At 37.2% G+C, this 234178-nt stretch overlaps 1 protein-coding gene across 6 annotated transcripts; it reads right to left on the bottom strand.

The window, feature by feature from the left end:
• Positions 1–8562: 8562 nt before the first annotated feature.
• TLL1 (tolloid like 1) lies at positions 8563–172737 on the bottom strand. Of its 6 annotated transcripts, none has more exons than XM_079771107.1 (22): positions 172099–172737; positions 99075–99185; positions 94698–94778; positions 93054–93206; positions 92402–92519; positions 86769–86947; positions 82630–82735; positions 77781–77905; positions 71576–71691; positions 63507–63609; positions 61101–61217; positions 59756–59901; positions 47029–47224; positions 45891–46016; positions 43463–43623; positions 40348–40528; positions 35701–35784; positions 32148–32273; positions 29043–29170; positions 17853–18066; positions 12936–13186; positions 8563–11771 (listed from the first exon to the last, which is right to left on the bottom strand). In XM_079771107.1, exons 1-22 carry the CDS (start codon positions 172265–172267, stop codon positions 11640–11642), a joined length of 3123 nt encoding a protein of 1040 aa, XP_079627233.1. In that variant the 5' UTR covers positions 172268–172737; the 3' UTR covers positions 8563–11639. The 6 variants fall into 6 exon arrangements, with proteins under 6 accessions (XP_079627233.1, XP_079627229.1, XP_079627230.1 ...); XM_079771103.1 differs by lacking the exon at positions 35701–35784 and adding an exon at positions 142582–142685 and having other exon boundaries at positions 172099–172239; XM_079771104.1 differs by lacking the exons at positions 35701–35784; positions 172099–172737 and adding exons at positions 142582–142685; positions 171249–172067.
• Between the last annotated feature and the right edge of the window lie 61441 nt (positions 172738–234178).

Genomic DNA, 234178 nt, shown 5'->3' with positions numbered 1-234178 from the left:
GGTGTTATGCTGCTGCCGCCAGGCCAATCAGGGGACATTGCTGACCCCATCACCCCTCCGCTGCCACCCGGCCTCCCTCTGCAGGAGGCAACTGAACAGGGGATCAGGAGATGGTGCTGGCCCTCCCATCACCCCTCTGCCGCCGCTGGTCACCACCGCCCCCCCCCATCACTCTTCCCTCCCTCTGCCTCATGGCATGTGCCTTGGTCAGCTTGGCGCCACCTGCACGCCAGCCCTGCCCCCCACCGACTGGTTGTTCTGTTGTTTGGTCGATTCGCATATTACAATTTTATTATATAGGATATGCATAACCCATGGACACAGACAGTGAGGAAGGCCTGAGGAGGGGGAGAGAAAGGGGAGAAGAGGTCAGTGGGGAAAAACAAGGACATCTGTAATACTTTCAACAATAAAGATAAATTTTAAAAAGAGAAAGACAAAAATAAAGTAGACTTGATAGATTTTGATCAGTTGAATCAAACCTATGAATACACAAATACATTAATGAAAACTAAAAATTATGATACCAATCATATCAGAGATAAACTTGTTTTCACTGACTAAGGGCATATTGAGGTGTATTAAAAGAGCATTGGCCTGACATCTTTAGGATTTGGTCTCTAGGCTTGGTTTTGTTCATTAACTTACATGAGTTATTAGGTACATGGGTCTCAATTTCTGCTACTATACTTTGAGGAAGGTGGAGTGGTGACCACCAAGGCTGCTTGAACCTCTAACTTTCTCCGTTGTTAAGCACTCTTAAATTCTTAAGTGTATTTACTCTTTTTTTCTTTAGAGAAGTTCTCCAACATTTTGCTAAAACAATAAACTGTCAATTAAAAAAAGTCCTCTCTCTCTCTCTCTCTCTCTCTCTCTCTCTCTCTCTCTCACACACACACACACACACACACACACACACACACACACACACACACAGGCTCTAAACATCATCCAGGAATGGACATCAGGAGAGAGCGTACAAATTATTGATTTTTGCAAAATACCCCTTGCTCTGGAGAGAAAATGTTTTTCCCCAAGAAATTTAATGGATTTCAAACTTTACAACTCTGGGTATGGTGTCAACCCAAGTACAGAGATTTTGATTTTGAACTCATCCATCATATCTAAACATGAACTAGGAAAATAAAACTTTAAAATAAAGAGTGTAATTAAATTATCCTGCAGGCTGTCCTGGAGTCTATCTCGGTGAAAATTAGAGTTGGACTTTGGAAGGTATTACATATCAGTCTCCTTAGTTTTTAAAACAGGATGTCAACCCTGCCTCCTGTACATCTGGAATTTAAATTACATGGATACTACCATCATCAAGAGGATAGAAGGGATGCCCTTCAGGCATTGGTCCCAGGACTCACTGTAAATAGGCTGTGATGCAGCACTTGCCCAAGGCTGACTTGGGGTGCTGACATAGCACAGGCATCCTCTAAGAACATGTGAAATCTTGACTCCTCAAGTTCCTCCGAACTCTATCCCTCTGTTAAGGCAAATGTCCGGTTTTTGAAGGAAAAAGATCTGGATCACATTATCTTAATTCCCCAAAGGAAGAATTTAATGAGCTAAGATTTCAATGTTATATTCTCCATTTTTCTCAGTCATAATTTAAGAAACTCCAATATGAAAAATGTGACCTTCCATTTTATAAGGCTGTATTAAGGACTCAAGATAACTTCAGTTAAAACATTCACAATCCATTTTCCTAGAAGTTGAGGAAAATAAAATATTTGTTTCTTTACATCAGGTCCTGTAATGTTGTGTAAGGACATAGGCAGGCACCTGGTAGGCCTGGTTCAAATTCCAGCCATTTCACTTACTGTTTGTGTGATAGTAAACAGATTGCCCCATAGGCGGAATCAGGATAATCATAGTATTGGCCTCATAGGATTAAGGTTAAGTAAATTACTATATGTAGAGAGATTAAATGACTGGTAGATAGTGAGTTATTACAAAAGGGCAGGGAAGACATGACAATAATGCCCCCTTGGTAAGGAGCAATAGAGACAGAGAGAAGCAAATTGAGGGAGAATTAGGAGGTAATATTGACAAGTCTTGGTACAGAAGAAGGATTTCTAACATTACACCTAGATTTAGCGGTTATACAACTGGAGGAGAAATTATGTCATTCCTGAAAACTGAGTACATGGAATCCTGACTTCAGTTTGGATATATTGAGTTTGAGGTGTTTTTGAAATACCTGGTTGGTTGGTTGATATTCAGATCAGGAACATAACAAAGCAGTCTGCACTGGCTATGTAGATGTGGAAATTATCAGTTCCATATGAGGATTGGAGGATAGGGAAATAGTTTAAAATGAAACTATTGAGACCTGAGCAAAGGGCATTATAACATTATTACACTAATACACTAATATTAATTCATATATTAATACAAACCAATACATCGACCTCATACTTAAGTATGAGGTAGATGTACTAGTTAAAATCCACACTAAGAAGAAGTAGGGATAATGAACATAGGTAAGCCCAACTGATAGAAGTAAGACAAAATGTTCAAAATATGATATAAAATAGGTTAATATTAGTGTATTTTAATCATTATATCCAATATTGGGAAATTAAGTACACTTAATTAACTGTGACAATATTAAGGATTACATTATTGACATTCTTCCTTATGCAAAGTGACCTCACAATTTGGTTAGTTTGTAATAAAAGAAGAATTATCTGGCTACTCACAATGGCTTTACTTGATTTATTATTCCCAAATATAAAATTTTAAAAGGCATTCTGACATCCTTAACACTTTCTTCAAGCTTATTTGCACACATATCTTAAATAAACTTTAATATGTTAACAACCATAACATTAATACAGCTATGGGTCTTTAATGCATGTAAGTCCTCAGGGGAAAAAGGTACTACATTGAATAAATATCCTAGGCAAAATAGCTATATTATCTATATATATAAAGAGGTAATATGCTAATTGGTCCTACCAGTGTCCTAGTCACGACAGGTCAACAGGCAGGAGCTGGTGGGCAGGGATGGGGGCGGGGACTTTTGCCCCCAGCACAGGCACGCACAGGCCTGCCCAGCACTAACTAATGTCATGCTGACTCAGAAGCGGAGGCCACTCCCGACAGAGGCATATGCAGGCTGGAGCTGCTGGGCGGGAACAGGGGCGGGGACTTGTGCCACCAGGACATGAGGCTGCCGCTGGGGGTGGCCCCCCTGGCGGAGGTGTGTGCAGGCCCGCGGTGTCACCCAGCCCAGAGGGTGCATCAGGATGGGCCACAGCGCCCCCCCTGGCGGAGGTGTGCGCAGGCCCGCGGTGTCATCCAGCCCAGAGGGGGCATCAGTACGGGGGTGGGGCCTCGGAAGAGAGCTCTCAGCACTCCTGCGCTGGGCTCTGAAGGCCTGGAGAGGAAGGGAGAGCACATAGGCAGTTAGGGGGTTTAGGCCAGGAGGGGAGAGCAGTTAGGGGCATCAGGCAGGCAGGGAGGTGAGCGCTTAGGAGCCAGTGGAAATCATCAGTTCCATATGAGGATTGGAGGATAGGGAAATAGTTGGATTGCGAGAAGGATCACAGATTGGAGAGCATGCAGGCCAGGCTGAGGGAACTCCCACCCCCATGCACAAATTTCATGCACCGGGCCACTAGTAGTCTATAAAATATTGTGAAAGTTAAAAATGAATGAGATGGATAGTACTCTTTACTATGTGATACAGTTTTGCCATTTGTAAAAATGAATTTATCTTGTAGGATTATTATGAGGATTAAATAAATTAATGTAATTAAAGATCTTAAAATAGTGCCTGGTACATGAAAAGAGATTAATATACGTTAGTATAAAAAGTATATAATGGAGGATTGTGGTGCTTTCTGCAGTAAATGATTGCATATTTTAAGGAAATAATATATTTAAAATAGTTATTCAAGTAGAAATTACTTTTAGAAAGAAAAATAATAAAGAAAAAGATTGGTTTCAATTCATCAGTAGTTGAAGGTAACACTAAACTTTACTGAAAATAAAAATATTAAGTGAAAAGCAAATTTCCATGAGGAATTTACATAAAATTTAAAATATGTTGGACAAGTGAATGCAATGATGATGATTAATGCAATAACCGGGGAAGAAAACTAACTATAATAGACCAGCTGTCATAATAGGTGTAGCTCATACCTAACATATGTATATGTAGATAGATAGGTAGGTATATAGGAAGATAGATAGATAGAGAGATAGATCGATAGATAGATGATAGATAGATAAATAGATAAAAGATAGTGGTATAGATATAGTTATTTCCCCAAGAATAATAAACTATTTTAATAGGGATAATTGGAAAAATTATAACATTAACTATATAAAAAAGATCAATGAAACTAAGAGCTGGTTTTTTGAAAAAACAAACACAATTGACAAATCTTTAGTTAGACTTACCAAGCAAAAAAGAGGACTCAAATAAATAAAATTATAAGTGAAAGAGGAGACACTACAACCAATACTGTGCACATACAAAGGATCATAAAAGATTTCTATGAACAAATATACACCAACAAGTTGGATAACCTAGAATAAATGGATACATTTTTATTATTATACAAACTACAAAATCATGAAGATGAATTATAAAGAAATAGAAAAATCTGAACTGACCAATTACTAGTAAGGAGATTGATTGAGTAGTCAAACAAACAAAATTCCTGGCCCAACTTCTCTGATACTCAGTTCTGAAAGTTCAAATGGCTTCTCTAAAACCAGGCAAGAGGACAAGAATATTTCTATATCATTGAATGGAATTCTTGGTTGATGGGTAAGACACCTTCCAAGTGTTAGATATGGTCAAGTAGCTATTGGACTATCATTCCTTCCGGGAGTGTGTAAGAGTTCCTGTGCTATATACAACTTTGCAAACTCCGGAAGTGTTTAAGACTTTAAGTTTTACAAATGCAATGGATATATAACAGTACCGCACTTTTTAAATTTGAATTTTTTAAATAATAGCAATGTCAAACATGTTTTCATCTGTTTATTGTCCATTCTGATCTCCTCTTCTGTCAATCACCCATACATATCCTTTGCACATTTATCTCTTACATGGGTTAGCTATCTTTTTCCATAAAGGGCCAAAATAGTATTTTAGGACATGTGGGCCAACATGCAATTGTCCTCAACTTTTTCACTGTTCTTGCCAAAAGGCTAGTCTTAGCTCATGGGCTGTGCACAAGGAGGAAGCGAGCTGGATTTGGGTCAGAGCATGTAGTTTGCCAACCCTTCATCTATTGGGTGGTTTATATCTTATTGAGTTTTAGGATTTCTTTATATAATCTGGGTTCAAATCCTTCATCAGGTATATAGATTGCAAATATTTTATATCTTAATATCTCTCTCACTGAGATCTTAGTATTCTAATTTATCATGATGGATTACATTTTTAAATGATTTTGACAATTTTATATATTTTGAGAGTCTGTTCTTACATTTATCTAACTTCAAGTTTTTAAATTTTAAGTTTTAAAATGTTTAAATGTATCATTTATTGTTATCATTATGGAGTCACCCACCACCAGATGAACTTTTATGCCTCAAGATTTATTTTATTTAATATTTCTATAGAAACACCAGCTATTTTTTAGCTTAGAAGTATCTGATGTGATTTCCAAATTTCTGGTACTATGTTCTACAAGCAACCTTTCTAAAAGCTTATAAATATATTTGTGATCCAATGTGAGTATATCATTCCTTAAATTAAAAATTGTAGTCTGATTTTTATTGTGATTTATATTTATTTTGATTACCAGTATATTTGATTTTCTTCCTCATAAAATAGAGACAATAAAATACAACTCATAGTTGTGAGGAATAAGTGAGTTAATGTCAGGCATTAAAAACAACAACAACACTGACAGATGTCAAATTTTAAATATTTGTGAGCCCTCCCTTTAAATATCATAAAGGAATCATGATTTAAAATGATTGTTTTTAACTAAATTTCTATAGTTACTCATAAAATTTCCTAGGAGAGCTTTTGATGGATAGAAAATTAGTCTTTAAATGTGTTGTAGAGTTAAATATTATGACTAATAGTCATATAATATTAGTGAATAGAAGCATCATTGGATCTGCTTTTTAAAATGTAATTTGCAAAATACACTGATGCATTGAGCTCATGTGTAAACTACTATGTATCAGTTTGAATAACCTTGGTTGCTATTTTTATTTCAGACACAAGTATGCTCTAAAAGTTTGATAGGCCACAAATGAAATGCTATATAACTTATTTTTCAGCTATACAAAAAATATGGGTAGACAGAGCAGAGTAAGGGCAGTGGGATTGGTGAAGCTATTAGTTTGTATTCGTATAGAAATTACACATAACAACACAAATAATTTCATTACTTACTCAATGCCTTCACCCTGGCAACAAAGGCAAGACAAGATCCAGCTGCCGGGACCTTCTATCTACACATCTTAAGCTGCATATTGGCTCCTTAGGTCTTCTCTTTCATAAGCTTTAACCCGAATATATTTCCACCTCCAAGTCTTCTAAAATTAGAAACTGATATTTATTGTATTAAAAATTGTTATTTGAGCCATAACTGGTTTGGTTCAGTGGATAGAGCGTCGGCCTGCAAACTGAAGGGTCCCAGGTTCGATTCTGGTCAAGGGCATGTACCTTGGTTGCGGGCACATCCCCAGGAGGTGTGCAGGAAGCAGCTGATTGATGTTTCTCTTTCATCGATGATTCTAACTCTCTATCTCTCTCCCTTCCTCTCTGTAAAAAATAAATAAAATACATATTTTAAAAAAAATCGTTATTTGAGATATTGTATGAGAGGGACGATATCCTACATAATAAAAGGGTAATATGTAAATTACCATCACTCCGCTATGCCCACGATTTGGCCAGCAGGGGGCGCAGGGGGCGGGACATGGGGTGGCCGGGTGGCCGATTGGGCCGGAAGAACGCTGAGCTCGCGTTGCCAGCGGCGGCGTGAGCTCAGCGTCTGCACCATGGCTGTGCTGTGGCACAGAAGGGGCCTCTGGGGCAGTGAGCCCATGTCCTGCTGCGGACCATCAAAAGCGGGGAGCGAAAGCGGGGGGAGCTGGCTGTCTGTCCGCTCCAGCACCAGTGGACAGACAGCCAGCTCCCCCATGATCGAAAGTGGGGAGCTGTGTGTCTGCTCCAGCACCAGCGGACCCCCTGCCATCAAAAGCGGGGAGCAGGCTACTAGCAGTGTCCGCGGAGTGTGCTAGGCTTTGCGGGGCAGTGGATATGGCCTGGATGGCAGGTTAGGCCTAGGGGATCCTACATGTGCATGATTTAATCATGCACTGGGCCTCTAGTATATGTATAAAGGGCCCAAGGCCTATATCCATCCTGCATCAGTCTCTGCAGAAATGAGGTGTCAAAGTGTAGATTTGAATCACACATGAGCCTGGATTCAGGATGAATACAATAGTGGATAGTGAAAGATGGGTGCGTTGAAGGCTGGACAAAGAGAAAGAGTAGATGTCAAAAGAAAGTTCAGAGACTAATAATATCCCATCATGTATCAGAGCCAGCTTTGCCAACAATTTTTTTTTCTAAGCTAATGACAAAATTTTTCAGTTTTATAATAACAACACTAAAAGGCTAAAAGCTAAGTATTCACTATGTATTGAGGCATAAAATGCTTCCATTCATTCACAGACCAGCTTTTTTTTTCTTTTTGATAGGCTCATGTTACACTTTTTTTTTTTCTTAAAAGCCAAACAAAGCTGGTTTGGCTTAGTGGCTAGTGCATCAGCCCATGGACTGAAGGGTCTGGAGTTTGATTCTGGCCAAGGGAACATACCTCCATTGTAGGCTTGATCCTCGGCCCTGTTGGGATGGGAGGTAATGTGTCTCTCAATCAATGTGTCTCTCATATCGATGTTTCTTTCTCTCCTCCCTCTCCCTTCCACTCTCTCTAAAAAAACCAATGGGAAAATATTCTCAGTTGAGGATTTAAAAAAAAAAAAAAAAAGAGAGAGAGAGAGAGAGAGAGAGAGAGAAAGAAGGCATTACTATAGTTCAAGTTATAAAACTTTAGGAGGTAATTATTTTTCCTGTTTCTCCTCCCATGCCAGATTTAACAAATGGTATTAAAGGTTTTCCAAAAAGTAAGTCTTATTCCCATTATCACTGAACAAAATTTCCAAACATTTTAATAATTGCTAAGTAAAAGTCATTTTGCATGTCACACGACTGTAGTTTACTAAATCTAAGCAATCTATAATTTAATGTTTTTTAAAAATAACTTTTATTCTTCTTTAAAGAATAATAATTAATCATTAGAAGCTTTTAGAGATTTTCTGTATGGAAGAATAAAATTTTCTATTTGAGGCTTCCCATAAAATACAGTAGTAATATAAGTCAAATAAAGGAGACTAAGATATTTAAAAACAAAATTGAGTAGAATTTGAGTATGACACTATAATATATTAAAATTAGTCTGATAGCAAAAATCCAGCCAATATAAACAGAAAACATTTAAGAACTTCAAAAATATAATTGTTGTTTCTCATTCATTTGTTTAAAAATGTTGTTTTATTCAGGTACATTAAGGCATGGTAATAAACTAGATTAATGACTTTTAAAAAATAACTTAATAAAATCATATGAAGTGGGAGCAGTTTTTTTCTGTGTACAGAATGCATAGATGTAAGAATTGTGGCAAATAGAGAGAACAACCAATATACTAATGTAGGGGTTGAAAATAATTTACAAAATTAATTTAATAAAATGTCTAGAACAGTAACTAACAATTATTAACAAAACATTGAAGCTGTCTGTATTTGCATTTAACAACACATTTAAGCCAAAGTGGAATTAATATAAATTAGTATGCAGTGAACTGATATGACATAGAATACAATAAAAATTAATGACCACACTCAAGACCTAAGTTATGACAACATCTCCATATGCTTTCTAAATACCTTTTAACTTTAACTTCTCAGTTGTGTTGAGCAGCACATCATAGCCTAATTGTCAACTGGAATATCCAGAATATTTCATAAAGTAGAACACTACATTCCCCTACCACAGCAGATAAAATAATTTAATATTTATTTTAACAAAAGGCCCATGGTTACTAACTTCTAACTATAGTTGTTATTTTTTAAAAATTTCTAGTACTAACTGTAGTCCTTGAAGCTATCTACAGTTGATGTTCAAATTGCCATGCTGTTTCTGAAAGGAACACTAGTTTTATCCGGAAGGTTTTACTGTAATTCACCCCTATAATTTACTCAATGTGGAAAAGTTTCATCATAAAAAAATCTACTATTTATATATGTTAAGACTGATTCTACTACATTTTGTAGGACAAGCACAGATTTTTAGAAGGGACAAGCTGGCTTTCAACATCTGACTACACTGTGACCCTGGGAATATTATGTGCATTCTTTGAGCCTCAGGTCCTGAACTAGAAAATATCATCATCACAGCTGTCAAAGGGAGCATCAAGGTTAAAAAGAGCTAGAGCGTGTGCTCAGTCCCAGGCTGGGCATAGTGTCATATACTAGGTGTTCATGTGTTTTTTCATTCCTTTTTCCCAATCCTGATAAATTTTGGCAAATTGGAGATTAGTAAAAAATATAGAAGTTACTGGAATAAGTCAGCTCCATTAAAATCTCATTATGTTGCAGGCAATAGTTACATATTTCCTAAGTAACATTCAATAAGATGAAATGATTGGTTTTAAAATGTATTTACATATTATAATTCATATGCAGGAAAAGATTCTTTAGAGCAACAATAACAGAACAAATAAACTACATCTGTATGTATAGTTTAATTTTGTAAAAATGAAGAAAAAAAACCCAATTTTATTAAATGTTTAATATTCATGGACAGCTAACAGAAACAAAGCTAAAGAGCAATCAACATCAAAAAATATCAAAATAGAGTTTCTCTGAGGGAAAGAGCCGTTTTTTTAATGGGTCTATAATAATTAGAAGTTCCCATTATTTGTCCATGAAACTGCCTAAGAAAGGTGCTACTTCATACAGGATTCTAGTAGAACTTGGCACATAAATTTTAACTTTTCAAACCACCCACTACTTTTCACCTTCTTACAGCTTCACTCAGACAAGCTCACATATACATACATTAATATTAAAAACACACATGGCTTTAAAGCAGAAAATCATTTTCTACAACAAAAGCAGGTCAACATATTTATACCCAATGTTCCGTCAGAGAAATGGATTTTCCTCATAGAGCTGCTAATTAACATACACTATTATGTTCAATATTTCAAAAGATGTGTTTCTAGAAGGATCTGTTGGATCATGTGCAAGAATTCTAAGGCATTTTAAGTAGTTGTTCCACAGGACAAGTGCTGCCCTTGCGATGATATACTCTTGATACATTTTACAAGTCTTCAGTCTTCAAATGCCACCAGCCCGACAGAGGGAGACATTCAGAGTCTACAGGTGGTTGGCTCAAAGTAAAAAACTTTGTTTAATAAAATGTTCATGGAATAGCACCAGAAAAAGTCTTTCAGAGACAAAACCTTTTTCCAACATTGCATTTTTTCTTAAAGTGAATCCCAGGAAGAAAAAAGAAAAAGAGAGAGAGATATCTTTCAATTCTTACAAGGCCTACTTCCGCTTCATTTCATTTTTTTTAAATACAACATTAACCATGACAACATCAACAATAACAACTACAACTACGACAGATCAACAACAAAAGTAAGACAATAGCAGCAGTGGTAACTTGAGTATGAACCATCCAAACAGTCATTTCATTTAGAAGAATCCTGTTCACACCGGTTGGGAGTTTTTTGTGTTTCTTTTTTTCTTCGTAGAGTTCATAAGACAGCACATGGCTTCTTGGATTTGGTGTGAAAAGGCAGTACTTTCGCTGAAAGAACTGAGTTTACCAATCAACTGGGCACTTTTCAGCACTTCAACAAATGATGTCTAGATTTTAATTGCTATAATAGAAACTACTAACATCTCAAAGTTGTCAAAATATCAGTAAAATAACGTGGTCTCAAGATGATCAATGTTTCAGAGGTTAATCTGGCCTGCAAATGAAAATAATGAAGCTGAAATATTCCAGTTTCCAAACATTGGACACACCTCCATTTAAATTACAAACCACCCTCTTAAGACTCCTATTTCACAACATTTTACAAGGATCTGGTTTGCACTGTGTCCAAGATACAAAGCCAAAGCAATTATCCTAAGAAACCAGGAGAGGGTTTCCCAGTTTATGACCTGCAAGATCCTTTTATTCCTCCCAAATCTTGCAAAATTGTCAAAAAGAACACTCTGCAGGGCCACAGACCCTGAACCTAATTGTCTGACTCGTGAGGCCACTGCGTCAAGCTGCGCACAAAAGCTCGTGGAGTCTTCCTTGCAGCACATCAGGCCCTTCCTTCCACCAGCTTTATCTATCCCGTCAGCGTGGAGTTCAAATATCCTGGCAATGCTGACCAAGGTTCGCTGCAAACTCCTCGTTCAGTACAGAGATAATTCTGGTCATACAGTTTTCTTCTGTTCGGTTTTATTATATAAAACATTTGTGCTAATATCTTCATTTAAAAAAAAACAACAAACAAACTATGTCTTCTCTCCGTTATGCACATTCCTTTCTTTTCTGAAGGAGGTTTTGGTGTTGGTTATTTGGTATGCGTGGTATCTTGATATCGAATGCTTTTGTATCTTATATGAAATCCTTTCTTGTTGATTGTGTCATCAGTGTGAAAATGAATCAAAACTGCATCCCCATTTGAATAGATCTCTTCTGGTGGCTGAAGAAAATAAACAAACAAACAAACAACAGAATGAGTCACTTTTTCTTTAATGGAATTCGTGTTTTTTGGGGGTATATAATTGAATCCTCCTAACACCTTGAAAAGTGGATATGAGCAATTTCTTCATTTTACAGATGAGAAAACTTGAGTTTCAGAGAAGCAAATGACACGCTCAAGTTCACACAGCTAGTCAGAAATGTAGCTGGGCTTTGAGCATACTTAAGTCTGTTTCCAAATTCTGGAACTTGGTGTTTTGTACCCAAATTTTTAAGCCAAGTTCCTTTGATTTACAAATAAATAAAGTGAGGCTCAGAGAGGATGAAGAGACATTAGTAAACTTGTTTCAGGAGCTGCTCTGAGGCAGAGTCACTTCCAGAATCCAAACTTTGCATTCCTTCTTGTTTTAATAATTAAGTCCAAGAAGGTTTTTGTTTTCATTTCAGTTGCTATTTGGACAGGAGTTTAATATTATCAATTAAGCAATAGCTACTGATAGACAATAAAAAAATTGGGGATAATGTCATCAAAACAATATATATACTCAGATATTGAGTATGTGGATTTGATATTGATGCAGAGGATTCTGGGAAAGAAAGCACTGAGGCTTTCCTTTTTTTTTTTTTTAATTTCTCATTGTGACATGCTCTGGCCTGCACCTGCCAATGTGTCCTGTGCAGAGAGACACCCTGCAGTTGCATAACATCTGACTGATCCGCACACCTGTGGCGGGCCATCCACTCCCACCTAACACATTTGTTGAAAAGAGAATGTCAATCTAAATGGTGTGCATATTCGTTTTTCTTGTATACTTTAATTTAGGAAGGTGACAACATTGTCAAATGTGCGTGTTTAAGTATATTCTATTTGTATTATTAAAAAGTTAAATATTTATTGCACTACAAAGCCAAGAATATAAAATTTAGAATGTGGACAGTAACGAGAAATTATAACTACTGAATTTATCTGTCTCTTTTGATATTATCAAGCAAATTCACTAGAAGTGGTAAGAAGTGGTAAGGCGTGTTATAATGTATTAAGACACTGATAATAAATAACTTTTTTTTGGTAAAAACACTGCTGTTCTGTATGTTACATATGTTAATCATGAATCAATAGGCATTTTTAATCATGGCTATGGTTTTCTGTTGGTACTGTATTTACCCCTGATCCACAAAATCGACCAAGCCCCATCGCTGTTGAATCGAGGCCGCCAAAGAGCTCAACATAGTCATAGCCACAGTCAGCTTCTTCTTCCACTTCGAAAATCGGGAAAGATAACTCCAGTCGCGAGCCCCGTTCTGACACTAACAGCCATTCACAGTCGACTTGCGCTGGGTAGTTGTTATCACCAAACTGCGCATGTGAGTAAAGGTCTCTGGGCTTGGATTCCGCTTTCAGCCGGCCACCACACTCTGTCCAGAGGGGGGAAATGAAACAAGTAAGCTCAATGAGCGTTAACAGGTCCAAGTTCCATTTCAATGGAGTCTAACCATTCTCTAACTTCTAAATTTAGAAGTTATTTCTATCTGCAGATGGCAGAAGGCATTATAATTCAATTTTATTGAAAACCAAAAAAATGGCATGGTTTGAAAAAATGACTTAAAATATTTCAAAAAGTTCCTGTTTTTGTTTATCTGTTTCAATACACAACTGAATTCCTATGAATCACTCAAATAACCCTATGGATCCTATGAGTCCCATGAGTTCCTATGGATGGCTCAACATAATAAATCTGGAATTAATTTCCCATGGAAAAAAAAAAGGAGAGAGAATTTAGTCTGCAGGATAACTTTTTAAAGGATGAACATTTGGCTATTGTATGCAAGACATATGATTGGCCTGGGAGACATTTCCATCAGCAGGAAATAATAGCCAGCATGGGGCAATTGCTTATGAGTGGCTTTTGAAGTACGTTCGATCGTTCATTTTACATGGTCCCTTTAAAAGAAGATATTTAAATAGAGTAAACACATTTCCTGCAAATATCCCTATTCATTTACCAAGTCAGCAAAATATGAACAGAGTAGGTTAGCATGTCAGCAATACCATCTTCAAATCCACTGAAAACACTTTGCAAGCTCCCAGAGCGTCTTCTACAGAATTCTGGGAAATGGAAAATGAAGCTCAATAAGAAAGGTAAAGAAGGGAAGAGAAGCCCAGGGGTGGACTTCATTTTAATTTGGAAAGACAAGTTTGTTCATTTCCTGAAAAAGTATTAAATTCCGGGAGAGGTCCTGTAATTTGACCTATAAGTGCTTTTAGTGGTGGGCATTCTAATTTAATTGAGTTAGATAAAAATAATTTCCTTTCAAAGGAGCATAATAATGTATCATTTGATTTTTAAATGACATTGAAAGTGTGATGATTTGTGCTACAGAAAAGTCCTACCAGACCATGCCATGTTTTAAAACATTACTTTCTCTCCACATTTCTCCTTTTTTTTTTTCTGTATGATAGCTGCATCCTCTGAGCGAAACACCAGATTTTTCTTTTTATTGGGAAGATTTGTTTCTTACAATTCATTTATTTAAAACTGTAACAATAACATTGCTACCTGATTAAAATAAAATTGGACCTACAAGAAACCAGATCTACTGTGAGGGGGAAACACAATTCCCTAATAAAGTCCATTGCCGGTGGATTTGGACAGTATTGCTTGAGGAAAAGTAGCCATAAAGCTATATTAAAGTGTATTTCCAATCACCCGGTTTCAAAATTCATAATGTTAGAAGCTTTTCTTGTTGATAAAATTAAAATTGTATAGAGAAATATGAATTTAGGGAAGCAAATTAAAATGCATACTTCAGGGCCCACTGATAATAGCTATATGTATTCTAGAAGGCAGTAAATCATGCATAAGCACTTTATAAATGTAGCAAAACGGTGGGCAGATGTAGTACTGGACTTGGCTGTCTTGTTAGTTGAAACTGACCTACACTCAGAAGTTCAGAAACGTCTGAAAATCAGTTTAATTTATCAGACTGTAAGCTGTCCACAGGTGAGAATTCCTATTTTCCTATAAATTCCCTTGAGTTCCTAATTTTCCCTCATAAATTACTAATACCTTACATATCTATCTAAAGCTTGTGCTAAATAAATATTTGATGAAAAACTACAGAATAAAAAAACTTGTTAAAAAGAAAGCGCTGGGGAAAAATACATAGTAGGCAGTACATTACTGGTAAGAATATTTCAAAAGATGTGGCTGCTAGAAAATAGCAGTATAAAATAAACCTGTCCAGAAAATCCCAAGAAAGCTGGTTAAATGAGGACAAAAAAATTATACATAAAAAAAACCTACAATTTTTGATAAGAGCAAATGATAAGAAGTTGGAAGGCCAGGACTCTAATTCCAATTGTTATTTTTTGTGTTATGTGGTTGTCATCTAAGTTTAGTCATCTCAGAATCCTCATTTCTGAGATGACAGTGCTGGATAGGACAATATCCAAGGCACATTTTGCTTAACAAAATGAGATCGAGGTTGTTCTCGGGGGTTATGAATGGATATAAACTGCACAGGGGAAAAAATGAGACTAATCAGTTAGGTTTTTTTGGACTGAGGATTTGTTTAAAACTTAGATAAGGAAGCGTTCAATCTTTACCTATTGCTTAAAATAATAGTGATCCATTTTTTATCAGTTTCCTTTCTAATCCAAAATTTGTACATTAAGAGAAAATATACTACAGTAAAAGTACATAAACTTTGGAGACAGAATTAGGATAAAATCCATGCTTTAATGTAATTTTAGAATTCTTTGAAAATTAGCTTCTCTAGATTTTCAATGTCTTCCTCTGAAAAAAATAAAAATAATATCTATATCATATGGCTTTTTTGAGCATTCAATGGTTTGTAAAGCATAAGTATGTTCCTAAAGTGCTGGGTACCAGATTTATTGGGAGTATCATTTTGTAAGTTATATAAATGTGTAATCACTATGCAATACACCTGAAATTAATATAATATTGAATATCAACTTTAATTAGAAGCATGAACAGATTGTTGAACCTCAGAGGGAAGGCAGGGGAGGGTGGGTGGGAAGAGATCAACCAATGAAGTTGTATGCATATATCCATAACCTCTGGACAGGGACAATGGGGTGGAGAGGACCTGAGGGGAGGGGAGGTGGGAGCGGGCTGGAAGAGCTTAAAAGGAGGACCTATTAATACTTTTAACAACAAATATTTTTTTAAAATTTCAAAAAAAATATAGAGAATTAGATCCTACCAATAGATTCTTAATGGGAATATAAACGCTGCAAATAGACTCCATGAGCAGATGCCAGGCACATTAAGGTATCATGGAGTTTGTAGTTGTAAGAAACTTTGAAATTATTATTTTACAGATGAAGAAACTGAGATCCAAAGACAGTATCTTTTCCCAAGTTCCCAGGTAAGTGATGGCATAGTTGGACCAAGAGCCCAGATGTATCGACATAATCTTTACTTTCCATTTACAACAAGTACAAAGAGAAATTTCCCTATTAAAGAAAAATTTTACAAAGCTAAAAAAGAAAAAGGAATTTATACTCAGATAATTTAAAATACTATATAATCAGCTATTTTGAAAGTTTTGAAAGCATGTTTTCACACTGCATTCTTGGAATATGTGATAGCCAGAATATCATCTACCATGACTTCTCTACTGTTAGAAAAATACTAATGGAGTAATGGGATTCCAAATTCCTTCAACACATGACAAGTTATCAGAAAAATATTTAAAAGTAAATGTCAAATGTATGAAAAATCCTTCATTAATATGAAATTCATGGTCCATGAAAGACTTTCCTCAAACAAAAATACTTATATTAATCAGGAAAAATTATTACTTTATGTTACATATGAATCTAATTATTACTACTATGAATCAGATAAATATCCTGACAATTAATATCCACATTATCACAGGCTTCAATGTAAATCTAATGCTTATAATAAAATACACTAGAGTGAAAAAATAATACTGGACAATAAAATAATTAAAATTCAAATTTCTAAAACAAAATGAAACAAAAAGATAAAAGCAATCAGCATGAAACTGTGACAAAAATTACTGCACTAAAATTGTTTCAAAAATATGTAGACCAGTGATTTTAAACTGGTGGGCTGCAAGAATATTTAAAACATGCAATACTTGACTATTTAGTCAAGGGCACTGACTTTTTTTGCCTTAGATTATCAAATAAAAATATGACAACAGCCAACACAATAGCTGTTCAGTGCGAAGGAATCAAAATTATACCTATTTTTTTGTCAGGTTGGCAAAAAGAATATATATTTGGCGTGCTGCAGAATTTTAGTAATTAGTTTATGTGTGCCATGAGATGAGAAAGGTTGAAAATCGCTGATGTAGACATTTTATACTGTTCTACACCAAGATAGATTTCTCCCGTGTCTCAATAGCTTAGACATAGTTAATGCCACTAGATGTCACTATAAGCTAAATGACTCTAGTAAACATCTGCAATTAACTGATTTCTCTTTTAAAAAGACTAAAAAAATGACATTTCCTAGACATTCATGGAAAATATTATTAAATTGGATCCAGGATATAAAAATACTATTTTATGTTTGCCTAAAATTATCCATATTTTTCTAAATTATAGTTTATTTCTTAAAGACTTGTAGAACAGCTGTAATCTGTAAATCGTATTAGTGATTAGGTTTACAGAACTTCTGTGTTTCATGCCAAATAAAGGGGGAAACAAATAAGGTTCTATAAAACAGAGAGATGATTGCCAAATTTGATTTTAAAAAATGTATTAATATGAAAAATAAATTTCTGTTAAATATGGCATATAAGTCAAACTGTTACACTTAATAATACATTATAGAAATATTTAGAAATATGTAGTTCCACTTGATCATACTGCATTTGAATACAAATCAGACCAAACTATTGGGTTTCTTCCTAAATGTTCATCAATGACAAAGCTAGTTAGGTCAGATGCGACAGGGTTCTAGACAGTGCTTCAGTGAGATTTACTCTGTGTGGGATCTTGTTATGGGACCCACTGCATTCACAGGAAGAAAAGCTGGCCTTTAGTCAGAAAAGAGAAGCAGGGCCCTGATTCGCTGACCTGTAGAATGTGTAGCTTGAAAGCCTCTTCTTTGAACAGATGCATCAGAAACAAACCGAACAAACATTTTATTTCCAGTAGCCACTAGGGGCTCTGGGATCTTGTTGCCACATAGTCGTCCAAGAATTGGTGATTTTTCTGTTTGTCCATCAAATACTTCCAAGTGATCGTAAGCACATTCTTGATGCTGCTCTATCTCAAACTCACTAAAGGCCTGTTTAAAGAGAGAAAGAAAGGAACGAATGATGGGAGTTAGGAAGAAAAGAAGGAAGGGAGTCACTAATTATTAAAAGCGGCTTCTGGGTTTTGAAGCAGAACTACAGATTAAATATGTTCAGGCCATGCAAATTATTTAATACATATAGCACATTATTGAAAGGGCTATAAAATCAATAAAATATAAAAGCTCTGGAAAACAAAATGAGAAAAAATGTAATAATTCCATTTGAAAGTCTACTATTCAACCACTATAACTAATTCTACTATTGCAATTGAATTTACAACAGTATTTAGACAAACTAGAATACCACAGTAATATTTTATTCCAAATTTAATTCCAAATATTTTATGAATGTATCAGAAAGTTTTAAACTATTATATTAAAAAATTGATTCTTTCTGGTTTTGATGATCATCAACTATTGGACATCATCCTACTTTCAGGGACCTAAACCAAGAAGAAAAATCCATAAAGTAATGATCATATCTTGACAAAAATTGAATGCAGTAAATCTTAATAGAATAACTAAAACAAAGAAAGTTTTCACTATATATTTCTTTATTTAGATTTTATAACTCAAATTATTAGAAACTAATATAAATTTAGGCTAAACTTTTAAAATTTACTATTCAAACAAATGGTACACTTATTTTATATTTGGAGTCTTACAAAGTTTAGTATGCTTTGCCATTTAAAAATCATTCTAGTTTACTTGTGTGGTAATTTTTATGTGCATGTCTTTGCAAATTCTTAAAATAAAAAATTCATTAAATATGTATATAATACATTAACTGTCGCAAAGAAAAGTTTAATTGAAATAGACTGATAATAACATTGAAATTAATGATTCTAGGTACTCCAGGTTATTCACCAAATAAGGCTTTTTTCTCCCCCCCCCAAACCATCACACATTCAAAAAAATAAGCTATCATTACTATTTAAGTCTATAGAGAAAAGCTAAAAAATAAAAGAAACCTGAGGAAATATAAAATATACTTGAAAATTAATTAATTTTGCTATAATCCCTGATGCATAAAATATTTACATAAACTTTTTTTAAAATTTAATAAATCTTTATTGTTCAGATTATTACAATTGTTTCTTCTTTTTAAACTTTTTTATATACATGTTTTCTTTAATGCAATTTTGTGAAGTAATCATAATGTTCAGTTTAATTGACATACATTTTATAATTCTCAAAGAAAAAGTGACTAAGAAGAGTTCTCCCTCAGTGTTGGCCACAGTTCCATACCACACCACCGTCTACTATCACTTCTGACTTTGGGGGGAGTAAGAGAAAAAAATGAAAGAAACAATTTATATTAATTAGGGTGTAGGAGAAAGGAATGAAAGGTACTTAAAAGAGAAAAGAAAAGAAAGAGGGCTGATCTTTCATGTCTCATTCCATTGAATTCTAATTTCTAAAAAGAGTAAATTAAAATGCATTAGAGAATGAGGGTCGTGGGCTAAATCCCCAGTAGGAGGCGTGCTGGAGGCAGCCAATCAATGATTCTCATCATTGATGTTTCTATCTCTGTCTCTCTCTCCCTTCCTCTCTGAAATCAATAAAAACATATTAAAAAATAATTGCACTGGAAACAAAAAAGTGATGCAGAAAAATATAGTGAACAGTTTACCCTGAAACACAATATTCAAAGTAGGCAGCCACTGAAGGAGTTTGTCATTGGTTATTACCTATTATCTATTGGCATAGAGTAGACATGAGACATAGAAGAACCTAAATGGATGGTTGGCTGAATGTCTGCCATTCATTTGCCTACACACCTATCCCATGTTTATGGCTAGACCCATGAGTGGAAATGCTCTGGGAGTAGCAGACCAAAGCGGCTGCTTTTCTGTCTCTCAGGAGATTGCACTCAGTTAGCTTCTCTCATCCTGTGCACACATCTACAGTCTTAATTTCAGTTTGTAACCTTAAAAAAACCAATGAGAGAAAGTTGGCTTAACTGCACCAGATAAATTTATTACATATTATATGAAGCTTCTGAATTATAAGATCAACAGTATTTCAAGAAGAAAAATATTGATATCTGAAAACAATGACAAGTAGTTGTCCCTTCGGAATGTGATTCAGAATAATCCACCTATAAATATAAAGAACAGAGAAACATACTGTGAAGGAGAGAAATTTGTAAGAGTGATGGGGGTAATGGCATTCTAAAGCATATACTCTAAGTAAAAGCTAAACCTGGGATCAGATTTTACAGACCACACATGTTCAGTACATTGATTGGTCCATTGAAAACTAAGTGAATGAGATAACTGACTACTTCACTCCTTAATGAAATGCAGGATGTCTGGAGTAAATCATAACATCTGTTTTACAGAGCAGAGCAACATTACACAAAGTGGCATTGAGTTGGTGGGCTGGGGGGCATACTGACACCTGGTCCGGAGCCAACTGGCTCCGGCTTTTTATCAAATTACTAATGGAATCAGACTGACTCTATAAGAATCAAATTAGGCAAAGATTCTGTCGCTGACATATTTTCAAGCAATGCAGACAACTCTCATTCATTAAGGTATTAATGAATTTTCCTCTTGGAATTGGTGGCAGCTTGTTAGGTCCACTGCAAAGATTGGGTGGTCCTTTTCCAGCAGTCAGCCTAACCTAAATGCTCTACCACACACAAGCAAAGCATGACTAACTCACATACTGAGATCTCATTAATCTGGCCCTAAATATCATCGAGGCATCCACATAGAGGGACCTCCATGCATAGTGACTTTGCCTCAATACAAAATATTTCTAGGCCATAGAAAAGTATTATGGGAGCCCATGGGAAATCAGAAATCTTTAAAAATACTCTTTAGAGTTTCCAAAGATAAAGTGAGATGCACAATTTATTGCTTTACGCTATGACACACTCTGAGTCACGAATCTCTATATCTAAGTAATGCAGAATGTGAACATTTCCAGCCACCAGGAACCAATGTTACAGCAATGCCCCACAAAGACACTTAGATACCCCACAGGTCCTTCACCTTCACAATGAAGACAGGGCAGCTAGCAAAGCTGATGTATGCAGCTGTAAGGAACTCTGATTTTTGCTGCAACACTATTCTCTTTTGTGGGATTTTAAAATATTTTTATTAAGCATTTACACTACTATTTTACAGACATTTTGGTACTCAAATTTAAACCTTACTCATTCCATGATTATAGTTCTACTAGAGGCCCGGTGCATGAAATTCGTGCACAAGGGTATGTGTCCCTCAGTCCAGCCTGCACCCTCTCCAATCTGGAACCCCTCATAATCCAGGTCTGCTGGCTCCCAACTGCTCACCTGCCTGCCTTCCTGATTGCCCCTAACTGCTTCTGCCTGCCAGCCTGATCACCCCCTAACCATTCCCCTGCCAGCCTGATTGATGCCTAACTGCTCCCCTGCCAGCCTGATTGCCCCTAACTGACCTCCCCTGCTGGCCTTGTCACCCCTAACTTCCCTCCCCTGAAGGCCGGGTCACCCCTAACTGCCCTCCTCTGCAGGCTTGGTCCCTCCCAACTGCCCTTCCTGGCCCCCCCAACTGCCCTTCCCTGCAGGCCTGGTAGCCCTCAACTGCCCTCCCCTGTAGGCCTTGTCACCCCTAACTGCCCTCCCCTGCAGGCCTGGTCCCCCATTACTGCCCTTCCCTGCAGGCCTGGTCCCCCCCTGTCCCCAACTGCTCTCCCCTGCAGGCCTGGGTCCCACCCAACTGCCCTTCCCTGCAGGCCTGGTCACCCCCAACTTCCCTCCTCTGCCGGTCTGGTCACCTCTAACTGCCCTCCCCTGCAGGCTTGATTGCCCCCAACTGCCCTCCCTTGCAGGCCTGGTCCCTCTCAATTGCCCTCCCCTGCTGGCCTGATCGCCCACAACTGCCCTCCCTTGCAGGCCTGTTCCCTCCCAACTGTCCTACCCTGCTGGCCATCTTGTGTCCACATGCGGTCAGGATCTTTGACCACATAGGGGCAGCCATCTTGTGTGTTGGGTTGATGGTCAATTTGCATATTACTCTTTTATTAGATAGGATGATTTTAAGCTTCCTAATCTAGGTTTTAGAAAGAGTGAATAACTGTGAGCTCTAGTCAGAAATCTTGATGTATTTCCCATAAGATAAACTAGGAGATCAAGGAGTCCCATTCAAAGGAAATGAAATTGAACTCTCATTTTAGGCTGTGGAAAGAATAACTGTGTGTTTCTGGAACACACAAGAAAGCCTAATCTACCTAGCTGGCCACCAGCCAGGCTTGCATATGCAGGCCCCTCATATGAACATCTGTGGAGGTGATTTTATTGAAAATACAGGCACTGGCTAAAGGATAAGGCCATTCATTGTCACTACATATATCCACAAAGGACAAGATAATAAAATGATAGTGCTGAATGCGGATATAAAATTTAGCCAGGGTGACCATTTAAGAGAATTAAAGAGACTGATGCAATTTGAGCAGCTGTGAAATAAGATTCAGAGCTCCCTAGTCCCAAGCCATCTTTTGCCTTTTCCTGTTTTGGGTAAGAACTGTCATTTGGATTCCCACAAGATATTGGAAGAATTAGAGGCCACTGGAAAAAATGGTACAGTGGAATACAAACCCCAGTCTCTAATATAAAAGCTCTTTTTTTTTTCCCTGTGAGCCCTCTATAACTTTGATTAAATACACTCTTTATGGATTTATGGTAGAGAACTCTATGACATTTGAGGGTGTTTTGTTTTCTAAAAATATCCCATATATGAAGTTATAAATAACAACTATGGAACTTAGCAGAACTCTAGGCTATGAAACATCAAATAAAACTAATTACTGTATGCTCCCTTGCCTGGAATTTTGCTTCAGTTTTGTTTGTTTTGTTTTTGTTAATCCTTACCTGAGGATATTTCCCGCCCCTTTATTTTTAGAGAGAATGGAAGGGAGGGAGAGAGACAGAGAGAGAAACATCAATGTGAGAGAGACATATCAATTGGTTGCCTCCCACTCATGCTTGGACCAGGTCTGGGGATCAGGCCTGCAACCTAGGTACTGTATCCTTGACTGGAATCAAACTTGGGACCCTTCACTCCATGAGCCGCCTCTCTATCCTCTGAGCCAAACTGGCCAGGGCTGTTTTTAATGAAGAGTAATTCAACATAATGAAAGGTCCCCCAAAATTTGATGAGCAGTTTAGTCTCATAAACCTAAAACAGGATGAAGGCAGAAATAATAGATCCTTGTTCTTATTCATTCAGAACTTTATCCCTTTCAACCAAGGTTCCTTTTACTTTGTAGCTATTACAACACAGTATTTCATGATTAAACACATGCCTGCACACACACTAAAAACAAGGAAAACGCTGTAATTTCCTACTGTTGCTGTAGCAAAGGGCCACAAACTTAGTGGCTTAAAATAACACAAATTTATTGTCCTAGGGCTGTGGAGGTCAATAGTCTACAAAAATGGGTGGGCAGCACGTAGTACTTCTAGAGGTCCTAGTGAGAACCTGTTTCCTCAAATTTTTCCAACTTCTAAAGGCTGCCCTCACTCCTTGGCTCATGTCCACTGCCTCCATCTTCAAAACCAACAGAATAACATCATTTCTCCTCTCTGACCCCCTGCCTCCCTCTCAGAAGGAGCCTTATGACTCCAGAGAGTCCACTCCGATGTTCCAGGATAATCGCTCCATTTCAAGATCCTTCGTTTAACCACAGTTCCCTTTGCCATGTAAGGTAACATATGTATAGGTCTGGGGATTAGGACAGGGACATCTTTGGGAGTTTGGGGAGAATTATTCTACCTATCATAGAAGTAAGTCCAAATGTTTTCACTCTGCTTTTCAGGAAAATGAGCATAAACACTTATGATGACATGATTTCAAACTGCTTTACCCCTGACCTTCTTAGCTTGAGTCAATGAACTAAATCCCACAGAACAAATACAGCCTGTGACCTGTTTTTGTAATTAAACTTTTATTAGAACACAATCATGTCCATTCATTTGTGGATTTACTATGGCTGCTTTTACAACAAGAACACAGAATTAAATTGTTGCAACATAGGCGACACAATCTACAGTATATAATATTTACTATCTGGCTCTTTAAAGAAAGAGTTTTCTGGCAAGTAATCATTAGCTACATTTTTAATTGTTAAAATTTAATTTGAAATTCATAAGGCTACACAAAAACTTGATTATGGTTGAATTACATAATAAAATGGTGTAACTTTTTAATTATTAATCATTATCCTAATTATGATTAGTATTTGGATATCATACATCAATATTTATTGTCATTCAACAAAGCATTATGCCAAATATTTTATATGCAAATTCATTTAATACACATGAAATTCATGAGTAGTAGGTCCAACTTGTAGATGAAGATATCAAGGCTTTAAAGGATAAGTATCTTCCCAAGATGACATGGCTAGTAAGTAGAAGTGCTATGATCTAGACCCAAGTTTCTTTGAGTTCCAAATATATGTTTCCAATCCCTCCATGTTTCTCTTGTATATTTATTTAAGTCAATCACTATAAGTTTGTTTTACTAACATGATTGTTTTCTATTTAAATTATTACATATGTGCACATACACAGCAATTATGGATTTCTTTCTTCTCTGACGCAGGATGCTATAATTAAAAATATATTAAGTGAAGAGACAGAATGCCTAGGCTTGAAGGTGTTGATAGGCCTGATAGTTTTATAAATTTTGCTAAGTGACCTCAACTGCCTGGGACTACTTTCTTATTTACTGATCCTGATTCTGAGAGTGATAATGAGAGTCGTGTTTTATAGGAATGTGATTAATGGGGGGGGGGGGGGAGAGAAGGGTAGAATCAATATTATGCTATTATTCAGAAACTTGAGGTGGCAAAAGTGTTTTAACAAGTCCTCTAGATAATTCTGATGCATGCCAATATTTGAGAAAACCTGGTTTAGACTGTAACTACTTCTACTAAGATCACAAAGTCAAACAGTTAAAACAAAGATCCATATTTGCATTAAAGCTCTTCTTTTCCTTCTGAAAATTACCTCCTTAGGATAATAGTAAGTATGACCATTGTTGAACAGACATGCTTTATGTCCTGATCCTCAAGAAAATATTTGCATGAAAACTAAAGCCTGTGAGGTATGAAAGAACAGACTTAGAGTTGAAAGAGATGTTCAATAAGCTGGAAAGCATACACTTGAGAATGAATAAAGTATTGCCAAATTGAGGTACATCAAGAATTCTATTTCCCCATAGATATAGAAAGCTGGAAATAGCTGCCTTTACTATAATAGAAAAAATTATGTAAACTAAAAAAATCACAACTGTGTTGAACATATCCAAGAACTGAAGTCACCAGTCAACCAAGTAGTATCAAATCCACTGAATCTCAGGCCCATCCAAGGAGAGATGAGACATAAACATCTGCTCACAGTGACAGACTACAGAAGGAAGAAATGCTGCATGCCATATAACTAGGTAAGAAGCATTCAGCTACAATTTTTAATGAATTGGTAAAGATCAGGTGTGAACAAGGGTAAGAATATAAAACTCCTGGGAGCTGTAGACATGGGGAGTTTGCAACCAGTGAGAGACTCTTCTTCATGACCTCAATTTCTTGTTCATGAGAAAGACTGTAGGCAGAGCAGGAGATGGCCGAGTGCATTCCTTGGTATTACAGGCTTGGAAGAGGGAATAGGTCATTGCTGTGAGCATGAAGCCCTGTTGCAACTCTTTCTGAGAAACAAAGCCCTAAGCCTCAGGGGGTGGAGCAGAAAACCCTATCACCACCAGGGCAAAGGTATAGACCTAGTGTAGCCAAAGGAAAGGTGTTAAAACAACAAATCACTTCTGCCCCTGGGGAAGTTCTGGGCACAGGTTCCTATCCCAATAATATTAGAGGTCTACTCCAACCGTGAGAGGGCAAAGAAACTCTCCTATGGAAGACCAACTAGAGCCATAAGGTGGAGTTTGGTTGCCACGGAGACAAAAAATAGGACCACTGAGAAGGGCAAGCCCTCAGACCTAAAAACACAGAAACTGTCTAAAGAAGAGGTTGTGCTAAGACAATAAAGAACCCCCAGCCCTCACTACCACACTAGCAAGCATCAAGTAATGAGCAAGTTCAGACTACCACTAAAAAAGGAAAAAAGTGTGGAGAGGGACACAGTTCATGGTGAATATAAAGGGAAAGCTAAAGATGAAAACAAACATTGATAAAATACCTCTTAAATCTCAGCTTCCCATCTAAAAAATGAATTTGAAGCCAATGTTACATTGAAGATAATCATAGGAACAAGCAGAACCAAACTCAGCTTAATTACTGACTAGATTCACTCAACAACACCCCCTCCCAAACATGCACATACATTAATAGCCTAACAGAAGAGATGTGTCTACTTCCAGACATGAAGTCTCTACTATTATATACATACTGTCTGGTGTTTAATAAAAATTACATGACACACAGAAAGGCAAGAAGAAAATATCAGTGTTAAGACATAAAATAACAGAACAGACTCAAACATGACCCCTTTGTTTAAAGTATCCAACAGAATTTAAAGTAACTATGATTAATTTGTTAAAGATTCCAATGAAAATGCAGACAACATGCAAAAATAGATGGGAAATTTCAGCAGAGAGATTTTTTTGGGAATGAATTGTCCTCCCCTCAATGCATATGTCAAAGCTCTAAACCCCAATGTGACTGCACTTGGAGGGAGGTCCATTAGGAAGGTAATTAAGGTTAAATGAGGTCATAAGAGTGAGACTGTAATCCCATTAGTGACCTTATAAGAAGATGAAGAGGCACCAGAGCTCTCTCTCTCTCCATGCACACACTGAGGAAAGGCCATGTGAGGATAGAGCAATGAAACACCATCTACAAGCCAGTAAAAGAGGCCTTCCTAGATGCCAACACTGACAGCACCTGATCTTGAACTTCTAGTTTCCAGAACTATGAGAAAATAAATTTTTGCTGTTTTAGACACTCTATGTTATTTAGTCATGGTAGCCTGAGCAGACTAATACATGTGAGAAGTATAATAATGGGTCAAATGGAAATTCTAGAGATAGAAAACGTAATAAGAAAGATAAAGAATGCCTTTTAAAAGCTTATCAGTAGACTCAAGACAGCCAAAGAAACAATCCCAGAACTTAAAGATAGGTTCATAGAAATTACTGAAACTTAGACTAAGAAATAATGACAAAAAGTAACAAACAGCACATCCAAGAGTTATGGGGTAAAATGAAACAACCTAATATATGTGTAATTAAAGTCCAAATATCAAGGTGAAGAGAGACAATAGTGCAGAAGAATTTTGTGAATAAATAATGGTTGAAATTTTTAAAAAATTCATGACAGACACCACAATACAGATGCAAGAAATTCATAGAATTCTGAGGATAAATTACTACACACACACACACACACACACACACACACACACACACACACACCTAGATACACTGAATTCAAACTGCTGATAAAAAGAAAATGTTGAATGCAGCCATAGGAAAAGGAATCATTACTTTCATGGAAATAACATTAATATTTACAACAGACTTATTAGAAACCATGAAAGTCAGAAAATAATGGATCAATTATTTAAAGTGCAGACAGTAAAACAAAATTGTCATCCTAGAATTCTATACCCAATGAAAATGTATTTAAATAGTGATACTACACAGACATACTGTACACAAAACATAAAAGGAAATTCTTCAGAGAGGACTTTGATACCAGACAAAATCTGAATCTCATACAGAAAAAAAAGTCTTTAGGAAAATCCATGTTCTTAACTCCTTTAGCTAACTGCACTGTTGAAAGGAATGCAGCCTCTATATTTTAGCCCATAGCTTCAGAGAGTGATCCTCTTAATCAGGACCTTGGACAGGACTGGAAAGCAATCAAGTTCCTACAGTGCTGTCATCTTAGCATCTAGCATCCTTCCAAAGACCTGCTGAAATGAATTAATGTCTTTGTTTGGAAAGTCACTTACTAATATTTTTCAAATATGTTGACTGCAAGGAGTTCCATAACAGGAATATGAATGCATTGGTGACTGTCTCTAATTTTGTTATTATAATATTGCAGAGAAATTCAGTCTCTTTATTGGCCAAAAAAATAATCACTAAAGGAAAGAGTTCAATTTTAAAATTAACATTATGGCTGGACTGGTCCAATAAGCTATCATGGACTGATAGCCGTACTCTCTACACAATTTCTTGTCTTCTATTACGGCGACTGCTAGATTATTTTGAGTCTTGCTAGCTGGCATTCCCTCATGCTTTTGACAACAACATATTGTAGGAAATTTTTAAAATTTCTATATTCCTACGATTTTATTTCTTAAAATTATACTCTTCAAGTATTCTATAGCCTGTAATGAAATTTAATATATAATATATTCTGACCAGGATAGAATGTGAGGCTCAAAGACTACAGGAGAAAGGACAAACACTACATTCATATTTGAATTTGTGAGAAGTCTAAGGATATCACTATATGTCTAAAGAGGCAACTATATAAAGCAAAAAATAATATTTCACAAATCACAAAACAAAATTACCTTTATTATAAAAAATACATATGCTCTGTAAATAAGGCATATAGAATGGACACAGCTAATAGAATTTACTATGCTGTGTTTAAGTGAATACTTATTGCTGTCTTGCTGATTTTTTTTTATTTTCTCCATTTGAAAAGATCACTTTCAATAATACATTAGGAAATAGAGCTGGCTGCTTTGCAGTTACTTTGGTAATACCTTCTAAAGCAACCAGGATAAGATCACTATACGAGAAGTTCAAGAGTACCAGTACTATCACCTTGATTTAGAAAATCAGGGATTTGTTTCGTGTTAGTAGGAAAGCAAAAGAAAGACAATCTTTTCCATCTGTCTTACTAACTCAATTCAATCAAATAAACTTATTTTACTTCCATGTGCTAGCCATGAAAGACACGGGCCGTCGGCTTAATAAAAGAAGGATGACATGCTCACTTACTAATTTGACTCGATGGCCTGGAGTGGCACTGATTTCCCATGTGCATTCCTTCCTGCTTGGGTACTTGTCTGGCCAGTTGGGACTGGTGATGAGGCCACTTGGACTGTGGATCTTCTGTTCACATTCAGCTGTGCCAGTAACAATAAGATCAATCAGTGTGGAAATCTAGCCTAGTATTGGACCAACAATAAAGCAGCTTATTTACCCACTATCCTACTGAAAGATTTGTCTGAATACTAACTAATCATCACTCCAGTGTCTGTGATCATATTCATCTGCTTTGGCACACATGTTGCTGAGCATAATCAGGCAATGTTTGTTTTCTTGCTTTCATGAAATTAAGTGTTTACAATGAATTTTATAAATGCCTGGAAGAAAATAAGCTATTTAAAACAGCTGGATCCCTGAGTTCAGACTTTAACAGAGCAGCATATATTGACAATTAAGGATATCAACACTTGGTATGTGCAAAATATTTAATGCAATGCCACAAACAAAAATCAATGGATTTTGACATTTCAATTATTTTTTTCTATAAACAGAAAGATTATTTATAGCTAATTAAGATCGTTAAGCCACTTTATGAATTATGTATTTATATTTTCTCTCTCCTTTAGTTGAAATATACACTTGAATACTGACACTAAAATCTTAGCTGCTCAAGTAAATTAACCCAAATGCCAGCAAAGTACAATGAAGCAATAAGGGGGAAAAATAAGGGACCAGGTACTAGCCATCGTGATAAGCTTCTAAACTAATTTCCCAGAATATCCGATTAACATGACATTTCTTTTAGGTTTTTCACAATTAAAATAACTTCATCTGAAAGGGGACCATTTGTTAATATTAAACTTCAAAACCACTTAATATCCTCAGGCTCTGTTCATTCTGTGTGATTTATGAAGCAGCACCTTATGCATCCTGACTTAAACTTGGATTATTTGCTATGGATTGTGTATCCTATTCTAAAATACAATAAATTCTCTGAAATTTTCCAAGAAACCTCTTTGGGGAAATTCTTAACTAAATGGACAAAACACCTGTTCCACACGGCAGGGCTGCGCAATATGGCAGGATGTCCACATGAATATGCTGTTGTCACAGTCCTTACTATGAGACCTTGACCTTAACTCTGCCGGTGTCCACAGGGAGGTTTGGATTTGTGAGGAATACAGAAAGGAGGGGAAATTCAGCTCCTTTCCAACAATATAGGATCTACTCGGGTGTAGCAAGAAAATAGCCTTAAAGTCTGGATCCTGTCTTGACTTGGGTTTTCTAACTTACATGCTCCCTGTCTTTGCTTTGCCAGATGCAATGTGGAATCTCCAGAGCCTATGAGACAAAGCCAAGAGGCTTGCTGATGAACTGTGGACAGTGCCCACCCTACAGCAGAGGTCCAAGAAAATCTGACCCCTTCCCTGGCTGTAAAAATGAACTCTAATGAACTCTATTAGTTCTATCTATAAAGAAGTAGCCTATAAAATCTTTTCTTGAATATATTTACTGTAATGAACATTTATTTGCTCTGTGAGCCCTGGGCTACATGCATACCCTACAAAAGCTATCGTTTTTTTTTTTCGTTTTTTTTTTTTTTTTTGCTCTGAATTGTCTTCCATATCTGCAAAATGACTGGGCCTGTTCCCCAGCCTGTCAATTTCATAGAATACTTTACCAAGTTACAAATATCAAAATCTCTAGGGGTCTATATTCATACATGAATGTGAAAAGAGACCAAAATCTTGCTTGCCTATGATTCTGGGTCATGTCAGTAGCTCAATGAAAACATGGGGTTGGGGGGGGGGGGCGATAAACTCTTGACCCATGACCATTTTAGAATAGAACTGAATGGAATAAGGGTCATTTCAGGATACTATTCGAATGTGCATACAAACAGTTGCTATCTAACTGTGGTTCTAGGCAGGTAGCTACCAATCCACATGTGCTAATGACACAAGCTATAAAATCTGCCTTAGTAATTCTTTCAAAATAGGCATAAATCCAAGTTAAGTAGAAAATTTAGAAGCAGACCCTCAGCAACAATGATAGCCAATATGAGCTAGATGGGCACACGAAATATTTATTCAGAATAAGTAAAAAACTGAATAAATATTTATTGTGCCCATCTAGCTCATATTGGGTATCATTGTTTTTATAAAATATTGAAATATTGTAAGGTCTGGGGCCCAAAACTGGTAGGCTACTGTTTTGCTACTAGTATGTTTCCCTTCCTCCCTCCCTCCCTCCCTCCCTGCCTCCCTCCCTTCCTTCCTTCCTCCCTTCCTTCCTTTTGCTAAAACCAAGACTAAAACTTCAAATGGCACAGTATCTCCATTTTCAAATGCTTTTTCTCTGGTAGGCATCTGAGTTTGACTCTCCTGGTATTTAAAGTGGCATCACTCATATAGCACATATATGAGATATTCTGGGGAGGGAAACTAAACCAAATGCAAAGCCTATAGCAGAAATTCAGCTTAAATATGAAGACTGTCAAAAGGTCTGTCCAATGAAAACCTGGGGATAAAGTGGTAATAAGGGGCTGCCAGTTGGCATCATAGCAGCAACTATGTCTGTTATACAAAGTTATTCTAATTCTACCCATGTGTGAAGTGCAGGCTCTTTAGGTAATATGAGGTTTCCAATAGTTTGCCTTGGATCTTGGACCACTGCATGTGTATGTATATGTATATGTATATGTATATGTATATGTATATGTATATGTATATGTGTATATATTTGACATTTGAACACTCGAAAGTGATATCACTAACTGATACAAAAGAACTCTACCTGGAAGCAGTGTTTTACCCAAACGGCCTGAATTTCTAGCTGCTGTCAAGAAAAGAACACTCCTGAAATCCAGAAACATGGAAGCATGGAATAGAGTGTGGAATCTTGGAGGGAAGGCAGGGGAAGGTGGGTGGGTGGGAGTTAATCATCCAAAGGCCATGTTAGATATATGCATAACCCATGGACATAGATAATAGGGTGGTGAAGGCCTGGGGCAGGGACAGGGGCAGGCTGGAGGGGGTTCAGTGGGGGAAGAAAAGGGGACATATAATACTTCCAACAATAAAGATTTTTTTAAAAAGAACACTCTCTTCATACCTTCCTTGCAGTCGTGTTTATTTTCATGCAGCACAAATCCATTCCTGCACTGACACACATAGCTTCCCATTGTGTTGACACATTCATGTTGACACCCACCATTATCCTTCGAGCATTCGTCCTTGTCTAGCAAAGAGATAACCCCATAGTTTAGTAAGTAGCTTTAAAAACAAAGAATATCAAAGAAGAATCATTTAGTTTCAGTTAACACTGGAAAAGGATAAACTAAGCCACAGCTTACCCTGTTCCCAACAGAAAAAAAAAAAGACAAAAAAAAAACAACAAAAAACAAAAACAAAGCAAAACTGATAGTGTCTTAGTTCTACCCAGTTCTTGTTTAGCTTGGCGCCTGTACCATGAATTGAGTGTCCAAGACCATTTGTGCCAGGATGAGAACTTGCAATCCTCTTTCACTCCTGGAGTAGAAGTTTTGAGTAGGACATAGAGAAAGAGCAGATCTTTTTACAACTAATCCTGAACATTTATTGTCAATATTTAAAAATAAATGTAAAACTGTGAGTAGTTTGAATAAATGCAAGAAATGGCATTAAACTAGAGAGAAATTCTTCAATATATTTACCACGGTGTTTAGATAGAGGCTAAACAAGGCTCCAAGATTTTGTGTATAATCACTTAAAAAATTAGTTAGTGTAACTACTCTAGTTGATTTTTTTTCATTAACATTGTAGTTAGGCTAAATATTGATGAATCTGGACATTTCATAATATTCTAAGACAGAAAAAGGCATCAACAGACTATCCCAAAGAAGAAAGCTAATTTGTATCTATTTTAAAAATCGACTCCAGAAGCCCAGTTTATTAATAAGTAATTCCTTAAAAGGGCTTTTATTATGCTAGAAGCAAAGGTTAGAATGGGAAATACGAGCTTTGAGAAACAGCCAACAAATGCACTACAGGAACAACAGCCAAACTAGAGTGGCAGGCAGTCCATCCAGGGAGAGGCACCGTCAGCACCACATCACGGCCCTCAGCTCTTAGTCCACGGCTGGCTTGTCTGTCAAAGTCGACAGATTGCTCATGACACACATATATGATGACATGTCACTCAAACTGTCATCACTCCCACACCACAGAGAACAAAAGGGACACATGAAGTTGTATCAGGAGTTAGGCCGAATTCATAATTTACACTGTCAACTTATTTTTCTAAAGGGAATTTGTGAGCTCATGGTAGGTCACAAATAGCAAATACTATATTTACATTTTTATCCAATCACTATTCACTCTATGAAGATGGGTTTAAGAAAGATGTTTTTATTCAAGTATCTGAGAATGATTTTTAAAGATACATCTATTTTCCCCCTTTTGGAGACTGATTGCATGGCAGAGTCCACACAGCTCCTGGCATATATTCAAGCATTGGTAATATCAAAATATTCCAAATAGGAGCAGGCAGTCCCAAAGTTTTAAAGAACGTATCAGAATCAATATCTCTATGATTTATGGGTATTCTACCTATTTTTAACAGTTTCTTACTTTTAATATTTACTATGGAGACTAAAGAAACACACACAAATGTAGAGTAAGGAAAATTACCTAGCATCAAATACCAAAATGTGTAGAAATTAGAATTTAATAGAAAATGAGTCTGGTTAAATTAATTTTAGAGAAATTTATAATAATGTGGAATCCCTGCTCCCTTATTTTCATCAAGAGTGAAAATTATAGTTTGAGTTATTAATGAGTAATGCAAAACAGGTGGATGGTAAATCATACTTCCTGCCACCATAGTGGCAGCTACCTGCATTTTCTGTTTTAGACAGCCAAGCAGTAAATGTTCTAAATTTATTGTTTTTATGTTTCTTTCCAGAGGTTCTTAAGATGCTTCATTCTCTCGTGAGTGGATATAGAATACACTTCATGTTTGTTAAGTGGAAAGAGCAATATAAAATTTTCTGGTGCCAGAATTTCTTACTCTCCAATGAAAATGTTTATGTAATGATAGCTTGTTGTACTTAAAGTAAATCTGACAGAGTGAACTATAGTTGTACTATAGGTCAACCGGACTTGAGAGTTGGTTGAAAATCTAACAACTGTAAGCAGAATAGTTGCTAAGTGACAAGCCCTATGGTAGCAGGGATTGCCTGAATCCTCCTTTTATCTGGATCTGTTTGGATTGCCACTGTTATATGTAAAAAATGAGTGAACACAAGTTATTATTGCCGAGTTTTTAAATCCATAGTCATTTCATCATGAAAATAATTCTAACACAAAATAAATATTTCTAACATTGAAGCTTCATTCTGGTGGAAATCTCAAGTTACTAGGTTATATTTCTAAGGAGGATTTTTTTTTCTTCAGAGTTGATAGAATATAATCTGACCTGTGGTAATGACAACTAAAGCGAAATAATGTTGAAAGTAAAACCAATCAAACTAGAATAGTGGTATTTCATAGCTAATTATTCATATGTCTGTTATGATTGAAAAATAAAAATTTTAAAATAAGTTTTAGAGGAATGAGGAAAAGAAGGAAGAGCAGAAGGAGGAGAAAGAAAAAGATTTTATATATTCATTATTGTCTAAGTATCTATTACATTTTAGTTTCCCCATGGGTTGGTGTGTCCTGCCTTTGTTCCAACATCTAATGTCAACCAATATTATCAATGTTACATAAAATTAAGGACATATGCTAGAATAAATGTATGGATTAATCTAAAGTTTAGCTTAAATTCAAAAGTGGACTAATCAAAACAGTAACTAACAGCAGCAGAGGAGTCATGCCCAGCAAAGTAGCGTATAAAACTGTGCCCCCACGAGTCAAATGGCCATATGAAAAGAGAAAATTTCATTAAACACTGGAACACTTAAAATTATACAGATGTCTTACATCATTCAGATAAAGAAAGGTACTTAACTTGATATTTTAAGTTGCCTATGAAGTAGTGAACATGGTGCGGTTATTAAAACACATTTGTTCGAATAGAAGTAAATACACTATTCTAATTAAACTGGATGTAATTTCAGAATATCTATGTTGATAAGAAATAGCAACATTATAAAATACCTAATTCCACAAGTATATTCTGGATTTCTTATGTATGAAAGGTCATCAAACCAAGGGGAAAAGCTATTAGCAAACATAATTATGCTTTTACTTTTTCCCCCATTTCTTCTCTTAGGACACAAATTACAAATATTTTGAACAATGAAAATCCAAAGGAGAGAACCAAGAAGGGTGCAGCATTTTAAATATTCCTCAGAATGTCTGTATAATAAACTTAATCATTGAGAATTTGATCAATAATTCATTTGAAATTTTCTAGCATTTTCATACTGTAGGCACAAAATTTCTACAATAGCTTTTTTTATTAGTAAGAGAAATAAATGTTTTATTGAGTATAAATAAAAACATTTATTTTTGCAGATGGAAATGAGCCTCCTTCATTGGAATGGACATATCTGCTTCCCATTCTTTCATGTTAGATGAAGGACAGGTCCATAAAAGGAGCAGAGCAGGTAGCATTTCCCCACAGAGGCCTGCCGAGCATCTCTGGGACTGTCAGAGGCCATCAGTCTAAGAATAATACCTACTGGATGGAACTGAAGTGGCAACCTGTATCAAGTTCTTGCAAGATTCAAAAATAAAAATTTTCTCTTTGCAGAAAGCTTCCTTGTCTGTAGGAAAAAGAAGGGTCCATGCACCAGAACAGAAACATATATGAGCAGTAAACTCCCAGTAAATGCTCAAATATAAAATAAACAGACCCATGCACGCTGGTGCACACACACTCCCATACATGTGTACACACAGACATCGCATACATAGATTTCAGCACAAAACTATTGAATGAATAATCACCTTCAGAAAAGCACTAGTAAACTATGAGCTACAACAGAGACAATTTATGCTTTCTAAGATATGCAAATATTTAAATATCATTAATAACAAAAACTTGGAACAGAATTCAAAATCATAGGAAAGTTTTATGTTCCCATTTGAAATTAATCACACCAATATTTAAAGTTTTGTTAGAATAAAATTGGGTTGAATTTCTTCTAAAATATCGATGACCATTCCATGACAGAAATAACATATAGGAGGAACAATGTAAAGAAATATCTGTATATGGTGAAAGATGAATAAGGTTAGGAGCATATCAGTTTAAACCACTTCAATTTAGAGATAGAACAACTGCACAAATCATTTTATCTGACTCCTTTATTTACTACAGACACAAACCTGGGAGTCAGGAAATCTGGGTTTTATTCTATTTCTTCCACAAAGCAAGTTACTAGGTCCATCAGTAACAAATTACATTGCCATTAAAGTTATCTGTGAGGAAGACTGCTTTTAAATGAGGTTTATTCTTCAAATACTAAATACTTTAAGATATTAAATCAGAATTCATATGTGATGGTTTCTTACTTTTATGAACATAAACATGGCAGGAAATTGATATTAATAACTGCTAATAAGTTCTTAGAGTTATTCTTCCATTTCCTATAAAGTGCTTTTAAAATGAAAAGCTATGTGCAAAAATAACTAACATCTCTGTATGATTATAAATATTTTCATTGTATACTGTACATTAAAAACCTAAAAACATTTCCTTGTCTTTTTCCTTGATGCATCACAGCAGAAAGAAAGCTAGAATGGACTCTAAATAGCTTTCCTCTTCAAATAATACGGAATCACCTATTGTCAAATATTGTTTCTTCTTTTTATTGGCTCCTTTAATAATTGTTCTTAGAAAAAGAATGTGGAAAATAGTTGAACATGGTATATTACTCATTATGTTTTCATAAATTCATAACCACCTCTGAAATTTTTAAAACACTGGTTACAAAGAGAACCATTTAAGACTAAGTCTTCAGCCCTAGCTGGTTTGGCTCAGTGGATAGAGTGTCGGCCTGTGGACTAAAGGGTCCCAAGTTTGATTCCAGCCAAGGACACATGCCTGGGTTGTGGACTTGATCCCCCCTCCCCAGTAGGGAGCGGGCAGGAGGCAGCCAATCAATGATTCTCTCTCATAATTGATGTATCTATCTCTCTATCCCTCTCCTTTCCTCTCTGAAATCAATAAAAATATTAAAAAAAGGACTAAGTCTTCAAAAATATCTCTTGATTAACAGATACACTAGAGTAACATTTATTCAATTGTCTATAGTAACATAAATATTACAAATTAACTATCAAATTAAAATTTTAAAATTTAACTAAAAGTACATATTAATATTAACTTGTATTACTATTTATTAACTAATCAATAAATAGATGAATTTTTAATTTTCTTCACTCTCAATGATCAAAGTGTAGTAGGTAATGTTTGCAAGCCTAGAAATGTTTTGGGTAGCAGGTAGGTAGAGATATGATATGTGTTTTTCTTCTAAAGTTATTTTTATATTTCAATCTAATAAAAACTGAGAAAAATTGAGGAAGAACTATAATGCACCAACTCTCCATCTTAATATAAATGTTCCTGGTATTTTTGCATACCAGCTTTCAGGGTTGCTCCCACTCACATGCTTGGCTGTGTGCATAATGCACAGATACTGGTAGTTTTCTACTGCGATTTCCATTCATATTTTATCATAGATAACTATTTACACATGGAATCATTAGTTTATCTTTATTATTAAATTAATACCTGGCAATCTATTATTATACTTGAAGCATTATTAAAACTCAAATAATAATTTCAATGTGAGTAGCACCTACCTATCAAAATGGGTGATCTTTTGTAAATTCTGATTTTGTGAGATGATCATAATTAAGACATTAAGTAACAAGTCCTTATTAGTTGCCATTTCTTGATAGCACCACACCAGCTCTTTACTACAACTATAATGTTTTTATCTTCCCTTTTCCTGAGCAGACATATTCCCCAGGAACTTAAATGTGAAATAGATCTACTTACGCATCCAGAACCACAGTATTTTAAATATGAATCTGACAAACTGCCAAGGCTTTTCAATACATCAAAAAGAAAACAAAACAAAACACTGAAAGTTTATACTCAATGATAATTATCTTGGACTTTACAAAATAATAATCTAATTAAAAGGGTGAAAAGTGTATCTGGTGATTTTTCGGGTCACAAATATGTTCAGTGTAACATGTAAATAACGCCATTTGCAAAGGGCATGGTCAGCTCTTATAGTTGAGACAAACCAGGAAAAAGGGTGGGTTTCCATGCTCTGTGACACTAAGCAGTTTATCCTCAGCTGCTTTATCTGTCAAATGAATATAACAACGAGAATGTCACAGCCTTACTGTGATTGTTAGAGGTAATGTGTGTCTGCATAGAAAGTTCTCAAAATGGCAGCTATCTGATGGCTTGGGGTTCAACTTCCCCTTGAACTTCATTGTTCAGCGTACTTTACTACCAACACACCATCAAACAACTTAGGCTAAACTCTATCAAAATGAAGTTCTGTCACCTTGTTGACATAATTTTTAAATACATCACTGATAAATACTAAAAACAGAGACAATTTCTTAAAATCATCTGCATCAGTAAATGTGATTTACAGCAAATGAACTATTGTGAGCTTTAGTACTACCAAGGTACTCAGATAATTTTACAATTATACGACTACATAGAAATTGGAATAAAGACTATGTTCACCATGTGCTGAGAACAGCATCTTTTGTATGTGCCCTCATATCTCTATTATAAGAATTAAAGTAGCATGCCTTATATTTCAATAGCACTGTTCTAAAGACATAAACAAATGACCTGTCTTTATGATTAGGAAAGTTTTTCCTGACCAAAAATATCAGAGTGTGAATTTTAAATATTCTGATAACTTTAAATTTAATTGTGCTTTGTTACCAGTATACATAACATGTACCTTTTAAAAAAGTATTATTAAATAAAATGAATAACTAATTTAATGTGAGAGGGATCCTGAATAATATTAATATGATTATAAAATGCATTTATTTTATAATTTCAGTTTTTAAAATGAATAATTTGGTGGCTCTAAGTAAGATAAGAAGCCTTATCTCTAATGAATGGAAACCTAAAATTTGCAGCATCCATGATATTTTTAAAATAGTGAAGACTAAGGAAGTCTTTCTTCATTGAAATAGGATATTAAAAGTCTACTTTGAATAATATAAATCTTAAATGAATGCCTCAGAACAATTTTTAAAAGGCAATTAAATCTGGGGGAAGGAAGGGAATGAGAACAAGGGAATCAAATCCATTGTATTTTGAATGTACTTTTGTGTATGACTTGAAGCTCAATGGAGCTTATGAACCATTAACTTCAATTATACTGAAAACTCCAAACAAACCATTGCTATTGTAAATCTCATTAATTTTAAACACATGGGGACTGGAATAAATGGACTTTGAATTAACTCAATCCAAATTACCTAATATTAAAATATAATTGGAATTCAGTTGTTGTAAATTGCTTCCCCAGTCTGAAAGGCAGAACAGATTGCTATACTAAGGTTTATTACAATTTTATCTAGTTTTAAAATTTCACAATATTTCTATTAGGTATGAAATTGGGAAGCTAAGGTAATTTTACTGATTTTCTATATATTTTCTTAAAACTTGGGGACCTTTTATCAAATTTCAGCTCTTTAAGAGATAAATTTTACTGTGAGTTCATTAAACTATTAAATTCCAAACACAGAAGTGTCAAATGCTAAATATATCTACTAATACATTGTTTTTAGTTAAATGATAATTTCCTTAGTACTAAGTCTCTTCCTGCAATAAGTCACTTCTATGGCGATGAGGCAAAATGTGATTTTAATATCAGCTAATAATAAGAATACATATATAATAATAAGAGAAGTATATTGCTAAAGAGTATGAATTAAAAAATAGGTTTCTAAAATGAGACCACACATTCTAAAAACAAAGATAAATTATTTTGAAAAGGTCTGACAGTTTTTGGAAGTTTGGTATTATTATCCCCATCCACTTGTAAAGAGTGAAGTCACTGTATGAAAATATTATTATAATAATTTCATATTACTTATACCATTTACCATATTTGATTCATTTATATAATATCTAAGTGTTTGAGAGCTACATTTCAATAGGGCACCTATTATTAACATCCTGATTTTACGTAAAAAATTGTTCATCCTAGGATAAATGTTCATGCATTCTATGTACCTCCAAGTTGCTTTTATAGAAGAGGTAACATTGCTATTTAAGCCAATTGTCCTGGAAAATGTGCAATATGCACATGCAGCTTGAATACTGATACCTGAGAAGAAATGTGCTTTGAAGCCCTTCTTGGATACGGTGTTGTCAGATTTGAATTCAATCCTCATGTTGTTGAACTGGGATGTGATCACTTCAGGTACTTCAGCACCACAAAATCTGCCGTGCAATTTAGACTCAGAGGAAAGGCCACTCCAAATCTCCACATAATCGTATTTGCAAACCTAGTAAAAAACACACATGGTTATTATAGTCACCAGGTTTGGAAGTATCAGATAACTGACATTTATTTTTTTATCTTATTTTTCAATTACAGCTGATATTCAGTATTATTTTATATTAGTTTCAGCTGCACAGCATAGTGGTTAGATAATCATATAATTTACAAAGTGGTCCTCCCAATATTTCAAGTTTCCTCTGGCACCACATTTGATTATTGCAATATTATTGGCTATATTTCCTATGCTGTATTTTCTATTAAATTGGAATTGATATGTAACAAAAAAAAAAACAAATACTCAAGGAAAGGGCCCAACTAAGAGACATAAATGTGTGCTTGTTTATATATATTTATAGCATATGTCTTATATCTCTTTTTAAATTTTCAAATATTTAAGTTCTCACTAGGAACTGTGAAAAAATGTTGTCATATACCATCTTATTTAATCCTGACAACAGCTATATGAAATTTAGTCCATGAAGTAACCATTAGCAATAGACATGATCCTTTCTACTGTAAAGATGAGAAAACTGAGGCTCAGAAATTTTATATAACTTGCCCAAAATTATACATCTTCTACATTGCAGTGTGGTGATTACTAACATAGAATTTGGCTTGGTCTAGAACTGCCTCCCAGAAACTTCATTCTAATCAGAACAGCACAATTAGGAAATTTCGAAGTAAGGCACTTGGTATATAATAAAAAGAATCCTTTGTCTTTCAAACTTATCAAACAAACTGATATTTCTTTAAAAAAATATTTTTATTGATTTCAGAGAGGAAGGGAAAGGGAGAGAGAGAAACATCAATGAGAGAGAATCATTGATCGGCTGCCTCCTGCACACCCCGGACTAGGGATCAAGCCCGCAACCCGGGCATGTACCCTTGACCAGAATCGAACCAGGGACCCTTCAGTCTGCAGGCCGACACTCTATCCACTAAGCCAAACCAGCCAGGGCCAAACTGATGTTTCTTAATTTCTTTTGAGTTGCTCTGCAGCATTGCTGCAGGACTACAAACAACAATAATTCTATACAGTGGGATGGAGGCAGACATTTATACTAAAAGGAGATAGAATGTATATGCAATATACAAACACCACCAAAATGGAAGAAGCTAAGTGAATGCCAGGTATTCTTAAGCAATCTTATGGCCACTAACAGATGTTTCCATAATACAATTCTAAAATTTCAACAGGGCACATTAAAGAACACATCTTTCATGAATGACCTTATTACAAAAATGTGTAACTAGCAAGTGTAACAATGCATATGATTGAACCCTGGGGTATGATCTGTACTTTGCAATATGTCAACTCAAATTACTGGTTCTTGTGGTTTTAATTAGGTGATAAATTAGCAAAATATTGCTAGAAAAAATGAAATAACTTTTCTATCTACTTTGTTACAGCTGCAACTTCTGTTTAGAGAGGGCTCTGACATTGGATAGGAGAATGTAACCAAGTCTAAAGTTGACATTGACTTTCCTTTTGGATATCCATTGAGTGAATAAGTAACTAAGTTTTAGCTAAACTCTGTATTCTATAGGTCAGGTTTTTGCTCATGCCTTTATTTTAAATAGCTAAGACATCCAACTATGAAAATACACAGAATTTTGTAATAGCCTTCCACACAGGGACATCGTTATAAGTTTAAGATTCTGAGATATGTTACTGAGTCTGTATGGGGTTTCCATGAATAAAGACCATTACCATGAGAAAAATGCTTTTGGAACACAATGCTCCATTTACTTAAAGCCACCCCCACTTCCTCCTGAATATAAACTTCTAGCCTTCTTAGGAACATTTATCAATGAATGAATCAGAATGTCCTATCTGCCACAACCAATAGCTTTAGGGAAAACTGAGAGAACAGAAGTCACTCAACACAAAGTTCATATCAAACCACAGTACTGGTAAGGAGATTCCCATTTTCAAAAAGTGTCACTCATATGAAAGCTCTTCTAAAAATACTATAGACATTATTTTCGTCATTCAAAGTTCCTCTAGATTTCAGATAATACTAAAGGAAAAGAATGTTCCATATGGATAAAGTATGTGGTGAATATAAACTGTGGTCTTTCCCATCATAAAATGTATACATGATGTAAAGAAGATCTCAAAATGTCCAGTGAGCTCTAAAATTCTACAATTCTCTGAAATACATATGTTAATCACATTTCAGACTTTAATTTCCTTTAAGGAAACACAAAAATCAGCAACTTCTTTTTACCTTGAAGCCATTAGTAAGAGGTTTAAAATCACACAGAAGTGCCTTTCAAATAAATCATTTCACTTGTTTAAATGTGATCACCTGACCGAAAACTGTACCTTCACTACAGTAAGTTTTTGTAAAGGAAAGATAGCATCAATTAAGTGCATTTTTATTGAGTTAAAATATTAATTTTGTAAATCAAAGACAATATCAACTAAATGTACCTTTTATTAAGGGTAAAGTATTAATCTTCCCTTATTTGTGAAAAGGGAACACATTCAAAATAAAATACTAGTATGTAATAAAAATATATCCATTGCCACAAGTCAAATATACCGGGTTCTCCCCAAAAAATATTTTTGTTATGACTCAACCAGTGGATTTTGGTTTATTTTCATTTTAGAAAAGTCCATGTGACATGAAGCTGACCCTAATTTTCTCAAAATTCTTTAATAAATCACAAAATGCTGCATATTAATACACTAAATAAAAACTCCCTCAAAGTAATTTTCAGTCTCTCAGAAACAGTCTAAAATATTATCCAATGCCAACAGGAATTATAAGCAGTTGCAGAAATGAGCAGTAGAGCAAAGAAAGATTACAATATCTATATTATTGTACCACCAAAATACATTCTTTCTTTCCTTATATTTTTAGTTTATCAGTTTTCCTTCAGGAAATCCAAAAACACAATAGAAAAAAAATTATATTTGTTATTCACTTACTTCATTGCCCTCCAATTCAAAAAACTCAAACTTCACAGAAATTCTGTACTGGGTTGGCGCAACCACTTGCCACACACAATTTTTATTAGGAGGGTACTCCTTGGGCCAACCTGGAGTGGTTATGGTGCCATTAAGTTTGGTAAGAAGTCCACCACAAGCCGCTAGAAGAAAAGAAAAGGAAATAATTTTTCCTTAACAAAGTCATCTTAGCACCTTCCCACTGATAACCCAACATCTCACCATTAAATTTCAACCATCTTTCAAATTTTTCAAGATCTAGAGCATTGTAGTCTCTGTTCCTTAGACTTTAGTACAACTATTTTAATCATCTAGTCCCACTTATAAACTGCTATTTTGTAGCATTGGAACCAAGCAAAGTATGGCTGTACTACAGTATTTTAGATAATTTTAAAGTTGGGTGATCAATATAAAGAAAATTGGGTTCCTGCATCCTTATCTTTTTTTAAATATATTTTTATTGATATAAGAGAGGAAGGGAGAGGGAGAGAGAGAAACATCAATGATGAGAGAGAATCATTGATTGGCTGCTTCCTGCATGCCCCACACTGGGTGTTGGGCCAGCAACCCGGACATGTGCCCTTGGCTGAAATCGAACCCGGGACCCTTCAGTCTGCAGGCCGACATTCTATCTATTGAGCCAAATCAGCTAGGGCTCATTGTCTCTTAAATGGCTATAATAATATCTACACCATATGGTAATTGTGAGAATCAATGAAAAGTGCAGGTAAAGCACAATGGAGTCTGATGCTGTAAGACCACAATCAATTGGTTATTTCTTTATACTCTTTTTCCCAACACAAGCAATTCTTGGAAACAGTTGTCTATGTAGCAAGCAAGATAAACTATACTAAATAGTTTATCGCTATTCAAAAAATCCAATTAAAATATTTTTTCCCTTTTGGAGGAGCTATTTAAAAGAGGTACTATTTATGTTACCCTTCTTCCTCATTGAGAGGGAGTTCAGCAAAATCAGGAAATCCAAGAGGAAGCTGAGTGAAAAGAGTATGTATTGTACTTGGTTTACTAATTGCTAGGGAGTCAAGACTTACCTAAAGTAACTGTTATCTGCTTTCATTGTGTGTGTGTGTGTGTGTGTGTATGTATGATGAGGCAAAAGTAGGTTTACAGTTCTAAATATATGAGTTTATTATTTTATTATTTATTAATTATTGTATTATTTTTCATATGAACAACTATAAACCTACTTTTGTCCCTCTCTCTCTCCTCCCCTCCCCTCTATATATACACATATATACACACACACACACACACACATATATCTTAAGCTTAAACTTGTAAGAAAAAACAGAGTCCCTGATTTTATAAATAGGTCACTGGGGTGTGGCATTTATTCATTAAACAAATAATTCTGCCCCCTTTGCCACTTATTATGTCCTCTGTTACAGATACAAAAGAGAACAAGGTGTTCATGTATAGAAAGCTTAGACTTTTGTTGGGAACAAAAATAGCCTCAATACATACATAAACATGAATTATATTAAAATGTCCCAAGTTCTATGAAAATGATTTTGGTAGAAATATTCAGAGAGGAAAAAATGAGGAACAGACTGGAGGAAGCAGATCAATTTATGTATTTTGTCTGTTACTCGAACATGAGGCCTTCAGTGTGAAACAGGGGACATGGAAGAGTCAGCTTTAAATTCTGAAGGAGAGATCACAGGAGATCACAACAAAACACCGTACAAGAAATCTCGTCTTAGAATGACAGAGGAAATGTAGAAAAATGACAAAATGTCTTTGTTTATGAATTTTTTATTAACAAAGTGTATTTAGTTCCTGCTTTATGTCTGACTGTGCTAGATGCTGGAAATACAAAGATGACTCAGAGTCAGGACTCTGCAGTTCAATAAGGGAGACACATCATAAATTATGTTTAAGAAAAGGTAATAGTAAGTGATAGATGAAAGGACAGGAGGATAAAAATATAGGTTCAGAGAGAAATAAAAACGGAAATAAATAGTTAGATAGATGATAGATAGATAGATAGATAGATAGATAGATAGATAGATAGATAGACAGACAGACAATTGGCCTGGTTAGTAACCAAAGGTGGAAACGACTGATTTTATAATGAGAAGCCAGGCAGTTTCACATTAGCTATGACTACCATTGAGTCTTTTTTTAAAATTTATTTATTGATTAAGATATTACATATTTGTCCTCATCCCCTCATTCCCATCCCACACCCCTCTCCACGCATGCCCCCACCCCCCTTTTGTCTGTGACCACTGGTTAGGCTTTGAGTTTTACTGGTTGAGGAGAGAAGTTATTATAAAGGAAAGGAAAGGAAGAGGGAGGCAGAAAGAAAGGAAATGAGACTTTAATGAGAGAAAGAAATCGGGCAGAGGGTCTCAGCAGGGAATGCCAAGTGCAAACCCAGTCACACCTTCACAGCTCCTTTTGTCAGGGCCCAGCTCATAGCCAGGCTCACACGCACACTGGTAACTGCCCAGGGTGTTCAGACATCGCTGCTCACAGCCTCCACGGTCAGGCTTGGCGCACTCGTCTTCCTCTATAAAGACGGCAAGAGTTAGAGAATGACTGGAGTATTTTGTTTTTATATACTAAGGTATAAGATTTTTTTGAAAATATGATATGCTTAATAGCTCTGAATGAAAATGAGCCAATTAATTGCTTCAACAAAGGAGCAGGAACAATTTGCAAGTCCTTAATAGATGAAAAACAAGAATTCATGTCACTGCATCCTGAGAACATGTAAGAACCAAGAGAAGTACTAGAAACCTAGAGCAGGGCCATCTGCAGATCACCTTATCTCAGACACAGTATTATTATTTTTCAGAATGAAACAGAAAAACTTACTGAAAAAACACAGCTTCACCTGTTGATGTCATAGTATAGTTTCCTAGATACCCTAAAAAAATGCTTTTAAAGAAATATGTCATGGTGAATATAAATTAAAAAGGAAAAATTCAGAAACTTCCTGGACCTCTTTAAATATAAAGCACTCAGTGTTTTTATATAGACGTATTAATCCAGAAAATGTAATAATTTCATATTTTTACACCAATATACTCTTTTAATTATATATGGAAACAAAAATGTACTATATGAAAATATATACTCTTTGTAAAAAAAAAAAAAAAAAGACGTTCTAGGTATTCACTAAGAGGCCATAAATGTTTTCCAATGTAGTAAAAGCCATTCTATAATGGGTGATTTAGAAATTCTGTCACCTAAAAATAAACTGATGAACTACAAGTCAGTATGAATTCTTTGTTGACTATATTGCAAACATTTTCTCCCAATCTATAGATCCCTTTCTGAATTTTACTTTATCTATTTCATTTTAAAATGATAGAATATCCTAGTGGAACTAATAACCTGTGTTACAAAGTCCAAAATTCTAGTATTTTACTAATAACCTTTGTCCTCAAAACCCACCAAAATTCCCTTATGAACAGTGCATACTTCAACTTTCAATAAAACTTTACTCCAGTTGTCCCTACCTCAAAGCTAAATATCACATTTATCCTGGACAAGGAAAAGCTCACATTTCAAATTACCTTTAAAAAAGTTGGCAGCAAACCCTGCCTTGTTCACAGTCCCATCAGAAACAAACTTCATCCACAAGGTGTTGGAGGTAGACCTAATATCTTCAGGTTTATCATAACCACAGAAACGCCCTATCAAAGCGCTATTTTCTTTGGTCCCATCTCGAACTTCTAGGTAGTCATAGGCACAGTTGTCATGTCTTTCAATCTTAGAGAGTAAAAATATGTGAACATATGTCTCATTAATAGATAAAACAATTTCTATAGTAAGATTATTATGTATTCTCAGTACCATAATACTGATTGGTCATATAGCAGATTACTTATATTAAATGAGAACATATCTTGCAAGTGTGCACGGTGATATCTATACCGCCCATGGATAAAAGACCCATATTATTCTGGTAGATATGGAGAGATAGAAAACAAACCTACAGAACAATACATCTGTATGCATCTGGATCAACAAACGTTAAACTGCCTTTTCAAAGAAAATTAAAATACAAGTGGTAATTCTTTAGAAAATAGAACTGAAAACATATCTGTACTTATAATGGTCATTAAAAGTCTGGGCCAGATTATGCTAAAAGCAGTGTAAAATTTTCTCAGAAATATAGCTATAGCAACTGCCCATTGTTAATCAAGGAAATAGCTATTTTATTCAAAGAAAGCTGCCTTCAAATTCTATTGGCAAATATTACATTGTTTTAGGTTATAGATATCTTTTTTAGGGAAAGTCCGATAATATGGATTACATTACTTCCCAGTCTATGGAATTCTTTACTGATAATTAGCATAGTTATATGTAGAAAGACTATCATACTGTAGAGTCTTTCTCCAAGTACCTCGGCTGATGTAGATGAGCCCTTTTACCTCAACACATTCCCCTCAACCCATATTAAGTGGCAGAACTCAATTTATCTTCTTCAACAACTAAATGTAAATGGTAGATCAGACTATCGGTCTATGAAACTTTTGGAGAACCTTAAGTTCCTGGACTCATGTTTTTGCCTAGAACTACTTCTAAAAGCAACAGAGCCAAAAATTACAAATTAATTTAAAAGCTATGAGACAATTTCTAAATAAAATTCTTGCTTTTTATTTATTTCTTTTTTTACAGGAAGGAGGCACTTGTCCTGAAATCTTAATAGAGTCAACTGCTTATTAGATATCTGAAGTTAGAGAACCATGAAAAGTGTCGCACCTTGTGAGCCACTGTCTGACACATATTTTGCTGATATATAGAATTCGGTTGCAAAATATAGTCATTCATGGAACTACAACCAGAATGCACAAAAATACTGTATAGTTGTTTGAAGAGTCTGTTTCCTGAATTGTCAAACATTAATAGCAATAGTCTTAAAATTAAGTAGCATAAGGACAAAAGACAAAAAATAGACTTTTGAAGCACAGATTTGGTTAGAACTAAGAACTACATTTGCTGCTTCCTTTTCCCAATCACAGTAGGATTCCTTCATTCCTTCAACAGTCAGTGCCTATTCTCTGCCAGGCACTCTTCCCACTGCTTGGAATGCACCATTCAGCAGAATGACAGAGCCTCACCCTCGTGGGGCTTAGCTGCTTCTGGTGGGTAGAGAGCAAAGGAACAATCAACAGGGAAATAATTAAATCATACACTATTAGAAAGTAATTCATTTCATGGAAAAATATAAAGGTGAACAAGAGGTTAAGAGAAGTGGGGGTAGGAGGTGTGAAGGATGCTCCATCAGGCTCATTAAATTTGATTAATAAATCCAGACTTTTTCCTATAAATGTATTTTCTTTCTGTGTGAGATTATGGGGATGAATAGAAAATATTTAATATAAATAATATCTCATTTTTAAAACACACTTTTAAACTGTAGCTGTTTAAATGGAGAGGTGGGACGGGAGAGCTAGCAATAACTAATTAAGGCACTAGTAACTTAATTAGTCACTGGAGATGACCAGGCCAATCTGATCAGCTATATATAGGCTTTCTTCTCTTAGCCTTTAATATACTCCTTTCAAAATCAAAGTTCTCTATAAATATGAGACCATTTTCAGATGGCCAAAGGCTATTCTTCAGTCAAGGGGACAAATAAAATGACATCTAAAACTCTCAAGGTGTAGGGCTTGATAAAAGAATAAGCAACATCCAACTAGAGACAAAACTGCCGGGAAAATAACCCATGTCCTCAGCAAGCCATCATAGACACACTTGCTTAAAGCAGCACAGAATGAACTGCCCCTGACTCATGAATCAAATTGGAAGGGGGGGGGGGGTGGTGAGTTAGAAGAGGAAAAGAAGAGAGACCACAACAGAATTACAGCGCAGTATAAAAATTAAGAAGATTAATTTAAAAAGCTTTTTAATTACTATTTGAGGAGAGTACTGCTTTTAAAAATTACAGTATTACAAGGGGAAAAACAAAATAGACACTATTGAAAATGAAACAAAAATTTATATTTCTTCATATAAATATGAAAAGAAATAAGTGATTGAAAAGAAATAAGATAATGGATACTTCCCTGTAAATAAAACTCAATCTATTTTTTAACAGATATGTAATAGGTTATTTTAAATTTTAATTTAAAGTATAGTCACTGGCTACTTAATAAGTTTAAATAATTTATATGAAACACAAGGATAAATATTTCATGGATAAATGCATAACAATGATCAATTGTAGGATTGATTCCACTAGTAGCTACTTATGAATTATGTATTACTTACATATTAAATATTATGCACCTGGTGTTATGGATAACACAATAGAAATATGCACTGTATTCTCACATAGTAAAGGCCACAGTTGTTGAATTACTTAGAAAATAAAATGTGCCTCATACATATGAATTTATAATATTCGGAAATGCATAACCCCTCCACCAACCATCCTGGATATCTTATCAATGACCTCAGTGATCTTTGTTTATGTATTTTTCCAGCTTAACTGAATTAACCCTAAGTGGAATGCCACCACAATGAATCTGTTATATTGGTGTTAATTATAATTATACCTTTTCAACTACATCTCCACAGAAGTAATGATGAGCACAAATGAAAGTTTCAGTTATTTTATTTATGTCACTTGTGTACCATTTGCTCTAACTATATCAATTATTTAATCAAGTAATATACTGATTGGTTAGAAATAAATATGGTTGAAGCTAAAAAGTGAATAAGTGTATTGATATTATGCCGGTAACCTTAAGTTCCATGAGAAAAAGAATATCAAATTCAGTGATTTATAAAAACAATAAAAAAAAGAAAGAGCAGTTTCTTGTTGAGTTATAGCCTGGACACAGTTCACAGATATGTGACCTGAATGCAATGCCATGCACAGCTGCAGATATAATAAATTTGTTTGGATAATGATGATGTTAATTTATTACAGACTTTAAGGTAACCAAACCATATATGAATGTGGCCAAGTTTATCTCAATGTAAACAGACTTAGCATGCATATAAGAAATACAATGAAAATGATAGTAAGCTTCTAATATTTTTAGAAAACTGATATTTAAGTGATATTGGAAGTAGATGCAAATACACAAAGAGGGGAAAACAAGTACACAGATTAGTGAGAAGGGATTAAGGTTACATTTTGTTACTCAGTGGGGGCTCATGCCTTTACTAGCAGGTTAGAGAGGGAGCATGAAAAAGCTGAGTGATTTCCAATTAGCAAAAACTAAAATCAATTACAGGTTATCTAATGTGGTCAGCCTCACATTCTAAAACTGCCAGGCGGTGCAAAGCTTTGTGGTCAGTGCACGTGGGTGAGCGCCGACACGGAAGGAGAGCCAGCTTAGAGGAAGGCCTACGCCCCTGCACAGGACCCAGTCACGCACTTTGCTTCCATTTTATAACAAATTTCTAAATAAACACAACACTGCAAAAATACCTACTGCAGTGCCTAATTTGTAAAAAGCTTGAAAAATTCCAAAGTTTCCAGATAATATTTCCAATCTCCCATGCTCCCTGAAAAATTAAAAATAGAATTCCCATATGATTCAGCAACCCCACTTCTAGGTATATAACCCCAAAATTGAATGCAGTGTCTCGAGGCTATATTTGTAAATCCGTGTTTATAGCAGTATCATTCACAACAGTCAAAAGGTGGAAGCAATCCAAATGTCTGTCAACAGATGAATGCATAAACAAAGGTGGTACATAAATACAATGGACTATTATTCAGCCTTAGAAAGGGAGATGCCCAGCAAGCATGGCTCAATGGCTGAGTGTTGACCTATGAACCAGGACGTAACGGTTGGATTTCAGGTCAGGGCACATGCCCGGGTTGTGGGCTCGATCCCCAGTGGGAGGCGTGCAGGAGGCAGCCAGTCAATGATTCTCTCTCATCATTAATGTTCCTATCTCTCTCTCTCCCTCTCTGAAATCAATATAAATATAAATATAAATATAAATATATATATATATATATATATATATATATATATATATGCTACAACATGGGTGACCCATGAGGACATTACACTAGTAAAATAAGCAGTCAAAAAAGGCAAATATTATATGATTCCAATTACATGAAGTATTAGAATAGATAAAGTCATAGAGACAGAAATAAGAAGGGTAGCTGCCAAGAGCTGGGGGTAGGGGAGAAAGGGAGGTTGTTGTTTATTGTGTGCAGAGTTTCAGTTTTGCAAGGGTTCTGGAGAGGGATGGTGGTGATGGTTGCACAACAATGTGAATGTACTTGACACTACTGAACTATACACTTAAAAAATGGTGAAAATTGTAAATTTGATATTATGTCTATTTTACCATAACAAAAAAAAACATAACCCTCTCCAGTGACTGTTAGTGTGTAGTTTCAAAACATAAGTAATGCAATCAGCTCCTAAATGATTCAACTTTTATAGAAAATACCCTGTGAAATTATATACATTTGGAACAATGCTCAAGTAATTATTCTTTTTAAAACGTATTTTATTGATATTTGAGAGAGAGAGGAAGGGAGAGGGATAAAGAGATGGAAACATCGATGAGAGAGTAACACTGTCAATCGGCTGCCTCCTATGCCCCCCACTGAGGATTGAGCCCGCAACCCGGGCCTGTGCCCTGACCGTCAATTGAACTGGTGGTCTCATGGTTCTTGGCTGGATGACCAACCACAGAGCCATGCCAATGAGGCTAAAGTAATTATTCTTTGCTTTGGAAGAGCATGTTAGTATATATAACTAACAAAATCAATGTTAGTCACTAAGCATTAGTCACTAAAAAAAATTAATTTCCACAATGGGAATAATCCAGTAGAGCCTAATAAATAATTCTAGCAATAAGAGGAATTTTTAATAAAAGAAGAAAAGCTTAATAATAGGTCATTATTTTTAAATTTACTATCATACTTAACGTTTTATTATTTAATGATATTATTACTATTTAATTTTAATGAAAACTAATACACAAATAATTATAGCTCAAAAAAGGAGAAGAAAAAACAAATATTCTCAACATGTGAAAATCAAAAGTCTAGCTTATGTTAATTCTTATGTGACTCAAGTTTTTAAATGCTGGCTACTTGATTTTTTTGCTTCATGACACCATTATTTTTAACTACTCATAAATTTAGCAAATATTCATTGAAAATCTGTTATGGCCAGAAAATATACACTTGATAGTGTGTAAAGAGTGGTGAATACAACAGACACATCCTTGACTGACAGACATATATGTTGATTAAACAGTACAAATGTATAAATGAAGAATGTTATAAAGGGAAAGAATTTAATGCTATGAGAAAATATTGATGCCTCTCTTTGTGACCAGGTCCTGGGTGCAAGAGTGCACAGGCCATGGAATTGGTGTCAATCACAGTGCTACCAGTTATAAATTGTGTGACCTTGGCCAAGTTTATTTAAACAAAAACATGCTAATCTTTCAGAGCAGAATTATAGCCTTAGCCATAATTCTGTTGACTTACTTAATTCTCTTCAATAGTCATTAACCAACATGTATTCTTTTAAAAAAATTTTATTTATTGATTTGAGTGAAAGAGGGGGGCGGTGCAGAGGGATCGATTTGTTGTTCCAATTCATTTTGCATTCATTGGTTGATTCTTGTATGTGCCCTGGCCACGACTGAACACGCAACCTTGGCATATTGGGATGATGCTTTAACAAACTGAACTACTCGGCCGTGGCCACTAATATATATTCTTAGCTAAACATCCCCAAAATAGTATATCACAAGCATAAAAATTTTAAGTAATTTAAGACCTCCCTGTCTAGGCTTCTTAGTTAATTAACAAAGACTAGTCTAATTAAATTAAACTAATATAAAATACTTAAAATAATCAAACGATTACATTTAGTTAGGCAGTCCACAAAGTGCCAAGATAAAAATTTCTGTAAATAGTTCGGAATGTTGCAGCTTGCAGTAATGATGGGTCAGACTATTAAACATCTATGGCTTCTGTAAGGGAAGTACAACCAAATCAGTGTGTAGAAATGTGGACAAGTGCCTCAAAGTTAATCCCACTTAAATTAATGTATGTGGAGATTTCCTTGTAAACATAAGTCAGCTCTGAGTTTATTTCACTTCTTTTCTGCTTTATTAACAGTTCTTGAAAGTCGTTACTATAAACATGTCCAGTCTTCCAAACTTTTTCTCTTCTGTATGTCTGCATACTAAAAGTGCTCAAGTAAGATAGTAGTTTAGAGGCTTCTTTGTGAAGAACACTGCTGCCGAATAGAAGCAGCAGTGTTATTCCTAAGTGACTGCAGACATCATTATCTCCATGCAAGCACAAGCTCACTTCAGTACTGGTCTTCAGACGCATTGCACCCGTAACTACTAGAGAAGAAAAAGCGTCACAAAGGGTATGATTATAGAAGTATCAGGACTCTACACCCCCAAACAGTGTCCTTTCCTGCTGAAAAGCACCCAAGATTCATTAACCAAAGCACTTGTTCAGATTTTCTTTCTATGCTTACATTAAAGTCTAAATAGCATTAGGAGAGGTAAAGTCGTGACATAAATTCACAAAAAAGTATAAATAATGGACAGCTAGTAAATCCTTTATAGTAGATTTCAACAGGATGGTGCATAAGTTTATCTTACGGGCCCTTTTATCTAAAAGGGGAGAGAGTAACATAGACAATTTAAAAGTTACAAAAATAGAAACAGTTTTTGAAAAATGGCAAAAAGTTTTTGAAAAATGGCAAAGACGGGAATAATAACTGAAAAACACACACACACAAATCACTGCAGATTGGTGAGGACTTTCTAAAAATTATACATTTTCAACATAAAATGTATAAGCCGTATATTGAAAATATATTATGCAAACAGAAATAAATTGATATAGAAAGGTAACTGACTAAATGAAATAAACCACCTAATGACCACTAGAACAAAGTAAAACTATATATACAGTCAATTTTCGGTATTCGTGGTAGTTCAGTTCCACAGTCACTGAAAACACTGAATTGGCGGATACATTGCTCCTGCAGAAATACAAGTACTCGTTAGGTTCCTGCAAACTTCTGGTAACATTGTCAAGCCATCAATACCTAACCTTGTTTTTTGTGTGTTCTTGCTTAAATTAAAGGCACCATAATATATATCGTCAACTCATTAACACTTGAACTCATGGCCAAAAGCACTATAACTTATACCCGAAGGATGCTTGTCTAACACATTTTCTCCATAAGGCACATCAGAGCCGGGAATGTGCATGTGAGATGACTCAAGATATTTTGCTGCTCTGTGTCTGTCTATGAATAGCCCAGAAGCACAGTGAATATTATTTGAGGGCTACAAATAAGTTTTAATGAGTAGGCAAATGTGTAAATACAGAATCTGTGAGTAATGAAGATATACTGTACCTGAAAATTAATGCTGATTTATGGCTCAGTTGTGTGATACTAGGTTAATAGCATAAGTTCATTTACCTAATCTAAAAATATGTAGATGGTATATTAGGACATCTCTAAATCCATTTTCACTTCTGAATTTCATAGAACCCAGGATCTCTAGTTAAATTCAGCCAAACCGCACACTAGGTCCTATATAAACCAAACCTATCCAGGCATATTTCCTTTTGTATGGAAACTTATGTACCTCTGATAAAGGAAGGCTATGTTAATTTCCACCTACCAATCATCATGTGCTCCCACACCCACATATACTTCATCTATCCATCCTTCCCATTATCAAATGTTAATCACGCATCCAGTGATGCTAGAGATACAGTGATCAATTAGACATGTAAGATTCCTACCCTCTGATGATCATATCTCGTGAGAGACAAACAATAACCATGTAAGCAAATCCATAACAAATTCCAAAAGATGTAAGTGCAGTGAAATAAACTAAACCAGAAAAATGGTTTGTATGCAATTGTAGGTAAGAAAATGTTTTAAATTGAGTTACCAGGCAAGGACTTTTTAAGAAGTTGATGATTAAGAAGTAATACTTTTAACAATAAAGATAAATTAAAAATAAATAAATAGATTAAACTTCATTCTAAAAAAAAAAGAGAAAAAATCTGAATTAGGTAAGAGATGAGGGAAAAATGCAAAGATCTAGAAATTGAAGAACATCCATGGCAAATGCTGTGACGTGGGAGTAAACTGGGCATTTCTGAGGAAAGGAAGGAAGGCCCAGAGGGGCTGGCACCAAGAGAGGGAGGAGCTTAGGACCAAATTGTGGCACACCTTGGTCCATGGTAATTAAATCTGTGTTCTATTTAGGTATAATACAAAAACCCTGAAAGAATTTAAGCAGAGTAGTGTTATGATCTATCTTATATTATAAAAGTATCATTTTGACTGTGTGGAGAACAGGATATGTAGGGCCAGGATAGAGCTGTGAGAAGGGGAAGTGTTGGTACCAGACTAGTGGCCAGAAAGTAGGTATCAAGTGGTCATATATGGAACATGTTTTGAAGAAAAAATAAATGAAATATGCTGATAGACAGGCCTCAGGGTTAAAGAGAAAAAGTAGAATTAAGGATATTCTTTGAGTAAATAGAGACACACTGAAATAGTAAATCTATCCTCTCTAATAAAATGGTAATATGCAAATTAACCATCACTCCGCTACATAAGCCACACCCACCAGCCAAGCCACGCCCACCAGCCAATCAGGGTGAGTATGCAAATTAACCCCAATCCAAGATGGCTACAGCCACAGAGAGCAAGGTTTCCTAGGTAACAGAGCAAGCCAAGCTTTCCATAGCCGTTGCAGGCCTAAGCCTTCACTCAAGCTACAAAGTTTCAATTATAGAAGGTAAACAAATTCAAACAAATGGTGGCAGAACGGAGCTTGAGAGAGCAGGCCAGGGTTGCCGGCGGCAACAGGGGAAGCAAAGCTTTCCGCACACCCTGGCCGGGCTCACCCGCTTAAGGCTACAAAGTTTCAATTGTAGAAGGTGAATTAACTGCCACAGAAATGGCTGCCGCCCCAGAAATGGCTGCCGCCCCAGGCTACAAAGTTTCAATTGTAGAAGGAAAATGAATTCCAGATACCAGGGCCTCCCCTTGGGTTGCCAGGAGGTGTGGCTGGCCTGCAAACCACCACAGGCCCCTCGCTCAGGCCGCCCCACACCCCAAGGGAACCCCCACCCTTATCTGTGACACCCTTCAGGGCAAACCAGCTGGCCCCCACCCGTGCACCAGGCCTCTATCCTATCTAATAAAAGAGTTATTACAGATTGATCATCACTGCAACACACAATATAGCTGCCCCCATGTGGTCAAAGATCCTGCCCCCATGTGGACACAAGATGGCCACTACAAGATGGCCAGCAGGAGAGGGCAGTTGGGAGGCACCCGGCCTGCAAGGGAGGGCAGTTGTGAGGGACCCGGCCTGCAAGGGAGGGCAGTTGAGAGGGACCAGGCTTGCAAGGGAGGGCAGTTGGAGGTGATCAACCCTGCAGGAGAGGGCAGTTAGGGGTGACCAGGCTGGCAGAGGAGGGAAGTTGGGGGCAAACAGGCTGGCAGGGGAGCAGTTAAGCATCAACCAGGCTGGCAGCGGAGTGGTTAGGGGGTGATCAGGCTGGCAGGCAGAAGCGGTTAGGGGCAATCAGGAAGGCAGGCAGGCAAGCAGTTGGGAGATAGCAGTCCTGGATTGTGAGAGGGATGTCCGACTGCCCGTTTAGGCCCGATCCCACCAGGATCGGGCCTAAACGGGCAGTCGGACATCCCTCCAGGAGTCCCAGATTGGAGAGGGTACAGGCTTGGCTGAGGGACAACCCCCCGCCGTGCACGAATTTCGTGCACCGGGCTTCTAGTATATATATAAAAGGCAAAGCGACTGTCCGACCGTCCGACTGGTAGCTATGACATGCAATGACCACCAGGGGGCAGACACTCAATGCAGGAGCTGCCGAGCTGTGGTGACTTGGCAGCGGTGGTTCTCGGGTGACGCACCCCGGAACCAGAGAGGAGAGAGCCCGATTCCAGGGTGCATCACCTGAGAACTGCCCTCTCACAATCCGGGACCCCTCGGGGGATGTCGGAGAGCTGGTTTGGGGCCTGATCCCCGCAGGCCAGGCCGAGGGACCCCACCTGCCAGAGGGACCCCGCTCACTCCACAGACGCCCTTCAAGCCGCAGGGCCGCCCCAGTGCAGTTGCCAGGGAGGGACCACATGTGGTTGGCTCTAGGGCATGTCTGGCCCATCTCACCCAGTCCTGCCCCGCCGGCCACCTTCTAATTAATTTCCTTTCAATGTGCATGAATCTGTGCACCGGGGCACTAGTACTGAAATAAGGAAAACCAAAGAAGAGTGGCTTAGTGAGTAAGACAACACAATCAAAGGTTTGGTTCTAGTCATTTAAAGATGAGAGGCTTATTTGACATTCAAATATGCCTAGTATATAAATGAAGGAGAGAAAAAAAGACATAAGAAAATAAGTCATCCCAGCTGGCATTGCGCAGTGGTTGAGCATCAACCTATGAACCAGGAGGTCACAGTTTGATTCCTGGTCAGGGCACATGCCCAGGTTGCGGGTTCCATGCCCAGTGTGGGACAGGCAAGAGGCAGCCGATCAATGATTCTCTCTCATCATTGAGGTTTCTATCTCTCTTTCCCTCTCCCTTCCTCTCTGAAATCAATAAAAATATATTAAAAATTAAGAAAATAAATCAAAATTAAGAAAGAATAAGAACTAGAGATAATAAATAAAATGTACTATGAGCCAAACTATGACATAACTTTTTTTCAATCCTAAAGCTTAGTAATAATATATTCATTCACTCAATCAACAAGTATTTATTGTAACTACTCTAGGCATGGTTCTAAGAGCTTGAGATGTAAATCTTTCCTACTTGTCCTTTGTACTATCCTAGTTTTTAGACACATGGAATAAATGCATTTTCTGACATCATTTCTGTAATAAAATTCCATAAATCATTGGATTATATATTGAAAGACAATCCACTGTTTAATTTTCGCAATATCACAACATATAAGTAAGGAGGTTATTATGTAGATAATTTTTCAGTGAACCAGTTGTTTTGTTTTCTAAATAGCAGGCGAATCCTACCCAATTTTAGATTTCTGTTAACAATAAAATGTTCTAATTTGAATAATAATATTTATAATCTTATTGTTCCATTGAAATAATAAAATGCAAATGTGAATCAAATGATCTCAGAGCCAAGGTTTCCAAACATGCAAAATGGATGAAAGCATAAACATCATGACCACAGCAGAAAAGATAACTTTTTCATGATAAAAAAAAAAATGTATGCCTTGGGAAATTAAATGGTACACGCAAAGTGGTAGAGATGAGTCTCAAAAAATATATTACACAGCTTGCAGGTGGGGGTGCAATATTCTCTGGGTTTCTGTATAAATAATGCCTGGATTCCCCTGGTTCCCCTGCGGTGGGGACAAAGACACCACCACGGTCACTGCACTCAGAACCCCCTGGCAGCCGACGGGGTTCCTTACTGCCTTCTACTTGCTTGGACAGTGAATCAGCATTCTAATCCGTGAAGTAATAATCTCCAGTTGTGGCATCTGGTACCCCCTGCCTGGACCTACCACCATATCTCATCATTCCTTCCCATTTCACTTGGGCTCTCAATTTCTAGACTGATTTTTGCCTTAAACATCCTCTGAAGTTCCTGATAGCTTGGCTTCTAATCCCTCAATTCCTCTGACCTCACAAAAAATAACTCATTAGCCAGTTTGGCAATCTGGGGCCCAGACTTTGCTCCAGAATTCTGACTGGCCTTTCGTTTATCTGCATCATCTAATAACGTGATGCTGGTGCTGACCTCCTCCTCGATAAATATTTTTCATGAAGGCAGAAGCTCCTAAGGACACTTAAATCCCTCTTTCTGATATAAACACTTGTCTGTATAATGGCAAAAATGGATTTCCCCCCAAACAACAACAACAAAGAAAGTCTACCTTCTAACCTCTTAGTTTAGAAGAGAAATAAAAGTTCTATTATTTAATGGACCTTTAAAACAGTTTTGTGAAACAAGCCTGTGCATTTGTCAGGAGAAACTATTGTCAGTACTTCAAACATTCTGATTCAAATAGCACAGATAATGTAAACGAACTTTAATCTTCTTGCAAATGTCTGCAGCAAGAGAAAGGATGGGAGGAAAAAAACACATGGGCTCTTGATGTTACATTTTATAGGCAATCCTTTGCTTCTTGGCTGATTAAAACTCTGATTCTCTGGTTCTTTGCTTATTTAATGAGGATCCCCTTAAATGCCACTGTCATTTATAGAGCATACACTCCAAGAAGGTTGCCTAAAAGACTTTACCTCAAAGGCCTGAAAGGTCAGCCCGACATAGTAGCCTTCTGACACCGTTATTTTCCACACACATTCTTTCATCGGTCTGTAATCATCGGGATAATTAGGAGACTGAATCTGTCCTTCATTTTTACGTATCTCACCTCCACAGATTGCTGGGGAAAGCAAAAAATAAATAAGTAAATCTAGACATGACATTTCATTTTCTTCTAAAAATAACATTTTAGTTCAGTGCCTGTAGCTGAGTAATTCCATAAAAACCAGGTTATAAAAATCCAAGTTGGCCGGTTATACTGTTGTAAAAATTTAGATGGTTAAAAAAAAAAAGCCCCCCAAATTCTAGCCACTTAACTATAAATATTAGATAGTAGTCAGCACAGGCATATGTGCTTTTTAAATCACCACATCTTTACTCAAAATAAAAAGCATATTTTTAACACTTAAAACCTTGAGAGATTTTACAAGTTTCGTGTGAGTCTGCTCTGTGATTCCCCGAGCTGCATCTTTCGGTGTTTTGACCTCAGGTAAAAGAGCTGATCAGGAGAGAAGCTGCATAGAACTCTGGTCCCTGGCAGTGGGCTAGTGTCATGTGCTCAACATCTGTGGCTCCTTCCAAATAATCCTTTTCACTGCCATGCAGTTAATCTTTGAAACAAAATGCCTCCGTTTACTTAAATGTTTAAGGGAAGCAGAAGTTTGCCGTCTTCTAAATTTCCTAAACCCCTGTCCGAGCAGAGGCAGGAGCAAGAAGGGCCTCCTCCACCCACAACCAGGCAGGAGCAGAGCAGCCAGGGGCACAATGCCCGTGTATTGTCTTTGAGAAGGATAGAACAAAGCGCCCAGCAGATTCTTCCTTGAATGCTGACCCTCTCCTTTAGACAAAGCGTGCTCCAGAAATGTGCACAATTACTTTCTGTGCAGTTTCCTCTAACAGAGCATTTCAGCGGTGCAGGCACCAAACAGACACTAATTCAATGCGAAGGAAAATGATAAGTTCTTCACAATATTCTAATATTATCACGAAAAAAAAAACAACAACAACACCATTTGCAGTTTAAGAACTCTTGTGCCCTTTTTTCCCCAGTACACATCCCTGAGTACATTTATATGTTACTACATCAATGGTACTAAAAATGCAATTTACATTCACTAGGTATTTTTATTAAAAATCATCCTTGTGAATATTATAACACAAAGTTTCAAAAACTTATAATTAAAATACAGCTACAATATCACTGTACTGAGTTTGTACTTTTTTTTTTTTGGTTTTTATTCTCCTATGTTTTTGAGAGAAAGCATATTTCTATTAAGAGCTCCTTAGAGTAAGTAACCTGTAAAACTCAATGTGACTTGCCTTCATAGAGAGCTGCAAAGCCTTTTCCTACCCAATTACTGCTGCTCCGAAACTCAATCCACATTCTGCTGTCTGTAGAAGTAAGAACTTCAGGCAATTTGTCCCCACAGAATCTGCCTAAAAGAAATAAAACAATAAAGAGAGACTCCTAAATATGACTCTGTATTCTAATTGCTTTCCACAGTAAATATATATATATATATATATATATATATATATATATATATATATATATATATATGACCTGATTTGGTTCCTATCGCTATCCTTAGTAACTAGAACCATAACTTCACCTTACTATTTACTTACTAGTGGTAGATAAATAAACCAATCCCTTTGTGTCTATTTATAAAATATTAGAACCTATCCTCAGATTAACCACCTTTCAGTATCTGTATTCTGTAGAATGAAGACATAGCTAGTTCAAAAGACATACTTGTAAAAAGTCATGTGGGGACATCAAGGTGGGGAATATTATTCTATGAAGAACAGAAAAAAAGTACAAATGATGCTGAGAAGCCCGTTTAAATTGTCAGTCTGGTCATTCATAGGGGAGTAACTTGGTTAAGGCTATGCCTCAGCTCAAAGTGGAGTTCCTTATCTAGCCAGGTTCAGTGATGACTCATCAGAGGAGCTGACACGCTGCTCCGAGGATCTCATGCTACTGCATACACTCCATCTCATCTAAAACGCTACAATCTGCAGTGATAGTAGGCAGAATGGCAAGTAGTATCAGAAACATGGAATATAAGTTCTAACATTTTTATAACTGTGTATCCATAGGCAAGAACAATACCAAAGAATATAATAAATCCTGTCATGTCTGCTTTCTTCCCTCAACCCTCCACAAATACTCATTACTGTATGTCTGCCACTGTGCGGTAAAATTCCATGAGATAACAAAATGGTTAAATATGACAACACACATGAAATTATTCTACAAACAATAATACATTGTCATCCAATTTTTGCGTGTCCTTGGCAAAGATGTCGTACATGGCTTTAGTATATTTAAAACGGCAGTCAACGTGAAACAAATTCATAGTAACAGCGAACAGGTGAGGGACTGTGTTCCTAACTGGCAAAGCACAACTCGGGCATGTAAAAGAGTGAAATGTTTCTTCAACTGTAATGTGCTTATGAATTGCCAGGGAGTCTGTGAAATACAGTCTCTAATTCTGGAGGGACGGCGTGGACATAAATTTCTACATTTTTAACAACCTTCCAAGTGATTCTGATGTTGCCAGTCCGGTGACTACTAGGAGGGACAAGGTTTTGGAGGAAATAGTGGGGAGAGCTTTCCACATGAAACCTCGGATCCGACCAGGGCAGTGTGGACCCTCAGACACCACTGCTGAGGGTGCGCTTGAAGGAAGTGTTCTCCAATGTTTTAATTTACATTTGATTCTCCAATATGAGTTCAATGAAATGTTTTCTTTGGGACGTACATACATGTATCACAAATTGCTTCATCTAGGCTAAGAATCCAAATGTTCCTGACAATGTTTTCCTCAACCTCAATTCATTCGAATTTTTATGTCTCCTCACTTTTTAAACATTTTTACAGTCTTCTCTCTTGGACTTCCTAAGGCTGCTGTCACTTTTAATATGACAGTGTCCATGCAATAGGTTTTAGATGGTAAGAAAAAAGATCTGTATGGTACATAAATGCAAGTGAGCAAAGCTACTTCTAAGAATAAAGGTAAAGTCACAATCTAAAAAAAAAAAATCAATAGATGCTGATATGCCAACAGCTCTCACCTTTATGTAAAGCAGGGCAACAGGAAAATGCCTCATGCAAGTTAATGGTGTGGTCTGTGGTTTCACGTTGGCAGCAGACTTCCCTGAGCATCAAATCTGAGCTATGATTTATGACGCAAACTACAGATGTCTCTTCCCAGCCACGATAAACTCTCTGAGAAGCAAAACTGTGTCCTTTACAGCACCAGCTAATGTGCTTGGCATAGGAAACCAGCTACCAACTGCTGTACCTAACAGCTCACATTCTGCTGCCTGAGCAAGCAAACACACACACACACACACACACACACACACACACACACACACACACACACACTTTACCTGATTTTCTCATTAAAACTATGATTTTTAAAATTAAAACTACAGAAACACTGTGATGAGTAGTCACTATAAGCATAATAGATGTGAACGCTACTCTAAGTCATTATTCTAAATCAGATCTGAGTACTACCTCATATTTGAAGCTAGTTTAAATCAATCTACTTATTTATTTGTCGTATTTTTGCTGTGGTTTAAAAAAGAATAATAAAATTAATATGTTGATCACATACAATTTTAACACTAAGATGACTCTTGAAAGAATCAATAGTCTTTAGGCAGGACAGACTATATGCATAGCCACAGAGAAGGTAATTGATCTCTTACCAAGGAGAGCTGATTTCCTCCAGTACCCATCTCTTACTTCAATGTAGTCATACCAGCATAAACTACTTTTGTATAAGTCCATCGTGGTAAAATTTAAAACGATCTGCAAAACAAAGCGAAACAGGACCAAATAAAAATGATTGTAACTGCACATGGTGATTTGATTCTTGGAGGTTAGGAAGCCAGGGCTACTGTGAAAACAGATGCTAATTTATTTTCTACGTTAGTATTCTCTTAATTATTTTTCTTTACAAATACCACACACACACACACACACACACCACCCTGATTTTCTCATTCTCACTATGTTTAATAATATAAAAGCAGAAACATTTTAGCAACTAAAGCACAGTTTCTGTAAATTTGACCAACTGTGAAACAAACAGAAACCTTTATTCATATAGTTTATTTTGAATTTTCTAAGATAAACATGACTTAAACCATGAAACATTCTGATTTTGCCATAAATGTCCTTTTTAATAATTTATTTAAAAGATGATCAGACATATATAATCATGTTAAAAATAACCACCATGTGCCATATTCCAAGAACATAATATTATTGTGTGTGTTGAAATGTTCAAGAACAGCTCTAGAATTTGAATTTGTCCATGTAACTATAATCAAAGGCAGATGTCACTATACTTCTCTAGATCCAAGAATATATATTCAAAGACCTTTCAAGTTAGATCTTACACACGACTCTTTATTCTGTACTTTGTTTTGAGATGCTGCTGCTTTTTGTGATGATAATTCAAGAACAGCTCTTGGCAAGACAATTTTCTTACGCTTTATAAAAAGACTTTACTTTTCAAATATGTACCTCTTTTTATTACTTCATTACATCCAAAGAAGAGTCAAACTAATGAGAAACTCACCTACCTGATGAAAAATAGTACTTTTGGAAAATATTTTTTTATATTCTAAAACTCATTCTGGCCTAGCCAGCGTGGCCCAGTAGTTGAGCATCGACCTATGGAACAGGAGGTCACGGTTTGATTCCTGGTCAGGGCACATGCCTGGGTTGCAGGCTCAATCCCCAGTGGGGCACATAGGAGGAAGCCATTCAATGATTCTCTTTCATCATTAATATTTCTATTTCTCTCTCTCCCTCTCCCTTCCTAAAATCAATAAAAATACATTTTTTAAAAAACCACAACTCATTCTAACTCTTTTCTGCTTAAAACAGCTAAGATGATTAACCTGTTATTTATTCCAGAAAATGAAAAAGGCTTTGGCTATAAGCAACAAATTATAAGTATTTGAAATGCTTCTAATATAAAACTATAGTTTGTAACAATACACAAATAATCTTTTGTGATGATATAAAAATCTAGATGTAAGAGAACTCTCAAGGAATGACTAAAAAAAGGAAGAAAAAAATATATCAATCAATCCTGAATCCATATTCAAGAAATTACTACCATTTTTGTGTTAGAAAACATGTACTTCTCTCCTTTCTTGATTTTTAACAGAAAGTTAAGTACTAATTAAGGCAAACCAATCCTAATTAGCTCACGTTTTACAAGAATGAAGATATAGCATACTAATAAATATTTTTCATGGCACCTTATATCTCAGCATCACAATGATCACCCATAATATTGTACAGCAAAGTTGGCTATACTTGCATATATAAATAATCAATTTACGGAAATAGAAACTAAGAATTTATCAAACTACAATGAAAGTCAAGTGTACCTAATAATGGCATTAACATTTCACCATTAAATTGAATGCATTTCAATTTCTTTAAATGTACTTTCTAGATTACGAAGAGATGAAGTCTACTTAGGATGTAAAAATAGAGACACACTTTAAAAATGTAATACAGTAGATGTGGCATAATTTGGTTTTAAGAAAATGATTCATTTATTTTTATCTACCTTATTCATAGTTTTTCTTTGCTTTTCTTCTCTTGCACCTAATTTTATCATTCCAAATATCTTCAAAAATGTTTACAAAAATGTCCAAAAGAGCTAAGGATAAAGGGCTTATCTTTTCCTTTCTTTGTAAATAATCCTCAACAGTTGACTATCAAAATGCATTATTTCTGAACTGTTTTTCTGAAGATCCCAAAATGTTTCTCCTCTATTTCTGAATACCAATACAACATTAAGTCATTCTTAGGACATAGTTGGGAAATAATTTCTGGTTTTTCTCAGGGAATACTACCAGTGTTAAGTTTCATTCGCATTTGTATTTCCCATATGGCAATCACCAGGGATTCAAGTCTGTATGGCCATAACAAGAATTCCTTTATTACAGCAGAGTTGGCACAGCTAGAATACAGACATGAACAGTAGACCCCAAGGCTTATTTTTTGCCTTCCTTCTTGGGTTTAAAGGGGAGTTTTATACTAGTGTAAAAATAATTCAACCTCCTCCTCAATGGAGTAAAAAAGATAAGCTAAATTGGAAGTATGTATATCATCAAATTTTATTCAGAATTGAAACAATGTGTTTGGATTGCTAACAAATAGTTAATATTTGAAGTCTGGAACACACACACACACACACACACACACACACGTTTGGAAGGAGAATAACTCTAAACAGAAAAGTTTCCTATCTTGTTTTTAATCTTCTATTTTAAATGCCAAGCACCATAGAGAAACAAAACTGGCTTACTTTAATATAAAACACAAAGCCCGTTCGAAGCAGAAAATGTAATAAAGATAGATTTTCTAAAAATCAAATCGGAGGGCTCTGATGTAGAAGTAAAATGCTGGCCCTTTCCTAAGGTTGCTAGCAGAATCCATACGTGAATTACAAACCATAAGCACTGAAAAATAAGTGATTGTTTTATATTATACTATTTTATGCAAATATGTTGCATCTTTTTTCAAAGAATGGCAAAATAAAAACTACTGAGCACAATTATATAGATGTTTTATTTCTTATAAGTATTACCATTTATTGATGTGAGATTATCCATAGTTCCCTTGAAAAAGGTGATTGAGGGAGATATAAGGAACAATTTTAAGATTTCCTGTTATCAATCAAGAGTTTTATTTGTTATTCTGTGAAGTTAAATTGGTACAATTGTGGTGGAGTTTGCTTATTAAAAACTGTGCTTTCCAATGATGCACAGAAAGTGAATATTGAAGAAAGATGGATCAATAGTCTAGGGACCAGATGTTTGTAAGTCTTCAGAGGAAGATGTAATCAATGAACTTTTGTCAGAATGATAAATATGTTATTGATTACCTAAACTAATTCCATGAGCACCACAGAAAGATCAACTAGAACATTTATACCTTATTGTGCTGAGGATGGGGAAGCTATTACAAATCTTGTCAATTATACTGATAGTATGAAGTGGTTCTTTGGAAAGAGATATTAGAATCAAAAGCAGTAAATTAAACAGATTTCTGGCCTTAGCCAGAAGCAGCTTAGGAAAGTCTTATAAAATCCCTAGGGAAACTACAGTTTTTTTTCTCAGAAATAAGACTAGGAGCAGAACAGGGATCAGTAAGCTATACCCAATGCACCAAATCCAGCCCACAGCCAGTTTTTATAAAGAAAGTTTTGTTGGAAACATTCCTTTACATATTTTCTAGGACTAAACAATAGAACCGAGTGTTTGAAAGACTGTATAGCCTGCAGAGCTAAAAATATTTACTGTATATCATTTCCAAAAAAAATGTGCCAATTCCTGGAATAACTGATCATTAAATTTTTGTTCAGCTTTGAACTGTATCATGCTAAAGGGAACAGTTTGCATCTTTTCCTACATCTAGAAGCCAACTGTCATTGGGAGTCAGAAAGCCAGGATTAAAGTTCTAGCTTCTCAGTTTGTTAGTTTACTTAAAATTTCTGAGTTTGAATGAATTTTGTCACTGTAAAATGGCGGTCATCATATCAAGCGGCTCTCAGCACAATTAAATCCGAAGGACTTACTTGGATAATGTGTAGAAAACACTAATAATCTCAAGAATTGTTAAGATTCTCCTATATTATTATTATTTCCATGGTACATATTCAGGCATCTCTCACAATATAAATGCTAAAACAGTTATGAAAAAAAATCCAATTTACTTAATCCAACTACACTGGGAAACACAAAAATGTAGGCTCAATTTTGTTGTCATCAATTCTTACCCGAGGACATTTTTTCCATTGATCTTTTTTTAAAGGAAGAATGGAAGGAAGGGAGGGATGGAGGGAGGAAGAGGAGAGAGAGAGAGAGAGAGAGAGAGAGAGAGAGAGAGAGAGACATGGATGTGAGAGAGACATCTCAATTGGTTGCCTCCCACAATCACTCCGACTAGGGCCAGGGATTTAGCCTGCAACTAAGGTACGTGCCCTTGACCAGAATCAAACCCTAGACTCTTCACTCTGTAGGCAGACACTCTACCTGCTCAGCCTAACTGGCTAGGACAATATAGGTTCAACTTTAAATTTTCTCAGGAAAATCAACATGTCAAAGTAAAGGATTTTTACTTTAAAATATAAAGAATGGACAAGAAAGCTTGTGGCCTTGGTTCAAGGCCCTCCCTTACAACAGACTAGTTGTCTGACTCAGATAGATCCCTAATCCCATCAGGGATTAACTATATGACAGGTGAGAAACAGGAGTTAAATTATACTATGAAAATAATTTTTCTGCTTAAACATATGTGATACCTGAATTTTTAAATTTTGATTTATCATTGCCAACTACTCACAGGGTCTTTTTAAAAAAGTAATAGATTTTATTATTTCTGAAGTCATATATATATATATATATATATATATATATATATATATATATACACAGTACATAATTAGTAGAGGTTTCATTCAGTGATTATATACTTTGCTGCAAACAGTTTGCAGAAATCCATTTGGTACAAATTAATTTTTTGTTATATTTAGTATATATATTTTAATATTGCTGACACTATTACAGATAATCCCCATTTCTCCCACCTTTGCCCACCACCACCCAACCTCTGCACCCCTCTCTCCTGGCCTTCACCGCACTGTTGTCTGTGTCCATGAGCTATGCATATATGTTCTACCTCCCTTTCCTTAATTCCCACTCCAACTTTATATCCAATCAATTGCAATTTCTATAGATGATACTCTGCAAAAATGTTCTCCTCCTTCCTTTTTCAGTCAGTGCTCTCCATGTTTTTCTGAATTAACTGCACTAACTCCAAGATCTGAGCTCTCTTATCTCTGCAAATCGATAAGTTGTATCTTGCTTTCGTCAACTATTTTTCAGAGCTTGCCTATGAAATCACTAGGCCTTGTCCTTGATATATGTGCATAAGATTCCTGATAGCAAAGATTTCTTTCACACACCAGAAGACACATTTTAATGGAATCAACAATTTATCTATACAGCAATTGCTAGATTTAAGCAGTGCCTTTGCCAATATAAACATTATACTGTAAATTGACCCCATATGTGTAAACTGTTAGATGAGTGGTTAACAAGACTTTTTTTTTTTTTGCAAAATTAAAGTAGTCAAATGATAGCTTTTAAATGGGTTACACAGGAAAAGAAAAAATGCTAACTGTATTCAATATGTAAGAAGTCTATCCTTGTTAAAAGATCAATCAGTTCTGAGGGATGGAAGAATCGATATTGTATGCTTTTATCAGCTCAACAAGGCTACATTCTCAGCTGCACAACCTGGACTATTACCAGCATGTCCTGTGCAATATCAAAAACAGCCTCAGATTGGACAGGACTCTGTCTTTACCTTGGCAGGCTTAGTCTTACAAAGACAAACACATGCACTGACAATCTTATTTGTGTGTGTGTGTGGTAAAATAGCCTATATAATAAAGAGGTAATATGCAAATTGACCCTCATGCCCTCGCACAAGATGGCCGCACCCATGTGGTCAAAGATGGCCGCCACAAGATGGCCATCAGGGGAGGGTAGTTGTGAGCAATCAGGCTGGCAGGGAAAGGCAGTTGGGGGTAACCAGGCCTACAGGGGAGGGTAGTTGGGGGCGACCAGGCTGGCAGGGGAGGGCAGTTAGGGGCAACTAGGCTGGCAGGGGAGGGCAGTTGGGGCAACCAGGCCTGCAGGGAAGGGCAGTTGGGAGGGGGGGCAGGCCTACAGGGGAGGGCAGTTGGGGGCAAACAGGCCTACAGGGGAGGGCAGTTGGGGGTGACCAGGCCTACAGGCGAGGGTAGTTGGGGGCGACCAGGCTGGCAGGGGAGGGCAGTTAGGGGCAACTAGGCTGGCAGGGGAGGGCAGTTGGGGCAACCAGGCCTGCAGGGAAGGGCAGTTGGGAGGGGGGGCAGGCCTACAGGGGAGGGCAGTTGGGGGCAAACAGGCCTACAGGGGAGGGCAGTTGGGGGTGACCAGGCTGGCAGTGGAGGGCAGTTGGGGGCGACCAGACCGTCAGGGGAGGGCATTTGGGGGGACCAGGCCGGCAGGGGAGCAGTTAGGTGTCTATCAGGTTGGCAGGGGAGTGGTTAGGGGGTGATCAGGCTGGAAGGCACACAAGCGGTTGGGAGCCAGCAGTCCTGGATTGTGAGAGAGATGTCCGACTGCCAGTTTAGGGATCGGGCCTAAACCAGCAGTCGGACATCCCCTGAGGGGTCCCAGATTGGAGAGGGTGAAGGCTGGGCTGAGGGACACCCCGCTCCAGTGCACGAATGTCGTGCACTGGGCCTCTAGTACATAACATAAAATTTACAATTTTAACCATTTCAAGTGTACAGTTCTGTAGCATTACGTACATTCATATTGTTGTACAACAATACTTCTTTTTTTTAAATGACATATTCCCACCCTGGCTGGTATTGTACAGTAGATAGAGTGTTGGCCCAAGCACCAAAGGGTTGTGTGTTCAATTCCCAGTCAAGCACACATACCTGGGTTTGGTTCCCAGCCCTGGTCAGGGTGTGTGCAGGTGGCAACCAATCAATGTGTCTCTCTCGCATTGATTTTTTTCTCCCTCCCTCCTTCCCTGCTTCGCTTCCACTATCTTTAAAAATCAATGGAAAAAATATCCTCTGGTGAGGATTAACTAACAAATAAATAAAAAATAAATGAATAAATGATATTCTTTCCTGCACAAAATAATATATGCTTATCATAGAAAATAAAAGAAGGCCCTAGCCAGTTTGGCTCAGTGGATAGAGCATTGGCCTGCCGACTGGGAGGTTCTGGGTTTGATTCTGGCCAAGGGCACATGCCTGGGTTGTGGGCTCAATCCCCACTAGTGGGCATGCAGGAGGCAGCCAATCAATGAGTCTCTCTCATCATTGATGTTTCTATCTCTCCCTCTCCCTGCCTCTCTGAAATCAATAAAGAAATATATTTTTTTTAAAAAGAAAAGAAAATAACAGAAGAAATGAGCTCTAGCTGGTTTGGCTCAGTGGATAGAGCATCGGCCTGCAGACTGAAGGGTCCTGGGTTCAATTCTGGTCAAGGGCACATGCCTGGTTGTGGGATTGATCCCCTGGAGGGGATATGCAGGAGGCAGTCAATCCGTGATTTCCTCTCATCATTGATGTTTTTTTTCTATCTCTCTCCCTTCCTCTCTGAAATCAATAAAAATATTTTTAAAAAAGAAATGAAACCTATATATAAATTCAACAAGGAGAAATAAGCATTGTTTTGGTATATATTCTTCCATAATTTTGTCTCTAACATATGTATTTTAAAAATTAGATATTTTCAAGCCTCTGACTTTTAACCTACTTATTAAATTTTCCAATATATTGAAAACATTGTCCTCTAGTTCCAGGAAACACACAGTCTTATAAAAAAAGAATGTTTGTAACACGGGTGCCATGATGTTTCTAGATAATAACTCATGTGATAATCTTCAGGGAGACAAATTTAATGACATTTTATATTATGTTTTATTCCTTCTTAATGAGCATGATTTGATAAAGAAATTATCAATAGGTCTTTCACTTTTACATTAGCCATTCTGAATATTTTTGTAAAATAGAATGTTTGATCTTTTAAAACCCATTATAAATTTTTGAACTATTTTGTCTTTTATTTGATTAATCAAGCAAGAATAAAAAAAAAAGCAAATTAAATTTGAAAAATGAACCTTTGCACTTATGTGAGAGTAAAAGAGAACTCTTGATGTTATAAACTACCTTCTCCCCTGGGGTCACAGAGATTCTCCAGATGCAGTGTGTGTAAGAAGGGTAGCCATTGGGAAATCCTGGAGAGGAAAGGTTGCCGTTGGACTCTTGTAGGGTTTCTCCACATGCTGAAATTAAAAAAAAATACATATATTTGATTTTTTTTAAAGATAAAATCTATTATTTCCTAAAAAATATAAGATCATTTTGAATTTTAATGAAAGGTATGGACATCACAATTAAAACCTTGAGTCTTTTAGTGTTAGACAAGAGTATGTATTTGTATTTTATAAAATACTTTCCCTTTCTATATTATTTATTTTATGTCTCTCATAAAAATTTCACTATACCTAATAGGATCCCTAGGGTTGACCAAATCACGAGATTAGGAGATCAATAATCTGGCCTGTAGAAAGTCCTTCCTCGTGGAAACCTCTGCCATTCCTTCCCAAGGAGCCAGTAGCCAACTTGTAAATGACCCATGTTTTGATTCAGGACAGTTGCTACCTTGTTGATATGGCTCTGAGACCACATGAAACATTCCACCAACATATTCAATGTAAATTGAGGCTAAATTCAATTTACACTGAATTATTCCATGTGAAAGTTGAAAAAAATCTTAACCAATAACTAATAAGTAATCCACAAAAGTGGTACCAAAATGTAATCACAATGAAAATTTTTCTCAAAATAAGCCCCCCGAAACTGAAAGATAAAAAACATCATGATGCCCTGGCCAGTTTGGCTCAGTGGATAGAGGGTCGTCCTGCGGACCGAGGGGTCCTGGGTTCAATTCTGGTCGCGGACACATGCTTGGGTTGTGGGCTCGGTCCAACGTGTAGGAGGCAGCCAATCAATGATTCTCTCTCATCATTGATGTTTCTATCTCTCCCTTCCTCTCTGAAATCAGTGAAAATATATTTAAAAAAAAAAAACATCATGGAAGACTCAAATTTTCCAACAGGATGTAGATGTTTATTTACTCTCTCTTTTCTGTTGATCATAAGTACAAATTGCTGGAAAAGCAATTACATTTTTCTCTTACTAAGCCTGTCTAATTTCTTGGAAGTAATTACTAGTCATCTGAAATAGCAAATTATCAGCTCCACAGCCTTCAGATCTGTATGATTGATATCTCTAGGGCCATTTCAACAAAGGCAAAAGCAGAGTGTAATTAGTTTATTGGTGCAGCCAAGGTCAGAGTCATTCTATAATGGGTTTTCCTGTTGTTTTGTAAGACATGGTATGAGCTACATGAACCTAGGATGCTTTAAGTATCCTTAATCCAAAAATAATTCCTCTGCTGCAGCCAGTCATCTTTAAACTTTTACTCAACAACAATGTGAAAGAGACTGAAATAAAAACTGAGATATTTCCATATGAGAGACCAATAGCTACCAGCAGCTCATTATATCCTTAGTAAGTTGTCAATGGTTTTGCATATCTTAACTTAAATGTAAAAAAGATGATGACTTTGAAAACACAAAATAGAGCTGCAAAGAGAGTCTGATACAATATAAATATTTCTTAGAAACACAGATATCATGTTTGCACAGCAGAGTAAATTTAAAGTAAGAGTAAGCAATGTTTATTCTGATAAAAGCAACTTTAGAACAAAACAAAAATGCTCATTGGTCAAAAATACACAATTCAGAACTTTTCATGAATCAAGAAGGGCACTTGATAAATATAATGTTACAAGAACCCTTAAAAAATTAAAATGTGTTAAGATTTCTGTATGCAAACAATGTGCTTCTCACTAAAGTCAGTTTAGATGCTAGATAATCATGTTGGAGTTGAGTGTGTTTCAATGAAAAGAGCTATAATTCACAACAATTTAAAAATAAATTCTATAATGATTGAAACATCCAGTAAACTATATAGAATGCTGGTACTGTATTTCCTATAGTAGAATTAAAACAATGAAATATAGTTAATCCACAAATACATCAATAATGATATGATAAAAAAACAGATTTTATAAATGAAAAACAAATATAACATATAATTCAAAAATAAATTTAATAAATATATAGCATCTGTTTATAATGCAAGAAGTACAAAAAAAATAGTCAAGTTGTGGTAATTATTTTTCCATTTTCTTCAGTACATGTGGTTGTCCCAGGCTACCTAATTCCTACTAACAAAAGATTTTCATCCATTTTCCCAGCCATTTGTGGATTAATGCTCAGATATAAAGAGCAAACTTTATTATTAAAAGAATTAAAGAGAAATTACCAAGGAAAATGTGACAATACTAAGCTAAAATGCATAGTCTGCCCATTTACTCTGCAAGGTATGTGGATGATAAAACTGTTATGGTATTACTAATTATGTCATACAAGTAAGTCTTATAAGCTTCCACCTCAGTTTTCTCTTCTGTAAAGTGACTATCTGGTTGATATGTACTTCATAAAGTAGCTTTGTAAGGGTCAACTATTATGACGCCCTAAGGTATGACGTCTTCTTATATACCTTTTCACAGACAGGAAGACTGTGGTCTTAATTTTAAGAATGTGTTTTTTAATTACAAATGCAGTCATATCCAGGAAAAAAAAAGGCTTTAAAAATATGCAAAAAAATTATTATCACTTTTCTAATTGAAATTACTCTAAAACAAAACATAATTCAGAAGTTAAGCTTCTATCTCTCTAGGCAGATGACATGATCTTACATGTATAAAACCATAAAGATGCCACACATTCACAAAAAAAAACTGTTAGAATTAATAAATTCAGCAAAATTGCAGGGTAGAAAATCAACATACAAAAATCAGTTACATTTCCATACACTAACAACACAGGGGAAAAAATTAAAGAAAACAAAGTAATGGAAAGAAATTCTGTGTTCATGGATTTGAAGACTTAATATTGCTACAATTTCCATACCACCCAACATTACCTACAGATTCTATGCAATCTCTATCAAAATCCCACTGGCTTTTTTTGCAGAAATGAAAGAAAAAAGTCCTAAAATTCATATAGAACCACAAACTCTGATCAACTAAACAATCTTGAGAAAGAACAAATATGGAAGCTTCACACTTCTTGACTTCAAAGCATATTATAAACCTACAGTAATCAAAACATTGTGGTATTGTCATAAGATAGCCATATAGAGCAATGGATCAGAATAGAGTAAAAAATAAGCCCACACATATACAGTAAAATGATATTCAATAAGGGTGACAAGACTAAACAGTGGGGAAAGGACAGTCTCTTCAACAAATGGTGTTGGGGCAACTAGTTATACACATACAAAAAAAATGAACTTAGACCTTTATCTTTCACTATACACAAAATCAACACATAACATTTGTATTTAAAAGAAAGATATCCTTAGAAGCTTCTTCATTGTGAGGTATTTACCTTACATGCCTCATAAATTCACTGTTATTTGACATATTTAATTAAGAAAGAATTATGAAGATAATATTAGAGTTGATAGTTGGTATAAGTACACAGTAGTTATAAACAATAAGGGCACTGGGCTACAGAAAAAATAAATGAAGAGAAAATGCAATTAAAGACCAGAAAAGCCACAACCTCGAATATCTACGTGTGAACAAGGTCAGGCCTCCTGTCAAGATTAAACTCTAAGAAACAGCTAGATGCAGAAACAATAGAACTTTGAGCATAAACTGATACAGAATAAAAAAGTTGGAGTAAAAAGTAGCCAAGTAGCTCTTATTGACTCTGTTCACCAGCAATTTCTAACAAAACAGCAAGACAGACTCCAAAGAAATATGCAGTTTATAAAACCCTCTTCTCTATTAAAAGTGAGAAACAACCAAGTGTCACTTTATAAATTCTTACTTTCTTAGGTGATTCTCAGATGAGTCATCCTATTTAGACTTCAGTATATAATTGTGGATCGTCGCCACAATTCCACTGTTGCACTTGGAGTTACTGTTAAACTGACAGCATCAGTGTAGCTGAACTGTATTTTGACAATGGCAAGTGTATGTTTATCAACATCATTAGTGCTCCCATTGTGAGGAAATTAAGAACCTTAAATACATAACCATAAATAGGGCCAGAACTACCACCTATGAGAGAGAGAGAGAGAGAGAGAGAGAGAGAGAGAGAGAGAGAGAGAGAGAGAGGAGAGAGATGGAAAGGATGGTTTCAGTGCTGAGAGGGACAGAGAAAGAACAGAAAGGGGGAGAGTTAGAAAAAGAGAGAGGGTGTTGCTTGGTGAGCATGAAGGATGGATGATTACTGGAATTAGTGGGATGATCACACTGTAAGGTATAAAAATGTCCAATAGCTATATTGTACACCTGAAACTAATATAACCAACTTAAGATTGAACACCAACTATACTTAAATAAATACAAAAAGTAAAAAATGAAAACAAAACAAAAAAATCAAGCCCAAGTCATTCTCAAAGACTTTGGGAATTAAAAGTTAACATATCTTTTTTTAAATATAAACTGTATCTTTTAGTTCTCCCTTACTCCTTGCAATTTATAAGCTGCAATACAAAGACTTGCTTTTTATATTGCTTTAGAAACACAAGATATCTTCTTCATTAATGATGATGCCTGTATGCTGTGGTTTTTGCCATATTAAACAAAGCAATGTACATATTACTATACTAGAGGCCTGGTACACGAAAATTTGTGCACTGGGGGCGGGGGGGGGAGGTCCCTCAGCCCGGCCTGCCCTCTCTCACAGTCCAGAAGCCCTCAGGGGAAGACCTACTGCAGGGAGCGGGCCTAAGCCACAGTCTGGCCTCCCTCTGAGGGAGGTGACTGGGCCGATTAGGGGACGGCGCCACCCCCATCACCCCACAGCTGCTGCCACTGGTGGCTACCGCAGCTTCTGGCCCTCCTCGGCTCTCGCAGCCACTGCGGCTTTGTCTGGAAGGACATCCAGAAGGATGTCTGGAAGACGTACGGTCTATCTGATCCAATTAGCATATTACCCTTTTATTAGTATAGATTTCAAGTAAGAAAATAGCCCATTTCTCTAGTTAATGATTAAAGTCTCAAGTGAAAATTATGCTTACTAATTATTTTCCTATTAATAACTAAAATATTCAAGAGCCATAGATTGAAAATTAAATGAGTGTCATACATGTGATTCTTTCGATTTCCACTGACTGACTTTTCTACAATTCAGTGTGTAAATGCATCTCTAGTGTGCTCTTTTAAGTATAATGTACAGACATATATATTTAGAGAGACAATCAAAATGTTTTATATGGGAACTGTCCATTTATTTAGTTGCTATTAATCACATAATATTTTCCATAATTTTATATTTTGAAATTTAAAAAACATAGTTCATCCAATACGGCCATAAATTAGCCAAGGATCACCCATGTCTTTTATCATAGTGGTGACATCTGCTTATAAATTCATCTTCCCTGTGAAAATTTAGATTTTAACAAATAAATACTACATAGGCATGTGTGTTTTACATAAATACATGGACAAAAAATCTGGAAAATCCATGTTAAGTAAAGTTAAGTATGTTTCTTTGAAATAAGGTATTTTAGAGGATTTTGAGTGTACAGTAGGTGCATAGAATATACAACATTGCCAAATTGGAAGCTGACTCTTTTTTTTTCCTTGGGCCAATAAAGCACTAGTGTTCCCTTGGAACTTTCTTATTAAGACCTTCCATTAATCTTTTTGATAACTTTATTCAGTAGAAAAAACAATCAGGACTTTCTATTAATCTTTCCCACAACTTTATCCAGTAGAAAAACAATCAGTAGCTCATTAGCAACATGGTTAGAACACATTTTTTTACAACAAAGTTATCAATTCCAATAATAAAATTTTAATTTATATACCATTAATGATAGGTACTTGCACGGAAACATCATTCAGGACTCAAATCTGAAGTCTAACTAAAGGACATTGCTTTATATTGGCAAGGAGACTCAGCATTTGACGGTGATATCATGCAACTATTTAATAACTATCAGACAAACATGCTTTTTGGTCTTTTACTCCTTAAATTAAAAGAAATAAAACATACTATCCTTGTGCTTGAAATCTGATTTCTAGCAATTTGTTTTTAATTATATCAGTGGGTGTTCCAGAGTTCTCTCCTATTTCATTTTCTGATTACTGACTTTGAACCGAGTAAGTCACTTGCCAGCATGGAAAGAGACATGTAAACAGTTGAGTAAATCGTGGCTTATTCATCTGGAAGAGCACTCTCTGGCACAATTACGCTTCTGTGTTTGTATGGTGCAATACCTGGACATCTATACAGCTTTCTTGCCTGTGCAATATCTCCTTTGCTTAAACGGGTCCGCTGACCGATTGCGGGACGTATGCCATTATCATCACGAGAAGGGAGAATGGTGTCCAGAAACATCCCCCTAAAAAAAATCAGAAGAAAGCCACACATAAGTCACCCAGTTAAGACACATATACTTCTTACAAGTATTAGGGTTTTTTTTCCAAACTCAAGTCAATCAATGGGGAAAAACATCAGTGATGGGCTTTAAACAGTGTGTCAGACTTTCAAAACACTTTTATTAAAGTAGAAATAAAATGTGTGCTAAATACAGGGTGTTCCCCTAAAAGTATACACGCTTTAATAGCTGATAGTGCAGTTGATGTTTCTTTCTTTTCAGATTTAACCCATTGGAATTAATAAATTATTCAAATTGTGTATACATTTTTTGGAACACCCTGTATGTATGCCTAACATCGAGTCAGTGATGATATTCACATTTTCCTTAGAAATGTATATTACATGATTTTCAAAATCTAGAATTCTATATAGTTCCCCGCTATATGCACATGGATTTTGTTTGGATCTCTCAAGCAGATCTAAGAACCCCTTGGATTACCAAGTTGTAAAACAAGTCTTCCTCATGTAGCTATGTTTCTTAAAGACAACCTACCATAAATATTTTTGAAGTTACTAAAATTATAAAATATACACATATATTCATGTGTATGTGTGTGTGTGTGTGTGTGTGTATGTGTGTGTAGGTTAATTTCTTAGTTAAACTACTAATTTAATATTAGTATTATTCTAATTAAATCTTAGATTCTTCTAATCTTAGTATTCTTCCAAGTAGTACAGTACATGTTAAAGAGCAAGGGAAAACAAAGAGTGTCAAATTTTAGATAGAAGATAAATCAAAATAGTTCAATGATACACACACATATAGTATACAATTTTCATGTTAAAATTAATAATCAAATAACTAAATAATGCCTCAATAATGGTAAGGTGTGGCTACTAAGTTGTTTGTTCCCAAGGTTGTAATAGAAACTCACTATTTTTCTTAATATGCATAACTAAAAATTCTGACTCTAGTACACTAAAAATACAGCCTTAATTTTGCAATAAAAACCAACTTTATAGCTCTAAAGAAAGTTCAATGGGCTGGAGACTGACTATTCTAAGTGGTGAGAAGAATGGAGTGTGTATTTAAGGTTTTTCAAAAAAAGATAAACTATAAAGGTATTTTATTTGACGTTAGTTTAGTTTTAGTTTGGATGTCATTAATTATGAAAGGTTTCAAAACTTCAGTGGAATGGGCAGCTTCCCATGATGCCATTTCAATAGTGATTTATTTCAATTTACATACTTTCCAAGAATTTCACCATCTTTTTAAAAAAATATGTATTTTTATTGATTTCAGAGAGGAAAGGAAAGGGAGAGAGAGATAGAAACATCAATGATGAGAGAGAATCCTTGACAGTCTGCCTCCTGCATGCCCCACACTGGGGATGGAGCCCACGACCCAGACATGTGCCCTGACCAGGAATCAAACCGTGATCTCCTGGTTCATAAATCCACACTCAACCACTGAGCCATGCTGGCTGTGTTGTCACCATCTTTAAATAAGAAATAATCCTTGTTATCTGGAACTACTTTTTAATCCCCAGACTTTTCCTCTCTAAAGATAAAATCTAGGCCTCAGTTGTATATCAGCTCCAGGCCCAGAAAAGCAGCAAAACCAGACCAGTGACACAGTGACCGCATCAGGACCAGCTGCATTGACTAATAACCCCCTGCCCTGGTGCCAACCAATCAGCGGAGACCACGTCCCTAAAAGAGCACACCTGGAAAGCTGATTAATATTTTATTGAGACCCTTCCCTGAGACCTCTCCTAAAATTACTGCCTGCAAGAGAGAGATAAATACCCTCAACACAAAAGACCCAGCATACCCTCAAAGAAAAAGACCCAGTGTGTGCTCTCCCCCAGGTGAGGATGCTGTACCATTCCTTCCCCACCCTTCATCAAGGGACCCCATGCGACTTGCAACTAGGGGAGCAACGGGCAGCGGCAGCTCATCCCAGGCTAATCCTCTGAACTTGTCTCCAAGGTCCCCTTTTCTCTGACTTCCCAGTGAGCCAAAGCAGCCCAGCCTAGGCTCTCCTGTTGCTTCTTTTATGCCCTTCCTTATTTCACTGTCCTAAGTGTGTGTTTGCTGTGGACAATACATTTTTACTTGCTTTGCTTACTGTAGTTTGTCTCTTGATTGAAACCTTTCCTTCAAGAAGACAAAAACCAGTCTCATCGTCTCACTGGTAACATAATGAACAAAATAAACTCATAAACAAAATAGAAACAGACTTACAGATAGGGTTCCAACGCTGGGTAAAAAAGGGATTAAGCAAAAACAAAACAAAACAAAAAAACCTCATAGACACGCCTAATAGTATGGAGACTTTCAGAGGGAAAAGGGATGTGGGAGGTAGATGAGGGTATGGAGGTGATAAATGGTGATGGAAGAAGGAAACTTGACTTGGGGTGGTGAACACACAATACAATATACAGATGACATGTTATAGAATTGTACACCTGAAACTTACATAATTTTATGAAATAACTAGAGGCCCGGTGCATGAAAATTCATGCACTGGAAGTGGGGTCCCTCAGCCTGGCCTGCCCCCTCTCACAGTCTGGGAACCCTCAGGGGAAGGAGGGGCAATCAGAGGAAGGCGATGCCCCCATCACACCTCTGCTGCTGCCACTGCCAGCAGTGCAAGCCTTGGCCGGTCCTGGTTACCTGAGCCTCGGATGGCCCTGGAAGACTGAGCAGCTGCCATCCAAGGCTTGCCTGCACCTCGGGCCGGCCCTGGGCGGCTGGGCAGCTGCCATCTGACGCTTGCCTGTACCTTGGGCCAGCCCTGGGCGGCTGGGGGGCTGAGGGAACTGGAGGACTCTGGGGGCAGGCGGGGCTGAGGGGACTGGATGCCGCCATCTTGTGGCTGTGGGTGCCGCCATCTTAGAGGGCGTGGCAGTCAATTAGCATATTCCCTCTTTATTAGATAGGATGTCACCCCAAAGAATTTGATAAAAAATTTCAGCTCTACTTTTTCCTACCTTTAGGAAATATTTTACTGAGAACTGTTATAGGTCTGGATTTACAGCAGTAAATAAAAGACACAAAAATTCCTCCTCTTATAATGCTCACATTGCATTGGGGGGGAGAAAGACATTAAACAAAAGAATGATAACTGAGATAGTGACAGGTACAACAAAGAAAAATATAGAAGAGTCTGAAAGATAATAAAACAGAAAAGTGACAGGAAGTGTAAGTAATTTATGACTGAGCTCCCTCGCTTCTAGGTTTAGGTAACGATCTTTAGACAAAACCTAGATAACTCAAATAGAGAATGGAACTCTTAAAACCAAAGCTAAGTGTCTATGGAGCTCCATAGGTAAATTATCTGAGATGAAGGTAAGGAGGGGAAACTAATAGTTGTTGGTAATTGACCATCAAAAGTAGAGCTTAAACATATTTAATAGGATGCAACTCCAGGGAGGCCAGTGCTATTGAAGGGGAAGTTGAGGCACAAGACAGCATTGAGAAAAGCCATTATTCAACTATGTTGCACGAATCAACAGATTATTAACTAGGTAAGTCCAAATTAATGAAATGTTACAATTTCTGCAGTATTCAGAACTAATAAAATACTATTTTCAATTTCTGAAAACAGATTTGTAGTCTGAAACGTTTTTTCCCCCCCGGTTTTCAAAAGAGATTCCACTTTAAAAGTATAAGGGCATCTTAAATTGGATGTATTCAAACTCACAGAACTTTGACTCATTCTGTCTACTGAGGTAACCTCCCTTTCATTCGGTGGGGGTCAGTCACCATTCTTTTGTTCTTTCTTTGTGGTCAGGGAGTTAATAACTATCTTCTTGACATAGGCCATTAAGCAATGCAGACTCTTCCTAAACACCTTCAGTAAGGCACTATCAATAGACTAGAGACAGATCGTTGAGGGCTTCAATTATTAACCTTCATTTGTTTTATCTACAATAGAAGAGTAAATTAGCTATGCTTTTAAATAAACTTTATAAAATTTTATAATTCTTTTACTAGTGGAAAATGGACAGTCCCTATTAAGCAAAAATCTACATTACAAACTATGCATGCATATAAAAGCTCCTTATATTTAGCCTCATTCTTCCCACAAATAAGTACCTTAATCTGCTGATGGGCTATATTCATGAAAACAACTAAAACTTTTATAGACTCTGTGGATGGAGAATAGAAGAAACTATAAAACTTCAATTACTTACATTAATAGAATGAACAACAAAAACCACATGTTCATCTAATTGATGCAGAAAAAGCATTTTACAAAATTCAATACACTTTCATGATAAAAATAAATACACACTCAGCAAACTAGGGACAGAAGGAAAGTACCTCAACATCATAAAGACCATATATGAAAGCCTACAGGATCATCATATTTAATAGTTGAAAACTGAAAGCTTTTTATTCAAGATCAATAATAAGGCAAGCCTAATTGCTCACACCACCTCTATTCAACACAGTACTGGAAGTCCTAGCCAGAGCAATTGGGCAAGAAAAAGACGGAAAAGACATCCAAATCACAAAGGAAGTAGTAAAATCATCTGTTTGCTGATAGCAAATGTAAAAATATGTTTAAAAAATTAAAAATGCCTGGTGTTGGCTTTAAATACCAAGCAAATGTTTTTGTATTTTATGGCAGGAATATTTGAAAATGCTTCTAGTTCTAATGTTAGACATAGCTTTGTGAGAAGCCACACAGAGGAAAGGAATTAAAAGTCAAAAGGTATAACCTGAGACTCCAACCTTGAGAAGGTGTTCCTGGCATAGTGCATGATACTGTCAAAATCATATCTTTCTCCCAGGGAGTTGACTTCTCCAGGCTCCATCTTCAGAAAGTTGTACTCTTGACCTGAGAAACAGTCACAAATAACGTTTCAGAAGCCTTCCAACAGGCAGAGAAGAGCAATTCCTGTGCCTGCATCTTCTCTTTACTAAATGGCTAATCTTCATGCATACTGTAATTACATGCTAACATCCACATTGTGCAAAAGTATCCATCCAGTGCCGCTGTGTTACTTAATATCACATTGCAAGTGTAATACTGAATTTCATTAATATGTTAAATATCACATTGCAAGTGTAATACTGAATTTCATTAATATGTTAATTTTGGCAAAGGAGTAGATTATCAAAAGGATATGTTGGGTCTGTTTTCTATGTATACTCTTATATGTTCTCATATTTGTTTCTTTAAAATTTTACCTGTTTCCCCCCCCCCCCCAGCACTGTAGAAATGATTATAAAAAGTTACATTTTAATGACTTTCCCACCTTTCTCTTATGACTAAAGTTGCCAAGACAAAAAAAATTCTTATATCAATTTGCCTCTTATCATAGTCACTAATTTTGCATATAAATGCTAAGCTAAAGTCTGCACTTATTAGACATTGCCCTTGAACAACACTTAAGTACTTGAGCCAAAGTAAGTCATAAATTTTTTGAAGATTAATCTCCAATATGAATTCTTACATACTAGAATTGCACTACTAATAGTTCCAAATACTCAGGAAATCTCACTTAATAAATTATGTTTTCTATTGGACTGAATATAGAGTCAACGAAAGTACGAACAGTCATATTTGCTTAACACTGTGTTAAGAATTATACATTTACTAGAGGCCGGCCTGGTGCACGAAATTTGTGCACTCGGGGGTGGGGGGAGTCCCTCAGCCCGGCCTGCGCCCTCTCACAGTCCAGGAGCCCTCGGGGGATGTCCGACTGGCATGGGGAGCGGGCCTAAGCTGGCAGTCGGACATCCTTAGCGCTGCTGTGGAGGAAGGAGAGGCTCCTGCCACCACTGCTGTGCTAGCCATCTGTGAGCCCCGCGCAGGGCTTCTGGCTGAGCAGCGCTCCCCCTGTGGGAGTGCACTGACCACCAGGAGGCAGCTCCTGCATTGAGAGTCTGCCCCCTGGTGGTCAGTGTGTGTCATGGTGACCGGTTGTTCCACTGTTCAGTTGTTTTGCATATTAGCCTTTTATTATATAGGACTAGAGGCCCGGTGCACAAAATTCGTGCACGGGGGGTGGGGAGTTGTCCCTCAGCCCAGCCTGTACCCTCTCCAATCTGGGACCCCTTGAGGGATGTCCAATCTGGGACCCCTTGAGGGATGTCCAACCGCCCGTTTAGGCCCGATCCCTAAATGGCGGTTGGACATCCCTCTCAAAATCCAGGACTGCTGGCTCCAAACCGCTCACCTGCCTCTGTCTGATCACCCCTAACAACTCCCCTGCCAGCCTGATCGACACCTAACTGCCCACCGGCTGGCCCGATTGTCCCCAAGTGCCCTCCCCTAATGTCCCGGTCACTCTTAACTGCCCTCTCCTGCTGGCTGGGTCACCCCTAACTACCCTCCCCTGCAAGCCTGCCCCCCCCCAACTGTCCTCCCCTGCAGGCCTAGTCCCCCCAAACTGCCCTCCCCTGAGGGCCTGGTCCCCCCCAACTGCCCTCCCCTGAAGCCTGGTTTCCCCCCGCCCAACTGCCCTCCCCTTCTGGCCTGGTCATGCCCAACTACCCTCCTCTGCTGGCCTGGTCTACTCCAACAGTCCTCCCCTGTAAGCCTGGTTTCCCCCCCCCCCCAACTGCCCTCCTCTGCTGGCCTTGTCACCCCTAACTGCCCACAACTGCCCTCCCCTGCAGGCCATCTTGTGTCCGCCATCTTGTGTCCACATGGGGGCAGCCATCTTTGACCACATGGGGGCAGCCATCTTGTGTCTTGGAGTGACAGTCAATTTGTATATTACTCTTTTATTAGATAGCATACTATACCATTTATTCATTTCTTGCTTGTTTTGGGTACATATATATGTTGAAACAGAGTCCTATTTTAAGAGTAAACATCATTCCTGAAAGTTATTTCCTTTATAAGTTTTGTCTGCATAATAGAAGAAATTTAATAACTAAGGTTAACAGATAACTTTTCATTTAATTGGTAATTGAAATAATTTTCAGAAATATTATTTCCTTTTTATTTCTCACCTAAAGATATAAAGTGTAATATGAACCTTGATAGCTGGCTTAGGCATTAGTCTTCTATTTTGGGAGTATACATTTTTTTACTTATCTTTGATATTCAACACTATAGATTATTTCACCAATCTTCAAATGAGCTCTTCTCTGAGGCATGACATTCATTAATTTTCTGCCTCTTAGACCAAACCTTCTTAGTCTTGTGGGAAATTTTCTACAAAATGTTACTTCGTTAATTTATTTATGTATTTGTTTCTTTACTTATTTATTTATTTATTTTCATTTATTGGGATGGCATTGGTTAACAGGATCAGATAGGTTTTATATATACACAAAATGTTGCTTTAAATATTGATGTTCCCAATTTTCTAGCCTCAATAATTTTCTTTTCCCTTCAGCATTCCCATACACAGTCAGATCCCCTATCAAATTTCTATCGTAGATATATATCTGAAAGTTTCGACTCATCTTCCCTTCATCTACTAAAAATCTCAACTTGGATTGCCCAAAGGCTTCTCAAATTCCAGGATATGCTCAATAAAATCATCATTTTTCTCCCTCTCAAAGTGTTGCCTTGTCCAGATTTCTTATTTCATTTGATGGTACCACTACTCATTCTGTTGCCTAAAAACAAAACCTTGAAGAGATCTCTTCACATGGTGATGCTCCTCTTAAAATATTTTGAAAGATTATTCCCTTTTATTTCTCTTGACCTGTGCTACTTAACTGAGGCCTTAGTTATCTCAACATGACAATTGTTACCTTTCTCTCTCACTTGCAATCATTTGTATACTATATACTCAGCTTTGTGTTTTTCATCTCAGAATTTGCAACATCTAATAGTGCCTCAAGAAATAACTGTCACCAAATCTGTGAGTGGTAAATAAATAGATCAATGCTGGCAATTACTAGAAATTCTAAAGAATTCAATGGTTGTAATTGAAACTGGCCATGATATAAGTTTAAAAAGACACATTTTTTACTTTGTTTACACTTGAAATACTATCTCATAAGACAATTCCAAGTATTAAGATTTTTCTTTTGATAATTGAAATGTACTGATGTTTATGAAATTATGAGAGTTAAAACAAACAAAAAGCTGTACACACATCAACTGTCAGAGAAAATTAAATTTAAATTATATATTATATTTCAACTGCTGAAAACATTCTTAAATATTTGTCTTTCGGGCAGCCAGGTTTAAGAAAAATCTCAAGGAAACTATTTAGACTATCCTGGGATGACTCATTTCCCTGGAATTTCTCCAAAGTTGTCCCTGATATAATATAGATTCCTATGGTAGCAGCCATGTTTGACGGTAGACTCCGGACTCTTTTAAATCCATAAAACATAAATATAGAGCTAAGTATATAAAATGCTTTAAAATCTTTAATAATATTTATGGTTCAATAGCCTACACCCGTGGTCAGCAAACTGCAGCTCGTGAGCCACATGAGGCTCTTTGGCCCCTTGAATGTGGCTCTTCCACAAAATACCACAGCCTGAGCGAGTCTATTTTGAAGACGTGGCGTTAGAAGTTTAAGTTCAAAAAATTTGGCTCTCAAAAGAAATTTCAATCGTACTGTTGATATTTGGCTCTGTTGACTAATGAGTTTGCGGACCACTGGCCTACACCCAATCTTGGAAAACACAGAAGTTTGAAATAAAAGAGCTAAATCGTAAGGGGGGGGTGGGGGAAAGCAAGTCTAAAAAACACATAAGATCATTTATTCTGAAGGAAAAAAAAACACTAAAAATAGAACACCAGCATGGGTATTTTTCAATCAGGAAAAATATTAATTCTATAATATAAAAAACAAAACCAAAGAAACAGTTCACATTTGTTAAGAAGTTAAATGATAACCAGTACAAACACAACCAGAAGAAACTCAGTCACCCTGAATCCCAATTCTTACCCGGCTGGATGTTTTCTCTTATGATGGTTACATGGTTATCTCGATCTGGTCGCGTGTGTTCATGCCAAAAGCCTATCACATGGCCCAATTCATGAACAACAATTCCAAATTTATCACAGTTCTTGCCAATGGAGATTGCCTGAGGTCCATTACCCCGCCGACCTACATAAGAGCAGCATCTGGAATAAAGAAGAAAGAGGAGATGGTGGTGGAAAGGGCAATGCTGGATGAATCAAAATATGATGTAACTTTTGTTAAGAATTGTGATGAACTATAAAGTCCAACACAGTCAGAGGCAGAATACCCTTTTATTAATAATTATGGCTAATTTCTAGTACCCTGGTTAATTTTTATACAACAAAAGTCTCTAAACAATCACTTGAAGTGCTCTTGTACTAACTCATATATTAGACATATGTATTAAATCATTTTTAGGAGAAGATGAATTAGAAAATAAAATACAAATGTTGATTAATGTACTACTGTACATATAGTTAAATGCAAGACTTATCAACTGATGTTTATTTCTAGTATAATTTTTTATCCTCACTATCCATTATTATATTGTTAATACTGGTATCTGGCAATAATCTATTATTTCAGTATTAAATATAAAAGCAAAGTTTATTTTTCCTCTTTAGGAAAAACAGAATTAAATTTATTTATGAAAGATGTTGGTTAATAAATAAAGAAATATTTTTCCTACTTATAAAATAACTTTTTTAAGAATAAAATTTTAAAAGAAATTAACTGAGGAAAATTAGTTTCGAAGGCGAGTTCTCTAAGGTTAATGGTTAACTTGTGGAGAAAAAACTGACAACTGGTAGAATTATGAGATTTATGAGATTGTGTCAAATGGTCAGCAGTTATTTAAGTGTGACATTCTATTTCACTTTCTGAAAGAATCTCCTGAGACATCCAGGGCATCTTTCTGCAAGTTTTCTTCAACTTATTGGTATTTATACACATTCAATGATGTTTCCCTACCTTAAATATAGAAGTTCCATTTATTCATTTGTGTGTCTATGTATGCATACATGCATGTGCATGAGAGTGCATGAGTGTATACACATGTGTAAGGGTGGGCACACAGGAATATCCACTTTAAAATAAGTTTTAAATGGTATAATAATATAGTAACTACAATTACATATATAAAAAATAATATTTAAAGCTTCAGTCATTAGGATTAAAGTAGCTTATCTATAGGACTACCCTCTAGACAGCAATAGAGGGCAGTAAATAATTGGCATTGAATAACTGGCAATCATCATGGATCAGACACCAAACACTTGTTCTAATTTATTAAACTGGAAGAGAAAATTGTAAAAAATTAATTTCCCAAATGATTAAGAAGAATTTCACTACTATGTTGCTGTAAAAAGAAAGGAACTCCTACCATTTGCAACAGCATGGATGGAGCTGGAGAGCATTATGCTAAGCGAAATAAGTCAGTCAGAGAAAGATAAATATCACGTGATCTCACTCATTTGTGGATTATAATGAACAACATAAACTGATGAACAAAAACAGATCCAGAGACAGAGAAACATCGATCAGTTGCTCAAACCTCAGAGGGTAGGGAGGGGAGTGAGGGGATAAGGGGGAGAGATCAACCAAAGGACTTGGATGCATGCATATAAGCATAACCAATGGACACAGACACCAGGGGGCTGAGGGCATGAATGGGAGTGGGGGGGGAATGGGAGTTAAGGACATAAATGTAATAACTTAATCAAAGAAAAAATATATATAAAAGAATTTCACAAATTTCAATTTCCAAAGTAAGTACATTTGATAGTCATTTTATTGTTCATAAATACAAACATTTGTAATTCTCATGGTTTCTGTGGATATTTAAATGCCTAAATATTTTAACCTACACCTTGCCAGTTAGATGAACTAATTTGACTTATTATTTATGAATCTATTATAACAGTTAATTAAGCTTAATAAATCAATAATAGAAAGGGAAAACTGGTAGAGAAACAATTAGGGAGTTGTGTTTCTGCTCCCAGGTAGTTTTGTTTCAATAGTATGTTGTAATCCATACATAGATAGTTATTTAGTACATACCCAATAATAAAATATTAGATGTAAAAAAACCACAAAATTTACAGATTTTGGAGAGATTTAAATATTTGCTGCCATATAGCAATAGTGACAAAAAATGATATATCTGATAATTAGGTAGTAACTAAATTAATCACCCTGAGTCATTTTTGCTGGTCATAACCACAGAAGAAAGTACTTTGCAAATCAAAACCTGGGAGATAATCAAGAAGAAGGGTCAATTTATTTAATGTCAAACAACTTTTTTAGTGTAATTTCACCCATAGCCCTCTCCAATAAATAAGATGGGGTCCATATGGGAAGCAAAAATACATTTCACATTGACTTTTAATGGTCCCGTGAAAGTAGAAAAAAACTGGTAATATGACCATTGACATATTTATTATAAATTTATAAAATGCCTCAGCTGACTACAGGCTCTTTCTTTTACTTAGAGGAAAGTCTAAAGTACTTACAAAAACTCTAAGATCCTACATGATCTTCCCACACAAATGTCTTATCATCTCATCTCTTACTACTGTCCTGTCACTCACTCCACTCAGCTATGCGGCCCTGCTGTGCCTTTAGCCTGCAGATATGCTCTCGCTCACAGCCTTGTGACTGCCTACTCCCTCTGGCAGGAACTCTGTTCTCCCCTACATGCATATGTCTCACTTCCTCATGGTTTTCAGGTCTTTGCACAAATGCCCTTCTGTCCTACATACATTGCTTTACTTTTTGTCCTAGAAGTTAGGGTTTATTAATACACTTATATTTCACTTATTTCCGTGTTTCTTTCTGCTTCCCCACCCTAGAATGTAAGTACGCTCTCTGTGCACCCACAATTTAACAGCTTTGTTCACTGCTGTATCTGTGGCCCCTAGAATACAGCCTGGCACATAGTAGAGCTCAACAGATACAAAGAACAGATTGGTGGTTACCAGAGGAAGGGGCTGGGGGTGGGAGAAATGGGCAAAGGGAGTGAAATGGTACAAATTTCCATTTATAAGTTCTGAGGCTTTACAGTACTTTCCTTCAATACCCCTTTAAAGTCCTACATTCTTTATTTTGAGTTACACACAATGTACCTTAGCTAATATGTAAGTTGTCAGTATTTTCTAGGTCCCTAGTTGTAAAGCAGTGCTGGGTGTCGAGGGACATGGAGATCAGCTAGCTGCCCTCATCACTGATGATGGCCCACAGGGGAAAGGGCAACAGAAATGTCACCATGATAGGTGTGGATAAAGCTAAGCCCCTCGGTGGGCAGCTCAGAAATGGCTGAGAATGAAATGCGTGAAAGATACCCACTGTTGGAAAATGAAAGTAAAGGCATTCCAAGCGACTAAAACATCACGAGCAAAAACATGAAGAAATGATGATGAATGGGGGAAAGTAGTTTAGCAGGGTCAAACAAGTGAACTGTAAAACTCTGAAAAGAGCCAAATGAATGAAAGAAAATGAGTATGAATATGAATCTGTCACAAACAGAAATTAAGCAATAAAATAACAAGTGACCAATGCTTTGGATGTATTTGTTTTACAAAATTGAAGGGTGAGAAAGAAGAAAGATCTGAATACATTATGTGTTTAGAAATATGTAAGCTGAGTTACATCCTTTTCTATTAAATAACCAGAAGGAAGGACAGTCCAGATTTAGACCTTTTAAATATTAAATAGACATAAAAAAATAGGAAGCATTTCAAAAGTAACCAAGCCTCATCAAGTTAAAATTAGAGTAACTTAAAAGAAGACATCACTTGAATAAGTCATAACTAAAAAATTATGGCGCTATCCAAAAATATATAGAAAAGAAATAATGTATCATTTTTCTTAATGTCACTCAAGGCTGAAATCAAATCCATTACTTTTAACTTAACTGATCTAGGAAAATATGATAGCACAAAGCCAAATGACAACCCTCCCCCACCATACCTAGTGAAATATACTCTCTCTGCAAAAAAACAAAACAAAACAAAACAAACACACACAAAAATAATACATCATTAGGGCAAGAACTATTTCCTCCAAACAAATTAAGCATTTATTTTCATTTCCCTATATAAAGTACACTAGAGGGTATCCAAATAGATATAAGTGATTAGAGAAACTTCCTCTTCATAGGAGAATTTGAGCTAATCAATGTAGGAAGGATAAGAAAAGAACACCATTAGGAAAATCACTATTTTGCAATGATGGGAACTTTTATGGTGGCAGGATGTGGCTGTCACCATTTGAATCTATTGATGCATTTTTAAAAAAATCTTTATTGTTGAAAGTATTATATATGTCTCCTCCTCCCTCCCCGCCCCACACACTGACCACTTGCAGGCTGCCTTCCCGACCACAGGCCTTCACCACACTATTGTCCGTGCCCATGGGTTATGCACATATACATACAAATTCATTGGTTGATCTCTTCCCACCCACCCAACCTTCCCTGCCTTCCCTCTGAGGTTCCACAGTCTGTTCCATGCCTGGCAGGTCCAGGAGCCCGCGCCTCCCGATGTGATGCAGTGTAGACAGCACACCCTGCCAAGTATTCTTAGCAAGCAAGCAAAGAAAAAATTCAAGCTGAATTTAAAAACGTAAATATAAGTTCCAATGAATACAGGGAAGAAGAGTGAAAACTTCCCCAATAGGAAGCCTTTTACAGTATACCGCATTGCTTAAGAACGGCTATTACTGTAACTTGACTAGATGATGAGATCTGTGGAGAGATGTGGTGGCAGAAGAAGCTTCCGAGGAAAGTTGTGGTAAGTTCACGGCATTCCTTAAATGTTATACCAAGGAATGTGGATTTTCTTCTCAGACTAGCACTTCCCAAAATGTGCGTCGAGATACTGATGCGTGTTTGTCACTTTTAAAAGGGTGAAATGGGTGTTCCTTTTTTAAAGTAAGTTCGAGGACCCTTTTATTCTCTATGCCTTTCCACTGGCTGAGTAGTAGTAATGTTCTTCAGCACACTGCTATAGAAATGGCTACCAAAATTTCATACAGCATTTCCACAAATTACAGATGAGTTGTTTTGGAGAGAGTTTGTGTTATCATCCTGTAAGAAGCAAGTCTAGAAAAGAATCTCATAAAAGTGTGGTCTCTTGCTGTGACTGGTATTTTGTGAAGATAATTCTAGTGGCAGTGAATTGGTAAGGCAACGCAGCAGAGCAGTTGGGATAGATCAGGTGTGAGATGACCAAGACATGAATGGACCAGGGCACTGATGTCGCACAGAAGTGCAAACCAAAAGACAGAGTGAATACCAGTGGAATACCAGTGGGTTTTAGAGGAAGCACAGTAGAATCACTAGATGCTGCTGCTGATGTTCCTAACTCAGGTGTCTGGGACATAGGCAACGCCACTTTATAGTCAGGACACAAGGAAAAGCAGCTGGGGTCGCGGAGGAATGCACTTGAGACACATGCACTAAGGTCAGTGATAAAATAATGTATTTACTTAGAATATCTTCTTACGTAAAATTTATACTTTCTTATGGGCAAAACACTAAGCACATATTAGGAAATGAATCCTGCCTATGGATTTCTTTCCCTTCTAAGTTGACTTAAGTCATCCTTGGTTCTACTCACCCACAAGGCCTGTATGTGAAGACGATGTAACTCTCTTCATCGCTTCTTTCAATGAAAGTCACACATGTGTGCTTTTCCCAGTGCCTCATGGCCTGCTTGAACATGGCTCGCTGGCTGCCTGGAAAAATGGCATGATATTAACAAACAGTGCCTGCCCCCGAGAGGGCTGCCGCACCCACGTGGACTCCCCTATCCCGGAGTCTGGCTGAGCAGTTCAGACGCCACCACTATCATCAACCAAAGAACACCAGCCCAGAGCGCCCCAAGTGAGCCACTGTTAAGGATGGACACTCACTTTATAATGAGAAGGGTCAAGCTTACTATCTCCACAAATAGGTGTGGACAGGGCCCTGGGAACGGGACATACATGTTTCCTGTCAGTTGAAGAGAAGTCAGCTTCCAGATTTAATGGACACATTTGAAACTCGGTTTAAAAGCCAGGACAGTGCCTGAGACTCTTACAAGTAAGTCAAGACTGAATAAATGTTTCAATTACAAAACATTCTAAACTAACAACTGAGGTGAGGGGAGCATTTCTCAAGTTTGGTTTAATACTATGTTTTATAGATTAATATTCTATAACAATGTCCCCTTTATCTGTATGATAATTATTATTTCTTTGTCACAATAGACATGTGGGGGAGTATCTTACCAGTGAAGTTGCCTCCTATAACATAAGGAATAACACCTCCGGGCCATATTCTGTCTGTTCTTGATGTAGCAGCTCTAGGAACTCGATTTTTCTCATTTTGCCCTGAGAATTTTAGAGGTACTTTTTCCTTAACTGTGTTGTTTCGCTCCAAGCCTGCAGTGACATTTAAAAGATTCTGTGAAACAAGTCCCCGGACAGGGAGTCATATACCTCTTAAAGGACAAAAGTTAAAATGTCTTATTTACATATTTGTATAAGTATGCCTGAAGTCATGCACTAAAGACAAGCTTCATGTATATTACATACTTGGAGAAAGTATTAAAAGATTTAAGTGTACCACATTAAGTGTATTTCTTAATGCTCTATGAGTGGATTCTCATGAATTTTTTTACAATAGCCTACAATGGGCAGAAGTCAGGCAAACTTTGCAGGCCACAGAAAAATTCTTTTATGTAAGTATTCTACTTTACTAGACCACTAGGAAATTCACCACCAAAATAAAACACATTGTTCAAAGAGTTCTATGATATTCAAAACTCTTCTTATTCCTGCTAAATCCTTAATCATTTTTAGCATTGATATTCTATAGAACAGATTAAAATTATGAATATTACATTATAGAGAAAGTGAAGGAAATAACGTTAAGACAGATAAGGGCTCAGCCTCCTGGGACAATGGCTAGCTCCTTTCCTATTTCTCCTGAACTCACACCCAGGTACACAGCAAAATCGGTGCACAGTGAACAGGTCAACATAAAAGGCAGTCTATCCTGGGGCAGCTTTCAAATCTGTAAATGTTAACGTGCCTTGGTGGCCTTTCATGTTTGCTACTAAATTTGCAGAATTATTTTTTCTTTTTCATCTGTCACTGCCAACACAAATATCCTATGGCCAGTATATACTTCAGACACAATAAATATTGAATATATGCCCTATGCCATGTCCCTAACGTATTTTTAAAAAATTTTATTTTCCAATTATAGTTTACATTCAATATTATTTTGTTTTAGTTTCAGGTGTACAGCATGTCTCTTTAGTACCCTAGAGCAAATCATCTTTGCTTGAGAAAATTAAACCATCAATTTAAGGAGTTAGAATATGAAATTTAAACATTCTTAAAAAAAACAACCACCAACTCAAATCTATAAATAGGGGCTCATAAATTCAATTATTATAAATATTAACTAATTATGAAACCAGGGGGCAGTTTTTCTATATACGTTTTTGGAAAGGTCAAAAAATTTCAGCTACTCTTTAAATCTAATAAATGTTTGTCAATTTAAGTGAATTTCATTTCAAGCAGCCATGATATTTTTCATTCGATTAAAACTGATGTAGTTCCATGGTTAATAAAACACCTTGGTGTGATATTACATTTACTAAAAATAAATATTAACAATAATATAAATACCTAATGTGTTTTTAAATAAGGAGAAGCTGAAAATAAGTTAACAAAACATTGCAATTGTCCCCCATTAAGTTCTGAAGGACTTACATCAAATATCAACTAACAATAAAAATAAAGGACTCTTTCTTAGCATATATCCTTCACATACTTTGCATTATAATGGCAAACTGAACTGCTATGAGTATAATATTTACTGTACATCAAGTCAAGCGTCTGCAACTTTAAACATTGATATACCAGAGCCAAGTCTTCTTATCCTGTCTATAAGTTGGTAGAGGGCCCCTCGTTTCTTTGACATACCATGGTCTCCATATCCACCTTAAAAATAAAAATAAAATAGTTAAATCAAACACTGTATTTTTAAGTTCTTTGTAAATAAACAATAGTAATAGGCTATATTAATTTCTCTTGGGACATCTTTTTTTAATGTGATCTTAGAATGTTAAAGTCATGAATATCCATAAATCTTAGAAGAGGAGAACAATTATTCATTAGCAAATTTTGGTAACTAAAACTAAGGCAGTGAGGGGCTATCCAGAGAGCACTCGACATGACTTTATTTGGACATCATGGAAATTGAGTCATCTATTAGTAATTTGAAACATTTTTCTTCACTGTGGCAATGACATCACACAGGATGACAGCAAACTGTTCTGCCCTGTTGACTGCATTCTAGCTATTTCCCCAATGCAAACTGAACATTTCAGACGCCAAATCAGCAAATGGAAATAAAAACAGTAAAGAAAATGGAGAGCGTGAATTTTGTTCCAAAGTTATGATCAAATTTAAAAAAAATAGATGTAAGTAATTTTATAACTTAAAAGGTAGAAGCAAGGGTCAAAATAAAGAAATATGTTTTCTTGCAATTTTAGCAACAAAGACTAGAATGTGTAGATTCCTGTCAGAAGTCAGAAAACAGATTATTTTATGAAAATCAAGTCCTCTTATTCTAGGGTTTTAATAAAAATGCTCTCTCAACTTTACCTCCTAGTTTCCCTTCTTGAATTTTTAATAGACAAATTACAAAGAGGTATCATCAAGCAAACAACCAATATGATCACGAATGATATCAGAATAAGTGCAAATGAACTCATACCACTAGTGTGCGTTTTATGGGTCTCTTTGGGCTGAAACAGTAAAAGAGGACCAGAAATTCATAAAAACAGCAATCTGGACTTTGAAGTCTTGCCTCTCAATATCTGTTTTATTCCCCTTTGAAATTAACACTGTAACTAAATGACCTAGATTGAAGCTAATAACAAAATAATAAAAATTATTACCATATAAGCACCTTATCAAAAATCAATTAAGTCCTTATAAGGCAAATATGTTAGAGTGCTTGTTCACAGTCTAAGATTCTGTTTAATTATCTGCATTACATGGTCACATTTTTGCTGTGCCCTTTGAGAAAAATGTTTGAAATATTTTTCATTGAACATTTTAGGAAGATGAGATAATACTTAAACATGTTCATTCCTAAACAGTTACAAGAAACATTTTTAAAGGATGGCATCTATATGTTTAAAGTGACCATTATGTAACAATTATGTTTCATATTCTAAAGGACTGAAACAGATTGTGAGAAATAAATTAGGATTAGAGTAATTATAGACTTGAAAAAGAAAATGTTTCAAGGCTATCAAAGTGAATAATGTTTTTATATTTAGGAATTTTGAATAATTTTTATAGGCATTGAAGTAAAATTCTATCTAGATAGTTCACTGGAATAGAAAAAAAGAAAATTAATGAAATAGGTGGTTATTTCTCAGATATTCCAAAAACAAAATGAAAATACTCAAACTAAATAAATATTTATGGGAAAGACCATATATTTTGAAATTAGGAAATAAGAAATATAATCAATTCAACACAAACTAAAAAGAAAGGAAAAAGATAAAGTAAAAAAAATAAAACAGGATACTTTTACATTGAAATTTAACTGAATAATGAAAATTACTTTCAAACATGTACCTTTCACATATTCACTTAGAATATGTTATTTTTATGATTGACAGTATAACCTGTTTTATGCTATTTACCTAAAATAATGATAGTTTTCTTCCAACTATTACTGTTTCAGAGCTTAACTATCAATGAAATGACAAAATTAAATAGTACTGCCATTTTTTAAATCGCAGAAAATGAATGCTCCCAATATGAAGAGAGACAATGGGTTAAAGAAATGACCTGACTAAAGTTGAAGCTAACAAAAATTTATGTAAGAAATGAAATGTAACACGATAAATCAAGGATTTGCTGAGTTGTTTCATTGCTCTCTTGTCCAAATCCTTTGTCTCTGTGGCTGGGTTAAGTGTGAGATGATAGCAACTGGAGAGTTGTCAATACACGTGTCCTACAGGAATGTACTATATGTGAGCACAGTGCAATGTAGTGTTCCTCCTATGTTTGGGGTATGTTTCAGAAAAGGCTGTCCCTACATATAACAAAGGTTAGAGCATACAATTCTTAAAGTACTATGTATTATCATTTTAAATAAATCTGTAAGTTGTATTATGATATAAATTTCTTATACGTGATAGTGGTATTTTGATTATCCTATCTAATAAAAGAGAGATGGCTGCCCCCATGTGGTCAAAGACAGCTGCCCCCATATGGACACAAGATGGCTGCCACAAGATGGCCTGCAGGGGACGGCAGTTGTGGGCAGTTAGGGGTGACCAGGCAAGCAGAGGAGGGCAGTTGGGGGTGACGAGGCCAGCAAGGGAGGGCAGTTGGGAGGGACCCAGACCTGCAGGGGAGGGCAGTTGGGGGGGACCAGGCCAGCAGGGGAGGGCAGTTGGGGGGGGGACCAGGCCTGCAGGGGTGAGCTGTTTTGGGGGACCAGGCCTTCAGGGGAGGGCAGTTGGGACGGGGACCCAGGTCCTCAGGGGAGGGCAGTTGGGGGGGGACCAGGTCAGCAGGGGAGGGCAGTTGTTGGGGACCAGGCCTGCGGGGGAGGGCAGTTGGGGCAGGGACCCAGGCCCTCAGGGGAGGGTAGTTGGGGGAGACCAGGCCTGCAGGGGTAGATAGTTGCGGGGGGGGGGGGGGGCAGGCTTGCAGGGGAGGACAGTTAGGGGCGACCAGACAGGGGAGGGCAGTTAGGGGTGACCAGGCCAGTAGGGGAGGGCAGTTAGGGGCAATCGGGCCGGCCGGGGGGCAGTTAGGCGTTGATCAGGCTGGCAGGGGAGTGGTTAGGGGGTGATCAGGCTGGCAGGCAGAAGCGGTTAGGGGTAATCAGGCAGAGGCAGGTGAGCGGTTTAGAGCCAGCAGTCCTGGATTGTGAGAGGGATGTGCAACTGCCCATTTAGGCCCGATCCCGGATCGGGCCTAAACAGGCGGTTGGACATCCCTCAAGGTGTCCCATATTGGAGAGGGTGCAGGCTGGGCTGAGGGACAACCCCCTCCCCGCCCCCTATGCACAAATTTCGTGCACCGGGCCTCTAGTATAGGATAATATCTTTATTTTTAAGAAGTGAATGCTAACCTACTTACTATGAAAATGCTGTGCAGTTTGCAATTAGTTACTAAATGTTTTATGCATGCTTATGCATGTATACATGCACATATACACAGAGCAAATATGATAAATGTAAGAATTATTAAATCTTTAAGTGGGAATACCATTGTGGTGGTGCCTCTTACAGTATCCTATCAACTTTTCCATATGTTTAAAATTTGGCATAATCAAAAGGTGCAAAAAAAGCAAATTGGACAGAGATATTAATTCACAGTAAAAAGTTTTAAGCCAAGTTTTTGTCTGCTGGATACCACAAATCAACTATATATTTATTTTCTATAGAACAGAAGAAAATAAAAATAGTACTGGGTTTGAGGAAAGATTCAATGAGATCAAAAAGCACTACATTGAGTGAATTTTTTACTTATAGCTACAAAAAGAATTTTAAAGTTGCAAATGTTCTCCAAAATATAATACAGAATAAAAATCATATCAAGATAACATGAATAATTTTCAAATTTTAATAAAAGTATTTTAAAATGAGAACTCAAACAACCTTTTAAATATTATAAGTCTCATATAGCCACAATTCAAGCATGTCAAACAACTATAATTAAAATTGTCTTCTGGGTTTTCATAAAAATTATATTAAAAGATAGATGAATTTTTCTAACGAAGTTTGTGTATAATTACTCTATGAATACTTTACATTTTGCAACTCAATATTTGCAACTGGAAATGGGAGGCAACTGAATATAATGCTCAAGAGTGAAATTTGGCCTTCCTCGGAATTGAATTTTGGTCCTGACTCAGACACTTCCTGGCTGTGTGACAATGAGCAAACTATATAACCTTCTAAACCTCAATCTCCACATTTGTAAATCACAATTACTTTAGTATCTACCCTCTTGGGGTTATTAGGAGGATTCAAAGAGTTAATATCTCCAAAGCACTTAAACCAGGTCTGGTACATAGTAAACACCACAACCTGTTGGTTAAATAAATTAACTAATGAAATAAAAACTATGAGCAAATCTTTAATTTCTAAATAGGCTCATTTGTGTCTAGGAAATCAAAGTTGATCAGAGAGACATTATAGCATTTAAAGAGTACATTTTCTTCTAAATTAATGCAAATTGAAACCAATACAACCGTACCTGTGGTATGTCCAAGTTTTCCAAAGGGGTTCTGTGTAAGGTCAATTGTTCTATCAATTTGAAAGATATTTAAGTCTTCATCATCTAAGGCAATATCACCCCAAAACACAGCTAAAAAACAAAAAACAAAAAAAAGAAGAAAAATTCAATTAAAATGTAAAATATTTAAAAGCAAAAAAGCAAAATCAATGCAAACAAGGCTCATTAAAAGACCAGCATAAGCTTCCTTATTTATTTGAGTCCAAAATTAACCAATTACTAAGTACTATCAGAAATCAACATATAATAACTTTAAGAAACCACAAACTTAAGAGAAATAATAAATTAATCATGAGATAGTACAATATTGACAAATGCCTTGAAAGTTCTAGGATACTTGTTTTTTGATACAAGTTTACAAATTTTCTTTTTAAAAATTTGCTTTAGATTTTTCTTCTGCAAAACCAAAAGTAAGGCAACACATGAAAAACTTAGGAAGTGACAAAATCCATGCTTTTCAAATCACTGTCCTTTACTGGATTCAAACTGTAATACTTATGAATGTTAGCTCTAAAAAGCTAGTTAATAAAATTAGTTATTTTGTGAAATTTAAACTTTAATCCTGAAAGTTATACAATGCTTTAGGCTTTGATCAAAGGTTTAACATGTAAAATTATTTACCCAGTTTAGTTCCCTCATAAAAATACTGATATGCGATAAGGGATTAGGTTTATGTGTAAATCCAGAAAGGAAGAAAATAAAAATTAGTTCAATGTAGTTTATCAGTGCAACATACAGAAACATTTTTATTAGAGTCAGAATTCTCTCATTAACCCCTCTCTTCTGCCCTCAGGTCAATGGAATGGCAGCCTGTGGAAGTAAAGTGATGTTTCCTATCTTTTACAATCATAGAAACAAAGTCACGAAAAGTCTGTAAAACAGTTTATAGCACTGGCTAAGCGGTTGCTCTTGATACCTAAAATTGAATCCAGATTCTAATCAGTTTCACTCACATGCAACAGAAACCTCTGATGCTCCACTTCCCCTAAAGCCAGACATCCCAGGAAATAGATGGCCTGCCTAAATAAAATATTTTGTTACTATATAAAAGGCTTGTTAGTTTTCATAAAAATAAATTTTGCATTGTCTTTTTTTTTCAAGATTTCACACTACTTTAATGTAAATCCAGGTTTGGTAATTATTTAAATCTTCTATCCCATGTATTTATTATACAAATTATTGTGGGCACTGACTGGCAGTGACTCTCAGCCTGGCTTGCTTCCTTAGTGCTGGGGGGCAGCTAGAGACACTAATACTTCTCTAGCATTAATTTGCATAGGAATCACAGTGGATCTGGTTAAAATGCAAGCTCTGATTTAGCTGGTATGCAGAGAGGCCTCAAACCCTACATTTTTAACAAGCTCCCATTAGTACAAATAATTAGCATTGTCATCATCTTTATTAGTAGTATTTTTTTTTTTCCTGCAAGAATAAACTTTTACTTTCTTCTGAATCAGCTGGTTGACTTGGAAGCTGAGGCATTCAACCAAACAAAACACAGTTTGTCAAGTACTACATTTATATAATAAAAGTAGTACGGTAAAATAAAACTTAAATGTGTTTTAGATTTTTATTTTCTTGTAATGACTTTTCATGTGCAATAGGATTCATGTCTTGATAGATTATATCAAACACAGATCAGCAATCCAAGGATACGATACTTCACAGAAGCAAAAACATTACTTCTGGGGAAAAGAAAAGGCACAAGGCCAGATAATTCTTAAGAGGAGACAAAACTTCTCTGGAGCACATAAGTTCATTTTTTATTTGTCTTTTTTTTTTTTTTCCTCAACTAATAGCTTCAGAATAGTTAGGTGGTTCTGAATATGCCAAGAATTGCTTCAGGAGAAAACCAAATATTTCTTTGAAAACAAGTAGTAGGGAGTGACTAAGTCAATTCATTTACATGTAAACTTGATAGCCTGTAAGTCTTATCTACCTTTAAATTTTTATATTATCAATAGAAAAAAAATAGACATGTTGGAATTTTCAATCTATTACATAGTTTTCTAAAAAATTATTTATTGATTTGAGAGAGCACGAGGAAAGGAGAGAGAGAAAGAAAGAGAAACACCAATTTGTTGTTCCACTTATTTAGGCATTCATTGCTGATTCTTGTATGTGTCCTGATTGGGATCAGACCTGCAACCTTGGCATATCGGGACAATGCTCTAACCAACTGAGCTACCCAGCCAGGGCAGCTATCACAAGATTAAAATACACAATTTCCTTCTTTATATTTCACATGTTTAAAGTTTTCCTTAAGGTGTCCTATTTCTTCATGCTAAAATATTTTACTTATCATTGGTATAGCACAGTGGTTGGCAAACTCATTAGTCAACAGAGCCAAATATCAACAGTACAACGATTGAAATTTCTTTTGAGAGCCGAAAACCGACTTCTGCGCATAGGCCACTTAGTTTTAATTGCACTGTATGTGCACGCCCGCATGTGGTATTTTGTGGAAGAGCCATACTCAAGGGGCCAAAGAGCTGCATGTGGCTCGCGAGCCGTAGTTTGCCGACCACTGGTATAGCATACTGGATCAAGACAATTTATATTAATGTGGATTTAGAATTTGCATTATAATCTAATGTATATTTGTTATTTAGCTCCAAAATATTTGTAATTCTCAAGTGCACTTTGGAGTTTTCTGTTTTCCTTTCTACAAGGTATTTTCTATTTATTTTGCAATAAAAAACAAAACTAGAGAGAAATAGTTTTTTAAAAAATATATATTTTTTTATTGATTTTTTACAGAGAGGAAGAGAGAGGGATAGAGAGTTAGAAACATCGATGAGAGAGAAACATCGATCAGCTGCCTCCTGCACAACCCCCACTGGGGATGTGCCCGCAACCAAGGTACATGCCCTTGACCGGAATCGAACCCGGGACCCTTCAGTCCGCAGGCCAAAGCTCTATCCACTGAGCCAAACCAGTTTCGGCGAGAGAAATAGTTTTAAAACTATGAATTATCACTCCTGTGCTCCATTTAACATAGTGACTTGAGGTTAGTGATAGCAGAACTTGAAGCAATATAGGAAACTGGTTATAGATGACAATACTGGGGAAAGGCTCAAGTGCAATTAGAATATTTCCTATCTGGAATTCTGCTTGGATTCCTATGGTCAAAAATGGGTTGAGAGCTAACCAGTAATTCAAAATAAAATGTCAAAAAGAACAATTTTTAAACTACATGGAAAACCACAGGTTTTGTTTTTCTCCTGAAGACTATTTGCATTCATCGTACTACAAAATTTTTTTTTAATCGGAGACCAAGAAAGACGGAGTTCCTTTACTGTAGAAGACAGAATAAACACATTTTAGAAAAGAGTGTTTGTGAGAATAAGTAGTCCAACACTGTGGTTCCCTATACCCTAACTTCACATCATGTCTGTTCCACTCACTTCCAGATCCCCCAGGGATCCTTAGCCCTTCAGTTTTGAAGCTGGGGTCCAGGGACCAGCTTCAAGGAGGCTTCCAATCTGTGATTTCCTAAAAGCTGTCCGCAGAAAATATGCCTGAGTTCATAAACACAGTCACCACATGTTTTGCAGGGGAAAGGTCACCGGTGGATCACCCAAAGTAAAGAACCACTACTGTTGCCAAAAGCAGAGCCTTTCAGTTGACTCAGGAGAAAATACTTGCAAATTAAATACCCTCAAGAAGATGAATATATTTACTTGAATTAATGCTAAGACATCTGATAGCTGATTACTGCTTCAGAGCAACTCTAATAGACAAGTGGCTAAGAGTCTCCTCAGGCATCAGCTACAGAAAGCCCTCCCAGCAACCTGGTGCTCCCGACTAACCATTAGGTGTCTCATCTAATGTTTCCGTGTCCTGCCTGCACTTCTCTCAGAAATAAAGCAACACACGAGATTTCATAATATGTTTTCAACCGTCTGATTCCTCGATCTAAATTTAAAAATACTGACCGCAGGAAGCATGTGCTGCTCATCAGTAACCCTCACGGCCAGAGGGCCTGACAGAAAGTAAGGACCTCAATGTATGTTCTAAGGCACAAAGAACATGTAAATAAGAAAATGTCAAGGAATGGGGGATACGTTGTGTACAGCAAAAAGGTGGCTAGCCATGCTACATACTTTACAAATTTACCTTAAGACCCAAAATACTATATATTCAACCATTCCAAAGAAGGAGTATTTCAAATTCTTTCCATCTAAAATGGATTGTTTAATAAAAAAAAATTAAAAGGCAGCTGCCTTTCGTTTTTATTTCAGTAGTATATATTAAGTGTAGTTATGGGAAATGTGTCCCCTTTTCTTTAAGCCCCACACTGATATGCTCAGAAAATGCATGACTGAACTAAACAGATCAGATATCATGAGATTTATGGGATTTGGAGAGATAGCTCAAAGACTCAACAATAGCCAAGAGCACTTTCTTATTATACTTTTTCCATATAGATCTTAAACTCTCTGCTTTTATTGATATTGGATTTAGGGAGGAAGAATTATGTCATGTGAAGGCCTGCTCTAGTCTCCAAGAAAGGCCTAGTGAAAATCTCCTCAGACAAGAGCAACAGTGAAGGCTCAAAAGTCAAATAGTTTTACATGATTGACAACCTCTAAGAAAATTCCCAAGGAAAAGTAAGATCTGGTGAAACGTCTAATATATACATTTTGGAGACAATGTTTCACTACTTAAAAAAGAAAATAATTTTCTGGTGTCATTTCATATGCGCAGAATAACTTTTTCTTCCATGATGACACATATGAAAGTTAACTTAAGTTCCAAGAAACAATTATCTAAAATTTTAAAAGCTCTTGATACAATACAAAAATAAATAAAGATACGTTTTTATATAGACTTTCAGAAATACTCTTTCAAAAAATAAGGATAAGAATGTTTCCCATCTAGAACATTCTTTTCTTAAATTTCTAATAATAAAAAGTATTTGCAATCCAATTATTCCAGTGTTTTTTCTTTCATTAAGAAAGCATCCCAGGCAGTGTTTTATTTAAATAATTTATAGGTTTTTTTCAAGATCTGCATTTTCACTTTTACCATATACCATCAAAAACTGAACAAATTCCTCTAAACTACAATTAAAGAGTGTGCATGCAGTTAGCTACAAATGATGAGCTCAATAAGATGTGCAACCTTTCCCTCTTAAACTGAATTAAAAGGTGCTTCTGAGTAACATGACTCTTATGTGGCCACTTTAAAACAAGATGCCTTTATCTACCAAAGCAGATTTTTTTGGAGTGGGGGTAAGGGGTGTGGTACAATAGACTGGATCACTGGTTATTAAAATAAATAAATAAGTAAACTGTCCAAACATACTCCAAATTTAGAGTTTCCTTCAAAGAACACAGAACTGCTACAATTCAATTCTTTCCTGAACACGAAATAAAATATAATCTCAATACAAAAATAAACGTTTGATCTGAAATACAAAACAAATAAACATGCATAAACATATATACCACGCTAGAGCAAGGAATATTCCTCCAGAATATGGAGGCATTTTATAATAAAGTTATTTTTCATGATATGGATGAGTTTGAAGATTAATCTAGATTGATCAATAGATTCTGAACACAGAACAGAAGCAGCAAGTTGTCTTTTTAAATCTTTTTTTCTGTTTCAAAAGCAATTTTGCACTACGAATATGATTAAATGTTGTTTTCAAATAAACATATTTTCTTTTTTAAGTCTGAAAACCAAAATTTTCCCATAACAAAAGGTCCATTGAAATACCATATCAATCTGCCTTTATAGCCCACAATGCCTGTGGATAGGATTTCTCAGGACATTTTTAAAATATCACCCATACCACAAATATTCATTTTGAGCTCTTTGTCTCAAAAGAGAAAACACTGACAGAAAAGAACTTTGATCAAGAACTGTATAAATAAATATTAAAAATTTTTGATTCACCCCAATATTTTGTCGCAAACTTCAGTTAAATGAAATATTGGTAGTTTATACGTTTTTAAAAACTGCCTTTCTTATACTGTGCAAATAATGAATATACTATAATCAACCACTAGCAAATTTCCCAGGTCGTACATCTTGTAATGACAGAGCAAACACTTGTTTTTTTCTTCCTTTAGCCCCATTATTATTTGCATTTGTGGCCAGTGTAGGAATCAACCCTGATACTTCTTTTTACATTAAGTCTATTAAGTTTATTTTCTAAATATTGACACTAGCTCTTGGAGTAAATCTTGATGTATTTCTAAAAGTAAAACTGTTCACGGGTATTTACTACTTTCTATTTTCTAAGCTATATTTTGCCCACTGGCTGGTCTCCTCCACACACAAACAGAATAATCTTTTTCCCACTTTTTTCCATTTTCATTTGGTCTACTATTATGATAGGTTAAGAGAGAAAATGTTGCATTCCAACCTTTCTGGTTACTATTCATCACTGTAAAACATTTCCTCTTGGGCCCAAGTCAAAAGCTGGAGTCCTTTTACTTCGGTTAATATCTCCCACTGTACAACCCACAAAACAACATGTGCTCGGCGAAATAAACTTTACGAAATTTAAAAATGCACCAACATTCTAAAAACTTGACTCCACATACTGATTTCTATTTCTCCTCTTCATAGTCCCAGATACCTTAAACAATTGAGAGGATAATTAAAGGAACTTTATTCACACCAAAACAAGCAGAAAATGGAAACATCTGTGACATGTCCCTAGTCAAAGTTATTTTCAACATTTTAAACTTTTACTTTTAAAGTTCCATAAAGTGTAAGTAAGTTATACTAATATCAAACGTGTGGTGCTTACTATTAACAAAGTACCCTCATCACCATTATCCCCTTTGAACCTTGGAAAACTCTAGGACAGTGGTTCTTAACCTTTCTAATGCCGAGACCCTTTAATACAGTTCCTCATGTTGTGGTGACCCGCAACCATAAAATTATTTTCGTTGCTACTTCATAACTGTAATTTTGCTACTGTTATGAATCATAATGAAAATATCTGTGTTTTCCGATGGTCTTAGGTGACATGAGGAACTGTATTAAAGGGTCGTGGCATTAGAAAGGTTGAGAACCACTGCTCTAGGATATTGATTCATACTACTAACCTGCTCATATAATTTACTTCTTAAAAGCTAAGTATTCCTTACTACTTATTGTATTGTAATATCTACCCTTTACTTGTTATAGCAGTTTATTATCACTGACTTCAGTCATTTGTTAAAGTTAGATATTAAGTCGGAAGTACTGCCTGGCTAAAAATTTCAATTTGAGGTCATGTTGGTGACTCAACCACATGGTGTCATGTGAGATGTGAAGGAATAGATGGTTCCTTTCTTTTTAGAATCAAGGATGTTACCTGTACTGTCAGGTAGATATAATATAATTTGTTGAAAAATGGAAATGTCCAATTTAAGAAAATGTGCAGAGGACCTGAATAGGCACTTCTCCAAAGAGGACACACAGATGGCAAATAGACATGAAAGAAAAGATGCTCAATGCCACTACTCACTGGAGAAATGCAAATTAAAGCCACAATGAGATATCACCTCACACCTGTCAGAATGGCTACCATCAATAAATCAATAAACAACAAGTGTTGGAGAGGATGTGGAGAATGGGAAACCCCCATGCACTGTTGGTGGGAATGCAAACTGGTGCAGCCATTATAGAAAACACTATGGAAACTACTCAAAAAATTAAAAATAGAAGTACTTTATGACCCCACAATTATACTTCTGGATATCTATAATAATAAAAGCATAATATGCAAATCGACCAAATGGCCAAACAGCTGAATGACCATCTAGACGACATCTGCGAGGGCCGAGGCAGCCGGGGCTGCAAAGGCCTACTCTTGCACGAATTTCGTGCATTAGTCTCTAGTATATAAATATATACACATATACACACATAAATGTGTATATGTACTAGTATATATCTAAAGAAACCCAATACGTATATTAATCTGAAAAGACATATGCATCCCTATGTTCATTGCAGCATTATTTACAATAGCCAAGAAATGGAGGCAACCAAAGTGGCCATTTTGAAATTAAAGAAAGTTTTCTTAAAAAAACAGTAATGTTTACAGTATTTTTAAAATATGGGACTTCTAGACTAGAGCATCTCTAAGCACAAAAATAGTGAATATATATAAAAATTATCTGATTAATTATAAATATTCATAGGCAAAAGCAGAGACCAAAAGTTTTTAATTTTTTTATTCAAAAAAGTTGTCTTCTATGGCCTTAGAATACTCACTAAAAGTTCAATGTTTACATTTTATAAAGTAATGAGACATTCAGAATCTTTTTTTGATGGTGTATTTCATGATAATGAATTCTCTTAGTTATTTGGGATGAAAATCTGAGGGAACTGTAGATTCTGAAAAATTACACATAGAACATTATATAGAGTAAAACTCTAGCTAGGAATAACACCTTCTCATAAACTTCCTATATAATATGCAAATCGACCAAACGGGGGGGGGGGGGGGGGGGGGAACGACCAGTCGCTGTGACGCGCACTGACCACCAGGGGGCAGATGCTCAATGCAGGAGCTGCCCCCTGGTAGTTGGCAGTGCTAAGGATGTCCAACTGCCAAGGGCTCTCAGACTGTGAAAGGGCACAGGCCAGGCTGAGGGACCCTCCAGAGTTCACAAATTTCATGCACCGGGCCTCTAGGTATATAATAAAAATGTGCTCTAAGTGATAATCAAATATACAAAACAAAATTCTTCAAAGATCAGTTAAAGTTTTCAACATTTTAATATGAAAAAGTCCTTCTAATAGTGATTAATAATTCTGACCTTGTGCTCTATAGTTTATTTTCATGACTTCAAAAAGGCCACACATGTATGATAGGACAAGAAAAACAGGTCTCAGTCATTTCTGTTAGGCCATTTCTAAAAAAAAAAAGAAAAAAAACTAAAAAAAACCAACAAAATAATTTATGATACTCTCTGCTATCATAACTTGTATCCATTCATCCATTCATGTTCCATATATTTTTCTCAGAACTTAGCTTACAGAGAGAATTGCTGAATTTGGAGCCTATTTGAATATATTCAATATACACTGAGTGGCCAGATTATTATGACCTCTGAACGCATAATAATCTGGCCACTCAGTGTGTGTGTGTGTGTGTGTGTGTGTGTGTGTGTGTGTGTGTGTATATATGTGTGTGTGTGTATGTGTGTATATATATACACACATACACATACACACAAACACACACACACACACACATATATATATATTTTTTTAGAGGCCCGGTGCATGAATTCGTGTATGGGTGGGGGGGTCCGGCCAGCCTGGCCAGGGGGAGGGGACATGGGCGGTTTGCCGGCCTGCCTGCTGGTTGAACTCCTGGTCGAGGGGACAATTTGCATATTAGCCTTTTATTATATAGGATATACACTGAGTGGCCAGATTATTATGCATTCAGAGATCATAATAATCTGGCCACTTAGTGTATATGCAATATTTTTTAAAAATGTTTGTATATATAAATAGTTATGCACTCAACCCTAACAAATAAAAAGTTATAGGCAACCTTCATGCTAAATGGCTAAGGGTCCTGATCTCTTCAGAAACAAATGTCCAGTGAAACACAATAATAAAGGTAAAACTACATATCTAATATAAGGTAGAATAATTAAGCATTTCAATATAATTAAACATACTGGGAGTCTGAAGATATATGGCCAATCATTAAGGCACAAATTACAATTTTAAACTGAACTCAGGCTTTCTGGACTGGAATACAATTTAATATTGGCAAAACAAGATTTCTAAGTTCAAAGAAGAAGGTCCCATGGTTATCAGCAATCTCTCATAAAATATTGGAAATGAACCAGAAATAAAAAGATTGCTTAAAATACCCAGAGGTATAAACTTCAGGGAGAAAGGGATTCTCAAAATATGTTTTGAGTTTTGCTAAACATAAAACATCTCAATGTGAAATTTAATTTTGCCAAGTTCAAAACACTTCCAGGTTCTCCCAGGCTTAACACATACATATTTATATTCTTTTCACCACCCAGGCAGCAATGGACGTGGCTTTCCAAAACCACAATCCACATCTCTCTGAACCAAGGTATCACTGTTCTCTATGTAGCTCAGCATACTATCCATCCCTACAGTCACTTGGAGAGAAAATCTGCCTTTTAAGAGATGAACTGTTTACAGTATTTCCTATCTTATGATTAGAAAAAAAATGTCATTTTGGTTGAAAACATTACAGTTTGAAACTTTTTCTTTAAAAAATATTGTCAAAACATAACTCATTATGTTCCCTTTTTAAGGCATCAATGGGCTAAATTAGCTTAGATTTTCTCTGTGGGAACCAATCTCTCCATGTTCATTTGAATCATCATGTATTTAGTGCAACTATTTTGGCAAATAATGGTCCTCTCACAATAGCCCAAAAGAGTATGTTCTAAGCCTGAAACTAGTTATCACTTCCCTAAAGAGCAGTGAAAAAGTAGTGTTTTCACCATTCACTTGCTTGATCTATGTTCTGAAGCTGTGAACTGATGAATTAGCAACCCCAGGGACATGGACAATGATGTGGTGAAGGCCCAGGGAGGTGGAGGGGGAGGTAGGTGGAGGTGGGCAAATGAGGGGGAATGAAAGGCATCTGCAATAGTGTCAACATTAAAAATATAATAATTAAAAAAAGAATTCAAAATTGGAAGTGGACATAGAAAAACTGTACTTTGAAATCCTTTGACCTAGAAGCAGTTAGAAGAACATGAGTTCTTATGTATAGTATATGATGATTAGTAACATAATATTTCTTTAAACACAGTCAAAATAACCTCAGAAATTTAGATTCATGCTTCTTGTTTACAAGTTCCATGTTGTGAAAGAAAATTCAACATGTACAAATAAATTAAGATTCTTGTTCTGCAAACAGACTTCTGAAACCAGAGACAAGTTAAGCACTCATAGATCGCTTTTCTCTGATGTACTAGAATACAATTTAGAGAAGGGATGCCAAAAGTGTTATGCCTGCACTTATTTCTCATAATAACTGTATGAGATAGATCTATCACCCTTTTACAGATGAAAAATACTGAAATTCAATGAGGTAGACAAACTTGTCTAAGTTTTGGTAAGGGGTAAAGTTCACATCCAAGCATTTTATCATTAAATTATATTAATTCATGAATGAACCTTAAACAGAAACCAGACTAATTACAGTCAAATAAAGGTAAAAACCCCACGTAAATCCTATCCATTGCCTTTAAAATAGTTTTCCTTTCCAGTGATATCGTTGAATGTTAGCTTGTCATTGCCCTCTCCCTCTTATCTACCCCATACTGAGTGTGAATCATCACATTCTGTTGACTTGCCCTCTAAACACCCCACTAACTTTTCTATCTTTTCTAATATTTCTCTCAGCATGCTAGGCCAGGCTCTCATCACCTAGCTGAACTCATAAGTAGCTTTCATACTGGCTTCTTTTTAAAAATATATATTTTTTATTGATTGCAGAGAGGAAGGCAGAGGGGAAGAGAGATAGAAACACCAATGATGAGAATCATTGATCGGCTGCCTCCTGCATGCCCCCTACTGGGGATCGAGCCTGCAACCTGGGCATTTGTCCTTGACCAGAATCGAACCTGGGACCCTTTAGTCCAAAGGCTGATACTCTATCCACTGAGCCAAATCAGCTAGGACCATTCTGGCTTCTGGCATGCCACTCCACCAGATTAATCTTTTGGGAACACTTTTAACATTACTCGTTCACACAAAACCTTCAATGAAGGTTTATAAGCCTTAAAGTTGATGATGATGTTTATAAGCCTTAAAGTTGAGAGCCCCCAACCCTCAAAGTGTGCCTTCATCCTTTGCTCAGGTCTTGTCACTGTCTCATGACCAGTGGTTTTGTTCTATTTCTTTGCTTCATTCAAGCTCTTTGCTGTTGTTCCCTCTTCTCTCGTTCTTGTCCTTTCTAAGATCTAATCCTTCATAAGGCATTCTAAATACTTTAATAGTTTCTTAGTATTCCAGGCAAGTGAACATTCCACATCAAATTCTTAGATGGCAACATACTGCAATAATACACAGATGTCTACCTTCATGGAAAGTGGATGGCTGACATTCTTTCTCAGTGACTCATAGTAGGCGCTATGAACACAGATTACTGGAATCTGCAAGAGTACACATCCATGTTGACATTACAGTCACTATGTCCTCCTCTGGCTGTACATGGGGTCACTTCTCCAGCTATCGGTATATTTACCTCCAAAAGCTTTGCTCAGTCCTTTCCTAGTTATCAGAATCAATGTGCTGTGGATCAGTAAAGCTGATAAGTAAGCTTATTAAAAACCCTATGCTAAGAATCAATAAGGCTCTGGTTGAAATTCCAAGAAATAAAATGCTCAAATAACACAGGATTTTGGGATGCAGAGGTACAACACAGGTTGGAGTGAGTCTTTTGTTTACCATACTTCAAGATTCAAACCTCACTCTCCAGGGTTAAAAAGCTCTCAATAGGATTTCAGAGTGATTTTGTAAAAGGTTTTAATATGTAGAGTTCCTTAAAGGTAAATATAACCTCATCAAAACAATCCAAACATTTCTATCAGGAAACATATTAAGTCATTTATGAGTCTATATACTATCCTAACATAGTCCAGCTATATTTATATGACTTTGATTATTTTAACTTAACATAGAAACTAAGTCATGGACAAAGTAAAATGCAATTTGAGAAATCTCAGTGATCTGAACAGAAACAGCTAGGTAACATTGGTCAACATGGTTTTCACATATTCAAGATGAAAAATACATATGCCCCAAATTATACAAGAGTAATTGAGATAAACGAATTTACTTATATTTGATTTAGAGAGTCTCTTAAAACTCACACCACAACCTTTTGAGGTGGGAATTACAACATATGAGGAGATAAAAAATGAAAGAGACTTCATGAATCATCAGAGTCAAAACTAACCAGCATCAAGCCAGAAGTTGGGCCTAAATCTGTGTGACAACTTTAAAGTCAGAGGTCTTGGGAACATCATACCCAAATAACACACACAGACAGACACACTCAAACACAGAGACTTTTCATGTCCTATACCATGTATATTACAATGTTGCTCTCATAACATTTCATTCATAATTTTTCTTATGACTAACTTACTATGTGTAACATGCACTAAAGTTATTATCATACAGGTATTGATACACAACAACTTAAGAGGGAGTCCAGTCATTTGCCTCAAATTTTTAAAAAAACTGATGAAGAAAACGAGCCTAAGAGAAATTGAGCCAGCAAAGCTCCAAATAGATTCAAACCCAGACAGTCTGATTAGACTGTAATATTTAACTACAACTACTTTTCTAATATCTTTCTTTTATGGCACTTAATTAATTTTAATGTATATGCTAGGATGTCTCCCCACTAGGTTGCAAAATCTTCAAGGGTTTTTACCATATTTAGCTTAAAATCCTGTGATTCTGACACACTGTCTGGCTTATAGATGTTTCTTACTAGGTGTTAATGACAACGCAATTCCACAAAGATGTCACTTAACACATGTATCTCAGTAATCGGTGATATTTTAGTAACGTTCTGCGGGACTAGGTATCTCCTTCCATTTCTCCCAACCACACTTTTTCACTTCATCTGTTTTCATGGTGAATGCACAGCTGCAGTGAATCTGTAAACCTCAGGGCAATCACCATGGAGACTAAACTCTCCTACCAGGTGTAGACAGAGGTTCTTATGTATTGAGATTTCACTCTTACTCCTCATCTATAATAATAAAAGCGTAATATGCTAATTAGACGGATGTCCTTCTGGATGAAGCCCGGGTCCCAGGTGCCCACTGGCGGCCTGAGGGAAGCCCGGGTCCTGGGTGCTAGAGGGAAGCCAGTGCCAGCAGCCGGGGGAAGGAAGGTCTACTCTTGCACGAATTTTGTGCATAGAGCCTCTAGTCTATATATATAAAAGGCTAACATGCAAAGTGTCCCTGCAAGAGTTTGACCAGGAGACCAAAAGTTCTATCGCTCGCTGTGACATGCGCTGACCACCAGGGGGCGGCATGGAACGAAGGAAGGCCCCTGCCGGCAGCCAGAAGGCCCTAATCGGCCCTGATTGCCAGCCAAGCCTAGGGACCCTACCCATGACAAATTTCATGCACCAGGCCCCTAGTAGTGTATAATAAACTATAGACAATTGCAATCCTTCCAGTCATCCACTAATACTATGTATTTTTCCCTTCACCTGGATTATATTTTATTAGCTTGCAATCTTTATTATAAAATTCTTAAAATTAGAGAATCAAATGCAACTTCCCTGACTAAAAGGGAATATAACTTCCCCACTTACCTTGACAAAAATAAATAAAAATATGATCTATGACAAACATAAAATACCAAGGAGACCATCACAAGAAGAAACTAATCCAAATATGTACTCATTTAACAGTCTGTTAATATTTCATCTTAAAAACCTAGAGTCTGAAATTTCTGTCTTTTGTTATCACACAATATTGTTCTTTACTGTGTTCACCCCCCCACCTCAGGAGTATTATTAAGCTTACAGTTATAATTTGTTCCACTTATTGTTTTATGAGTCCACCAATATTTTATAGATCCTTGTAAAATCTTCCTTTTGGGAAACCCACTTGTTGCCTGTAAGTGGATTTACTACTCCCCTCAAATGTATAGGTATTCTGATTATTTCTCATTGACTATACAGTTAGAGTCAATGTCACTTAAAGACATTTTGAGAACATTCTTCTCTCCATATCTTTTGGCATCCCCCGTGTCATAGGCTAATGTTGTGTGGCCCTTTGCAACAGTCTTATGCAAATCCAATTAGTGAATACCAGAAAGAAGACAGTAATTATTTGAGGAGTTAAAGTAATAAAGATCCAAAATAAGATATAAGATAAATTTTGAGTTTAAAAGTAACAGTCATATAGTAACCAAATTAATTATTCTAGCCACCAAAGTTTGAGCACTGATGTTTGATAACAAAGATCACTGCAAAAAAAAAAAAAAAGAAAGAAAGAAAAAGAAAAGAAAACATACACAGAAATATTCTAACTCTTTATTACAAGACATTCTGCTACTGGATCCCTTCTTAGGTCTAGAACCTCACAAGTATTCTCCAATAGAATTTTTTCAATTACAAAAGCCTAGCATTCACATTTCAGTTAAGAAACTCTTCTCCTTCATTAAGCTACAAAAAGAGATTTAAGGAAAATTATGGTCTACTGTTAAATAAACGTAAGTGTATAAATGGCACTGTGTCCTTGATTAAACTGAGTGCAATTCACTCTCTTCATTTGTACCCGCCCCCCACCCCAAAAAAAAGACAAAGAGCAAGTGGATGACCTATCTCAAAGGTATTTCTTTATGATGAATAAATACAACTGCAGTTAACATCTCTGCAAATGGAAAGCAACAACAAGCCCAGCTGGGTGCTGCAGCATGGTGCTATATATAAACAGATGCTCTTGAGAGGAGAGAACACAGCCGCGAGGGGCAGGTAGAAGTCAGCGCCTGGTGCGGCGTTGGCACAGCTAACCAGACTCCAGACGGAGGAGGGAAGCTTGGGGGAGCCAAAGGATGTGAGAAGCACAGGCTGTCCATCTGGCGTACCTCACGGTTCCTTCAAAACTGCAGGTTGGGCGAGAACCTGAGCAATGACAATAAATAGCAAAGGACAAATACTATACACACTCACTTGGACCTGCCTTCCACACTTGGTCTTATGCTACCCAAAGCCATGGTTAAGGGTCAAAATGAAGAAGTTGTTCATCCTTTCAGAAAGACACTCTGGTAATCATGATGTCAAACCTAATACTTATGCCTTGACAAGACAATAACTGCTTTTAACATCTTATTTTGACCTTCATCTTTACTCTTACCTCTTTAGACATGCTGAATCTGTTTGAAAGAGATTTCACCCTTACTCCTCACAAGTTATGATAAATTGCAGACAACTGCGATCCTTCCAGTCGTCCAATAATATGCATTTGGCTTGGAAATCTCAAGTAAATAACCAAGTCCTTCACTTACAGTTTCTGCTTAGACATAACCACAGGACGCAATTTTGCTCAGCGCTCTCCACGGCATAGCAATGATCCCATTCTTCCAGTCTCCAATAACATGTCCCTCATTCCCCTCTATGCCCTCATCAGTAGCAACCCTGATGTCCATATGCTACTAGTATCATGTTCTAGGTTGTTTCTATCATGTTCCTCAAAATTCTTCTAGACTCTGCCCACAGCCTGATTCCAAAGCCATTTCTGCAATCTAAGTATATATTAGAGGGGCACCCTACTTCCAGCTACCAAAATCTATATTAATTTTTGTTGCTGCCATAAAAAATTATGACAAATTCTGTGGCTGAACCCAATGCCGTTTATCTCATGCTCCCTGTAGGTCAGAACTCCAGGCACCTTGCAGCTCTGCTGGCTGCTCTGCCTCAGGGCTGAAACACTCCTCGCAATCCTAGCTTTCCTTCTACAGTATTTTCTATTCCTCCTGAGTCTATTCGCTGACTGCAAAACTGTGCTTCCTAAATGTTAAGATTTTTCAGGCTTCTTCCTTGGACTTGCTTCCTTCTCAACAGTGCCTCCCAGTTGGTTATATCCAGTTCTGTGTATTTGAAAAATAGTTACATAACAAAGATTGCCAAATTCTTTTTTTGTTTGTTTATTGAAACCTCTTTTCTGTGTTTGAAACTCACAATGCCACTGCCGGAGTTGACATCTTTAGTTGGGTCTCAGACACCTTTAACACAGCATGTCCAACAATTTTTGGTCCCCCACCCCAAACTTGTAACAGCAATACTAAATTACACATCTGCAGAACCGCACTGACATTATCTTCTCTCAATTCCTGTCTTGTTTTTCCCCCAACTCTCTCACAACCACTAGAGTCCAAATCACCGTCTTCTCCTCTAGATAATGCACAAGCCTCCTAGGATTTTCCCAGTTTATTCTGCCCCACATCCTAGCCAGTCTCCAAGAACAGTGGATCTGAACTTTAAATTCAGACCTTTTCCTCTTGCCGCCCACTGTGGTCCAGCCACACTGGTCTCCCTTCAGTTTTAGGAACACATCAAGCCCCTTTCTGCCTCAGGAACTTTGCATAATCTGCTCTCTTTGTGTAACTAAAGATATTCTTAATCTTTAGGTGTTAGATGCAGAGACTCCTGTCAAACAATATAGAAAATCCCAGGTCTTTAAGTTCTACCACTTATGGTACAGTAGACAAACAATATAAAAAGGAAACAAAATATAACATATATATAATCAAGTAAATAGTATTATTACCGACTACGGGCCTAGTGCACGAATTTGTGCACCTTGAAAGGAACTGTGGGCCATGAGGCTGCAGTGGGCACAGGGGTGGGTCTCAGCCCTGTGCCCCTCCTGCTGTGGGCCCCAGTCCCCTCTCTGCTGACAGCCCCACTCCCACTGCCACCTCACCCATACACTGACAGCGCCAGCCCCGTTTGCACCCGCTGATAAAGTGGAGCGATTGGGGCCGGTGCCAGCAGTGGGTGCAAGAGGTGGCTGCTGGCCCCGATTGCCCCTCAGAAGCAGGGGAAGGTGGAGAAGCCCTGAAGGCCAATCAGGGCTGCCAGCAGCCGCTTACACCCGCTGACAGTGCCGAGTGACCTGGACTGGCACCAGGTGCCAGCAGCAGGTGCGAGCGGGCTGCTCCAGCACTTGCTGCGGTTGAGAGTGTCCGGCGAGACTGCGGTGCACAGGAGCAAAGAATTTTCAGTAACCACCAGAGGCTCGCCCCTATGACAGCGACCAACGCCCCACCTTAGTCTGGCGTCCCTGCTCACATGCTCCACGATCCTGCCACGGCCGACGCCCACCATGTTCCGCGCACACTCCCTGGTGGTCATCCCACATCATAGTGACCGGTTGTTTGGTTGTTCCGCTGGGTCTATTTGCATATTAGTCTTTTATTATATAGGATAACATGGGGGTAGGAGTAATTTTGGATTGATGAAGAAGGCCTGAGAATTAGTCAACTAAGTAAATGAGCCAAGAGTATTCAAAGTGAAGAGAAGAGCATGTGCAAAGACTCTGAAGTCCAGAAAGTGTCCTGTGTTAGAAAAACTGAAATATGGCCATGGAGACTTAAGCATTTTGAGTCAAGAGAAGGACCTGCAATAAAGTTGGAGAGCAGATAAAGGCCCAGTCAGACAGGGTCTTGAGAGACCAGATGAGGAATTTGACTTTTATAAGTACTTTGGACAGCTTTTGGAATAGTTTAAGCAATAAATGACACAATTTGATGTATAAAAATAATTTTAATGTAGTGCAGAACTCTTACTTTTTGTGACAGCATGGATGGACCTGGGGATTATTATGCTAAGTGAAATAAGCCAGTCAGAAAAAGACAAAAACCATATGATCTCACTTATATGTGAAATCTAATGAACAAAATAAAGTGATGAATTAAATAGAAACAGAGGCATGGATACATGGAACAGACTGACAGCTATCAGAGGGGTGGGGAGAGGGCCCCTAACCGTTAAAATTACCTAACATGTGTGCCCCTAACATATGTTATCTCAAGTCTCACAGTTATCCTATGAGGATGGAAATAATATTGTTACCTGGATGAAAGAAGGTGAAGGGATTAGCCAAAGAAGATATATGCATAACCCATAGATACTGACAACAGTGTGGTGATGACCAGAGGGCTGGGTAGAGGTGGGAAAAGGGGAGTGGGAAATGGGGACATCTGTAATAGTGCCAACAATAAAAATAAAGTTTAAAAAACATATCTCCATAAAGTGTAGCCTAAAATCAACCATTAAAATCACCAATAACAAGAGCATCTCCAGATACTGAATGTCCTCCAAAGGAGAATTTTACCCTTTTATTATGAAGTTTTATCAGAAGACAGTTTATTCTCAAATAGTTGAGTCCCTAAAACTTGAAACAAGAATTTATTTGAAGCCACTAAAAACATATATACACAAGCATAAAGAAGTCAATCCCCAAGAGGGAGGTAGAGTAGCTAAACTCAATATTATGATGGGCAGAAGCCAATATATGTTTTGCATATGCAGCAGCAATAAAAGAAATAACTATAAATATTTGTTTCCATAAAACACACAGAAAAAAAATCAGAAATAAAAAAATAACTCCAATCTAGGTTAGCAGCTTTATTTATATAGTGTGTACATTTTCTTTTTCATGACTGCCTTGCCATGGCTTTAAATGATGAGGTCAGTAATAAGCATTTTGCTTCACATTTTCCAACGAGTACATGTGGCTTAGAAAGACTATAGGAAATAATTTCCAAATCACCACAGCTAGAGCTCAGATTCATGGTTTACTTAATACTTCCTCGCATGAGTAGTTTAAAGGTTCAATTTTAAACTTTCAATCAAAAGTTTTCTTTTACAGAAAGCTTTCTCTAATACATGCACTTAATCTGTCCTTTTTTAAAAATCGTATTAGAAATATTCAAAAGAAACAGAAAATGTAAAATACTACCAAGAGAGAAGAGTTTATGATCTTATAAAATTTTGGAACTTCCAAAGCTCTCTAAGATTTCTAAAAGCATAAATAAAACTGACATTATAGTGTATACAACTAATACAGTTATTTTTATTTATTTATTTTTTTAAATATATTTTATTGATTTTTTACAGAGAGGAAGAGAGAGGGATAGAGAGTTAGAAACATCAATCAGCTGCCTCTTGCACACACCCCCTACTGGGGATGTGCCCGCAACCAAGGTACATGCCCTTGACCGGAATTGAACCTGGGACCCTTGAGTTCGCAGGCCGACGCTCTATCCACTGAGCCAAACCGGTTTCGGCCTAATACAGTTATTTTTTAATCACAGAGATTTTGAAGTTAATATTTTTATTCCTTGTATGAAAGCTTAAAATGTATTGTTCTGAAAATGTTTTTAAGTTGTCTATACATACTGCCTTTAGCTCCTCCTCACAAAAATTAACTAGAGGCCTGATGCACGAAATTCATGCAAGTGTAGGCCTTCCTTCCCCCGGCTGCCGGCACCGGCTTCCCTCTGGCACCTGGGACCTGGGCTTCCTACCAGCGGCCAGCCCAGGACCCGGGCTTCTCTCGCAACCCCGGCTTCATCTGGAAGGTCGTCCGGAAGGACATCCAGTCTAATTAACATATTATGCTTTTATTATTATACATTAGATTGAATAGGAGAAAAACCCATTTAAGCAATTTTTCTATTTGCATGAGCAAGCAATCCTTTCTTATATACTGAGAATAGCAAATGAATAATGGAGTTAATCTTGTAGGGCAATTAATTTTGATTTAAAGTACCCAGAAAAATATTGCAAATTTAAGGAAGAATAAAATGAACTTGAATGTCATATTCATTTTGATAACTGAAGAAAATTTGTCTGCTCTTTCTTTTTTAAAATTTAAAATACAATTTACTTTTTAAATGATTTACTTTAAAAAAATTTTAAATGTCCACTCTAGAAAATGGTACTGTCTTTTACTAAATATGAGTATAAACTATATACAACTTTGTTACCTATTTTTATTTTTTTTTGTTTTTTAAATAATTTAATTTGATTTCTTACACCCCACCCCCCTGCCTTCCCTCTGAAGTTTGATGGTCTGTTTGATGCTTCTCTGTCTCTAGATCTATTTTTGTTCATCAGTTTATGTTGTTCATTATATTCCACAAATGAGTGAGAGCATGTGATATTTATCTTTCTCTGACTGGCTTATTTCGCTTAGCATAATGCTCTCCCGGTCCATCCATGCTGTTGTGAATGGTAAGAGTTCTTTCTTTTTTACCTCAGCGTAGTATTCCATTGTGTATCTGTACTACAGTTTTTTAATCCACTCATCTGTTGATGGGCACTTGAGCTGTTTCCAAATCTTAGCTACTATAAACGGTGCTGTTATGAACATAGGGGTGCATATGTCCTTTCTGATTGGTGCTTCTGATTTCTTAGAATATATTCCTTGCTACCTGCTTTTAAATATTTACCATGTTGTTTAAAACATCACTATTATATATATACATTTTTTAAATTTATCTTTATTGTTGAAAGTATCACAGATGTCCCCTCTTTTTCCCCATTGACCCCCTCCACCCCAGGCCCGTCCCGCAGGTCTTCACTACACTATTGTCTATGTCCACGCATTATGCATATATGCATTTAAGGTCTTTTTCCAACCATTAAATAAAGTACTCTATCAGAGAAAATAATCAGGACTAGTAGTATATTACATAGGATAGTGTTCTTAGAAAGCCTATGTACGTGAATAATCGAGGACACTCACAATAATCACAGAAACAGCTCTCACGTTTTGAATAACCTTCCCATGACATGTGTGACCTTAACATATGTTATCTCAATTCTCACAGTTTATCCTATGAGGATGGAAATAATATTGAGCCCTTTGTACAACTGAAGAAGCAAAACTTAAGAGAAGTAAACTGTTCAAATTATACAACTTACTAGAGGACTGGTGCACGGATTCGTGCATGGGTGGGGTCCCCAATGGGGGCCAACTGAGCCAGGCAGGCAGGGCATTGGGGACTCAGGAGGTTGGCTGGCCGGCCCCACCCCCAATTCGGGTGGGGAGGCTGATTGGTGGTGGGGCCGGCCAGGGGGAGGGGCCACAGGCAGTTGAGGCCACAGTGCATGTCATAGTGATCAGTTGTTTTGGTCATTGTGGTCATTCTGTCATTCCGGTCACTTGGCTTTTATATATATAGATAATTTAAAAATTACATATATCCTTCTCACAATTTCTACTTTATCCTGAAATGTATGCAGTTAGATTCTGGTAACAGAAAAATAGGACATAATTTCTGCCTCAGCCTGATCACAAACACAGACAAATAAAGCAATTACTATACTGCAAAGTGAAAAGATAAAACATAAAGAATCCATGGGAGCTCAGCATCATTTACTTAACTCAGCCACAGGTGGACAGAGAAGCAAGGCTTTCTGCTGGAAGCGATGACTGGGTCTTGGAGGAGGATGAAGAGTTAGCCAGAAAAAGAAACAGAAAGGGTGGTGGGAAAGACCTCAGAGGGAAGTACAACACAAAGCCACAAAGATATGAAATGACCAGATCTATTTTGGCAACTACAAGTGACAAAGTTGTTGGGAACATAAGTCTTGTGGAGAGAAATGGCCAAAAATGACACTGGGGAAGATATTAGCAGATATCCTTGATGAAGAAACTCAGGAAAGCTACTTAGTCTCCTGTTTCTTCATCTGTAAACGGATTAATAATACCTATAGGTTTTGTAAGGAATAGATGGATTAACCCTTTGCACTCGCTTGCTTTTTTCTCGATTCCTTTATTCTAATGCTAACCGTGTCGAGTCACACTCAACATCCGAGTGCAAAAGGTTAATAACCAAAACTGGAAAGAATAATTGGAACACAGTAAATATTCAAATTATCTAAAAGAAGGCAACTTGCTGGGTCCAGATCATACAGCTAGTAAGTGTCCTAGCCAATACCTAAACTCAGACTGGAGGGACTTTAAGGCCAATTATTCTACCACTACCTGATGTCTAGTGGCTTAAGAAATACATATGGTAGCAACACAATTCAAATAACAAATGTTGTTTTTCCTCATTTTTACTGAGCTTCCAAAATTTAAAAGAAAAGTCAAGGTGACAAGGAACAAGTACACAGAAAACGAGCTTGAATACAATAATTATGTTTTACAATCACAAAAGTAAAAAACAAACAAACAAAAAAACCTAAAAAGTAAAAAATAGAAAACAGGAAGGAAGGAAGGAAGGAAGGAAGGAAGGAAGGAAGGAAGGAAGGAAGGAAGGAAGGCAAGCTATTAACTATCAGCTATTGGTTATAGCATTTATTCCCTATATGTGGGAGTACTTCATTTGGATAATTTTCTATTTTTAACTGAATTTTAAGTTCTTTTTTCAAATGGATGTACTTCAAACTTACGTACATTTTCATGTTGGCACTGGGCTATAAAATAATAATAATTTGTTAATGTATAATGCTAAATTAGATCAATTACTAAATTTCAACAACAATGAATTACTGAAATATGTCTTCACCTCATCATTTATCAAACACCTTGTCCTCTCTTTCCCTCCTCATAAATTCTAAGCTATGCTATAATGGTTGGCATTTTTGTTTTATTCATTTATGATAGAGGTTTTGTTTATGCTTTTAAACAATTTATTATCTTCAATTTACCTCTACTTTCTTCCTAAAATTTAATACTTGCCTCATCACTAGAACAAACTCAATTTATTCTGTAGCCCTCAGAGGAATTATCCTTTCTCAAGGACTCTCTTTTATAAACTGGTAAATAAAGAGTATAAACCTTCTCTGAATTTTCATAATGGCAAAGTCTTATTCAGTAAATGCTTTATGTTCAGAAATAGTACAACAAAATAACAAATAAACCATGTCTATCAAATTTAAGTGCTGAGACAGCCATTTTTAATTTTTATGTAACCTTGACCCAATTACAAAGCAAAGCTTTGAAGAAACAGAAAATATATATCTTATTCTCAGATCTACATGATGTAAAATAATCATGAAATCTCTGATATAACAAAATCATGTTAAATTCTAACACAATAAAATGTGTACGTAGAATAAGTAAAATGAGCAATTTTAAGGAACAGATTTAAGCAAATGTGTAACATCTCTAGTTAAGTGGCAGGATATAAAATAGCAGGAATAAATAATCCAATAAATTGTGAATGCTTACCAAATGTAATCAAGTCTGGCCCCATCCAATACTGTTCTCAGTCAGAAAATTAAGTAACAAAGGTTGGCCATGTGCATTCTGCTCTTTAATAAAATGGATGATATAAAACGAGTAATAGGTCACATATCCACATCATGTCTTTCCTAACAATAACACAAAGAGGAATATATAGGAGGGCAAAAATCTCAAAGTATTTTGTTTGGAACAATTTCTACTTTGTGCATGTGCATATTAATGAAAAATCTTTTCTTGAACAAATTAGGAATTTTCTCCATACCACAAGTTTATCCATCATAAAATTACCAATCTCTTTCATTATTTTTATGCCTAGTATGTGTATATGTGTGTACATATATAAACATATACATGTGTGTATAAATATATATATGTATAGATGTAGATATACTATGTGTGCATAGACAGAAACAGCTATTTTGTACATTTCTTAAGAATTTCAACTTTCTCATATAGTGTGATGAAATTTACACTCAGATTTCTTTAGTTTTACAAATGTGTGAAGTATCTTTTATTAGAATAAACAAAAAAAATAGCACAAATTGGATCAAACAGCAGCAATGGAAAGAAAACATTGAATGCAATCACATACAATTTTAAAGTAAGAACCAAATGGACTGACTTAATTTTCAATTGAGTATGTAAGCTGTAGTTCAAGGGAATTCTAAACTGTCAAGTTTGATTGCATAGGAAAGTTATAATAGCCTTCAATAGAAAGGTGAAGAGGAGAAGCTGATATAAGGAAGATATTTTTAAATATATTATTTGACTTTTATAAAAATGGATAGAACATGTAAATAAAAATGCCCAATAAGAAGATAGTTATATAGAACTGCAGTTGGGTTAAAGCTAGAAGTGATAGTCAAAGTGATTACTAATGGAAAGACAGAAGAGTAATAATTATAAAAGCCTGAATTATATCTATGTTTAAGAGGTACTATGGATGAAACTGGCACCATAAGAACAGACCAAAAAGGAAGGAAGCTATAAGAGAATACGAGTCATGAAAAGCATGAAATTCAAAGGAAAAGAAATTCTAGCAATAGTAATATATTCATTGTGTCCAATGCTGTGAGACTACAATTTATGTACGGGAAATCCATGGGGATTCTTGAGGATATACCTGTAAACCTCTCATTTCAAGATGGATGTGTAAAGATATTTCTATATTCTTGTAGTACTCTCAAAACTCTCTTAAACAATAAACAAAAAAGAAAGCAAAGTCTAGCCATCATCTTGAAAGAAACTAGAAGACATCGGCAGTCCAAATAAGAAGATGATAAAGGGATAGTAAGTGACTTAGATAAACATTACAGAAATAACAAAGAGGAAACAAGTCAACTTGCCCTGTAGAACCTAGAAAGATTCAAGTGTGGAGAGCTGCAAGGATAGTGAAAGGCTGAGATGAGGCTGGGGCTGAAAACAGGAGGGCCACTTGACAATCTGTTTAAAGCATAGTTATATCCCCAGACTCTACCCCATCCAGATCTGTCAAGCTACCCAGAAGAAAGACATTTTATAAATTCTGGAGAAAAGTAAACCGAGAAGATGCCAGATTCAGGGAACACTAACCAAAAAATAAACCCAGGATGAAGAGTGATATTTAAAACAGAAGTCTCGAGTGATATTCTGCAAAGGCATCAGTGAGATCCATAGCCCCCTTTAGCTGTCCCACAAATATAAGACCAGCAGCATCCATAATCAGGAAGAATATTGGTGACCCTTTGAGGTAGCAAATCACACCAAGAAACACAGTGAATGGCTAGCTAGTCATACAACCACTCTGCAGTGAAGCTCAAAAACTGGCAAGACACGCGCAGGCACACACAGCTTCCAAACAACTCCAGAACTTCACAGTTAATGTGATTGGACAGTAAAGAACCATCAGACATCTGAGAAATGTATCCAACATGGAGTGGGGGTTGGGGGGAGGCACAACAAACAGGAAAAGGAAACTTTGAGAAAATACAGACAAAACTTCCAGGAAACCATAATTAATATCCACAGACATAAAATGCTCAAAAAAATGAAAATACAAGCCAAAGATTTTTACCCAACAAAACCGACTTCCCTTATAAAGGATACAAACTGTTATCAACAGTTAAGAACTCAAAGAATGTGGTTACTATTAACCCTTCCTCAGGAATCTACTAGAACACACTTCAGACAACCAAAATGACTAGAGGGACATCATCAGAAAAATTTTTGTGGAGTATTAAATAAGTACTTTACTTGCGGAATAAAGACAAATGAAAGTTAGAAGAAATCAAATATTGTACATTACGGCTGTAAACTCTGACCAAAAAAAAAAAGTTAATAGATGTATCCTGTGCAAAAACATTTTATTTTATTGTTTTCAGTAATCAGAATTGGTCATAATTGTCCTAGTATTGTTATTCAGAGGATGTTGGGTATCATAGGTGTGATAGAATACTTATGGAATAGTCCAACATCCTCAGTGTCTTTGAGAACCAAAATGAAATAAAGAGATTGAGTAAAATATCAGACATCCAAAATTTGAACTGGCAGTATCTGAATGAAATTATCAGGTATTTTATCTTTAAAAATACGTAATATTTTTTATCTTTAAAAATACATAGTTTTTCCAGTGAATAAGCTAAGAAACAATAATAAATCATAGATGAAGAGATCTTTGAGCCTGAAGAAGATAGTAAGAAAAACAGAAATTGGGGCATAAATAAGAGACTATCCTCATCCTATATAATAATCCTATATAATAAAAGGCTAATATGTAAATTGTCCTCTTGACTGGGAGTTCAACCAGGGGTCAGGCCCGGCCAGCCAACTGCCATGGCTCCTCCCCCGGGCCAGCCTGGCCAATCATCACAGGCCAGCAGGACCCCGCCTGTGCACAAATTTGTGCACCAGGCCTCTAGTAAGTTTTATAAAACATATATGATGATTGAAACAAAAATTATAACATCATCTGATGATCAAGATAATGGTACTTATTTCTCCCAGATTTATTGAGATATAATTGACTTATAACATTGTGTAACTTTATGGTGCACAAAATGTTGATTTGATTTTATATAGTGCATTGCCTAACACCTCCCACAAGTCACATAACTATCATTTCTTTTTTTGTGGTGGGAAGATTTAAGACCTGCTCGCTGAGCAATAGTCAGGTATATACTATAATATTAACTACTAGAAGCCCGGTGCACGAAATTCGTGCACGGCGGGGGGTTGTCCCTCAGCCCAGCCTGCACCCTCTCCAATCTGGGACTCCTGCAGGGATGTCCGACTGCCCGTTTAGGCCCGATCCTGGTGGAATCGGGCCTAAACGGGCAGTCGGACATCCCTCTCACAATCCAGGACTGCTGGCTCCCAACTGCTTGCCTGCCTGCCTTCCTGATTGCCCCTAACCGCTTCTGCCTGCCAGCCTGATCACCCCCTAACCACTCCGCTGCCAGCCTGGTTGATGCTTAACTGCTCCCCTGCCAGCCCGATTGCCCCCAACTTCCCTCCTCTGCCAGCCTGGTCACCCCTAACTGCCCTCTCCTGCAGGGTTGATCACCTCCAACTGCCCTCCCTTGCAAGCCTGGTCCCTCTCAACTGCCCTCCATTGCAGGCTGGGTGCCTCCCAACTGCCCTCCCCTGCTGGCCATCTTGTAGTGGCCATCTTGTGTCCACATGGGGGCAGGATCTTTGACCACATGGGGGCAGCTATTTTGTGTGTTGCAGTGATGATCAATCTGTATATTACTTTTATTAGATAGGATAGAGGCCTGGCGCATGGGTGGGGACCAGCTGGTTTGCCCTGAAGGGTGTCCCGGATCAGGGTGGGGTTCCCTTGGGGCATGGGGCGGCCTGAGCAAGGGGTCTGTGGTGGTTTGCAGGCCGGCCACGCCCCCTGGCAACCCAAGCAGAGGCCTGGTATCTGGAATTTATTTTCCTTCTACAATTGAAACTTTGTAGCCTGGAGTGGAGCCAAGCCTGTTGCTCCCTCGGGGGCGGCAGCCATTTTTGTGGCAGTTAATTCACCTTCTACAATTGAAACTTTGTAGCCTTAAGCGGGTGAGCCCGGCCTGGGTATGTGGAAAGCTTTGCTTCCCCTGTTGCCACCGGCAACTCTGGCCTGCTCTCTCAAGCTCCATTCTGCCGCCATTTGTTTGAATTTGTTTACCTTCTATAATTGAAACTTAGTAGCTTGAGTGGAGGCTTAGGCCTGCAATGGCTATGGAAAGCTTGGCTTCCTCTGTTACCTGGGAAACCTTGCTCTCTGTGGCTGTAGCCATCTTGGATGGGGGTTAATTTGCATAGTCGCCCTGATTGGCTGGTGGGCGTGGCTTGGCTGGTGGGCATGGCTTATGTAGCGGAGTGATGGTTAATTTGCATATTACCATTTTATTAGAGAGGATTATCACCATGCTGTGCATAAGATCTCCAGAACTTGCTCATTTTTAAATCTTTTAAATTGAATTTACTGGGGTGACATTGGTTAATAAAAGTATACAGGTTTCAAGTCTATAATTGTGTATATTGTAGACTTGACTCAAAGTCAAGTTTCCCTCCATAACCATTTATCCATCCTTTACCTTCCTCCAACTCTCCCCATTCTCATTTCCCTATGGTAATCACCATTCTGTTGTTTGTGTCTATGAGGTGTTTTGTGGGTTTTGTTTTATTTTTATTTTTCTGCTTAATCCCTTCACCTTTTTCACCCAGCTCCCTAATCCCCTTCTCTCTGCCAGCGTTCAGTCTGTTCTCTGTATCTATGAGTCTGTTTCTATTTTGTTAGTTTATTTTGTACCACAATAAGATATCACCTCACACCTGTCAGAATGGCTATCATCAATAAATCAACAAATAAATATTGGCCAGGATGTGGAGAAAAGGGGACCCTAGCAGACTGCTGGTGGGAAAGCAGACTGGTGCCACCACCTTTGAAAACACTATGGAGTTTCCTCAAAAAATTAAAAATGGAATTGCCTTATGATCCAGAGATTCCACTTCTGGGAATATATTCAAAGAAACCCAAAACAGTGACTCAAAAAGACATATGCACCCCTATGTTTACTGCAGCATTATTTACAATAACCAATATTGGGGAGCAGCCCAAGTGCCCATAAGCAGTTGAGCAGATAAAAAAATGTGTGATATGTTAACACAATGGAATACTACTCAGCCATTAAAGAGAAGTAGGTGGTACTTTTTGAGAGAGAACTTATTCATTTTTAAACTGGAACTTTGTACTATTTGACCAACATCTCCACATTTGCTGCCGGGAGCCAATTCCAGCATGTCATAATTACAAGAGTTTTATCAAAGGGTTGATGAAACTTGGGGGCTCAACAAGGGCTGAGTCACATATGTAATTACCTGTTGGAGTGGCTAGAGGGCACTTCCCTCAAACCTGAATAGGATGATTGTTTACTGCCAGACAGCTCAGGGCTTCTTAATCTACATGTTATTGCCTCCTGTTGGCCAAACACCTGAACAGCTGTAGGCTATTCCCCAATCTGACAATGCTTCTGTAAACCCTACCCTTTGAAACCCTACCCTTTGAAGTGTATGTCTCCACCTTGCCTTAGGACAAACTGTGTTAATAAAAAGCAAGGGGTCCTGAGACAAGAACTTTTAGCTCCTTTAGCTGAAGCTCCTCTGACCCCCAATGCCTTTCAAAACTATCTTTCGTCTCTGGACTCCTACTTCATCTATGCACAGCCTTTCTCCAGATTGCTGAACCCTTCTTAATGCTGGGACAAGAATCCAGGCAATTTATGTCCCCAGCAATTTACCAGCTCCTAGTAGCCAAAATTCTAGTCTCTATTTCTACGAGTTTGGCTTTTTTAGATTCCTCATACAAGTGATATCATACACTTTTTAGGACAATGATGTTTAAATGTGAGAAAGGTAAAGGAAACTAAATGAAAGGAAGGTTTCAATAGTTCATTCAAAGTAGTAAAATATTGACACCAGTACACTGGGATAAGCCACAAATGTATATTGTTATGCCTAGGGCAACCACTACAAAAACTACACACACACACACACACACACACACACACACACACACAATCAAAACCACTATAAATAAGGCAAGATTTCCTCATTTTAATTGCAGTGGATGAAAACCTATCAAATATGTTTAAATTAGTCAGTTCATGAAGATACTTAAAAATACTAACGTCTTTTTTAAAGGATGATAGGAAATGAAATTATTGACTTTAAAATTGTGCAAATAAAGAGAATTAAATCTTATTCTGCCTTTTTGATATGAACTATACCTCTAAGTAACCAAAATATAGAAGTGAGGAAGTATTTCTTTATAAAATTACTTATATCAAGGAAAAAATAGCATCATTTTGCAACTCTCAAGGAATTAATAATCATTAGAAGCAATAACTATCAACACCTACTAATATATTTTTTAAAGTTAAAACCAGACAATGATGTATATCCTGGTAAGAGAACAAACCACCAGCAGAGGGATCTAACTTGAGTCTGATGATACATCTCGATCCAACTGCCAAGTGCAGAAAATACAGAAGGCAGAGGAGCAGGTGGAATGCATCATCAGCCTCTGAATCAGCAAAACCTAAGACGATGGTCAACTATACCCATTAAAGGGCACATGTTCTTTCTCAGGTAGATTATAAGGAAAAGAAAGAGATTGAAGGGGAACCTGTAGATCAAAAGAGACTTAAAAGATATATTACATTTTTAAATGAGCCAGACTAAACTATAGTGTCTAGGACTGCACTCTCAGTTGATAAAACCACTGGGAAAAGTGGTTATTATAAAAATTAGGAGGGCAGGGCACCTAGAGAGCTTATGGAATGGTGGAAATGCTCTATTTATTGACCTGGGTGATGCTTACAAGAGTATCCACCTTATAATTCACTAAGCTATGTGTTTGTTTGGTCTGGTTCCTACATCTGAATTTTATTTTATAATACTAAGGTCTAAAAAGGGTTAAACTTAGATCAAGTGCATTTACTTAATACTACATTTAATTTATATATTTATAGAGTACAAGAGACTGATGTCAGGTAATAGTGGCATCACTTCTCAGTGTATCCCTAAAATAACTAAGCATTGAACATTTAGTCACAAGATTTTTTTTTTTTGTCACAAAGGTATTTGCAACATGATCTATTTACTGAATCATAATAACATGAAAAGGCATGGGTGTTGACTACTTTTTAGTTTTGTGATTTAACCTTTATGACTTTTAGTTTCCTTATTTGCAAAATGAAAGTAACTTCTGATTTTTAAAGTTTAATTTTTTATATGTAAGTTCCAGAAACAGTTCAGGCACTTGACATATCATCTGCTATTTTTTTATAGAGCTTTCATTTTTCATTCTAATAGTCACTTTAACAAAATAACAAATCCTCAAATACTGACTGCTCCCTAACAAAGGAAACACAAAATTTTGGTTCAGATTCATTAATTTTAACATTTTTTATTTCATTTCTCACGACTAGCTTCCAGATATTTTGAACCAATAAGAAACACTACAGTTATCTTTTTATTATGGGATCCTGTGACCGTTGTGACAAACACATTAAAATCTACTGGATTCCTGAAGGTCACTAACGAGGGGACGAAGCCACCAGGAGACTTATTAGAGGTAATCCTGGAGTCTGTTGGAGTGAGATCAAATCAAAACCACTATAAATAAAGTAATATTTCTTAATCTCAATTGCAGTGGATTGAAACATATCAATCAAATATGTTTGAATTGGTCAGTTCAAAATGATATTTAAAAATACTGCCCAGCTGGCATGGCTCAGTGGTTGAACGTCAACCTATGAACGAGGAGGTTACGGTTCAATTCCTGGTCAAAGCAACAATTCCAGGTTGTGGGATTGATCCCCAGTAGGGGGCATGCAGGAGGCAGCCGATCAATGATTCTCTTTCATCGTTGATGTTTCTCTCTCTCTCTCCCTCCCTCTCCCTTCCTCTCTGAAATCAATAAAAATGTATTTTAAAAAAATACTAACTGGTCACTTCTAGAGGATGACAAGAAAGAAAATTATCACCTTTTAAATTGTGTAAAGAAAACATGTGGTAAAGACAGAGACCTGTTCCTCTATCTCTTGCCTTCTATCTGTCATCAGCTCCTGGGACATTCTCCTGAAGTTGGACATGAGTTCTTTGAGTCTGATTTCTGAGCACCACTCTCCGTACCTCTTTAAAGACGTGTGAATCATTATCTGACATGTAGGCTCCATCCTCTAAGTTCTAGTTGCTTGGACTAGTGCAGTCGATTTAAGTCACATATCAGAGACTATAGAAATGCTATTATGAATACATCATTGTATTTTTTAAAATTTTACTCTATGATGACAAGAGGTTCCCAGCAGTCATTCTGCACTTAAAAAGAATGAATGCTACCATGAGAAGGAGGTGGACACGACCTAGAAGACTATCTAGCAAAACAGAAAAGACAAGTAAAATGCATAGAAATTTGACGGTAGGAGAACCAGCGGGGAAATCAGAGTGTCCCAGCTCCCACACCATGTGTCGGGGAGGGGAGCAGCTCAGGTGCACTGAGAGCAAACCTGAGTGCACAGGGCACCTGGGAATCTGCGAGGGAAGTGCCTGTCCAGTGGACTCCCTCCGATGTGGGCTTCTGAATGTAATGCCAGTGCAAGTTAGTAATCCCAGCCCCTCCTCAATTCCCTCTGGGCAAGGAGGGCATTCTGGCTATTTCCCTGTGCCCTGTGCAGGGTGCACAGGTAGCTGATGGTGCTGGATAAGACATGGAAGGGAGCTACTGCAACAGTCCAAGTGGCCCTGAAATGAAACGCTGAAGGACAGATGCCAGGATGGAATGGGCTACTGACCTCAGGATTTTCAACAACAGTGACAGTCTATGGGGTTTGCGTCAGAGGGGACACAAGTTCATCATCCCTGACTTCCACAGTGAACACCAGCCAAGGAAACAGCAGTGGGCACAAGACCAGAATTGTCACCTCCCAGCAGAGGCCAGTGTGAACCGAGGGACAAGGCTCAGATCTGAGGCTTCCTCTCCCCCAAGACCATGATGTCACAAAACAACCTCCCCTCCCCACCCTCATGCACCAGATAACATCCCAGGGAGTGTCTGAGAAAAAACTGACCAGACCGGAGGAGAACTTACTAAAAGTTATGCAAAATGAGACTGAGTGATCACCACTGGCATGCAATGGAAGCTTAAAAAATTACAAATGAGCTAGGGTGTTGTTTTAGGTTTGGTGAGGTTGTTTTTTTCTCATTTGTTTTTGAGTTTGGGGGGCACATATACTAGTAGAAGTATATAAACTTGTTAAGTCTTACACAGAATTTTTTGAGAAATTTCATAGACTTAAAGCTGCTTTAACCTTCTAATCAGAAACAGCAAAGTGCCCAGATAACTGAAGCGTCTTACTGTACAGTTGGGAAGAGCAGTATTATATCTGACCAACATTTATGCTCTAGCTTCCGAAGCTTTTTTCCATACTTCAAATAATTCAATGTCACAATTCATTCTGCAATTCAACCAAGCTTATTCTCAGAGGAACTTTTTTTGTTGTTGTTTTTTATTTGTTGGGGTGACATTGGTTAATAAGATCATATAGGTTTCAAGTGTACATGTATATTGTATTGTGTGCCCACTACCCAAAGTCAAATCACCATATATCTGGCTCCGTTCCCTACCCCCTTTCCTCTGGTAGCCACCATACCGTTGTCTGTGTCTGTGAGTTTCAGTTTTATATCCCACATTCAGTGAAATCATATGGTTCTTAGCTTTTTCTCACTGACTTATTTTGCTTAGCATAATATTCTCAGGTCCCATCCATGTTGTTGCAAATAGCAGTATTTCATCTTTTCTTATGGCTAGTATTCCTTAGTATATATATAACAGATCTTTGGAGGAAGTTTAAATTATCAAATGACTATATACAAAATGGAAGACTTTTTTTCACAGGGAACTCATAACTGATTTAATGTATTAAGATGAATATTAATATATTGATAATAATTTCATAAATAATAGAAGTACAATAGAATTATAATTAATTTACATAATCATATCAACTAATTTTGTGATTAAATTATTATTTCTAAATATGTTTTTGACAATTATAAATCTCTTTACTATCAACAGCTTACAAACAAATTCTAAAAGAGGAAATCTGAAATATGAATGTCAGAACATTCAATTTAACTTCATATTCTCAGTCTTCATTTCTTGACTCATGACTGAGCTCTATCTTCCGAGTTTGCATGGTTACTGCAGATGCTAAAAGGTTTATAAATCATCCTTATTATTCTGACCTTTTGTCTTGATGTAAACAGCTGTATAGTTAAAAATGATGAGAATCAGGGATGGGGCTTACTTTTTGTTAGGAACACTCACTTTCTACCCACAAAATATATTTCAAATGAGAATTCCCCAGTTCAACAGGTTAAATAACATTTCAGAGTTAAAAGCATATGGTGACATGCGGAATAGCTGAAATAGCAACACTATGGGTTCAAGAAAAAAATGTGGGGTTCTCATGAGTGTGGACTAACTAGGAGAATTTCTGATCTCGAATGTCTCTGATGGCATTCTTTGCCTTTGCTTCTCACCTCCCTTGTACTTCCGCAAGATAAATTCCTGAGTAGGCAAAGCTAGGTGGTGTTAAATGCTGAACTACAAACACCTCACTACCTATTCCACAATGTCCAATCCTTGTCTGACTTCATGCAAAGCTAAGTTTCAATTGGTGCTTCTACTTGCAGTCAAACTCTATCAATCACTCCTCTGACATTCTTATAATCAGCTTAGCATAGCTTCTGCTTTACTACTAAAAGCCACACAGAGGACTACATCCTCTGGTTATCAATTATCCAGCCACCTTCTGAAAACCTATCACTGCCTCAGGCCACATCATCTTGGTGTGAGTGCAGTGTCTCAGAATGAACTCCTTAATGGAGAACTACCTGGTGCAGAATATGAAGCCAGCCACTGCCGTCTCCAATATGGGCACATTTGAATGTGTTAACTTTAAAGGAAGAGAAAAATAAAACTAGCAGAAACCTAGCCATATTTTAAAAATTCAATTAAACCTCGCAAAAGCTTAAGAAAATTAAACTAAGCTCATAACTGAAAACTGCCAGATTACAATTCAAGATAACTTTCCTTTGTTTTAAAACCATTTGCTATCATTTTCAATAATATACAGTCAGTTCCTTGGCTTTGCAATTTTTGGAAACTTAATGAATCATTTGTATTAATAAGTCCATGAAATAAATAATAAATATGTTATTAGAATATTATTTTTAAATATATTTTATTGATTTTTTACAGAGAGGAAGGGAGAGGGATAGAGAGCTAGAAACATCGATGAAAGAGAAACATCGATCAGCTGCCTCTTGCACACTCCCTACTGGGGATGTGCCCGCAACCGAGGTACATGCCCTTGACCAGAATAGAACCTGGGACCCTTCAGTCTGCAGGCCGACACTCTATCCACTGAGCCAAACCAGTTAGGGCTAGAATATTATTTTTAAAAAGTAAATTCCTCAACTGTATCCACAACTAAAAAAATGCCCTATATAAAACAAGGAAAATAATCATCCTACTTCAAAGGGTTGCTGATGAAAGGAATTAAAAAGTATTTAAATGGTGTATAACACAGAATAAGCATTTTATAAAAATTTGATCCTGTTATTGTTATATTATTCATTTCGTTAAAATAACTGGTGACATAGAATTCAATATCGCTTTATACCAGTATAGTAATCACTCTATTGCCATATGCATGTTTTTTTTCTGGAATGCTTATAGATCATAAGAAATCTATTTTCGTTTACCTATTATTTCAATACTTGCATTTAAAAAAATGTCTCAGGTATTATAAAGCAAATATGATGAAAAGAAAGTATTTAGGGTTACCACTTCTTCAAAAGAAAAGAATTTCATTTGTCTAGGTGAATGATCACCCTGAGAGAATTTCTCTAAATTGCAGAAATTTATTTTGTTTACAAAGGTATTTTTTCTTTAAAGCAAGGGTCAGCAAACTTTTTCTGTAAAAAGACAGATAGTTCATATTTTTATTTTAGTCTTTGTAGGTCATAAATTCTCTGTTGTAATTACTAAATTTAGCTATTGTAATGCAAAAGCTGCTGCAGACCCCATGTGAATGAATGAGTGTGGCTATTTCAGTAAAACTTTATTCCTGCTCTAAAACATGAAGTAAAATGATTCTTCACATAGAAAAAAATCTAATAAACAATAAAAGAATATGCACTTATTACATAATGAACAGTCTTTAAGAACTCAAAACATTTTAAATCCTCATATGTCACACCTGATTGCTTGGGCATTAATTCTTCGTTATAGTCCCTCCTCAACTACCACCGAGGGTGTCTATATATACCAAAGGGGATGTGTTGGCCTGGAACACAGTTACCAGTATTTGTACCTCCTTCTCTTACCAAGCAGATAGAGACAGCTGAACTCCAGTGATTTCTGGGAGAATGCACCCAAGTCTTGATTTCTGAACATTCCCCCTTAGCTCATACCAGATTAAAAAGTGTTGGCTTAGTAGTGACCAAATTAGCAAAGCTGTGCTGATTCAACTCCAGCCAAGCTGGCTCTTTTCTGGAATATTTATTAGGTTAAGTGAGGTTGGGACAAATTCATAACGAGCAGTTAACCGTGAATTTTACATTCTGGTGGGGAAAAGGAAAAGTTGCCAAGTGTGAGACTTCTTATAATTTAAACATATAAACAGGGAACTCACTGATATCCAGGGTGGAAAACTACTTATTGGTGTTAGGGAACCTTTTTCTTCTCAAATACTCTGCAGACATTACTTCCTAAGCAATGAGCAGCAGGTATTCTTCGATTCATTTCTAAAAGGAGAAGTTCAGACTTCAAGAAGTAAGTGTCACAGGAAGTCAGCTGCTTGGCTGGAAACAGAAGACAGATTTCCTGAACTCTGTTGGAGTCACTGTGGTATCTACTACAGAGCTTCACCTTCTAGCTGGATATTTCCAAAGGAGAGCAACAGAAGGAGTTATTCCCCTTCAACTCCCCTCTCCCGAGAAAAGTCAGACTTGCTGAGGAAAGCCTCATGCGAAATGCGTGGACTTCTTCACGGGAGACAGAAAGACGAATTTCCCTCAGGACACTCTCATTCCTTTTCTGACGTTCTCTAAGGGAAGATGCTGGTTTTCCCAGCTGCAGCAGGAAACTGTGATGGTGGCTTGGCCAAGCTGCGAACCAATTGTTCAGCAATGCTCAGCGGCATATGACCACATGAAGCCAAAAACCCGTGCTGCGTGAGTTCCCACTGTGCCAGAAGCTTCGGCACTATTTCTGCCATCAGGTTCTCTACTTGTTTTAGGAGGGCCAAATGGGATGGCGCTGTACTTGGTTCGCTTGCGTTTGTGCATTAAATCAGATGTTTTAATTACCCAAGTTCACTGCCCCAGGGGAGTTATTAAAACTCAAAGTTATTTCAAGGGAAATGGATCGGGGGGGGGGGGGGGGGCGGGAATCAGGCACTTTTTAAAAATATGGATTTGTTTTTCCCGACAGCTCAGCATCCCGAGTCCCAGCATTAACAGTGAAGCAGCAGGTCGGAAACAAGTTAAAACAAGTAGGAGAGACGGAGCCTGAAGGAATCCTCAGCCTGTAATTTAGGCTGTCTGTGCCCGTGACACACATGTTGGATGGCTCAGGTGTAAGGGGGTAAGGATGAACTAGTCATGTTGACTTTTTATAGCTTTAAAAATGTGTGATATTTTAAAGTGATGCAAGAAGAGTGATGATGTCCCAGCCATCCAGAAACTTCGTAACATCACCAAACATCCCAGGGCTTCTGTAATTCTAAGCCGTTGTTTATGCCATTCCTGTTGCCTGGAATGCCCTTCCTTGCCTTCTGGCAAATCCCTCCTCTCCTCCAATAGCCATGTCAGATTCTACCGTCTCTCTGATAACTTGCCCAACTCTCCTTATCACAGTCGTGGCTGTCCTCTCCTGCTCTGTAGAACTTTGATCACACTTTTATTAGACACTTATCATAGCGCAGTCACTTCTGTTTACATGTCTGTCTCCCCAGTTAAATCACGGGCATTGCTGCCTACACACAGCAATCAGGAATTACACCATCGGATCTTCTGTGTTGTTTCACTCTGCATGTTATTTGATGCAGAGGAGGTGCTCATGTCAGGTTGAAGACATGGTTTAGCCAAATTATTTTGATTGTGTTGGTCTAGAAGAATCCTTAGATCCTATTCAGTTTTGATTCTTAAAGATAAAGAAATGAAAGAGTTGACATGACATGTCTAAGGTCATATACCGACAGTACACATCTCCTGACTTCCTTTTCACTCTGTACAATACCATATCTTGGGAAATGACTTTGAAAAGATTACACTTAGCACAAAACAGAAACTTATTACTTCTCCATTCCAAACTAGACACACCTGGTTAAAAAGAAGGAAAAGTCAAAAGAGAAGAGATAAGGAAGAAGCCAAACTTTAAACACTCCTAGATTAGGGTTTCTTAACCTTGCAGGCACTATTGGCATTTTGGACTGGATGACTCTTTGCTGTGGGGGATTTTCCTTTGCACTGTAAGATGTTTTAGCAACATCTCTGGCCTCTACTCACTAGATGCCAGTAGCAACCCCCCCCCCCCGACACACACACACACACACACACACACACACACACACACACAATTGTGACAACCAAAAATGTTTCTAGACATTGCCAAATGTCCCCGGGAGGTAAAATTGTTCCTGGCTGAGAATAACTACCCCAGGTGAATAATCTCAGAGGAGGTAATCTACATTACTTCAATCAAAGTAGCAATAAATTAGTATGTATAGTATACTGATTTCAAGCCAATACTCTCATATTAAGCACAGAAGAGAGAATCTGAAATGCTTAATCCGCTTAAAATTTTATTAATCCTTTTTATTAAAAACAGTGATGCTGTCACTTGGTCTATGGCTGCAACTAGAGCAGAAAAAAAACAACCTAGTAAAACTTCCAGTTCTAAAGGGAATTAAGCACCCTTAACATGCTGTAGAGATAATCTTAATAGCTTTTATTTTAGTTTTACTTTAAACTTTCTTAAAGGTCCCTCCTCCATATCAAACATAATTTAATATTCCTACAAAACAGTCTAAGAAAGCAGAAATTAATAAAAGAGTAAGCAAATACCCTTCACTTGATTTCAGTATATAGAGTATCTTACAAAACCATGTCCTTTTATGGTATGTAAAATTTCTAATTGAAATTTGAGTATATACTTGCATTTTTTTTTTAATTCTTAAAGTTAGTCCCAGTTTGTAGAGTTCTGTTCTAGTTTCTAAATAAGTAAAATAATATCAGCTCAAATTTCAAAACTGTAATATCAAACATGAATTATAAACCACTAGAGCTGTTACTTTTTATTTTTGATAAGGAAGCTGGGCTTGTTTAAAAAATGTGTAACATAAAACATTGCATACACTATTCATCTACTGCAATAAAACCTTATTAGGTAGAGTTAATAGGTAGAGTTCAGAACTATAGTTGTTCAAGTGTATAAACAATGAGGTTCCATTATTGTACAGTTAATAAAACAACACAGTTGGCCAGGACAGCTAGCTAGTCGGGAGTTTTTGGGGTCTGGCTTCAGCATGGCACCACTCTGGCTTAAATACCAATGAAAACAATCCATGGCACTAATGCCAGCTGCCATGTCCAGAACAACAGTAGGGATCCCTGAAACTCAGGTGATTTCATCACTAGATGGTGCAAATAGGACCAAAAGATGCTCAAGACTCACCCTTCTGCCTTCCATTTCCTGAGACGGAGCAGCCTCCTGTTTCCCACCCCACGTCACCCTCCCCTATGCTCTTCCTGTCCCCATAAGAACTTTAGCCGGAGGATAAAAGGAAATTACCTACCACATTATATCCGAATTTCATTTCTTTTAATATAGTTACTCATACTTTTAAATGCAGCTAAGAGGAATATCACAGCTTTTGAGTATGCAGTTTTCAACCAGAAATGTTTCCCATCCTGCTTCTTATCTCCTCAGTAAGGTCTTAAAATGTGAATTAATATTTTAAAAATATAGATATAGATGACAGATAGATGATAGATCTACACACACACACACACACACACACACACACAGGTGTGCACGTGCACACACATGTTTGATATTTTACTTTTATTGCAATCCATATGTTCCTAAAGTTCCTAAGCTATCAGAGAACCTGGAATGCTACCGAGGCTGGGAATCATAATTACTGTGACCAACTCTTTGACCCATGAGAGTATTCACAATTTAATCTTTCATTTAATTTGCCTTATTTCCCTACCCCAACGCTTCATTGAATAGCCTAGGAATAAATCTTATATTTCACATTCACTTTTCAAATAATTCATACCATGTGCCTATTTAAAATAAGCACTTTATTTATATAATACTTGAAGTAATAAGTTGCTTGAACCTTTGAAAACTGACAGATGAAATGGTGATAACCTGCTAATTCCAAAGCATCATCGTTTGTAGGGAAATTTCCCATTTTTCTATCGCCCTGTGGCTTGGAGGCAGGACTACTGCATAAGATTGTACTGTTTATACCTGTGCAACAGTTCCCAGTGGCAAACGAGGGCCCATATCCAGGCCGGTCTCAGAGCTGAGCCACACCGGAAAGGAAACGTGCCTTGTTGCAATTCTTCTGTTCAGTGGGGGTACCTTAGTGTCATTTTTCCAAAGACAGCTACAAGCTAGTTACTGATATCCCTGCCTGAGAGACAGAGGTACACTACAGCAGCTCGGCGATCACTCTCTCACACACACGGCAGCCCAGGCAAAGGGAGGAACCTCCGGTGAGCAGAGGCCAACCCTCTCCCATCCTGGGCTGGCACCAGTGCCTGACCCTCAGAAGAGTGGCCTCCATCTGAAGAACCGGTTCCAAACTTCCCAGCGTTTACATAAACATAAATTCTGAAAATCATAAGACAATGCCAGCACAGAGCCTAAATTACTGAAGTAATGCTCTGTTTTTAAACTTTTATCAATATCAGCTTCTTTAGGCAGCAGGGAATTGTTGAAAATTCAAGATGGCATGTGCGTCTCTTTTGAATTGGTATTACGCATGATTGATATGTTGGAGGAAAACCCTGCTGAGATGTCCCATTGTCAAGTCCGGGCTTGTAAGTCTAAGGAAGTCATTCTACAATCTTGGGGCAGGAGAATGGAGAATGAGGAAGGAAAGGAAGAAGAAAGAGACACGGAAAGAAAGGTTTGGAAGGGAAAGGCTGGCAATAATAAAGAAATGAAGGAGAGGGAAATGGAGAAAAAGCAACTCCAGTTTTCTGCCTTGGGGTAATTGCAGAATGGTAAACAGTGTTCAGCAAATACTGAGCTTTCTTAGCCACTCTTTCAACTACATGTTACACAAACAGCCAAAAACAAAGAATCACAGCAAGTATTTCATGCTAATAAGTTTAAATCATTTCAAAACAGATACTCCTCTTTAGTGTGTGTTTAAACTATGAGTGCCAAGATAAATGAGTTCCTTACCTCCTTTTACCCATTCATTTTTGGCCTTTTTTCTCCCTTTCCAATGTTCTTGGTTGGCATAGGTCATTTGGTGTACACTGCTCCCCAGAATTCCAGAGCCCCCGTCAGCTTTTCAGACAAGCCAGAGCAACTCTGGTACAATGAGTTTTCTTTGTTCTTCTTCACTCATCCAACAGCCTTCCTCACATGTCCCATCTAAAAATTCACCTTTGCAATGCAGGATTCTATGTATTTCTTCTCAAGCTCTGCTTCCTTTCCGTTTTAACATTACTTTTCTGTTTCTACTTTTCTCTGAGTTTTCATTCTAAACATGTCTTGTGGGGTTGTTTTGTTTTGTTTTGTTAACTGAAAATGGTCGTGACAGGTCTAACTAAAGCGTTTCAAACCAAGGAACAGTCTCAGCTGAAGTGCGGCTATGCACACCTGTCAACACTACCTGTGCTTTCATGACTCACTGGAGACCAAAGACTACGCTCCTTTTTCTGGTCCAGTAGCTTAGAACTTCTCCCTGTCTTACTACAAAACATCAAGGGTAAGGTGTCAAAAACCTCATACAAAACCGGCCAGATGTCTTAAGCGATATAACACCCGTAAAGAAGGTATAAAACTCAAGGTCAGGAAACAGGCAAGAAAGTCTAACCGACCTTGGAGAGTAAGTGGGTGGGGGGACAGAATGGAGAGCGGGAGAGGCAGAAGTGGGAGAAGTTGGAGAGAAGGCGGAGGAGAGAGAGAAAGGAAGCTAGTGAAAATCCCAGGGTATGCCATGGTAACTAAAGCTGCTTTTCCCAAACATTTACGTTGTTATTCTGTGTATTTCAGCCCACTATATATTAATGACTTTGTTTCTTGCTCTTTTTAAAAATATAATTTATATAAAGAAGACAACCTTCTCTAAAGTTGCTGAATAAAATACCAAAATTATTTTACACGTTTTGTTCCAAGTGTTGCACCCAAAATATTAGATTTTCTACAGCTTGTTACAGTTAACAAAGTACTTTCACATCTATGATCTCATTTGGTCTTCACAACAACCTAGGAAGGCAGGCGGACAGGGAATGAGAGCTGGTGCTCACAGAACTTACATGACACTTAAGTAATGTGGGGATGGGAATGTCAACTCTACCTGGGCTTTTTTCTCTATTACCATGCTCTTCCAGGACTCTCTGTTTGAATACTTTATAGGATGAATTAAATTAAGGAAATTAGCATTACGTAAAACATTCATTTGTATGACATCAGTTCAAGCATGAGTTAGATCCAAGCCACTAGATTAAAAAAATACAAACGAATTTGAATCTGTGCTTACTGCAGAACTTTGTTTTTCCTTCTATATAGTGAAGTACTATAATTTTACACAGGAGTCAACTATACAAGAGAAATTTTCTTCTTGTCTTTAAATGCCATTATCTTATAACTTATAAACTGCACAGAAAACAATTTGAAAGGAGATTTAGATCCTCAGGACTTGAAGACAATAAAATGATATTATTTTAATATTTTCTATTCTATCATTATTTTCTCCTCTTATCTTTGTTTATTATAACTTCATTATTCTGCCCTAAAGGAAATATCCAACCCTAGTCTTCTGTAATTTATCACAAACAAACATTATTTCTACTATTTCTATTATCCATTTGAACATTTACCAAGTATTTCCTGTAACAGCTTACTAAGTGTTACCTTGGAAATTATTACATGATTGGGGACTCAGGAAGTAACATTGAAAAGAAAGAAATCTGTACTGAGCAACAGTGTTTAACAACAATGCTCAAATATATCAATATTAAAACTATTCTCAAATTTTGCAGCTTTTCCCACTTATGCATTTATGAGCCCATTTATGTTCAGCTTTAAAGTCCAAAAAATTTTTAAATTAAATATTCTAATTTTTCACTAGGTTACACTTGACACAGTTTCAAAGTAACTCCAAGTTCCTCAAAGTGGGATTTTCACAGAATTAAAAATATCTATAGGTAATCCTAAGGAAACAAACAAACAAAAACAAAAACTGAATGCATCCTATTTTTGTACTATGTTTTTCACCAAAGATATATAAGAATTTATGACCTGAGCAATACTTCTAACGTTTTATTTTAGGCCAAGTGGCATTATGTTGGGGTATGATGATGACATAAAACAGACACTGGATATAATCATTTATATGCTGACTTCATACAGATCGGAATCACTGAAGGGATTCAGCCCCCCAAATTAGGAAGTCACTTACATTGACTCTGACCTCCCATCATGAGAAGTCCAGGTGCTTCTTCTTGACTTCAAGGGCTCGGCAGCCCAGGCAATGCCCCAACACTGCTTAGAGCAGTGGTCAGTCTGGAAGTAAAGAAGCACAGTAGTATCCCAGAGTGAGTGTTTTCAACAAGGCCTTCAAGGCCTAACACTGATCCATGTTTGGCCACATGCCATTTGAGACTATAACACTGTCCCACCACAGCAAGAAATGGTGATGAAAACCTAGAATAAACTGTATCTATCCAAAGAATATACAGTATCATAAAAGGGTTATAAACACATTTTTCCCATATTGCCATTCACTTGGACATTAGCTTTAATGGCATGACAATATTATAACTCCCTATTTTTTAAAATTCTGGCATACACAGAAAGCCAATTAGTGGTGGATAGTATATAAATTATATTGTTGTTTATAAATAAGAACAAAATCGTAAGCATTAATATCATAAAATCATTTTAAATGAGCTTTAATACAGAATATTTATTGTTTAGTCTAATATCTTTAAAATAAACTTAATATATGTCCCATAACTAAAGCTAGCCTAATATACATACATTCTATTATTACTGAATAATGTGGAATATAATTTAATTAATACGTAGTGCATAAAACTAAGTGTAACCACTCAGGTGTCACTGTACCTCCTCCTGCTCACAGAAGGCTCTATTATTTATGGGCCAGCTCCACCAGTCCCGCTCAGGCATATAGGGGCTGTGCCAACATCTTTATGAACTCCCCGGTGTTTCAGGAAATACAAATGTATGATATTCCTCAGGCTCATCCACCAAAACAAGGCCTGACTACACACAAGCAGTCTACCCCAAGGATTTTTGGAGCCACATAAACTCAATAAAAGAACAGAAGCTGGACTGGCCAAAGGAAAGCAGTGTGGGAGTGAAACCACTGGTTTAATAGGAGACCAAGATTCAGTTTCAATTTTGAAGGTAAATAGCTCTGTGACTTCACCAAAATCTAGAGCAATTCTGTGTTTCCTTTCTAAATGTTAGCCAAAAAACAAACCAAAAAAACAGGCGGATGATTCTGACATTGACATCATGGAAGGTTTTGAAAACTAAGACTATTCAGGCCCCATTCACAGAGATTCTAATTTAATACATCTGGAATATGACTAAACATTAGTGTGTGTTTTTTTTTAATTTCCTGAAATAAAGATTAAAAACCAGGAATCTAGAATTCCAGATGATTTCAAAGTTTCCTCCCAGCTCCCCCCCCCCCCCAAATTTGATAATTCTGTACCATAAAATCATTTCATCACTCTTGGAAACTATAAAATATCACGTTATTCAAAAAAATATTACAAATGATAGACAAAGAAAGGTTTACACAACTACTGAACTATAGTAAATATAACCTTGAAATTTTTTCTCCTTCAAATGATACACTATTATCTCATATATACATGCATGCTGAGATGGATAATATAAATGTATTCAATAACTTTCTAGTTAACATTTTCATCAGTCTGAAACTGTGCCTACAATTGACACCAATACCTTGATCCACTTAATATGAAAAAGTGGCATCTTTATATTGCAATTTTTAAAAGTTATACTAATGACTAAACTTTCTAGGGAGGAAACTGAAAAGCAGTGATCAACACTAAAATTTGAGAAAGCAAGAGTCTTTTCAAGGACGACAGAGTTAAGAAATAAATAAACCCAATCTTAATAAAATGTGCTTTCCAGATGTCTCATGCTTTTGTGCAAACAATGTAAGAATTAGAGTGTGTATGCTTTATTGACAGGACAAATGAAGATGTGAATCCTATAAATAACCAGGAGCACAGTCCCTTGTGAAAGTAGATGTCAGCTATAAATAAAAAGTAGAATAAATGAAACAAAATATGCATATAAAATGTTATACGTAAGTCCTTCACTAGCAAGCCCTAAGGTTACCACTATTAAAAGTTATCACAACTGCCTTTATCTGTAGGATACTATTATCCTCATTTTATACCTAAGGAAAAAGACTCAGAGAATGCAAGTAATTTCCCCAAGTTTTCACACTTAGAAATATCACAAACATTAGGCAGTCTTGACTCTAGAAATTCCTACTGTCTAAAAGTTCTAGAAGGGTATAAGAGTAAAGAAGTCATTCTTAGATAGTCCTTCATTGACATACCAAACAGCAGAAGCAAAACCAGTTTGTTGTGTGTTGTTTTTTCCCACCTTTATCTTCACTTATATTCTTTAAGAGGAATATACTGATCAAGAAGTACCATATGCATTTTTATATGAGTGGAAAACAGAATGGAAAGTTGGCTCAGAAATACCATAAAATACGTATATAAGTTCACAATTGGTTCTAACACATTGAACTAGGAGAAGCATAAAAATTGCCTCAATGCTACCAGCATGAAAATAAACCAAAAAAAGGGGGGGTGTTGATAATCCTGTAGAATGACTCCCCCCCCCGCCCATATTTGACATTACTCATGATTTTTCTGACATTTAGGTAAAGAAATCTTGGAGCAAATGTTCAAATTTGAATGTAAACCTAAGAAGCAGAACCAGTTCTTTGAAGATTTTTGTTCTAGTCCTTGTTCTGCCAATGTCTTAACCTTATTCTGTCTGACTCTCACTTTCCTCATTTACAAAAATGGGAGAGGTTAAACATGATTGTGAGTTTTCCCCAAAATACTTTATTAAGAAAAATTTTAAACATATAGCCAAGTTGAAAGAATCATACATACGGTAAGCACCCATATACCCTCCGTCTACATTCTACCATTAACATATTACTATCCTTGCTTCAACGTGTATCCATCCATCAACCCACTTTATTTTTGGTGGATTTCCAAATACATCACAGACATCAGCACACCTCCCACTAAGTTCTGTGGCATGTTACAACTGAGTTCAGTAATTGTTTACTTTTTTACATTAAATGCAAATATAATAAAACACACAAATTGTAAGTGTATATTCACTTCGTTTAAATAAATGCATGTACCCAAACTCCTATCAAGATACAAAATATTATGTATTGGTGAGAGTTTGAGTTTGATTTCTGAGTAACAGAGGCCCAGATGTGGTAAAAATAGAGTGGCTCTGATTAAATGATCTTCGTCCTCAGTGGGTCCCTCTGCCCTGCCACAGGGTTCCAAGAACTTAGGTTCTTCAAAGGAAGAAGATCACCCCAGCAGACGCTCTCTCAGATCCCTTCCAGCTGAATATGGCCAAAGCCTCTGACTATAGATCAGTGATGGGCAACCTTTTGAGCTTGGTGTATCAAACTTCGCCAAAAAACTGAGCATAACTCGGGTAGTGTGTCACTTTGAGGAAAAAACTAACTCCAAGACTCTAGTCGCAAATGTTTCATCCTCAGGAGCAGCAAATGTTTCATCCTCGGCACACGGCTGCGTGTCATCAGAAATGGCTACGCGTGTCAGTGCTGACACGCGTGTCATAGGTTCGCCATCACTGCTATAGATGAAAGTAGTTAAACTACTCCGACATTTTCTGCCTCTCACCAAACATGAAACATGGCCAATTTCTCAATGCTTGAAAGTTTCCTGGACAAATTATAATTGGCTTATTGTTTGTTTACTGTGCTTAAGACAGTGTTATATTTGCATCTCAGATTTTCATCTTTTTAAAGTGATTATGAATGGCAATTAATATATTTCTACACTAGGGCCAAGCTCTATTCATAAACTGAAAGGCACCTGCATTCATTCTGGGAAGTTCCCAAACATTAATTTGGGTAGGTATTTACAGTGACAAGTGAAGTTTTCTGTACATAGAGGATTACAATTCCTGCTGAGAACACTCTTTCTGTCTCCCTCACTCCCCCTCTCTCTCTCACTCTTTCTCTCCCTCACTCTAACTCTCTCATTCTTTCATTTTGACCTTAAAATAATGTGCACCTTTGGAGTAAGCACATGCCCTATGGGGAGATATAAGAGATTAGCTCTGCTCCTGGCCTTGTGTGACTTTAGGGAAGGCTCCCAGACTCCGTGGGCCTCAGCGTTCTAGTTGGTCATACTGAGTAAATAAATAATCCTCAGTACTAATAACCTCAATCATATGAACAGTGAATACAAAACACACTTCAAAAGCACCATCTTCCTGCAGGCAATTAAGCACCTGGCAAGGAAAGCTATAAACCTGTAGTTCATCAGATCATTCCATCTTAATCATTCAAACCTAACCACAAGCCTTCAATCAAACTGTGGCTAGAGACTTAATCCTGCTCTCAGTACTTATACAGTGCTGCCTGAATAGCTGCACCTTATTTCTCTGGTGCTTTTTCTTTGTTCCATTTTTTTTTTCCTCAGACCATCTTCTTCAAAAGGAAATTCCAGTTTGGGCTATTATGTAACATGTTTCCTAGAACCCCAAAAGGCCACTACCATTTGCCATCTAATTACAAAATAGGGCCTGATCTATGATGACCTGCTGTTCCACTCCTCTGTATGTCTAATCATTTATGTTTGATCTGGACTATTAATCATCAGTATTGCCTATGATGAAGATATAAGAAGATATACTCCAGTATACCAGAATTGGTAGACAGGATAAAAAAATTCTGGTAGGAACAGTTTAACCCATGAGCATACTCATTGTTCAGGACTATTAGGAGACAATTCTCCAAGGGTCTCCTGGGAGCACATCACGTGAGCAGAAGTACTGATACCCTTTGTTCTAGATCTAGACTATCTGGTCAAGGGTTTCTGTATAAAGAATGGCCTATAGGCAGACAGGGCAGCGAGCAGACTTGTGTGCTGAGCAGTACAACATCTCTTTGGGGCAAAGTCTGGACAAGTTTGCTTCAGTCCATTGGAAGAGAGTTCCCTAAGCTCAGAAATTCCAGCTGGGGCACGACTCCTTTGCATCAGCACCATCCACCCGGCTCATGTCATCACGGCACCCGCAGGAAGAACTCACACAAACCTGAAGTGCAATACTCGTTTTGCCTCTAAAACAAAAGTTTCTGCCGGCGTCTGTGAAAATGAGGCAGGCTAACCCAACAGCCCACAAGGACGATCTACAAGCATCTCAGACTGTTCACATTCTTCCTGAGGACACTGTCATTGTCCAGGCTTGTTACCCCGGTACGTCCCACTCTCTCAATGAGGACTGCCCTGTCTCTCAGGTGGCACTGAACTCTCTTGAACAGCAAACCTTTGATACGATGCCTGAAGTCAGTGTATTCTATGGGTTTGGACAGCAGTACAAATTGCATTCCACAGACTCCAAAAGTTGTAAATGTCCATTTAGAAAAAAAAAAATCTAGGAAAAGTAACACAAGTTCAAGACTTCTCCAAATCCCCATGAATATAACTTTTTTAGCAGAGCCTGTTGTTCTCTGTGGTAGCAAAGCAAAAACAAACCCTATGAACATTTTACACATGGTAAAAGATGAAAGCTAAGCAGAAAATACTATCTAATGAGGGTAATGGGTATAAACAAATAAACATTCCTGAAAAGAGTTTAAACATTTCTTGTTGGTGCTAAAGGCAACTAAAGAAGGTAAAGAATGAGAGGATTACAGAGATTAACTGCATTGACTTCTTAGAGTTTTGGAACTGCCCTGGTGTATGCTATAAATAATTATAAACTGCACTATAAGTGTTTCACAGAGTACCTCGGTTTAAATGGCTCCTAGGAGACAACTGTTATTTTGCACAACTGCAAATTAGGGGTAAGATGCAGGAGGAAGGCTCAGTAATACGGGATTCCATTTTGGAACACGGTACTAACATATTTTCAACTTGACTTTCATACCTAAGCAGGATCAGCTTTGCCCTGAATAAATTATATATCACTCTATTTGCTTTATACAGTTCTTTGTAATTAAGCCATAGTTCAAAAAGTAATCTATGTGTGCTGTCCCTGGGAGAAAAGTAGCATGAGGTGCCAAACACGAACACTTGGCTCTGAAAAGGCTCCTTTCCACACAATAAAAAAAGAATAGTCAGCAACACGAGGACATAAACCATGTGCCTCTCTAGCATCTAATAAGATTCCTAGCATTTTGTAGATATTGATTAAATATTCGCTATGTTATTTAATATAAATAACTTTATTCTCATTGAATATTTTAAACATAACAAACTCACGAGTACTAAAGGGGATTGGAAAAAAAATCAATGATCTGGACTTACTATTCAAATACAAAATGTATCCACTGGGAAATTGGCCGAACCCTCTTCTTTTAAATACTGTTTGGAATAAACATGTGATTACTTCACAGTCATGTGGTATGGTGATCATAATTTCTAAAAAATATTTGCCTGAAACTCCAATGCATAAAGTGTTTTATATTTGATTAGAGAAGGGAAAAGAAAAGAACTCAGCCCTAAAGGCTTTTGTTAGTTATATGGTAAAATGAATACCTCTATTGGGAATATTATTCTAAATGCAATTTACTATGATATGCTTACACAACCATAAGTATAAGCAGACACATGTTCTTAGAGATTAGAATGCCTTCTATGGAAATTCTCAATACGTAAGTTTCTAATCCAAGCGCCGTGACAGAATGATATCCAATTCCCTAACTCCCAAAACCTAGTGAAGAACCCAGAGCGCTGAACCGGGAGAAAACCTACATGGGCACTGGCTTCAGGTCAACGTGTCACACGGACCAGGATTCCCAGCCTGGTTCTGCATGAAAGCACACTTTGCAACATAGATTTCCAGGTCCCAATTCCAGCAACTGGTTTTGCACTTCTGAGTTATACTGAGGAATCCCAAGTTTAACATTTTTCTCTAGGTGATTCTGATCCTCTGACAGGTTGGAGAGGTATTCACATGGGTCACAGAAATTGATTAGGAAACCAGAACAGAAGACAAACTAAATCACGTTTTGGAATGAGAATTAGGAGGCAACGGAGGAGGGAGTCCAATCGAGCAGGGCTCCATGGCTGACAATTCAGAGACTCACACTGAAGATCTGAATTAGACTGTGTGTTAAGACCAGGAAGATACAAAGGAAACCATGCATCAGCCCCTAGACCAGTGATGGCAAACCTATGACACGCGTGTCAGCACTGACACACGTAGCCATTTCTGATGACACGGGCCGCATGCCGAGGATGAAACATTTGCGAAATAATGTTTTTTCCTCAAAAGTGACACACTACCCGAGTTATGCTCAGTTTTTTGGCGAAGTTTGACACACCAAGCTCAAAAGGTTGCCCATCACTGCCCTAGACTGTTAACGATGGCAACAGTGCAGCCAAAAGAACATCTACTGTCTTACTTTCTGGATTCAAAGACAATATAGTTTTTAAGAACGTTTTTTACTTCAATTTTACTGTAGAAAAAAAGAAATATTGTCACATTAAACAGGCCCATAAATTGAGAAATATTTGTGTTTCAGAAACATTAAAATGTGGGTAATGCATTTTATGATGGAAGAATAGGGAGATAGAGTAAATCATGTGAGGCACACAGAAAGGAGGTGGAAGCTGTTAACTTAGTTATATTGAAAAATTAACTTGAAAAGGAAGTGGGGTCTAGAAATTAAGCACTTGATGAAAATCAAACATACTCTGGTTTTCTCACTTTGTAAACGAAAGTAAATCATTACTTCCCCATATCACGGAAGTTTACACCCCAAAAGACTTGAGAGAGCAGATGTATTTAGTAAGTAAAAAAGAAAGAACTCCTACCATTTGCAGCAGCATGGATGGACCTGGAGAGCATTATGCTAAGTGAAATAAGCCAGTCAGAGAAAGATAAATATCACACGATATCACTCATTTGTGAATATAATAAACAACATAAACTGATGAACAAAAATAGATCCAGAGATATGGAAGCATTTAACAGACCATCAAACCTCAGAAGGAAGGAAGGGAGGAATGGGGGGGGGGGGGGTGGCGCGAGAGGGGTAGAGATCAACTAAGTAACTTGTATGCATATAAGCATAACTAATGGACACAGATAATAGGGGGGTGAAGGCCTGGGCTGGGGGTGGGGGTGGGCTGGGAGAGGACAATGGGGAATAAAGGGGACATATGTAATACTTTCAACAATAAGAATTTAAAAAAAAAAAAGATTTCAGGCTTAGGACCCAGGCTTGGGTTTCACCATTTAGCAGCTATGTGAACATGGCTACTTTAGCTAATTTTAAAAAGCCCTAATGTCCTTCTAAGTAAAATTGTATGATGGGCAATATTAACAGTCAAGTGTTTGGTGTAATTATGTGAAATAATGTATTATTTTACTCCGTTACTTAGTACTGATCCAAATTACAATTTTAGCATTACAATATACCAGGGTATTTCAGTTACTTGATTTTCTTGAACACATTAGTTGAAAGATCCCTTCTTATATAGTAACTAGAGGCCCAATGCACAGTAGGCCTTCCTTCCCCAGCTGCCAGTACCAGCTTCCTCTGGTACCCAGGACCCGGGCTGGCTTCCCTTGGGCTGTTCACAGGCCCCCGGGACCCGGGCTGGCTTCCCTCGGGCCCCAGCTTCGTCAGGAAGGACGTCCGGAATGACATCCGGAAGATGTCCAGTCTAATTAGCATATTACCCTTTTATTATTAAAGATGAGGGAAGTGCCCATATTTTAAAACATGTGGCTCTCCGTAGGATCATAGAATGCTAGATTTGGAATTGGTTTTAGGGACTCTGACCAAACTCCCTAATTTTATTGGAGGAAATAAGGCTAAGATCAAATGCATATAAACGACATCTTTGATCAATGTCTAGAAATTGCTTAATTAAATTTTGTCTTACAGTTTTTACTCACTTTTCTTTTTGGATGAAACTAAAGAAAGTAACACTTGTTCATGAGAAAGAAACCAAACAATACTAATGAGGAAAGTAAAAATCTCCCTTTGTTGCCCCTACAAGCCCACTCTGCTCCCCAGAAGTAACTCTTTGATATGTGTGTCCTCCCAGACCTTTTTCATGTGCTTACAAATCCTTTCCTATATGAAAGGCATGATCTCGGCAACACCCTAAACCCTGAGAAAGTGGATTCAAGGCTTTCCGAAAGTTAAACAGCCAGGACTCATGTCCAAATGTCCCGATTCTCAGCCGAGTGCCTATTCCACCACCCCATGATTCCTCGTGTCCTTGAAGAGCATGACACAGTTTGTATTCTGAACGCTATATTCTTTTCCTTAACATCAATTACTTTTCTCTGTTTTGGTCTCTGATTGGCTCCTGCTTATAAAATATATCACTCAAGGAATTTAGTAAAGCTTTTGCCAGCAGGGACTATAGCAGGCATTGAAAATGAACTTGGCATTAACACCACTCCTCCCCCAAGAAAACCCGTGCTACAACTATAACATGGTTTGTTGCAAAGATTTATTCTATTTCGCATCAACTTCTATCATTGTCCTGAACACGTATTTCAATATCGTAATGCTGTTTAGCTTACCACAAGTTTATAAAGTGTCCTATGTGAAACTGCCCTTGCTCTGCATTGCGACCACAATCACCGATATTCTTATTCTATTACTCCTGACCATAGAGTTCTCTCCTTGCAGGACAAGACACTCTCTCCAAGACATTCCCTTTAATTCCTCACATATTCCACAGGTGCCTCGTAAAAGAAAATGCTCATATTGCTATTACTGAGGTGGCTATTTGGATGCAATGAACAGAAATTGCTTTAACATCTCGTAATGAACAAACCTCATGCTTCCCACATTGACAGAAATATCTATTACGGCCCTACCAGGGAAAGGACATCATGGCTGGAGTCCAAAAATGGATAAAGCTGTAGCATGATAATGGTCTTTTATAAAAGCATAATTCTGACACATGGTTAAATATTAGCTCATGCTAAACACTGGTCACAAGTATATTTTCCATAAGGAGAAAGTTTTCAAATTGTATGTTTATAATTTTTAAGCTTTGAGACCACTGTGTCAAAAACCCAAACTTAAATAGTTTTAAAGAAAAATAAGCAAGCTGTCAGAATCTCTTGAGCCTGTTTTGTTCCACATGTTTCAGTTGCAAACAATTACTGAAATAAATGCTTACTGATTTCTCTATTACAGCGATGCAGAAAATGTAAAACAGGTTTAAGGAAAACTCGAAGTTGTAAAACTAAAATTTTGGAAATGATTTCGATTCTCGGTGGAACAGTTCCATGGATATGACACTGAATAGAAACAAAAAAGATAGAGAAATAGGAAAGCTGACAAAAGAAGCCTGAGTCTCCTATCCTGTAAAATTACAAAACTGAGATATAGGCCTAATTAAAGAAGTAATTTACTAAGGGTGAATAAAACTAATTTTTTTAATTGACTAGTCACACAATCATTCTTTCATGGATAAGCCTGAAGAAACTGCACTAATTAATCTAAAACTAATTAAACATAACTTATCTTCTTTCTTGTAATTTAAATAATTCCCTGCTCTTCAGTTAAATTAGTTGGATACCCACAAATTCACCATGTATTCTATGTGCTGGAATTCTTTTTTTAAATTCTTTGCTTCCTTTATTTCTACCATTGGAGCAGCAGTGTGAGACAGCTGTTAAAAGTCCAGACTTTGGAGTCAAACCACCTTTGTTCAAATCCTGGCCCTACCACTTATTAGCTTTGTGACTTAGGACAAATTACCTAACCACTCTCCGTTTCCTCAGTTAAACTGGTATTTTAACAGTATTTACTTCATGTGGCTCTTATGAGTATTAGAATTAATAGTTTTACTTAATATAGTAAAACAACTTGGCACATAGTTAATGTTATATTTGCTATTATTACTTTTAATTAACAATAGGGGTTAGCAAATATTTTCTTAAGGGGCCAGAAAGTAAATAATTTAGGTTTGCAAGAGGTCCATACTAAGTCTAGTGGTTGCATCTACTCGACTCTGCTATTGTAGCATGAACACAGTCATAGACAATGTATAAAAGAATGGGCATGCAAAAACAAGCCAGCAGTTTGCTGACTCCTGAACTATACAGTATAATGTTTAGAATACTGCTCCTATCCTAGAAATGTGCTGTAGCAGTATTACTCTAAAAATAGAGAAGCAGAGTCATTCCTATAATACAGCGAGGGTACCTACCTCACTGCAGAAAAGTGACTGATGATGCTTTTAGAAATTGGATTAAGAATCATAACTTTGGTCTTAACACACTTGAGTACTATCTCTTTACTTCAGCTCCTAATCATAATAAACTATGTCCAATATTTATCACTCTTAATTATTATATACTCTCTTTAATGTTGTTATATTTGATACTAATTTTAACCAAAACTCAACTTTATAAAAGTAGGTGTGCGTGTTTTTAAGTCCAAGGAGGCAGGGATGCAGAGTATGCCAGTAAACAGGAAGACAGCAGGGTGGGGAAGATGACAAGGTAAATATGGCCCAGGAGATAAGAACTAAGTGTAAGTATGGAAAGTCACAATAAAGAGGGAGTGTTCAGGACACCAAATCCTTTGTGAAATGAGACATAAAAGACAGAGCAGAAGAAAAATTTTAAACAATGAAAGGTATTTAAACAATGGGAAAAAATCTTTGTTGACCAATGTGGTTACCATTTCCTATGCACCTCATTCCTGATTCCTTTGAGTAGATTCGGAGTTTCATGTTGTCATCTGCCATTTACTTAAAGGACTTCTTTTAACATTTCTTGTAGGGTAAACTGGATAGTGATAAATTCTTTCCACTTTTGTATGTTCTTTACCTCCCAAAAGTATTTTACCTTCATTTTGGAAAGATACTTTCACAGTGTAAAAAATTCTAAGTTGGCAATGTTTTTCTTTCAATACTTTGAAGGCATTGCTCTACTGTCCACTAGTTTGCATTACTTAAAATGAGAAATCTGCTGACATGCTTATATTTGCACCTCCATAAATAATTCCTTAGTATGTATTTCTGTAATATATTCTTTTCTCTGGCTTCTTTTAATATTTTCTCATTATCACTGGATTTTAGCAATATGATTATGATGTGACACAGTGCAGTTTTCTTCATGTTCTTTTTTGCACTTGGAATTTGTTGATATTATTGCATCTATAGAGTCATTGTTTCCATCAGATTTAGAAATTCTCAACCATGATTTCTTCAAATAGTTTCACCAACCACATTCCACCTCCCTTTCTCTCTTCTTCTTCAGGAACTCCAATTACTTGCATATTGATGTTGTCCCACAGCTCACTGATTCTCTGTTCTTGCTTTTAAAGTCTTTTTCTCTTTGTGTTCCATTTTGCATAGTTTCCTGTATTGGGTTCAAGTGTACTAATCTTTTCTTCTGCAGTGTATAACCTGTTGGTAATACCATCCAGTGCATTTTTAATCTCAGATACTGGCTAATTATCTCTAAAATTTTGATTTAGATCTTTTTGATATCCTTCATGTCTCCGTATATCAGCTTAAGTTTTTTTCTAGCTTCTTGAACATATGAAATCTATCTATATAAAAGGCTAATATGCAAAGTGTCCCCTTGGGAGTTCGACCTGGAGACTGGGAGCTAGATCGCTCTCTATGACGTGCACTGACCACCAGGGGGCGGTGTGGAATGAAGGAAGGCCCCAGCTGGTAGTTGGAAGGAAGGCCCTGGCCAGCAGCTGGAAGTCCCAAATCAGCCCTGATTGCCAGCCAGGCCTAGGGACCCTACCCTTGCATAAATTTCATGCACCCAGCCTCTAGTACCATTATAATTATTTTTATGTCTTTGTCTAGTAGTTCTATCACATGTCCAACTTCTGAGAAACGTTTATTTGGTTGATTTTTGTCCTCTTTGTGAATCATATTTTTGTGGTTCTTTACAAGCTTATTATTATAAATATAACATTACCTAAACTTTGAGGAAATTAAAAATAAAAATAATTCATAAGTATGATATTCTAATACCTTTCACTTTTACATTTTTACATTTTCTCATCTACATTTGTCCACATCCATCTATATTTTACATACTTTACATAACAGAACTATCACAAACATTTAGATATAAAAAGGGGATAACTATACATACATCTATCACTCTGAATTTCTTACTGACTCTTATCCATGTGTATATCACAATTTTGCAGTTGTAATAAAAGTATATCATCAAATTAATATTTCTCTACTATTATTTTATATTACAAAAATCTTTAATATTCCCATATAGTCTTTGCTGTTTTTCCTCTTAAATATTTTAAATTTTGAAAAATTGCAAAGTAATTTATGCTTATTTTACAAGTAAAACAATGCAATTATATAAAAGAAAAAATTATATAGCACATCTTACTCCAAGTCCATTTCCTCAAGTAATAAATACTAACAGCCTGTATGTATCTTCCATATCTTTTTCTATTTTTTCTCTATTTCTTATCTGTACATAATATTTCACAAATACATACTTTTTATAGTTGTTTTGGAACACTTTTTTTCATTTATTACACTATAAATATCTTTCTAGATGAACAGATATATGCTTAGTTAATTCTCTTCAATATCTTTATTACATTCTCTACTAAGAATATAACGTATTTTGGTCACCATTTTCCGAAGATAGACAGTCCAATTATTTCCAATATTTTTGCCTCTTAAAATGATGCTGCAATACTGATTGGATGCCAGATGCAATAGTGGTTGAATTTTAACTTGTTAGTTGCTGGATATGTTTATATTCCTATAAGTAATCTTTACTTTTGTTCTGAGGAGCAGTTAAATTACTTGGATCCTTGGTAGTCTGTTTTTCAAGCTTTGTTAGATAGGACCAGAGTAGTGTTTAGTCTAGAGCAAAGTACTCCCCAATATTGTGGAAAAATTCTTCTCAGGATTCTACCTGATGTCCAATAAATATGAGGTTTTTTTTTCACTCTGTTTGATGAGAACAGAACACTATTACTTGCTCTGTGTGAGCTCCAAGGATTTTCCCCTTTTATCTCTTTGGGTGGGTATTTCCTGAGCCTTTGGTAGCCTTGTTACATGAACACACTAATCAGTTGTCAGCTGAACATTAGGGTTGGACATTCTGCAGAATAAATGTAAGAACTCTCTGTAGTGCTCCAGGATTTTTTTATCTGTGCTGCTCTCTCCTCTCTGGCACTTTGCCCTGAAAACTCTAGCTGCCTTGGATTCACAGCTCCGTCTCCTCAACACAGGGAGACTTCTGGTCTCTGCCTGGATTCTCCTACCCTGTTCTAATGTAATCATAGGGCTAAATTCATTGATTCCCTATCTCCCAAAAACTGGTGTCCTTGTTGCCTGATGCTCAATGTCTTGGGAAATATTGTTCCATATATTTTATCTATTTTGTTAATCGCTTCAGGCACAATGATAAACCTGGTCCCTGTTACTCCATCCTGGCCAGAAGCAGCTCACACAGCTTGAATTTATTAAGATATTATCTAATCCCATATCAGTAAATATGATCATTCAATTTAGAGAAAATTTTCTATAAGTAGTGAACACTCACCCATATAGAGAACCTTACTAAAGCAGTTTAAAAATTATCAGTCTGTGGAAGTTTGTAAGACTATCAAGTGATAATCCCACTCAAAAGCTCAGTACTAGCTTACATGCTTACTGATGACTCAAAATGGCAAGCACAATTTGGAGCTGTGAGAAGGAATAGAGTTGAGAGAAACAGCTACCACCTTGAGGATGAAATCTCCTAAAGTTAGGTCAGAATAATTTCTTTAGAGAAGAAAAACCTTTATAACCACACCACAGAACAAGGCTAAGAATCACTAAGAATAATGCAGAGGCAACAATATAAAGAATGCAAAAGGTTAAAGGACAAGAGAGTCATTGGGAAACCCAGACCATGAGCTGCCCGAAAGCAAAGTGTAAAGTAGGCTGGAGTGACTCTAAGAGCTGCTTTCTCCACCTTCTTACTCTCTATCTGCCTCGCACATTTATGAAATGAGCCTGACCTTTCATGTTAATGATTTTCATGTTAATAACTTAACGTTAACCCAGCATAGAGTATTTATATTTTAAAAGAAAAGAGGCAGAAAAAGAGAGCACTGCTTAATTCAAAGAAATCATTAATGACATATTTTCAGGAAGCCATAATAAATCAGTGAATGACACACTGTGGGGCACTGGGTGACCTTCTGAATTCACTTCTGTTCATATTAACAAATCACCACCCCCAATTTCACATGGTTGCATCACCTGCTCCAAGATAGGTTAAGCATGATTTTGGATTGGTTAGTTCTTCAGAGTAGCACTCTAATACCTCTATCTAATATGAGGAGTTTGGAGTACATTCTAAACGTACATCCAGAGCTACATTTCTACAAATTAACGAATAAGACTTCCTTTGAGGCCCTATGTAACTGAAAGGTTATACCGGAAATTTTGAATGCGTGTAAATGTCAATTGAGGTTAAAGTTGTATTATTAAAAGTTTAAATAATCATGTGAGAATAGGTTAAAGAAATGCCTCTTATATAAAATTTAAAACAAGAAAAACCTTATTAATGGCTTTTTAACAATTGAAGAGATCAAATGATGGTGAGCTGTTTCTCTATTTTTTTCCAAATCAGTAAAAGCCAATGCATTCAGTATGAAGAGATGCAGAAAATATTCCCGATCTACCTGACTGGAAAGTTTAGGGAAAACTAAAAATAGCTCTTTCCACAAGGTTAAAGAGTAATCAAATCTGCCTAAAGGCAGCACTGGTCAGTGCGGGCAACTTGTACTGCTTTATTTAAGCAGCCTCTTCCCTGCAGTCACCATGGCTGGTTTGAGTTACACATGTATGTTCTTCCCCCATGAAATGTGAACTGAATCCTTCCAAGCAATGGGCATAAAAATGTTTACATTTAAAATGAAGTTTTCACAAATAATGCATGAAATTTCCAGAGGTCTTGTGCATACTAGGGCTGAATGAATATCCTCAAAAGTCAGCTAAAACCAATGGTAGCTTAATCATTATGAAAGCCCCATGTTAAGAAAATTAATTATATGGTATATTCTCATAGAAGACTTTATGGTTATATTTTATAAATAAATGAGTTTTAAATAAAGCGATTTAATTGCCATAATTTTTAAATTCTATAAGGAAGTGCCCAATAATGTTTAACATTTTCAAGAACTTTTTAACATTCAAAGTCCTCTCTAGAGAATGTCGCTTCTGCCAACATGGCAGACTAAGTACTGGGGCTGACCTTCCTGCATAACTAAAAACGCTAAATAAAATACATCTTAAAATCTCCCTGAATGTATGACAAAATGAATAAAAACATTTTCATGGTCGAGTGAAGGAGGGGATCCAGAAAGATAAGCAGAAGACTAAAGCCAGCTTTCAACCGAGGGCACTTCCAAGCTCGGTTGACATGACTATTAGCTGTTGTTGTCAAGCAGGGTGCAGAGGACAGAATATACTGTCCAAGGCCCACCCAAGCTGGAGAGTCTAGTAGGATAACCCAGGACTCCCAAATCTGGGACTCCAATGTCATAAGGAAGAAAAAAATTAAATTTATACCACCCCAGGGAACAGCACAAGAACTGATTTCCTTGAAACTTGAAACTAAGTATGGGAAGAAAGGCAAATACCCTCTGAAGTCTCATAACCAAAAATCATCCCCAAAGCAAGTTGGCATTCTAAATTTACCTTACCGTGGTAGCCCAGTATATCAAGCAGGAAATTTAGTTTAAACTTCTCATGAACTGTTAGTACACCCAATAGAAGCAAAGAAACATCCTTTCATTAAAGGAATAAATAACTCCAATCTTGCACAAATTATTCCAGAGCATGGGTGAGGCTAATATAATCTTGACACCAAAAACCAACAAGAACGGTAAAAGAAGAGTTTCAGGCCAATTTAACTAGGAAACATAAAAACAAAAATTCCAAGCTAAATGGTAACAAACTGAATCCAAGGATGTAAAAAGAAATCAGCCATACCTCATTTTATTGTGCTTCGCTTTGCTGTGCTTCGCAGATACCACGTTTTCATCAATATTGAGGCAAGACCCTCCACCAGCAAAAAGATGACAACTTGCTGAAGGTTCAGTTCATAGTTAGCATTTTTTAGCAATAAAATACTTTTAATTAAGGTATATACATTGTTGTTTTTATACATAATGCTACTGCCCACTTAAAAGAGTACAGCATAGTGTAAACATAACTTCTGTATGCACTGGGAAACCAAAAAAATTGTGGCTCACTTTATTGCAATATTTGCTTTATTGCAGTGATCTGGAACTAAACTCTTAATACCTCCAAGGTATGCTTATAATGGATCATGCTAAAATTGGGTTCATCTCAGGAATGCAAAGTGAGTTAATATTATTAAATCAATTATTCTAATTCACCACATTAAAAGGGAAAATAAAGATAATTATATCATCTCAGTAAATGCTGAATTCCTAATCTGATAAAATTTTTAAAAAAGTATCTATTTTTTAATAGAAAACATCAAATGGCATAACTGGTAAGTAATTGAAAGCATTCTCTTAAAAACTGGAAACAGAATAAGCTAGCCCTCAGTCATCACTTCCGTGCAACACTGGAAGACTATCAGCAAAGTTAGGCAAGGAAAATTAAACTAAAAGCATAAGGATGATAAAGGAAGAAACAAAGTACATTTATTTCAGATTACTTTATTGCCTACATGAAGACTATACAGATAAATTATAAAAGCTAATGAGATACTGTAAGGATGCTAGATAAAAAGTATGTCAAAAATCAAATACAGCCCAGATGCTGTGGCTCAGTGGTTAAGCATCAACCTATGAACCAAGAGGTTGAGGTTCGATTCTTGGTCAGGGCACATGCCTGGGTTGATCCCCAAGAACGCGGAGGGAGGGGGGCAGAAGGCAGCCAATCAATGATTCTCTCTTATCATTGATGTTTCTCTCTCCTCCCTTCCTATCTAAAATCAACATAAATATATATTTTTAAATCAAATACATTTCAACAAACAGCCACAGAAAACTTTTTTAAAAGTATACATTCATATTATGAAAAAATAGAAAATAAATGAATAAATCTATCAAATGTGCAGAAAAAAACTTTACAGATAAAAATATTAAAAATTCAATAAACAGCACTAATAAAGTCTAAACAAATGCAATTATATACAACGTTCATAACTTAGAAGATTCAATATCATAAAAATAATTCTTGCCCTAGCTGGTTTGGCTCAGTGGCCTTCGGACTGAAGGGTCCCAGGTTCCATTCCAGCCAAGGGCACATGCCTGGGTTGCAGGCCCGATCCCCAGTAGGGGGCGTGCAGGAGGCAGCTGATCAATGATTCTCTCTCATCATTGATGTTTTTATCTCTCTATCCCTCTCCCTTCCTCTTTGAAGTCAATAAAAATATATTAAAATAATAATAATAATAATTCTCTCAAAATTAACTTATAGAGCCAGTGCAATTCCAATCTAAATCTAAACAGTGGGATCTGACAAATTGATTTCAAACTTAATATAGAACACAAAAGTCCAAATATGACTATTATACTCCTGAAGAACAACATGAGGGGACCTGAGAAAACAAACATTAAGAATTACATACAACTCCAAGGATCTCAAAAGCAACTTTATTTGCTTTACAAAACACAAACTTGTCTTTTTATTCTTTCTCACCTTACTCACCTGTATCACTGTCTCCAATCACTCAAGTATACAGCTATGAAGACATCATCTTTGGCTCCTCCTTTTTTTCTACTCTCTTGACCTTTCACCTCAAGGCCAAGCAGTTGGCGACTGGTTTCTTAAATCCAATCCCTCTTTTCTGTAACTACTCATTCCTTCCAAATGCAAGCACTCTTCAACACTGACTTCTACTACAACTCTAACAAGTTATCTCCCTGCTTCACTTGCTCTTTACTTCCTATACCAACTACATGAACCCTTCCTTTACAACCCCTCCTATCTATACAATGTGGCTGTAATCAAGCCAATTATTTACTTTAAATTTTCAGTAAATCTCCTTCTCACTGCCAAGAAGATCAAGTTCACTCCCCTTACCAGATAACTAAAGATCCTTTACATTGCAACTTCCAGACTCATTTCTTGCCAAAGTACAAACGCTTCATACCTTTCGTTCTGTCTGCATTAGACTATTTACCACTTTCATAAAATTCTGTAACTCTTCACAGCTCTTCGCCTGTTAGTTATTTAACAGCCTTCTTGGTTATCACACCAACTGTGACAGTATAGTAATGCTTGTGTTCAAGAAACACTTATTTTACTTAATAATGCCCCAAAGTTCAATAGTAGTGAGGTTGGCAATTTGGATATGCCAAACAGAAGCCATAAATTGCTCCCTTTAAGTGAAAAGTTGAAAGTTTTTGATTAAATAAAAAAGAAAATTATATGCTAGGGTTGCTAAACAAAATCTTCTATCCATGAAATTGTCTAATTTATCAATTAAACTTTACCAAAGGTATGTATAAATAGAAAAAAACATAGAATATATAGGGTTTGGTACTATCCACAGTTTCAGGCCTCCACTTGGGGTCTTGGAATGTATCCCCCACAGGTAAGAGGAGACTACTGTATACCATAAATAAAGCATATTCCAGGAAATATTTGTAAGAATATATATTCTGATTATCATAATATATAATAGTATCTGTTTTCAAATACTAAATTGGAATAATTTAGCATACAATTATGTGATTTGAATATAAGCAAGTATTTATACATAAACTAATATCTACCTGCAAATGGTAACGTTAAGAATACACCAGATCAGACACTGTATCATATTTCATATCTCTTAAACCCAAAGATAAATCCATGTTTCACTCCCAGGAAGTGTTCAATAAAGCGTTGATGAATTTATGAATATTTCTAGCTTAGAGCCATGTGCTTAAATTTAACTCTGCGTAAACATAGGATTGTGAGTATGTAAGCTCTTCAAATTAATCCAGATGGCAAATAAAATCTGAACCAGAAATTACTGGAAGACTAGATGGCCAAGATTCTATTCACACATTAGTTCATGTGAATTGAAAATTGTCAGTATGTTTTTAGTATATCAAGCATTTGAGCAAGTAGCCAAGAAAACAACACATAGACATGTTTATATTGTTAACCTCTGATATCTTTCCAAACAAAAATGTCTATTTAGGGTTTTAACCTCTCAATTGCAATATTTAGAGGACTTGAGATATGCACATATGGTGGCAAGAAAAATGAACTTTATCCCACAAATGTTTTTTATAAAGATCATCTTCCCACAAATAATCAGTTGCAATTCAAGAATAATCTTCCACCTCCTATATATTTATGCTACTATGAATAAAAATTATACAGTGTTTACTACTGTGTTCCAGACAAAGTGATCATTACTTTACATTCATTTAGTTCTTCAAATAATACAAGCATCATAACACCATCTCCATTTTATAGATCAGAAAACTGAAGTTTAAAGGGGTTAAATATTGTGCCCAAAAGCCTCACAGTTACTATATGGTAGGTCCAATATTAGAACCCATGTCCATCAAACTCCAAAGACTACTCTGCCTCCCTGAAATCTTAAAATATAATTTTTGAAGCCAACCCCAATTTTCAAAAATGAACTAGTGCCCCCTAAAAGTAAAAAAGAAGAAACATCATGGCAACGATAGCAACACATGACATCCAGAGTTTCATATTCAAAATCTAATTCCATCACTGAGTGACATAAGGCAAGTTATCTTAAACACTAAGCAACAGGTGCAATTCAATATAGAAATAAGATAGAGTATCGGATACTCATTTTTGCAGCCTACACTTTTGTGCATGAAGCTGCATCCCAACTCTGAGCTCCACTATATACACTAGAGATCTGTTCTTACTGCAAACATCTGAACCCTGGGACACTAGGGAGGTGTGCTCTATAATCATCATCTTCCTTCGGTATTTTAACTCTTGGTCACTGGTTCACAAATCTCTTTCCCCCATAGAAACATAAGGCAACAGAAGGCCCCAGATTTAGGTCATTACTTCCGTTACCCATTCCAGATGGCAAATCCCAATTATTTCTCCCCGAACGACTGCCTTCAGTCTACGCTCCATCCAGGTCCAGATAGATACTATTTCTTCTCCTGGGACTAAAAATATATATAAAAGAAAAAGTTTCCCTTGTCCCCAGGTTTCAAAAAGAAGGAGACAGAAAAGGGAAGCCTGTTTTACCAGATTTTGTTCTTACCCATTTGTTAGAGAACAAGTATAAGCAGGAACTCTCCCTCCAGAAAGCCTGATATTTTGCTAAAAACATGTTTCCTTCAAAGAAATTGTAATATAATAAATATTACATATAGTATGTATTTTGAATGTACCAGATTTTCTACTCTTAGGAAACTAGACTGGATTCCAAGAAGTTTAGTTAACCTTATGAACACTAAAAGCTTTCAAGCTTTGGATCTTAGGGCTTTTAGACAAGTTGGGATTGAAAAGGATCAAGTTATTTATGTACCTTCTCACAGTGTATTTATTTTCTCAAAGGCATTCACACGTCATTTACATACATAATGTACACTGTAAACCACTTTCCTGAATTGCCTGCATTTGAAAGAATATTCTTCACACTCCATGGGCTCATAATCATGAATTCACTGACTACTCAGAGAGCAAATTGAAAGTGTGAAGCAATTTAACATGTACCACACAAAATGCTAGAACCTGTGCCAAGAAGGAACACTAATGACTGAATTCTACTCAAATTCAATTCAACGCCTGCCTTAATCGACATGGAAAGCCTGCTGTCACAATTTATATACTTGGGGCAACACACAGCAGTGTCTCCCCAATGCTATTTAGCATTTTCATTTGTTTCATACCTAACTGAGGCATTTCAATGGTAGGTCTCCCCACTCTGACAAAACAGTACATGGCTTATAAAATGTAAGGATGTTGAACGCGAGTTGTATTCTCAGTACAGAAAACCACAGTGGATGGATGCCCACTGCACAAAGACCATCACTTCAACTGCCAGGCTCTATACATCCGTGCTGGCTGGAGGGCCAGCGCAGAGCATTCAAAGAGAGAATGGCCTCTGGAACACAGAACCTCAATTCCTGTTCTCACCACTTACCGACTGTGATGACAGCCACGCAAGGACATTTTTGAGGCCCAGTGTCCCCTTTTGCCCAAAAGGGGTAAGAATAATGTTAACTAGATGGGATATGGTGAAGACAGGAGCCCATTTAATATGTTTAATGCAAAACTATGAACTAAGTTATTTTGACATGAGTCATGAAGGCAAATCTTACATATGTGAGGGATATGAGATTCCAAATGTATTCTCTTAAAAATTCTCAATTTGGCTGTTTTCTAGTTACACATGAGGATCTTCCTGTGTATTTTAAAAATTTACCTTCCATGAGATGAGGCATACTTCATAACACAATAATATGAGTACAAAACAAAAAATGCCATCAAGCCCTAACCAGTTTGGCTCAGTGGATAGAGCGTCGGCCTGCGGACTGAAAGGTCCCAGGTTCGATTCCGGTCAAGGGCATATACCTTGGTTGCAGGCACATCCCCAGTAGGAGGTGTGCAGGAGGCAGCTGATTGATGTTTCTCTCATCGATGTTTCTAACTCTCTAGCCCTCTCCCTTCCTCTCTGTAAAAAAAAAAAATTAATAAAATATATTTTAAAAACATTATTAAAAAATAAATGCCATCAACCCTCAACTACTAGGCATTTGTGCTCCAAACGATCAAAGCAGAGAAACAGAGTTCCTCCCTTCCAGCACAGTCGCCCCATTAACCTGATGCCAAGGCGGTTCCCAATGCTGCACAAGAACCGAGTTTGTCCTAATAAACACGTCAAGTCCACTCATGGCCGAAGAAGCAAGCTCGAACGACGTTGATATTAGCAACCAGGCCAGGGGCCATTCGAGGTGCCCCTGCGGTACATAACCCATGTGCTGACAGGTTAACATAGATAAGCAATGTAAGGAATGAAGAAACTATTCCACCCTCTCACCCCTCCACCTCTGCCTCCCCACCACACAAATTAAATGCAATCGATAGGAAGTTCAACAACACAGACAGTATCAAATGCTGACATAAATATGTGGTTTGTGTCTCCCTCCCTGTAAAGATTCCTGTAATTTGTAAAACAGTGCAGTGGATTAAAAACTGTTGAAATGTCTTTATTAAACACTGAAGTAAATGCTTTGAGTAGGATACTAATACATAAAATTAGATTTTGTTGGGGAAAAATAATGTATCTTGGAAGCACTTCTGACCTACTTAATGAATGGTTTCAACTTTTTAGAACTGTTAGCATTTGAAGAAGTTGGTTCGTGTCCCATATGGTCTATAGCAAATATTTTGCCTTAAACCATACATGTAAATTGCAGGAGAAGAGCTGAGTCAGACAAACATCTTCTCAGTTCACTTTCTGATTTTCAATTAACATCTAATTTACAATACTTCTTAATACAAATATATAGTTGAGCTCTTCAGACGAGCTTGACAGGATTAGCACACATTTTGTAAGGAGCTGACAAAACAAGCATTCCATTAGCCAGCCCACAGTGTCTCAAAATCTAATAATCAAGATCCCATTTTCAGCACTGACAATGGCAAAAAAGTAAATAAGCAAGGGATCCCCTCCTCCCACTTTGTGGGGAAGAACACATTTTGTAGAATTCATTCCATAGCTTTGAGGCTATAATTTTTTTTTTAATTTCCTTCCCAAATATTATTATTTAATACATAACTAGAGGAAGTACACCACTAACCATATTTCTAAAACGTTCTACTGTATGCAGGGTTGGGGAAGAGGACACTCCACGCCTTAATTTAGGAAATAGAAGACCACGATTAATTCCAGGTCTTGGAATGTGAAAGAACTGGAAGACGCCTCAAAAATCTCCCCAGCAGAGGGAATCCTACGTCCCCAGGAATCTTGCCAGGCACCTGAGCCCTGGCCTAGGCCAGGCCTAGCTGTGGGCTCAAGATGCGGCAGGGGGCTTCCCTACAGTTCGGGGGGAGCAGCAGAGCCCCTTCCCCCACCTCCCCAGACACCAGATGGCCCCAGCGGGATGTGCAAGGCCACAGCTTAAATGGATTATTTGCCTCTATCTCTTCTAAGCATTCTTAGAAAAGCTTAGGGAGGGAACTGGATTTAAATATTCTAAAAGATGGGTCTAAGGCACTGCTTGAAATAATGGGTAATATTCTAAAAAGAAAAAATACAATAATGATGGTACATCACTAGCAGTTAATATTTTCTACCTGAGTTCTAGAAAAATTTAAGGGCTTTCTTCTTTCCACTAATCTCAGTGATTGAGAGGCCTAACGGATGACTGATGTGACTAATATTCTTAAGGTGTCAAAGAATAGGGTGGCAACCAAGGGAGCCTAAATTTTAAATCAGGGAAATCTGCTAAGATGTAAAAAAAAATAAGACGCATACATCTACAGTGGAGGAAAACAATATGGTTTCCGTAGAAGAAACCCCGCAATGGCATATATTATAGACTTTCGTAGAAAAGTGAGCCATCATGAAGGCCAGCGGAAAAGCTGTGAGATCATATATGAACTTTTTCAAAAGGTCTTCTCTAGACTCTTTCACACTCTTAACTGTTTCAATGTGGACAAAGGAAGCCTAAACAGAGAAGGGATGGGAATCCCTGACCTGGAATCCCTTCTCTTAGGTAGTTCATGTAACAATGCACGAAATTTATCGGTCTAAGGGTATATATTCAAGAAAAATAACCTTATTCATATCTAATAACAGCAACTGCCATTTGTTGGCCAAAAAATGGATGTGGGTCCTCATGACAGAGGCTAAAGAATTACTATTGCAAATGAAGAACAGAATACAAATATGTAAAATATAATGCCTTAGCCATCCCTTTTGCAAAAACTGTATTTTGGCCACTTCTGAATTGGCCCCAGACACAGGAGGAAAAAAAAAAAATTCAAGATCTGAGAAAGGAAAACTAAAACAGAAATGACTGGCTTAGAGAAGTGGCTCCATGGAATGCATTTTTAACATGAGGATTTGGCAACCTAGAGTGGTGCCAACCAAGAACTATATGTTTGGGTACTTAATATTATGATGGAATAGGGTAGACATGGTGTTGAACATCAATTCTAATACCACACCTATGAGGCTGCCAATGAAGCTAGAAAGTCCAACATCGAGGACTAAAAGAATGATAAAATCTTATGGAGAAGTTATAAACTTATGAAAACTATCCCTAGAATTAGTATACTAGGAAACTAGGGCACTGGTTATAAAAGCAAAGTGGAAAGGAGATACCTTTAGGATGCCAAAAAATCTATTTCTATATAAACAGGCTTGCATATGTGACTCTAAGGCAAATGTAACCTTGCAAATCACTGACCTTTAATCATGCTTGGATTTTTTTCAAGAGAGAATCATTGACTCAGAAGATTCCAAGTAGAAAGTCTTTTTTCAGAGTGCTCACACTTGCGTAAGAGGATAAGGTTATCCTTCTGGACAAATATTTACCTCATCTGTCTAATCAGCTTCCACGCATCATTCAAAATACTACTTTCTTCAATTTCTTTTGACATTATATTTTCAATTGCCTGAGCTTTCCTGATATACCCTGAAGTACAAAAAGAGAAAAGAAGAAAGAAAAGGAGGGGGAAGGGAGGGAGAACACCAACTTGTTTTATCAGCTCTCTGCTTTTCCAGGTAATCTCTAGACAAATCTGAGAGATTAATTTACACACTGAATTTGCCCAGTCTCTTCACATATTAACACTCAGATTTACACCTATTAGAATAGTTCAACAGTGAAACAGGACACCTCAGTCTCTGTTCTGGAAGGACTTCCTGCAGCATCAGCGTCTCAGTGTCCCTCAAGACCATTCTGAACTGGAGAGAGTAAGAGAAATCTGATTGCAAATTCAGGTGGCCAGGTACTGCACAGAAGAAAGGCAGTCAGGCACTCCTTTGAATTATCTGCATCTTTGTGACTATTTATACGGACATTAATTACCTATATTCCGTCCTAATAGATTTGGCTGCATAAATACATCTGAAGCTGTGCTGCATTAACTACTTACTTTCATGTATACCAAAAATGCCTTTTGAAATCAAAATTCAATTAAATTAATACGACTTCTTTTTTGATCTACAGTTTCATGAATTTGAAGTCAGAGTTGTGATTGTTCCACAGATATATTAAGTACTGTTTCACAAATACATTGAGTATGGCACAAGTTATCATTATGAATATTCCTCCTTGGGTAACATTTGAATTTGGTTAGAACAAAAGTTTGTAGATAAGGGGTAAAGATCAATATTAATAATCTATAGGTATTTGGAACAAACTACACACCGAACAGTAATTCATCCTGTGATAAACATTAAAAATTAGGTATGACCTTTGTCCTCAAATACTATATGTTCTTTTTTTAAATATACAGTATATTTCTATTGATTTCAGAGAGGAAGTGAGAGGGAGAGATATAAACATCAATGATGAGAGAGAATCATTGATGGGCTGTCTCCTGCACGCCCCCTACTGGGGATCGAGCTGCAACCCCAGCATGTGCCCTTGACCAGAGTGGAACCTGGGACCTTTCAGTTCGCAGGCCAATGCTCTATCCACTGAGCCAAACCAGCTAGGACAAGGACTTTATATTCTAATTGGGCTTGGAAAAGATGAAACTATTTTCTTAGCCATTCCACTCAAATCAGATATAAAAGGAACTGCATTTGTCTTAGTCTGGACTCCAGGTAAAGCTGGATGGATTTCTACTGTTTGCATTTCAAGGAAGGCTTCCAAAAGGCCAGCTAAGACTGCAGTAACCATTCCATACAGCCAGACTCTGCAGCCAGGAGACTTAACATTAAGTTCTGGGCAATCTTAGCAAACACATTTAACTTCACCAAGCATTTGTTTTCCACTCTGTGTAATGGGAAGATTAATAAACTCCACCATACAGAGCTGTAGTGTTCAGGTGAAATAATGTACTCAAATGTGCTCTGAAGCCATAAAGCCTTTTGACACCAAGCCAGAAGAATATTAGGACCCCTGTCAGAAAAGTTCAAAAAGAATACTTTATTCCAGGGCCAAGCCCTCCACTCCGAATTTTGGAAAGGGCAGGTCAAAGGTGCCCTGGAGTCTGGAGAACACAGTCCTTTTTGCTTTTGAGTGGCCATCTTTCACATATCTGTCCTCATCTCACTTTAGGGACCTTTTTTTTTTTTTTGGACTCTTGTTTGGGATTTCAATGTACTATATATTTTTTCTGTCATTACAACTTTTGTCTTATACAGTGCCAAAAGGGAGGCACAAAGATTTTGCCATTCTTTAGCCAAGATGGTAAATCTAAAGCCTTTCATTTCACTAAATTAAAAAGCAGGGTTGATACTTTAAAAAGTGATCTCAGATTTTGGGCAAACTTCTCAGCCTTCCACTTGGGCCATTCTTATTTCACTTTCACTACACACACAAGTATGCTTCTGGTACTCAAAGACAGGGAAGAAATAAGATTAGAGTAATAATCTATTCAAGGTTGTTTTAACTTCAACAGTTATGTTCAAAATAAACCTGTGTTAAAGGAAAAACAAAAGTAAATGCTGTTAAAGGTTATTTTTCCTTACCCTACATCTTATTTGCTGAGGAAAATAAACATTTATACTTGAGGTGTTTCAATCTGTACGGCGCAACTGCTGAAATTTTAAAATTGAAAACATTCATAAATAGAAAAGAAACCACTTGTCTTCACAAAATCTTCTTCTGGACAATTTCTAACAAAAGATAAGCTTGGAATGACATAACTGCTGAAAATGCATTAGCTAATTTTTGACACTGCTTATTATATAGTCACATTTGAAACTAATGATGTTTAAAAGGCAGACACTTTTACTTTCATTTGTGTACAAAATTGTATTTATTTTCCTGGAATTGGGCCAACTGAGCCCTGTTCAGCTCAGGTTGATAGCTGGTTGAATCTTTCACACAACAGAGTAGAAAGGTTTTCCTAGACAATCTTTAGAAATAACATACTTCCTTTCCACCTTACCTAAAACAATAAAGTGCACCATTTTCACCCGGTGGTAGATATTATTGAAAACAAATTTCTCAATAAAAAGCACGTTTAGGAGTTGTACTGAATTCTGGTTGCTCCGCGCCACTAGTTACCCCTGGCAGAGCACAGCCTGTCCTCCCAATGACCAAGGAAGGCCCAAGAAACTTTTAGTGGGATAGACTGAGTGTTAAAGGGGAGAGGGGAACATGTGTAAGCCAAAATGAATTAAATCAGGGTGTGTGTGTGTGTGTGTGTGTGTCCTGGACTAACAGGTTTCTTCTAAGCTACTTCGAGTTTTGATGAAGTATCTGCAGCAAGAGTTCACCAGGAAAGATCTGATAACCTGAACGGAGCGCGCGCGCGCGCACACACACACACACACACACACACACACACACACACACATCCTCCTTGTCAGAACAATGTGCTATCAGAGGCTGAAATTAACAAGGGAATTTCCATCAGTTTTCCTTGCCTGCAGCACTCCTTCCTTCAGGCGCAAGAGAGGTGTTACAAGGTTACCTAGCTACGGGAGGGAAGAACTCGCAGTCACGGACCGAGGAACCCCGCGCACCATCTGGAGAGGCAGAGATGCGTGTGGTCCTCGGCCCATTCCCTTCCTCCGCCTCCGCGAAGCCCACGCCTCTCGGGATGGGACAGAACTCGCCTTCGGCTCACAAACAATTCTCACTGTCCGGTCGGTCCCCATCACCCCTGGAACCTTCCTTCAGAAGTCAGTCGCAAGTCCACACTGATGCCGGGTCACCCCCACCTCAATTCGGCAGAGCCAGGGCTCGGGAGCGCCGGGAGCCCCGCGGGAGGCGAGGCGGGCGCGGGCGTCCCGGGGCGCGGCGCTCACGTGGTCTCCGGCCGCGGCACGTGCAGCTCCGACCCGAGGCGGCGAGAGGGAAGCACCGCCCCGCGCGGGAGGAGAGACCCGCCGAGGCGCCGGGCGCGCGCCGGGGAGGGGAGGGGAGGTCCCTGGCGCTCCGGGACCGGGCGCGGAGAGGAGCCTGAGCTTCAGGCGGTGCCGGTCCAACTGCAGTTCCCTCCCGGGGGGGGTGGACGCCGGCAGGAAGACACAAGTTTGAATGGGGTGGCAACTTTGATTTTCTTTTTTTAAATGGGCAAATGCATTGGAATTCCATCTAGCGTGAGAGCTTTCCAAGGGCGTCCCCACCCCCTTCTCGCCGGGCACCCACGCTGGAAATCCCTGGCCAGGAGGGAGCAGACGGGTCCCGAGGTAGCAATTCCCTCCCCACCCACCGTGCGGGGAACAAAGAGGAGGTGTCGTGCCCGCCGGGCAGCAAGCCGGCGGAGTGTGGGTGTTTAAAACCCACGGCGGCCAGCTGTGTTTATGCCGCGTTTCGTCTGGCTGGGGGAGGGGAGGGGGGATCCGCTCCAGGACGTTCTTCCCGACCTGGAAGCCTGGGGCTGGGCACCCGGTGCCGCCAGCTCACCACTCCAGTCACCTCGGGGGTCCGGAGGGAAGGGAAGGGAAGGAGGGGCGGCGGAGGGGCTGGCCAGGGAGGGAAGGAAACAGGTGAGCTCCCACCCCACCCACGGGCCACGGAGCGCCGCGGTCCCCCGCGCGCCGCGTCCCAGCCTGGAGAGGCACTTACCGGCTTTACACGGGTCCTTGTAATCTATCACCTCCTCTTTTTCCTCTTCGTGTCCCTCAAAAGTGTCATCATAGTCGAGGCCAGCGCAGACCCACAGCTCCCCGCAGAAAATAATCCCCGAGGCCACCAGCCACCAGAGCATCCTCGGGGAGAGCGTTCCCAGCCCCATCCTCCTCCCCGGGAGGAAACGGAGGGGACCGGCCCGGACCGGGAGGAGAGGCGTCCGCGGTCCGCGCTGATGTGCGGGGGTCAAGGGGACCGGCGCTCCTCTCCCCGCGGGGAGGCTCCTCGGCGGGACCGGGGTGCTCAGGTGTCCGGAGACATGCGTGTGCCGTGGGGACAGTAGAGTGGGGGGGGGGCAAGAAGTGCCTGTTACCCCCAGTTGCAGAGAGAAGTTGGCGACGGGCCCGCGGGTGGGCGGAGGGCAGGTGAGGAGCTCGTCTCCCGCAGGCGGGGAGGAGCGGCTGCGGGCAAACTCAGCTCGGGCGGAGTGGGCGCTCGCAGCCGGCCAGGTCGTCCTTCCGGCGGCCGAACTTCCCGCGGCCGCGGCTGGGCGAGCGGGCGCCCCGCGGGCTCAGCTGCACCCGGAGCTCCGGCTCCCGCGCCGCGCCCCCGCCGCTGCCGGGACCTGGCGGCCGAGCGCGAGCCGCCGCCGCCGCCGCCTGCGCCCGCCGCCGCTGCTCCGGGAAGATGAATCCGGTCTGCACATCAGCACATCTGAACTGAAAGGGGAGACCGAGGAAGGGGGTGGGGGGCAGGCAGGTCTACGCCTCGAGACCTTAAAAGCCTGCTGGAGCCCCGACTGCGAGGAGAGCCGAAGTAGGAGGATTGGGGGATGCAATGTTTGCCTTTTCCCCCCCCCAGGCTGTCTTTTTACCCTCTTCCTAACTTGAAAAAAAAAAAAAATCTTCGCCGCATCTAACCCAATCACTTGCATCCTGCTTACTTATTCATACAATCAGGGTCAGGATCCGGGCCACAGCCTCCGCTGTGACTTCTTTTGATAGCCTTATACAAACAAACAGACACGAGCGCGCTGAATATTCCATTTCTATTTTACCGAAGATAAAAATAAATGTATATAATGTGTATCTGCGTCCGCGAACAGCAATTAATAGACGATGTCCGTGTCAGTCTTGAGAGTCAGACCGGGGAGTGGTGCGAGGGACCCTAACTTAGCTCCAGATCTCTGCTTCCCCCCCCCCCCCCGCCCCCCAAATAAACAGCCCGAGTGTTTCTTTCCTTCGCTGCCCATTCACGTGAGTCCAACCCGGGAATGGAGGAAAAGTGCCGGAGCCTCCGTGACTTAGGTAAGGAAACAGTTTAAAAGTCCTTTAAAAGCCCCCTAGCCAAAAACTTTCGCTAAGAACCAAGATCCTCAAAACTACAATTAGAAGAAAGAAAAAAACAACAAAAAACATTCAAAGTCAAGTTACAGATTGCAGCCGCAGCAAACGTTAAGACCTTGCTGATGGGCTGGCGCTGTGGCTCACGTGGGCGCCGGCAGGGAAGTTGGAAGGAACACTCGGGAAGCCAATTTTCTCTGACAGTTCTGGCGCCCGCGCCCAGAGTTGTGCTCGGTATCCCTGGGCTTGAGCTGTTTTACACCGGAGAAGAGTGTGTAAAACCTGGCAGCAGGATCCGCGAGGTAAACCGCATGTCAGCCTACCAGACGCAAGACAAACACAGGCTGTGGGAAATTGGGAAGAAGAAAAAAAAAAAATCAGAGGAAATCTCTGCAAAACCCCCGGTGTGCGCAACTCAGAGGTTTGCCCACATCTGCAAGTCGTTTCCAAAATAGGTGAGAAGTCCCCCAAATATCCAAGGGACTGGTGGTTGGGAGCCTTTCCTTTTCCAACTAAGTCTTGAACTGTCACCTTAGTGGGGACTTCTAAAAAAACTCCCGTTGCCTTTACATGTTAACATTTAACTTTCCCAAGCTCCCATCAGCATACAGGCTCATCGAAAGGGAAATATGAAGGTAACTACACACACACACACACACACACGCCTTTGGCAGGTAGACCAGATGTTTGGTTAGGGGATTTGACCAGGTTTTATGTTGGTTGAAGAAAAATTAGAGGCTAATCTTGAAGAAGTATCAACTATTTCCAACTTGAACTAAAAATAAAAGGATGGGAGGACTAGGCAGAACTGACTGGCAAGAGAAGCAGCCTCCCTTATGCAGATCTCAAACTCGTAACCTCCAGCTCACAGAGCAGAGAGCAGGTTTGAAAAGAGCATGTTCAATGAGCTGGTGGAGGTATTTGGTTTTGAAAACTCTTGCTGAGTCATTCTCAAGTTCTTTTACCCATCCAAAAAAAAGCTTGCATAATTAATAAAGGTGTTGCTCTAGTGCAGGGCTAAACAATGTATTCTGCTTAGCCCCTGGGAAAGCCTAGAAAATCCGACTTTCCGTTAGAGATCCTTGCTCTTGAGCTGCTGACAGTGTCCCAACTCCCTGCCCCCCACCTTCTAAAATGCCCCTTGGTAATCCAAATGTCAGCAAACATCTCATCTCATGAGACTATGTGATCATATGTAAATTTGCAAGACTTGGTACCTGGAGTTTGCCTAAACACCACTTACTTTAAGGAATAAAGATGTCTCATTCTTCGGTCCTGAAAAAAAAAAAAAAGAAAAGTACCATATAGGGACATCTGCCTCATTATATAGTGATTCCTATTATGCTTTTCTTAAAGAATTTATTATTGCTTAGTTTTATAATTTTATAAATGTGCAATCCAGAGTTAGAACATAGTAGAACCTCAAATCAAAATATAGAAATGTTTCTTTATACCTAAAATATTTGCAGAGAATACTTATTTGCATCACAGGCCTTTATTAAATCCAAGTTTATAATATTAAAATACACACTTTAAGCTTAATTTATTTCTAGAGTTGCCATGATTGCAAACTAAAAATAGTTTGCCCTGTCCATGGAAAAACATGAATTTACAAGAATTTGCAGGAAAATATAAAAACAAGAATGTGCACATGAGAAGGGAGTTGAGTGTTTGCAGCCACATACATGTATACACTGTGAACCCAATCTCCTCAGGAAGATAAGAAGAGGAGATGGATTCCTTTAGTAAGACATGCACTGAAGTCACCTTGGAGTCTAGCTGGCAACTGCCATTGACCAGCATGGCCACCTGCAGCAGGACCCCATCAGCCCCCAGCAATCCTCCAGAATAAAGCCGCCCAAGATAACTGAAGCAAGAGGCTCCTTCTATGCCAATTGGTATACCCCATTTGCTATCACAGTGATTAAAATAAATTTGCCTTGTAGGCAATGTCATTTAGAAATGTCTATTTTCTAATGTAGTCAATTTGTGAAAAGCTAGTTGTGATTGTTTTCTGTTATGAAACCAAGGAATGCATGAATATATTCCCCTCAAGTCCCTGGTTTAAAATAATAATTCAAACGTGTACAAAGTAAAAATGTTTCCCTCTCTCCCTTGATCTCAGCCCTCTCCTCTGAAGTGAACACTGTTAACCTGTTAACCAAAGAGTGTATGTAGATGGACTGCTATGAAATTCTTATCTGCAGATCAAAACCAGCAAATATTGGCAATTTCATATGGTTCAATCAATTACTTTCAGGCTTTATTTTAAAACCCTGCTTTGGATTCATTAATACTGTTGAGTTTTTTAAATTACTCTATATGCATCTCAATAAATATTTTTAAGTGAATAAGCCTTTGACTCCCACGTTTTCTTTTCTTAAAATGTTATATTCTATGATTTTTATATCACAGTATTTCATGCATCACCACTGCAGTAGGCTTCCAACCCTTGAAAACTAGGTTGATACTACATTCAGTCAAAACCTGGGCTTATTGCTGTTTCCTAGTAATGAACTTAGTGTCAGAGACAGAATGAAAAAGTGAACAGAAAGCAATATTTGCTTCACAACAGAAGTGCTAAAGAAGGTGTTTATTTGTTTCTCCTCAGGAAAAGAAAAAAAAAAAAATAACCACCTTCGTTCGGCAGTTGACTCTGGTGTGGATGGGGGCAATGACCCGAGTCTTTGGTTATTCCTTGGTACTTGGTAGTTGGCTGTGCCTCCCTAGTCTCTAGCATGCCCGGGCTCTGGGCACGGAGGCACCCTTTATCTTATAGCTGTCAGTGACTCCAGACCTCTCACCTGTCCTTCTCACCCCATTCTGATGCGACCCTCTGCATAACGCTTTATTTTACCATCCTTTGTCTTAGGCTCTCTCTCAGCCCTGAGCATTTCTACACCTCTCTCACATGCAAATCTTACTTTTCATATTTTCTTGCAAATTCTTGCAAATTTATGTTTTTTCATGGACAGGATAAGAATAGCATCTCTTAATTTTAGTTGTCTCCCAAAGTATGATACTTCAACCACTAATGGTACATGCGATGATTTTTAGCTAACAGTGATAAACTTAAAAAAAGGTGTTAATGGTTACATATATGTGTATATGTACATGTGTACATATGTATATATGTGTATATATGTATTAGAAAAAATTCATTATTATCATATTTGCAATTGCATATGTATATATATATTTCTTATAATGATGCTTAGATTAAACAAGTTAGTTGCTTTATGATATGAAGTCAACAATAACAGTGGCACATGAAGGTTAACGGATGCTTGATAACCACTATCTAATTCAATCCCTATGTCCCCCTACCCTACATTGTCTGTGAAAAACAATCTTTTTGCACCTTTCCTGGACCACAGTCAATTCCTTCTTTTACTTGCTTATCACCCATTCTCATTGTCAGCCCCCAATTCAAAAAGGCTATGTTTAGACACAGAAATTGCAAGTATTTACTCTTAGCATTTTGGGCTTCTTTGCTTGTTTAGGCATTACTTGCTTCATAAGTCTCAAGAAGAGCCACTGGCTTTTTTGTTCAGAAACCACGTGTTATTGCCAAACAACTTCTGGAAATTGATAGATCCTCCCTTCCCCCAACTGATTGACTGAGTATGACGTAAACTGCACCAGTGGCCTGGACATTCCTGAGCACCTAACCAGGCACCTTATATGGACTATACATTCAACCACCAATCAGCACCTGCCAAATACCCTAAGCCCTTGATTCCTAAGTGCCTAATCATGTGCCTTATATGAAACCACCAATCAGCACGGGCCAAGTACCCTCAGCCCCATCCCTTCCCATTCCTCCCCTCAGAAGGCGTGTTCCCTCTGCACGTGTTGCTCTTCTCCCCTTCGGGGGGAGCCCTGGGCAGGGTCCTTCTCCTCTAATAAAGCCTGTAGTCCTGGTTTTCGGCCCTCTGTCTCATCTTTCATTAATCATTGTATCTTTTATTCAGAGATCAGCTTTACCAAAGGAAAACTGGGGTAAAGGAGAGGAAGAAGAAGGGGTCATCCCACTTCCCATCTGGTGGAACTCATAGTAGTTTCAATTGTGTAACCTCTACACCTCTACTGAATCCTCACTGTCGTCCCCTGGACACCTAGCTGGGGAGGCACAAGAGTATGGAGCTTGGACATATCCCTCAGCCTGCATTCCAGCTCTCTGATCACTAGCTTGGTCACTTCCATCCCACTTTTTTAACCTCCCATGTCCTCAGTTTCCTCATCCATAAAACAGGGATAATCTGAGGAGTAATACTATTTTATAAGGATTCAATTGATTACTATACGGGATGCACTTTCAGTACTGAGGGTATAGTGAACTTTTGGTACGTGTTTGCTGTTATCATCTTTACTGAGTTAAAAAAAATCAAACTCTTTCCAGCCCCTCTAAGTACATTATTTGGAAAGAGCCTTCTCCCCTTTCAGTTTGACCTAAATGGCATAACTCTAAGACATAGTAGCACATTCGAAGGTATGCAGGAGAGAGGAAGTAGACAAACTGGTTAAGATCATAGGCTTCACCAATAGAAAACATAGACTTTTAAGTCCCATTTTACCATTTAGTAGTTATTTTGCCTTGGACAAATTATGACCCTTACTTCACTTTTGATTTTTGAAACAAATTAAATACTAAGTAGGGTTGAATTGAGAATTAAGTAAGATTGTGCATGTAAGGTATAAGTACATCAAAAAGGTGATGATTATTAATTGACATTTTCCTAGTCATCTATGAGAAAAACCTGTTCATTATGGACTATCAGGCAAGAAATTTAGCTTATATACACACATGTACACACACATACTCACATACCTGGTTACAAATTAAATGAAATAGCTAGAAAAGTTTTAGTTAAAAATTCTACTAATACAAAACCTACCAAACTGAAATAAAGATTAGGTGACATCACTTTTGTTGCTTATAAATTCCCCAACAATATACTTCTGTGACTTAAATTTAGTATGTCTCTCATTTGCCATTTTCTGTTCCCTTAATTTAGCTAATTCGGTGCTGTGTCTCCCCGCCCCCCATATTATGAGCATAAGGTAGGTCTCCTAGTTTTTCCTATGCAATTTCCCTAGCAAATGAAATTTGTACTTTATTTCATTCTGCTTAACTCATGAAAATTAAAAATAGCCACTGAAGCCTTCAATAAACATACTATATACTTCCCATGCAATGAGAATAACTTAATTTAAAAATAAATAATGAAGTAGTAGCAGTTTCTTGTGAAAAAGAAACACCCATGCTCCATAAGGCCCATTATCCAGGTCAACCACTTTTCTGATCTTATGCTAGTTTGAAGATAGGGAGTAAGAGTTGGAATGAGTGAGTCATTCGCGAACATTTACTGTCACCTCATAATCTTTGGCCCTCCACTGGCTCCTGCGGCTGACCACTCTTGGGGCCCTGCTGCTCTGCTAATCTTTCTGACAAGGACTGTGCAATGGAGAACGGCATGTCTGATGGTGACCAAGGGCCTCTCGTCCCAGCTAATGCCCATTCTCCCTTCAAGCATCTGGTCACGCCTCACTCTGCATTGTATCCTTTTGTGTTCCTCAAATTATATTCTAGATAAATTATATTCTACTCTGCCTTGCATTCAAGTCATTGATGTAATCAAGGTCACATCTTTTTCATGCCCATCTTTTCCATGATGGTCTTTTCTGGGCATGAATCCCACAAAAGACTTTGAGCGTATCAGTGCAAATAACTTTTTTTATTGACAAAAATAAAATTGAGTCTATTTTATCAATCCAAAAAAATATTCTAATCACAAGAAATAATTAATGCTAGGATATGAAGAAAAATTAATTTTAAAATCTATACATTTATTATAAAAGCAAGGTTTGGGATCAAAGAACATCTTTGTTTTTTGTTTGGAGTTTTTAAAATCACAGTTTACATTCAATATTGTTTGGTGTTAGTTTCAGTTGTTCAGCACAGTGGTTAGACAAACTTCACAAAGTGTTCCCATCAATATTTTCAGTACCCATCTGGCACCATGGATACATATTACAATATTATTGGCTATATTCCCTGTGCTATACTTTACATCCCCATGACTATTTTGTAACTACTAATTTGTACTTTTTTGTTGTTGTTGTTAATCCTCACCCAAGGATATTTTTCTATTGATTTTGAGAAAGAGTGGGATGGAGTGGGAGAAAGAGAGAGAGAAACATCGATGTCAAAGAGACACATGGACTGGTTGCCTCCTGCATGCCCCTGACCAGGGCCAGGGATTGAGCCTGCAACTGAGGTATGTGCCTTCAACTAGAATGGAACCCAGGACCCTTCAGTCCTCGGGCCAATGCTCTATCCACTGAGCCAAACTGCCTAGGGCCAGATTTGTACTTTGCATTCCTTTACCTTTTCACCCATCTCCCCACTCTACTCCCCTCTGGCAAATCATCAATCTGTTCTCTGTATCTAAGAATCAGACAATGTCTTTGCGTCATTGTTGCTCTACTTGTTAGTTATCTTTGAACACTAATTCTTTCTTAGCACATTTTTCTCTTTCTCACCTTTAAAACAAAATGCTTACTCAGATGGTTATTTTGCAACGCAAACACATCAGCAGTATACATCACTTAGCATGGAGCCTGGCATTTAACAGGGGCTCAGAGGCTATGAAGTCTTGTCTCTTCTCGTGCTCACAGACACAGTCCTGAGAACACCAACAATCAAATCAGAGAATCTGAAAGGAAAGCTCATAAATAGTTATAAATTATAAGTATTTATAAAATGGTTGGGAAATACAAAATTATTTCTTCACAGTTAAAAAGAGACTAGCTATAAGGGAAGACTGGAGGAGAATGCTTATATCCATAACAGAACTCTTCTACTTCACAGTTTCATCGCTCCATCCTCTACCTGTAAACAATTAATTTACCTCCTCAAAATAATTTCTGATCACCTGGAACTAATACAAAATAATATTGAATGTGGACTGTCATTGAAAAAAGTTTTAAATGGATGGTAAAAATAAAATAAATGTCTGACAGCTAGATTTATCAAAGCAAATGTCTTTCAGTAATCAGTACCTAAAAACACAATGTGCTGAGACAAGTTAAATTGTAAAAGCTGACATTATCTACTAATTTCTTGATTAAGTTGTTGAGTAATTGGTTGGCATATATTTAAAACTTGTGTGTCTTTCGTTTTTATGAAGCATTGTAAAACCACCAAGTGATTTTATAACTTATTTAACTCTATTCATAATATGCAGCTGCACTTGAACACTAGTTTTTCTGTGAGTATTTCTAAACTCTCTATTATGCTCTGACTCTGGTTCTGGAGCCAGGCCAAATTTATTTTGTAAGCTGCACTGGGCTTTCAGGTGGCCATAATTAATGACCTTGGCCTTCATCTTCAGGTATTATAACTCACTTTGGGTCACTTTCCCAGCCACTAAAGCAATAGTTTTGCACTATAAAACCCATCTCCAATCAATATGAACCATCTGATACACACACACACACACACACACACACACACACACACACACACACACAGCTTTTGATCTTCAAAGCACTCTCACAACATTAACTAATGGTCCCTAAAATAGGTGAACATGGTTTGTTTGAGGCTAGCAACACAAACTCTAAAAATCTGAGATGCTGAATTCAAAGGAGACAATTTCCTTCATGTCTTTCCTCTTCCTCACCTCCTGGGGAAAGCTTTCATTCAGATTTGCTCTGTGTCTGACAACCCCCAAAAAAAAAAAATCTTGTCAACAGAGCAGAGCACAGCTGGCCCAGGGATGTCAGCTGTCTGAACAGTGGATTCCGGTTGTCTCGCAGGTCAGTGGGGCACTGGAACATGCACATGGCTTTGCCAGGGCACACGGGAGAGCTGGGTTATCAAAAGCTAATGATTCCGACAAGGCTTTGAAAGCACCCCTCATCCTCAATTATCTTGCTATTTCAGATGAAAATGGGTGTGGTATTTTAATTTTTTGCTAGTGGGAAAGTGCTGACATTTTTGGATCATTTCCTCCATTTTCTATGTTAGTTAGCATGTACTTGATAGAAGGTAATACCAGTGCCTTCCAAAGTATTCCCACTCCTCTAAAAACACCACCATCTGTGAGTTGAGGTCATAGTTTATTGTAAGGCTATGCTTGGCGTCTCATTCTTCACTAGTAAGCATTGTGGTGTTACAGAGCTGGAGAAGGTTGCTATCTATTTTTTCTCTCTCTCCATGATCTTGGGATTTTTTAAAAGTGTGCTCACTTATATGGGTTCCAACATCAACATAATTATAATTAAATCCTATTGCTAGAACAATTTATAAGTTCAGCTCCCCTTTAAAATAAAACACTTTAATAATTTCCAAAAGAAGTAACAAATGGTTTAGCCATTTCTAGATAGCCTGTAGAAATGAGTCGGTCCTCCTGTGTTTTCTTGCTCTATAATAACAGTTGCTATGAGAAATTAAAATTGTCATGTGTTTGGCTTTAAAATCAGTGCAAACTTTATGGCTTACACTTTTGGAATCATCAGCCCACATGCAGAGACCCTAGCTGCTCTTAATTATTAGTAAAACAGGAAAGTAATTAGTAGAGCAATTAATTCAGAATGCAGTGGAACATTTTATTAGCCATTTTAATTCTAATAACCCAGTATATAAATGCCTCCATTCACAGGACATGATGTCAAAGGATAAACAAAATTATGAAATAAGGAGCATTTCATAAAATAAAATGTGCCAGTAAATGACCTTAACTACACAAAAAGCATAATATCAGAGAAGATCAGTTACTAGGCAGGAAGAGTACAAACTAGTACTCTTCCTGCCTCTAAAAATTAACTGGCTCCTATTACCAAATTGATATTTACCGCTCTGACCTAAGTTTCATTATTTTTAATGTAGAATTTCCCAAAATAATATACATCAAAGTAAGCAATGTAATGATGATTTTTTTATTTAGCTCAATAGAACTTTTTTTTTAATTTTAGAGAGAGAGGAAGGGAGAGGGATAGAGAGATAGAAACATGGATGAGAGAGAGAGAGAAACATTGATCATCTGCCTCTTGCATACCCCCTACTGGGGATTGAGGCCAAAACCTGGGCATATGCCCTGACTAGGAATCAAACCGATGGCCTCTTGGTTCATGGGTTGACACTCAACCACTAAGACACACCAGCCTGGCTGTAGAACTTATTTTATTGCAAAATCAGTTGTTGCTTCTTTTAAATGTCAAGTACTATAGGCTGAAATGATGGCTACCTTTTTGATCTGTAAGATTTCCTATGCCTTTTAGAATTGCTATCAAAGATGAAATCTGTTTTTCCTCAATTGTTACAATATATTTTCCTGTAATATTAGTGCTTTGGCCATGTCACTCATTTCAGAGTAAGTTTTCAGAATGATTTCTCCATATAAAAGATTTCTGAAGCTAATATAATGTTGTATGTCAACTGTAATTGAAAAAGAAAAAATATTCTAAAAAATAAAAATAAAAGTTCTCCTTAAGAGTTACAATTGTTACTTTTGTACTACACTGTGAGAGATTTTTGTTTCACTAATGTTCTAATAGTTAATATGATGGGCAAAAATCAAAAGCATGAGCTCGACATCAAAGCTTAAATATTGAAAATACTATATATGAGGAAAGTTGAAAATTAAAGTTACCAAATAAATATTTGCTTATGGAAACCACTAAAATGTATTAAGAAAATGGCAGGATAATATTACCTACTCTTTAACAATATGATTAAAACTCTTAAAGAAATACCGATTTTGTAAATGTTGAACTTATAGCAATGATTGTGATAATAATTACATATTTCTAACACTTCATAAAAGAGAGGAAATCTTATAATAATCTAAATAGTCAGAAAACCTTGACTATAATGAAGCATTTGCTCTGGAGAATGTTATGCCAACCTTCAGATCCTGTTTTCCTACTTGAAAGGCCACGTAGCGTTGAAACCGTTAGTTTCAAAGACAGAAGCAGTGCAGGAGTCAGGCACTAATTGGCCTCGCTGTGTTTCAGAGCACGGGGTTCTAATGGGAGTGCCGCCTGAGGCATTACCGAGACTGTACCAGGAGGATGCTTTATGCAGATAACTTTGGCAATTGCATCCCTGTGGCTGGTCAGTTTTTTGACATCCTGCAACCTCTAGTGAGAACCAGAAGGTGTCAGCCAACATGAAGTTCCTTGCCCTGTGTGAATCTCTATAGGAACTGCAGATAAAGAAATAAACCTTAGCAAGGCTCATAGAGTACTTTTTCATTATTCAGATCATAGCATTTGTTCAGGTTTGACAGGGTGAAAATATTTAAACGTATACAGGGGTGGGCAAAAGTAGGTTTATTGCTCCATCATGACATTCTTTTGAGTTAATAAAGCTTTATAATAATCATAACCTGCATGTCTTTTTTTCCATAGGAACAACTATAAACCTTCTTATGCCCACCCCTGTATACCTTTAGAAAACTTTCCTCAAATTTTCTAGAAATTTCATTACAGAGTACCTTAAGTTACTAAAAAAAATGAAAACAAATATGCATACGAATGGAAGGAAAAACAGTGAAAAGTCCAATAATAATATAAGCTGAGTATCAGAGGAAAATGAAAGTAATGTGCCTCTTCCTTATATCACAACTAGAAGCCCAGTACACAAAATTCCTGCACTGGGGGGTGGGAATGGGGTGGTCCCTCAGTCTGGCCTGTGCCCTCTCTCAGTCCGGGACCCCTTGAGGGATGTCCGACTGCCGGTTTAGGCCCGCTCCCGGTGGGCAGTCGGACATCCCTCTCATAGTCCAGGATTCCTCGCTCCTTACTACCCGTCTGCTCGCTGCTCCTTACCACTCAGCTCACCGTGAGCCTGGCTTCTGGCTGAGCAATGCTCCCCCTGTGGGAGTGCACTGACCACCAGGGGGCAGCTCCTGCATTGAGCGTCTGCCCCCTGGTGGTCAGTGTGCATCATAGCGGCAGGTTGTTCTGGTCGTTCCACCCTAACAGTCACTTACGCTTTTATTATATAGACTAGAGGACTGATGCATAAAATTTGTGCATGGGAAGGGTTCCTAGGCCTAGCCAGCAATCAGGGCCGATCTGTGGGGCAACCAGCGGGGCAATTGGGGGGTCCCTGATGGCACCTGCTTTGGCCGGCCAGGTGCTGCCCAATCGCCTCCTGACCAGCAGGGCGATGGGGGGGTTGTGCCGGCCCGCTCCCCCGCCAGCTCTGTCCCCTGCCACTGCCTGCTGCTCACCTGCCCCCTGCCGCCGCTGGTCGTCTCCCTCTGCGGGGCAACCGGTGGGGCAATTGGGGGGCCCCTGCTGATACCCACCTTGGTTGGCCTGGGGCCTGCAGGCTGGGGCAGCTCCTGCATTGAGCATCTGCCCCCTAATGGTCAGTGTGCGTCATAGCAACTGGTCGTTCCACCAGTTGTTCTGCCGTTCAGTCGATTTGCATATTAGTCTTTTATTATACAGGATAATTAAAAGTAGACATTTACTTGACAATTGCTTTTTAGCAAACATTTTTGCAAATTATATCCTCAAATTTTAGAACAATGAAATTATACTATATTTTGATTAATCCTATAAAACATATTATTATTCCATGAAATTAAGATATTAAATAATTAAGTGCACTTCAACGCAAAACATAGCTGCATAAATAAGTATGTAAGATATGTATGAGAATATCTTAGGCTTAACTCTGAAAGCACATAACATAGTTCCAGGCGTGCTGCTTATACTGAAAAGTTTAGTTGTAATAACTATAACTTTTATAATTATGCCTAATTATTTGAAGACAATATGTATTTACTAGAGGCCTGGTGCACAAAATTCGTGCATGGTGGGGGCCGGGGGGGGGATCCCTCAGCCATGCCTGCACCCTCTCCAATCCTGGACCCCTCAGGAGATGTCCAACTGCCGATTTAGGCCGGATCCCACAGGGGCCCCTAAACCAGCAGTTGGACAACCCTCTCATAATTCGGAACTGCTGGCTCCTAACCATTTACCTGCCTGCCGGCCTGATCACCCCTAAACGCTCTCCCCTGATGGCCTGATTGCCCCTAAACGCTCTCCCCTACTGGCCTAATCACCCCTAACTGCCTCTGCCTCGGCCCCCATCACTGTGGCTTTGTCCGGAAGATCGGCTAGAAAACATCCGGTCTATTTGGTCTAATTAGCATATTACCCTTTTATTAGTATAGATTAACAGTACAATATGGGCATAGCAAGATGCATCACCCTGACTGTACAATCTAATAAGGTAAAAGACAAGTAGAACTTGATACACTATCATAACTTACATGACAAACAAATGCAACATTATAGATGTTCTATGAAAAATGTTCATTTTCACTTTAGAAAAAAGGAAAGAATTTCATAGGGGTGCTGTTCCTTAATAGAGAATATGGGGGAGAATGAAAGAGGAATCAAGCACCTGTTTGCTTCCTTTGAACTCTCTAAATTCTGTTTGTCTTGGCCTTGTTTTAGCCTTTACTCAACCTATTATACAAAACTGGAAAATGTTCTCTCCTTAGATCTTACCTTGGGTAATAATCTTATATTTCTTCCCAAATTTCACATGTATTTTATAACTTTCTGTATTTTAATCTTTCTATTATTAATAATAGTGAACATATTAATGCATTGTTTACATCAGGGCATTTGGTAAATAAATGTATTTAATTTAATTGAACCACAAACTATTTTTTGACAGTCCCTTAAAACTTTTTATCTAGGGTCATTTTTTAAAAATATGTCTATACATACTTATGCACAACAATATTCTATTCTCACACATATAATGTAATAGATGTAATATTGAATTATGATTACATAACTAACTAAATTAGATATGTATATAGTTATTACTTCAAATGTAATATTTCTGAGATTTGAATGTGAGGGTGATTCTCATTATGTCCTAAAGATTTCATTGGATAAACTCTATCCATATAATGAAAAATACCACACAACATATGGAATCTCACTTGTAGCTGGCAGAGATACCTTTGAAAGGAAAAAATAAATCAGAAATGTATTCCATGCCTCTCCAGGAAGTGAATCCTTATGAACCAACTGGGATTATTTTCTTATGTAAAAGTGAAATAAGGATGCAGCTGAAAGGTACTACTTAGAGAATGCCACTAGGTGCAATGGATTGAAAATATTTAGAAGGAAACTATGAGAAAGGTACAGTCCTTACAGGTCAAAAATCCAAACCAAAAATTTTCCTACCATTATTCCTTTAAATATAGTTAGTTTTTGATGCATATCAATGAAAGCCATTCTATGATGCATAAGTACTTACAAGGTCAAGGGGATAGTCATCTAAAGATTAATGGTGGGTTGGTGGGTGGGAAGTGATCAACCAAAGAACTTGTATGCATATATGCATAACCCATGGACACAGACAATAGGGTGGGGAAGGCCTGGGGCAGGGGAGGAAGGGGGGAAGGCTAGAAGCAGTCAATGTGGGGGGGGGGGCGGGGGACATATGTAATACTTTCAACAATAAAGATTTAAAAAATAAATTTAAAAAAGAATATATTTCTTAGCACAATTCAATAAGAATAAAAGCATGTAGTAAAATTAATGGAAGAAAATATGATCATTATTCAAACTCATGTTATATATGATCTTTTTGTAAGGCTTTATCATGTTAATATTCTATCAGCAGTAAATGAGAGTGTGTATTCTCACCATATACCTACTCAATAGTGAGTATAGTCTACTTTTAATCTTTGACAATATTAATGTGAAAAATGTGCAAAATTTAAAATTTATAAAATTAATTACTAATGATGTTGAACAATTTCTTCTTATATTTGTTAAACATTTGTATTAGCTTTCTTGGGAATAAACTTGCATAATCCTTGCCTAGTTTTCAATAGAATTTTTTTAGATTTTTCTTATGCATCTTTTTTCATAATCATTGTAAATATTTTTCTCAAGTTTGTCATTGTGTTTTTAATTCATGTGATATATTTTTTATATCTATTTTATTGATTTTTTACAGAGAGGAAGGGAGAGAGATAGTTAGAAACATCGATCAGCTGCCTCCTGCACAACCCCTACTGGGGATGTGCCCGCAACCAAGGTACATGCCCTTGACCGGAATCGAACCTGGGACCTTTCAGTCCGCAGGCTGAAGCTCTATCCACTGAGCCAAACCGGTTTCGGCTTGTGTGACATATTTTTGACTCACATCAATTTCTACTTAATTCAACCACTCTTTACTTTGTGATTTTATTTTAGTTTATTTTTTCTTTATTCATATTTAAAGATCAGATGATATATGCAATTTACTTTCTGTATTTTTATCTAAAATTTTTACTAAAATGGAAAATCAATTTTTCTAATACCATTTTATTGACTAATTCTTTCTTTTGTGATATTATAGTCTACTGATAAATTATAAATTCTGCTTTTTAAAATATCTGTCTAGATAATACTAATTATTTTTGCTTCATATTGTACACATTTAATATGGCATATAGTATATATTATGGAATATACATCTTATTAGGCATATAATTATTTGCTAGTACTGTTCTCATTAGTATTCTTATTCAAATTGCTCTTAACTAATATTGCCAATTAGCACCTGTGATCATTAATTTTATTGACTGGGCCATAGATGCCCAGATATTGGGATAAACACTATTCTGAGTTTATTTGTGAGGGTATTTCTGAATGAGATTAATATTTAAAGTGGTAGATTGAGTAAAGTAGATTGTCTTACCCAACATAAATATATATTGATTGTTTCTCTGGAAACCCCTAATACAACTTCTAACAAGTTTAAGAAAATAAAACTCCAATGAAATTTTTTTGGAAACTATGTAAAATTTACAAATTAATGAGGAGATAAAGGACATCTATTTATGTTTTTATTTAGGAACATGTTACTTATATTCATTTAAATCAGCTTTATTGTATTTCAGTCAACTTTATACTTTTTCTCCACCAAGTTACTGAACTTTCACTTTTGAAGTTATTCTTAGGTACATTTTATTGCAGATAAATGGGTTGTTTTCTATCACAATAGCTGGTAGGATGTTGAGCTTTAAATTGGAATCAGTATACTCTATTCATTATGGTAAAAGCCTGATTTCTTCTCATGACCACTAGGCACTCAAATACTTGTTTAATAAAGGAGATGGCTTTTGCCTTCCTTTGGTTAATGCTCATTAAAGAGGCTAGTGAGTTTTGCTTACTAAAAAAGTATTCATTGGACCAAGGGCACATCAGGCTTTAATTTGAGAGGAATCGTTCCTTTATAACATGTAGTTGAAGAGCCCAAGGAGAAAACACTTATCAAGGGCATGCTTCTTCCTGGCCTCTAGGAATATATTTGGGAGCACTCTTTCTTAGCTTTCCCAGAACGAGGAAAATAACTCTCCTTCCTCGCTAGAAATGCTACTCAAACACAGGGGGAGGAAAATAAGCATGTTTCTTTGTTTTCCACTGTGAGTATCTTTCACACATGTCATCAGTTGACATCAGCAGATGGGTCCACAGCAATGGGGCTGGTAGGATAGGATCCACCCTTGGCTATTAAAATAGTCAAATCATTTTGATTTGACACTAATAATAATGTTACAACAATAAAGTTTATTGAAAGGTCAATAAAGGAGTCATTCATTATAAATTAAACATTCTTTTTAAATATAGCACATCAAACTCAAGTTGTCTTGTTTTTGCATATCAAGATAACTGGGGTTTTAAGTATTTGTACCAACCAATGATATATATACCAATTAAATTTGGATATTTGCATACATTCTCTGTAGGTGTCAGCATTGCTTTGTAATAATCCTATACATAGAACTGTGCTTTCATCATGTCATAGGATATAACCTTTATGTTTAATTCAGACTTAAATATCGGAAGAGCAAATCTAAGACTTTAAGACATCTGCAGACTATTCTTTATTTTTTAACATAACAAGTTGTGACTGAATGATTAAATTTCAGTTGGTAAAAAAATGTATGTTTATGTTTTTGCTATTAGGCATAGATAAGTACTTTCAAGATTTGCATGGCATTCTTTTGGTTTAAAAGTAAGATGCTTTGAAAATTTTTGCCATAACATTCTTAGAACCTAATTCTATTTGGCATATTTAGAAATTATATTCCATTTTTTGTTGCTGAGACACCAGGAAGTCTCAGTCATTGCAGCATTACTATGTAGATGCCATTGTTCCTAAACTTCCAGGGAAAAAGGTCTTAGATTAGACCTTTAGTATTGTAAAAATAGCTATAACTAAAAAAATACATAAAATTATGCAGCAGAAAATGGTACAGATTTTTTAATGGTTCAAGTTATAAGAATTAAGTCTAGAAAGCACTTATTTACAAAGGAGAGATGTATATAAAATTTACATTCACACTAAGAGCATATCTAATCTTAGGGCAACTTATCATTTTCTCTGTTTCAGAGATTTTATTAATACTTATTATACAGACAGTCCTCAGGTTACGTCGGACTTGACGTACGTCGTTTCGTGGTTACATCGCCATCTCCCATTTATTTATATATATAAAAAAAAGTTCCGTCATTTTGACGTATGTACATATATGCTTTATGTTTTTTATTATTTATTAACCACAAGTAAAGGTCAGGAATTGTTATCTGTCTTTTAAATTTTTTTTTACTGTTTCACTTCATTGCTGCTGTGCATGTGCTCCATGTGAGTGACAGGTGCTTATGTAGGTGGGTTCCAACATACGGCGAAAAGTCGCGCCGTAGGAACGGATCTCCAACATAACCCGAGGACCTACTGTATTCAAGACTCTGGAGAATCAGCAGTTAGTAACCTGAAGTGGTGGAATCTGATGTAATAAATGTTCCAGGCATCTGAACTTGTACCCACAGCAGTCCTGCTATAGGCAGCTTCTGCCAGTAGGTACTTAATTTGTGGCTACACAACTCTCATTCTCTCCAGCATTGTGAATAACAGGGGTGTGTGAGAATTGTTATGGAGATGACAACACTTATAAAAGATTCAAACCGCTTAAATTATGTTCAAATTTGTCATCACAAAACCAAGATTGCATGTGTTTATAATTGTAAATGACTATATATTGTAACTTGTAAATTACTGTTATAATTGCAAGTGCTTCAGAGAAAAATCAGGGTCTTGGAAAGCCAGGTCTAACTATTCAGTGTGGAAGTCATTCCAAGAAGACAAAGAGATATAACAAACCTTTCTGTTCATTCAATTGCTTTAAATGGTACTCTAGTAACTAGCAAAATTACCAGCCTCCTTCTTTTTATATGTGATGGTGTGATAATATGTTAGTAAATACTATCCATTTTTTTCTTCAGTAAATGGTGCCAAAATAATTTTATAATCTATTTTGCAGCTCATTTTTAGGTAGCTATTCTTTGGAACATCTGAAATAGGGTAGTTCAAGTGTGAATAAAATCAAGAGCAGTTTCTGTTTAAATACCACACAACATATGGAATCTCACTTGTAGCTGGCAGAGATAGCTTTGAAAGGAAAAATATAAATCAGAAATGTATTCCATGCCTTTCCAGAAAGTGAATCCTTATGAACCAACTGGGATTGTTTTCTCATGTAAAAGTGAAATAAGGATGCAGCTGAAAGATACTACTTAGAGAATGCCACTAGGTACAGTGGATTGTCAACATGAAAACATTTAGAGGGAAACTGAGAAAGGTACAGTCCTTACAGGTCAAAAATCTAACCCTAAAATTTTCCTACCATTATTTCTTTAAATACAGCTCATTTTTGATGCATATCAATGAAAGCCATTCTATGATACATAAGTACTTACAAGGTCAAGGGGATAGTCATCTAAAGATTTATGGCCAAATAACAACAAAATCATTTTTGGTGGTTTGAATCACTGGGACAGAAGTATAGAACATCAAAGCTGGAACGGACCTAGGGTACAATCTAATCCAGTTCTTTCATTCTTATAGGTAAGAAAACTTAAGCCCAGAGAGGCTTAACCATTCATCCACAGTTGCTCAAGCCAGGTTTTCTCATTGTGATTTCCGTAATCTTTTCATTCATCCATGAAACCTATAGATTGATATTGGACTTGGAGTATTTAAAGAGTCAGGTTGTGCCACTACATACAACTGGTTTAGCTTTATTTTTTAAAACTTATTCAAAGTAAATGTATGCATTTACTAAGTGTCCTAGATCAAATAAGCTAACTTGGAAAAATTTCACATTTTAGTAAAATACCACAATTTCACATAAAACCCGGTTTAAAAATTAAGGTGGAAAATTGGGGGAAATAACTAAATTTAGCCTGATCCTTTGTGCTTCTGTGTACTGTAATACCATTTCCAGCAGTTTTTTCCCCTAAAATATTTCTCAGTATTATTAGTTGTGATGATTCCCATCTTAGACTAGATATTAATTATAACATCCTTCTACAACATGGAAACATTACAGAATTTTTGTGTGATGATTCATACATATATTTTTTATTGAAATCTCCACAATGTTGTGCAGATAATTACATCCTAGGAATATTCCATTGATAGACCTATATTTATACAACCATTTAATATCATAGTTGCAATTCACAAGACTTGTTTCTAACACTTACTAGACCGTATCATCATTCTCTGTTAAACACAACTTTTAAAGCGCTATGATTAAAACTTGGATGAAATTTTTCTTTCTTTTTTTTCCCCCTTCATTTTTTTCCTTTCCTTTTTTTTTAAACTTGGATGAAATTCAATCACTTTTCCTCCTGGCAACAAATCTCAATGTTGACCAAATTTTGGAGGTTGTACTGGTTTAATTTTAGGTTGAGTCACAAATAATTGGAAACTACTATTGAGGTTCCATAGGGTGCATACTTGTGAATATTCTATGATAATAAAATATTTTCTCTACCACAAATATATTCTTGGGGTGACCATGAATATTTCCCCCAGGCAGTCCAAGTTTATTCCTGCTGTTTCAGAATAATAATAGTATTCCTGTCACTCTCAAAAGTAGCTCAGCGAGGATGATTTATATGGTTACTATAGTGATGATGCAAACAAGAAAAATACAGCATTTACAGTCCTACTGTCCAAAAAAAAAAAAAAGAATTAAGATATGGAAGACACTCTGCATTGAGTTTACTGTGTGAGTCTGAAGTCACTGCTATAATTTAACATTAAATCTCTTGTCACCTCTATCTAATATCCTCATGATTGTTCACTGTCACAATGAGGTTATTTTGAGGGTCAACACATTACTTGTTCCACAAGACTTCAATTAGCCTTAGGAATCATTACATTGGATTGCAAGATGAATGCTGCTCATAATCTTTGTCTTTTCTTTCTAAGAAGTTCTGACACTTTTCCAAAATTCTATATGCTATGGTTTCTGACCTTCCTTCATTACCTCAGAACACAAAGCTGTTCTGCCTTCTCCTTTTTTTCTTATCATAAAAGAACATCTGAGGGAGTTCTGAGTTAAAAGAGCTTTCAAACATTGGCCAGAGTCTTCAGACAGTACAGCTGGCAGGAAGAACAGTAAAAATAGCTCGTTTACATTGGTCTCTGTGTCTGAAATATTTAAAAATTAGTAATATATTAATGTTTGCATCTCATAATACTTGAGCTTCTAATCTTGAATTATTCAACTTGTGGTTTAGAGATCAAAGTTGATAGTAAAGAACAATTTGCAGAGCCATATTGTTTTACTTATACAGGAGAGGAAAGTGATATCTCTGTTGCTGCTGGATATTATACGAGTACTGATAATAATTATAATACTAATTTCCCAACTTAGCTCTGGCAAAAGGTCATAAACAAAGAATTCATTTTCCTATGAGCAGTCCAAAGACTCTTACACCTAGCATTCCCCTGGATTGCTACAGATTACTAACATCTCTCTCTCTCTGTGTGTGTGTGTGTGTGTGTGTGTGTGTGTGTGTGTGTGTATGTGTGTGTATTTGATGTGTGGTATGTGTATATAGTTTGTGGCTCTATGTGGCTGTGTGCATGTGGGAAAGAGAGAGAAAGAAACACCAGCTTTTAACCAAATTCATATCTCTGACCATCTAACAACCATGGCAACTCACAGGGCTAGAAATGGCTTAAGAAGGTGGAAAAAGTTCCCTTCTGAACTGGAAGACACAAAGTTAATGACAGAAAATAGATCCAGATAAAGTGTTAAAGTAACATATAATAACATTCCTGGTATAATATATCCTTAGATAAAGAAAAAAGAATCTAAGTGCAAGTTTTCATATTATTGAAGGAAATCCGTGATTGAAACATGTTGTTTGAGTGGCACCATGTTAATCTAACACAGGAGGCTCAATCAGAGGCCTGTGTGATTTTTTCAGGGTTCAATTGAAGACATAAAAAAAATTAAATTCCTTACAATTAATACTGTATGACAAACAAAATATCAACTCTTTGTCAAGTCATAACAAATGTAATCAAGTAAATATTAGAGACCATATGTGTAAGTAAAAATGAGAGATGAAATGAGGAGATAAATTTAGAAGACTTCATAGCTCAAAGAAATCATGTTGAAAGTCAGCCTCTCAAAGTTCAAAGAGGATAAATAAGAAGGTACAAACAAACAAACAAAATATGTCATTGAATGAGCTTGACATTACCTTCATTGTTTGGCCCAGAACTCATGGCATCATACACATGACCTGGCATCTTGCAAGTGTAGCCTTTTCTGAGATTTCTGTTTAATATTAGGCCTGCACCACTTGCATTATTCTTTAACTCTGGTCAGGCTTTTAAAGCTCTAAACTGAAATATGAAAAGAAATACCTATATTAAAAAGTAAACTTCAATCTGGATAAGTGTCCAGATCAGGTAAAACACACACAAAAAAATCTTAGACAAGGTTATCATAGCACTATATAAGAGATTATTGAATAGGAGTTATATAATTAAATTATTGATAAATCATTAATATCATTATTATATTTTTTAAAAATACATACACACTTAGCCTTCTGTTGCAGCTCCCTATGGTCTCCTTGGAAGCCAAAAAGTCCTGATAAAGTTGGGTGGAGTCAATGTTGGCCTTCATCTTAAATTCCTGAGGTTCACACAAGTGTAGCGTCTCCATTTCCCGGGACTTGCCCCTTTCTGGTGTTGGAGCTGATATCCCTAACAATGGGCCACAATCTCCCCAGGCCACAGGGAGAAAGCCTGGCACCATACTTTCCTTTGCTGGGTCCTCTCAGGGATCCTAACACTGCCAACTCACCTGGCATCCTTGAGGACAAGTCACTGACTAGCTCAGGAGAGCCAGATGCTCTGAACTGGGAGTTAAGAAGGTGACCCTGCTTCTGGAATTCTCCCCGAAGCAAGGTACTTCACGCCTAAATTTTCTAGACAATTAGATAACCGTTGTTGTATATATTCCATCTATTGGTATCAAACAACTCTGCTGCAAATAAAATGAATAGTACTTTTTTCTTATCGGGCTGGAAAGAAAAGATCAGAAAGCTCCTCCTGATATTTCAGAGGTCAGAATTTTTCTCATATAAGCCTTGGTTATACAGAACATGCAGATTCACATGGCTAGTCATCTCTGCAGATTTGAAAGTGCATGTGCTCATGTGTGTGTGCTCATGTTAGTGTGCATATAAGTGTGTGTATGTGTGCGTGTCAATTGAAAAAAGACTTGTCAAGAAGAGTTGTGTGACTGACACAGAGAAGACAGCCAGGTATTCTTCTGGCAATTTTCACTAACTTCCCTATGCGTTTCTGAGTTATCAGGAGGATATGTTTATTGTGAGATCAATGGTTACATTTTGATGCAGATGAATGTACATCCCTTTAAAAAATATTTTGCAAGGCATACTGAATTCATGCCTTTTCTTTTTTTCCTCAAGTAGTCAAAACCCACAAATTATTTAAACTGAAGATAAAATCCTAGAGCATATTTGGCCCTGATGACTTGAAAATATCGAGTTTATCCTGTGAACACAGACAGTGATAAGGAACTGTTTCTGAAGGAGACCCAGGTCAGTTCATAAAAGATGAATTAAAGGTGTCAGAGTTTGACACGGCAAATCTTATGGACCAGTGATGTCACTCACCCCAACTCCACTCTAATATTGTCGAGGACTGATCAGTATTGCGATGGGAAAACTCTGTTTTGCTTTTGTTTGTGTGTGTGTGTGTGTGTGTGTGTGTTTAACAAATGTGATTAGAGGCATAAAGCCCAATTGGAGGTGATACCGCAGAGTACAATATCCTGATGTTATTAGAAAGAAAAACAATTAATTTAAAATTATTTTTACCTTAGTATCTACAGCAAAATGTCAAGTTTTATCAAATATTAAATATCACTTCTCTGAACCCACAATCTTGTATGTTACTCATCTGACCAGGATTAGTGATATGAATTAATTGTTTTACATAATGATTTGACAAGTACTTCTGTCTTATAGCTTAAGAATAAATATACATTGTTTAAATATTTCTTTTATTAACATAAAAATGTTAAGTTATAGTATCAGTAGTTCATACAGAGTATATCTTATCCTATATAATAAAGAGCTAATATGCTAATGGTCGTGATGCCCTCACGCTGTAACGACCAATCAGCAGTAGGCTGCGTGCATAGCAGGTATGCGCGGGTGGGCAGGGCTGCATGTACAGCGAGGCACGCGTGGGTGGATGAGGACATGATGCTACGTCCCCGGCCAGCGCCGGCCCGGGGATGTGATACTGCATCCCCTGCCAGTGGGGCTTGACGAGGGTGGGGCCGGCTGGGTCTGGGTCTCACCCAATGGCAGTCAAACATCTTGCGAGAGGGTGCAGGTTGGGCTGAGGGACCCCTCTCCATGCACGAATTTTGTGCACCTGGCCTCTAGTTGATGGATAATAGGTCCTTTTTTTTAAGCGTAAGCCATTTTCTTTTAGGTTGAAAGTATTGATCTTTTTAAGAAAATAAAATCTACTGCTTCCTTTCAGTTTTATTCTTTATTGCTTTTTGTAAATGACCATGCCCAAGTTAATAGTTCATATATCGATGTGCTATTAGATTATACCCTATATAATAAAAGGCTAATATGCAAATAGACCAAACGTCGGAATGACCGGTCACTATGACACGCACTGACCCCAGGGGGCAGACGCTCAATGCAGGAGCTGGCCCCGAGTGGTCAGTGTGCTCCCATAGGGGGAGTGCCACTCAGCCAGAAGCCCTGAGCTGGGCTCACAGCCGGTGAGTGCAGCTGCAGTAGTAGGAGTCTCTCCCGCCTCCACGGCAGCGCTAAGGATGTCCGACTGCCGGCTTAGGCCACTCCCCACCTAAGCCATCAGTTGGACATCCCCCGAGGGCTCCCAGACTGTAAGAGGCACAGGCCTGGCTGAGGGACTCCCCTGAGTGCACGAATTTCATGCACTGGGCCTCTACTGTGTATATAATCTGGGATTTTACCCAAAAAACATTCAATTAAAGTCATTGTAGGAGACAATTTTGAATTTATAATAGTCCCCCAATATAAATGTAATTTTAATATATCCTTTCTCTTTATTGTGCTTATGTTTCAGAACTCTGGCTTAGAGGCAAGAAAGCAGAGGATAAAGAAGTATACTAGTAGAAAATTCTGTTGTGTGGGACTTCTAAATAAAGTCTTGTGTTTCTAAAGGACTCAAACACTGAAATCTAAGGTAAACTTATAGTTAGGTCCTTTTCCCCTGCACCTTCTTAAAATAGAACAAGTTATTTTTACCATTTTATAATCAAGCGAGAACGATAGCTTTGATATTCCAAAACGTCAAATTTGACACTCCAGAGACAGAGCCTTTCTGTATGCAGGGTGAGAATAAATAAGGAAGCATAATTCTCAGACACTTACCTTAAAGGAGAGGAGTTTCCGGAGCATTTGGTTCCATCTGATCATTCTAGTGTCCCTGGAAAAGGGAAATCATCACAATGGTATATCTCACAATTCCCCATATTTAATACTTTTACCTATTGGTATATTGTTTCAATTTCACAGTTTTATGCACAAGACTATATCAAACTCTTACAAGCCACATTCCTCTCTGCCACTCTATCTGAAACCATGTCTCCTTAATTTAGTGTCTGGCAGCTTTTAGAGCTATAAGTTTGCTTGTATGTTTGCCCATGTTGCTACAGAAACACTGTTCCATACAGTTACATAAGATGTTGCCCCCCCAGGACATATAATATCTTTGGGTTCTAATTCAAAATAATGCATCTACTGAAGTCCTACACTTAGTTGTAATATTCCCAATACTTTTTTTTGCTGAGAGATATAATATTTCACCTGGTAATAGAAAATGTAAATATTTTTATACTAAGGACATAGCCTTTTCAAGCTTAAAAAAAAAAATAAAAAGAATCCCAGCCTACAGTGTCTGCCAGAGAGATATTGAGCGGCGCTCCCATCTATTACAAAGCCTGGGTAGAATTTCCTTTAACTCCTATAAATATTTCAGAGATCCTGAGAGCTAAAATATCGCCAAGTCAGATGAGACTGTCATTTTTAGCCAAGTTAAAATAGACCACTCTTAATTATAGCCCTATTCCTCATTATGGAAATGACCTTAATAATCTTAATAATAATTAACAATAATAGCAGCTACCATTTACTGAGTGCTTAGGCACTATGCTACATCTCATTTAACCTCTATGACACCAGCAATAAGTGGGTACTAAAAATTTCCCATGTTCTTTCTTTCTTTTTTTTTTTTTTTTTGTTAATCCTCATCCAAGGATATTTTTCCATTGATTTTTATGGAGAGTGGAAGAGAGAGGGAAAGACAGAGAGAACTGTCAATGTGAGAGAAAAACACATAAATTGGTTGCCTCCTGCACGTGCCAGGGGCTGGAAAGGAGTCTACAACCAAGGTATGTGCCCTTGACCGAAATCGAACCCAGGACCCTTTGGTCCACAGGCCAACACTCTATCCACTGAGCCAAACTGGCAAGAGCAATTTTCCCACTTTCTACATAAGAAAACTGAGGTTTACAGAGGTTGAGTAATAGCACGAGTCACATAGTTGTAAATGGTTGCGTCATGATCAAATCTTATCTATTCCAGAGCCTTCACTCTTTACTACTACCTTATACTTCTTATGTTCCTCATTGTAAGAAGGTTTTAAATTAACCTACAGCCCAAAATTGTTTTTTAAAAATATCCGGGTAAGTGAGAGATTGTTGTCAGTATCTCTTAGGACCAGGCATGGAAGCTCAAGAGAAATCAAGCAAGTTATTATGATAAAATATAATTAAAAGTGGAGGGAGAAATTTCCATTTGCAATGAAGCTGTTCCAGAAGGACCACCTTAAACCCCATTTGCTGATGCCATGAGTATGTGTGTGTATGTGTCTGTGTTTAGGCTACTCAGTGAACAACCAACCTCCGAAATTTGGCCCTCATCCATCCGGGGCTGCCAATAGAGACCTGGCCGGAAAATGAACGCCATTAATTAGAGTGCAGAGTCAAACATGGCTTTATTCATAAGGCCAGACACAAGTCAGAAAACATCGTGATGTCTTTCACATTAAAGAAAAAGAATGCACAGAAGCTAGAATCTGATATTATTTACAAATGTTTCAAAACTGTCCATGTATGAAGAGAAGCATCACTCAAAAATAATATTTGTATAATACAAATAAATTAATATGAAATACAAATAGATCCTTTTATTTTAATTAGCTGTAATCCACTGTAAATGAAAAAAGGGCCATAATTGGAGGCAGACAGGTATGCAGGAAGGGAGTCCAGTGGGATATACACAATAGGACGGGCCATCCTGAGTAGACAAGAACTTGAGGTGGAAGCAAGGGAGCAAGGGTTTCTTTGGTAGTCAAGGGTGGGAGCAGGGCAAAATAAAGGGATGGAAATACTAAATATTAATACTAAACCAGAAACTAATTATAAATACATCCGTTAAAGTTTTTATGTTTCTATAGAATAAAATTTGATTTTTTTGAAATAGCAAATGCCAGATTAAACACACACACACACACACACACACACACACACACACACACACACACAATGGTGCCCATGCCTTGCTATTGTTCCCAGCATAGCACGATCTATTTATTTTATAATCCAGGATAACCCGCTCCAGGTAAGGGAACATTAAGGATACAGAATGCCCAGAGGATAGCATGCACGCTGGTAGTGACACAAACATCATATTGTCCAGGAGTGGAGTTTATCCATAAAAGAACATGTAGCTTCTATGAGAAAAAGCGGGATAGAGTCTGTGAATTGCTTGATTCTAACTGAGAAGGTTCACGAGGTCCTGGTTCACAAGGAGGCAGGTGGTATATGAGATATGGAAGAGGGTAGGTATGTGTATCTAAGCAGTTCTGAGAGTATTAGAAATCAAGCCATGCCCAGCTGGCATGGCTCAGTGGTTGAGTGTCAACCTCTGAATCAGGAGGTTAACATTCGCACATGCCCAGTTTGTGGGCTTGATCTCTAGTAGGGGGCATGCAGGAGGCAGCCAATCAATGAGTCTCTCTCACCATTGATGTTTCTATCTCTCTCTTCCTCTCCTTTACTCTCTGAAATCAATAAAAAACATTTTTTAAAAGGAAGTCAAGCCATGATTCAGAAGATATATTGCAAGTTCTTTCTATCCCCTCAATATCTTGATATAGTTTTTTTAAATATATTTTTATTTCATTTTATTTTTTTCATCATCATTTATGCTTTCTATGCCCTCTTCCACCTCTACCCACTATCTTGATGTAGTTATGCTTCTTCTGGCCTATTTATCAAAATTAAGTTGAGTGAACCTAAATCAAAGCATGTTCTTCCTTAAAAGAATCATTTCACCCACTATAAGTTACCCTTGAAAAAATGCAGAGGGAAAAGGTGTTAAGTTAGTTTAATAGCATTTTCAATATGAATATTGTTACCATCATTGATTTTTAATTATAAACTTTTACACAAAAGGAGACATTTGAGTTTTAAACAGAACTCCTATGGACCACATATTATGAGTTTAATTTTTCTTGAAATGTTAACTAAGCAGAAACTCTGCAAGATTGTCCATAAAACATCTAGCATTCTACGGTCTGCTGTAGTGAGACATCTGACACCTTCTTTCTGTCCTAGAGATAATTGAATTTAGAATAAAAGCAACTGGAGACAGCTAAAATGTCATTCTCCATGAGGACGCTATTCTTCCTGGACTGAGATCTAGTGTCCTTGTGTGACACTAACCTATTGATGGGATCATCAGTTCACCTAAGGTGGATTAATAGATGGAAATAAAATACATCTCAGGGAAATAGTAGCAGAGGAGGTGATCTTTTCTTTTATTGTTCTCCCAGGGGTGGGGGGTGATGTCAAAATTTTGTGGGAGGAGTCAATGGACAGTGAAATGTCCCTTTAAAAAGAAAACTACATAAATAGCACCTGTATCTATTTTTAGTGCCTCATGATCACAATTTTAGAAAGAATGAGCAATAAGTCAATATAGACCTGTATATTTGGAATCTACTTTATTTGGAAAGAGAGGTAAGATAAGGCATTGGGGTTATCACATACTTTGCCTTTTTACATTTATTTGTTTTGTTCTCCCTTCTGGTGGCTTGTGCTGATTAGGTGCATTAATCTGGATTAATTAGTTAGGCAAAATGTCATATTCACAAAGCAAGTTGCATTAGTGTCCAATGATTTCAGAATTGTTCAAGAAATAATCTAAGAATTTACTCAGCACTAAGACAGCTGGATATTAGGCATTGATTTTCTAGTACTAGAAAAATTAAATTACCTTAAAATTGAAGTATACTTCTCCAGCCCAAATTTCCTAGGAATTCAATTTCCTGTCTTTTGAATTGTGTTTTTCTCCCTGAGGGATAAAAAGTAAATATCAGGTTTTACATTAGGCAGGCAAGAGGAAAGAAAATTTACACGTGAGTATGTCCTTTGTATACCAGGCCTTGTGTTAGATGCTTTCATATCTTATTTGATTTATCCGCAAAAAATTATAAGCATTATAATATCCATTTTAACTAATGCTTGTAGGGAAGGTTATTTGTACAGGGTCACACTCTTTCATTTAAACAGCTTGTATTAGAATCTATTCTGATGGATTTCAAAAGTTCTTTCCACTACGTCATATTATACAAACCCATATATACAACAGTTTGCTGTTCACAGACCACCATGAAGTGAGATGCTATAGATATGACTCAACAAAACAAACATTAAATATGTGAATAAGATTTTCTGCATTCTAATCCTAAATGTAAGCCTAATTTGGACTTAAAATGATTCCGTTTTTTTTTTCAACTAAATGAGAATTTAAATAAGGCTAATATGACAATGTTATTGCTGCATCCTATATAATAAAAGCCTAATGTGCAAATTGTCCCCTCCGGTGGTCATTTGACCAGGAGACTGGGAGATCGGGAGTTCAACTGCTCGCTATGATGTGCGCTGACCATGAGGGGGCAGCACGGAACATGACGGACATCAGTGATGCACTGTGACCTCTCGCCGGCTACCTGGGGCAGGGTTGACATGGAAGGAGGTGTGATTAGAATGCAAGGTGTCTGCTAAGCTTGCTCTCACTCCCCCTGCTACCCTCCCCCAGGACGCCAGGGCTCTCGTGCTGGGAAAGCCCCTCACGCAGGTGCCTGGCACCCGTGAGGAGCCCGCCCTGCACCCGTGCAGCATCTTCTGGGTGAGCCAGGCGGCAGCCGCCAGGACCATAGGGGCCGGTTGGGCTCCCAGTGGATTTGCGCAGGAGCCAGTAGGCAAGGCTGGCCAGGAGAGAGCGCGCTGCCCACCTGGCTTCTGTGCAGTGCCGCTGGGCAGCCCAGAGGCCCATGCTGCACCCCAGCCCACAGCATCCCGCCACACTCACTGCATCTCTGCGCGGGGACTCGGGGTGCCGTGACTCAGGCAGAGGGTGGTGCGCAGGGGTCTGGGGGCCCAGGTGCTGCCCAGGGCCCAGAGGTCAGCTGGGACCTTCCCTTCCACGCCAGATGCTTGTGCTTCAATCACCGGCCAGGCGTAGGGACCACACCCATGCCTGAATTTTGTGCACCGGGCCTCTAGCTTTATAATATTGCTAGATTAATAGGCAGAACTAAAATATCACAACAATACTACTTTTAGTCATTGCTTATTTCTGACTCTGAGTTGATTGTATAAATTAATCAGATTTCTCTTAAGATATTTTTTTCTTATACCTTTTGTGATTTTTTCTCTTTTTTAATGTAAGACTTTTCATGTTTATTTTAGTTTTAAATATATTTTTATTGATTTCAGAGAGAAAGGGAGAAGGAGAGAGAGAGATAGAAACATCAATGATGAGAGAGAATCACTGATTGGCTGCCTCCTGCCCGACCCTCCTGGGGATTAAGCCCAAAATCTGGGCATGTGCCCTTGACTAGGATCAAACTCAGGACCCTTCAGTCCACAGGCTGATGCTCTATCTACTGAGCCAAACCAGCTAGGCTTTTTTCTCTTTTTTAATGCAACATAATTACACCTACTTTTAATATATTGTTATTCCAATTTCTTCTAGAAGTTAACCTCAAAGGTTCTATGATGTCATACGTAAGTAAATGACCCATTCAATGTTTCATAATACACAAATAATGGTTTTCTTACTAAGATTGATTCTATCACCAATTATTTAAATAACTGCTTTTTCCTACTGCCACAACATTCTCAATTTTTTGCCCCTCCCCTCCCCTCTCTTTCCCTCTCTTTAGTGTTTTCTCCCTCCCTTTCTTTGCCCGCTTCCTCCTCTTCTTCTCACCCCTTACCTGCCCTTTTCACTGTCTTTCCCTCTCTCATCTATTTCTATTTCTCTATCTGTACCTCCCCTTCTTTCTACTCCTTCTCTCTCATTCTCTCCAATGGGGTAGGTTTTTACAACCTTGCCTTTTTTCAATTAATACATAAACTACTGACTTAGTTCATACTTCCCTCTTTTTTATGTTTTTGTTTTTATTTTATGTTTTTATTGATTTTTTAATCTTTATTGTTGAGATTATTACAGATGTCCCTTTTTTCCCCTCATAGCTCCCCTCCACCCGGTTCCCACCCCACCCCAGGCCCTTGCCACCCTATTGTCTGTGTCCATATGCAATGCTACACGCACATAAGATCTTTGTCTAATCTCTTCCCACACACCCCCCACACCCTCTTCCCTCTGAGAATTGTCAGTCTATTCCATTTCCATGCCCCTGATTCTATTCCATTTACCAGTTTATTCTGTTCATCAGATTTTTTATTCATTTGATTTTTAGATTCACTTGTTGATAGATATGTATTTGTTGTCACTTTGTTGTTCATAATTTTTTATCTTTACCTTTATCTTCTTCTTCCTCTTCTTAAAAAATACCCTTCAGCATTTCATATAATACTGGTTTGGTGGTGATAAACTCTTTTAGCTTTTTCTTGTCTGTGAAGTTCTTTATCTGACCTTCAATTCTAAATTATAGCTTTGCTGGGTAGAATGATCTTGGTTGTAGGTTCTTGCTATATCACTTTTATTATTTCTTGCCACTCGCTTCTGACTTGCATAGTTTCTGTTGAGAAATCATTTGACAGTCGTATGGGCACTCCCTTGTAGTCAACTAACTGTTTTTCTCTTGCTGCTTTTAAGATTTTCTCTTTGTCTTTTGCCCTTGGCATTTTAATTATGTTGTGTCTTGGTGTGGTCCTCTTTGGATTCCCCTTGTTTGGGGTTCTTTGTGCTTCCTGGACTTGTAAGTTTATTTTTTTCAGCAGGTAGGGGAAGTTTTCTGTCATTATTTTTTCAAATAGGTTTTCAATATCTTGCTCTCTATCATCTTCTGGAACCCCCATAATTCAGATGTTGGTATGCTTGAAGTTGTCCCAGAGGCTCCTTACACTATCTTCATATTTTTGGATTTTTTTTTTTCTCTTCTGTTGGGTGTTTTTTGCTTCCTCATATTTCAAATCATTGACTTGATTCTCGGGATCCTCTAGTCTACTGTTGAATCCCTGTATATTATTCTTTATTTCAGTCAGTGTATGCTTAATTTCTGACTAGTCCTTTTCCATTTTTTTGGGCATTCTCACTAAGATCCTTGAAGGTCTCACTAAGTTCCTGAGAGGTTTCTAGAAGATTCTTGAGTAACGTTATAACTGTGGTTTTGAACTCTATATCCCGTGGTTTGCTTTCTTCCATTTCTTTCATTAGTGACACGTTTCTTTGTCTCCACATTTGGCTGCTTCCCTGTGTTTGTTTCTATGTATTGGGTAGCTGCTAAGTCTCCTTGAGTTGATAGAGTGGTCTTGTGTAGTAGGTGTCTTATAGGGCCCAGTGGCTCAGCCTCCCCAGTCATCTGAGGTGGACATTCTTGGTGCACCCCTTTGTGGGCTATGTGCACAGTCTTGTTGTAGTTAAGCCTTGATTGCTGTTGATGTCACTGGGAGGAATTGACCTCCAGGCCAATTGGCTGTGGGGACCAGTTGCAACTGCAGTGGGAGAACTTCTGTGCAGGAGACATCCTTATGGAGCAGGACTTGCTTCAGTGGGGCTTTGGTGCTCACTGAGTCTGCCCCTTGAGTGTGTCACTTATGGATGTAAAGAGTTGTAATCTGGTATGGTCTCACATTGACCACTGTGTACACTGGCTCTTGGTTCTCTAGGGAGGTGCAAAGTCAGCCACTGCCTTGGGCCTCCCAGCAGGAGCTACAGAGAGATCTGCAGATTCCTCTTCTTTGTATTGAGTTTGGAACTGCCCAGACAAGGCCCAGCTGTGAAACAAGGCAGGCTGGTGCTGGTGCCAGCCTTGGGCCTTTTATTGATAGATTTGGGGCTCCCTGACCCAGCTGCAGCTTGTTTGAGAGATTTTAACCTGAGCAAGGAAAGGCCATTCATATGCAAAAGTTGCTGCGCACAGCTTGGGTGGGGTTATAAATTGGGTAAGGTGTGGTCTCAGGGAATCACCAGGGCGGAATAAACAGAAATGGCTGCTAGTCAGCCCTGCTCCAGGGAGGTCCCAGCACAGGAACAATGACCTCTGCAAGCACCCCCGTCTGGAAGAAAGCCACCCCTGAGTTCTTGCCCCGATGCCAGACAGTCCAGTTTCTCCCGGTATATGTCTGGGTCCCCCAGAGCCTCGCCCGGCACTGGAGCTCAGAGGAAGTGGGAGCTTGTAAGTTCAGTTCATGGTGCCGGCCTTTTAAGAGGAGCAGCTGGGTCTCAAACAGTCTGTGTGTCACTCAGCCCCAATCTGCAATGGTTTTTACAGTCTGTAGTTCTTATGGCTCATAGGGACTTCTTTCCCCAGCTCTCTGGGAACCTGGGCTGGGGGTCTGGTGTGGGGCTGGGACCCCTCACTCCTCCAGGCAGCCTCCGCAGAGGCGATCTCCCTCCCGACTAAAAAAGCAGCACATGTGGGTGCAGGACCAGTCCGTTCCTCGTCTCCTCACCTCCTACCAGTCTCAGTGTGCTTTCTTCTTTATCTCTCTCCTTATAGTAATTCCTCTTAGCCAGCTTTCCCGCAGTTCTGGATGATAGTTGTTCTGTATTTTAGTTGTAATTTTTCTGTGGTTGTGGGAGGCAGCAAGTGCAGGCATTTGCCTATGCTGCCATCTTGGTTCCTTCTTCTTTCCCTCTTTCTTTGTTCTAGTAAACTTCCTCTCTGAATCCTAAGCTAAAGCCCTCTGTGAGGGCTTCCCCAATTTCCTCCAGGCAGAAAAAATAATCCCTTTTAACTTCTGTTGGAGGAGTATAATAATTACAGCATTTAGTTACAACGAAATAATGAATATAAAGGAAGTTGGAGGTGGCATGATATGTGCTCTCATCATAAAGAAAAGTAGCACAAGATTACAATTTGCAGTAGAAAATTTTACACATCGAATATTTTCATTGTGGATAAGCAAAAGTTGACTGTAATCAAACTCATAGCTCCTCAGACTTCATACCACCCACCATGATATGTAAGCATATGATACATCGAAGGATGTTAGAGAATCCAGAGATCCTAGTCCAGGTCTTGGTTCTGTCCCTTCCTACCTAATAATACTGGACAATGCACTTATTCCCTATGATTCTAAATATCTGTACATCTGTATTCTGAACATCTGTAAAATCAATAAAATGTCCTTTCCACTTTAAAAATTCGATGTCTTAAGGAACTTTAAATGCCCTCAAGAGAGTAAATCTTGGTGGTTTATCCACTCCTATTTTATAAAGCACTTTGTGTACAAATACCAACAATTTTTACGTATACCTGATTTTGTCAAGTTTTTTTGCTTACTTATTAGCTGTCTGGCTGTGGTAGGTAAGGTTTTGTTTTGCTTGGTTTTTGTTTCTGTGGCCTCATACTGTGCCTTGAAAACAATGCAGTAGTTTGAATGAAGTGAGATGAGGATAAATATTGTCCTCACAGCAATGGTAGCCAAAGTTCAGCAAGGAGAGAGTGGGATAATGGCCCATTTCCTCTTTTGTATAAGCATGGGTGCTAGCCAAAGGTACTCTGTTGAATTTTGCTTCCTGTATACACTGTGTATCCTTGTGTGTGCTACTCAGGCCAAATTTTAGAAAGTATGCCAAGTGGAATTTCACACCAGGTTTGGAGGAAGGGACAGACAACAAAGTAAATGTACTTCCCCTCTCTTCACCCCTATTCCCACCCTTTCTCAGACAACTGAGGGGGCTCATATATAACAAATATTTTCAATGGAATAAACCTCTGGTTTGCCAAGCAGATGAATCAAATATCAACAGTTCCTTCTTTTCTTTTTTTTTTTTTTGCCATGTGTCCCAAAAAGAACTCCAGACAGCTGTAATCAATGCTAATCTACATGACTGAGGGAGTATGCTTTCCTGCCCTCTACTGACAGAAACACTCATTATGACTAATTTCCCAGCTCGCAGTTATCTTGCCATCTAACAGCACACCTGTAAACTGGGCCTTGGGTACTACCAGATTTACTACGGACTCTCAGATAGTGCCTAGGGATTTATGAGGTGAAAAGGGACTCGCAATTTGAAAGGACAGGAGATTGGGAAGGAACTAAGCCTAACTAGAGAATCATGTCAGGAAAAGTCCGTGCAGGAAAAAGATAGAGGGGAGCCAGCAAAGGAAAAGGAGCTCCAGACAGCTGCAGAGGTGAAGAATCATTGTTTAAAGAGAGCTTTGGCAGAAACGAAGCCAATGAAAAGGTGAACTGAAGAGCGACTGAAAATGTGGGGTGGATTAGTGATGCGCAGTGCCTCAATTTCCTCACCTCTGAAAGGGTACCTACATTACAGGGTTGTTACTAAGGTTGAGTGAAGTAATGCAAAGCATTTAGCATTACACTCATTAAGTATTCCAGAAATCTAAATTATTGTAATTAATGTGATAATCATAAATGATGAGTGATTATTTAATGAGCAATTTAAGAAAAAAAATGTAGTTACTTGGGGCCAAAAAAGTGGCAGAATGTGGAAAGTAAGGAGTATAACCATCTTAAACTATAGAAGACAGTATGGGGATGAATTCTAGGTGGATAATGAAATGCAAAAAAAGACTTCACAAATATTGTAAAGTATAATCTTGTCTCATTTTGACATAGAGAAGTGAAAAAAATGGGACTTAGAAGCAAATCTAACAACCTGATATTTTTTAAATGAGGATTTACAAATAAACTTTAAAAGAAATCTAAGCAGGTGTCAGAGCCACTTTAGAAAAATAAATATGGAGGTAAATGCCAAAGAGAACAGGGAAATCCTGGAAACTTCTATTAGCCTGCGTAACTTCCTTCCCCATCAGACTCATGGAAGATATATTAGTAGGACAATTTGTAAACAGCTTGATCTACTCCAAATCTGAACAATCATTAATAGCATTTTTTAAACCAGGCCATCAGTGTCCTCACCGGGGATACTAGTATCTCTGTGTGAGAAATTTCCAATGACAGTGGAGGTAGAATCCTCTGGCAAAATCAATTGGCTGCCTTCCAGGAGAGCACATCCTCTCCAGACTGAGGAAAGTGTCTCATTTAAATGAACTGAAAGTGAGTTTCATTATGAAGTGGATCTCTAGTGTGCAGTAAACACTAAGTTGATAAATGAAATTTTGTCTTCTTGAGAGTTTTAGATGTCTACTAAAAAAATGGGCAAAAAATATATACACACACAAAAATTCTTTGGGAAGAAACATCTGAGAGCATTGTGTATGTGTGTAATCACGCACATACACATATACACCGAATTCGTAGACCCTGGTATGTTTAGTTCTATGGCTGATTAGACATACTCCGGATTTTCTGATGGCTGGGATTTTTCAATTTGTTGTTTTCCCTTGTGGAAATTGTCCTTTGATCCTGATAGAAAACCTATAATTTATATATATTTATGTTCCATTCTTGTGTAATAAGTAACGAAGTTTCTCACAGGCTCTCTATGCAACCTAATTCTTTTAGGAAGAAAGAACTATAATATTAAAAAGAAATACTTTTCATTTAGGGCAGTGGTCGGCAAACTCATTAGTCAACAGAGCAAATATCAACAGTACAACTATTGAAATTTCTTTTGAGAGCCAAATATTTTAAACTTAAACTTCTTCTAACGCCACTTCTTCAAAATAGACTCGCCCAGGCCGTGGTGTTTTGTGGAAGAGCCACACTCAAGGGGCCAAAGAGCCACATGTGGCTCGCGAGCCACAGTTTGCCGACCACGGATAGGGAATGATAGGAAAATGTCAGTTATGTATGTGTAAAATTTACTCGAGGAGACAAAAAAAACATTTACATATGAAATACTGCTCTGTTTAATCCTAAAAGTGTGTGAAAAGCAAGACAAAGTCTTTCATTTATTAACCTGCCCATTACCTTTCTCTGTATTTCAAGTGTTAAGTCTAAACATGTATGCCCGTCACAGAATTCAGCTGGAAAACCTGAGCAAAGCTGCTTAGGAGGCATCATGAGAGGTTAAACAGTTCAGTGGAACAGACAGGCAGATTCAAGAAGCACAATTGTACCTGACAGGCTTCCTCTCCTGGCTTCTCCTTTGGGTGCCATGCCCATTCTCACAGGTGGGGAATCTGCTCAAGAAAAGTTTGCTGTTTATAGGAACTTACAATACTTGGAAAAACACTAAAACTCAATAACTTGACTCTAGAACACCTTCTACAGGAGCTTAAGCCTCTTGCTGTGGTGTCACACACACAATATTTCTAAAAGCTCTTTGTATGAGGCTCTTTTCTGCATTTAGAAGTTTTCTACTGTCGATAGAATTCAAGGTGCCCACATATTAACAAAGTGCTAGACTGGAAATTGGCAAATATAATGTAACTAAAGATTAAATATTTGAAGTGGAACTTATTGAAAAGATAAAGAGACTCTTTGAAAATGAAGGCAAATCAGACCATCAATGATGGGATAAAACCAGAGGGAAGGACTTAGAGGTAGGTATTGAAAAATGAAGGGATAATTAGGTGCTACCAGAGAGATCAGAATAGCCTAATTTTACACAAATCTAGCTGGAAAAGTGGGTAGCATATTAATTAAATTCACAAATCACACTTAATTAAGAGGTGTTGAAAACCCCCAAATTTTGCAGCTTTATTTCCTCTCAAACCAAATTTGCAGACAGATTAAAGGGGCTATTTTAATAATTCATATATGACTAATTTCATCTCTGAAAACTGAGAAACAATTTATTCCCACAAGCATTCCCAATTCTATACGTTTCCTCTGCTGGATCTCTAATAAATCTTGGAAAATTTCCCCAGATTACCAGGAAATGGCCAAACCAGAAGACTTCTGGTCAGCACTGTGACAAAGCAAATGCAAATCTAACACCACAGAAATTACAAAACTGTATCTAAATCGAAACCATCTAAAGATAAAATTTTTGATTCATTCAAAAAGATTCAAATTAAACTAAAATGTAGGCTCTAATCTAAATTATGTGTAAACAACTATGTAATAAAGGAACTTTAACTAGTTGATTATTAGCCTAAGCTCAGACACTAAGCATCTAGTCAACATCAGCTACAACACCAAAACATTCAGTTAATGCAGATTACACAGACCTCTGGGGCAGACGAGCCATGTGTTTAGATAGGTGTGGCTGGATGTTTATTCCCATTCTTAGCTGCATCACATTCCCAAACACCCAGAGAAGCTGCATGTCATCCGAGAAATCTGAAACCATCATTTCACAGAAACTCAGTTTTCCCCAAACCTAACAAGTTCAGGATCACATACAGCAACTTTGTCAAGTCAGAATGAGCTCAATCAGAATGGTTCACAATACATTTTAACTATCCTACACACTAGTGCCTGATAGATCGAAATCTAGTGGTGCTGATTCTACTAAATCATTATATTTAGCAGAGAATTTGAATACCAAACAAATACTGAAAAAAATATTTATTTTGAAACAAAGAGGCTCCATTATTTTTCTCAATGCTGACAACAAATACAGGGTTTTTGAGTACTGTTAATGTTTTCACTTCCTGTAGACAAGCTTTGCTATGTAAAAAAAAAAAAAAGGAGTGTCAAAGCACAATTGTATTGAAGTATGGTAGCAATCATCTCAGGTAGAAACAGCTGTTTGGGTTCTGTACTTATTTGTTTCCTAAAACAATAGAAAGTTTGATTTTCTGAACTTATGTATGCTATCCCAATACTCCATTGATGTGATCAATGAATATCCCATTGATTGTGATCTCACTACTGAAGCACATTCTTCTGGGACCCAGGACAGCTCAATTATCCTAAGTTGTCTCAGTAGCTACAGATAACAAGTTTCGGTTGACTCAGTGTTCCCGGAATCAGAACAGACCCTAAATTGCCTCAGTAGCTACAGATAATGCTTTCTGGTTGACTCAGTGGTCCCAGAAACTGGACAGCACAATTTTGCCCCGGTGGTCCCAGATAATGTGTTTGTCGATTCAGTGATTCGTAGATACTTTAGATAACTAACTTGCTCAGTTTCACTTCTGTAAAAATGCTTTTTGCGAAACAGGTTCCTCATTCCAGACCCAAAGATGTAATCGATATCTTTGTGATATTCTGCCAATGTAAGCCAGATGTGGCAAGCTGTTCGGGGCTGTGAGATTTGGAGCTTTAGCCCCTCGTATGCCACCGGCCTTTAATAAATGACTCCATAATTCAACATTTTTGAGGCGTCCTTTGTAAGATGGGGGTACACTACAACTGTATAAACACCCTTACGGTTCTAACTTGTTTGCCATTGTGTAAGTCATTTCCGGGCTTCAGAAAGAATAGCTTTTCTTCAACTTATCTTTGGGTTTGTGGGGATTTTTATCAGGCTATAAAAAATTGATCCTCTACCTGAATTTACAAACTTTAGTATAAAAAAGCTTTACCAAGAAGGATTGAAGAAAGGTGTGTTTTAAATTGTCAGCAGATCCAGTTATTGATAACTCTGCAAAGCCATGGCTTTTTTATTTCCCGCCTTAGGCAGCCTCACTCTCTCAGCATCCCATTCATTCATGCCTCCTGGTTCCTAGAAACCTTCTGTCTCCCGGCAAGCTTTCTGAGCAGTTCACCCTCTTCAAAATAAACCAAACTTTTCCTCATTTATCTAGGGACCCTCTCTCTTCATTTCCAGAAGACAACTAGTTAATTCCATAAGAAATCTGTACTAAACAGATATATTTGCATGTAAATAGTAACTTGGTGGGCAATGGTTTAACCCCCCCCCAAAAAAGGATAGTATGTGCAGCCAGGACTCATGGTTGCAAGTTGATCTGTTAGTGTTTTTCAAATTTGAACATTTAGTCTGTCTATTAAGGGTCACCACCCTTTAAAATGAGTTCCAGCAGCATATCCTAAGGCAAAATACCATTGACATATCATGGAGCTAAGTTTTATTCCTACTACCTGCACTAACAGATTCACGACCAGGTACTCAGATGAAAATTTCACATGATAGACACTTATGCAGGGAGTTATTTCACTAGATACTTTAAAAAAATCTTCCTCGTTCAAAAATCAAATCACTCTTACTTTTGTAACATGTGACAGATTTACTCTCTGCTCTCCCCAACCCCCTCACCCCCCTAGCACTGGCACCCTGGCTATTTTCATGCTGTTTTACATAATTGGTCTCTGAGTAGATGAAGCTGCCACCTGTTCACAAATATAACAAATCACTCTCCTTAGAGAGCATGATTTAACTGAATCACGATGGGATAATGAGTTTGGACAGCAGTTTCACATCTGTATAAACATATATTCACCTCCTACGCTCAATCTGATAATTTCTCATAATAGAATAAGCTATATTTAAATGATAGCAATGTAAATATCTTGATCTTATTTTGATTTTAAGTAACTCTTCCACTTTAGCCTTTCCATTTTTTTCTGCTCTACCCACGTTAGCTCACTTCCACTGAGAATATGCTGTGTCCAGATCATCCAATCAAAAGCAAACACAGTTCTCACCAAAGATACCTTCCAATATGGGATCAAATAACCAGGATATCACATTTTTTAGACCTTAGCTTGTCTTGCCTAGCTCAAAGAACTCAAAACTCAATTGAGGTAATCAGCATTAGTACATAGCTAGAAATATACTGTGTCTTTTCATTTTAAAGTGCTTTAAAATATTTAAAAGTATAGACTACCATTATATTATACAACCAGATTAACTGCTAAAAGAAAATCTCATAGCTATAGGACTATTTCTAATCATTTTCATGGCTTCATGGTAGACACTATCTTCTGCAAACAAGCATCTGAAGAAAATGTAGTTTCCTCAGATTGAAGACTTAGTGACATATGTAATATTTACAGCCAACCACCCAATATTAAGTGATTTAAGAACTAATCCAGCCCTGTCTGGATAGCTCAGCTGGTTAGAGTGTTGTCCCCATATGCCAAGGTTTCTGGTTTGATCTCTGGTCAAGGCAGATATAAGAAGCAACCAATGAATGCATAAATAAGTGGAACAACAAACCTCTCTCTCCCCTCCCATCTTCTTCTCTCTCTAAAGTCAATTAAAAAATTAAAATTAAAAAATGAAAGAACTAATCCAACAAGACCCCACTATATCAAGAATATCACTGTATTGTCTATTGGAAATATTCCCAGTGTTATTTGTAAACTAAAACTATATGTTAGAAAAAAAAAGAACTTTCATATGATGGTAAGGTGGCTAGGTAGAAAGATTTACAGACATATGACAAAAATATATATAATATACAAATTTTGATATGTTCTAACATCATCCTAATTCTTGATTCCTAAAAGGAGGATGTACAATATTTTCATCCAAAATTTCAAAAAGTTGGAGGAAATGTCTAATAACTTTTTTGACTACCATATCTAATTAATAAGTAACAATTCATTTCTCCCCCACAAAAATCTAAGTTTTTATTATGACTAGCATGTCTTTATGACATTAATACTTACAAAATAAACATATATGTATTATATTTATAAATGTATATAATGTATGTTAGTTCATGTCTCTAATGTACATATATAATCTTATAATATATGCTCCATTTATGAATCTTTATAGTTTTAAAATCAGAAGGAGTCCATGAGATTATGTAACCTAAACCTTTCCTTTCCAGTAGGCAATGGGAAGGAAGGCTTTGACCAAGGGCATAACATACTAAAGACCTACCAAGGTTGTTTTGTCTTACAGTTCCCAGAAGAAAGGAAAGTTCAGACTTTTCTTTTAGGATCCTATTCAAGAAGCTGAATTATGTGTTGGATTGTACAGACAATAAATACTTCCTTTAAAAAATCACAATCTGTTGTCTGAACATAATCATTTTATTCATTATGAAATGACTACTTATAGCATGAAGGTAGGAAAGAGACATGTGGGTGGATATGAGCAGAGAAAAGGGAGGAAATGGAGAAATAGCTTTTGTATTTTGAGGACGTTTATAGTTTTGAGAAAAGTTGTTATACTTTCTGAAATGCTTTCAATATTGAAGACTTTTTGAGATATAAATGCAGTTTCTCTGGGAGACCAAGGAAAATATAGGAGATTAAAATAGACAAGATGCAACAAACCTGATGCATATATAGAGGCAGGTGACCCCTCTCCTCTGGAGTACCTATAATAACCACTGCCATGCTCATCTTCAGCTGTGTCATAGAGTGATCTAGATAGCACCAGATGCCAACATCTGCCTGGTTATTTCAAAAGTATATTTGGTTTGGTTTAATACTAAGGCAACTTCAACTTGATTGTGAACTTTTAATTTACTCCATTGCCAAACATTTGGAGGGAAAATAATATTACATTTGATGGAACTTTTAAATACTTTTGAATATCACCAGCCCACTCCAACTCAAATAATGTTGTCAGAATCTAACAGCATTAATGATTAGACAAAGTACAACAGAGTAGGTATAATTGTTGACACCTTCTTTATGTGTATAGTATGTCCTAAACATAGCCAGCTAACACTGAAACATATCAAGTAAGTGAAAATAGATCTCAATTTACAATTCAATGTTAGTCTGTTTAATATCACGTATGGATGCAACGTTATCCCTTTTTATAAACAAATGTATGCAAAAATCATTATTGCTTTAGCATAAAGGAAACAAAATTTATAAATTACCTTTCCCTTTCCCCGGGCATCCTGCAGCCATCTCCCATTGAGATTTAAACTCAGGACCTCCAGAGAACAGATGGTGAAGACCTTATCTTCAGGCTGATCACAGCATGGGGCAGTGTAACTTGGTCTGATGATGCAGTCATTTGAAATGTAATGCTGCTCTTAGTCTTCCATTTGCCTCTGTTTTCCAGATAAATACTTTATTTTTATCAACAATAAATACTTCATTTCTATTTGGCCCGCCTTTGCAAACTGACCTGTAGCAAACAAAAACAACAGAAATAATCTGTTCTGTTAGATGTAGGTTTAGCTGGTAGTATCTAATGAGTAATTCATATTTCTTCCTGCTGGTATTTTTTGTCAAGCAGATTTATTTATTTCAAGTTGCATGCATAAGTTTTGCAGAGGATAAAATAAATGGAATAAATCCTTTGGGGAAGGAAGATGGAGAAGGACAATATAGGAGCTTTGATCTAAATGATTTATCCTTTTCAACAGGTAAACAATGACCTTGATAAGATGCTGTAATGGACTTTTTCCCATTTTTCCCTCATAAGGATTTCTTATGCTCATTTAGACTAGAGAATGGGCTTGTGGAATTTCTCTTCTTTCTTTCTCAAACACATATATGTACTAGGTGTACCGGTTACTAATGTGGATTTTTTTTTCAATAGATGGAGTTACACATATGTTGATATATATGCGATTTGATATGTATGCTATTTTGAAGTATTGACAACAAGTTTCAAAACTTCATATGTCAAATTTTCTGAAAGCATTAACATCATAGATATTTTTACACTTAAAAATGTCAAATTTCGTGCCAAAAAATAAAAAAGCATTTGGGGGAAGTTTTAATTCATTACTTTATTTTGAAGAAAAGTGCTGCTGAATACTTCGGGAAGCTTATGGTGAACATGCTCCATCGCAAGATACTTGTGAACACTGGTTTAAACGCTTTAAAAGTGATGATTTCGATGTGAAAGACAAAGAACGTCCAGGTCAACCGAAAAAGTTTGAAGACCAACAATTACAAGCATTATTGGATGAAGATGCGTGTGAAACTCAAAAAACAACTTGCAGAAAGATTAAGCATTACTCAGCAAATAATTTCTGATCATTTATAAGCAATGGTAAAGACTTTAAAGGAAGGAAAATGGGTGCCACATCAACTGAACGAAAGACAAATGGAAAACTGAAAAGTCATCAGTAAAATGTTGCTTCAACGGCACTAAAGAAAGTCTTTTTGCATTGCATTGTGACTGGCGATGAAAAGTGGATTTATTTTGAGAATCCCAAGTGCACAAAATCATGGGTTGATCCAGGTCAACCATCAACATTGACAGCAAGGCCAATTGCTTCAGAAAGAAGACAATGCTCTGAGTTTGGTGGGATCAGGAAGGTGTGGTGTATTATGAGCTTCTAAAACCAGGTGAAACGGTTAATACAGGTCACTACTGACAACAAATCATTTGAATCACGCTTTGATCATGAAATAATCAGAATGGAGCAGAAGACAAGGCAAAGTAATTTTGCTTCATGATAACGCACCATCACACACTTCAAAACCAGTTAAAGACATGTTCAAAAATCTTGCCTGGGAAGTATTGACCCACCCGCTGTATTCACCAGACCTTGCTCCTTCAGATGACCACTTGTTCCAATCGATGGCACATGCACTTTCTGAGCAGCACTTCAAAACATATGAAGAAGTGGAAAATTGGGTCTTTGAATGGTTTGCCTCAAAACAAGAAAAGTTCTATTGGGACGGTATCCACAAATTTCCTGAAAGATGGGGAAAATGTGTAGCTAGCGATGGACATTACTTTGAATAAAGCACTTTTGATGTTTCTCTTGAAATTATCATGTTTTCTTTGATTACAAAATTCGCATTATTAACCAGACACCTAATATGTTAATATACACATTTTAAACTTTGTGACAAAAATTAATTATAAAAGGCAGGGGAATTTGATAACACAATAGAAACAAAGAACTATAACATCAATAATTATATTACCTTATTACCACTGGATGTTATTAATATTTTGCTCAATTTTCAGCCTATTTAAAGTAGTTTGAGAGGCGTCCTTAAGCTATAAAAAGATGAGAAAGAAAAAAATAAAAGGAAGACTTTGGGTATACCACTTGATTTATATTCTTTAAAAATCATTGAACATAGTATGTGAAAACATAAATCATACCAGAAATCACATAATTTCCACTGATAGTGTAATGCGTAACATGTTGTGAATGTTCTATCACAGGTAGGAAACAAACATAAAAGTGAACTTTTAAACAATAATCCTCCTTAAACCAACTCAACGACTTGATAAATCAGAAAGATTTTCAAATATGTCAGAGCATGCTCAAGAATGTGATGCCTGGCTAGAATCTTGTGCTGGAGGAGTATTATTTACAGTTAACAGTTCAGGGAAAAGCATAATTGACACACAAAGAAAAGATAAAGAATAGGGAGCAACTGACAAATGGAGTGGATAACAAAACATTACTTTTGGTTTGTTTATTCTTACAACATTTAAGAAGAATACCCAGTTTCCATTAGCTGTTTCTGAAGGAAGCAATCAATGTAAGCAATACCTTGCTACTTCAAGAAAGAAAACTGTAATTCGCCTTTATTGTACACTATTGTGGCAAGCACTGGTCAGGTGAGCTTTGTGACATGTGTTTCATTCATGATGTATTAGAAATAATTTACAGATTCACATCCTGAGAAAATGATTACTGTAAGACAGCTACCATTCTCTCTTCTTCTTCAGTTCCACTTTGGTAATTAAGATAATCAAGTATGCATATTAGACACCTTTGTTAAAAGGGCTATTGGGTAAAAAAAAATCAGAAACTTTTCTAAATTAATAAAGACCTATTTTTGGATGCTATGCAGAGATACTATTACTTTTACCAGGAATCATGATTTTTAAGGCTTTTAAAGTATTAAAATTTTAATTCATGAATTTTATGAATTTCAATTAACTCATAATTCAATTAATAGTTTAACATCTTATCAATAACTACAGCATCTTTGGAAAGTTTTATTCCTGTTTTATTATCATACTCCTAAAATCTGGCTTCTTAAAACTCACAACTTTTTCTTATAATTAATTCACATATCACCTGAAAATGTTGCGAGCCACAATTCTAGTTTCAAAATCAGTATATTAAAATTGTACTGGAATTTTAACTTAAGAAAAAAGCTATAAATATTGATGACATCAGAATAGGAAGCAACTGTAAAGCAGATAATTTTGTTTAAGAAGTAACACAGGTCAAAATGATTTATACGGATAGCATATAACAGATAATGCTGAGCATAACTCCTGTATAAAACAGATGCCTGCTGTTGTCACAGCTGGGAAAGTGACCTTTTCAACTTTCTAAGGCTCCACCTTTGTGAATTATTGGCAATTTCCTCACGATTGGGAAGGCATCCCCTTCCTCGGCACCATGCTCTTTCTCCCTCTCTCCCTCTCTGTGTACATGGTAACTACAAACAAGGTTATTGGCAAGTTGAATGTTTTTGCAGCACAAACCACAGTTTTTGCCAGAACTCTTTTTTAACCCAAATCTAGAATCTTTGAGGGGTGATTGTCACACAAGAGCACCTTCTGGGAAGTGCCCTGGAAACGCATCGAGCTTGTCCAAGGACCATCTTGGATGATGATGGGAAAGGGTTGAGAACAAAGGACATTAGAATAAAACTATGCTGTGTAAGAAAATAAATAGTAGTCATTAATTTGTTCTTACCATTTTTAGAAATAACTCTTAAACTTATTCAATGTAACACTCCTAGTTCACTGGGAAGGGCAACAAAAAAGCAAGGGGGTTTGGAAGCTCTTGAGGTTGCGGATGAGGGGCTGTTGCCCAGGCTGAATTCCCCAGGCCCCTGCACTGGTTCAAATAGTCTCGAGAGCAATAAAAGTCGAGGGGGAAAAAGTCTCAAGGGATTCCATTTACATTTGTGACAGTCTTGTGTGACTTGTTTGTGGCACATTTCCCTCCTTCCAAAGTGATTTTAATCCATTCTTTTGTTTGCTCCTTGTAACAACTGCTCTGTTACAAATGAAGAACTCAAAGGTATAAACTGATTTTCTTTCCTGTCTGAGATCATTACAGAAAGGCCCAACTGGGGTCAAATTCTGCTTCTCAGTCCACTGTGTTTGCCATTGAACAGTTCTGCATCCTTGGAGCTCCCACCGGTTTCAGGGCATTCATGCTTCTAATGGGAATCTCATAAATACACTTAGGGTCACACTGGATCAGATCTATCAGGGGCCTTTCTAAGTCCTGATGAATTGCCAAATAATTAGAAAAACTGCCAGGTTAAGTTCTCTGAGTCAGTGTTTTCAGAAATAGAATCTGTGTTATTTGCCCATTGTTGGGTTCCTTATAAATATAAGTCAGCATGTTCATCAAAACCACATTTGGGGGAATATATTATTTGGGGCAATCAATACTTCTATTTTGATTAAAAAAAAAAAACTTACTGGGGACTTCCAAACCTAGTAATGGGGAGAATCCATTCCTGAAAAACTTGTCACCAAAAACCCTAAAATTTCTAGTTAGAATTTTAAAAATTATTAACAATAAAGATGATTCACTTATTTACTAAACATCACACAACCTGTATAAATAAAACTGAAAATCCAAAGGAAGCAGGGATGGAATGTATATTGGTACAAATACCTCTATCTTTCTTTCCTGTTTCAACAAAGATAATTGCAACTACAAAAATTATAGGACATCATAAGAAACAGAAACAAAAACTTTGTACATTTTTTAAAAAGCAGCATGTGTTTTTCTGGCTAGATTACAGATTCTCTGGCTGTTGAAATGGATTTAAATTTAAATCTAGGCAAGAGAGTAATTTCTGGAGCTAGAGTCTGAGAGAATATGGGATGACAAGGCAAAGGGAGGTGGGGAGCAGCATTAAGGTTAAATAATTAATATAATACAAAGTCTTAAAACTTCCTTGGGACTTGTTTTCTCCTCTCTACTAGTACCTGTACCTCCACTCCTTTCCCCATCCTTTCTCCATCTTGGCAGACCCAACCGTACAGGGCTAACAGAAGAAAAAAAGTGGGGACTAGCGAGGACACAGGCTTTGCCAGGACTCCCAGAGATGTGCTTTAAAATATTATAGACAATTTGGAAACTTTTCCAGGAATAAAGCTTGTTTTAATATTAGGACATTAATAAATACTAAATTGATAAATTAACTACCCTAATACATTAGAAGAATATGACCTTATAATTACTTTAATATTTCAAAAATGTATTCATTAAAACCAAATCTATTCATGATTTTTAAAAAAGTTTAGAGATTGTGGAATAAAAAGCAATTTTCTAAGCCTTAGAAAGTGCAATCATCGAAAAATCTATAGCAACCATCATCCTATATAATAAAGAGGTAATATGGAAATTGACCCTCATACCCTCACACAAGATGGCCACCCCCAGGTGGTCAAAGATGGCTGCCACAAGATGGCCAACAGGGATGGTAGTTGTGGACAATCCGGCCAGCAGGGGAGGGCAGTTAGGGGCGACCAGGCCAGCAGGGGAGGGCAGTTGGGGGAGACCAGGCCTGCAGGGGAGGGCAGTTGGGGGAGACCAGGCTTGCAGGGGAGGGCAGTTGGGGGGGACCAGGCCGGCAGGGAAGGGCAGTTCAGGGTGACCAGGCTGGCAGGGTAGGGCAATTAAGGATGACCGGGCCAGCAGGGGAGGGCAGTTGTGGGTAATCAGGCCAGCAGGGAAGCAGTTAGGCATTGATCAGGCTGGCAGGGGAGTGGTTAAGGGATAATCAGGCTGGCAGGCAGGTGAGCGGTTGGGAGCCAGCAGTCCCAGATTGTGAGAGTGATGTCCAACTGCCTGTAGGATCAGGACTAAACTAGCAGTCGGACATCCCCTGAGGGGTCCCAGATTAGAGAGGGTGCAGGCTGGGCTGAGGGACAACCCCCTCCCCACAGTGCACGAATTATCTTTAAGGTCAGAATAAAGATAATTCTTTAAGATTAGAATATCTACCATCATTACTTTAATATTAAAATGGGCACTACCCAAATAAATCACTAAGAAAAGAGAAAGACTTTAAAAAATAGAAAAGGATAAATACAAAATTGTAATTATTTGCAAGTGATGTGACTGTTTACAAAGAACATCAAAGGAACCAATAGAAAAATAATTAGAATATAATTTACATTTCAAATATAATTTATAAATATATACATATACACATATATATATACTACAAAGCACATAATATCTAACAATAATTTTAATACAAAGTGTTATGCAGAGAATTATGAAACTTCTGGAAAGCCTTTAACAAAACATTTAAATAAATGGAGATATTTATCATAAACGTGAATAAGTTTATTCAATACTGCAAATTTCTCAACTCCAAATTGATCTATAGATTCAATGTAATTATAATCAGACTTGTAGTAAGTTATTCCTGAAAATTGATTGTAAAATTTCATGGAAGAATAAGAGCTCAATAAAGAAACTCTTAAACGTGAATAACAAGGTGAGGAAATTCACCCTAACAGATATCAAAACATAATATGTATATTATAAAGCTAAGTTAATTAGTATTTGTGGTATTGACACAGGTTAACTCATATAAATTTAGTATAAGAAAATGCCATTGCAGGCTTTTTAATTTTTAATAATACATATAGGACAATTGGCTATATTAATGCGGAAAAAATGGATCTCGGCTTTTACAGTACACAAAAATCAACCTCAAGAGCATTCGAGACCTAAGTTGAAAAGATAAATTTATGAAATTTTTCAAAGTAATACAAGTGAATATCATTGTAATAAAGTGAATATCATTATAACATTGGAATAAAGAAGGGTTTTTTAACACATACACAAAACTATTCACAAAAAACACACCAAAATTAAAGAAAAGGCAACCCACAAATGGGGGGGGGGGGAATAGTTTCAACACATAATTAGTTATGCATTGATATCCAGATTGTAAAAAGCACCCCCTTGGAAAAAAAAAAAGACAACAGCATAAGAATTGCCAAAGATCACATTAGGGAATAAGAAAAGCAGAACATCTGAACAAAATGAAAACAAAACAGTTCCCACTATTCTGATGGCACACTCTAAGGTAAGGAGGTGTCTGCACACCTTGTAAACATTATCCAGTGTTGCAATAGCCAATGCCATGGTCCTTTGTATATGTTTTCTCTTCTCAAAACTCTAAAAGAAATACAGGAAAGCTGGACCTTGCTCCCAGAATAATCAATCAGAGTGGAAAGAAAGTAGATCTTCTGAAGTAACATTTTTCAAAACCAAAACGTTTTAACTTAAAAAACAATGGAGATCTATGTGCATAGATGTATAACCCATGGACACAGACAATGGTGCGGTAAAGGCCTGGGTGCGTGGGGGAAGGTGGAGGGGGCCAATGGGGCAAAGGGGACATCTGTAATACTTTCAACAATAAACATAAATAAAAAATCAATGGAGATCAGGTTCACTGTGAATGGCAAGGCTGAACTAGAACGCAGCCTGCCTAACTCTTTCTCTGTGTCCATAACCCTTTACTTTGGTGTTTTGATCCTGCTGAATCCTCTATTCTTCTTCCCTGGCTAATCAGTGATTCTGAATCAGCCAGGTTCTAGGTTCTATCTAGGAAGAGGTGGAAGGCACAGAGAACTTAACCTACAGGAAAGGCTTATTCCGCATTTTCTTAGGTTAATTTCTTTATTATTGTCAACTCCCATTCTAACAGGATATTAACGATAAGATCAAACATTGGTCATTTATCATGTTCAAAACTTCAAACAGAGGTCAGCAAAGTACAGCCAGTCAATGGACCACCTGTTTTTATAAATAAAGTTTCATTGGGACAGAACCACACCCATTCATATATGTATAGGCTACATTTGAGCTATAAGGACACAGTTGAGCAGTTGTGACAGCAACACTATAACCTGTAAGCCTAAAGTATTTACTATTTGTCCATTTAAGAAGTTTTCTAAACCTATTTCTTCCCAACACCCAGAATACCATTTCCCTCCTCCCTTGCCTGTGAGATGCAATTCTTTTTTTTTTCCAGAGGGGAAGGCAGAGGGAGAAAGAAACATCAATAATGAGAGAGAATCACTGATTGGCTGCCTCCTGCATGGCCCCCACTAGGGATCTAGCCTGCAATCCAGGCATGTACCCTGGCCAAGAATCAAATCATGACCTCCTGGTTCACAGGTCAATGCTCAATCACTGAGCCACATTGGCTGGGCTAATTCATTCTTCAGAATCAAACTCAAGTTGCTTCTTAGGAAGCCCATCTAGAACTGAAATTCTTTCTCTTTTCCATTTCCCTTTACCATTGGCATATATTTAAGTTAGGTCTTATACATGGGTAGAGTAAGCTTGTGCTTACCAGCAAAAGTTAGCACTTTGTATTATTGGGTTACTGGGGCAGTTTAGAATTAGTATTACTTAAAGAACACTGATAGATTAGTTATACTTTGTCTCTTAAATGAATAATAGGTATTTTCTGAAACATGTTCAAAGAGTACTGTAGGCATTCTCTGTCCATTTTTTATTCATTCTGGAATAATTAGATGATTAATTCTAGGGATAAGGTGCAGCGTAGGATATAAGACTAAAATAGCATGAGAGGCAGAAGAATGTGGGGGAGATTGGCTAGCATAGTATGAATCACAGTTACGAAACTGATTCAGGAGGTAGCATCTCAGCTCTGTGAGATCACCACACATATGGCACCCATAGTGTGGCAGCTGCCAAATTTACTGCCTGAATCATTTCAAGGTGACAGAGCTATATGGTATCTGGTGTGATTTGGGTGTTCCCAAATGTTTTTTTTTTTAATCATGTAATTATAGAGATTACTGTTCTTAAGCTGCACCTAAGTATATCCCATAATATCTCATCAATTCCTTATATCCCCAAAACTTTATCTCCTCACTGCAAACTTTGTCCATGACCTAATCATCATAGTGATTTGTCTAGAGTGCTAAATAGGAGCAATCTATAACTTTTTTATGAAGTGTTTGGATCATGCCAATCATTCAAATAATACAGAGCCCAGTATGTTCAGCCACAGAGCAAAGAATTTAAACTTTAAGTTTTAATTTTGACAGATATTTACTGGACTTCAAGTTCTTCTGACACTCAAAGATGCAATAATAAAATTAACAATATACAAACTGGTATAAGGTGTGTGAATTCAAAATAATCAATTAGTTGAAAAATCAAAGAGATTAAAACAAGTGTTATGAGGATAAAGAACATGATTGTTGAATCTGAAGACCAGACTTTGTAATTATCTCAATGCCATTTAGATACATTTCTGAGATATAAGATATTCAATACAAGAGATAGTGAAATTTAAATGGTAGAATATCAAATAAGTGCTATATTAATTTAAAATATTAAATTTGTAATGTTATTAATCAAATCAATCATGAAATGTAAATATGCATAAAACTTAGACTAACAAAATTTTATAAATTATGTAAAGCAATGATTCCCAAAATATGTTTCCTAGCATTTTAATAATACTATATTTTATGGTCAAATAAAATTCAAACGCACTAAGTCAAAGTTACATGGCTTCTTTACTGTAGGACTTCTCAAAGTCTTTCAAAGGCAAATATCTTCATGAATTTCTAAATGTGACAAGGAGAGAAAACAGTATCTAAATTTCTTAAACTTATTTGATTATGAAATTCTTTTTACTGTGGATCTTGAAGATCTGGGTTCCAAGAAGTTTATGTTGGAAGTGCTGGTATAAACTAAACCCTTTATTTTATGTGATAAAACTAAAGTCCAAAGGAATTAAGTGGCTGAGTAATGGCAGAGACAGGATTAGAAATTATAGACCTTGTTTTTGTCCAGTGATTTTTTTTTAAATTTCTTTTCTGACAATTTATATAATATGATGACTAACTAATCTTTTATTAGGAGACAGTTTTGGTATTACCTTTTCCTGTCTCACAAATTATTGTTGGTGAAGTAGCTGGAAGCTTATTAAAACTCTCATGCTATTTAGGCTAACACCTCCCCCCCCCCACCCCACAAAACGTACAAATGTAACTTTATAACTTAATTTCCCTTTCCTAATTTTAGCTAGTCTTAAAGCAGGAAAAAAAGAGGGCTTGTCTGCCTAATGTGAGCACTTAGAGCACAACCCATCACATCACATTTTATTTTAAAATATGTTTTAAATTGCTTCTGAAACGCGCAGAATGCCCGCTGACATGGAAACGGATTGCACACAGCAGTGCCCATCACCATCTGCCCAGCAAAGGTGACCTTCCTGTGGGGTTGAGTGGAAAGGTTAGTTTCAGTGTAGCTCTATTTGTGGTTAGGCAGTTCCCAACTGAGAACCAAAACCAAACAAACAAACAAAAAAACACACACAATGAAATGTTTATTAAGAGAAGGAAAACTTCACAATTAGCGCAGGTGGCTAATGTGTGCTGGATTAATTTTCTCTATGTGTAAATTGTTCATATGGATGGGCTTGGGTGGCCAGGAGAAAGGTGGGACTTCTTCTCAGGGCTATTGAGGGAACTATAGAAAAGAACAATTCACGGCTTATCCTGTTGCAAATGTTGACAAAGGAATTGTGAACAGTTGGTATTACAAAAAAAAAACACAAAACACCAAGAGCTCTTTCACCTGCTTTGGAAGTTAATCTCAACTGGAATCCATTGAAGTAGCTGGGAAGAGCCAGTCCATTTGTTTTGAGCATAGAGTCTGGAATAAATTACAAGACCTCAGTCTTGAAGAGAGATGTCAAGTGGAACAGCATTGCACATTCTACCGTGTTTACAGAAAACCAGTCTAGATGCTGACAGCATCAGAAATTGATCATGTTCTTGAACAGTTTATTTTTGACAAGAGAACCAGAGGCCATGCTTCACATCTGTACATAAAATTCACATGGCATGTGCTAGCCTGCCAGGAAAACATCATGTAAAACCAGAGGTGAGGTTCTAAATGCTCTCAGAAAGAGAGGAGGATTTCACAAACTGGTGAGAGATAGAATATGGAATTAGGCATCTGTTCGCTTAACAGAATCCACTCTTTATTTGTTTTCTTTTAGTTTAAGAAAATGTATACAAAGCATATGTCTCTGGGAACATTTTCAACAAAGAATAATGCATTGTAATGAATTAAGGAGAGATCTGAGCTTTTGATGAATTGAAATGAAAACTTGATTATGATAAATTGGGCCTTTCAATGCACCCTAAGTGTATAGTTCATAGAATATAAAGGAAAATGAGGAAAACTTTTTCTAAGCATATATAATCTCCATTTGCTCCTATTTATAAAACAGATCAGGCAGCACAAATTTCTGCTAAATATTCAATATTCTGAGAGTTCATTGATAATCACTAAGACAGTTAGGCTTGACTACAAAGATGTAAAGAATACCAACAATTGCTTATTTCTTGTACCTGGACACAAAGTCAAATGAGATGCACGTGTTCTGGAATTTATTGACCTATAAACTTACAGTTTCTTTCCATCACATTACTCTTTCTAAGTGCAAAGTAATTGAAGGATAAATAAGCCTATTACAATAATTATACACCTACATCTCTTGTGATTGAAAAAAAATGAAGGAGAGATAGGAAAGGAAGAGAAAAATCTAAGATAGTTCAGTGGTGGGGAAAATAAGCTAGATTAGTGGTTTCCAGAATTTAGCCTGGTAATATTTCAAAAGTCTTACATGACCTCTGTAATCCTATCCCTTCTGTGGAGTACATTGTATAATTCTGTTGTGGAATCTAGAAGAAACCAAGAGAAAGTAAAAAATTTAATATAGCCAAAGAAAGCAAGAAAATCAGTGCATTAATATCTCATTTTGAAAGTGTTTAAGAGAAGACTTCAGGTTTTTAGATATATTTTAATTACAATTGACCCTTCAACAACACAGGTTTGATCTGCACAGAGCCACATATATGTTGAGATATTTTGTTTTGTTTTTTAAATATAGTATTGTAAATGTATTTTACTTAATAATATTTTATTTTCTCTGGCTTACTTTATTGTAAGAATAGAGTATATAGTACAAAATATGTGTAGATCAACTGTTTATGTTAGGCTTACAGTCAACAGTAGGCTATTAGTAAATTTGGGGGGAGTCAAAAGTTATGTGCAGATTTTTGACTGCCCAGGCCAAGGGTTTATCACATTGCTAACCGTCCTGCATTGTTCAAGGGTCAACTGCATTTACAAATGCAAGGTAGCATTCTTTCTTCTGTATCTTTCCATAGAAAATCAGGTTAATGCTTCACGATATCACTGCAAAGATCAAACACGATGGTGTAAGAACATATAAATACATACAGTTAAATAACAGAATATATATAACAATATATTATATAGCCCTAATATGTGCATATAGTATGTGTTCATATTTTATATATGGTATAACATGTATATATGTAATATGTACAACATGAATATTAAGTATGTCTTACATATTTTGCATAATATATAATGAGGAGTACCTCATTCAAGCTAATAACTGAGTAGATGAATTAATATTTTTATGTTATGTAAAGATATTTTGTTTTAGACACTTGAGATATTTTAAATAAGAAATTACCAACAAGCAATGATTGCATTATCTTTTCTATATAGCAATCCTATTAAATAGAATCTAAAATCAGTATAGCAAAGGTCCAGGGTATTTGCTAGTTGAGTTTAATATATTCAATCATTCATTTGTTCATTAACTCATTTGAAAATGACTTATGAAGTACTTACTCTGTGCCAGGTTTTGTGATGGATGTTGCCTATTTAGATAAATTTAAAGCAGTACACAAATTAGTCCCTTAGCAAATATTTAATCTCTATTTAATGTTGCCAATTAAAGGGAATATTACACAAACCAGAAGTTTTTATAGCTAGACTTCTTAATTTTTTTTATTATTGATTTCAGAGAGAGGAGGAAGTGGGAGAGAGAGATAGAAACATCAGTGATGAGAGAGAATCATTGATTGGCTGCCTCCTGCACACCCCCTACTGGGATCAAGCCTGCAACCCAGGAATGTGCCCTGACCAGGAATCAAACCATGACCTCCTGGTTCATGTGTGAATGATCAACCACTTGAGCAACATCAGCTGGCCAGGCTTCTTAATTTTTTTTTAATTAATGATAAACTCAGCCTCCCAAACTGTTTTTACAATAATAAGCAAAGACTTCATGTTAGATAATTTAGAAACAACTAAAACATTGTAAATTTAGAATTTTATGAAAAAAATGCTTTAAATTGGTGTTTGTTTCACAAAGGTGACATTTGTCAGAAAATGAGGAAAAATAAATGGACAAATAAACCTCATTAAATGATGCAGCTTTTTAAACATATTATAGTTCTTAGCAAAATCTCTGATGAATTTAGAATCATATAGATTAAATTTCTTCTGAAATGTTTGTGGGTTTAAAAATAAATGAAAAAATTCCTTTGCAAAATGCATTTGAGATTTTATTTTCGCCAAATGTTTGAATGATAGTTCAATATGTTCAATGGAACCAAAACACAGCTGGGTTCCTCCATGCTTAATAATGACATAATTGCTGGGCATGACATGAAGCCATATCTTTAGGCAAGCACTCATCAACTATCCAATGAGAATACAAATAGTCAGTTAATAACTAGATTAAGTGGTTTTTAGAAAAAATTACATTCTTTCATGCTTGAAGTACCATGAAATCAAATTAATTTCAAAATATCAAAATATTCAGGAAACATTAACTAATGTATTTCATATTTATGCAATCATGTATTTAAATGGACTCAGTATTTATAAAATGTTATAGCAATTAACACTTCTGTTAAATTGTACTGATTTCAGTGAGACCTTTGAGAAAATAAAGTCACTGTAACCTCCCATCCACGCAATCCTGCTGTTAACTTCCAACAAACATTTCAAGGGTCTTTTTGTTGTTAATATTCTTGATAAATTAGTTTTGCTTCAAATATCTTCTCTATTCTTCAGGTTTTTATTTTATTATATATAAATTAATATTGTAGTCCCAAAAAAGATTTTAATTTTTAAACTTATTTTTATGTATTTATTTTTGTTGTTAATTCTCATCCCAAGATTTTTTTCCATTAATATATATATATTTTTTTAGAGAGAGAGAGAATGGAAGGAAGGGGGAGAGACAGAGAGAGAGAAATATAGATGTGAGAGAGACACATGAATTGCACATGCCCAAATCAGGCCAAACACCCAACTAAGGCATGTGCCCTTCTTTTTTCTTTTCCTTTTAACATTGGTATCTCCCAAGACTCAGTTTTTGATAGTTTTATTTCTATACTAGAGGCCCAGTGCACGGATTTGTGCACCGGTGGGGTCCCTCGGTCTGTCCTGCACCCTCTCGCAATCTGGGACCCGTCGGGGGATGTTGGACTGCCAATTTCAGCTCAATCCCCACAGGCCAGAGACCCCACTGGTGCACAAATCTGTGCACTGGGCCTCTACTATGCATATAAGATCTTTGGTTAATCTCTTCCCACCCTCCCCCCTTCCGTCTGAGATTCATCAGTCTGTTCCATGTTTCCATGCCTGTGCATTGAGCATCTGCCCCCTGGTGGTCAGTACATGTCATAGCTACCAGTCGAACAGTTGAACGGTCCAACAGTCGCTTAGGCTTTTATATATATAGATACTTACTCCTTGGTAATCTCATCCAGTTTTATTGTTTAAAAATCATCTATGTGTAGATAACTGGCAAATATAAAGTTCTCTCCTGAACTCATCTCACATATCCAAAATTTCACATGAGCATCTAATAGGTATGATATGAATGTGTCCCAAATTGAAATCCTGATCACTCTACAAAATAGTATTCAGCCATAGTTCCCACTATCTTAGTCAATAGCAGGTTCAATCTTTCCAGTTTCTCAGGTTCTCCTTGACTCTTTAAATTTGACTCCTTTCTTCCTATCATACTCTACATACAATCAAGAAATGTTGGCTATACCTTGAAAACACAGCTAGGACTGATGCCTTTCTCACCAACTCCATGGCTACCAACTTATCCAATCCACCATCCTCCCTTGCCTCTAACTGATTTCCTGCTGTCAGGCTTATCCTGTGTAATCTATCCTCAACAGAGCCCTTAGAAAGCAAAATAAAGACATTTGCAGTTAAATAAAAACTGCAAAAACTTGCCCCCATGACATCTGCTCTAAGAAACATATGAAAAAAGTGTTTAAAGTAAAAAAACAACAACAATACACCAAACAATATTTTCTGTATCAAAAATGATGGCCAGACATAAAATCAATATACAAAGGACTATAGGGAAAATATATAAAAAGTAATTTAAAATAACAGCATTTACATTAGCAATCAAAGAATATACCTAATGAAAGAGTTGCAAAATCTTGATAAAGGAAAGGATAAAATTTTACGTAAAGAAATTACAGAAGACCTAAAAAAGTGAAGAGATGGTCGATGTTCATGACTAGGAAGTGATATATAAAAGATGTCAATTCTCCCTATTGTCTCATAAATTCAAAGTAATTCCAATTAAAACATCGAATAGCATTTTTTTTCATGGAATTTGCATGTTTTCTTCCAAAATATATATGGAAAAGCAAACAGTTAAGCATTTCTAGAATGCAGCTAAAGTGGGGGGAAATGAAATAAAGACTTCCTACCAGATAGCAAGCCTTGTATACAACTGTAGTAATTAAGTGTAGAACAGGCACAGAGATAAATAAATTAACCAACAGGAGATATTAGAGAGCCACAAACAGACTCGCACATATCAGGAACGTTAATATTGTCAGAGGTGCCATGAAAGATAAGTGAAGATGGGTAAAGATATTGAAAAAACTGAGCTGAGAAACATAGTTAATGGTGAGGGATTAAAATAAAATTGTGTCCTTATTTCATAGCTTAATGGATGTTAACTGTAGATGGATTGAAGACTCAAATATCAAAAGCAAACTTTGAAAAAAATTTGAAGACCATGTATCTAACCTTGTATAAGCTATAAAAATTGCTAAACATAAAAGTAATGATAAATTAGACTACATGAAAACTAATAACTGTTCATCAAAAGAAATATTTAAAAGGCAAAACAATAATAACCTCAAAATTTTTTCAACACAAATAACCAATACAGAATAATTTTTATAAACTATATATTGAATTCTGACAAATGAATAAGAAAGAAATCAAACAACTTAGTAGAAGATTGAAAAATAGGAACAATTATCCGAAAAGGAAACAACAGAGCCAATTAAAATGTAAAGTTTTTAACTTCTTAGTAATTAGGAAAATTCAAATCAAGACCATGAGTTACCATTTGATTTTCATAAATTAAGAAGTTTGACTATAAAAGAATGTTGGAGAAAAAATAATTCAATGGTATTGCTTATATATTACTAATAGGAATATAAATTAGTACAACCACTTTGAAAAACAATTTGCATATCTTAGAACCCAGCATTTCCGCTCCTAGATTTATAACTAAGAAAACACATGTGCACCAGAAGACATGTAAGAATATTTGAACCATAATTTCATTTAAAAAACTGGAAGTAATTCAAATACCTATTAATAGAAGAATGAATAAATAAATCTTAGTATATTTAGAATTAAATATTTTACAGAAGTGAAAATTAATGAACTATAGGTAGATCCATATTTACATTACTGGAAGGTAATATGCAAAATGATACTATTTAAAGTTAAAAACAAGCAAATATTTTTTATTTTTTCATATGTATGACAAAACTCGTTTTAAAAAGTAAGGGACACACAGCCCTGGAAAGTGTGCTCAGTGGTCAGAGTACACTGAAGAGTTGCGAGTTCCATTCCTGGTCAAGGGCATGTACCTGGGTTGTGGTTCGCTTCCCGCCCCTGGTCGTGGTGCGTGCAGGAGGCAACCAGTTGACGTGTCTCTCTCATATCCAATGTTTCTCTCTTATCTTCCCTCTCTCCCTATCACTCTCTGAAAAGCAATGGAAAAAAAAAATCCTAGGTGAGGATTTAAAAAAAAGTAAGGGATGTACAAATCTGAAATTCAGGATAGAGGTAACTCTTGGAGTAGGACTGGTAGTAGGGGAGGTGAAGAATGCCCAGATAGGTATAAATTATTGGTAGCATTCTAGTTCTTAAGTTGAGTGATAGATCTCCAGATAATCACTATAAAACTTTAAAGTAATTAAGCAGAAAATAGAGCCCTACATAGACCAATGATTATAATGTGTTATAGAGGATTACAATTAATTTATTTGCCTAAATGCCATAAAAGGAGCACTTTCTTTAAAATTATGTTGTCATAATTATGAAGTAAACATATAAAAAACTCCTTTCCTTATCATAATAGATGTTGAAACATAAAAGATATTAATAAAAGCTGCTTAGAAGAGAGAACTCATACAACTTAACAAAAGGAAGATAAATGATCCAGTCAAAAAGATGGGCAAAGGACCTAAATAGACACTTTTCAAAAGAGGACATACTGAAGGCCCAGAGACATATGAAAACATGCTCAAAGTCACTAATCGTCGGAGAGATGCAAATCAAAACAACAATGAGGTACCATCTCACACCTGTCAGAATGGCTATCATCAATAAATCAACAAATGACAAGTGCTGGCGAAGAAGTGGAGAAAAAGGAACCCTCCTGCACTGTTGGTGGGAATGCAGACTGGTGCAGCCACTGTGGGGAACAGTATGGAGTTTCCTCAGAAAGTTAAAAATGGAACTCCCATTTGACCCAGTGATCCCACTTCTAGGACTATATCCCAAGAAACCAGAAACACCAATCAGAAAGGGTATATACACCCCTATGTTCAAAGCAGCACAATTTACAATAGCTAAGATTTGGAAACAGCCTAAGTGCCCATCAGCAGATGAGTGGATTAAAAAACTGTGGTACATCTACACAATGGAATACCACGCCACTATAAAAAAGAAGGAACTTTGACCATTTGCAACAGCATGGATGGAAGGAGCATTATGATAAGTGAAATAAGCCAGTTGGAGAAAGATAAATATCACATGATCTCACACATATGTGGGATATAATGATCAACATAATTTGATGAATAAGAATAGATCCAGAGACAAATGGCAGGGGAGGGAGTGGTTAGAGAGCAACCAAAGGACTTGTATGCATGCATAGTAGCATAACCAATGGACACAGACACTGGGGTGTTGGGGGCTTGCCTGGGGTGGGAATGACTGGGGGGGTGTCAATTGGGGAAAAAGGAGACATATGTAAAACTTTAGACAATAAAAAAATATTTTAAAAAGCTGCTTAGAACATGGCCTTTGATGCCACCAATTCTGGAGGAGGAAACAAGGCTTAGAGGTAAAAAGTTATTTACTGCCCGGCTGGTGTGGCTCAGTGGTTGAGCATTGACCTATGAACTAGGAGGTCACGGTTCAATTCCTGGTCAGGGCACATGCCCAGGTTTCGGGCTCAATCTCCAGTGTGGGGCATGCAGAGGGCAGCCAATCAATGATTCTCTCTCATCATTGATGTCACTATCCTTCTCTCTCCCTTCCTATTTGAAAGCAATAAAAACATATTTAAATATACATATGTGGCAAAACAAGAAAAGAAGGAAAGAAAAGAAAAGAAAAGAAAAGAGCCCTAGATTACATGACAATTGGGATCTCACTTAACTTGTCTAGAGTCCCTGTCTTTTCCTGCAAGCCTGGTCAGAATTGTTTTTCCAAGGCACTTGTGAGCTCCAAAATGTTGAGTATTCAGGAATAATAGAATGCCATTTCTCAGTGGGTGTATTTTTACAGTAGACATAATCATGCATCAGTTACTCATTATCTTCACCAATGGTTCTGGAAGAGCAACAGCAGGTGACACAAGAGAGCTGAGTGAGTTTTTAAGGACAACCATTTGGAAAATGTCTTCATTTCACCAGCCTACAGCTGGTTTCCCAGTCAGATTTGCTGCTCAAGTGTACAGACTAAATTATTTTATTTTTCCATTAGCTGTCTGAACATGATTGAACTTCATTTGGTGGATAAATCCCATGATGTTAGCAGGGATAGGACATTTTAAAAGCAGCTTAGGTGCTTTCTTAACAAGCACCATACAAATAAATAGAAGAGAATGGAGGAACTCACCCCAATACATTTTTAAATGTGTGGCATTTCTCCTTGTCAGGGTGAAGAATAAATTCTGTATCTACTTTGCACACAGCCAAAT

The sequence above is a fragment of the Cnephaeus nilssonii genome (assembly GCF_951640355.1).
Source record: "Cnephaeus nilssonii genome assembly, chromosome: 5".
Taxonomy (NCBI): Eukaryota; Metazoa; Chordata; class Mammalia; order Chiroptera; family Vespertilionidae; genus Cnephaeus; species Cnephaeus nilssonii.
The sequence above is the reverse complement of the archived record's forward strand: the minus strand, read 5'-3'. Positions and strand labels throughout refer to the sequence as shown.

What these genes read in the sequence shown, in the direction of transcription:
- TLL1 (XM_079771107.1), bottom strand. Translation starts at nt 172,267, where the DNA reads ATGGGGCTGGGAACGCTCTCCCCGAGGATGCTCTGGTGGCTGGTGGCC. An exon ending in GATAAGAAGACTTGGCTCTG is followed by an intron (nt 93,207 to 94,697) that starts GTATATCAATGT and finishes ATGTCACTGCAG; the next exon opens with GCTTGGAGCGAAACAACACA. An exon ending in TGACAAAAGGAGCTGTGAAG is followed by an intron (nt 43,624 to 45,890) that starts GTGTGACTGGGT and finishes CTTTTCTTCTAG; the next exon opens with CGGCTTGTGGTGGACTTCTT.